This window comes from Panthera pardus, unplaced genomic scaffold (assembly GCF_024362965.1).
Source record: "Panthera pardus isolate Hobbes unplaced genomic scaffold, ASM2436296v1 HiC_scaffold_3, whole genome shotgun sequence".
Lineage (NCBI taxonomy): Eukaryota > Metazoa > Chordata > Mammalia > Carnivora > Felidae > Panthera > Panthera pardus.
In genome coordinates, this window is record NW_026526876.1 from 11,847,914 (window position 1) to 12,123,257 (window position 275,344).

Genomic DNA, 275,344 nt, shown 5'->3' on the forward strand with positions numbered 1-275,344 from the left:
CCCCGACCTCCTCCTTTTTTAAAGAGCCCAAGGAACAGGACGTTGCGGCTCAGTATCTTGGTCGAAGGAAACGGATTATCGACCGTGACAGCTGAAATATAATGAGGCTCTAATTGGCACCTTTCCTACCCGTTCCGTGCCCTGATCACGTGCAGAGTAGGAGGTATCCTTAGGAAGAGAACTGCAGTTTCCTGCTTTTCAACTTGGTACTTTCCCCACCATAACCCGGCAACCGTTACATCAACCAGCATAATAACAGCCACAGAACAGCAGCAGCTGACGTCCATTAGGACCCCCTCTCCGCCCTGACCCCCGCTAAGCTTTCTGACGCTCTCTCTTCTGCGCGCGTGCGTGAAATAAAAGTCACATAAATAAAAATCTTTTGAGGAAGGTAATAATCGTCCTCGCTTTACGCATGAGGAGACAGGACGAGAGCCACCGGCTAACCTGCCTAAGGCCACGCTGCCCAGGGGCGCTGGGGCTGGGAGTCATCCCGGGCTCTCCTGTCTGCTTCCTCAGGTGCCCGACCGCTGTTTGGGAGACCGTGGTCCGACGACCCTCACCGTCAGGCATTTCGGTTCTTTCGGGTTTTTTTACGCTCACAAATGCCGCACTGGACACCCCCACCAGGCGTTTGCTTTCGCACCTGCCTTACACTGTTCAGATACACAAACTGCTTGAGATCAGCGGCTTTTTGCCCATTTTGTTTACTTCTGTATGTCCAGCGCCTAGAACAGACTAGCTCAAGTAGGCGCAATAAATATTTGTTGACCAGATGGAAGGAAGCAAGGAAGGGAGGTGGAAAGAAGGAAGGGAGACGGGAGGGGAGAAGGAAGGAAGGAAGGAAGGATGGCTGGATGGATGAAGGGATGCACAAGTGGATGGGTAGGGGTGGGAGTCCTGCTCTCGCACAGACACCCGGAAGTCTCTGGCTCCCGCCCCTGTTGAGGACAGTGGTTCTCGACGTTGGCACACGTGAGACCTTCCTGGAGGCCTTGTGAAGAATACCGATGCCCGAATTCCACCAGCACGTACTCAGGTTCTGTCGGCCTGCAGGGTGGCCTGGGCATTGAAACGTTGAAAAGCTCTCCGGGTAACTCGAACATGGACAAGCACGAGTTCACTAGTTCAGGCACTGTGAGGACCACCCTCATCAGAACCGCAGAAGGCACTTGTTACCGACGCCGAGTATCGTGTCCCGCCCACCAAGACTTCCCAATCGACACGAGCCCATTTGTGCTGATTTACGCCCAAGGGAAGTGTTCTTCCTTCCGCACTTACACCAAATTTAAAGGCAGGTGGCTTTCCTTACAGTGAGCATCAAGGGTTATTTTTGGTTCCCTAACGAGGAGAACGAGGGTTTCCTGGTAGACTCCGCACCTGGCCCCAGGTCTTAGCCTGTTATTCCAAATCAAATTTCAAGTTCAGCAAAGGCCCTTGGGGCAAAAATCCAAAGACTGGGAGGGATGCCTGCCTTCACTAGGTTTTTGACCTCATTGTTCCTTTCTTTCCAATGTATTAGTGCATTTAAGGGGAAAACATGGGGCGCCTGGGTGGCTCGGTCGGTTGAGCGTCCGACTTCGGCTCAGGTCATGATCTCACGGTCTGTGAGTTCGAGCCCCGCGTCGGGCTCTGTGTTGACGGCTCAGAGCCTGGAGCCTGTTTCAGATTCTGGGTCTCCCTCTCTCTCTGCTCCTCCCCTGTTCATGCTCTGTCTCTCTCTGTCTCAAAAATAAATAAACGTTAAAAAAAAAAAAGGGGGGGGAAACATGACGTCCAGCACCGTTTCAGAGGGAAGGGTGGTCACAGGACGTGGTATGCCATACCGGACGGGCAGAAGTCTGAGCTGTGCAATTCCTACCTATCGGAATTCGTTGAGGTTTCCGCTGTAACCTAATACGTGTCGGTTTGTGTGAATGTTTGTTTCGTGTGTGCTTGAAAATAATGTGTACTGTCTGACTAAAATGTCACACGCGTATATGCAGAAATACATGTGACCAGCTAGTGACTGAATAATCTCCCTGATGTGTGGGTTTCAGAGAGAGTCCCGTGCTGATTGTAGATCAGCGTTTTCCTATACTTCTTCACCCATCAGATTTTGCATCCGTGGTTTGAAGCCACGGTCTCGGGTCACAAGGTTGCCGATTGCTGATCCTTGTCAGTGGATTGGACCTCCCGCCGACATCCGTCATCCCTCTTTATCTCTTTAATACTTCCTGTCGTGAAACCCGTGTTAGCTAATGTCAGCAGAGCACCATGAGCTGCGCGGGTGTTGGGGTCTTGCTCGGCACGGCTCGCGCTCTCTCTCTGACTTCCACATCCCCGTGTGATTCCTGGTCTGGACGTGCCCCTTGGAAATAGCACAGAGGTAAATGTTTAGACCTGACCTGAGGTTTGTCCCAGTAGTTGCATGTAAGTTACGGTCACTGTGCCCCAGCTCTTGCCGTTGTATTTTGTGTTTCCTATTTACTCTGCTTTTTTCTTCCTCCACACCCCACGTCCTACCTATCACTGAATGGACCGAGTATTTTTATCGCACACTTCTTCTGTAATGTCGAATATTTCCTGTTCCGTTGCCTTCTCCGTTGTTTTGGAGAAAACCCCTAAATACTCCACATCCGTACTTAAAGCTACATCACCGTCAACATCTAGAAGGAATCAGTCTCTATGTCTTTCCCTCAAACAAAACAAAACTCTGAATTCCTTTGCTTTCTTCCTCCCCTCTCCAGCCCTTCATGTCTCTCCCACATTTGTGTCCTCTGGGATCCTGATTCCAGATCGCCGTTGTTTTTAGCCATCAGACACGATTTATCTTTAGGCTGTACTAGCGTTTTGCATCTCCCCTCTTCTTTGATTGATCTCTCATTTCCGTATTAATTTAGTCAGATGGATTGTGAGAAGGGGGGGGTAGACAGAATGGGTGGAGGGGAGGTGGGAGGTCCAGCCTTCCGGTTCTGGATTGAAGAGGACATGGGGATGGGAGGTTCCACGTGGGGATCATAGTCCCTGGTATTGTCATCCCGTCACGTGGTGGCAGGTGGCCGTGTGGAGCCGTGGGGCCATGTCCCATCACCGTGCTGTGCACCTGACATATCCTGGAACGTTTGTGTCGACTACACTGAGTTCTTCTTTAAAAAATTACTGAAAAAGACCAAAAGAAGATGAATTGAACACACATAATCCAAACCACAAGGGAGAGAGAGAGATTCACCCAGTATGACTTCTTCTGATCTGAATTCGGGGGAGGGATAGCTAGCTGTTCAGTCGCTGCGCAGTCACTGATTCACCAGTCGTGAGTCAGTTAAAAGATTACTGATTTCAATTCTGTCAAAGCGTCGGCCGCTCTTCAAACGACATGATCATTTTTAAGGCTTATTCTTGGAAGGAAGAGGTGAAGCCGTAACACACAGATGGGTAATGAGAAGGCAGTGCTCTTAAGTCGTTGCCCGTCCAAACGTGCCTTTCCCTTTCCCTCCGGGGCACTCGAGGCCGCGGAGGAAATCGTGCTTTACGCTGTTTTTCCTCAGAGCCTGGAACGTGCCGCTGCCTGCGCGCCTGCATCAGCGTCGGTCCGACTTGCTGTTCCGGGGACCGTCTGCTTCTCGGTGTCTCTTTTGATCCGTTGCTCTTTCTGAAAGGTTTTTGGCATATTTCTCTTTGCCCGTGGTGTTACGAAATGCCTCCCTGATCGTCTGGGGCTTTGTGCGTTTTTTACCTCACACCTCGGCCCCGGGCACCTCCCAATAACGGCGATTCCCATGAGGCGGGCCCCCGACGTCAAGCTTTCCCGCGTGGCCGGCCTGGATGCCTCCCACAACCCCACGCTGGAGACCATCATTGTCCTCCTCGTGCAGGGGAGGAAACTGAGCCAGTCGCCCACGGAGTAGCCTTTCCTCAGCCCTGGGAGTTACTTTACTGTCACTTCTCTGAGAATTCCCTGCATCTCGTTCTGTGCCGCGTCCGTTTGTCAGGTGCCGGGACCCGGAGCTCCCTCCGCGGGCACAGGGTCTGGGAGGTCCCCTCGGCGGCATCACCGAGACCCCACCCCCGCTGGCCCTGGATCCACCTGCAGAGGCCCTGCTGCTCAAGTTCACACGGCCACGCCGTCGCTCCCAGCTGGAGACCGGGATGGGGCAGCGGCCCCCCCGCACACCCGACGGTCGCCGTGCCGGCCGCCCCGCCAGCCTGTTGTGGTGGAGGCACCCTAGACGTGGCACCCACACTTGGTGCTTCCTTTGTTCCGCTCCCCTTGCTTTCTGTCTTCTGAAGACTTCTTACCATAGTATCTGGTCCGAGAGCCCGCTTGGAGTTTCCCACGGCTGTCGTGAACTGTGATGCCTTTTCGGTCACATGTGGAGACTTGGAGCAGAAAAGCAGGTGCTGAGTTCTCCAGACCCAGCCCCCTACTGCAGCCACGGGAGACTCGCCGAGGGACACGTGTGGCAACAAGGCGGCGGGCGCGGACGACGCAGAGCCCCCTGGGAGAACAGGCGTCGCGCCTGTCTGCGGCCCAGAGAGCCCGAGAAGCTGTTTACGAACTGGAAGGCCGTTCAGGAATCAGGAGCCTCTAACGCGATCCCATCGACGCCTCGGCTGCAGAGGGGAAGACGGCCGCTCTGACCCCCTCTCGCTAGCCCCCTGCTCTGTCCTGCTGATGAATCCCTCTGCGTCTGGAATGTAAATTTCTGAGGGAAAAGACCCGACTGTGATTGCTGAGGCAGTAACCCCTCGGCGACCGCCACTGGCTGCGGACCGACCACCCCGAGGCTGGAGCTCCCCCAGACCGCCGGACCGGGGCCTGCGGTCAGGCGGCCCCACACGCAGCCCCCTGACCCGGACTGTGGTTGTGGCCACACTAAGACCCACCCTGGCCTTGGACCGACCACCGCTCTGGAAGGAGGGAGTGTCCCTCGACAGGTCGGTACCTCCAGGCCGGACTGGTAACTCCGGGGCGAGGACTCTGTCCGATGACGATGACACAAGGCAGGTTTGGGGTCAGAAACGCCAGGGGCAGCCCCCCCCCCCCAGGGGGGACATCCTGATGCTTCTGAAAATGCGCACGACTGAAAGGGTGGCCTGGCTGCCGCTGGTGCCTCCTCTCTGAATTGCCCCCACACGGTGCAGGTCCCCTCGGCCTGGAGGGACCCCTACTCTCCCGTTGGCCACCGACGATCGACTCGTGGAGGGGGGCCGCCTCCCTCAGGGTGCCCCAAGCTGGGCCAGCCCAGCTGTCTCCCCTCCCAGGAATCGGACACTCGAAGGGATTCGCTTGAGTGATACGTGCTCCGGAGCAAAGCAGAAACCGTGCGGCTCAGCCTCCACTTGACCCCCGCCCCCACCTGAGCCTCGTCCCGGCCAGATGTCGACCTCTGGCCACGGGACTGAGCCCTGGCAGATGGTCTCCCTCCACGGCTGGGGTCCCATCCCGTTTCCTCCCCTGCACTGAGCACAGCTGGCTCCACAGCTGAGCCCGCCCACTGCAGGTGCACCCTGGGCACGCATTCTCGCGGGGGACCCGGTGCCCAGAACGAGCGCCACGCATCTGTGACCCGGAGGGGCCCGGCGGGAGCAGGCACAGCTCCGACCCCATCTCTCTGCAAGAACGCCTAAGCAGCCGGCCAGAAGCCCCAAGAGGACCTGAAGGTCTGGGGGCAGCGGGGAGCCCCTGGGCCATCCTCAGAGTCCCCACGCTAGGGCGTCATCCACACTTGCGGGCCCGGCCCCCTCTGTGCCCCCTGGGACCCCCTCCCCCGCAAGCCTGTGCCCACAGCCCCTCCCGGGCCGGGGTCCCTGCCTGCATCCCCACGGCTCCCACCCCGCCCCAGGCAGCACTGGCAACCGGGAGCACACAGGACCGCATATGACCCCATCGCCCTGCTCACGACTCACCCGCACCCCGGGTGAAGGCCCCCTGCTGGCGCCCAGAACACCAGGCTGCACCCGTGGGGCAAGACGGTTTGTTTCTTCCACAAACCTTTCCCAAGTTCCCGGGGGCCTCCATTCACACCCTGCCTCGGGGGAAACCGCGGGGCTATTCTTCAGAGCTGGCCACTCTACACGGTGGAGAGTGGGGGGCTATAATTATATGTTGCAGACTGAGGCCGTTATTAATCAAAGCGCCCCTGAAAATATCAAACGCACCATGCGACCTCTCCGAGATCCTCTCCCGCTGGCTCCCATGCGCATCCAACAGGAAGCTGACCTTTTCCGCAGCCGCATTATAAATGTCAGAATTGCGTGGAGCCATCCTCAATTACTGTCACCTTGAAAGGGGAGAGCGCCAGGGGCCTCACACGTAAGTGTTTTCAATCACAGATGCATTTCAAACACGCCGGCTCCTTGAGAGAGGAGGGCCGGCTTCTGAGAAGCTGGGGCGGCCCCACCGTGGGTCCTGCTCCTCGTGCCGTGACCCAGAAAGCCAGACGCTTAAAAGATGGTTTGGGGACTGATCACAACCACCCATCTGACCTCCTCTGCTCCAACAAACTAAAGATTTAATTCTTCGTCAACTGCTATTTCCAGGAGCAGCACGGGACCAACAGGCCTCTGTTGCACATCCCCTAAATGTGGATAATTGTAGATCGCTTTCCGTGTTTTCATGCGGACTGCTAAGTCGTGCTTTCATTAGCGGCTTTAAGAAAGAAAAAGGAGCTGTTCCTTCCTTCTGGTCATATTTCTCCTCTCCACTCAAAGTCTCCAGTCAACAAGGAAGCAGGGCGGGTTGAGTCCAACGAGCTGGGGAAAGACGACTGCTCAGTTCTGGGCTGATGTGACACTGTGGTATTTATAGCTGGGAGTGTGGAATTAGCGTCTTGCTTGTTACACGGTAATTTCTTCCTGTGTCTCCTGTAACCTGTATTTGCAGGGCTGACTTGTCTTCTCTTCTGCACTAAATTAGCAAGGTATATTATTGGATTTTAGTTTTCACCCAACTTGGGCAATCAATAGTCTCTGTGTCTGCTTTTCGCGGAACGCCCTGGGTCTGCTTTGAGCGGAGATGTCTGGCCCCCTCACGGAGAGGAGAGTTCTAAATTCAGCCGGCCTCGTCAGGCTTCCCTCTTGCCGATCTCCGCAGCAAACAGTGCTGTCTGTTTCCAGGTTCAACGGCACCAGAACCCCGTGGCCATGAGGGTGGTCAGAGCCAAGGGCGGCCCGGCCCCTGCGCCTCCCCGGCCTCGGCCCGGACGTGCAGCACAGCCCGTGCTCGGGGGTGCTTCAGAACCCCGAGAGCGAGGAAAGTATAGCCAGGAAGGAGCTAAGCCAGCATTTCAAAGGTCACAAGCACGTTGACCTGGTGACTGTTTACGGGGCGGTGACAGGATGTTGGGGCAACGGGGTGTGAACGAGACCATGAGCGATGCCTGCGAGGTGACAGAGGGTGGGGTGACCACCCTCCCCCCAGTCCGCCTGGGAATGGGGGGTTTCCCACGACGTGGGGCTCTCCGTGTTCGAACCAGGGCAGGGCCAGGCAAACCAGGAGGGTGAGTCGCCCTTGATGGTGGCAAAGACTTCATGATGTGCCCTCCCTGGTCCCGGTCCCCCTGATGTTAGAACCCGGCCGGGCCACTGGGCGGGGGGGGGGGGGGGGGGGGGGGGGGGGGACAGACTGTTGGTGAGACCAGCAAACCTCTGTGTCACCGATGGGACATCGCCGCCCCCGAGGGGGCGTGGGAGGGACTCTGGACACACTTTGCTGGTGGAGGCTGTACGCGGTCCCCTCCGGAACAGCATGGGAGCCGGGCCAGGTCCGCCCCCGGAGACCAGCACAGCCGGGACTTGCAGCCCAGGCGGTCCGGTGCCTTCCTCTGGGGGCCCAGCCCGCGGCTCTGGACACACCCCCACGCACTGTCCCTCCCCCACAGCCCACAAACAGCAGGCGCGCCCCTCCCCCGCCCCACCGTCACTCCTGCTCCCCAGTCTCCCCGTGTCAGGAAACAGGACTTCTGTTCCTGGGGCGTCGCCTTGACGCCTCGTCCTCCCCCTCCTCACGTCCAGCTACAAGCAGATCCGGTCGGTCGGTGCTGCTTTGCAAAGTGCCGAGGATCCGGCCACCCTGGTCCTGGTCGGAGGCACCTGGCACCCGGCCCTTGGCCAGGGCCTCGGGGAGAGCAGCCGGGGGCGCCCTTCAGACACGCGGCCCATGGTTTCCACGTTCTGCTCCAGGCCCTTCGGGGCTCCCCCTCGTTGGTTCGTGCAGCCGCGCACCTGCCTTCGGGGCCTCCGCGGGTGCCCTCCCCTCGGCTGGAAGGCAGACGCCCACGTGGCCAGCTCCCCTGGCGCCCCGACTTCAACCGATTTGGAACTGCGCCCGCCCCCCCCCCCCCCACCCCGGCCCTGCTTCTCCAGCGCTCCATCAGCACCGCGGCCAGCACCCCGATGCCCTTCCTGCCCCCACCGGGCCGTAGGCTCTGCGGGGAAGGGGTTGCTTCAGACTCTGCTCACGTGTATCTCCTTCCTATTTTCACTTGTTCTAACGTCGTATTGTGAAAACGTCAAACACGAAAGTTGAAAGAGTTGTGCAGGGAGGGCTCGCGTGTGCCTGTGCACGGGTGTGTGTGTGTGTGTGTGTGTGTGCGCGCGTGTGTCGGAAGCCGGGCTTTTGCAGGCACGCCCGGCCGGCTCAGTTGGTGGAGCACGAGACTCTGATCTCGGGGTTGTGAGGTCAAGACCCACGTTGGGTGCAGAGATGACTTAAAAAAAATAGAGCTTTCCAGCTTTCGGGGACCACACCAGATCTTATTTTTGCTAACCCCGGGGGGCCACGAAGATCGGGACAGAGAGGCGCGCCCTGGGGGGAGGCTCTGGGGGCTGGGGAGCCACAGTCAGCCTCCCTAGGGACTGTGACAGGAGCGCGGTGATTGAGGTCTGGGAAAACCGCAGCCCGTTAAATTAATGCTCTTAATTTGAATTTTATTGATTTCCTAGTTTGCCGTTCTGTAATTTGTCCATTTGTTTTGCTTTTGTAGTGAAATGAGAGCCATAAATAGAGGGTCTTGCTTCTGCTTCCGCGTCGGTACGTGTTCAAGCAACATTATGATGGGAATTAACTGGAATCAACAGGAGTCGGGGAGAGGTCTTGGAAAATACTTTCATCTTATAAAGGGACCCTCAGCGTTGCTTGGGTTTGAGAATCTATATTTTATTTGGCGTTAGATTTTTTCAGCCAAGATCACGGTCTCCAAGCCTTCCAGCCGCAGGTGACTTCTTCACGTGAAATCTGTGTGATTTTCTTGGTGGTACCCGCCCCCCGGGCAGCTCAGAGCTTTGCAAAGGGACGAGCTGGGCGTTGGGGGCAGGGGTGTTGCTCCCCGAACCCGCCCGAAACAGGCCCAGCTCCCGCCCGGTTACAAACGAATGGGATGGGACACAGCCATCACCGTGGGCCCCCCAGTCTGGGAGCGCCTGGGCTGTGAAATGTCGCAGGACAGACCCTCGGTGCTGAGAAGCCGCCCCTGATGACCGGTCCTGTGCCAGCACAGCCTGGCGGGAGACGGTTTTCTCTCTGGAGCGACGGGATTCACATCATGAGCAAACTCCCCACCCCTGCTGCCAGATCTCAAGTTCTAACGGGCGGGGAGGGCGCGGTGAAAGCCAACAGGAAAAGCACAGCCACCAATGGGGCTGTGACCGCAGGCCCACAACCGTCGGGAAGGTTCAGTTGCCACAAAGGCCCCCGGGGACCTTGCTCCCCACACACCTTCCTCTTGAGCCTGCTTGTTCCCTCGCAGCGGTGGAGATGTTGCCTCCTCCAGGAAGCCCTCCCTGACCCAAGCAAAGACAGGAACTCTCCTCCACGCCCCACACACCCTGCATGTGCCCTACTCAGCAGTCACCACACGACAGTACCATGTGGTTTGAGTGTCTGTCCCCCCACCGAGGCAGGGTCTCGGCTCCTTAATACTCCCCTGGCCCAGCAAAATGCGGGGGTACCTCCGGGTACACAGCTCATATTTGTGAATGGGTGGATGAACAAAGTTTCAGAGGAAACCCTCCCACTGGAGAAGAACGAGGATCCTTGGTGGCAGCTGTCCCCTCCCCCCTCTGCCTCTTCTGCTCCCTGATCCCTGCCTGCTGGGCACACTCAGCCTTGGGCCGCCCACTCCCCAGGGCAACAGGCCCGGAGCAGCCTCACTCTCCCAACGAGCAGACCCTGTCACAGACCCCAGGTCTCCCCCGTTGGCCTGATCCGCGACCCAGAGCAAATCGCCAGCCGCCACAGCCACGCCATGGGCTCTCCCCGGGTCTGGAAGGCCGGTGCAGGCGGGGAGGAGTCCCTGGGGCCCAAGCCCCCCCGCCAAGGGCAACCGAGTCCCAACAGGTGGCTTTCTTGGTCCCTTCTCTAATCACTGGCCATTTGGCCCCCAGCTTCTCAGGGATGGTTCTGAACGTGGTTCTGTCTGCCTGGCCCCGCTGTCCCCAACTCCACATCACCGGGCAGGTGCCACAGCACCTGGGGGCGTTATCTGGCCCGCTGAGAAATGCCCCATCATTCTCCTGCACTTTCCCGGGCCATCCGAGCCCCAAAGATCAATCCCGACGGCTGCCAGGAGGCAGGAGGGGGCCGGGTCGTGCGTGGCCTCCCCGTGGCTCCTCGTCCACACCAGCCCGGCCCCCGTCTGTGACGGCGCGCACAGCCCCCAACCCGAACCACGAAAGCTGTTTTCCCTGCGCCTCTAACATCCTACCGGAAAATGAGCCGTAATTTGAAACACACGGTGAAACGTAATCTTTCCTCTGCGGCGCCCAAGCGCCTTCGTTTCCAAAGGAGGCAGCGGCTGGCAGATTGCATTCTGTGTTTTGCCAGTTACACATCTTGCCTCAAAAGCTGCCTGGAGAACAGAGAAGCAGCGAGGACGTTCGCGCTCTGAAGACGGGCCGCCCGCGCCCGCGCGCGCCCAGTCTCGAGCCGGTCGCTCGAGTCGTTAGCGGGAGCCCGTGTGACAGGCCCCAGTTACGACTCGCGTTTGTTCTCCGCAGTCAGGAATGTCCTCTATTAATGACAACAGCTGTCGGTTTAATAACCCCGGAAAAGATCATTAAATTCCTTCGCGTTTCCCGGGAACAGATGGAAGAATTTCAGAAAAGGCTCGAGCATATGGGGGAACATACGGGGCTGCGGCGGCTCCAAGGCGGGGCCGGGACGGCCGGTCCACGCCGCGTGGCCGGGGGCAACCGGTGGGGGCCGCAAGCCGGGAGGGTGGCCGCCCGATGGCGGGTCTGCTGAAGGCCAAGGGGGTGGCTGGTGTCACGGCCCTCGGCCCCGCGTGGCCGCCTCGGTGATCGCCAGAGGCACCGTCTGCTGGCCGCGGAGGACGCGCGCGCACGTACGCGCACGTACGCGCATGCGCACGCACGCGCACGCACGCACGCGCTTCCTGGGTCCCGGCACACTCACCCCGGGGAAAGCGTGGCCGTTCCTTCCACGGAGGAAGCGGGGCCTCGTAACACTCGCCAAAGCGTGGAGAGACAGCGGAGGGCCCAGCTGGTGTGGGGATGCAGACGTGAACGGCCCTGTGGGCAACGGCAGGACGCACACAACGACTCTAAGGGATAAACGCGGGTTGGCCAGGTTGGCGAGAACGCTGCGACGTCGCGCAAGTGATTGCCACAAGGTAGCGTATGATGCCGTCGCGTGGAAACGTGACACGTCGTAAAGATTGCTGTTCCCGCCGGCGTGTGTGCTGCTCACGTGGAGTCACTGGCGTCACGGGGTGAAGTGCGTCCTGCCTAAAAGGGTCCGGGGAGCGCTTGTCCCCGAACCTCACGGGGACCTTGTTCGGAGACAGGGACCTGGCGGGCGGAATTAGTTAAGATGGGGTCACGCTGGAGTCAGGAGCGCCCCCTCATCCAGTGAGACTGGTGTCCTTACGGGAAGAGGTCCGAGTGAGGACGGAGACGCGGGGAGAAGCCGGGGCCACCGCCGAGGACGCCCACCTTTGCTGGTGGCACCGGAGGCCAGGGAGACGCACACAGGGCTTGAGGTCGGCGAGGGGGCACGGTCCCGCGGGCACCTCAACTCGGATCGCTGCGATGCAGACTGTGGGACCCGAAACCCCCCCGGGTTCCGAGTCACTCCGTCTCTGGTACTTTGTCACAGTCCCAGGAACCCCCCACGCACGGTTGGTTTCAATCAGGGACCTGCTGGGGCGCCTGGGTGGCTCAGTTAAGTGCCGGACTTCAGCTCAGATCATGATCTGGCAGTTTGTGGGTTCGAGCCCCGCGTCGGGCTCTGTGCCGACGGCTCAGAGCCTGGAGCCTGTTTCAGATTCTGTCTCTCTCTGTCTCTCTCTCTCTCTCTCTCTCTGCCCCTCCTCCACTCAAGCTGTCTCTCTCTCCTTCGGAAATAAACATTAAAAAAAAAAAAGGGGGGCGCCTGGGTGGCTCAGTTAAGTGTCCGACTTCGGCTCAGGTCATAACCTCACGGTTTGTGGGTTCCAGCCCCGCGTCGGGCTCTGTGCCGACAGCTCGGAGCCTGGAGCCTGCTTCAGATTATGTCTCTCTGTCTCTCTCTCTCTCTCTCTCTGCCCCTCCTCCACTCAAGCTCTGTCTCTCTCTCCTTCGGAAATAAACATTAAAAAAAAAAAAAAGAGGGGCACCTGGGTGGCTCAGTTAAGTGTCCGACTTCGGCTCAGGTCATAACCTCACGGTTTGTGGGTTCGAGCCCCACGTCGGGCTCTGTGCCGACAGCTCGGAGCCCGGAGCCTGCTTCGGATCCTGTGTCTCCCTCTCTCTCTCTGCCCCTCCACCGCTCACGCTCTGTCTCTCAAAAGTAAACATTAATATATAAGCATGTGAACCTGCAGGAAGGAAACCAACGACGATACTGCCACACAGGTCGATGAACTAAGACGCGTCACTGTTGAGTGAGCCTGGTTTATCATAACGAGATGGGCGTGTGCTACAGGGAGAGGCAGCGGCTTACAGCAAGACATCCAGCTCTTTAAAAATTGGGGGAAACTACATTATTAGGTCACCACACTATTTGTGAAAGTACGTTCTAGACTGATTTTTTTTTTTAATCAAATTTAGAAAAGCAGAAACTTAAAAAATCTAGAAGAGGGTGTTCGTCAGTCTTTAACAGACTGCCAGGTACAGGAGGATTTTCCAAGCACAAAGCCAGGGGAGAAATAGTACGGGGACACCAGAGACGTGACGAATGTCTGTAGCTGAGAAACATCGCAAACCAAACCGGGAAGCAAACGACAAGCTGAGAAAATATTTGACGTCGTTATGACCAACAAAGGGTTAATGGCCTCCATATGTAAAGAGAGACCTTGACAAACAAACCCCAAGTGCCTCCACAGAGGAACAGTCACCATCCCGGCCCCACAGTTCTCACGGGACACAGAGTTGGCTGAGCAACACGTGAGAAATAGCCAATTTTCCTGGTAATAATAATAAAAAAAGAAACCCACACATTTATAAACGAGATCCCATATCTATCAGATTGGCGAGGTGTTCTGTGTTGGGCAGAGTCCAAATGGGGACGCGTGTGCGCTGACAGCGAAAGTATCCTGAGGCCGTCGTTCTGCACTCTGACCTCCTCCCCTTCACCCCGCACTTCCTCCCCATCCCCTCCCCTCACCCCTTTCCGGCTTCTACAAGTGAAGCAGTTGTGGGTCACCTGGGTGGCTCAGTCCATTAAGCCTCTGACTTCAGCTCAGGTCACGATCTCACGGTTCGTGGGTCCGAGCCCCACGTCGGGCTCTGTGCTGGCAGTTCGGAGTCTGGAGCCTCTTCAGATTCTGTGTCTCCCTCTCCCTCTCTCTCTCTCTCTGTCCCCCCCTGCTTGCACTCTGTCTCAGTCTCTCAAAAATAAATAAACATAAATAAACGTTAAAATTTTTTTTAATAAAATAAAGCAGTTGTTGCTGTCTTTGTTAGAAGTTTAATTTTTAAACAGCATTTTTATTAAGATGGTTGTTTTTTGTTAGTGTTGTGGTTACAATAGAACATAATTTTCAGTGATCTGCCTTAAACACATTTTCTCCCATAAGTCATGTCATGTTTACTGCATGATTTTACAGAACACAATATTTTTTGGCACTTTATATGACATATATATACACGTATATATCACATTACCGTATGACAGCTCCATACCATAATCAAAATCGTCACACACACAAAAAATTAACCAGCAACTCCACTCACAGCGATATGGACGTAGGGGGAAAAAACAGAGATACGCACAAAAATCTATGCACAACTGTGCTCGTCAAGGACTTATTTATAAAAGTAAAACATTGGAAAAAATTATCCAAATGCATAATAATTGACCGAATGCCTGAAATTGCATCTATACGATGGAACGTATGAGCCATTAGACATAATCTTTGCAAAGAACACTCAGAGCAATGACAATTTTTCATAATAGTTCATTAACTGGGGGGGAAAGGCAGTCTATAAAATAATGCAAATTTCGTAATATACATTATTAAGTTGTGTGCTTATTTATATGTGGCAAATACGTAAATATGAACAGCGAAGTATCAATAATAGTCATAAGTGATAGTAGACGGGGCTGGGGGCAGGCATCAGCTAGCTTCTCGTGCTTGACATTTTCCACGGATTCCACGTGAACACATTACTGTTATAAATAAAAGGAAAATGAACAGTATTTTTAAAGCAAATAAAAACCTAATGGATTTTTTACAACACCGAAAGGAGAGGACGAAGGAAGGGCAGAGAAGGGGAGAGACGGGACCACCCCAGGGTCGAATCGCGGCTCCTTGTGCTCAGAGACCCGGAGGCCGGGGGAGGGGGCCTCTTCTCTCAGCCCGTGGAGACCCTCGACCCCTAGAGACTGTCTGCCTTCTCCCCAAGCCCACAAGGCCTCATTGTTGGGGTCGTCCCCACGCCAGGATGGCTCTCCGCCCAGAGACCCACTCGCTCATCAGGTTCTGTGCCCTGGGGTCAAGCCCTCAGCTGCCCCCCGTTCCCTGCCGTCCCCTGCCCTGCCCTGCCCACCCCTGGAATCCAGGCAATCAGGGCCAGACCCCCTGAGGAGGATCCCCAAGCCCACTCCCACCGCCACCCTGCCCTGGAGGGTCGAGAGCTTCTCTGTAATTCCGGCCCTGGGCAGGAGGGGGCGGTGCAGCCCCCAAGAGAGGCGCAAAATTGCCGATCTGAGAGGGCCAGGTAGCTCGGTGGGCATCCAGGTATGTCCACGGGGATGGGGTACGCCCTGCTCCCACACCCCTGCCTTGGCACTACAAGGGGGGAAAGAAAAGAGGGACCTTGAAAGGACAAAGCCGGTGGTGGTTTTGCGAAGGATAACACGGTGGCCCGTTTCCGGAGGCAGTGTGCCCCGGTCCCTTGGAGGACCCCCCTCCCCACGATACAGAGTGGCCGGATACGAGAGCTGTAAAAATGCACCTGAACCCACTGTCGAGCTGGGACCTACATGAGGGACCTACGAAGCCCTAAAAGGGAAATAAGGAGCCCGGGGAGAACAGGGGGCCCGAGGTCTGCTCTGTCCCTGGACACCGAGAGGCTCTTCCCTGGGAGCCGCCGGATGTTTGGGGCTGAGGACACCCGGCCGCGGCCCGAGGCAGGCGGTCTGATGTCAAACCTGTCCGTGAGGCTGGGAGGGGTCCCAAACCAGGACTCCCACAGAGACACAGCCGGGAGACTCCTCCGGCCTGAAGAGGAAAAGCTTCCTGGAAACACAAGCCGCTTCCGATGTGACTTTGAGATCTCAGATGACACCACCTGTGAGTCAAACAGCCTGGCGTCGGGCTTCCGGCCACCGCAGATGCAAGCAGAATCCGGACAAGCCTAACCCCAGGTGAGGCCTCAGAAGCCCCATAAATACTTGCCGCTGGACAGGGGTGGGCAGTGTGGACAGGGCAGGCAGGGTGGACAGGGGCAGGGAGTGTGGACAGGGGCGGGCAGTGTGGACAGGGGCGGGCAGTGTGGACAGGGGCAGGCAGTGTGGACAGGGGCAGGGAGTGTGGACAGGGGCGGGCAGGGTGGACAGGGGCAGGGAGTGTGGACAGGGGTGGGCAGTGTGGACAGGGGTGGGCAGTATGGACAGGGCGGGCAGGGTGGACAGGGGCGGGCAGTGTGGACAGGGGCGGGCAGTATGGACAGGGCGGGCAGGGTGGACAGGGGCGGGCAGTGTGGACAGGGGCAGGGAGTGTGGACAGGGGCGGGCAGTGTGGACAGGGGCGGGCAGTGTGGACAGGGGCAGGGAGTGTGGACAGGGGCGGGCAGTGTGGACAGGGGCGGGCAGTGTGGACAGGGGCAGGGAGTGTGGACAGGGGCGGGCAGTGTGGACAGGGGCGGGCAGTGTGGACAGGGGCAGGGAGTGTGGACAGGGGTGGGCAGTGTGGACAGGGGCGGGCAGTGTGGACAGGGGCAGGCAGTGTGGACAGGGGCAGGGGAGTGTGGATAGGGGCGGGCAGTGTGGACAGGGGCGGGCAGTGTGGACAGGGGCAGGGAGTGTGGATAGGGGCGGGCAGTGTGGACAGGGGTGGGCAGTGTGGACAGGGCGGGCAGGGTGGACAGGGGCAGGGAGTGTGGACAGGGGTGGGCAGTGCAGGGGCGGGCAGTGTGGACAGGGGCAGGGAGTGTGGACAGGGGTGGGCAGTGCAGGGGCGGGCAGTGTGGACAGGGGCAGGGAGTGTGGACAGGGGCGGGCAGTGTGGACAGGGGCGGGCAGTGTGGACAGGGGTGGGCAGTGTGGACAGGGGTGGGCAGTATGGACAGGGCGGGCAGGGTGGACAGGGGCAGGGAGTGTGGACAGGGGTGGGCAGTATGGACAGGGCGGGCAGTGTGGACAGGGGCAGGGAGTGTGGACAGGGGTGGGCAGTGTGGACAGGGGCGGGCAGTGTGGACAGGGGCAGGGAGTGTGGACAGGGGTGGGCAGTGTGGACAGGGGCGGGCAGTGTGGACAGGGGCAGGCAGTGTGGACAGGGGTGGGCAGTGTGGACAGGGGCAGGGAGTGTGGATAGGGGCGGGCAGTGTGGACAGGGGCGGGCAGTGTGGACAGGGGTGGGCAGTGTGGACAGGGGCGGGCAGTGTGGACAGGGGTGGGCAGTGTGGACAGGGGCAGGGAGTGTGGATAGGGGCGGGCAGTGTGGACAGGGGTGGGCAGTGTGGACAGGGGCGGGCAGTGTGGACAGGGGCGGGCAGTGTGGACAGGGGCAGGGAGTGTGGATAGGGGCGGGCAGTGTGGACAGGGGTGGGCAGTGTGGACAGGGGCAGGCAGTGTGGACAGGGGCAGGGAGTGTAGATAGGGGCGGGCAGTGTGGACAGGGCTGGGCGCTGTGGACGGGGCGGGCAGTGTGGACAGGGCTGGGCACTGTGGACAGGGGCGGGCAGTGTGGACAGGGGCAGGCAGTGTGGACAGGGGCAGGCAGGGTGGACAGGACCCCAGACTGGAGCTCACCAGCCATCAGAGCACCAGGTCACAAGGTACATATAAGAATGGCCGACAGTAATGAATGCCAAGAAGGGGGGCCCCTGGGGGGCTCCGTGGGGTAAGCAGCAGACTTCAAGTCAGGTCATGATCTCACGGATTGTGGGTTTGAGGCCCACGTTGGGCTCTGTGCTGACAGCTCAGAGCCTGGAGCCTGCTTCGGATTCTGTGTCTCCCTCTCTCTCTGCCCATCCCCCGCTCACACTGTGTCTCTTTCTCTCAAAAATAAATAAATATTAAAAAATAAAATAAAAAGTATTAACTCGGACATGTAGACGTTCTGTGGAGACCGATGTGCAGCCACGGTTGGAGCCACCGAGGTCCCCCAACCGGGCCATGTTGGCCACTCACCTGTCGTGATGCAGGACTTCTCAGAGTGCGTGGACAGCGTGGGTGTGTAAGGGTTAAATTGTAGTGTAGGGCTAACTTAGCTTGAAAAATAACAGCTTTGTTCGGACACTGAAGGTCAAGAGATAACAGCCTTGCTTTACTCTTGTAAATTACGCTTCCTACTCTGGTGAATCAGGCTTCACCAATGAAGGAAACAAAAACTCAAAGAAAAGAGCATCAGAGGCAAGTTCAAAGAGATCCACTGGTTACAACTTGGCGGCAGAAAGTCTGAAATAATCACCTCATCTGGCAACTGTTTCTAACTCGTCTGACAACTGTTTCTAATTCATCTGGAAACTGTTTCTAACTCATCTGGGAACTATTTCTCTGTTCTGTTCCCAGGTAATGATAAAACGATGTGATCGGCTTTAAAAACTCTGTCCCCCGGCTGTTCGGGGCCGCACTCTGATCAAGAGTGTTGGTCCGGACCGGTCGGCCTTGCCTCTCACTGCAATGAACTCTGTTGTGACTGTCACTGGTGCCGGTAGCATTCTGTCTCAGGAGTCGTGTGGATGCAACAGGTGGAGCACCACGTGGCGGGGGAGCCGAACGAGCAAAAGAGGGAGGCAGGTGAGATCCTGATAAATACATGCACGAGGCCACCAGCAGGGCCGTGTCCCCCAGGAAGTGCCGGGGGAGGGGGCGTCACCGGGGACCTGCCCGCCGCCCCCCAGCGCTTGTGGCGGGAACTGTCCACCCCTGCGCTTCTGGTACAACCTGCTCGCCGCGATTGGTCCAAACGGAGGGCACGTGACTCGAGCAGGACCAGTCCGGCCTCTCCCATAGGCACCTGCCAGACTACAGGGTGCCCAAGGGACTCTGAGTTTTAGATGAAAACCAAATAGCTTTTTTTCTTTTCTTTTCTTTTCTTCTCTTTTCTTTTCTCTTCTTTCCTTTCCTTTCCTTTCCTTTTCTTTTTTAACTGTAAGCCACAGCTCTCCATCCAGAGGCCAAGGTCTTGTCACCAGCCGTGACCTGCCACGGGGGGGGGGGGGGGCCGTGGCTCGGTTCCCTACCCCGGACTGGCCCCGCCAGAGGTGAGGGACGCCCATGTGCGGGTGCCTGTCCACTGAGATCCCAGCAGCTGTACAGCGAGCTCTCTGGGAAATTACAAGACCCCGCGATGTGCAGGTTGGCCTGTAATAAACAGGGTTCAGCCCCCCCCGTGCAGAAGCCCCTTGGGACTGGCCACAGCGGGTGTCCCTGAGACCTCTTCCCCCTGGGGCGACTCACCGCCAGGCACCAGTAAGGCCATCGGGAATGGCCCCTGCAGCCGAGGCAGGAGGACAAGGACCGGGAGGCCCTGAGCCTGGCTCACAGGCCCAGGCAATCCCACCGGGGACACTGGAGAAAGGAGCCCGTGGGCACTTCCTTCCCCCAGATGGAGGACATGGTCCCGGCAGCAGGGGACACGGTACTGCTGCTGAGGTCGGAGGTGGGCGGCCGGCCTGGTTCAGGGCTCGGGGGCGTCCCTTCCCTCCGGCACCGAGGCCGTCCCAACCCTGCTGCCCCGCTGTCCAAGCACGCCCACCCGCCCGCCCCGCCGGCCCCTCTGCCCGCAGGCCCACGGTCCACACCGCCCCCGGCTTCTCTGCCCCTCGGGCCTCAGGGGAAGCACAGGGTCGGGACCCAGCCCTCCGAGCCCCCACTGTGTGATGCCCGGCAGGCACCTCCGCCTCCGAGCCTTGGTGTCCTCACCTGTGAGAGGACATCACAATACCCACCTCGCAGGGCGACTGGATGGACTCACAGTATCATGAGAAGGAGCCCCGGCGGGATGCTCAGCACAGAGCGGGGCTCCAGAATCCACGTCTTTCATTGTGCTTACCACGCACTTCTCATCCGCCTCCTCCAGGAAGCTCTCCCTGACCACCCAGCTCCGACGGTCCTTGCAGCCTGCCGCGCGGGCACAGCACCTGACTCCTCTCCATGGGCGGTCCTCTCTCGAATGCACAGAAAATCCTCTGAGGGCAGAGACTCGGACCGGACCCAGGCTCTCCGGCCTTGCCCTCGGTGCCGGGCCGGGCACACAGTGGGTGCCCCGGCCCGCAGTTCGCCGAGCGCTGGAAGCTTGGCTTTTACAGGGAAGGCAAGGAGCCAGGGAGCTGGGGAGGGCTCTGGAGGAGGGGAGATAGGGGCAGGGGCCGAGGACGGACGAGGCACTGAGCAGCGGCAGCCCGCAGGATTCCGGGCCCGTAGCCTTCCTCCCTTCCGGGCCGGGGCCATCGGCAGAGTGATGGATGTGCCGGGGGCTGCGCATTATTAATCACCTTAAAAGCACACATTCATCTTCGTGCAGGATTTTTACTTTTCTCCTCTAATAATGGATTAAAGCGCCCGGATATTAATGGGCCAGATAATTTATGTTTTGCTTAAGCAGAAAAAACAAACCATCAAGCCCTCACGGCAACAGCACTTTGCCACGGATTGAGAGATCTGCCGAATAAATCGCCGGGACGAAAACACGCGGACGCCCGCTCACCTGCTGACGCTTGGCGGTTTGCAGCGCGATTTCCGGGCACGAACAATTACCTCCTCTCACCAGCGGGTTCCGCCCTCCTCGCCTTCCCAGCCGCTTGGGGCAATTGAGCCTCTAACCCGCGGACGACACGCCCCTGCGCCCCGGTCACAGACTGTGACCTCGGCCCCGAACGAATCAGTCCCGGGAGCTGACGCCTGGAGGAATTTCCAGCGCTGCCCGGAGACGGCAGACGGGCCCAGGCCGTGCTCCCCTCCGGGCTCCCGTCTCCTGACGGGGGTCTTGGGGACAGAGAAGGCCTCCTGACCCTTCACCTTGACCCTCTGGCCTGCACGCTGTGCAGCACTGGCCGTGCCGGGCTGTCTCGGGTCCCGGCCCGGGGCCGAAGCCGTGGAGAGGGGACGGGAGAGCTGACACTCGTTCCCGCGTGGCACCACTCAGCACGTGACCTCCCCCAACCCCCCACTGCCCTCTGGGCTTCGGCTCCCCATCGGAACAACAAATGCTCGGTTCTGGTAACTTCGGACTCTGCGGTGGGTGGTTTAACCCCTGCTGGGCTCCAACAGCCACACGGGACGGGAGCCCCGAGGGTCGGGGCCGAGCAGTCAGAAGGAACGTGCACGCTGGGGGCCCACGCGCACTGCCCACCGACCACGCTGGGTGCAAGGCAGTTAGAGGCCTCATCTAAGGCACCAGAGCAGACTCTGGCTCACCGGGCACATTCAGTTCTGAAGGAAAGGGCACCAGCCACGCTTAGCCACAGGCAATATCCCGTCCCCTGATGAAAGCTTGCCCCCCCCCCCAGCTCCCCAGCCAGGACAGACACACCTGACGCCCTTAGCGAGTAGTCGACTTAAAGAAATCGAGTAACCTTCATCTGCTGGTGTAGACAGTCTCTAAGCGTGAGATACGTGGGTTCTGAATTGGCGTGTTACAGCAAAGCCTGTTTCCTTGCAGGGAGACCCTGTCCGCCAGCCCCACCAGCACAGAGCATGTCCTCGGAGCCCTCCTCACTGTCTTCGTGCCAAAGAATACAGAAGATGTGAAGGAGGGCCTTGCACACCATCGAGGGGTCACCCCATCAACAACTCACCTTCTTCCCAGGAATGCAAGGAACGGTCGCCAGGACAGGCCATTTGCTTGCCCATAAAGCATGTCTCAAAACACGCAGGAAGACGGAAATCACACAGGTTATATTCTCCAATCCAGTGGAATCAAACTTAAACGTGGTAACAGTAAGCCATCTAGAAAATCACCAAATATCAGGAAATCAAGCCAAAACACTTTTAAATAAGCCATCAATCAGTGGAAAAGGGTAACAAAGGGGAAAAGGGAATTGGGAAACATTTCAAAGTGAATGATAATGAAAGCAAAGCATATCAAAGTTGTAGGCGACAGCTAACACAGGGGTTAAAAGAAAAGCCGGAGCGTTAGATGCCTGAGTTAATAAAGAAAAAAGACATGAAAGCAATGGTCTCAGTTTCCACCTATAGGCGCAAAAAAGAAAGGAAATAAAATTCAGGGAAAGCAGGAGACAGGAAGCAAGAAGAAGAAGAGGGAAAATCAATGATCTAAAACTTAGATAAACAATCACGAAAATCACCAGAGTCGTCTCCTTGGAAAGGCTAATACAATTGATAGCCTCTCTGAGGAGATTAATCAAGAAAAAAGGAGTGTGTGGAAAACTGGAAGAAAAAAAAAAAAGTGTGGCGCCTGATGGCTCAGCAGGTTGAGCGTCCGACTCTTGAGGGCGGCTTGGGTCATGATCCCAGGGTCGTAAGATCGAGCCCCGTGTCAGGCTCCGTGCTGACAGGGCGGAGACTGCTTGGGATTCTCTCTCTCCTTCTCTCTCTGCCCCTCCCCACTCACACGTGTCCTAAATAAATAAATAAGTAAACATTTTTTAAAAAGGAAAAAGTGTTTACTTTTAAAACTAAAAACGGGCGCCTGGGGGGCTCAGTCGGCTCAGTGGGTTGGCTCGGGTCACGATCTCGCGGTTCATGGGTTCGAGCCCCGCGTCGGGCCTTGTGCTGACAGCTCGGACCCTGGAGCCTGCTTCGGATTCTGTGTCTCCCTCTCTCTCTGCCCCTTCCCCCGCTCATGCTCTGTCTCTCTCTGTCTCTCAAAAATGAACAAAGCTAAAAAAATTTTTTTCAAAAAAATATTAAAAAAAAAAAGATCAGAGAAACGGAACAGAACAGAATACGAAGTCTAAAACGTAGACCCAGCATAGACTTAAAGTTAGTGCCAGAGCCACAGAAGTTCCAGAGAAAACACACTCGTTACCTTCAAGACTTGGGGCAGACGACGTATGAAATAACAGGCAGACCCGTGTGCAGGTCTCTGCCCCTGTTTCTGGCACAGAACTCCTAAATCCTTCGGCATTGCCTGGGTGATAGGAACGTCCTTTGTCCTAAGGAGGTGACTCTTGGTGGCTCCTGGACAGGGGCTGGTCGCCAGAAAGACCAAGCTATGAATAAAAGCTTAGAATTTTCAGTCTCATCCTCTGTTCTCTGGAGAGGGCCTGGAAATTGAGTGATGATCGGTTCTGCCCCTAATAGGAGACCTGCACAGAAACGCCCGAAGTACCGGGTTCCGGAATTTCCTGGCCGGGTGACCACGCAGGGGTGTGGGGAGAGTGGTACCTGCAGACAGCACGGAGGCTCTGCCCCCTCCCCTGCCCCTCGCCCTGGGCACCCCTTCCGTCTGCTGTCCCCGAGCTGTGTCCTCTCATGGCACACGGGTCACCGGTTTCCTGAGGTCTGGGAGCCACCCAGCAAAGTGATCGAACCCGAAGAGGGGGCCGTGGGAACCTCGGACTCAGAGCTGGCTGGTCAGGACCTACAAGTGGCCCCCGAAAGGGGGCTGGGCAGTCTCATGGGGCTGAGCCCTCACCCCGTGGGATCCGAGGCTGTCTCCAGGTGCGCAGGGTCAGAAGCGGGTTACTCTAGAATACATCCGGCTGGCGTGACGGAGAACAGCTTTGGTGCGGGGAGAACCCACTCATCCGGGGAGAAGGGAGGAGCCCTGCGTGGGAGGCGCAGCGAGGTTCCCCGGCTCACAAAGGCTTCTCAGAACACGGAAAACAACACTCATGAGATTTTTAAAAACGAACAGGCCAACTTAATCAAAAGGTACGCGTCTTCTCTCCGACGTGTACCATTAACCAAGTGAGTCAGCAGGCTACAAACTGAGAGAAACGTTCAGCATGCGGATCCCAAACAAGGGACTCACACACAGTATGTAAGGAATCTCGCCAATCAAGGGCAAAAAGACGAGCAACACCAGTTTGGAAATGAGCCAGACTGGAAAAGACCTTCCACGAAAGGAAATGCACGGGTCAGAACTAAGACACGAAAATGCTCCGTACCCGCGTCCGTCGGGAAATGCAAATTGAAATCACAAGGAGACGCGTTTCATACCCACGAGGATGTAGTTTTGTTTTTTTTAAATTTTTTTTTTAAACGTTTATTTATTTTTGAGACAGAGAGAGACAGAGCATGAATAGGGGAGGGGCAGAGAGAGAGGGAGACACAGAATCTGAAACAGGCTCCAGGCTCTGAGCTGTCGGCACAGAGCCCGACGCGGGGCTCGAACTCACGGACCGCGAGATCATGACCTGAGCCGAAGTCGGACGCTTAACCGACTGAGCCACCCAGGCGCCCCGAGGATGTGTTTTTTAAACGACGGCAGGTGGGTACAAGGAATCCTTTGGGGGGAGGCGGGTGGAAATATTCCGGACTGCATGTGATGGTGTTATAACTGTTTACATTTATGGGGCCGCCCGGGGGGGCTCAGCCGGCTAAGGGTCCGACTCTTGATTTCGGCTCAGGTCCTGAGGTCACCGTGCGTGGGATCGAGCCCTGCATCAGGCTCTGTGCTGACAGCATAGAGCCTGCTTGGATTCTCCCTCCCTCCTCTCTCTGCGTCCCTCCCTGCTAGCGCTCTCTCTCTCTCTCTCTCTCTCTCTCTCAAACAAATAAGCTTAAAGAAAAAACAAAAAACCCACAACTGTCTGCATCTAAGGAAAGCAGGGAACACCACCACACAAATGAGTCCTGACCAAGCTCATTCGTTGCCGCGAGAGCATCGGCTGCGTATCACAACGGAGAGGGTGGAGGTCGTGAAAACGGAGAGGAAGCTCCCAGGGCGTCCGTCACCTTTTTCCGGCACGTTGGCGGTGATACGTGGCGTTGCTCGCCACGCCGATGTTTTCTGCTTACAAACGTCGGCCTGACGCTATGCCCGAGTTTATAAAAACGACGCCACGCCAACGAACCGTGGAAGAGATCGGGGGTGGACCGGGGAAGAACACGCATTATGGCAACAACCCGCCCAGCGGGGAGGGGGTGGGGGGGGACTCGACTCCACCCCGAAACCGCTGACGGCGCCCCAGGCAGAGTCAGGAGAGCCCCCAGAGTTGAAAGCCCACGGGGGCCACCCCGAGCGACAGGCGGACGGATGGGGACGCACGGGGGGCAAGGGAACGCGACCTCCCCGGCTCCGCGCCCGTTACACGCCGGGCCTTTGCACCTCCCGGAGCCGCACTGCGTCCTCGGAGCTCAGTGCCCGTCCCGCTCGGAGAAGGTGCACGAGGACGTCCGTCCGCGAGCGGGGCTGGGTGGCGGTGCCCTTGGGTCCCTCGAAGCACTGGCACCGGGGATTCCTTTCCGCCACACGCGCCCCGGTCCGAGGACAGTGGCCCTGGCGGTGACTCCCTCGTGCGGAGCTTAAAGCCCCAGACGCGGGGCGCCTGGGTGGCTCAGCCCGTTAAGCCGTACTACCCTCAAAACGAAGGCACAGAAAACAGCCTCACCCTCGACCAAAGTCAAGTGATTAAAAACTCGGAACAGCTCACTCACGGAACTAGAAGGAGGTACCAAGAAAAGTAAATTCTGACGAAGACAGTGCACGGCTCAGCATTCACTGTGCGAGCGAACGCACGGTGCACCCTCCAGATTTAGTTTTTAAGTCTGTGCCCCTCCCGCATCCCAGGGCTTTTCTTGAGAAGCGAGGGGAGGTCACGGCCTGACTCGAAGGCTGTGGATGACGCGGCCGGGTCCCCAGGGGCACAGGGAGCCCGCCGGGAGCCCGTGTGTGTCTGCCGCGGCACTCTTAGACCGCCATCTATGGCTTATGGACTCATTTCTGTTAATTAAACTCCTTAATATAATTTTGAGGTAAGAGTGCTTGGCCTGTATTTCAGACGGTCCCCGGAGGACCGGGAAAGGGAGAATATGCCACGTGGCAAAGCGCCATGAAGCTTCATCACCCGGGGACATCTGCAGGAAATGGCACTAACGGAGGAGGGACACGTGGGTGGACCAGTCCGCACGCACAATCCCGACTCACTTCGCCAGCCCGTCAAGGCTCAGAGCCCGACTCGGTTTCCCTGGGGGGCCCACCGACCTCTGAATCGCAGCCTCGGGGTGGGGGTGGGGGGGCTGTCGCTGCCGTGCCCGCCCCCGCTCACCCAGGAGCCGGGCTCCCCTGACTCCCCCCCGAAAAGGAACCCTCTTCCTCCTCAGACCGTGTTTATGCAGGGCCGGGAAAGTGCTGCACTGACCCCAGGCCGTGCATCTTCGGAAGGAAATCAGTACATAATTATGTCTTCCGTCCGAGCAGCGCGGCCCAGAGCCCGGCTGATTGGCAATTAGAGACAGTGGAAGCACAGGGGTCAAGGCTGGCCCGGTGGGCCCCGGTCACGCCCGAGGCCCTGAAGCCGTGGCCGCCTCTCGGGCCGCACGGCCTTTGTACCTGGAGCCGCCGTGCGCCAGGACGAGGCGGGACAGGCAGGGCCCGGGGTGACGGCTCCTCCCCTCTCCCCGTGGAGGAGTCCCTCCCGCGTGCGCAGAGGGCTGGACTCCGTGCGGCCACCCCGCACCCCGCTGCCGGCTTCCCGGTCCCTCCCTTATCCCCCTGCTTGGGCCCAGCAACCCAGATGCTCCCCCTCAAGTGCAGGTATGACCTGCTCATTTCTCTGCCTCACGTCCCTCTTGGCAGGGAGCACGGGTGGGGGGGGGGGCGGTGGTTAAAAGCGCCCTCGTGACCTAGAAAGGCCTAAGCTTGCGTCTTGCTGGGTCACCGAGTCCCTGGCGCCCCGTGTAAAACGAGCGAACGAAAACACCCATCCGTCGGGTTGTCCGCGGCGGGACGATGCGAATAACGCCGACAAACGTGGGCCCGGTGGCTGGTCGCGGTGGGTGGGCACCACCATCATCATCACCGTCACTTTTACAGCTTCCCAGCTGTGGCGCCTGGTGAGCCGGGGCAAAGGAAGGGGCGAGAAGGGGTGAGGACGGGGCTGGTCGTGCACCTGGGCCGTAAGCAGATCCGGCAGAGACGGGGCGGCTCGAACGGCAAGCGCTGACCTCTCACGGCTCTGGAGGCCGCGGGCGCCATCAGGGCTCCAGCAGCCTTATCTGGTTCGCAGACGGCCGTCTTCCCGCTGTGTCCCCTGCGGTGCAGAGAGACCTCGCGTCCCTTCCTCTGCTCACGAGGGCACCGATCCCACCCTGGGGCCACGCGCACGACCTCCTGTCACTCAACACGTCCCAAGGCCCCTCCGGACACCATCACGCTGGGGATCGGAGCTTCACCATGCGGATGGGGGGGGGGGCACGACCGGGCCCCAGCAAGGGGACGTCAGAGGAGGCTGGGGCGTCCTCCAACCGGCTGGGCTTGGGCAAAAGGCTTGCCTTCTTCATCCTCCAGGCCTCCTGCACGCCTGTGCACCTGGAGTATGTGCGGTCTGGGGAGCCCCGGCCGTCTCCCCCACGTGTGGAGGCTCCGAGCCTCACGGATGCAGGACCCGGATGCCAGCTCTGTCCCGGGGGGCGGGGGGGTGGAGAACGAGCTTACGAGGGAGGCCAGGCTCGCCTCCGGCCTTGCGGACGCCCAAGCGCAGGCTGGGGCTGGCGTCTGGACCTCAGTCCTGGGCAGGCCCAGAGCCCGGTCCGCAAACGGAGCCGGAACTCGGCCCGAGGCCGGGATCAGTCCTCAGCCTGCAGCCAGATCCGAGCTGCGCCGGGGACACTGCCGAGACCCCGCCTGAGGGCAGGAATGGAATTTTCTGATGCGAAGTTTAACGGTTTCTGCGAACAGAACCCACGGCCAAAGCTTCGCGGGCGTCGGGCCCTAACCACGCCACGGATGCACCGAGGTCAGAAGTGAATCGTTCCCTTCGTGGTTTTATGTGTCTTCAGCCCACGTGCAGCATCCCCACGGACATCGTCTGCGACAAGTGCGCGGACGTCACTGGTTTCCCCTCTGCAGCCAGCGCACCTGCCGAGGCCGTTCTGCTGCTCGATGCCCCTGGAGACCCCCGGCAGGCATCGCCCCGACCCTCGAGACTCTAAAGATAAACATCTTGTGGACTTTTCCACAGACCCAGGCACCTGTGCCCTCTGTATCCAATCCTCTGCCCTCGCAACAGGGGAGCCACGGCGGCAGAAAGGCGGAGTGTGGCTCATGGCAGCGGTCTGTGGACCGGGATCACGCGTGGGGTCCAGCCAGAAGGGGCCTGAGAAGTGATCAGCAGGGGCCCGGGGTGGGGCCCCCCTCTTGGCCAGCGACAGGTGCGGAGACGGGAGGAGACTGGGCAGAGCCCCGAGGGGACCCGTCCCTTGTCCCTGGGGGCAAGGAACGGACGTGTGAGTGGGGCTCCTCCCCACCTCACTCCAGACTCACGTCCTCTCTCCTTCACCCCCCACGTCGTTCACCGCGGCGGTTCCAGAAGGAAGGTCCGAGCTCTGGCCGGAACATGAGTCTCTCCCACTCCGGGCGTGCTCGAACGCGAGGGACCTCCTCCGGCGAATATAATATACGGACTCGGAAAGTTCAACTCGCGGTGTAACCGGGCCAGGCCGGCCCCGCCCGTCCTGCTGCAGAGAGCCCTCCAAGGGCCGGCTCATAAATACAAGGACCGGGAGAGCAAACTCACTTCTGCTCCTTTTCCAGCTTCCTTTTTTTTTTTTTTTTTTTTTTTTTTTTATAATTAAACAGTTAGTGGCTAAATTGCATTGTAATTGATTGCAAAATTGCTTTTTTAATGAGATTTAGACACTAGGAAATAGCTTTTTGTTTTTTTTTTCTCCAATGTGCCCAGAGTGAACTTGGTCATTTCGACAACAAATTGCCTCCCTGGCCTCCTGGGCACTTGTCACTGGGAGCCGAGCAGAGGGCAGGGGACGGGGCCACCTTGCAAAGAGGCGGCTGGAGCTCCGGCCCCTGCCCGCCCCCCCGCAGGAAGGGCGCCCGGCAGCCCTGGTGTCTGGGCCCCTCAGGGCTCCTCCAGGCCCTCCCCCGCACCCCCCCCCCAAGGTGCCGGCTGTCCGAGCGGGGCCCTCAGACTGCCCTGTGTGCCCCCTCGTCATCCGGGGCGTGACCCTGAAGCCCCCTCTGGGAAGCGTGTCTCCTCCAGCTCGTTCCAGCTCACCCCGTGCCGGTCACCGGAGGGAACCACGAGGTCTCCCGGCCCCCAGCACACGGGGGCCCACCGGGGAGGTGGGAAGGTCAGAGCCCCCTTCCGGGCTCCAGGAGCCCCGTGACTGGAGACGAATAAGACAGAATTCCTGCCCCGAGATCACAGGTCAGGGCTGGGGACAGAAATAGCGGCACAGACAGATCAGGAGGCGAGGGACATTTGCACGGGGCCTTGAAGGGTGAGTAGGAGTTGGCGGGGAGTGAGTCAGAGCTGGAGCACAGTGCTCTCTGCTCACATGGGTGCTCAAAGGACGGATCCTGGAGCCGGGGAGAGCGTGGCAGGAGCCCTGTGGTCTCCAGAAGGAGCCTGGCCGAAGTCCTTGCTCTGCCCCACCCTTGGCCGTGGCTCTGGAAGCTCAGAGGTCTCCACGTGGCCACAGGCAGATGTGTCCCCGGAATCACGCGCTCCGCCCTGTGCTAGGCGTCCAACCACGTGGGCACACCCCCGGAAAGATCCTGTAAGGGGTGCGGGTTCCGGGCAGGCGGTCAGATGCACCCTCCCTCAGGAGGACGCACCTCCCCCGAGACCCAGAGGATAAGCATCACCCGCGAGCCGGGGAGGCCGGGACGCTGCTCCGTGTGGAGAGGCCCTGGGGGGCGATCGCTGGGGACAGGGGTCTTCTCACCGGGCAGGAAGGCAGAGCGGTGGCCGCGGAAGGGAGCCTGGTCTCCGCCAGGGAGGACGGGTCCGCATGCAGAAAAGCATCAGTCTGTGATGTGCAGACGGGACCTGAGGGGGCGCGGGGGCCGGGGGCGGGCAGGGGGCTCTGCAGCCGGCCTGGCAGGGCAGGGTGGTGGCAGCTGGGATGCGGGGCGGGGGGGTGGGGAGGCAGAGGCTGTGGACGGGGAGAGTGGACGGGTCCGAGAGGGACTTAGCCGGCAAATCAGGGCCTACGAGGTAGGCTGCGGCAGGTGGAGGGGAGGAGTCAGGGCGGGGGCACCGTGGGCCTTGGAGGAGCAGCCGGCCCGGTGTCCCCCCCGCACGTGCGAGAAGCCGGCCTGGGTCCCCACCCCATATGCCAGGAGCCACATGGTGTCCCCACCCCCGCACGCCAGAAGCCACAGGCTCGCAGAGACAAAGGACCTGGCCGCGGCCACCCAGCTCACCAGTGGCGGGTCTGGGGTCCGTCCACGCCAACCCAGCCCGCCTCTGTCCTGGCCCAGCTCCAGATCCCCGGGGCCTCCCTCGCCCGCCTGCCGTGTGACCCCGTCTCTCCTGTGCCCTCGTGTGTGTCATTTCAGGGACCCCCCCCCAAATACTTGAGTCGACTTAGGTTTGTCCCTGTCCCTGGCCACCTGGGGACACAGCCCTGCACAGGGCGCTTCTCTGCTCTGGGAGGAATCAGGGTCCAGTTAAAACCGAAAATGCAGTGGTTTTTAAGACACGACACGAGCTCCCTTTCTGAGGCTTTTGGTTTTCAAACAGGTGGCGGACACACCAGGCTGAGAACCACGGTCCTGCCGGGAGCCGGTGGAAGGGGCAGGAGATCTGCGGGGGCCTCACAAGGACGGCCTCCGGCCCTTGCTGGGAGAACCCTGCGTCACAGCACCGTCGAAGGGGAATCATCTGCACCCCAACAAAAAGAGTGAACACCGGGGCGGCTGGGTGGCTCCGTCGGTTGGGCGTCCGACTTCGGCTCAGGTCACGATCTCACGGTCCGTGGGTTCGAGCCCCGCGTCGGGCTCTGGGCCGACAGCTGGGAGCCTGGAGCCTGCTTCAAGTTCTGTGTCTCCCTCTCTCTGCCCCTCCCCTGCTTGCACTCTGTCTCTACCTCTCAAAAATAAATAAACATTAAAAAAAAAAAAGAGTAAACACTTAGATCCCTCAAGTGGAGCCAGAAGGGGAACCCAGCCTCGCCTGGAGCCAGAAGGCCTCGTCCTAAGACTCCGTCACGGGAACGGCCGCGTTTAAAACCTCGGGGGTTCTCTACACCTTACGACAGGGAGACATTCCCACGAGCTCGTGGGGACCCTCACAAGTGACGCGAGGTGGACGAGGCCGGCTCCCTTCCCTCCAGTGGACAGAAGACGACACCGAGGGCCCGGGAGGCCAAGCGGGTCCCCCGATGCCACACGGCCGGCAGATTCCCGGGACCGGGGCTGGTTCTGAAACCGCTGAGGACCCGCCTCCTCTCCCGGCCCGCGGCTCCGGCCTGAGAACCGAGTGTCACCGAGTGCCCGTCTCCAGAGTTCAGACCCTTTTTAGAAAATTCTACACCAGTCGCTGAAGCCCGTGTGTATTTCAAATGCTCAGAGTTGCAACTTGGCAAAGCGGATGAAATGAAGGGCCCGGGGCAGGCGGCCCTGACGCGACAGATTTACAGAAAACCCGGCCACGGGGGCCGGAGCCGCTCCGGGTGGCGTGGCCTCCGGCAAGCCGCTTCTTCCCTCAGGGATTTATTCTCGGTGGCGACACCCGGGCTGGGGTCGGATGCTCCCTGGAGTCCTTCCTACTCCAGCGAAGTGCTGTCACCGATCAGCTCCGGGCACTGGGCCAGCGCGCGGGGAGGGGGCCGCGGGGCGTCCCTCGGGCGGCGCGGCAGAAAGAGCTGGGCCACGGGGAGGGCGGGCGGGGGCCGCTCGGTGCCCCGACGCAGGTGCCGCTTTGCGGGGCGCCTGAGCCCAGACGGCCCCTCTCTCTCGTCTCCAGAAGGCCAGCCGGGCACGTGGTAGGAAGAGCCCGCCACGGAGGCCACGGGCCGTGGCCGGGGGAGCGTGGCCGGTTCCCAGCGCGACCTCCGAGGGCGGCCGGAAGCGGGGTTCGGTGGGAATTGCCAGACGGGGAGGAAGGGACAGGACGTCCCCGGGGGCTGGTTCGGAACGGGAACGAGCCTCACGCCCAAGTCGAGATTTGTATGTCTTGTTTTTCCGAAGCCGCGTTGACGGGAGCCAAGTTCACAATACAAACAGCGGTGATTGCAATCGCTCGCCGTTCCCATGGCAACGGGCGAGATGAAAAGGGCAAACATTCGGGCTGGAGCTCTCCTCGGATTCAACTCGGTGGGCAGCACGCGAGCACGCGGGGCCCCCCCGCCCCCGTTTCGAGAGTGAAAACCCCTCCTGGGTAAGTCACCAGGGGCCCCCGGGCTGACCGGCCAGGGTGTGAAGCCGCTGGGTGGCTTCTTGAATACCTCCAGCGACGGCGAGCTCACTTCACCTCTGGCCGGATGTAGGCGCTCGCTGAAGGGGGACGCTCGCTGAGCGGGCAGGGGTAAATCCACGAAGGCGTGGGATCGGGCCGCCCCAGCGGGAACGGAAGGACAACCGTGGCCAACAGCTCACGTTCATCACAGCCTACGTTCGTGCGCGTGCGGCTCCCGGCACCCCACCCTCGACCGACCGCAGAGGACCAGGTCCGGCGGCCGGGGAGCTGAACGGTTGCACGTGTCACACACTGTGCAAATCGCCCCACACCCATGACCTCATCTGGTTCCCGCCACGGCCTGCCTCCAGCATTATTATCTTTCCTACTTCGCGGATGAAGACGGCGGCCTGGAGAGGACAGGGCCACGGCCGCGGAATCACGGCTGAGGCTCAGACCCGCCGACCCCGGGGCCCACGCCTGGCAACCACACAACGGGGCTGGGGATGCCGGTTGCACAGCTGGGCCTGGTCTCCCGAGCCCCACGCCCCCGACCCCTGCAGAGAGGTACGCCGTCACCAGGGAGGATCAGACTCCGGAAAAACATCACCGACACAAAACAGTGAGTCCATAGAGAAAACGACAATTAAATACCTGCCCGGGGCACCTGGGCCCCAGGTACAGATACACAAGGTCTTTCCCAAACTCAGCCGTCAGGTCAGCGTGTGCCTACTGTGTGCCGGGCACCGGGGGAGGCCCTGGGGATCCAGAAGGGATGAGGCCTGGACCACACGGAGGGTGGTGGGCAGGGAGGGGTGGGCAGGGCCGCAAGCCGCCACAGGGCAAAGAAACAGCAGTAGGTGTTACAAGAGTGGTGAGGACTGTGGCCGCTGAGGCTGGGAGAGGGGAGCCCCGGAGGGCTTCTTGGAGGAGAGGGCCTTTTCAGTCATTCCTTTGCTCGCTCACCAAAGCCATGTCTGCTGGGTCCCCACAGGCGCTCTGCAGAGTGTGGGATGTGAGGGGAGCCTACCCCTCCCCGCGGGATGGGATCAAGAGTCGACTGGAGGAGAAGACAGAAACTCGTCCAAGTGCTGGGCGGGGGAGAAGGGCTCTGGGGACGAGGGAACCAGACGCCGGGCTCGTCTGTGGTGTCCAGGGGAGGCTTCCTAAAGCGAGAGGCGTTTGGGCCGGGAAGAGAACGCTGAGGGCCCAGAGGAGGGGTCGGGGGCTCGGCTGGGACCGGGAGTGGCCCTGGATGAGACCTGACCGCTGGGGACGACGCAGGAGGGCTTCCTTGTGCCCCGGCGGCACCAAAGCATGCCGACCTCAGTCCTTCCCGGCCAAGGCCTCCCTCTGGCCCAACCCTCCGGGTCAGGAAGCACAGGTGCCCCTGGTGTGGCCCATCCCGAGAGGCACAGAGCAGACCAGACGAGAGCACAGACGCAGCTGCCGGGGCAAAGGGCCGTCAGCCGGGAGTGAGGGGGCAACGCGAGGGGCCTCGGCCAGGCCCCGCGGAGACGCCGGACGGAGAGGAGCAGGGAGAGGACAGCGGAGTCCGCGGTTACCACGATACCGGCTCCAGGCGGGTGGGTTTGCCCGGCGGTGTCCCCAGGAGGTCACAGGCAAACCGACCCCGTGTGAGGGGAGCCCCCGACCCAGGGCCACCAGGCGGGCAGAGGGTCAGGAGTGGACGGGCTTCCGGGAAACACAGGTCTCCGGGAAAGACCCGGGTGTTCCTCCCTGGATAACCCGCCGAAGCCGGGAGCCCCGGGGACCCCCAGGGGTCTGCTCGCCCGACCTGCGACCTGCGGTGAAGCCCCCGCCCCCAACAGCACGGCCCAGCCGTGGAGGTTGCAATCAAGCCTTCACTGTCTCACCTTAAAAACGCACGGGCCAGCGAGGATGTCTAGACCCGGGGGCAAGAAGGACCCAGCGGGGGAACACTGGGGAACTAGGGCTATCACGGGAGCCAAAGCGAAAATTCAAAAACCTCCTCCATATCCTCAGGGAGATTTGGTTCCCCATAAAACAAGAACAGGGGCCCCCCGGGTGGCTCAGTCGGTTGAGCGTCCGACTTCGGCTCAGGTCACGATCTCACGGTTCGTGGGTTCGAGCCCCACGTCGGGCTCTGCACGGACAGCTCGGAGCCTGGAGCCTGCTTCCGATTCTGTCTCCTCCTCGCTCTGCCCATACCCCGCTTGTGCTCTGTCTCTCAAAAATAAATAAATAAAGGTTAAAAAAAAAATTTAAAAAATAAAACAAGAACAGAATTCCGTGAAAGGGTGGAGACGACCGACCCTCAAGACAAGAAAGAGCCCCAAGGAACTCACGATACAATAGCAGCAACGCAAAACTCAGCGGAAAGTGTTGCAAACGAAGTTGCAGAAATATCCCCAAAAGTAAGACAGCAAGGAGACAGGGTCGGTGGGAAGTAAGAGTATGAAACTCGGAACATCAGCGCATGAGTCCAACATCCAACAGACGAGAGCTCCAGACAGACCGGGAGGCGGGGGGGGCGGAATACAGGAAGCCAAACGAGGAGCGTTTGCAGACGGACCCAAAGACCCTCCACGGCACGTTGCCCGGAAATTCCCAAGTGTCCGGCAGGAACAGGAGGTCCGAAAAGCCGTGAGAAGGCCCGACGGTCACACGCAGAGGCCGGGGAATGAAAGTGACTTCTCTGTGTGTTCCGGGCTGAACTACGACCCCCCCACCCCGCTTCCTATGTGGAAGGTCCTCATCCACAGCACCCCAGGGTGCCATGTGACCTGGAAATGGGGGTCCTGACAGACATCGCTGACTGGGGTGAGGTCACATCGCAGCAGAGCAGGCCCCTAGTCCAGGATGACCCAGGTCCCCGGGAAAAGGGGGCATTTGGGGGGCGCCTGGGTGGTTCTGTCAGTCAAGTGTCCGACTTCGGCTCAGGTCACGATCGTGCGGTTCGTGGCTTCGAGCCCCGCGTCGGGCTCTGTGCGGACAGCTCAGAGCCCGGAGCCTGCTTGGGATTCTGTGTCTCCCTCTCTCTCTCCGCCCCTTCCCTGCTCTCACTCTCTCTCTTTCTCTCTCAAAGATAAATAAACATTAAAAAAAATATTTTTTCAAAGGGAGCATTTGGACACAGACCCACGCATGGGGAGACGCCGCGGGACGGTCAGGGCGCAGGAAAACTCCCAGGAGCAAGAAGGGCATGGAATTCATTTGCCCCCAGCCTCAGAAGGGAGCAGGCATGATGTCGGAGTTCCAACCCCCAGAACCAGGGGACAGGGACGGGGGAATCGTGATGCGTGAGCTGCCGTGACAGCAGCCGGAGCAGACTAACGTTAACGGCGGCCGGGGGACGGTGGGAGAGGGACGGGCACCCCCGAGAGAGGTCTCCAGCCAGCCAAGGACCAGCCCAGGGTGAAGGTGGAGTAAATACACCGTCAGCGACGCGCCATCGCAGGAACGCCCACCCCCCACGCGCCTGTCCTGAGAAAGCCACTGCAGGACGATGCCCGGCACGAACCACAGCAGCAGGCGAGAAGGGAGGAAGACGGGCTCCGGGAGGCGGGGAGGCGTCCCAGAGGGCCCTGCGGTCCTGGAGGGGCTGGAGCAGGGCCGCTCGGGAGGAATGTCGCCGGGAGGGGAAAATCAAACGCTGGCACAGCAGGAGGCTGTTAAGGGACCGAGGAGTGTTTGCAAACAACTTCCGGCAGACGCGGGGCACCAAGCACACCTGCTCTCGCACACGTGTGAGCGCCACCCGTGCGACAGACGACGCTCGGCACCTGGACCGCGGCAGCGAGACGATGGCACGACGAAAGCCAGGGCCCAAACGGGGCCGTGAGAGGAAGCGTCGCCACCCCTCCGGCTTGGCCAGCGTTCACACGGTCAGAAGGAAGCAAACGCGAGGTCTCGGCCGTGGTGGTGACGTCCCCGTGCGGCGGCAAGTGCCGGGCCGTGGGGTTCGGCGCGCCGAGGCCGGGTTCGAACAGGATCCTTGCGTCCAGTGTGCGAAATCCAGACCCGGGAGCACAGGATCACAATCTGCGTCCCCTCGCCCCCTCCCCCGCACGCAGGCCGGAGAACCTGGGACACAGCAGCTTTCAGCCGTGCCTGACGTGCACAGAGAGGCCCCGAGCCTGTTAATCGATTCCCCCCCCCCTCCCTGGTGGTTCCGGTAAATTCCGGCTCCGGTCCCCGCGGGCGAGTGAGAGGCCGATGGGGGGCCCCCCACCCCAGCGAGGACGGCCAGCTGACCACCGGCGGGCAGCTCTGTGACACCCCCATCGGGACCTCTTGGCCCCGTTGGCCCTGAGTCCCTTCAGGGAATGACTCGCACAGGTGATCATGAAAGAAGGGACCAGGGACACCAGGACGGGCCCCGGCTCCGAGCTGGGCCTGCCGTGGGGCCCTGGCCACGGGCCCTCAGGCCCCCTCCCCGAGGAGCCCCCGGGGAGCGGCCCGCCCACCCGCCTGCTTCCATGGGGGCTCTAGAATGAGGAGAGTGAGGGCCTGGCTCGCAGGGGACGACCCGGGCCTCCTCCGCCAGGTCACGGCCACCACCAGGTGACGGGAAAGCAGGTTTGGACAGAAGGATCCAGGGGAGCCTCCAAGGCCCCAGGCAGGGCGGGCCCGCAGTTGGGAACCGACCCACCAAGAAGGAAGACGCTCGGGGCCTCGGGGAAAGAGACGCAAACATTTTCGAACTGGTCCCAGCAAGCACAGACGTGGATTCTTAGAAGCGTGGCTATCAAGGCTCTGGATTCGAATTCTTTCCCTCCACCTGCGAGGTTTTACCCGAGTTACCCAGAAGCACGCACGTCTGACCACAGAGGGGGCTCCCGTTCCCCAGCATCATCACGGCCGAATCTCGGGTCGGGGGGCTCCCTCCTCGAGCACAACCTGATCCTCCCGGTGGCGGTCCTGGCTTTCGGGTGCCCTTGTGTTCCGGTCCCTGGCATCAGGCCCGGCCCTCTGTCCCCCCCACCCCCCCGACACCTTCCAACAAGACCACGTTACAGTCCCGCCGTCACACACGGGGCCCCGGGGACGCTGGCATCATCGGTCGGCAGGTGGGAAGGCGGTCAGGCAGGGGGTTCTAGGGCGCAGGCCCAGAAGCGGCCACGCCGGCTGCATCCCGCTCTACGGGCCAGCCAACCACCAGCAGGCCGCGTGCCCGGTGGCTGGGGACCGTCTGTCTGTCCAGTCTGTCACAAGGTCCCTTCCAGCACATCCACCGGAAACCTCGGGCCAGAGGGGCAGGGTTGGGGGTGGGGACCCACTTCAAAGGTCGTTTGTCGAAAGACTGGATCAACCTGGAGGGAACACGCGCTGAGGCTCAGCAGGGACCCCCGAGCACCGCCAATACGAGGAAGGTTTACGGGGGGTGCGGGCAGGACGCGCAAAGCCGTGGGAGACAGTAACAGCCAGGCCCCCCACGAGCCCCGAGGTGGAGTGCGGGCGGCAGGGGAGCGGCCCCTCTCCGGTGCCCACGGCCTCACCCCCCAGCCTGTGCACGCGTGGCCTTCCACCCCAACGGGGGCTCTGCAAGAGTGATCCTGGGGGCACGGGGGCCCGGCTGGTCATGGGGTCCTGGTAAGGGGGACGCAGGGGACTCGGAGGAGGAAATCCCAGGAGAGAGCACAGAAGAGACTCCCCTGTCGCATCACGTTCACACGCAGCTCGACGAGTCACCCTAAATCGTGAACGGTGTGCAGGGTCGGAGTGGGACGGGGACATGGTCCGCCGCCACCCACACTCCGACACGCGCCCCTCGGGACGCGCTGGGAGCACCACATGCCCCAGAGACGGTGTGAGGCACGGAACGCAAAGCACCTCGTTTGGGACGAGCCGGTAACGCTGCTGACGCACGGGGTCAAGGTTAACGTACCTATTTTTTGCCTTTTTAACGTAACTTCCCGGAAACCGGACGTCACAGCTGCCGCCTGGACCGCGATGCCCTCCCCGCCTGGGCCCCTGTGGGACGTGGTGCCCGGCTGTGGGCTCAGGGCCGCTCGACATCAGACCTCAGGGGTCGCGGGACACTGTCCCCCCACCTCTTCCCTGGGGGAGGGCTTGGTGGGGACGTGGGGTCAACTCGCTATGAGGACACACGGTGTCCCGGCCAAGAGACAGATCTCAAACATGCTCTTCCCCCTTTATCTTCCTTCCCCCTCCTTCCCCCCCTTCCTCCCTCCTCCCTTCCTCCTTCCCTTCTCCCTCCCTTCCCTCCTTCCCCCTTCCTCCCCTCCCTCCCTTCCCTCCCCCTTCCTTCCTCCTTCCCTTGGCCCCCTCCTTTCCTCCCTTCCCTCCCTTCCTCCCTCCCTCCTTCCTCCCTCCCTCCTTCCCTCCCCTCCCTCCCTTCCCTCCCCCTTCCTTCCTCCTTCCCTTGGCCCCCTCCTTTCCTCCCTTCCCTCCCTTCCTCCCTCCCTCCTTCCTCCCTCCCTCCTTCCTCCCTCCCTCCTTCCTCCATCGCCCCCTCCTCCCTTCCCTCCCCCCCTTCCTCCCTCCCTCCTTCCTCCCTCCCTCCTTCCTCCTTCCCTCCTTCCTCCCTCACCCCCTCTCTCCCTTCCCTCCCCCTTCCTCCCTCCCTCCTTCCTCCCTCCCTCCTTCCTCCCTCCCTCCTTCCTCCCTCGCCCCCTCCCTCCCTTCCCTCCCCCTTCCTTCCTCCTTCCCTTGGCCCCCTCCTTTCCTCCCTTCCCTCCCTTCCTCCCTCCCTCCTTCCTCCCTCCCTCCTTCCTCCCTCGCCCCCTCCCTCCCTTCCCCCCCCCTTCCTTCCTCCCTCCCTTGCCCCCTCCTTTCCTCCCTTCCCTCCATTCCTCCCTTCCCTCTCTCCACCCCCCATTCCCTCCCTCCCATACATCACACTCATGTGTAGACTGTCCCAGGAGGACTGTTGTACAAAAAGTCCCAGCCCGGAAACCTGGAAACCTGGAAACTAATCCTGAGGCTGTCCCAGAACTGCAGTGGGGTCTGGAATGTTACTGCCCTTCTCCAAGCCTCAGTTTCCCCATCTGTACAGGGGGGTGCCTGGTGGCATTCGGACGCTGCAGCTCTAAACCCTCCCTTCCCTGCGCCCTGCCCGCGGGACCTGCTGGCGACCCGTGAGAGTCAGAGAGTCAGGGCAGGTCGGGGCTCCTGGGGAAGCAAAGCTTTCTCAGGGCTCCCAGCCAGTCCCAGCTCCGGCCCTGGGGACCCCAACCTGCTTGATCTCTGCTGCCCCCTGCTGGCCACTCGGAACCAGCTTCCAGCTCCGTCCCTTGGAAAGGTTGGAAGGGGCGACATCCCAGGACCCTCCTGCGCCCACCTGCCCAGACCTGGCCCAGAGCACCTCCCGGAGGCTGCGTCAGGGCCACAGGAAGCCAGCGCCGGGGCCAGAGGCCTGGACAGGGTGGCGGCGCACCTTGGGGCCCTGGTCAGCTCTCCACCCCTGCACCAGCCAGATAGGGTGAGAGGCACCTGGGTCCTCAAGAACCTGTGGTCCCGTCCTTGGCCTTTGGACGGGGTGAGTCTGTTCTCTGTCTGGATCTGGCATACATGGGGGGAGGGGGGCGGGGAGGAGGGGGAGTGTGCCCAGCAGGGCAGAAATCACCAGGAGGGGTGCGGCCAGGGGAGAGGCTCCGACCACCCGAGAAAGGCAGGTGGTAGTCAGAGGGGGGACGGCTGACCAAGAAAGGCCTGAACCAAAATGTGGCTGATCCCCACCCCCTGGGTGGCTGGCGGGAGGTGCTCCTGTGGCCTTGGTGACCAGGGAGGGAGGGTCTCCAGCCTCACGGGTTCCACACGGTCTCCAGCATTGGGGGGGGGGGGCAGCTTCCACACAAACACCCTCCCCCCCCCCGCCTCTCTTTTCTCCGGGGCTTGCAAAGTCCTAGGGCATCAGGAGGGGGCATGGCGGCAGGGGACCAGGGTCGTGGGACACACTCTGCCTCAGCACAGACGGGGTGAGACCCTCACGGACCCCAGGGAAGAGGGCGGCGGAGGGAAGGCCGCACACTGAAAACGGAAGGACCCTGGGGGCCGGGCGTCTCCGGCCATAGGTCCTGGTCCTCAATTAATTCCCTCGCCAGGCTCTCCACCTGCTTTGCAGCCTCCGGTGGTCCCGCCCAGGGCAGTGGGAGGCCGGTGACCGTCCCACTCCAGCCCACGGGGTCCCCTCGCCCGACCCGCTCCCCTCTGCTTCGCGCACATATACCTGGACGGCCCTCAGCCACGAGCCTGAACCCACCGAACGCTAACCCCCTTTCCTCGCCACAAGTGACCTCCTTCTGTGGCCCCTGGTGGCCGTGAATTTGGAAGCACAGAAAAAGAACCGCGATCACAGCACCGCACGGGGGCCTTTGGGGAAACGTACACCGTTTATTGGTTTTCTCATTTTAAAGTCAGTCTGCGGACAAAGCACAGAAACTTGGTTTTGGCTACAGAAGGAGCACAGGTGTTAACAGTGGGGACAGAGCAGAAGCAAAGGTCCAGTGGTCACCCCGCACAGAAGGGAGTGGCGGGGACTCCAGAGAGAATTCTAGAGGAAGTGGATGAAGCAACAAAAATAACCAGGGAGGTCGGGTGGCATTGAAGGCTGTGGGAGGCAGGGGAGGCCAGGGAAGTGGGGGAGGCTGGGGAGTCAGTGGAGGAGGGGGGCAGGAGGAGGCCAGGGGAGGCTGGGAGTCAGTGAAGAAGGGGAAAGGAGGAGGCCGGGGGAGTCCAGAGGAGGCTACAGGAGGCCAGGGGAGCCCAGAGGGTCAGTGGAGGAGGGGGCCGGGAAGAGGCCAGGAGGAGGCCAGGGGCGGGGGGTGGGGCAGGCAGAGGCCAGGAGGGGGGTGGGAGTCAGTGGAGGAGGGGGGCAGGAGGAGGCTGGGGGAGGCCGGAGAGTCAGTGGAGGAGGGGGCCAGGGGAGGCCTGGGAGGCTGAGGGAGGCCAGAAGTCAGTGGAGGAGGGAGGCAGGAGGAGGCCGAGGGAGGCCAGAGGAGTCTGAAGAGTCAGGGGAGGACGCGGCCGGGGGAGGCGGGGGAGGCCGGGGAGGCCGGGGAGGCCCGGAGGCCCGCTCCCTGGCCTAGCCCAACATGTTCCGGCAGCGCAGCCGTTCCTCCTCCCTCTTCTCCTCCAGGCGGCTCTCCAAGAGCCTCAGCTCGCGGCGCACCGCCTTCTGCATGGACGGCTCCAGCTCCAGCACCTTCTGAAGGTCCGCCCTGGCCTCCGCCTCGTTCCACACCTCCGCGTGGGCCCGGGCCCGCACGTAGTAGGCCTTCACGATGCCTGAGGGGAGGATCATCGGGCCGCCCCGGCCGCCGGGGCCTCAGAGGCCGAGCCTCGCCCGCCCTGAGCCCGGATCACGAGCCGTGCCCTCCGTGTCCGCCCGAGCCGCCGCCTCGGTTTCCCTCCCCAGACCGCGGGCCTCGGTGGGGGGGGGGGGGGGGGGGGGGGGGGCCTCTCCCTGCCCCCTCCCGCCCCCCCCTCCCCTGCGGCCGGCGCTCGCTCTGGGCGCCAAGTGAGGCGAGGCGAGCGCCCGGCCCGGCGCGCAGTAGGACCGCGAGGCTTCCCCGACAAGCACCTGCTACGGGGCCCGGGCCCCGGAGTCTCGGGCTCGCGAGCCGCCGGGTCGCCCGCCCGACCGGGGACGGGACGCGTCGCGCGGCGCGGGACCCCTCCCGCCGCGGCCCCGCCCCCCGCGCACGCGCACGCGCACCTGGGTGGTGGCGCAGGATGTCGCTGGTGTGCTCCAGCACCTCGTAGTACTCCTCCTTCTTCAGCAGACACTGGCAGTAGTTGAGGGTCAGGGTGTTGATCAGCTTCTCCAGCTTCAGCCACTGCACCTCCCAGGGCTTCTCCTGCCCGGGGAGCGCGTGCGCCGTGAGCTCGGGCCGCCGCCTGCCCCCTTCCCCCGGCCGCCCCCCCCCTCGGCGGCCTGTCCCCTCCCCCCAGCCGCCTGCCCCCTCCCCCCGGCCTCCCCCCCCCTCGGCGGCCTGTCCCCTCCCCCCCTGCTCCCAGCCGCCCCCACCCTCGGCGACCTGTCCCCTCCCCCCCAGCTCCCAGCCGCCCCCCCCCCCCCCCCCCCCCGCGCCCGCCCTGCCCGCCGCCTCCCACCTTGGTCTGCAGGTTCCGCAGGCACACGATGGCCTCCTGGTACTTGGTGGAGGCCTCCTCGTACCGGCCCAGCTTGAAGAGCCGGTTCCCTTCCCCGTGGAGGACGGGCACCGCCTGCAGCTTCTCCTCGTTACTCAGGCTCCACGTCTCCCGCCGGTACTCGCTCGGGGCCTCGACCTGGCCCCAGAGCGGCAGGCGGGTGAGGCGGGGACCGGGGTGCCTGCGTCCCCGCGGCTGGGGAAGCCCCTCGGCCTATTCCACGGGGAGGGTGGGCCGGGCGGCAGAACCGTGCTCGCCAGCCACAGCCACAGCCACGTACACGGGGGGCCTAAATCAGATCCTCTGTGCGATCAGGGAGAGACAGCCCTCTGTCAGTCAACACACCTGACTTCAGTCTAAAGAAGATCGTCAGGACACTCGTTTGGCAGAACTACATGCTTTAGTGCCATCTGCCGGGTAATCGTCATTCTAAAGGTTCCCATATACGGGGTCGGTGACGAGCACCTTGGAGGTGATGCCCTTGTGCAGTGGAGAAACCGCACAACTGTCCTAGCAGGCCCACAAAGACCCTCCGCCGACACGATTCTCTTATTTATTTGTTCATCCACGTAGCCCTCGGGCTGAACCTCATCCTGGGCCATGAGCTGAGTCCCTACCCGGGCTTGACCCTCTCCCGCCACCCCACAAACGCGAGCTATCAGTCACTCTGGGGTCTGGGTGAGAAGGTGTGGGCAGTTCTGTTCAGCCTCTCCCACTGCTGGAGAACCAGGTCTGAATCCAGGACCCAGGGGACTAATTGGAAACCACTGGAAACAAAAGCACAGCCCAGAACCAACAGAAGTAAATGCCTCCGAAGTGAACACCAGTAACTCCCCAAAGAGCTGGTCTCAGATGGGCTTTTGGTACTTTTGGGGGTCAGATTCCACTTTTGCTGGGGTTTATGAACCCTCTTGTGCTCTAAAGAGAAAGCAGGTGACGCCCAGTGACCAGTGAGGTCAGGCTCCCTGCGGGCCCACTCCCCCCGGGGCACAGCTGCCCTGAGGCTGGGCCAGCCCCCTGCCCCTTCCCCGCCCCCCGCCCCCCCCTCCCCCCGCCCCTGGCATCCCTGACCTGCTGCCCCTCCCCTGCCCCATGCACCTGCCCCCCTGCCCCTCTCCCGACCCCCGCGCACCCCCCTCCCCCCCATACCTGCCCCTCCCCCACCCCGGGGGGCACCTGCTCCCCCCCCCCGCCCCTGGCATCCCTGCCCTGCTGCCCCCTGCCCCCTCTCCCGACCCGGCGCACCCCCCTCCCCCCCATACCTGCCCCTCCCCACCCCCGGGGCGCACCTGCCCCCCCACGCACCTGCTCCCCCTCCCCCTGCCCGGGCACACCTGCAGCAGCTCTATCACAAAGATCAAAGGCTGTGGCTCCTTCTGCAGCTCGTCCAGGTCCTCGTAGCCCAGCGTGTGGTACGCAAACATGTGGCCAGCCCGCATGTGTGCACGTGCCACTCGGTGGGGTCCTTGCCCTCCGCCACCTGCCGCAGGCTCCGGGACAGGATGGGGTAGACCCCTGTGTGCTGTGGGGAGAGACCACGGTGGCTTCCGGCCCCAGAGAGCCCACCTCTGGGTCCGGCCACCGCCGCCATCAGCCTGCCCGTGGCTGGTAGTACGCGTTGTCCCCAGCACGCCCCACCAATGACTGGGGTTCACTGTGTCCCAGGCAAAGTGTTCACCGGCTCCTTCTGTTAGCTGCCTCGGTCCTTAGATGACCCGGTGAGGGAGGCACGGCTATTATCCCCACTCTGTAGATGAGGAGACTGCAGCCCAGAGAGGTTAAGTAACTTGCTTAAGTCACACAGCTAGGAAGTGACAGAGCCGGGATTCAAACCCGGCCCCAGAGGACACACTCCCGCCACAGTGCCATGCTGCCTCTTGCTGGCCCTTGTGCTCAGCGCTGACGCATTTCTCTCCCAAGAGACCTGAGCCCCTGAGTCTGTGACCCGCAGGGAGGGAGGTGTGGAGAGTAGGGGAAGGAGCAGGCTCCAGTGGCCGAGAGGGCCACGCTGATTCGCAGAGAGCCTGGGCACCACACCTGCCATGGGGGAGCTGTCGTGGGTTGCAGGGGGTGGGTACAGATCGCAGCTCATCCCAGCCCCTCCCTGCGCTGGGCACCGGGCTTGCCCTTCTGGGGGTGGAGGAGGCCTGGGGACATCAGCCCCTGGGGCCTCAGCTTCCCAGCTGTGAGCCCCTCTGCTTGGACCCGGTTCTGACACGGCCGACCTCCGGCTCTCTCAGGGCAGCTCCGGGAAAGACCCGGTGTCGGGGACTCCAGGGGCAGAAACAGCTCAGCTTGCCCTCCAAGTCACCAGCGTGGGGGTGAGTGAGGGTGACGGTCAGCGCTCCCCGCCCCCAGCAGCCAGGATTAACCCAGAATGCCCGAGGCTCCTTTGTGAGGGAGGTGACCAGATGGCAGTTAATCCCATGGGGATCAAGGCTGAACTAAAGCCGGGAGAGGCCCCAGGAGCAGCCGGCTGGGGGAGGGCCCATCCTGGCCCGGCAGGCGGCCCCCAGCTCACACGCCCTTCGTCCCACGAGTCCACGGAGCCACCGGCACCCTGGAGCCAGCAGACCCTCTGGGCAGCACGGTGGGGCTGGGGGTGCCGCCAGGAGCCAGGAGAAATCGGGAAGGATGGAGTCCCCGTCTGCGCCAGTCTTGTGAGGCCAGCTTGCCTGGCTGGGGACCGGCAGGACAGCTAGAGACACACGAGGGGCCCTCTGTGGGCTCCAGCCCCGGGGACTGGGACCCAGGCTGCGATGGAGGCAGGGGGCCCCAGGACCCCTGCCCGTCTCTAAGGCTTCAAGGCCCGGGGCGGGTTCTTTCTGAGGGGCTGTGTCTACACTGGAGGCTGCAGACCGGTGGGCCCGAGGCCATATTCAGCTGCCAGATGGGTTTTGTCTTAACCCGAGCCTTGTGGAGTTTTTACCAATTAGTTCCTGACATTCAAGTATTGAGGGAGTCTGCATGCTAATGAAGATTTCTGGCTCATCTTAAAAACTCAGAATATGCAGCCACGCGGCAACCAAGGCGGGCGGTGGCTGAGGACAGGCTGCCCCCGTCGATCGGCCAGAGCGCCCGGCCCCTGGTGGAATCGGAGTTTGCAGCCCTTGGCCTCACACCCACACTACTGGGCACCAGCACGAAATCCCACCTCGAGACCAGCGTCCTGCCCACGGTGGGGGTGAGGCGGGGAGGAGAGCTCTCAGGGCAGAGGCCCCCAGCTCCTCACTGACCCTGCCTCCCCTGAGTAGGGGGAGGTGAGGGAGGCAGGAGGCCCCCCGCTCTTCAAAGCGAGAGCTGATGAGGGCTGTCCAGGAGGAGGGCTCTGCAGGGAGTGAGGGGCAGAGCCAGGCCCTCCTAAGTCCTCTGACAAACACACATGATGATCCCACCGATCGCTGAGTTGTTCCAAAACTCAGATTCTTTTTTTTAATGCTTATTTATTTTTGAGGGGGTGGGGGTAGAGGGAGAGGGAGACACAGAGTCCGAAGCAGGCTCCAGGCTCCGAGCCGTCAGCACAGAGCCCGATGCGGGGCTGGAAGCCACAGACCGTGAGATCGTGACCTCATCCGAAGTCGGGTGCTTAACCGACTGAGCCACCAGGTGCCCCCCAAAACTCAGAGAGATGGCCCCCAGGGAAGGGGCTAGGTAAATTAACCACGCCAAAGCTTTGCACACTTCCTGGCCCAGATGCCACCTCTCTCCCCACATGTAGACCTGGTGAACTCCTATTCATCCTTCAATACCCAATTCAATGTCGTCTTGAAAAAGTTTCCCCCAAGATCCTAAAGCAGCTAGTTGCCCGTCATCTGTGGCCCCAAAGCACTGTGCCCTCACTGACTCCCATCAGGGCACTGGCCGCCCTCCGTCGTAACTGCTCAAGTCTCTGCTCCTCCTCCAGACTGAGGGACAGAGCTTTCTTTCACCCCTAACACACGGCACAGTCCAAACCTGGTGCCCAGCGAATGTTCCCAGATAGATAAGCAGACAGACAGACCCATGAAGGGTGGATGCTTGATGCCCGGGTGCGGCGACGGAGAAAAGGGGGAAACGTCATTAGAGAAACCACCGTGGCACGTGCGTACGTGCGTGCGCAATCATGGCGGCCGTGGGCCGGGAGGAGGCATGGCAGGCTGTCCCCGGGGCATCGAAGTCGCCAGCCTGCGAGACGCGCACACAGACCGCCCAGGACACGCAGAGCCGTGCCCGCGTTCGGGGTGGGGGGGTGGGTGTAGCAGCAGCTCGGGGTTCTGCGCACAGCAAACCAATCGGCCAATCGAGGGTTCGTGGGCGCCCGGGTCTCCGACGTGAGCGAGCGTGGACCCTGCGGAGCACGACCCCGCTGGCGGCCGAGGCTCGTCCCACGCGCGCCCCCCCCCCCCCCCCCCCCAGTGACAGGTGCGCGTGCCGGAGAACCTCACCATAAGCAAAGCCGACAGATGGCATTTTAAACTAACGGAAGCCACAAAGCCGATTTTTTGAAGACCTGGCTCGTTGAAGACACATCTTTACACTCTTTCTACACATTAGGATGAGGCACAACACAGACGAGGGTAGGCAGAGGAGACACGCCCACCTCGCACCTGGCGGGGGGGACCGTCGGGCGGGCGCCCCTAGCGGTCGACCCCGGCATTGCAGCCCCTGGCGGTCACTGCGGGGGGCGGGGTCCGGCCTTCCATCCGGATAAGCGGTGGGGGAACCAGGGGTCCCACCTCCACCCTGTCCCTTTACTTGTCTGACCCAGCCCAAGTCGCTCTTCTCGGCCTCTTCTGCTTCGTCTAAAACAGGGGAGTTCGGGGGCGCCTGGGGGGCTCAGTCGGCTAAGCGTCCAACTTCATCTCGGGTCATGATCTCACGGTTTGTGAGTTCGAGCCCCGCGTCGGGCTCTGTGCGGACAGCTCGGAGCCTGGAGCTGCTTCGGATTCTGTGTCTCCCTCTCTCTCTGCCCCTCCCCTGCTCACCCTGTCTCTCTCTCTCTCTCTCTCATATAAATACACATTAAAAAAATATTTTAAATAAATAAATAAAATTTTTAAGTTAAAAAAAAATAAATAAAAGTTCGTCTCCGAAATTCTTCCAGCACTTTTCAGTCGCCCCGAACTGTGCTTTGCCCTCGTAAGCACCACATCACGTCTTCCCCACAACAGCCCCTTAGCCTAGGGTTTCGGTTGTCTACGGATGAACAAGACAGCCAGAGGGAGGAAGGACTTCCCCAGGGTCACACAGCCCCCAAACTACCCCCGGTGAGGGCTTGAATCTGATCGGCCGCCATCAGCAGCCGCTGCGTCCATCGGGGGAGAGCCCGGGGGAGCTGGTGCTGGCTGGACCAGGCTCTCAACGTCTGCACCCATCGGACAAGACAGGTACCACCCAGTGAGAGGGAGAAGCAGGTGTGGCGCACGACGTCTGGAAACTACGGGGGCAGAGGGACGCAGGGGTCTGGTCCCTCCAAGGAATCCACACCAAGGGGACAAAGAGGGGAGACGACCCAAAAAGAGACCCAAGACGCGTATCCACAGGGCCTGTGCGTGGACGTTGTTTGGGCCCAGCTTGGAACAGCCATAGAGAGTGGCGGGAACAGGACCAAGGAGCGACTGGCATTAAGGAAATATCGGGGTTTCAAAAGGATGTAACGATGACACCGAGGTGATGTTATTTTAGTATCTTTTTTACAGATACAAGTTCTAGGATTTGTGGGTGAAATGATCCGGTGTCTGGAAGGTGCTGTAACCACGCGGGTGAGGGAGAGAGGCGGGAGGATGGGGCTGGAAGCCGGGCTCGGGTCGATGGTGGCTGGCGCGGGGGATGGGCACCTGGGACCTCACCGCATTTTCTGTTGGCTTTTGTATATGTTTGAAAGTTTCCGCAAGAAATGTTTGTTGGTGTTGTATGGAAGCCAATTTGACAATAAATTTCATATATTAAAAAAAAAAAAAAAAAGAAGAAAAGAAATGTTTGTTGGGGGGCGCCTGGGTGGCTCAGCCGGTTAAGCGTCTGACTTCAGCTCAGGTCATGACCTCGCGGTTCCCGAGTTTGAGCCCCGCGTCGGGCTCTGTGCGGACAGCTCGGAGCCTGGAGGCTGCTTCGGATTCTGTGTCCCCCTCGTTCTCTGCCCCTCCCCCGCTCGTGCTCTGTCTCTCTCTCTCTCTCTCTCAAGAATAAACATTTAAAAAGATTTTTTAAGTGGAAATAATTTTACAAGGGTCACAGGAGTGGGGAGGGGGCAGAAAAGTGACCCGTGGCCAAAAGTCCCCAGGATCCAACAATGGTGTGTGGGGCATGGGTGGCCCTGGTCCCACATCCCGCCAGCCAGCCAGCCACCACGCTGACTGTCGCCCTGGGGCTTGCTCCTTGGGGTGACTCCCCACCTGCGCGGAGGAAGGCGACCCAGGGTTTTGTCTCAGCCCCGCTCCGCGGCCCCGCAGGAGCCCTGGCGGGCGCGCCTACTTACGATGGAGTCGCACCAGAACTCGGCCACCTCGCCGATGCGCATGGACGTCAGGAGCACCTCCCAGACCTCCAGCTTGAACATGTTCCCGATGATAATGTGCATGGGGTGGCCCACGCGCTTGCTGTCGTCTATCACGGTCCGCTCGTCGTCACATTTCGTGGTGCGGAAGTGGAAGATCACCTGGCGGCCGAGACAGGGACCCCGGGTCTAGACGCACCTCCACGGTGCCTGCGGAAGCCCCCCCACCGACACTCTCGGGGGGGGGGGGGGGTCCCCGGGGCTCAGCTCACGCAGCCCCAGCCAGAGCTCCCCCCGGGGGGCCGGGAGCCCACTCCCTCGCAAAGGACCCCGTCCCACCCTCTGGCAGCCCACGGGTCAGGAGCCCCTCGCTTACATCAGCCCTGGATCTGCAGCCACAGACCCAGGGAAGCCCCCCAGAGATTTGTGGACAAAACGACGACGGCCGAGGGCCCCTCCTTTTAACTCGACGTTTGGGGCTCCAGAAAATTCCCAAAGCCCTTCCCCCGCCCCACGCCAGAGTTTAATTTTCCAGCGTCAAAAGTGTCCCGTGAATGGGCACCAATCCAGAGGTCCCCAGGTGCTCAGGGGTCGACAATCCAGGGACGACGTGTCCGGCCGGGTTCTGACAAAGCCGGCCGGGTTTCAGTGCGAAGGCTGCGGTGGGGGCCCCTATCTGGTGTGGGGGGCGGGGCCCACTCACCCGGGACCCCGTGATGAAGTTGGGGAGATCCCCCGTGCCTCCGTGCAGGATGGTTTTCCTGACCCCTTCCACGTTCAGGAGCAGAGCGGCGTCCATGGCTGCGGGTGAGGGAGGTGTGGGCTCAGGCACAGATTATCTCCCCGGACGAAGGCTTGGGTGGCGGAGACCTGGGGATTGGCCCGCAGGGGTGTGGGTGAGGAGTAGGTCGGTGGTGCCTCATCCCTGCTCCTCACAGCGATGTGGGGGCCCCCGAACCCCCACCGTTGGTTTCCTCCCACCCCAATGAGGGTTTTTGGGGGAGTGATGGTGGGGGGTTCAGAGCTGACGGCCAAGAAAGGAATCTCGAAGACGTCTTTGGTGCAAAAGAGGTGATTTTGTTAAAGCACGGGGACAGGACTTGTGGGCAGAAAAAGCCGTATGGGGTCGTGCCGGGTAACTCATCATATATCCTCAGGTTGGGAGGGGGTCAGGGACCGTGTAAATCTCTAAGGAATTTTGGAAGCAAGGTTTCCAGGCCCTTGAGGGGCTGCTGTTAGCAAAACATCATTTATTACCGTCTAGTAAGACCCCAGTCACGAGACCCCTCAGATGTATATCGGGGGCCATAAGCTTGGAGGAGGATGGCCAGCATACACTTGGGGGTTAAAGATAAAGGAGGTTTGCAAAGGAATTTTCATGTCAAGTAGACTCACAGGATCCTGGGGGGTCAGGACAATGTTGAGCCAAGATTCCCTTTTGCCCCCAGCAAAGTGTCATCATCCAGGCAGCTGAGCTCCTAGAGGGAGGTCACTCTGCGGGTTACAAGGACTTGTCAGTGGCTGTAGGCAGTAAGGCAGTTTAATGTCTCATCTGCCTTAGTTTCCCACATCCCCATGGCGGCACTTAAACCCCTTTCCCCTGTTCTTGGGGAGCCAGGAGTGTGCAAGGATTATCACACATACTCCACTGGGGAGGGGGGGTTACTCCGCCAGGGGCAGGGGGGGCTAGCTTGTACTTCGCCCCCAGCTCACCCCACTCTCCCGCTCCCTTGTCACCAAGAAGGAAGAAAGCCGGCTGGAGCTTTCCCACCAAAGGGGAAGAGGAGGGGAGACCTGAGCCTAGGGCTCCTCGGTCCCTGCCTGCCTTCCCTTTCCTATTTCCTCCTCCCCTCCCCCCATACTCTGCACACCGGAGGATGTGACACTGGGAGGGCAGGGGAGGGGAGAGGAGCAGCCGTCTGGCCTGGGTGGCTCTAGAACGGGGTGAGAGAAGGGTGCAGGTTTGGGCAAAGAGCCTCTCTCAGCCCCACTTCAGCCTCCCCTACAAAGTCTGGCTGTGGGGAGCGGGGCTCTCCTCTCCCCTTTGGAGGGCCTCATCCCTGCGCCCGGGACCCAGGTGGAGCTCCGTCCCTGCGTCTGGGATCGCCTTCTGGTCTAAAGGGACAGGGGGCCCGAAAGCTTGGCACTTGGCGCCACCTGGTGGCCAGGCAGAGCTCCTGCGCCCCGGCGCAGGGTCTGCCACCCTTCCTAACTCCATTCATTTTCCAGACTGAAATGGGAAGAGCCACCTCTCCCACCTTCCTCCCCAGGAAGTTGAGACGTCTCCCTGGAGCAGTAGGTGGGACCCCACACCCAGCACCCCGGAAGTCTCCCGTGAGGAGCCATTGGCACAGAGGGGGGCTGAGCCTGAGCCCCCAAACCCAGACGGGGGCGGCTGGATCAGACCTCTCCAGGACCCCTCCCTGGGTGCTCAGTCCTCCAAGGGCCCAGACCCGCCCTTCTCTGGGGGGTGGGGGTGGGGTGAGGGTGCAGGCGTCCTTCCCCTCTGTCCCATCCTGCTCTAGCCACACAACAGCCTGGAGGGGTCTGCGTGCACGGGGAGTAAAATGTATACTGGGTGCTACGACTGCTACGAAGAAAAGTAACATCGATTCCCAGACAAGTCCGGAGAGGGGGAGGGGGGCCGCGCCGGGTGGGGTGGGGGCCGCGCTTCCGGGGTCCTGGCATGCTGTTCCTTCCCCCCGACGGTGACGTGGGTGTTTGCATTCTAAGTACTTGTGATACTAGACTTAAGGTCCGGCGCTTTCCTGCCAGTGATAAGAAACGGGTCCCCTCACGTCCCACTGACGACGGCTCCGGGTGTGGAGGGTAGAAATCACTGGTGGCTGGGGCGGAGCTGAGAGATTTGGCCCCTTGTGGGCAGGGGCGGGGGTGAGGGAGGTTGATGAGGCTGATGCCAGAAGATCAATCAAGCCGGGAGGGGCTCAGGCCGCGGCTTCCAGACGGGGCCCCCCAGCCACCCCTTGTCCCCCCAACTAACCTCCTAATGGACTTCGTTTAGAGGCAACTCTAACCCCACCCCCTCTGAAAATCCAGCAGCGGCTTTCCACTGCCCTCAGGAGGCGCCCCAACCTCCTAGGCTGCATGGTGGGGCGGCCCCTGCCTCCGGCCACTGTAGGGAGGGGTGGCGGGGGGGGGGAGGGCACCCTCTGGAGTCACCCTGGCCTCCTCTGTCCTGTTCTCTGGCCTCCCAACACCAGCCTTTGCGGACCCCTCTGTGGGAACGCCTCATCCCCGCACTCTGTCGTCCCCTGGTTCCTCAGCGAAAGCGCCACCTGTCCCCAGCTCATGTGGGGCGCCCTGTCCCCCACTGCCGCAGGTCACATTCCTGGGAGTTTGCAGTGGCCATTCCATAGGCCAAGGAAGCGGGTAGAACTTCTGGTGTCGGATGGGGAAGCCGGCAGGACAGGGGAGCCCCCAGGACGGGGGAGCCCCCAGGACGGGGCAGGCGGAGCTCCCCCTCAGCATCCACCCTCCTCCCCAACAGAGGCCAGGGTGGGGCTGGACCCCAGCAAGCCTCCGCCTGGGACAACTGACAGCGTTCTCTCCTTACAGGGAGGAGCAGGGGCCCCTGTCCCCGCCACCCCTGCACCAGGAGCCTGCTCCCCTCAGCACATCCTCCCCCTCCCACCCCCTCTCCCCACCAACCCCCTGCAAGGCAAGAGAGAGTCTCCTCATTCAGAAGGAAACGTTTCTTCCTCCTTCCCTCGTCGCCATGGCGACTGCACTCCAGCACCCAGGCTGCGGGAGCTGTTCCGAGCCCCCGAGGGCAGGGAAGGGGAGGGTCTGGTCGGGGTCACCCAGGCTCTCCGGAGCCTCCGGGAGGTCACGTGTCCCAGGGTTAAGCATTCAGGTTTTAAAGCCGGACATCCAAGGGCTTCGGTTCCAGCGCCGACTGTCCCTCCGTCCCCAGCAGACACTTCACCCTTGTGGGTCTGTGTCGTCTGTAACGGGGACGGAAGTAGCCCCGACTTCAGACTGGAGGGCTGAGGAAGGAAGGGTGAAGACAGGAAATGTGCCCGGCGTGCGAGCTAAGTGCTGGACCAGTGTGAGCCGTCCTCTGACGCCCGGGACACGCGGGGCACTGTCACCGGCTCGGACAGGTGCGACGAGAGCGGGTCTAGCCGGAGAGACTGTTTCTAGGTGTTTCTCCTGCACTGAGTCTCTTCCACACGTGTGGCGTAGTTTTCCTAAGAATCACCACTTTTGCTCCCCCCCCCCCCCCCGTCTTTCACCGGAAAAGGGCGTGAATTAAACCTCCTAAATATGACCAACACGCACAACTGTCCTGAGCGGGCAATGATCCAGCTCGGGGAACCTGCGAAGGGGAGCAGAGCCCGGGAGCCCCGTCGCCAGCTGCCAGTGGTGTTCTTAAACGACAAAGTAGCAAATTAACAAATCAAAGCAGGCCACACAGAGCCCAGCATTGTTTCAGGAAACCAGTTTCGGTTACACGTCTGTGTGTGGGAGCCGGACGACCGACCGCGGGCGCTGGTCCCCCCCCCCCCCCCGCCCCCCACACGCTCAAACATTCTTGGCTCCCTTAGCTCATCCTTCAGGCACGAGCTCTAAATGACACGATGTTGGTGTCATAATTTTCCTGGATTATTGATGATGCGGCTCATTGACGCCCGTCTCTCCCCACGCACTGGATCCGAGGGGGTGCTGGGTGCCTGGACCCGGGTCCCGGACCGTGGGAATCCCGCCACCTACTAACTGAGGGAACTGGGGCCCGACCCAACCCCTCCGGACAGCGGTTTCCCCATCTGCTAGGCTGCCATCGGGGCCCAGCGAGTTCATCATAAAAGGACTTAGCACAGCAGCACCTGGTGCGTGCAACCCCCCTAGCAGAGAGGAGTGGGTGGGGTCACCCAGCCGTGTCGCAGTGAAGGGCAGAGCCACAAGGAACCCACCGGCGGAGACCCCGCCAGAGAGGGGGGCCCGGTGAGGTCGGCAGCAAGGGACCCGAGAGGGGCGCGGGCCGGGCTGCCCTGGGGTCTCCAGAAAGTGGGAGAGGGCTTTCCAAAGGGCGGGGTTTGGATGCCCCACTGGAGACGGGAGGCGGCCTCGTCGCGGGAGGACCGGGAGGTGTACCCTGGCCTGTCCCCGCCCCCAGGATCTTCCAGGGTCCAGAGTGTGGGTGCCGAGCGACACAGAGGGAGTGTCTGAGACCCACGGCCGCGGGGCGCGGGGCCGAGCTCCCGGCCCCGCGCCTCCCGACCGAACCCGCTGGGCCGCGCGGCGGGGCGCAGACCGCGGAGACAAAGGGGCGGTGCCCGGCTGCGCCCGCCCGACCGCGGCCCCAGCACGAATGGGGCGGCCAGCCAATCGGAGGGCAGCATTCCCGCCGCTAGAGCGCGGGCCAATCGGATCCCGGGCGCGGCAGCGCTGCGGGGACGCGGCCAATCAGCTGCGAGGGCCGGCCAGGGGGCGGACCCGCGCGGAGTTTCAAACCCGCCGGGTGGGCGCGGAGCGGCTGCTCGGGGCTGCGGCCTGCGCCGGGGGCTGCCGGGTGAGCGCAGTCCGGGGCCCGGGGGCCCGGGGACCCTTCTGTTCCGACGGGACCTGCGCGGAGCGTGGGGGTGGGGCGGGTGTGCCAGTCAGGATGGGCACGCAAGCGGGGGCGTCTGGGGACTGCGAGCTGCAAATCGGGGGGCTCTGGGCGACGGGAGAGGGCCCCGGATGGGGGGGCCCTGGCCAGCCGAGGCTCGGCGAGGCCCCGTCCTGACCCTTGCTTCCCTCCCGCCTGAGGCAGAGAGCTGGGAGGGCTGGGTGGGAAGATGGACACGCAGCTGTCGTGGACAGTGGCCGCCAGGGACCGCGGGAAGCAGCTCCCTTCCCACACCCGCCGCTGCCACGTGCCCCCACGCCCAGCCCGGGCGACCTGTGTCTCCGTGGAGCCTGGGAGGGGGAGAGGGGATGGCTTGCTGACCTGCTTTTGACCTCCTCCCCAGGATCTGGTGGGCTGAGCAGACTCCCGACCGGGCAGATGGCTTCTAAGTGGCCGGGCGTGGGGGTCTCCGCGCGTCGGGGGCCGCTCCAGGAGCGGGAACAGCTGGCGGAGGAGGCGGAGCAGACTGCGGGCGGCCATCCAGAGCCCTCCAGCGGGGCCCTGGGCTCCCTGTGCAGACACTTCCAAAGGAGGCTGCCCCTGAGGGCAGTCAGCCGCAACCTCAACCTCGGGGCGGGGCCCTCCTGGAAACGCCTGGAGAACCCAGAGCCGGCGCAGCAGGGCCTCCAGGCTGCGGCTCGCTCAGCGAAGAACGCCTTGGGCTCCGTGTCCCAGGTAATGCCCACGGCCCTTAACCCAGGGCTTCCTCGGTGCCCGCAGCTGGTGCCTTCAAGGGGCCCCTGAGGAGGCCGATCCCACGAAGACGGGGACTTTGGTGTGTCCTCGCTGTGTCTCCTGCCCTCAACCAGCCGTGGGACGAACGGATGGGAAGGGCGTCCTGGAGGCCAAGCGGAGCCTCACGGTATAAGATCCTAGAGCTGTGGTGTCACAGCGTAGCAAGCATGGGCGTCACGGGGACACAGCAAACACAGCGAGGCTTGCAGGGGAGGCCACCCCGCGGAATCGCCCAGGAAGGGGGAAGGAAGTGGGGGGAGAGCGTAAGGCAGGCGAGATGGCGTGGGTCCAGATCCAGAGCGGAGGGAGCGTGGTCTGGGTGGCCAGAGGACAGGGAGCCAGGGGGGGAAGGGCAGGCGTGCGCCGCGTGCCGCGGGTGTTTGGTTAGACTCTCCCAAGAGCCACCGGGGGCCAGTGGGGAAGGTTTTCAACCTGGTGGGAATCCAGTCCAAGGAGCATTTTAGAGCTCGTTCCCCGGCCGCCCGGTGGAAAGGGGGTGAGAAGCATTCGCCACCGGGGGGCCTGGGGGCCTGGCCTGGCAGAGGCGTGGACCTCGAGAGGTGCTCAGAAGGTAGGTGTGCGAGGATTTGTGTCAGACGACACGTGTGGGCACAAAGACGCCACATGGGCAGGTGTGAGGTGCCTGGGGCCTTGCAGGTGAACGGGTCCTCCAACCCGAAAATGGGGGCAGGGGTCCCCCGGGAAGGACCGACGTCATGGCGAGCGAAAGCCTCCCAGGAGAGAAGGGGAGCGGGTACCTCCTTGGTGTCGGGCTGGGAATCTGAACCTGTTTACAGACCCTCTGCTCTGGGGTCTCTGAGCCAAAGGTCAGTCCCCGACTAGGAGTCCTGGGACCACCTTTGTCCCGAAGGGATCACAGAAACACAGGTGCGCCCGCGGCCACATACCTCACCAAACGTAACTCGTCCCGGCCTCTGGCCTCTGGTTTCCCTGGGCCGACATTCTGGCCTCGAGGAGCCAGCACAGCCGCCCCAGCCGGTGGGAGGCGCCCAGGACCCCCACCCCAGGCCGTGAGGAACCCAGAGGGGCTTTGAGCCGCTCGAGTGTCGGGAGAGCTGCCCCTCGAATCCGCACCAGTGCGGAGGGCGACTTAGTGAGACCCGAGGCAGGTACTGGGGGCCTTCCAGGGGGCGCCAGGGTCTTTCCGTGTCCCGAAACGAGCGTGGACTCCACGAGCCGCTGGTTGGGCTGCTGACCGCCGCACCGGTGCCCTGGGTGGCCCTGAGCTGGCTCCCCGCAGCGGACTCGCTTCACAGGGACCCACGCACCCCCCTCACCCCTGGGGCTCCGAGCTGTCTGTATTTGCGCGGCTGGGGCGCTGAGGGGCGGGAGGGGCCCGGAGACTCTGCAGGAGCTCGTCCTTGGCTTTGCGCTCACCTTCCGTGGTCCCGTCCCAGAGAATCCAGGAGTCCTGCCAGAGCGGCACCAAGTGGCTGGTGGGGACCCAGGTGAAGGCCAGGAAGAGGAGAAGAGGGGCACAGACGGGCAGTCGTCCCCCCACCCACACCCCGGGCCAGAAGAGCCCCCGGCTGTGTGGAGCCGCCCCAGCCTCCTCAGCCCTGGGCCCGCGGGAGAGACCCTGTCACCGACTCTCTGGGCACGTGGGTCCCCGCGCCCACCCACAGTGGCGGTCCCGGAGGGAGCCCACCTTCCGGAGCCCCTACTCCTCAACGGAGCCCCTGTGCTCCCCCAGGTAAGAGGAGGGGTGCCTCGCCCCCAGATCACTAGCTGGGCCCCAGCGGCTTCTGACCCCTTCCTGGGGCTCCCCGGGGGCATCTGTGTCCTGACCCAACTCCGCCCCTGATGAGGGGGAACCGCAGGGCTCACCTGTGCAGGGTCCCCGGCCCTGGACCTGATGGGCCCTGAGCCGCGTGTTCTCTGCCAGGTGCTCCACGTCGCGTGGGCTGTCACCTCCTGGAGGGCAGGGAGGGCCCAGACAAGGTGCTCCCGGCCCCCTCGGGGCGTCTCCGGGCCTGCGCGCCCGGCCCAGCACCGGGCGGGAGGGCCTCGTGCTGCACATTTCCGCCAGTCGCTGCTGCGGCTTTCCTCCTTTCAGTGAGTCTGACAGTGACCCGGAGCCTGCGGGAGCGGGACTTCAGCACCTCCAGAAGCTGTCCCGGCAGCTGGACGAGGCCATTGTGGCTGAAGAGAGGTGAGCCGGCGGGTCATGCTTCAAAACGGAAGAGCTGAGGGGGGATCCCGTGCTCCTTGAGTCCTGCCACGTTTTTACACCTCTCCGACTCGGGCTCTGACCTGTGGTGTGACCCCGGCCCGGCCCCGGCCCTCTCTGAGCCTCAGGCTGCTCACGTGCAACACGGGGGGGCAGAAAACATAGATCAGGATGGTGTCTGGAACGCATCCTGGATGTGAACGGCCCCCCGGGAACCCCACCAGGCCAGGCACCTGGGTTCCGGAAGACCTGCCCTTCCCCCAGCACTCCCCATGGCTCCCCTGCGCCTGCCTGCCCATGGGATTGGGAAAAGGCCCGTGGCCACTCTGGAGCGGCTGGCGTGACTGCCCAGGACCCTCTGGAGGCGGGGCCTCGGTCTGCAGCCCCCCTAACTTGGGGCCTGTTCCCCATTCATACAAGGGCCCGGATGGGCTCTGGGGCGGGGCCCAGCCAGCTCTGACTGCGGGGTGGTAGGGCCCCTCCTACAGGTGACACCGGTCCCTCCCGCCCTCCCGTCTCCAGCGGCGACATGACCATGACCGTTTCTCTCATCCGTGACTGAGGACAGCGCCTCCAGGTTCCTCCTCCTCCTCCTCCTCCTCACCACGAACGTGTGGAAGAACGTAGTCTTTTCTGGAAAATCCTGAAGAGCGGATGGGCCCAGCAGCGTAGGAAGCATATAGGTCTAGCCCACCTGCCTAGAGCCAGCCGACCTCACTGACCGCGTCCCCAGCCGGGCACGCCGGGCCCTCGGCGAGCCCCCTTCCGTCCCCTCGTTCTGGCGAAACCGCCCCCGCTCTGAGCTCAGCCAGGGGCACGAAGGGGGCTCCGCACTGCAGGAGGCAAGCCACGGCGGACACCACGAGCTCACAGCGGGATCCACGCGGCCCCACGGGCTCCCAAGGAGGCCCCGGGTGGGGACTCCCCCAGGGCCACGCCTGGTTCTGCCAGTGGCCACCTGGCCCAGCCTGAGAGTGACCAGGGGGACGGAGGTGGGGGGGGGTTCACTCTACTCCCCTTTTGGGCTCGGGGACGCACCTGCACTTAGGCCACGTGGCTGTGTCCTCTCCAACGTGAAGGCGGAGGCACCAGAAGGGACTGGGGACCCAAGGGTGGGACCCCCGAGGGATCGTGCCCGGGCTCTGGGGAGCCCAGCCGCCGCCCCTTCTGCCCCCACCACAGCCCTGCAGGGAGGGATGGGGGAAGAGATTCCTGGCCCCGAGAGCCTGGGCCCACGGACAGCTATTTATGCTCAGCACGGGGGCCGGGGGTGTGCAGGGACGGGCAGCACTGTTGACTCGCGACTTCTGCGCTTGGCCAGTTATCTCAGAAATCTGCTGTGTCATTTTATTAGAAAGAAACCCGCGTGTGATTTCCCCGGAGAACACTGCTTTTTCATAATAAAGACCGCTTCTGCGTCTGACATCTGTTCTGTTACCCACGCGCATGCACAGACACGTGTGCACGCACAACCACACAGGCGCACACACCCCCTATGTGCCCGTGCGCACACACCTACATGCACGTGCGCACGCGTACATGCGTGAACACAGCCGTGCACGCACACACGCCCGCTTGCACACACACACACATACACCCCCACGTGTGTGTGTGCGTGCACCCCCACTCGGGGCGACGGGTCTGCTTCGGGGCCGGGCTCCGCTCCCCTCGCCTCCCGCTCCTAGCGGCCGGCCCCCAGCTCAGGGAGAAGACACCCCGCACAGGGAAGGCTTCCCCGCTCCGTTCAGAACAAAGCACACTTTAAAGGCAAATCAGGTTTTTATTTCAGTGACAACGTTCAAGAGTTAAAAACCAGCTCACGTCAAAATCAAGACCAGTAGTAAAAATCTTTTAACCCCGTAGTGCTGTGTTTGTTGCTTTAGAAATCTGATATTTTACATTTCCTTTTCTAACGGATTTTGTACAAGGCAGCCGTGAGGAAGGGAATAAACCTTTTTCACCACAGAACCGGCTGCCACTGGCAATACTGAGAGTCACACATTTAGGAACAGTCGGACCACGGACAAGACGGGACGGGCTGCCACCTCGGAGTAAACAGAGGACAGGGGTTCGAGGGTGGAGGTCCCCAGGGGCGAGCCGTCTTGCCCCTCCTCGGTGACTCTGCTTCCCCGCCCTGGCCACCCTGGTGGGTTTCTCCACGGGAAGAGCAGGCCCCGGGCCGGGCCTCCCTACCTGGACTTAACCCCAGCTGTGATTTTTAAGGTTCCCCCAAGCCCAGAGGGAGGGGAAGGAGCGAGGGGTTGTGTGTTTTGGCTGAGCCAGAGAACAGGTTTCCAGAGCACTTGGTGCCCAGACCCGGGGGATTCGGCGGGGAAGCTGGTTATTTAAGGCGGGGTCCGGCCTCGAGGCTCCTTCCCAACCAGGGCCCCCCCTCCCTGGCGGGGCTGCGCCCATGCTTAGGGAGGGTGTCCACGGGGAACCAGAGCCGCCTGCTTGGGCCTCTGGCTTTCATTTAAAAATGCGCGCCCTGTTTTGCCTGTAGGACACTCCCAGGGTGCAGACCGGGGGCTCCAAAGTGGTAAAAACAGTTCAAAAAGCCTCCCCTCTTTCCGGGGACCCACGCCCCCGTAACCTCTTTGGAATACGGGGTTCCGACGCGATTTTCTGTGGCCCAGCACCCAGACAGGAGGGCCGTCCGTCCAAGTGCATAAAAACGGTCCACTCTTTTAAACGCATGTTTTGTGGAGCCCAAGGGCACGTCGAGATCTTCAGGAAAACCCCACGAAGCCAGAAAGGTAGGCCCCCCGAGACCCCCTCGGGGCGGGCGCGGGGGAGGGCGGCAGGCAGGCCCTCCGACAGGGACGGCCACCAGACAGGGAAGAACGAACATGCCACGCGAGAAACGAGGAGCTCTGATCAGGCGGGGAGAAGGATGCTCCAGGTCCCGGGAGAGGGCGCACCGGGGACCGGAAGGGTTCTCTGGGAAACAGCCAGGCGGGCTCACGGACCCACTCGGGGCGGGGCGGCGGCACCCCCTCCAGGGAACAACGCAGCCTGCTCGTCTCCCTCCAACTTCAGCGCACGGACAAAACCGCACAAACCACTCGTCCGGGAGCGCGCGTTAACCAACGCCAAGGCGGAGGGGCGCTCGCGCGCATGCGCACACGCCCACTAACCCGAGAGGCGGGCTCAGGACGCCGCCTTTCATCTCCCCAATCGCAGGTGTGAGTCCTCCGGTTCCACAAAGGAGAGGGGGTGGCCTCCTGCCGGGTCCCACATCCCAGCTCCGGACCCCCATAATCACAGCACCCCCAGAACCCCAGCACCCTCAGAACTCTGCACCCCCGGAACCCCAGACCTCCAGAACCACGGCACCCCCAGAACCACGGGACCCCCAGAATCCCAGACCCCCAGCACCCCCCCAGAACCATGGCACCTCCCAGAACCCTGGACCCCCAAACCACAGCACCCCCAGAACCCCAGATCTCCAGCCACAGTACCCTGCTCACTGGGACTCCAAACTCCCCAGGGTCCTGGTGTTCTCTGTCTCTCTGTGTCTCTCACTCCCAGCCAGGGGCTCACAGGGCAGAGGGAACCTAACTCGGGAAGACACAACTCCACTAATTTATCAGTGGAGACTGACGGCAGGGGCTTCTGGAAGGAAAGGGGATGGCGGAGCCTCAGAGAATCGGAGTAAGTCTGCCCGACTTCAACGCAGGCTAGATTTCGGGAAGGACAGGAAGGCCTGGGGTGGGAGTAGCTGTGCCTACGACCTCGTACCTTCTGGGGAGCCCCGACGACCAAGTGTGGGAGGAGGGATGGGCACCTGCGAACCCAGGAGGCAGGGCTGGAGAGGACACCCCCAGGGTACCTGCCCCTGCCTACAGGGCAGCCGCAGGGCTGGGGGAGGGGGGTGCCGCACACTGGAGAGAGCGGGGTGGGGGCTGGGAGCCCGGACCCCTCCAGCCCCAGCAGGTCTGCTGGGCAGGTCACAGCAGCCGCTGCGGGGAGGACGCTGGCCACATGGGAGCCGCGAGAGGTAGACACAGAGCAGAAGCGACAGGGGCCCACGCGGGTGCCTGGACTCGGGCACAGCCCCGCCTGGAGGAGCCGGGCCAGCCTCAGGGGCTCCGAAGCAGGCCGGGCGGGTGTGGGCCTGGGCTGGGCTGCAGGAGAGCCCTGCCGACCTCACGGGGACGGCCCAGGAGGAGGGCCTGGGCCCCAAACCAAGCTGAGTGGCAGGCGGAAGGGAAAAGAGTACAACAGTTTGAGCCAAAATGACACGCGCCCCCGGAACGCTGGGATCTCAGCTCTATGCCCTCCAGGAGCCAAAACAGAGTCAGCGTGAGCAGCGCTGGGGAGGGCGAGCCCGGCCCCCGGGGTGGGGGGTGTCCCTGCTGCCGGGACGCGTGGTTTTGGTTTGGGCATCAGTGCAAAGCACACTGCCTCACGGAGCCGGGACCCCTTCCCATCCCCCTCCCTCCCCAAGCGGTGGGGCGACAGTGAGGGCCCCCCCGGAGCCCCTCTCTCAGACAGTGTGGAAGGTGGAGGCGGGGTGGTCTGAGGGGCTCTGAGGCCCAGAAAGCCCCAGGGCACAGAAGTGCAAGACAGAAGACAGCCCAGGAGTCAGAAACCGCGCACCAGTCTCAGCCGGGGGGGCCTTCCAATTCCGTAAGGAAGCCAGGGGCCCAGAGAGGGCGACGAGGGGCTCAAGGGCTCTCAGCCAGCCCAGCCGGGCCAGCGCCCAGGGCCGCAGCCTCCCCGGGGAGGGCGCCAGGCAGGACCCCGGGAAGAGGAATGGCCGTCCTCTCCGGCCGCGGGCGAACGGTAGGAATACCGAGGACAAGACGGGGACAATGGACAGCCGCAGAAGGACAGACCGTCAGCACCAGACCCCGCCACCCCCCCCACCCCCGCAAGGGCCGTGGACAGACACGCGGACACAGGAGGAGCCCCGGGGGATGTCCCCTCCCTCCCAGAAAACGGCCACTTTGCCACAGGAAAGCCAGGCCCGTGAGGCTGACCCAGGATGTCACGGGGGGGGGGGGGAAGCCGGCACGATGCCACTTGTCCGTCCCCCAGGCCGCCGGGAAGCTGCACCTGCCGGCGGCTGCTGATCCCCGGTCTGGCGGCTTCTCCCTTTAGGGCCTGCGTGGACCCCAGAAAGGTGGTCGACTCTGTCAGACCGGCCAGCTCGGGGCAGGCCTGCCCCCCAGGACTCCACGGACGCCGCCCCTGACGGGCTCGCGGTCCCAGGTCCCGCACGGGGAGGCAGCCGCGGCTGCGGAGACCCTGGGGTCTCACCCCCTCGTGGCCCAGGGAGCCGCCTCCCCGGGGCTCGGCGGGGTCCCTCCCCGCTCCGCTCGGACACCGCTGGACACACACGGGGGCGGGGAAAAGCAGGAAACGGCCCATCTCGGGGAGCAGCACCCCCCACCCCCGCCCGGCCCCGGCCCTCTGCGCACAGCCCGGCTCTCAGGGCACCGACTCGAACTTGGGGGGCCCGCGCGCCCAGCTGAGCGCGGGCAGGGGCCGCTCCTGGTCCTTGTCGGACTCGGGCTGGCTCTGGGCCCGCTCGGGCTTGGGGTTGGCGGGCGGGTGGGGCTGCTGCACGGACATGGTCCTGCGCAGGTGGTTGCGCTTCCGCAGGAACTCGGGCTGCGCGTGCAGGCCGAAGCTGCCCTTGCGCAGCACCATCCGCGAGCTGTTCTTCTTCGGGCGCGAGCGGTGGCCGGCCTCCAGCGTCGCCAGGTGGGCCGCGTAGCCCTCGCTCAGGAACTGCGGAGGGGGAGGGGACGGGCGTCAGCCAGCGGGGCGGTGACCCGGTCCCCCCCCACCCCCACCCCCCGCCAAAACCGTCGCCGGGGAGACGGGGAGCTCCCCGCCCGGCTCTGAACGGCTGAGCTCGTCCCTCTGTGCCCGCGGGGCACACCGTCCTCGTCACCTGCCGCTGAGATCCCCAAACGCAAGTCTGCGCTGCTGTCCTCCCTGCCCGTCGCCCCCCCACCGGGTCCTCAGGCCCTTGCCCCCCCCCCCAGAAGGGGGCCGCGGACCAGCAGCCTCAGCGGGACCGGGGCCCTGACAGGCAGAATCTCAGCCACCGCCCCCCGCCAGGCCTACGGAACCAGAGTCTGCACCCACGCAAGCCCTGGGGGCCACGTGTGTGCGTCAGCGTCTCCCGTCTGCACCCGCCGGTGGCTCCCACGCCCCGCACTCAGCACGCCCCCAAAGGGGTCGTCACCTTCCCCCCCCACCCCTCCTTCTCCAACCCGCTCTCAGTCCCCGGAACAGCACCCCCGAGCTGATCGCGCTCCCAGAAACCAGGCGCCACCCCTAGCCTTGCTCCCGCTCAGCCCACACCTCTGACCCGTTCATTTCCAAGTCCAGTCCCTCCGTCCTGCCTCCAAAGTGACTCTGGGGCCCTTCACCTTCCCGCCGGCCACCGCCTCCCCCTGCTTCCCTCCCCCCTTCCTCTGACGGGCCTTCCCCCTGCAGCCTGGGGACCGCAGGAATCACGACTCACCCCCGAAGTCCCAGCCCGCCGAGGCGCAGGCCGTCAGCCAGGCACTGCGGGGCCCCCCTCTCCTGCTCCCGCCCGGGGGGGGGGAGGGGACACCTGCTCTGTCACCTCCTGACCTTCACTTTTGCGGCGACCTCTGTCACAAATGCTCCTCCCACCTCAAGCCTCCTGGACAATTCCCTCGAACCCCCCAAAGCAGCCTTGCCCCCATCGTCTCTGTTCCTCCCCGGGGGGGGGGGTCACGACCCCGTGCCCCCCATCATCCATTAGGCCTCTTGCCACGGGCACTGCCGCCTGGATGACGGGACATCCGACGGCACGAGGGCCTGGCCCAGGACAGGTGCCCGTGGTGCACGTGGAAACGGCAAATGAACGGATGAGCAAATGAGCGAGTGGGCAAATGAACGGATGAACAAAAACGACTGAATGGACGGCAGACGCCGCCCACGCCGCCCCCACCCGGCCCGGCGCCCCCACCTGGCACTGGGCCTGGTACTTCTTGGTGGGCCGGCCCACGATGAAGATCTGGGAGGGCAGCAGACCCAGCACGCTGTACACGGAGATGTCCTTTGTGGAGCCGTAGGCCGCGCTGATTCTGATGAAACACTGAAACACAGGGCAGCCCGTGGCGGGGCGGGCGCTCACGGGGTCAGAGGACCCGACTCCGCGGGGGGGGGGAGGGGGGGGGCGCGGGGCTCCAGGTCCCGGGGCCACCCGCAGCAGGACGCGGCCCTGCAGGAGCTCCCCTCCCGCCCTGCCCTGCGCCCCAGTTCAAGGGCTCCGCCTGGGGAGGGAGGTCGGGACCACGCCACCCGCTGACCCCGTCGGCGTTCCTAGCTCACTGGGTGACGGGCAAAGACATGGACGAGGGAACGAGGGGCGGCTCTACGTGTCACAGGACTGGAGGGGTTCTGTCTGGGCCCGACCCCCCGCCCTGTGCCGTCCGCACCGCCCAGACGGGTGCGGAGTGCCTCCGTCCGGTGGCCGCGTCCCAATGCTCACTTCGCCCCCCAGCCCCTCGCCCTCCGGCTGCTCACCTTGAGCCCCACCCTCTGGTCCCAGGTCACGGTTTCCCTCCCTCCTGAGCCCCATCAGCCCCGGGCGACCTCCTGCTCGCGGGGTGGCCCACGAGCACCTCGGCCTCCCTCCTGCCATCTTCACGGCCAGCGGCCTCCAGGACCAAACCCAGAACCGCCCATCGGGACTGCACGTCCCATCCCCACGCCGACCCTGCCCCTTCCCTCCCGTGCCCGCCTGGCCACGCCCTGGCCCGAGAGACTGCTCTCTCGCCACCTTCCCGGTTCCACGGGCTGGCCACTGACAGCCGCTGGAGGGCCACGAAGCTCCAGTCCTGAACTTTCTTTCTGCTGCCCCTAGAACATTCTTCCCCAGTTCTACCTCCTGCCGGGGGGCCGCCACCCAGTCCCGAGCATGACCTGACAACCCCCCCACCCGATGCCGTTTTTCTCCATCCCCGTGGCCGCCACCTGGATTCCGGTCGGCCTCTGCCTTGCCTGGCCTCCCTGCCTCTCTTGTCTCACCGATCTGGTCTCCGCACAGCCACCAGGGCTCTTTCTGCAGCCCTAATCAGTCCCTGCCGCTCCCCGGCTCCCCACTGCTCTCAGCGGAGTTCACGGTCTTGGCCAAGGTTTTCCAAGGTCTGCCAACCCCCAGGCCCCCGATGACCTCCAGGCCTCTGCTCCCACGCGACCTGGGTCTGACCCTGTGCACACCAGCATCCTGCATGCCTGCAGCTCTAAGAACATCCGAGGCTCCCTTCTACCTCAGTGCCTTTGCACGTTCTGTTTGTGTCCGCCAGGCAAACTCCTATTCATGATTCAAGACTCAGCTCAAGAGTTACCAACCCCTGGAAGCCTTCTCTGCCCTCCCCAAGCCAAGCTCCTCTGCATGACAACAGGCCTTTACTAATCACCCACTGGTAAAGATTGACACATCTTTCTTCCTCTGGACCAGGGATCGGCTGACGTTGTTGCGAAAGACCAGATAATCGGTATCTCAGGCTTTGCGCTGTGCTGCAACCACACTCTTCCTTTGTGGCTCCGAGCAGCCACGCACACCGCGCCAGCAGGGAGCGTGGCCAGCAGGGAGCGTGGCCAGCAGGGAGCGTGGCCGTGTCCAATGCATCTGCCTTCGCAGGCAGTGAGATCAGACTTTTCGTACCGTTGTCGCATCATGAAATAGCATTCTCCTTTTGATCCCCGCCCCCAACCCCCAACCACTTAAAACTATAAACACCCTTCTCAGGCCAAGGTCACGTAGAAGAAGGGCTACCGGCTGGGCTCAGCCCCTGGGCCACAGATCACTGGTTCTCAAAATGTTACCGTCATTGAAATCCCCCCGGAGGGTTTGTCAAGATGCAGACCGCTGGGCCCTTTCCCCAGTTTCTGATGCAGCGGGTCTGGGGTGAGTGGGGGCGGGGGGGGGGCAGGGAATCGACATTTCTGAGCAGCTCCCAGGGGACGCCGTGCTGGGGCCACAGGTCAAAGCTCCGGAAGGAGAGCAGGTGCCAGCCCGTGCCGCCGACGCCACGACCCCGAAGGAGCGTGGCGGGCACCCGTCGGCTGAACGAATAACCGGGGTGCAGAGACGGAGTTCGGGCTTTGGGGTCAGGAGGTAAAGGAGGAGATGCGGACTCTGGGATCGTGGGGGAGTCACCGAGCCTCAGGAAGCCTCCCCGCCCTCCTCTGTCCCCGCGGGTGACAGTGCCCACCTCGGGGTGGGGGCGGGGGCCGTGGAGGCTCCCAGCACCTGCAGGTGGAGGGCGGGTCTGGCCTCGGCCCGCACTCACCTCCTGCACGAGGTTGCGGAGGAAGATGGCCTTCTGCCGCAGGGGGGTCGTGCACCAGCCCGTCGGAGAAGAAGATCATGCCCCTGTGGAAAGTTGTGCTGGCATAGCCAGGACACCACCCGCTGCTTCTGCATGTCCGGCCGCCCCGTGATGTACAGGATCAGGTAGCCCAGATCCTGCCAGTGCCTGCGGACGGACGGCATCGCAGGTCCAGCCCCCCCGCCCCGCAGCCGCCCCCGCCCCCCCCCCCCCCGCAGCCGTCCTGAGCAGCGCCGGGACCCCGGGGAAGGACGGTGGAGCCACACGCCGGGGGGGCTGAGCCCCATGAGTCGGGATGTGTCCCTGGACGGCCCGCAGGCACCGCTCGCCCACCACCAAACTGACCCCCGTCCCCGAGGCCTCCACGTCACTCGGCTTCCCCGCCGAGGACAGGCCACCTCTGCCTCCTCGGCTGTCCCTGTCGCCCTTCCTGCTCCCGCGAGCGGCCTCCCGTCCAACCAGCGACCGGCAGGACCTGACCCCTGACCCCCTCCTGCTTCGGCGACCTCCTCGACCTTCGCTCACATCCCACCCGACTCCAGTCCAACCTGGGCCGTGCAACCCCCTCCAGGCCCCACCCGTGATGGGGGGGACGAGAACTGAAACGAGGGGCCGTCCCAAGGCGGGAAAGGAGGAGTCCAGACATGACCAGCATAGTGCGTACTGGACAGAGGCCGTGGCGCTCCCCCTGGTCCTGTTTCCATGGTGACCATCGCTCCTGTGCCAAAAGCCGTCCCTGGCTCCCCAGCGTCCCGAGGTGTCCAGCCCTCCGTGCACCTGTGGCCCGTCACGCTCTACCCCCGACCATCGTATCACCCCGGCCACACGGGGCTGCTTTGCTGCACCCACGGGCCTTGAGCTCCAGCTCAAGCTGGGACCACCAGCTGCGGACCCCTCCCCTGGACGGCCTTCAGGGCTTCATCTCCTCACGTTCCCATCCCCTCTCAAGGCCCCCTCGTGCAGGAAGCCCTCCCAGCTTCCCAGGCCTCCCCTGTCTGCTCCCGCAGCACGGTGGGAGTGTGCTGTCTGTTGACCTCACACGGGACTCTGCCTACAAGATGCCAGATGAGCTCGGGCCTGTCAGGGGCTGCTGTGGCACCGGCCACCCCCGGCTCACCATAGACTGGGGGGCTCCAGACCTGGAGAGCGCCCTGAGGGGTCGGGGGGGATGTTCCATAATCCCACACAGGCTCAGACGCCACCCTGGGGACTCTGGCTAGTTCTGAGCTGGACCCGGTATTCTGTTTATCAGCAGCAGGGTCTGTGGAACACGGCAGGGACTCAGGAGCCCACGTGAAGACCACGGTGTGGGTCCCCAGGGGAGAGGACCACAGCCCCCCCCCACTCCCAGCTGTGGAAGGGGGGCGCTGACGGGCAGGGGGGGAAGACGTAAGAGGAATAAGCCACCCACCCTCACAGGGCGAGCTGGACACTTGCCAGGAGCTCGAGCCTGTCCGTCCAGGGCCTGTTCCCCGCAGGGGCCAGGGGCATCTGGAGGGCAGCTAACCCTGGGGTCCCCAGTCCAGGCTGGTCTGCTCTCCCCAGAGGGATCACTGCTACTACGCTGAGGCCCGGCATCGGTCCTGCTCAGCTGGAGTCCGGGTTAGTTTCTCATGCCTGAGACTTGTTTTCCCCGTGGGGCTGCCTTGCTCTCGGGCCTGGCCCTGAGTCAGCCTCACAAAAGGGTGGAGGCAGGGAGGGAGGGAGACAGGAAAGGAGGCAGGGATGGAAGGAGGGGTGGAGGCAGGGAGGGAGGGGAGGGGTGGGGGAGGCAGGGAGGGGGGCAGGGAGGGAGGCAGGGGTGGAAACAGGGAGGCTGGTAGGGAGGCAGAGAGGCAGGAACGGGGGAGGCAGGGAGGGAGGTAAGGAGGGGGGTAGGCAGGGAGGGAGGGAGGGAGGCAGGGAGGGGTGTAGGCAGGGAAGGAGGGTAGGGTGGGGGGTAGTCAGGGAGATAGGGAGGGTAGGAGGGAGGGTAGGAGGGAGGCAGGGATTGGGGGAGGCAGGGAGGGGAGGAGACAGGGAGGGGAGGAGACAGGGAGGGGGGTAGGCAGGGAGGTAGGGATGGGGTGGGGGGAGGCAGGGAGGGAGGCAGAGGTGGAAACAGGGAGGCAGGGGGGGTAGGAGGGAGGGAAGTGGGGAGGGAGGGGGGAGGCAGGGGGGAGGCAGGAGGGGTGAGAGGGAGGGATGAGAGGGAGGCAGGGAGGGGGGAGGCAGGGAGGGGAGAAAGTGGCTCCTCCCTCACTCTCCTATGGTGACACCCTTCTACACGGCTGCTTCCTGCCCCACCTCCGGCCCCGTCCTGGTCTGGCCTCCAAAATCCAACCACCCTGACCCCGTCTCACCACGTGCTCTGCTTCTTCCTGTCCTTGTCGCCCCGCGTCCTCCTTTCTGGCCTATCAAAATCCGTTTTCTATTTTCCTCTCGCTTCCCCACGTTTGCTAATCTTTGTGCAGCGGCTTGGACTGAACCCGTCCACCCCTCGGGGACTATCTCTGACTCCACCTCTCTCAGGAAGCCTGCCCTGCTCTCCCCAATCAGCTGTACGAGCTCCAATCTTCCACTTATCACTGGGCCTGAGTCAGGCTCAGAGGGTGGCCCCTGGGAGCCACGCGTCCCGTATCCACACGTTTAGGTGGTCCCTTCCCCGTGAATCCGGGCGGATCCTGCCACTACTCATGACCAGCGGAACACAGCAGAAAGGTCACCGTGACGCCCCAGGCTGGGTCCTGAGAAGGCTTAGCGGCCTCCAGCCGGGTCTCCACGAGACGGCCCAGGCTGGCCCCGCGGACAGAGAGCGGGCCCGGCCACCGCGAGTACAGAGGCCATCTCGAACCCGGGCCCGAGGGGAGCCTGCGGATGAGCCCCGCCCCCAGCCCAGATGGCCACCCGGCCGTGAGTCACGGGAACACCCCACGTGACGACATCCCAGCAGAGCCCAGCCCACCCACGGAACCGCGAGAGATGGAATGATATTCTTTTCGGCTGCTACATTCGGAGCCATTTCTCCCAGAGGCCACCAGAACACGCCGATTGGACCCCGCCTGGAGTCAGAACTCGGGAGCCCAGGCCTGGCTGGCTGCAGAGATCAAACGGAGGCGGGAGGGAGGGGGAGCTAGCGTCCAGACGGTGGCAGGGCGTTTCTCGGGGACCCTCGGTACACGTGACCGGGACTCCCCAGTTCCTGCCCCGGAGATTTGTGGAATTCCGGAAAAATACACGGCCCGGCTCTCCCGGGGCCTCTGGGAAGGGACGGGAGGGAACACTCACCGGACGACGTCCACGGCCCCCGGCCGGACCTTGGGGTCACTTCCCATGATAGACACGCTGGCCGCGAAGGACCCGTCGATGCTGAACACCACGCACTCCATGCCCCGGGGCAGCACCGTGAGGTAGCTCATCGCAAAGGTCTGGTCGCCCCTAAAAGGCACCTGCCTGTGGTCGGCCCCGCATCGCACTCAGCTCGTGGCCTGAGGCCAGGGGTCGGCCCGGGCCCGGCTCAGGGAGCAGCGGGCCGGTATCTCCTGAAGCCACAGCTGGCCAGCCGGTCCGCCTTCCTCTCCCCGCCACCCCGGAAAGCACCCCCAGGGCTCCATCACCGGGCCGGCCCGGCCCGGCTGGAAGGGCACCGAACGGCACGATCCGCCTGGGTCTTACCTGACGACCATCTTCACGGGGTAGACGCCCACCCCCAGGCGCCGGGGCCGCGGGACGCTGTAGGTGATGCGGCCGCTGCTGTTGGTGATCTCCGTGTCCAGGTGCACCCAGCGGCCCGAGGACGGCTCCGCCATCACCAGGATGTCCACCTGCACGCGGTGAGGGGCCAGGGGACGCCCTGAAGGCCGGGGGCTGCAGGCGGGGGCCGGGGGCCATTCGGCCGGCTCCTCGGCCCCCACGCCCAGCCCTCGGGCGCACGGACTTCGGGCCCTCCCCACCGCTCACCCTCCCGGCCCTGCTCCGCCCCACCACCTGGCCCGGCCCGGCCCTCGCACCTTCTCTCCGGTCAGAGCCACCATGTCCAGGGGCCCGTACATGAAGCGCCCCACCAGGACCTGCGGGCCGTCTTCCGCGGCGATCACGTCGTTGGCCCGGTGGTTCGCGGTGACGTTCTGAAAGCAGAGATCAGCTCGGCCTTTGCCACTGGGGCCGGACCGTGAGCTTCCTCCCTCGGCCTTTGCCACTGGGGCCGGACCGTGAGCTTCCTCCCGACGCTGTCCTCAGGACCGCGGGGCACACGTGTCCCTGCCGCGTCACCCCTTCGAGCCGTGTGCTGTGGACCCCGGCTTCCCGCAGATGGACAAGCACCCTGATCCTGACCGTCCCACGCACCCTGAGGTGGCGGCCGGGCCCCTGGCTGTCCTCCTCCCCGGCTCCTGGGCCGGACCCCTGCCAGGACGCCTCCCGTTCCGCCTTCCACATCACAGGTCCCATCCCACAGCCACTTACCGTGTGTCTTCTTACTGGGAAATGTAAACGCGTCAGAGCGTGGAGAGGTGCGTGGGGACCCCGCCTGCGCCCCGCACCAGCTACGGCCTCCCTGGGGTCCCCCACCCCCCCACACTGCGGATCATTCCGGACACGGAGTCGCTTTGTCTGTAAGCATCCAGGGTCCCCAGGCTTCTCCACTTCTGGTTTCAATTCGCCCCGCAGCTCAAAGGCCCCCCTCGGCCCCCAGCCTCGCTCCCAGACCGAACCCCTCAAGCCGGTGACCGTTCCCATAGGCGTCTGTCCCCACCCACCGAGCTCCCCCTGGCCGGGGCTCTGCTTACAGCCCTCAGCGGGGACCCTCAGTCAACACAAGCCGTGCCAAAGCACAGAACTGCCGACGCCAGGCGCCCACGGTGAATTCCGGATCCTGAGCTCGCGTCACGGCCGTGCCCGGTGACCTGTCTGTGGCCCCCAGTTGTCATGGGCGGGCACTGCAGGGCCCCCCCCCCCGACTCTGTCTGCCCCCACCTCCCAGCCCACCCGCTACGGCTGGCCCGGCCGCGTCCGAGAAGCGCCCCGTGGACCCCCGCCCTCCATTCTCACGGCATCTGCGTGCATTCAGCGGACCCCCCCCCCCACACCTGCACCAGCCCCTGGACTGGGCTCAGGGGACCCGGACCCACAGACGGTCGGGAGGGGGCACGGGCCACACCGCCAAAACTCCAGGGAGGAGAGACTTAACTCGCGGAAACAGACACACGGGAAGACGCCTGTGTCACCTCTCCGCGGGGAGACGCGAAGCAAAACCACACGGAGACCCCGCCTCGCACCCGCCGGGGCGGCTGGATCCCCCGAGAGACGAGGACACACGAGAGCCCGGAGCGTCGCCCACGGCAGAGAAAAGGTGCGAACCGCCCGAAGGCCCCACAGGTGACGACTGGGTAAACGGAACGTGTCCGTCCGCGGGAAGATCCTCGGCCGTCAAGCGGAACGAGGTACCCACGCCGGCCGCAACGTGGGCGCGCCCCCAGAGCACAGGGCCCCGAGAAGGAAGCCGGACGCACAGACAACACGCCGGGTGGTTCCGCCACACGGACGGCCAGAGCAGACAGACAGCTGGGGCCAGGGGCAGGGACCACGGTCGGGGACGGTTACGGGAAAGGGGCCTCTTTCCGAAGTGACGAAAAGGTCCTAAACTTGGCCGTAGTGGCGTTTGTGCGCGTCCGTGAACACGCTCGCGTCCACCGAACTGTCCCCCTTCAGCAGGCGAGTCGTAGACAACGTGCCCGTAGCTCAATAGATACGTTTGCGAGAACAGAGTGGATTCGCGGAGCACCGGTCCGTGCTCACGGTCCTCAGCGTCCACGTCTGGTGCTCCCACCAGACGGCCCACCGGAGCAGTGGCTGCGTCTGTGGACCCGGCACAGGGGGCCACATCCACAACGCAGACGAAGTGACACATACCACGCTCCTATTCATCCTTCAATACCCTACGGAGGCGACTCTCCTTCAGGGAAGCCCTGCCTGGTCTGCCCCAAGTCCTCTTCTCCGTTTTCTTCCTAATCTGCGCTTCCTCTCTCACCGCAGACACCACGCGGGGCCGTACGCACTCAGAGGCGAATCAGACCGTGAGCCCACGGTCACGGGCAAGACCCTGACTCACATCCGCGTCTCCAGAGCCTGACATACAGCAGCCGCTCCACCCCCAGCGCCCTGGACCCCGCCCTGGTGCTCCCCTGGAGCCGGGCCTTTGGGAACCAGCCCCCCCCCCCACCCCCGCGTAGCCCCGACCCCACCCCCACCTTCCCTGCCACCCGCAGCCCTCCCCTGCCACGCGGGTGCCCCAGCCCCCAGGGCACCCTGCTCCCTGAGACCGGCTGAGACCCCCACCCCCACCAGGACACGGTGCCAACGGACCATACCCGCAGCTTGACCTGGGTCCTCTTGCGAAGCCACTTCTCACGGGGGTGGCGGGGCTCAGGGCCGCAGGATCCAGGCCCGCGTTCTCCTTGACGGTCACGTTCTCGTAGCGCATCACCTGACGGCAGCCGAGCAGGGCTCCGGGTCGGCCGGGCCCACCCCGCTCCCTCCTTCCCAGAAGGCTGTCAGGGCCGGCAGCCCCCCCCCCCCCCCCCCACCACCAGCCTGGGACCCTCGGGAGGCCGGGAGCCCCGGGACCCGTCTGCCGCCATCCTGACAGACAGCCGGGGCCAGGCCGCGGGCTCTCAGATGCTCTGCCAGGGAGCAGCCTCTGTGCACGGCGTCCAAACCCGCGGCCCCCCCGCTCAGACCCGTTCCCTGCCCCGCTGCTCCAGCAGCTGGCCGGTCCTCCCTCCCACCCAGCCCCGTGGCTCCGTCCCTCCCCCACTGGGTCACGCCCTTCCGCGTCCCGAGGACGGACCCTGTGCCTGTCGGAGCCACGCCCCACCGGAAGCCTCACCCTGCGTGGCTCCCACCCGCCTGCTCCCCTTGCCCCTGCCCCACGCGGGCTTCCTCCAGACCCCGCCCCCCCCGGCAGCCCCCAGACTTTGTCCGGCCCAGCGCAGAGGCTCGCGCCCTCTCCCGGCTCTCCTGCACCTTCCAGGGCTCCTCCTCCACCCCCTGGTCCCCGTCCCTGCACTTCTCAGCCTACAGCGACACCCCCGACTCCCACGTGGGAAACCCAGATCTGGTCTCAGAGCTCCCAAGACCTCTGGAATCTCCTCGATGCCAGAGAGCCCTCAAGATGCCTTTTGTTTGTTAATGAGGTGGCATCTGGGACCCCACCCAAGGGGGGGGGGGCCGTGGCCAGGAGCAGGCCGCACGTGACCAGAGGCTGGCCCCTCCAGTCCCTCCCCCTGACCTCTGGGGACCCACGAGGGGCGGGAGGTCCGGTCGGATCGCCGGTGGCCAATGACTCGATGAGCCGTGCGGTTCGGCGAAGCCTCCGGAAAACCCCAGAGGACGGGGCTCAGGGAACTTTTACAAGAAGCTGGTGAGGCAGGGAGTGCGGCGTTTCCCCCCCGGGTTCTGGAGGCCGCCCCAGCGCACGGCAGGACCCGAGGCGGGGTTGCCGGACCGTCCGTCTCAGGGGCCGGAAGCCCGGGCAACGACCTGCACCCGGAACTGGCGGGGCCGACGCTGCCGTGGGGTCGGCGGGGTCACAACTGGGCTACGCTGCAGGATGCCCCACTGGCGGGGACAGCCGCTCGGTGGGGGCAAAACCCACCTCAGAATCGGGCACCGCGCCCGTCACCCGGGACACCCACCACTGGCGTCTGCCGAGCCCCAGCCTCCACTCGCCTCCCTTCGTGCTTCTCCGCCCAGACCCAAGACTCGGTTTCCCGCGCCCCGGCCTGGCCCTGCTCCTCCCAACCCCAGGGAGCCCCCCCCGGTGCTCAGGCGGGCGTCAGGCCCCGCAGCACGGCCCTCGGTCCCTCACGCCCAGATGCCAGCAAGCCTTGCTGTCGCCCCATCCCCGGCCCCCCGGGCCTCCGCACCAGCTCCCGGCCCAAAGCCGGGCCCCCAGGCTGGCCTCGTAACGGGCCTGGGGCTTTCTCTCTGGCCCCTCAAGCAGCAGACACAGGACTCCCTTCCCAGAACACGGTCAGGCACGAGCTCTCTCTTTGCTCAGCCCTGCGGTGGCTTCTCGCGGGACACAGAACAGAATCAAACTCCGCCCTTGGCCACCGACCCCGCCTCCCGGCCCCCTTCCCCCCCAGGCTCCCCCTCAGTCACCGGCCTCTCCGAGGACACCGAGACCCTCAGAGAACAGGCATTTATGACTCGTCTCCAGGCGGAACACGGGTCCATTCTCCTGTGCGGTTTCTATTTAATTTTCCAGAAAGTGCCACGCCGTTGACCAGAAGCCAGGGCTCTCCAGGAAACCCCCCGTGTGACCTCGTAACCCCCACGCCCTCCCAGGGCGCAGTGTGGCCCGCAAGACACCCTGTTCCCCAGAGAGCAGGACGGGCCCTCCCGAGGGGCCCGGAGAGGGACAGCAGTACCTGTCTCAGGATGAAGGCTACCACGTCCGTGGACTCCCAGTAGCTGGCGTGGAAGAGGTGGGGCAGGGCCACGGTGGGGAAGGCCGTGAGGACGTCGGGGCAGTACAGGGCGTAGTCGATACGCTTGGCGCCCCACCCACTTGGCCGTGACTGCGGGCCGAGATCCAGGTAAGGACCGTGGTGGCCCGGCTGGGCCTTGACCCGAGAGGCAGCGTGGGGCCCCGGCACAAAACGGACCCCGCGGTGAACGGGCCACTCGGGGCGCAAGGGTCCCGGGGCCGGAGCCCCGGACGTGACCACTCAGCTTCCCGTGAGCCACCAGCCCCTTCTCCTGCCTGTCCCCAGGACGAGCCCTGCAACCCGGTCCCCAGCAGTGGGGGCCGGCCCCGTGGAGACAAACGCCGGGGTCGCGGCTCGGCCCAGGGGCTCAGTCTGGATGGATTTCTTTTATCGCTCCAGCCCGCCCTCAGCAGCCCCGGCAGTGGACCAGCACCCGCCCCCGGGGTGGGGGGGGGGTCCCTCTCCCTCAAAGCAGGCAGCACCCCGAAAACCCTCACTCACTGTGGGAGACGCCCGCGGGGGCCAGGCTGTCTGAGGAGTCTGAGCTGTCGCTGTGTGAGCTGTCCCGGCTCATCCTCCGTGCAGGGCACTGGGCCCCCGGGGCCTGAAGGGACGGGGCGGGGGCGTCCGGGGGCGGTGGGCTGTCCCGTGAGCCGCCCTCCAGGAAGAGGCCGCTGTGGGCATGCAGAGCGTCAGCTGGCGGGGGAAGGTCGCGGTCAGGGCCAGGGCGTGTGTCCGGAGCTGCCTGCACCGGGCGGGAGTCTGGCCCCCCCGGTCCGCTCACCATCACCCCCGCCCCACGGGCAGCCCGCGCCCCTAACCCCCCGGGGCTCGACGGGGCGCCTGCACCCCAGGGCCCGGCTGGGTCTCACCTCCTCTAAGTTGTGGGTCCCAACCATCCCCTCTGTCTGTGGCAGAACTGCCGAGGGCACCTCCGGAGGCAGACGGTCACCACGTGCCCCTCCACGGACCCCCCCGCCCCGAGGCACAGAGGCCTGCGGCCGAGCCCGGGTGGGAACAGCGTGTCAGCCAAGGCGCTAGGGCGCTCTCCGGGGCAGGGCCTTGACCCGCCCAGAGCAACACATTTTCGGGTGCACGGGGGAGACCGTCCGTGGAAGCTCCTGACGAGGCAGGACTTTGGAAATTAAGTTTCCATTAAAAATGGGGGGGGGGGCTGTTTTTGGATCCTGAATGAGCCTCATGCACGGCACCCCCCCTCCCCCAGTCTGGCCCAAACTCCTGAACAGGCTCTGACCAAACCTCCTCATCCAGGATGTGGAACCAAGGCCCTGATTTCCCAGCCCCGACCGCCAACGCCGGCCTGCCCTAGCCCGTGCCTGGTTCACTCCGCGTCAGCCCTGGAGACCACTGGCCTCCCCCAGACCCACCTGCCCTGTTCCCGCTGCTCCTTCCACCTACAAGTGCCCCCCGACCCTCATCCTCCAGCTCTGCTCCGCCTGTCCAAATGCCGTGGTCAAAGGCCCCCTCTTCCATGATGCCCACCGGGATGACACATTCCCGGCCTGCACCTCCAGGGGCGAGGCTGGGGAACAACACCCAGCACAGACCCCTGGGCTTGCACTCAGGTCGGATGGCTCGAGCAGCGTGCTGGCCCCAGGAGCCCGCCAGGGGCAGAGCCTGGCCTCTGGGCCCCAAGACGCCCCCGACAGAGCAGGGGTGCACACAGGTGAGCAGCTGTTTCCGCCCCCTCCTCCTGCTCTGGAGCACGTGGCCCCTGGTCGGCGGGGAGTCTCGTCCCTCCTTCGGCCAGCGCGTGGAAAGCCTGGACCAGAGAGGGTGGCCCCGGAGTGCCACCATGGGGGCCCAGCCCCCGGCTCAGCACGCTCACACAACCGCCCCCCCTCCCGCCACCGCCGAGAGCCTACCCAGCAGGAGGGACTGCCCGTCGCCCAGCGGGAACCTCTGGTAGCGGGGCACGCTGACGGGCGGCACCAGGTGGAACTTGGGCTCCAGCAGGGGCTCCAGCCGCGAAGCAGAGGGGTCCGCGCAGTGGAAGAAACTATAGACCTGGCTGCAGGCGGGACGCATCTGGAAGCCTGAGGGGGACAGAGAGGACGTGGGGGAAGCCCCTTGCCAGTTCCTGCTCCCTTGGGCCCAGCAGGCTTCCTTGAGTGCGGCTTCGGGTGGCCCACCCCTCTGCTCAAGAACATGCCGTGGCTCCCTGCTACCAACAGGACCAAAGCCATCGTGCTGCCGCGTTTGGCATTCAGGGCCTTGCCAACCTGCCCCACCAGGAGCGGCGCTCTAGGCCCCAGGGCCGCGGCCCGCGCTCCTCTGCAGTTCCCCACCCCGGCCTGCCGGCTGCCCCTCTCTGTGCCTTTGCTCAGGCAGCCCCTCTTCCACGCAGGCCTTCCCTCCACTGTTTCCCCTGCTCGGTCTCCTGCAAGTCCTTCCGGCGTCCGCGAACTCTCCATGTGACCTACCAGGCAGACCCAGGATCTCTCAGTCGGAATCAGCGGCCCCTTCCCCAGCCGCTCAGCCCCCAGGCAGGCGGGAGACAGGGCTCGAGGCTGGCCAGAGCCGCAGAACACTTCTCCCCCCAGCCCGGCAGGTGTCTTCCCCGAGGCCTCCCCGTGTCCCCCTCCCCCGGGGTCGGGGGACTGAATGGTCCGGAGTCCGGAGTCCTGGGAGACCCAGGTCCCCTCGCCAACTTGGAGGCAGCGTGGGAGTCCGCCTCACCCCTCCCCACTTCAAGGAGAGCCCCTCCCTTCTCCGTCCCACGGTGGCGGCTGCTGGTGAGCGCTGTGGAAAAGGACTCTGAGAAGCCCTGACGTGTGGGCCTCGAGGTGCCCCCAGCCGCTTGTCCCCTCAGACTCACTGCTAAACCACAGGCCGGTGCACATCACCTCACTGTGTATCTCAGAGCACTGGGGGCAGGCGCTCAGGCCGCGGGCACTAAGGCGGGCCTGGGACTGTGCGGGGGTCGGGGAGGTCGCCCCGGCCGCAGGTCTGCCTGGGGGTGCCGGGGAAGGAGGGCGGCAGGAGGGTAAATGTGGCTTCTCCTCCTGTGGAGCACGACAACTGCCCACGTGGGGCATGTGACAGGGAGGTGAAACCCACCGGGGCTGGCTCACCTTTGCCCCACCCGGGGAGGCTGCCCCTCCCTCCCCCCTCCCCATGCCCCACCCCTCCCTGCACCCCCCCACCGTCCCCTAGCCGGAGGCCCCGACACCGTGCTCCAGAGACACAAGGCCTCTCAGGCCCCGGCAGCGCCACCCACCGTCCAGTCCCGGCAGCACTGTCCTCCGCATGGCCAGGACCAGGCCCAGGGGCGAGCCAAAGAGGAAGAAGTCGGACACGTCGAAGTCCAAGCGACCCAGGCTGACCTCGGGCGGCGGGAGCCCCCCGGCCGCGGGGGGCTCGGCCTCGTCCTTCAGCACGTTCGAGTGGATGCTGCCCAGGGGAGAGAGCCCCGGGAGGGCGGTCAGCGAAGGAGCGGGGGTGCGGAGGCTGAGCGGGGAGAGCCCAGCCCGCCGCCTCCGCGGCGGGGCCCAGGGTCAGAGCCCGCCGGCCAGCCCGGAGAGCTGACGGCCACCCTGGCGCGGGCCACCGGGGCCCGGCCGACAGCCGGCTGAGGCAGGTGTCGGTCGGCTCACTTTTTCTCCAAAGGGCCAGACGGTGAATGGTTTAGACCGCGGGGCCGTTCGGCCTCCGTCACATCTACCCAACTCCGCCGTTGTCACCTGCCGGCAGCCAGAGACCGTACTTGGACAGACGCTCGCGGCCACGATCCGGTAAAACATTTTCTCAGCTGGGCTGAGGGCCTAAGAGCACCTAAGCATCCTGCAGGCTGGCAGGCCTGCCCCATCGGGCCGGCTTCGCAAGGGCCCCCGGTGAGCTCCCGCGCCGTCTGCCGGCGGAGCCCGGCCTGGCCGGTACGCGGACCAGCCGGACGGAGCCGGTCCTGCAGAATCGGGCAAGTTCATTGTCACCCGGGTCCCAGGCCACCTGCAGAACCAGGTGCAGACAGCGTGCGCTTCCCTCCCGCACCACCTGCGCAGGGAGCAGGGCTTGAAGAGAAAGGTGGGACACACAGAACTGCCCCCAGTCCCAGCCCGGGCGCCGCTGCTCCCGAGAGCCGGGCCGACGCTGTTTTGGACCCAGAGCGGCCGCCGAGGCCTGGCGGGCAGGAGAGCCGGGCGCCCCTGGACCTTCCAGGTGGCACTTAAGTGCAGCTCAGAGTGTGAGACGATCCAGTGGGATCCCGGGATCTACGAATCAAGTAACTGAATGCAAATTCAACTAGAATATTCCAGATGGAGAAGAGAGGGAATTTGAGAAATAACAACGGAAAGAGCGCGGGCCAGTCCCCCCGCCGGCCGTGCGTGAGGGGTCGGGGTAGCCGGATCTGAGTCCTCGGGCTCCTTTCTCTCCCCGCGAGGACAGCGCCGGTGTCTGACGAAACTGCCATCTGTCCCTACGCTAGAGGGAAAAGCTGGCTGTGCTGAACCGGCTACCAGAAGCCTCCAACTTCTTGTCGCCCTCCGGATTTGGGGCCTTCTTAAAGGACTTTTCAAGGGTGAACCAGAAAAGTCACGACTTCACCCCGCAAGCCTGATGCGAACTGAGGCTGACAGAGGGGCTTCAAATAGTCAGAGATTTGAATGTGCGGGGCCTTTGATGGAAGGATTTCTCTTCGGGGAGCGAATGCACCCGAATGACAGCCCTACACATGAGCAAACGTTTAGGCACGCTGTAATTTCCCAGAACTGGAAGGAGCCAAGTATCCAATTACTGGGATGAAGGGAGCTGTCTGTCCGCTCACCCAGTGAAACGCTCCCCGTTAAGAATATTTACCGAATACGTATCACGTAGGCAAAGGATCAGAAAAGATCCCGGTAGAAGAGTTCTTTTTCCAAGGAAAACTAAACGCAAAGGATGTACAAAATACGTACAAAGAGGAAGACCCCAAAGCGGTCACAGGGGACCTATTTTGCAAACCTCCTAATGGCCCCGTGACACTTGCCACTTGGGTAAGAAAGGAGCGAGGACAGACAGGGCAGAGAACGGAGGGACAGCGCGGAACAAGGCCTCCTTTCCTAGGTGGGTCCCTTGTGCCCTGATGAGTGTGCCCGTAACTCACTCAACTCTGCAGAAGGGACCGCACCAGGGACCAGGAGTCGGAGTCCGGCCCCAGCTGCTCGGCGCTGGCCGTGTGATCCCAGGACGCTTCCCGGCCTCCAGGAGCCTCCACTGCCCCGTCTGACAAACAGAACGACCCCCGGAGCGGCTCGCAAAACACACCCGCATCCACTTTTCCACCGCCTTTTCTTAAGCAGCAGTGAAGCAGGCGGGGCGTAATTTTCCCTTTGCCAGAGGTTGACGCTGAGCATCCGCGACGCTGGAGGGCCGTCTCCTCTCTCCGCAAGTCGGGGCGGCGCAGGGACGGGGCGCAGGGCCCACGGGGAGTGGCCGGGGTCCCAGCCTCTCCGCGCCCGTCTACAGGCCTCCTGAAAGGGCCTGGGCCCCAGGGCCGGTCCTCGCCGCCCCGGACGCCGCGCAGGAAGGAGGACGGGGCCCGGGAGGCGGTTACCTGGACAGGAAGGCATGATGCTGGCCGATGGCCTCACAGTCGTAGGTGGAGGAGTCGCTCTGTTTCCGAGGCAACGGCCTCTGGGGCTCCGAGGCGTCCTCGTCCGGCACGCCGGAGACGTCAATGCTGCTCTTGCTGAGACGCTTGCTGCCGGCCAGACCGCACGCCTCGTCCGCCACGATGGGGGCGTCCTTTGGGGTCACGCAGAGGACAGGAGAGCACTGCAGCCACCACAGACTCCGGGGCCCCGTGTCCTCCCCCGGGCGCGGATGAACCCCTTCCTCCCCAGACGTCAGGTCAGCACTCTTGCGAAGGAGCGCGGGAGCCACCCGAGTCACCGCGGGGTTTCGGCCCGGGGCCACCCACCGGGGGTCCGGACGTAGGCGCCCGACCCCGGCCTAAACCCGCCCTCCTCCCGTAGGGCAACACTTCCGGGGTAGCGACCGCGTACCGGGGTGAAGGCCCGCCTCACCTCCCCAGGACAGGCCCCTCCCCGACCCCCACCGGCTGGCCCGCACCTGGGTGCTGCTGATGCTGCCCTTCCGGCTGCTGCCGCCCGGACTGTCACCCGAGGGCCCCGCGCTGTAGCAGATGGCATCGAAGGCCAGGAGGCCCCCCACACAGTCCCCGATGAGACACACCTGGGGCACACACAACTGGGGCTAAAGGCCCGCCCGCCGCTGACCCACCGACCCCGTACCCGGCCAGAGCACCAGTCCCCTGTCCCTGGCAGAGTAAGGGACCTGTCCCGGAGAGCCACTGACAGAACCCCTGTGGGGGATGGGTGTTCATGCTGGGTCAGGGTCAGCCTGAAGGCAGCTGTCAGGTCAGGGTCAGGGGTCAGACTCAGGTCAGGGTCAGTCCGAGGACAGCAGTCAGACCAGGGTCAGGAGTCAGACTAGGGTCAGGGTGAGCGTAAGGACAGCAGTCAGGCCAGGGTCAGGGGTCAGACTCAGGTCAGGGTCAGCCTGAAGGCAGCTGTCAGGCCAGGGTCAGGGGTCAGACTCAGGTCAGGGTCAGCCCGAGGACAGCAGTCAGACCAGGGTCAGGAGTCACGCTCGGGTCAGGGTCAGCATGAGGACAGCAGTCAGACCAGGGTCAGGAGTCACGCTCGGGTCAGGGTCAGCATGAGGACAGCAGTCAGACCAGGGTCAGGAGTCACGCTCGGGTCAGGGTCAGCCTGAAGGCAGCTGTCAGGCCAGGGTCAGGGGTCAGACTCGGGTCAGGGTCAGCCTGAAGGCAGCTGTCAGGCCAGGGTCAGGGGTCAGACTCGGGTCAGGGTCAGCCTGAAGGCAGCTGTCAGGCCAGGGTCAGGGGTCAGACTCAGGTCAGGGTCAGCCTGAAGGCAGCTGTCAGGCCAGGATCAGGGGTCAGACTCTGGTCAGGGTCAGCCCGAAGACAGCAGTCAGGCCAGGGTCAGGAGTCAGACTAGGGTCAGGGTCAGCGTAAGGATAGCAGTCAGGCCAGGGTCAGGGGTCAGACTCAGGTCAGGGTCAGCCCAAGGACAGCAGTCTGACCAGGGTCAGGAGTCAGACTAGGGTCAGGGTCAGCCCAAGGACAGCAGTCTGACCAGGGTCAGGGGTCAGACTAGGGTCAGGGTCAGCGTAAGGACAGCAGTCAGGACAGGGTCAGGGGTCAGACTCAGGTCAGGGTCAGCCTGAAGGCAGCTGTCAGGTCAGGGTCAGGGGTCAGACTCAGGTCAGGGTCAGCCCGAGGACAGCAGTCAGACCAGGATCAGGAGTCAGACTAGGATCAGGGTCAGCGTAAGGACAGCAGTCAGGCCAGGGTCAGGGGTCAGACTCAGGTCAGGGGTCAGACCCGGGTCAGGGTCGGCCTGAGGACAGCGGTCAGGCTAGGTCAGGGCTGGTTAGGGAGGCAGGCTGTCATACCTGCCCACTGAAGCCGATTCCGTCAGGGGACTTGAGGAACTCTGTGTAGACCTGGTTGGCCCGCTCGATGACGGTGGCCACCGCGTCCTGGTACCGCGGAGAGGAGATGGCCAGCAGGGGCAGGGCGGCCAGGGGGACGTGGTCCTGGCTGTTGCCGAGGCAGCCCTCATCGTGGCTGTAGGGGTTCAGGCTGCAGACAGGGTCAAGGTAAGCCCGGCCGGGCTCAGGCAGGGGCAGGTCTGGGGCCGCGCGCCGGGCAGAGGAGAGCACGGGCCGGCCGTGGCTAGGCCCCTGCTCGGGGCCCTCGAAGCAGAACCAGGCAGGAGCCACAAGAAACAAAGCACAGGTGGGGGCATCGTCCCCGCGCCAGCCCGGGATGTGGGCCTGGCGTCTCCTGGCCGGCCACCTTCCCCTGCCCTCTTCTGCACGGCCCCAAGGGACACCCCGATTTGGAGGAAGACGCCTGGTGTGGATCAGAGTGGGGACGTGTCATAGCAGACTTCCCGGAGGAGGTGCAATCTGGACTAGGCCTCAAGGAAGGCTTTACGGACGCTACAGAGGAGGAGAGAGAGGGTTCCAGGCAAGGGGACCCGCGTCAGCCACAGCTTGGAGACGGACACGTAGCTGTGCGCATGACATGGTGTGCACCGTCCTGGGGCGAGGGTCCAGGGCCGCGGGCTTCGCGGAAAGGCGTGAGCCCAGAAAGGACCGAGAGCTTGCTCTACGGCATCCTCGCTGCCCTGCTTCCCCACGTGCAAGCCCTTCCCTCTGCCGTAGCTCAGACCCCTCGGGGACCAGCTCCTGCCCGGCCCCCGCCCCCACCCTGCCTGCCGTGGTCCCCTGGGGCATCAGAGCCAGCTGGCTGGAGCCCCCGCCCCACCCCACCCCCACCCAGGGCCCAAACTCAGGTTGACCAGGGCCTGACATGACCCCACTGGGGGCGGGAGTGGGGGAGGGACCAGGCCTGGGGAGCTTGATGCCTTATCCCCTCCGGCCGGCTTCTCTGTGGGGACCCGGACACCCTCTCCCCGGCCCACTGTCCTCGAGAGAGCGCCATCCACGCCGGAGGACGAAGCCGTGAGTCACACGAGCGCTCAGCGTCCTCGCAAACACTCCACGCGGTGCTCCCGACGCGATCGTCCCCACGTTACAGATGAAACAGGCCGGGGAAGGTTCCCTGGCTCTTCCCGGGCGTCCAGAGCGCCTGGCCCGCCCGCATCAGAACACACACCCGCACCGGGCTCTGAGCGTGCGGCGGGAAAGCCAGGCTGCCCGGGTTCGATTCCCGGCTCCATTCTCTGGGTAACCCTGGGGGCAACTGCTGGGCCTCCTGGGGCCTCAGCGTCCTCGGGGCCAGGGGACCGGGCCTACTGAGCACAGGGAGCCAGCACCGCCGGGCTCGGCAGGGCAGGGCAGGGCAGGCCGGGCGCACACCTGCTAACTGCTCGGGACCCTCGCTGACCACTCCCCGCCAGCGTGTTCATGGCCAGTCAACGTCTGACATCCCGTGGACGCCCCGGCAGGCACCCCCCGCCCACCCCCCCCGCCGGGACAGCACTCCCTCGTCAACCCCACCAACCTTGGCCAGTCCACGTGGGCAGAAGGGACTCACTTAGAGACGAGCGAGAAGGCCTCGGAGCAGACGGCAGGACAGGGCACGAACTTGATGAGGATGTGGCCCAGGGCCGCCGGGAAATGGGCGCGCGTGACCTTCTCCAGCACGGAGCCGAAGGTGTGGATGTCGGCCGCCTTGCAGGCCGGGTCCCCCGCACCCGTGTCCAGGACGTTGCCCCCGTGGAGCACCAGCAGGAGCACGTGCGTCTTGCAGGAGCGCCGCGGGCAGCCTTCCTGAGGAGGACATTGGGCGGGGTGGACACGGGAGGCAGGGAGAGGAGGCGCAGGTGCGGGGACCCTCGGCCCCCGGTGTGGCCCCCCGTGTACGCAGAGGGGGCCGCCCAGGCTGCTGGCGGAGCAGGCCCCTCGCTGTCAAGGCCCCAAGGGCCCCAAGAGACCCTTCTTGAGGGGGTCTGAGCCGGAGGCCCAGAGACAGACAAGGACCTGCCCAGGGTCGCACGGCAAGTCCGGTGAAGAGCAAGTCAAATGTCCACCGGCCTGGGGGTCCCCCTGACGTCCTGACCACAGGGAGCCCAGACACCGCCAGGAGCCCCGCCCACCTCATTGTCTTCGTGGATCTCGATGCTGCCCTGGGCGGGGAACCTCTGTCTTCTCAAGGAAACCCGATACAGTTCTCCTGCGGGGGGACAGAGGACTCAGCACCTGCAGGCCTCCCTCCCTGGGGCCCCAGCGTCCCCGGGGACCCAGCTGGAACGACAGCGTCCAGCCCCCGACTCCAGACCAACACAACCAGAAGCCGTTGTCCCCCCAGGGCCGGCCCAGCGCACACGCCGTCCCCGAGGCCAGGGAGGGCGTCCAGGAAGAGGCTGTCCTGCTTCCCTCGCCAGTAACAACAGCAACCATGTGCGTGCCATCGGGGGACCTCTAGTGAAGGACGGAAATGGGGGCCGAGCACCCTCCTGAAAAGTGGAGAGCTGCATATTTTAAAACTGTCTGCTTGGAGCCATCAGAGCCGTAGCAAGGCCTTGAATGTGGGGACCCGGGGCCCATGGCAGGTGGACCCCCAGAGAGGCAAGGCAGCATTTGGGTGACCTCTGGGGTGAGGCCCCTGTCACCCTCCCCCCCTCCAAGAAAGGCTGTCCTCATTTCCTTCAGCTGCCACCCCTCCTCTGGGGCCTCCAGGCCTGAGCCCCTGGTCCCTCTAATGCAAGGACCCGCAGGCGACAGCCGAGAAGCAAATCTGGCCCGCGCCCATTGCTGTTAATAAAGTTTTACTGGAACACCACTGGGCCCCCTGGTTCACATCCCGTCTGTGGCTGCTCGCACACGGGCCTCAGCGACAGAGTTACACAGTTGCACGAGTCCTCACAGCCTGCCAAGCTGGGAGTATTTACCGGCTGGCCCTTACAGAGAAGGCTGTGTGATCTAACACCTACATTCCCAATGTCACCGTGCTGGGCTCTCGGGTGGAGAGAGACCTCGAAGACACCCCGCGGCCCCCTCGCTGCCCACCTGGGGCCGCCTGCCATCCTGAGGAACCCACCCACCCACCACGCTGACCTTGCTTCCTCTCTGTTCTCCCCACAAGGAGGATGTTATTTTGTACGTGTCTGGACCACGTGGCGAGACTGTGGACCACTCGTGTGCTTTCAGTGACGGGGAACTCACTCCCTCACACCTGAAGCAGCCGGCTGCACGCTGGGACGGCCCTTTCCTTCTTTGCTCCCCCTCCCTCACCCACCCCACCGGAACCTGCTGCACCTCTTAGGGGTCATGTGGGGGAGGGTCCTTCCGGGGCTCTGCGGGCAGGGGTGCAGCAGGTGTGGGTGGGAGCCTGACCGAGGGTCTGGGTTAGGACACCCGCCCCCCACCTTCCCGGCCCCAGGGTACTCAGCAAAGAACACGAAACCAGAAGCTGTTCTCCACACAGAAGTGTAATTCTGAACGATTCGGTCCTTCCGGTTACCGCCCTGGTCTAAGGGTAACTGCTTTATGGGCTCAGGGCTCCCGCCCACACAGACAGGAATTCGTTCCCTAAAGGATGGAGGGGTGGCCCGGAGGAGGAGGAGGAGGAGGAGGAGGAGGAGGAGGAGGAGGGAACGAGGCCAGGCTTGCCCGGTACTTCCCCCGGCTCCTTCCAGCGGCTCACTTCCTGGGGACCTTGCCCTGGGCCCCGTGCTCAGGACAGGCTCCTGACAAAACACAGAACTGGCCTGGGTTTTGCTGAGCACATATTATGTCCCAGGCACTGTCACCTAGTCCCCACACCGCTCCTGAGTTCTGGTCCTCTGGGTATCAGCCCCATTTTCAGACGAGGAACCGAGGCTCATACATCCTGGCTCACGTGCCCCAGGCCGCAGGGTTAGGCTGAGCGGCCGGCACCCAAGTCCCACGCCCAACCCAGGACGGTGCTGGCGAGTGGTACCTCTAGGCCTGCCACGCACACACCGCCCCAGAGCAAAGCAGCCACGTTCCGTGGTGCGTGTGGCCTCGTTCGCGGCTCCGGGGCCGGTAAGACCAGGAGCTGTGTGCAGCTGAGGTCCCCTCTGGCCCCGGGGGACCCCTCACTCCTGAAGCCGGGAGACACCCGGTTCAGACAGCGCCCGCGTCCACATCTTGCCCCCGCCCGCGGTGTGAGCCGGCCCTCGGCTTCTCGGTTTCCTCTTCTGGACGCGAGGATGACGGAGGCCACCCCCGGGGCCGGCCCGAGAATAAACAAGCTCATACACGCACAGGCCTCAGAGCGGGGCTCCTGGCTCCGGGTGGGGGAGGGGGGCTGGGACTGACAGGGTGGTCCTCAACACCCCTCGCGCCCCTTCCCTGGCCACGGCAGCCAAAGACATCTTGCTCGGGGGACAGAGGAGGGGAGGCCTCGCCCGCAGACCTAGATCCTGCCCCCGGGAGTGGGCTAACGTGACTGGAGGGCCCTCCAGGAAGGCGCGTCTCCGGCGTCAGCAGAGGCCCCTGTGGAACCCAGGAAGGCGGCCCGCGCCCCCCGCCCCTGCCCTGCCCACAGCGCTGTGCTCTCGAAGAGCCAGGCGTCCCCACCACAGTAACGGAGGCCGCTGGTTCGCCCACCAGACACGGCAGGCTCGCTCCTCCTTGCCTCCTGCTGAGCCCTGTGCCTGGGATGGCCTTCCTCCCCGGGCAGACCAGCAAACTCCTACCTGTACTTCAAACCCTGCTCAATCGTCCTGACATCTGGAAAGCCTTCTCAGAGCCACTGAGGCAGAGATGGAGACCTCACAACATGCTCAGCAGGGCCCGGCTCACTGTCATTGCTGTGATCAACTCGGGGCCCCTTGACAGCCGCGATCCCCTGCTGTCACGGCCTGGCGTGGCGTTTTTGGGAAAACTCGCTCCAAGCAAAGATCCCAGGGTGCACACGGCCCGTGAGGTACCCCTCTGCTCGTCAGCGCCGGGGAAAAATTGGGTTCAGGGAAGTGTCACCCGCCGGGATGTGCGTCTCCTGAAAGTCCCAGGGCAGCTGGTGTCAGGGAACCGAACGAGTTCTGGGCCTGGGCCTCGTCGGTCCCCCGCCACAGGCTCCCCCAGAGCCCCCGGTGACACAAGCCGCCGGCAGGGTCTGGCGTGGCGGGGAGCCCCAGACCCGTTTCCGCCAGCATGGCCCTATCCAGGCGGGTCCCTGCCGAGCCCAGATTTGGGGCGGGGTGGGCCCCCGGCCGTCTGCTGACCCCGGCGCCCGCCCCCAGCACTCCCGCCAGCTGAAGAGCAGAGGCTACTTTTCCTTAATCGCAACCTTGGAAAGGCACACGCTGTGATCATCCTTCTAATGACCCAAGTGCCACGCTCCTCTTGAGACAAGGGCCGAGGTCGGCACCCACGCGCTTGGCACGCAGAGCAAAGCGGCACCGGCTTGGTCGTGGGGCCCACTGTCTCTGCCCCTCCCGCTGCCGGGCCGCGGGGACCCACAAGGGCTGGGGGCTGGGGGCGCCCCTGGCTGGAGCTGGGCGCCCCGTCCCGTCACCCCTGCCCTCCAGGGAGCACAGCTGGGCCCAGCCTGCGACCGCGTGGCCCACAAGAGCACCCGGTCCTCTGTGAGCTGTACACCACACGCTCGGCCGTCAGCGCGAATCCTGGGGAAGAACCCAGCGGCTCTGTGACCTTGCCCTGAGTGCGACGCGGGACGTGTCCCTCCCTGGGAGCTCACAGGAGGAGGTACAGCCTCACTGCACGGCCAGCGGGGGCTCCGGCCACGGCCCCAGGCCCCCAGGCGAGCGTCTGGGACAAGCACACACGGCACGCGGGCGTGGAAGGTCCAGGGGCGGGAGCGGCCGGCCCAGCCCGAGGGTGGTTCTGTTTGGATGGTGGGATGACGGCTGGTGGTTTTCCTAACCGTCCTGTATTTTCCAATTTTTCTTCAGCGAGTGAGCCCATATCTAAGTCTAAAACCATTTACGAGTGTGTCCGCTGAGCACACAGCACAAATGTCTGTCACACTCACAACAGGAACGCCTTAGACAAGCCGCGGTCCCCTACTTTGCCCCACGCGAACCCCTCAGACAGAACAGGGAAACGCCCTGCCCTCTGGGAGCTGACGGCCGGCGGCGAGGGGACCCGAGAAGGACCGTTTGCGGACGGAATACACCTGAAACACAATCAGTGAACCAAGATCCTGCGTTTGGGTTCGGGTTCCAAAACCGGGTCGACACCATGGAGGCCTCCTGGTCCACCGGCTGGGCCCAGAGACACCTCGATGAGCCTGAGGACCTCGGGGCCCTGGGGTCGTGCGACACAGGCCTAGGCTGGGCAGGGGGCCTCCGAGGCTGCGGGCACATCCCTGCCCCCACAGCTCAGGCCGCTCTGGGGGCTCACGCGGGGCCCCGCCAGGGGGAAGAGCAGGCTCGAGGACGTGTGGCACCTGCCCGCCAATCCCCAGGAGCTGGGTCGGGGTCACCAGACAGAGGGCAGAGCCCCGCGAACGGGGTGGGGCGGTTTCTGGGGGGTTCCGAGTCTCAGCACTCAGGAAAGGTTCACAGTCATCCAGGAGGGTCCAGGAGGAAGGAGCGAGTGGACGCGGGGCAGTGCAGGGTGGGGGTGGGCGCTGAGGCCCCGCTGAGACAACTTAACCCTTCCAGGGTCAGAACCCAACCCGGTCAGCCTGGATCCACCAGCCCACGGGGCCCAAACCCCGGAGGGCCGCTCAGCACCCCACGGAGGCACTGTCCCAGACTAAGACCCCAGAGGGTCTGGGCCCCAGATCCGGCCCCTAAAAGCACACCGTCGGGGGCAGTAGAGGGGCCACACCCCGGGGGGGAGGGGGTGCCAGGCTCAGACTGGGGGAGGCACCATCTTGAGTCAGGCCCCAGGGAGACGTCAGACACACTAGAGCCCCTCCTGGCCCGGGCAGGGCTCAGCACCCCGTTCCAGTGCCTCCTCGGCATGTGCCCGGGGTCCCGGTCCTCCTCCAGGGTCTCAGGCCTCCCTACACTCACAAGGGAGCAGGGTGCCCTCCCTGGCTTACAGATGAGAAAGCAGGGGCTCAGGAGGGGCCGTGATCCCCGTGTGGGTGAAGCACTGGGGACGTGGACCCAGGCACGGCGTCGGCACAGGACAAGGCACCCAGAGCAGGGAGTCGCTCGGCGAAATGACCCTAAAAGGCCTTTTCCTCACCCCCCAGATCAGCAATCACCGTGCCGCCCAGCGTGGGGGGCACAGCCCTTCCCCATTCGTGGCCGGTGACAGGAGAAACCGTTCGACCCCGAGCGGGGCGGTTTGGAACGTCATTCGAAGCACCGAGCACCCGCGACGCCCCGGGACGGAGCCTTGGCGCGGAAAGGCACACGTGCACGCTGAGCATCGCCACGCCGCTCGTGACACCAACGGAGAACCACCTGCGCGCCCAGCCCTGGGGGACCGGCCGGCGCACCCACGGCAGGGAGCCAGGACGCGGGTAGGGAGACCGGTGCGCCCCCCGCGGCCCGAGGTGCGGACGTCACCCCGTGCGTCGTCCCCCAAGGGGGGCCGGGAGGGAAGGCGCCGTCTGCTCCCGTCTGCGTGCGGCACGAACAGAGACACGCACAAGCGGGTGTTCGTGGAGGTGTTCGGTTCCCGGGGAATCCCGCTGCCTCTGGGAGGGGCCGGGTGAGCCCACGCGTGCGTCGCGTCTGTTCCGCCGGGAATCCGACCGTCTCCCTGCGCTGCCCGCTCAGAAGAGCTTCCGCTGCCCGTGCAGCGGGCGGCGACTTTTCTGAGACAGTAATTCCGATTTCTTCCCGCTTGGGCTTCTGTGCCGCTGGGGAGGTTTGCCGCACGGCTTCCTGGGCTGTTTCCAGAAGCTCTTTTGTTCCCAGGAGGAAGGGATTTGGGGAAACAGATTCTATCAGGCTGAAGACAGACCCCCGCCCCCACCCACGTTGGTCTCGGCCTCCCTACGAGGGCTCCGGACGGGGCCGGACCGCCGGCCGGAGCCGCAGAGCAGGACGCCGGGGACCGCCGGCTGGGGCTCCCCGCTGTGGACCGACGGTGGGGCAGGGTGCTGGGCCGCTACCTACGCGCCCGTGGGTTTCCCTAAGCCTGTGAACAAGGTCCTTTCAGGGGACCCTCCCCCAGTCCTGTGTTGGCACAGCCTTCCTTTCCCCGCCGGGACCCTGACAGAGTCATGCGCCAAATTCTAACAGCTCCACGGAAATCGTGTGCTGTGGTCCCACCTCCCCTCGGAGCTCAACCCCTGGGCCGCAGGATGGTTTTCAAACCTCTCCTCCCTGTCACCAAGGGGCCTTTGCACATTCTGCCCCCCAAGCCTGGACTCTCCTTCATGCTGCTGTGCCCAAATATTTCCTGTGAAACTTCCGTCCTTCCTGTCCTCCTCCCGAAGCAGCTGGCTTTCCTTCCCAGGGGGAGTCCTCATACTTAGCTCTGTGGTCACTCCATCTGCCGTCTCCCCCACCCCCAGGCCGTGAGGTCCTTAAAGGCTGCAGCCGGGCTTACTTACGTTCCATTTTATCCCCAAAGACTATCAAGATGCTGGCACATAAAAGATGCTCGTGAAATATTTTTCAAACAGACGAGGGAACCAACAATCTGTTCCCGTCTTAGACCCTTACGAGTGTCAAAAGCCGCATGTGTCCCCAGCAAAACGCAGACACGACACGGATAGACCCACGTGAACACACACGTATCCTCGTGAAAATGAACGCGCCGACACGTTAACGCGCACACTGATGCACACGCGCGCACGGGCACACGCTTACGTACACACGCGAGAGCGGACGCTGTCGAACAGACATTCGTGTGCACACGCGAGAGAGAAAAGCTCCCAAGGCGGCCGTCTGCCACCCTGAGCTCATTAAATCCGGCTAAATATAGCCCGTCTGCAGCTGCGCTCAGCAAGCTGCCCACACAGGCCAGGAAAAGACACCGGTTAGTGGGGGGGAGCCGGGAGGCCAGCTGTGGGCGAGGGGCCGCGGGCACGCGGGAGGGGAGCCCTGAGGTGGCGGTCCGGGCATCCGACCGGCCCCTCTGGTCGCCGGCCCCAGGCGGTGGGACGTGGGGTCAGACCCACACACACAGTGGGGGTGGGTGGTTCTGAGCGTCCACGTCTTCTCCGTCCCCTTGGGGACGTTTGTCTGGCGGGTGATGGGGCCTAGGAGCGGGGGAGAGTCAGGACGCAGCCCTGGACAAAGCCGGGCTCGCTGGCGGCCAGGGCAGGACGGAGACCCGCGGGTCAGACGGGAGCCTGTAACGGGCACTCAGTCCGGACTGCGGTCTCCGGGTCCCGGTCTGGGGACGGGAGAAAGTTCAGAGTCCCCACCGAGTGGGTGTGGGGGGAAGGAGAGCGGCAGGGAGGGGGGCCGGGGGGCCGGAGGGCCGCGTGCAGAGTGCGGCTGGTGCGGACCGTGTGTCCGGGGCCCCTGCGCCGAACCCCACGTCAGACGGCTGGACGTGCGCTGGGGGTGCTTGCTGAGCTCAGGGCAGCCGGGACCCGCAGACAGAGGAAACCAGGAGGCACGGAGAGTGCTAGAATGTCAGAGCCCACGGGGCTGCACGGGCTCCACGTGCACGCAGGACGGCGCCTGTGGGCCGGGGGACCAGACCCTCCGTCCTCTGCCCCCAGGCAGGCCCCCCACACACAGAAATCTAGTCCCAAATAACAGGGAAGCAGCAGGCTGCGGGCCGTGCAGCTGCGGGATGGAGTCTGAGCGGCCCAGGCCGGCCCCCTCCCCGCTCACGCCCTGGAGCCTGCACGGGACACACCTCTGTGCGGGGACAACCGAGCGGCCACGGCACCGGCGGAGCAAGAAGACGGATCTCCGGAAGCCCCTCCACCTGTCTGCCGCTCTGGGAAGAAGACATTACGGTCCTCTCTCCACGAGGGAGTAAACTGAGGCTCAGAGACGTTTGGTGACCTGCCCAGAGCGTCACAGCACTGCATGAAGGAACAGGGCTTCACCCCCAGGCCTGGCTCCCTCCCAGCTCAGAGGCTGCAGCAACAGCCCCGGGGCCTCCTGAGTCCTGGTCGGGGAGCCACTCGCACCCCCCCTGCATCTGGCCCCCAGTGAGGCTGCGTAAGGCCGGCGGAAATACCGGAACGACCGTGCGCGTGGAAGACCACGGCGAACGCTGAAGCGCGTCACGGGGTCACGGGCGCCAGGCGGACCTCCGCGTCGCCACTTCTGGATGAAGAGTAAACCGCGGCCGTCAACAACCCTCACCCCACAAGCACAGAGGCAGCGAAATGCCGAAATCTGCGGGCGGCATGCATGGAACAGAACCAGCAGACCCGTCGGCTGGCCGTGTGGACATCGCAGGGAGGGGTGTCACAGGGTCGTCCTTCCCACTGTCCACACTGCTGGCCGTGTACTTAGGGCCACTGGCCCCGTTGTTATTACCCTTAACTCCCCGCTGGCAAGACGACCCTCGACGGGCGGAACCAGAGAGTAGCCTTCAGCAGTGGATTCTGACGTCCGTAACCCTAGTTTATTCTATTTTTTGAAAAAAAATGTTAATGTTTATTTATGGGGGGGGGAGGAGAATGAGTGGGGGAGGGGCAGAGGCAGAGGGAGACACGGAATCCGAAGCAGGCTCCAGGCTCCGAGCTGTCAGCACAGAGCCCCACGCGGGGCTCGAACTCACGAACCGTGGGATCATGACCTGAGCCAAAGTCGGACGCTTAACGGACTGAGCCCCCCGGCGCCCGCACAGCCCCAGTTTAAAGACAACAACAACCAGATTTTGTGTCTCTACTAAAGACCCACGTTGCTCAGCCAGGTCCAGACTGGAGCAGCGGTCTGGCCCCGAGCGGGCGGTCACTCTCCCTTTGAGGCTGGGGTCCTCCCTCCCTCCCTCCTGAGGACGGTGGCCACACCTGAGGGATGTGACGCGGGGCCTCTTGGGGGGACCGGGCTAACTAATCCCTAGAGAGGACACACAAGGTGCATGGGAACGGGCCCTCCACCCGAAGACCACTAATCTCCAGCTCCGCCCTCCTCCCTCACCCCCTGAGCCAACCCTCCTCTGCCCTCCTCACCCAGGACGGGCTGAGGACATCCCGAAGGCCCACGCTTGTCAAACCGGCCGCCATTCCCGAGGGAGACAGCACCCAGGCTCCGGCCACGCACACCCTGGCTTCCTCCCCCTCGGGGCCAAACCTGGCGCCTCCCAGTGGCTTTTCCTCTCGGGAAATGCAAACGCATTGCTTTCTGGGTCCTCGCTCAGCCACTGGGTGAGATTAGAATCCGGGGGCACACTGGACGCGCCCCGCTCCTGCTGAGCTCAGTTCCTTGCACGGTGTGAGGATGCCCTCCCCCTCCCCCTGCCCCGTGCCCTCGCGGCCTGAGCTGTGGGGTGCCCCTGACAGAGGCGCCCAGGCCTCCCGGCCCCCGGCACACATCCCCAGTGCTGGCCCCGGGCCGGGCAGACCCCCTCCTGCGGCCGAGGGATGCGCGAGCCTGGGGACGGGTGGGCAGGGCGGGCTCAGCCCCCAGGCTGCAACCACACATCCAGGCGGCAGGAGAGAGAAGGGGGTCCTGAGGGCTCACGCCCATCACGCGCCAGACCCTCCCCGACCCCGGCCTGCTGAGAAACTCAACGCTGCCGACCGCAGATGCTTGGCTGAGGCCGCCCACCAAGTCTGCCGGAGCCTCCGGGGAGGACGCCCCGATCGCGGTCGGCCCGCGGGCATCTCTACAGGGTGCCCCGGGTCCGGGCCTGTGGGAGGAGTCTTGACCCTGGCACAGCCTTGAATGAGGGGCCTCTGACCTCAGCACCATGTCACCTGGGACACACGGCGTCAAAGGCTGGGAAGGGCCCCCCGTTCCCGTGCTCTCTCTGCCCGCACACAGATAACACTCTGCAGGGTCCCGCCCCCACTCTGGCTCTGCCGCCCCTGAGCTGCCCGGCGGGTGGGAGCCGGGGACCCCCAGGAGCTCAGCTCACGGGCAGGGCGGGGCCCCAGGCCCGAGGAGGCTGGACCCACGGTTGGGGGGGGGACGGGGAGGGACAAGCCTCCTGGCAGGTCAGGGGAACTCACGCTGCTTCTCCTGGAGGGCGCTGGACGTACACGGGGCGCTCCCATCTCCTGCGGAGAGAGAGAAGGCACATGAGCAAAGTCCCCGGCACTGTGGCCGGACGCGGGGAGGCCGCTGGTGCCCTGTCCTGTCCCTCCCGGCACTGGTGCCCTGCCCCGGCCGTGCCACTCCGGGCACTTCAGGCAGCACAAAGCACGAGCCAGGGAAAGCCAGGCCTGACCCCCCGACGGTCAGCGTGCACACCGCCAGCCCCTTTCCCAACTCCTGACCCTCATCGGCCGCTGCTCCCCCCCACGTCAGCTCAGATGTCCCCTGACCTGCGCGGGTCCGTCCCCAGCCCCGCCTCAGCAAAGGCACCACCTTCTCCCTTCTCCCCCTGGGGCCCTTTCCCTCCCTCGGGCCCCCGTGGTCCCCAGGTCCTGGGGTGTCTGACTCTGAGAATTGGACCCCTCGCTGGAAGGGACGACTGTGCTGCCAGCTGGTGTCCCCACACCTAGAATGTGCTTCTCAGCCGACATTTGTGCAGTACACGAACCGCACATCCTCCCCTCGTGCAGAATCCGCCCCTGGACTATGGAACTAGTTCTTTCCCGTTTGGGAACAGTTTTTTTCTGCAATCGTGAAAGTCATACAAACTCCTCACTGAAAATCTGGAAAACACTGACAGACATAAGGAAGGAAGAAAACGTCTCATAATCCCGTCACGGAGAGAGAACCCGCGATCCCCTCACGCCTGTTCTTCCGGGCTTTTCCGTGTTCCATCTGGGCTTACGCCACCCGTCTCTGAAGTCCCACCAGCCAGACTCATCGCAAACCATCGGGAAGCACAAAACACACTCTCTGAACCGCGAGGTTGGGCGTAAGTTATTCCCCGAGTCTCGAGGCCCCGTGTGAGCGAGGACAGACCCGGCCCACCGTGACCTCACCTGCTCCCGTTACTGCCGCCAGCCCCGCTCTCCCGGCATCCCGAAGCCCGGTCAAGGCGCAGGGACCCCGCACAAGGCCCCGTGGGTGCCGGCAATGCTTTGCAGGGAGGGTGGCCCCGACCCACTCCCCCCTCTGCAGGGGACGCCGGCTCTGCCCCGACCTCCCTCCCGCTGATGGGCCTGCAGTGGCTCCCCTCCTCGGCGTCCCACATGATAAGCAGGCCTCTCGGGAAAGCGGCCCCCTCCCGTCCCCACGCCCTCCGCCCGCCAAGTCCCCTTCCCCGGACGCACCCCTTTCCTGCACAGGTGAGGCCGTGCCTGGAGCCCCACCGGCCCTCCCACCACGCCTCGGTCACATCCGCCGCGTCCCCTGAGAACCGCCCCGGCCGCATCCGTGAAGGCCTCCCATTCCCACCCGAAGCCTCAGTTCTCGGACCCCTGCCCTCCGGGGTCAGCTCTGGGCCCCAAGGGGCAGTGTCGGCAGAGGCCAGCACCCCTTCCTCGAGCCCACTCCCCAACCACGGAGGCTCAGAAAGGAAACTAAGCCTGGAGCCCCAGGAACCGGAAGGTCCCCTGAAGAACCGCCCCCCCCCCCCCCCAGCCAGCACCCCCCAGCCTCCAGGGCGTCGCCTGTCAGAGCTCTACACTCGCATTTCCACCCCGCATGCTGAACGGCCCTCCTTCCGGAGTGTCTGCCTTCCCTGCTTCCGGGGCCAGGGGAGGGCACAGACGTGGCCGCACCAGGGTCTGGGGAGACAGAGGCCGCGCCCAGCCTGAGAACCGAGGTTTCTCCTGAACGTGACCCTGCCTGCACATTACAGCTTCCCCGGCAGGCCTGAGTTCCCTGAACAGAAGGTGTCCACAGCGTCCCCAAGGACCCCCGCTCTCCAAGGTGCCAAATCACTGGCACTTCCTGGGGCCCAGACGCCCGCCCCGCAGGGCTGCCTCCAGTCCGCCTCCCTCTCCGTCACCTCCCTCTCCGGGCAGGTGGTCCCAAGGTGTGTGAGGTCCCCGTGTGCAGTGGCGCCTTGGGCAGCACAGCACTGAAGCGCACCTGCGCTCGGATCCCGGTCTCTTGGCTATGCTCTGCGCACCTCAGTCTCCTGACCTGCAGACTGGGGAGAGCGGTACCCAGGGCAGGGCCATGGTGAGCACCGGATGCTCACAGGTGTGAAACCCTCAGCTCACGGCCAGGCGCACGGTGAGCACTCAGCAGGTGAGGACGAGCCAAGGTCACTGCTGCCCTGGCTCCCGGTGCCCCCAGTCTGCATCCCGGCTCCTGGTGCCCCCAGCCTGGGTCCTCCCGGCTCTTGGTGCCCCCAGCCCGGGTCGTCCCAGCTCCTGGTGCCCCCAGCCTGGGTCGTACTGGCTCCCGGTGCCCCCAGCCTGGGTTGTCCCGACTCCTGGTGCCCCCAGCCTGGGTCCTCCCGGCTCTTGGTGCCCCCAGCCCGGGTCGTCCCAGCTCCTGGTGCCCCCAGCCTGGGTCGTACTGGCTCCCGGTGCCCCCAGCCTGGGTTGTTCCGGCTCCTGGTGCCCCCAGCCTGGGTCCTCCCGGCTCTCGGTGCCCCCAGCCCGGGTCGTCCCAGCTCCTGGTGCCCCCAGCCCGGGTCATATTGGCTCCCGGTGCCCCCAGCCTGTGTCCCGGCTCCCGGTGCCCCCAGCCTGGGTCCTCACAGCTCTCGGTGCCCCCAGCCCGGGTCGTCCCAGAGCCTGGGTGCAAGAGGGGGCAGACGGAGAGCAGAGGCCCGGCCCTCACGGGGCACCCCGGTAGTGTGGGGAGGCGGCCAGGACCGCTTCCCAGTAGAGCCCTCAGACCCGGTGCCACAGGAGAAAACTGAGGCCTGGAGAGGCAGGGGGGCTGGCCCCTGGGACCCAGCTGCAGCTGTATGACTGGGGTCCCAGCACAATGAAAACTCAGGGGTCCTCGTCCAAAAAGCAAGAGAAAGTGTCGTTAGCAGTCCTAAAATAAAAAGGTTCTTCCTTTTCCCTGTGCGCTCTCTACATGTCCTGGCGGTCTGTACGCGAGGGGGTCTCCCCGACCCGGCACACCCGACCCACACCGACCTCCCACCGCCCACCGGACCCACACACCTGACCACGGTGAGAGCAGGAATGGTGGGACATACATCTGCCCTCCACAGGCCTGCCACCCCAGCCCGGGCAGACAGGTGGCCTCTGGGCACGCTGCAACCTTCCCATCAAAATGCACCAGGTCCCCGCATGGGGTGGGTGACGGGCTGGCTGTCCTATAGGACAGCGTCCTGTCCGTGCTCAGGGCAGGGATGGCCGCTCGGCCCTGAGACACAGGCATACAGCCCCAACCCCTGCCCCACCCTGTGGCCGGGCCCCTACCGGCAGGAAAAGGAGGCAGGGCTGGGAGCCAGAGGGCAGGAGACATCCTGGGAGGCAGGGAGGGGGCCCGAGGCAGCGTCACAAGCCCGCCAGCCAAGGCAAGCCAAGCCAGGACCCCATCCCATCTGGCCACACTTACAAACACAGACCCGAGGATAAATTATTCAGAACTCACAAGTTAACCCCTAACCCAGGCCCTGCCCACAGCATAATGCCCCTGAGCGTTTCTTGGGCACCTACTGCGTGCCAGACCCTGGGAGCGGGGAGGCATCTAGTTGGGGGAGCGGCCGGGTCTGATTCATCGCCCTGTCCTTGTGCCAAGGCCTGCGAGTGACTTAACCTAGACGGTATAGGAGACGCTGATTTCGTTACCAGGAAGGAGGCATGACTGCTTCCGGGCAGGATTTCAGGGGCAGGAATGCCCGGGGCGGGGGCGGGGGGGGGGGCGTGCAGGGCCACTGAGGCTGGGGCCCGGAAGCAGGGGTGCGGAGCTGGAGAAGCCAGGAGGGAGGGTCACTGCAAGGGCAGTGTGCAGGGGACACGGGTCACCTGGGAGGAGGAGGGATGCCGGGCAAGAGGCAGGGCCAGCCCCAGGGGCAGGGGGCGGGGTGGGGGGGGGGGGCTCAGCTGGGCCAACTGAAAGCAGCAGCTTTACGGCTTCCCCACCCCCCACCCCACTAGATCATCGAGATTCCACACCTTCGGGAGGAAGGAAACTGAGACTCAGAAGAATAAAGTCGTTACCTCATCCTTAAGGTTTGGATCTGGTCCCTTGTGACGCCCCAGTCTGCTGAGGGCTCTTGCCGCGACCTCTGCCCCACGGGATGGCTCCGGCCGGGGTCAGGCAAGCAGACAGGGCAGGGCTGGGGTCAAGGCAGTGGAAAAGGGCCCGTGCGCCAGGGAGGCTGGGCCGCCCCACGTCTCCGCACACCGGGGGCTTCTGCCGTGAAGCCTCAGCCAGGCGCCTGGTGGGCTGGCTCAGCTCCCCCTTCCCTCGGAGCCACCATGAGGGTCAGCCGTGAGCCGGGCTTCCTGACGAGCAGGCTCCCCAGACGACAGCCACCAAGCAGATGTGCCCCGGTTCCGGGCTGCCTAACGGCACCCCACTTGGCCCCACAGCCGCAACTCAGTGGAAGCTGCCAGAAACTCCTGCAGACAGGACAAGCTGTGCAGGGGGCCGGGACGGAGGCTCGCACATCTGGGCCACATCTTCCGCGTGGGAACGCGTCCAACGCCTGCCAGTGGTTCCCCGTGATTTCCTACTTCCTGTCCCAACCCCCGTCCAACAAACCGTGAGACCCCCCCCCCCCCATCCTCCACAGAGTAAGAGCAGCTCTCCCACCAAACACCTGAAAGGGGAAGGCTGGGGGTGGGGGGGAGCATTCTGGATGGTGGGGGCCTCGGGGAGGCTGGGGGGGAGCATCTGGGACAGCGGGGGCCTCAGGGAGGCGGGGGGGGGGGGCATCCGGGACAGTGGGGGCCTCAGGGAGGCTGGGGGGAGCATTCTGGATGGCGGAAGCCTCGGGGAGGCTGGGGGGGGGCATCTGGGACAGCGGGGGCCTCAGGGAGGCTGGGGGGAGCATTCTGGATGGCGGGGGCCTCGGGGAGGCTGGGGGGGATCGTTCAGGATGGCGGGGACTCTGGGAGGAGGAAGATGTTAGGAAATCCCCTCCCGAAGAGCCAGAGGGGGCCTGGCAGACCACACGGTGGGGGGGTGGGGGGCGGCAGCTGGGGTGCGGGGCTTGCCTGGTAACGGGGCTCCGAAGCCAACAGCCCTCCTGCCCACCTCCTGTTCTGGTGCTCCCACCAAGCTGCAGGCTCAAGGTGCCCTCTCACCCAGCCCGCTGCACCCCTGCACACATTCCCAGGCCCTCCTATCATCTTCTCGTTGACTTCCAGAATAATTTTTCTAGAAGGTGGCTCTGGATTAAATAACTCCATGGATCCCCAGCCGCCACCCCCAACACCGGTTAGCTTGCCATTCCAGGCCTTCGGCACCAGGGTCCCCTCCGGCCTCTTTCAGACCTTCCCACCCCCTCTCTCCACCCCCTCTCCAGCCCCAGCCCAGCACCTCGTAGCCTGACTTCAGGCAACAAGAACCCATGTGCTTCTCCAGACTTCCCTGCTTCTCACACGCCCTCTGTATCTTTGCACATGCTGATCCCGCCCACGGCGCCCTAACGGGTCTGTCCAGAGCCCAGCAAGGCCTCCTGGGCCTGCGTTTCCCTGCTCACACTCCGTGTCCCTCCGAGCCCAACGTCTTGTGCTCCCCCTCTTGTAGGCTGTCACCTCACTGGACTGTGCCTGCCCCGCCCCAGCCTGGAGCCGTTTCTGAGCCATCGGTGTGTCCCCAGGGCTGACCAGCAGAATTCGTGAGCCCAGTGCACAGTGGGGTGGGGGGGAGGCACGAATGTGGGGAGCCCCTCATCGCTGCAGGTGCAGACAGGTGGTTAAAGCACGCACCCTGGAAGGCAGGGCTGCAGGCAGCCGGCAGGCCGGCACCACCAGCGACGGCCCAGCCCCACTGTGCGCCCAATTAGAGCCACCACACTAGGGCAAGGAGGTGGCCTGGGGGAGGCTGGGCTTCCGGAAGGCCTGCTGAGAAAGTGCCGGGCGGTCAGCCTGCAGCCCCCCAGAGGCCCTGTCTAGAGCACAGGCGAGCAGGAGAGGCGGGAGTGGGGCCTGGAAGTGAGACATACCAGAGTGGAAATCAGCCGTGGGACGGATCTGACAGTCTCTCGTGGAAGCCGGCCCGGGGCTGCTTGACTCCTACGGGGATGGTGAACTTACTATCCCCAGACAATGACAGCTGTTGGGGGGGGTGGTGAAAGCCACATCGATGGGCCTTCATGCCAGGCGGGGGTCCGCCCTTCATTCCGCAGACGAGGGAAACCCGCTGCCAACCTCACCGCAGGGCCACGTTACCGGGTCCACATCTCAGAAGCATCAGGGTCCGGCTGAATACAGTGAGCTCACTGCGTGATCCAGGCCCCTCCTCCCGCCCCAAATCCCTAGAAAACGGCACTAAATATTTCTCTGCCACTTGGTCTTTAGCAGTATCGTAAGGTAAGAAGGGGCGTCCTTCGCAGACCTGAAACCATCAGGCATCTGCGAAAGGTGGACGGCAGAGAGAACCCACGGAGGGGGCAGGGCCGGCTACCGAGCGCAAGGCCCTCCTAGGGAGGTCTGTGCGACTGCGAAGGTCTAACCAACGTCCGTCCATAACGCTGCCAGAGCAGAGAGGGGGCCACAACCTCAATCTTGCAAAGGAACGTCTGTGGCCAGAGCACAGGCCAGTGCGGGGAAGGAGAGCGGGCTCCTGGATGGGAAACAGGGGAGCAAAGGAAGCTGTGTAATGGCCTGGGCGTGCATGGGCCACCCCCCCCTCCGAACACCCGCTGTGCCAAGCAGAGGCATCTGCCCCGGGTGTGGGAAGGGCTGAATGTTGGAGGCACAGGACAGCCCAGGAAGCTGAAAACACCAAGAAGAATAAGCCAGAAGCTCTGTCACCCTCCCCAATAATTAGATGGCAGCCGTTTGCGAAAACTAGACGCATCACATCACCCAGAGACAGGCTAAGGGGGAAGGGCAGATACAAAGCGGGGTTCACGGTCAACTTCACTCAATATTAGAGGAAAACTAAGTGTGGAAAAAAGAGGCCAAACTCAGTGACTGAGGGAGGGGAAATCCAGAAAAATGGATCTGTGGGCCTCTCGCCAGTCACTGGCCTGACAGCCAATGGCTGTCAGATGTCGGCAAGCACCAGAAGGATCTAAGAGGGTAGTTAAGTCACGGATTCACCGAGTCTGGGCCGGGCTCCAAAATTCACACTTCTGACCACTTTCCAAGCGGTCCAGGGACCACTCTTTGAGAACCACGTCATCTAGACACAGGCATCAGCTGGAGTCCAGGAGGAACTATGGGAAAACAGCCCTCTGCAAAGCTGAAGTAGGAGAAGCTGGTCAAGACACCTGTGCAGAGACCGCTTCCCTCCTGTCAGTAAGAATGTGGCCTTGGTTAGGGGCGCCTGGGTGGCTCGGTCGGTTGAGCGTCCGACTTCGGCTCAGGTCACGATCTCGCAGTCCGTGAGTTCGAGCCCCGCATCGGGCTCTGTGCTGACAGCTCAGAGCCTGGAGCCTGTTTCGGTTCTGTGTCTCCCTCTCTCTGCCCCTCCCCTGTTCATGCTCTGTCTCTCTCTGTCTCAAAAATAAATAAACGTTAAAAAAAAAATTTAAGAATGTGGCCTTGGTGACACTCCCTTTGTTTCTAAAACAAGTTTGTCCCTTAAGTGACAGCTCATAGCCTGTTAGCATAAATTATTCTGAAAGAAATGTGTAAACCCCGAGCATAAAAGATTAACAACTGTGGCAAGGACTGAGTGGAATCTCTCCAAGGAGCGCCAAGTTGTTCAACAAATGCAAACCCACCGCAGTAATAGAAAAAGGACAAAACCCACACAATCATCTCAACAGATGCGGGAAAGGCATTTGGCAAAATCCGACACCTTTTCGTGATAAAAGCATTGATCAAACCCAGAATAGGAGGGAACTTCCCTGACCAGATAAATGACAACTCCAAAAAGACCCCAAAGACAAAAACAAAACAAAACACAACCAGCTAACATCATATTTAATGGTGAAAGATTGAAAACTCCCCTGAAGATGGGGAACACAATGTCAGCTCTCAGCATTTCTGTTCAGTATTATACTAGAGATTCTAGCCAGGGATGCCAGGCAAGACAAGGAAATAAAAAGGCATCCAGGTTGGAAAGGAAGAAGGAAAACTACCTGTTGGGAGTTGATATGATCTTGTACGTAGAAAATCCTAATGGGGCACCTGGGGGGCTCAGTCAGTTAAACGTCCGACTTCAGCTCAGGTCATGATCTCACAATGTGAGTTCAAGCCCCGCGTCGGGCTCTGTGCTGATGGCTCGGAGCCTGGAGCCTGCTTTGGATTGTGGGTCTCCCTCTCTCTCTGCCCCTCCCCTGCTCACACTCTGTCTCCCTCTCTCTCTCCCTCTCTCTCTCTCAAAAATAAATAAGACATTAAAAAATTTTTTCAAATAGATAAAATAAAAATGAATTCAAAGTGGATCAAAGACCTAAATGTAGAGCTAAAATTATAAAACTCTTCAGGGAAAACAAAGGGTAAACCTTCATGACTTCACATTAACAGGTGGTTTCTTAGATATGGCCTCAAATGCAGAATAATAAAAGCAAAAATAGACAAATTGGGCTTCATCAGAATTTCAAAACTTGGCACTCCAAAGGGTATTATCAAAAAAAATGAAAAGACGCCCCAAAGAATGGGAGAAAGTAATTGAAAATCAGGTAACTGACAAGAGCCTAGCGTCCACAATATGTAAAGAACACTCACAACTCAACAAGAGACAAACAACCTGATTTTAAAATGGGCAAAGTATCTGAATAGACATTTCTCCGAATGATGACGAACAATGACCACCAAGCACACGAACACATGCTCACCATCATCAGTCATTAGGCAAATGCAAACCCAAACCATAGTCATACACCCGCTCGCAAGGCTATTCGCAAACAACAGACAACAACAAGCTCTGGCAAGAGCGTGGGGAAGTCTGAACTCTGGGAAGGTGATGTGGTGAGTCCCCAGCAATCCCACTCCTGGGTTGTGCCCAAGAGAACAGGAAGTATGTCCTCAAAACCCTGTACATGCTGACAGAATGGGAAAGATATTTGCAAATGACATAGAGGTTAAGGGTTAGCATCCAAAATCTATAAGGAACTTATCAAACTCAACACCCCAAAAACATACTTCTTCGGGTGAAGAAATGGGCAGAAGACATGAATAGACACTTCTCCAAAGAAGACATCCAGATGGCCAACAGGCACATGAAAGGATGCTCAATGCCGCTCCTCATCAGGGAAATACAAATCAAAACCACACTCAGATATCACCTCACGCCAGTCAGAGTGGCCAAAATGAACAAATCAGGAGACTATAGATGCTGGCGAGGATGTGGAGAAACGGGAACCCTCTTGCACTGTTTGTGGGAATGCAAACTGGTGCAGCCGCTCTGGAAAGCAGTGTGGAGGTTCCTCAAAAAACTAAAACTAGACCTACCCTATGACCCAGCAATAGCACTGCTAGGAATTTACCCAAGGGATACAGGAGTGCTGATGCATAGGGGCACTTGTACCCCAATGTTTATAGCAGCACTCTCAACAATAGCCAAATTGTGGAAAGAGCCTAAATGTCCATCCACTGATGAATGGATAAAGAAATTGTGGTTTATATACACAATGGAATACTACTTGGCAATAAGAAAGAAGGAAATCATGCCATTTGCAGCAACGTGGATGGAACTGGAGGGCATTATGCTAAGTGAAATAAGTCAGGCAGAGAAAGGTACCGAATGTTTTCACTCATATGTGGAAGTTGAGAAACTGAACAGAAGACCATGGGGGAAGGGAAGGGGGAAAAATCGTTTCAGACAGACAGGGAGGGAGGCAAACCCTAAGAGACTCTTCAATACAGAGAACAAACTGAGGGTTGATGGGGGGAGGGGAGGTGGGGGATGGGCACCGAGGAGGGCACCCGTTGGGACGAGCGCTGGGTGTTGTACGTAAGCGATGAACCACAGGAATCTGCTCCTGAAGCCAAGACTACCCTGGACACACTGTATGTTAGCTCATTTGACAATTACATTAAAAAAAGTAAACACTTAGAGCACCGTGACTCATAACAGCAAGAAAGCGGAAACAGCCCAAAGGTCCAGCCGATGGATGGATGGACAGTATGCGCAACAGCCATACGGGGGCCTATTACTCAAGCGTGGAATGCAGTGAAATTCTGGTTCATGCCACAGCACGTCTGAGCCTCGAAAACGTGATGCCAAGGCAGACCTCAATACCGACGGCCACATACTGTCGGATTCCATTTCTACGCAATTCCGTATTTGAGGAGAGCAAAATGGTGGGTGACTGCTGACAGGTTAGGAGGTGTCTTTCCGGGGAGAAGGAAATGTTCTGGAACCAGGTAGCTGCTCAACTTTGTGAATGTACAAGATATACAGAAACTGCTGAAGTATACACTTGAAGAGGGTGGATTGTCTGGTATGTGAATTATGTCTCGATTGAAAAAAACCAAAACTTGGCAAGACCCGCTTTACTTGGACAACGGCAACGGCAGCTCTGTGCTTCCTGAGGTCACTGGAAACACACCAGTTCCTGTTCTGTGCCATAACCTCACTTAGGGATCTTTGGCTAATTAGCCCAAACTCAAGTGTGTGGGGGCCGTTTGCATCCACTTCTAACCCACCAGGAGACTCCGAACTTAAAAAGCACAGGGAGGAGGGAGGCTGTGAAAAGCACAGAATGAGTCCACGGCACCCACGGACAGTACAGGTTGTATCAGTATCTGGAAAAAAAAACAAACAAAAAAAACCCAACAGAGCGCGTGAAAACGAAGACAGGATTGCTTTAACAAAAAAAAACCAAACTCCACAGAAGAGCTGACCAGAGGGATGGCAACAGCAGAAGAAGAGAAACTGGTCTGGCGAGCTATTGACCGTGTTCGAGCCAAGGAAAGTTTCTAGAACCCAGCAGGGACCAAGAAATAAGAACGGGCCCAGACAAGGTGAGACACGGGTCCAGCATCCGTCTAATGCAAGCTCTAGAAGGGGAATCAGAGAGAGAGAGAGAAACACTTGAGGGGCACCTGGGTGGCTCAGTCGGTTGAGCATCTGACTCTTGATTCCGGCTCCAGTCATGACCTCAGGGTTCGTGGGACCGAGCCCCACGCTGGGCTCTGCGCTCACAACACAGGGCCTGCTTGGGATTCTCATTCTCTCTCTCTCTCTCTCTGCCCCTCCCCTGTTCATGCTCTGTCTCTCTCAAAATAAACAAACATTGAAAAAAAAAAAGAAATATTTGAAAAAATAAGTTGTGTGTATATGTGTATATATACACACAAATATATGTATGTTTGAATATGTTTACGTGAATATGTTATACGTCATATACAGACATTGATACATATTATGTATCACACGTACACACGCTAAACGTTTTACATTATATGCACACGCATGCACATTCACCGTATGTTCACACGCATGTACAACAGGCACTTACATAATTACACAAAATGTAAATCTGTACACGTGTATATGCCGGGCCAAATTCACCAACAAAATGCAAACCTGTAACCGAGCTCAAGGTGAAGAAGGGTTAATACACAAGTACCAAAATCAACAAGGGGAATACAACCCAGGGGAGAAAGCAGAGGGGCCCACGGAACGTGGAAGATTCCGTGGCGGATGGAGGCTGCAGGACCAGTGGCTGGAAACCACACCGTCACCCCGACAGCGTGGCCCCAGCCCGTGGAAGGCGAGGCGCTAAAGTGAAGTCCCCGTAGGGCAGGGGTCCCTGAGGTCTGCTCCGTCCATGATGGGACTTCAAAGCAAACCCACTCCTTTGGAGGAACAACAAAGGCACCGCCCCCGGACGGTGGGAGGCAGCCTTCTCCTGAAGTGCCCCCGGAGCCTCCCTCCTGAGGCCCCGAGCTCAGCCTCCTCCTGTGCAGTCACGGTCACGGAGGCCGGGACCCCGCTCTTCCTCGGCCGTGAGCCCCTCCAAGCACTGTGCCCACACCCCGCCCCGGGGAAGCCCCCGTCGTGGCTGATAACGGTCGGTGAGTGGAAGGATTCCTCTGTCCTGTGGAGGAATCACACCATGAATCCCCAGGGGATGGGGACATGGCTGGTTTCCTCTTCCTCGCCTGCCCTGCCAATGCACCTCTCCCCGGTGAGCAGGTGAGCGCCTACGGCTGTTTGCCAGAATGGGACCTGTCCCCGCACCACAACCACCTGTCGCTGAGAGCGCTTAGCCAACCACCGGCTCACTCGGTCCTCCCGACTTGTGTAGACGCCTCACTCTGCCCACCGTGAACCTGCCCGGCCGTGAAGCCACGTTCAAGCCCAGACCGCGCAGAGTGTAGCTTCGGGCCCTGTGTCCCTCTCTCTCCGCTTGCCTCCCTGTGCCTGCCCCTCTCCCTGCCTTTCCTCACCCCTCCCCGGCTCACACTGGGCTGAGTCACGCTCTCTGACTGCCAGCGGGCCGGCCTGGGAGAGGATGGCCAGATGGGTCATGACTAAGATCTGGGTTTGTCTTCACGGCTACAGAGAACCCGTGACCCCTTCTGGGCCCCTCCAGGGCTTGGGGCGAAGGAAAGAGCAGACCAATGCACGGCTGTGTCAATGGGGAAGTCGCTTCTGAACTGGCCCGGGGGACCAGACTCGAGCAGTGGCCTGAGGGCCTTTCCTTGAAGCCTCTGGGTTTCCTGAACCTGACCACCTTGCAGAGGCCCCGGACACCGCCCAGCTGGGAACCAGGACACGAGGGATGTGAGCGCGAGGCTGCCACCAACTTGGAGGGCCCTGGGCGAGACACCGCTTCCCCAGGCCTTGGGTTCTGCATCTGTGAAATGAACGGCCACCCCCGGCGTGTCCGGCACTGTGGCACGGGGACAGCACCGAGCCAAGGGGGCGGGGAAGGGGCTCAAGGAAAGCGGCTACAGACAAAGCACCAGCACCAACACGGCCGCTGGAGCAGCACACGTCCGGAGAGGGCGGCCTGGCCCAGACCATGACTGAGGAATGACGGGGCCAGGCCACCAGGAGGAGGGGAGGTGGGTGGAGGGCTGTGTGGGACGAGGGACAGAAAACAGCAGCCCCAGGAAGACAGGTGCGGACGCGAGCACCGTGGACCCAGGTGGGTTCTCGATCTGTCTCGTCCCTGAGTGACCTCCATCAAATGCAGCCCCTCTCGTTTTGACCTTCAGCTGAGCTGCGTCCTCCACTTGTGTCTCCTAGCCTGGCCCCGTAGCTTCACTGCCAGGAACCCTTCCCTGCTCCCCTCTCCCGCCTCCCTCCCACCGCAGGCCCAGCAACCCTCAGCCCAAACCTCACCCCCTTACGTCCTGATTGTACCCTGTCACCGTGTCACGGTCGGAGATCTCAGCCACGTCACCTTTACTCCTCCTACCAAGCACACATACACAGTAGGTGCTCAACAAAAAATCTGTTAGTGATGCAAAATGGCCAAACGGGCGGGATGCCTGAAGGGCCAGGGCTGCTCTGCCTGTTGATTAAGCTCCTGGTCAAGCCCCCCTCCACGAAAAGTCTCCTGGATGAATCCCCTTCCCCGGGCACTCAGCCCAAGGAAGTTACGATCCCCACGACCGCCCTGCCCGGTGCCTTCTCAAAGGCTCCCAGACTAACCAGCGGACCCCCAGCCCACCCCAAGGAGCCTGGCCCCCGCCACCTGCCCCTCATAACCCATGCCCCCCGTGGTCATCCTAGGGACACAGGAAGTTCTGCCCGAGCACCTTGGAGCTGCTCTGCACAGACAGCCATGTGCAAGCACCCACGAGGGTCCCTGCAGGTCACAGAGCTCAGGGGGCACAGGTAGGGGGAAGGGAGGCGTCTGGAGAGACAGAAGACTTTTTACAGAAGACCCGACTTCTGGCCCCGAGCTGTCCGCACCAGCACTCCCGCAGCACACGCGTGCACACACCCCGGGGCCTCACCCTGGGGCCCCTCCGGTCTCCCCAAGGACCCCATCCGCTCACACACACCCCGGGGGCTCACCCTGGTGCCCCTCCAGTCTCCCCAAGGTCCCCATCTGCTCCGCCAGGTCGTTAGAACTCCACTGGCTCATCCCGATGAGGATGGAATTCTTCCCTTCGGCCATGTCCTCTGTGGGGGAAGCAGAGATGGGCGTGAGCGGACAGGCTGTGTTCAGGTGACCCTAGCCGTTGACGCAGACCTCGACTGCTGGACGTGTCTGTCCTCTGGACAGTACAACACATTCAGGAAGCTTCCGCCGCAAGCAGGCATCGCTGCTGTGCCCCACGGGGCCCCCCAGCTGCGGCTGAAGAAAGTAAGCAGGGGACAGTCCTGGGAAAGGGTGCAAACCCACACAAGTTTCTGTTCCTGGCAACAAGGGTGGTGTTTCCTGAAAAGAAGGAAAAGAAAAACCTTGCCACTTGCCACGAGTTTTTCTTTGGGTAAGTGACTTGACTTCACTGAGCCTCAGTTTTCCCATCAGAAAAACGGGACTGGCAAGGTCCACCTCGAAGAGCTGCCATGAGAATTAAGTGAGCTAAGGGGGATAAAGGTCTCGGAGCACACGAGGTGCCCACAGATAAAGACATTATGGTTACTCCTCTGCATGAGAAGGGGTTGCCACAGGTATCTGGGGTTTGAATGGGGCAGAAGCAGGTCTGCAGTAACCGGGGCGCGGAATTCTGGCTCCAAACAAGCCTTGAGCTGTACAGAACCACTGACTCTCATCTCAACCTTATGAACGTAGTGATACCCCCATCCTCCTCACGCCCCCCCAACCCTGTCTCTATCCGTGCCCTTACCCAACCTGAGCTCAGCGATTACTCTGAAGAAGTCAGTGGGGCCATATTCCCCAACCACACCGAACACAAGCCCCTGGGTCCCACACGACAGCTGCACACACCTGGTGCGGTCCCTCGTCCCAAAGCGGGGCGTTCCCTCAAGAACAAACCCACAGGTGTGCCCTGCCCCCGCTTGCAAAGTGACGGGCCTTCCTGGCAAAGGATGCTGTGCCCTCTCTCATGGGGCAGGTACTAAAGGGTGGTGGCGAAAATCCTCAAGCTCATGACAACTGAGAATAAAGGGACAGGACCCATTTCACTGCCAAAGATAGAACCAGCATGGCAGAGCACGGGGAGCTGTCCAGAGTTCTGACCGCTCTGGAGCTCAGCACTTTTCTCCCCCACTTCTGGCTGGGACACCTCGGCCAGCCTCATGGACTCGCCTATTTGATTTATTTAACAACGCTGATGAAATGTTTCCTCTGCACTGAGATGGTCATAATGCCTTACAAATACCAACTCACCCCACTCTCATCATGATACTGAAAAGGTACAACCCTCATCATCTGCATTTTATAGACGAGAGATCTGAAACGCGGAGTAGCTCAGTACCTTGCCCAAGGTCACCGGCGAGAGCCAGGACTGAAGCCCGGGTACACTGCTTCAAGAGTCCTGCAATCCTGGTGGCCTGCCCTGGACGTCCTGGATCGGCCCCCCAGCCCCCCGCCCAGGATCCACACCTGCCCAGATGATTTCCCGAGCCCCATGTGCTCCATTCTGGCACACGTCTACACGTCTAGGCAGTGCCGTGTTCCGGGCAGGCTCCTGGCTGGATTCCAGTCCAAACTCTGCCCCATGTCAGCCTGGGCCTTTGCACGTGCCCTCAACTCTTCCTGTCTTCTCATCTCTTCCTTGGGAGTAACAGCTCTGGTTCTGGAGCCCTTTCCAGCAGGCCATCATGAGGGTGAAGGAGAACACTGTGAATCTGTAAAATCTACGGGGGCCAAGGTGCCCACCCCCAGACACTGGCTTCTCTGCTCCCACCCCTAACGGAGAGACAGGGACAGGCTCAGGAACACGCCTGTGCTCTGCTCCCGGGATGGCTCCGTTACCCAGCGCCCACAGCGTCAGCAGCCCACTCGTCCCGGGGACAACCAGCCCCACCCCGGCTGTGTGCAACACAAGGGGCCCGGGCCCCAGAGACTCACCTGGGGCCACACGTTGGCCAGTCACTGGCCCAACCTCTGCCCCTGGCGGCCTGCACCTGTGTCTGCTACCTCCCTTCCAGGCGGAGGCTGTGTGCCCACAGGAAAAGCCCAGAGATGTGCCCCCTGTTCTCCAGGAGACCGGCCGCGGTCTGTAAAATCAGTGCTTTATCCTGTTCCCTTCGCTGGGAGGAACCGGGCATTGGAGCACGCAGCCGGGTCTCCGCAAGACCGAGGGCAGCTCTCCGCCCGGCCTCGCACCAGGAGGGGAGCAGGGTGTCCACCGGGCATGGGGACAGCAGAGCAGGGGACACGGGAGATGAGGCGGCAGGCGGAAACCTCCAACGTCCCGCCCGGGGAGGGCTCCGCTGGGCCCCTGGTTGGGCTCGGCTGCGACCTCGGGGACCAGGCCGCTTGTGCGGGTCCACGGCAACGAGCCGGCTCTTGTCTAGATGTTGGGAGAGGGGACCGAGAGAACGAGCGGAGGGAAGGGGCCTGGGCCTCAGCAGGGGGCGCCTCCTGCTCACTCACTCACCCCTCCGTGTTCCCTTAGGCTAGAGGGGGGCGAGTCCTTCACTTTGAACAGCGACGCTGAGCAGAACGGTGATCAACAAACCACTCGTATTCACAAGTACAACTTGAGGCAGGCGTCTGGGTGGTTTAGTGGGTTAAGCGTCCGACTTCAGCTCAGGTCATGATCTCACAGTTTGTGGGTTCGGGCCCCGCGTTGGGCTCTGTGCCGACAGCTTGGAGCCTGGAGCCTGCTTTGGGTTCTATGTCTCCCTCTCTCTCTGCTCCTCCCCAGCGCTCGCTCTCTCTCTCTCACTCTCTCTCTCTCAAATAAACATCAAAACTAATAATAAAAAAAAATACAAATACAACTTGGTAGGTGCTGACAAACGGACACACCCCTGACACCATCTCCCGAGTTTCACCCCCTCCCTCCCCCTGCCCCCCTCCCCTTCTCCCCTCCAGTTTCTGCTTTTCACTGTCTACCGGAGTCTGCTCCCTTGCCTTACTTACAGCTCGCCTGTCTCCCACCCCCACCGCTGACCGGTGGCTCCGGAAGCACGGGGACAGCGCCCATCTGCCACACCCCCGCTGTGAGAGGCAGCGTCCCCGAGGAGCAGATACTCACAGGTGAGTGGATTCTAGCCCCTGCTTGGCCTGACCTCGAGTAACCTTGGGTGACCCTGAGCAAGCCTCCCAACGCTCTGGCCTCAGTTTCCCAGCCCGGAGACGGTGGTGGTGGTGCTGAACTCCAAGACCTTGCGGGCCCCTCTGGGCCCCCCTGAGTCTTCCCTTGCTCTGCACCCCAGCCCTGGCAGACTGGGCCGTGGCCCCCAGATATCCTCTGACAGGAGGGAGGCACCTCTCCTGGGTCTGGGGACCTGGACCCCAACGCCCGCCCCGCAGTGCTCACCAGCCACGCGAGGCCCCGGGCCTCCCGCCGTGGCCCACGGAGCCGGCATCCTGCCCAGGGTGTCAGGGACCCAGACGGTCTCCTGCCCGAGTCCGGGACACTCACCGCCCGGACCTGGGGGCTGCGGACTGCCTGTTGGGCCTCGCCCAGCCCAGGGGACAGAGAAGGACAGCTTCACCTCTGACTGCCTGAGCCACGGAGACTCCAACGGCCTTGTCTCGGGGACAGCACAGAGCACACAGGGGGTGGGGAGGGCAACCGGGAGGAAGGGGGCCTCCGCAGCCTGTGGGGTGCGGGGCGGGGGCAGGACGTGCCCACAGCTGCTCAGGGGGCAAGCCGGTGAGCAGGCCCGCCCCCAGTGCCTCCTGCTGCCAGCCGTCCCGTCATCGGGGAAGCCGGCCCTGAGGAACTGCAAAATGTTTTAAATAAAAGCGTTCTAAGCATCAAAATATTGACGTCACTGCTGTCACATTGTGCGCTAGTTGCTATGGAGAAGCAGTCCCGGCAGCGCTCTGGCCAGACACCCCTGGGAGACAGCACACGGGTCCCACATGGGCCGGGTGTCGGTTGGCTTGGGGTCTGCCCAGCTGTGCCCTGTGCCCCCCTGAAAGGCACCTGAACTGGGCACTCCCCACTTCCGGAGGCACAGAGCTGACCCGGACACTAAGGCCCAGAGAAGGGCAATGGCGTGGCTGAGACCATGAGGCCACGTCCCCGGTGTCCTGCTGCAGGCCCAGATGTCTTCCCAGCACGCGGTCTGTTTCTGGTTCGAGACCCCATCTCGCTAGGCATTTTACAGCTGGCTGTCCCGGGAGTGCGTCAGCCCCCCAGATACGGTGACTTCCCCGGTGGGGCCAAGCCGGCCAGGTGAGGACCGGGGCCCCTGGGTTGGGGAGGCAGCCAGGCAAGCGTGAACGTGGGGACCTTCTGTCCGCTGCCCACTGGCGCCCACGCCTGCCCTGCGTGCGCGCTCTCGCCCAGAGCCGGAAACGCGCACCCGCTTTGGCGCGCCCGTCCCCACTCCCTGCTTCCTGTTCTTCGTCCCCTTGACCATGCCCCTGCTGTCCGCCGGCCCCCTTGTACCCACTGGACGGGCCGCCCGCCAACCCCCCCCCCGTGCCCCCTGGACGTGCCCCCCTCGCGCCCGCTGGACGTGACTCCCTCGCACCCACTGGATGTGTCGCCCGCCGGCCTCCCTCGTACCCGTTGGACACGCCCCCTCTTACTCGCAGGACGTGCCCCCCTCTTACCCGCTGGACACGCCCCCCTCGCGCCCGCTGGACGCGCCCCCCTCACACGCCCTGGATGTGCCCCCTCGCGCCCGCTGGAGGTGCCCCCCTTGCGCCCTCTGGATATGCTGCCCGCTGACCCCCCCCGTGCCCCATGGACGTGCCCCCCTCGCGCCCGCTGGACGTGACTCCCTCGCACCCACTGGACGGGCCGCCCGCCAACCCCCCCGTGCCCCCTGGACGCGCCCCCCTCACACGCCCTGGATGTGCCCCCTCGCGCCCGCTGGAGGTGCCCCCCTTGCGCCCTCTGGATATGCTGCCCGCTGACCCCCCCCCGTGCCCCATGGACGTGCCCCCCTCGCGCCCGCTGGACGTGACTCCCTCGCACCCACTGGACGGGCCGCCCGCCAACCCCCCCGTGCCCCCTGGACGCGCCCCCCTCACACGCCCTGGATGTGCCCCCTCGCGCCCGCTGGAGGTGCCCCCCTTGCGCCCTCTGGATATGCTGCCCGCTGACCCCCTCGTGCCCTCTGGATGTGCCCCCCTCATACCCGCTGGACATGTCCCTTCGCGCCTGCTGGACGTGCCCCCCTCACGCTCCCCTGGACGTGCCCCTCTGGTGCCTGCTGGACATGCCGTCTTCGTGCCCGCTGGACACGCCGCCCGCCAGCCCCCTCGTGCCCCCAGGGCGTGTCCCCCTCGCGCCCGCTGGACGTGACTCCCTCGCACCCACTGGACGGGCCGCCCGCCAACCCCCCCGTGCCCCCTGGACGTGCCCCGCTCGCGCCCCCTGGATGTGCTGCCCGTGGCCTCCCTCGTACCGGTTGGACATGCCCCCTCTTACTCACAGGACGTGCCCCCCTCTTACCCACTGGACATGTCCCTCTCGCGCCCCCTGGACATGCCCCCCTCGCGCCCGCTGGACGTGACTCCCTCGCACCCACTGGATGTGTCGCCCGCCGGCCTCCCTCGTACCCGTTGGACACGCCCCCCCCTTACTCGCAGGACGTACCCCCCTCTTACCCGCTGGACACGCCACTCTCGTGCCCCCTGGACATGCCCCCCTCGTGCCTGCTGGACATGTCGTCTTCGTGCCCGCTGGACATGCCTCCATCCCGCCCTCTGACACACCGCCCGCCAGCCCCCTCGTGCCCCCAGGACGTGTCCCCCTCGCACCTGCTGGACGTGCCCCCCTGGTACCCACGGGAGGTCTGCAGCAGTCCTGCTCACCGCCCCGCAACCCCTCTGCGACTGATTCTATGTGCCTGGCACAGGGTCTCAGACAGGCAGCCAGCCTCTCCTCTGCCCCTCGTGCCAGACCCCTGACCCCTGGTGCACGGGCCCCTGGGTCCCCGGAAGGGCCACCGTCCTGCTTGAGTGCCATCACACTGGCTGCCTCCTCCGTCAGAAGGCTCCTTCCCCTCGTGACTACGGAGAGGGCACGACCAACCCCACTAAGTTAGGGACCCACGTCCACTCCCTGTTAACACCTGCTGACTTACGCAGGGGCGTCACCCCCTTGGGAGGGTGACTTCCTCCGTGTCACTGCTGGGTTTGCCTCTCCCGCTAAACCACCAGCATCAGGAGGGCAGCGCCCACGCCCAGAGGCCTCTACAGCTCAGCGAGCGCCTGGCACAGCCCCTGAGGTGGACCAAGGACACAGCCAGTGCCCCTGCCTCGGGGACTCAGAATCGGGCACACGTGAAGTGCGGGGCACAGCGTCCAAGAGGGAGAGACGCTAACCCCCACCAAGATCCCCTTCGTGAGGCTTCTAGAAAGCTCACCCAGCCAGTGGCGGGAAGATGGAGTTCACTCACCTCTGGCATCAAAGAATTCATCGTCTGAGCTCTCCACTGAGTCGCTGAGGACGTTTCGAAGGTGCCAGGGGGCACCGCCGCCCGGGGGAGGGCCACCTGTGGAAGAGAACATACCTGTTAGCCAGTCCTGAGACCCAGTCCCAGCTGAGCGGTAAAGCTGCACGAACGCCACCCCCCCACTGCCCCGTGCTCAGCACCCCGCCCCCGCCCCCTGCGGGGGCTCAGCACCTCCCCCCACCCCCCACCCACCCCCTGCTGGGGCTCAGCAGCTCCCCCCACCCCCTGCGGGGGCTCAACAGCTCCCCCCACACCCCCACCCACCCCCTGCGGGGGCTCAGCACCTCCCCCCACCCCCTACCCACCCCCTGCTGGGGCTCAGCACCTCCCCCCACCCCCCACCCACCCCCTGCTGGGGCTCAGCACCTCCCCCCCCCACCCCTCCCCCCCCCCCCCCGCAGCGGTCCGGACAGTGCTCCACGTGTGCCAGAACGCACGGCGTGACGTGCAGGGTGAGCGCTGGACCTCGCGCTCACACACGGGCGGGAAGGGGCCCTGGTCACGGTGGCCGCTCAGGGGCACCACCGCCTTACAACACCACCCTCTGCCAACGGGGCGTCAAGGTCGGCGGAACAGGGGAGAAGGGCCCAGAAAATCACGCCGGTCGCATGCACTTCCTCGCGCAGGGCGACGTGCTCCCGCGTGCGTCTCTGTCCGGGGCCGGTCAGGTGGCCCAGCCCGGGGAGGGCAGGAGGGTGCAGGAGCGGGGCAGCCGATACCCGGGCAGCATGTTCCGGCCAGGACCTCGGCCTCCATCGCAGACGCACGGCCTGAGCCCCAGCCCTGCGCCGACCCCGCGGCTTGCAACCTGCATGGCGGTCCTTCCACACCACAGCCTCAGTTTCCCCACCTCTAAAGAACCGACCACCATCAGTCCGGAGCTCGAAGGATCAGAAGAGATGTACACTCAGAGTCTGCGTCTCAGGCCCAGTATTTATGATGACTAACGTCCACAGAAGCCAGGGGCGGGAGGGGGGCCGAGGGGTCCCCGGGACGGTCAGGGGAAGGGCGCACCCGGACCCGGAACACCCCCCGCCCCACCTCCACAGGCACCTGGGTCCTCACCGTGGACCAGCGGGTGCCCAGCACATCCTCCCCATGCCGCTCCCCCCCCCCGCCCCCCCAGGCACACGAAACCCTGGGCATTGCCCAGGGGATGGAGATCTAGCTGCCAAAACTGAAACCAGAAAAGCGTCAGGACAAAACTGACCCGGTAATTTTCCTGAGGAAGCAGTCAGGAGTGCACGGTTAACCCTCGCGTTCTGGCAGCTCCGGGGCCTGGGAAGAAATCCCAGAGCCCGGGCGCAGGGACGGGGCGTGCGCGCACACACGGCCATAAAGGGACTTCTTCTTGGCGGCCGCGAGGACGCAGTCGCTCCTGGTGTGTGCGCGGGGAAGGCTGCCCGCGGGGTGTGGCTGGGAGAGGAGGGGGAGGCAGGTGGGTCCTGGAACAGCGTGTGCCGTGGGCCCCACGTCCTGAAAAACGGTCCCGCGTCTGAGGGGGATGCGGGCGGCGTGTTGGTCAAGAGCTCAGGTCGGGGGAGGAAGGGGCCAGGGGTCAAGCCGTGAGATGACAGGGGGCCCCCCACCCTCCGTGCCTCAGACGGCAGGGGAGGGTGGGAGCCTGTCGGAAAACGCAGGCAAATTCAACACAGCGCCCGTTAGCGCAGGGCCTGGGGCACGGCCAGCGTCCACGTCAGCCGTCATCGCACGTACACGCGGAGGCAGGGCCGTGGCGGGAAGGGCGTGCCCCAAATGCCAGCCGGACACTATCCCCCCAGGGCAGAACCCGACGGGGGGAGGCCGGGAGGACGCAGTGTTCACACGAAACACGTAATTTCACGGGACTGTTAATTTTATAAACCATCCTACCTTACTGGTTCTAAGGTGAGCATTGTTTCACACATTCCAACATCTCCAAAACCGGAGTGCATCTCGCTTTTAAAAAAATTTCTTTTAATGTTTATTTATTTCTGGGAAAGAGAGACAGCACGAGCAGGGGAGGGGCAGAGAGCGAGGGGGACACAGAATCCGAAGCAGGCTCCAGGCTCCGAGCTGTCAGCACAGAGCCCGACGCGGGGCTCGAACCCACGAACTGTGAGATCACCACCTGAGCTGAAGTCAGGGGCTTAACTGAGCCACCCAGGGGCCCCAGTCATATGCAGAGTTTTTACTGTGGGGGGGTCAGCGCCCCCAGCCCCTGACTGCGGGGGGATCAGCGCCCCCAGCCCCTGAGTATGGGGGGGTCAGCGCCCCCAGCCCCCACATAGCTCCAGGGTTTATAAAATAATAGTGCATCGTAGCTACTGATCACATCTTGGATTCTGTGGCAAACGGTAAAACCACCAGGCACACAGGGTACGTCTTTCCCGGGGCTTCGGCCCTGGCCACCAGGCACACAAGCCTTGTGTCGGAGAGACCCGCATTCCTGTAGCAGCAATGCCCCTGCCTCGGTTCCCCCATCTGTGTGAGGGGAGAAACCTGACGGAGACTATCCGTTTTCAGTTCTGACTCACGTTGGAGGCGCCCGTCGGGGACACACGGCTGGGGCCAATGAGCAAGTGAGAGGTGGGCGCTCTCCCCGGCCATGGCTCCCATGCCCCCTGTGCCCAGTCCCTGCTCTCCTCGCCCCGCCCCACCCCTGCAGGATGCTGGCACTGTTCCCCGCCCGGGGCCCAGATCCCAGCACATAAACTGTTCCCGAAGGGCGAGGCCGGCCCAGGGACACAGCTTCCTGCCTGTCCCTCCTGCCCCACCCCCCCACAAACTCCCAAACACACACCCAGCCTGGGCGCCAGGCGAGAAGCCCTTTCTGAAGCCCGGAAGCCACCTCCGGGTGTCAAGCTGGGTCTGGCCCCCACTCCCCACGGGGACCCTCGAAGCTTTCGATTCTTACCCACCAGGCGGGCATTGTGGCACGGTGGTTGGCAATCTCCCGCTCACGCGCCCTGGATTTCCCGCAGGGGATGCACCAAAACTGAGTACTTCCGATGAGGGGAGGGACTGTGTCCCTGACGTAGGTGGAGGATGTCCAGCCGGTGCCGTGAGACGGGGCAAGAAACAAAACTGCCTCTGTTCTCAGATGGCCTCATTGTCTACACAGAAAACAAAGGCTCAGGGCGCCTGGGGGCTCTGACCGTTAAGTGACTCTTGGCTTCAGCTCAGATCTCACCGTTCTGGGGTTCCAGCTCCGTGCTAACAGTGTGGAGCCCACCTGGGATCCTCTCTCTCCCTTACTCTCTGCCCCTCCCCTGCTCGCTTTCTCAAAATAAACCTCTTTTTTAGAAAAAAGCTCTATGGGGTCCCCCGGGGGGCTCAGTCCGTTAAGCGTCCGACTTCGGCTCAGGTCATGATCTCGCGGTTCGTGGGTTCGAGCCCCGCGTCGGGCTCTGCGCTGACAGCTCGGAGCCTGGAGCCCGTTTCGGATTCTGTGTCTCCCTCTCTCTCTGCCCCTCCCCTGTCCGTGCTCTGTCTCTCTCTCAAAAATAAATACGCATCCAAAAAAAATTTTTTAAACGTTGTAAAAATAAAAAAGTTCTACAAAATCCACAAACCAAAACACGCTATGAGAACAAATAGTTCAATACAGCAAGATCGCCGCATATAAGGTCAATATACAAGAGTCAACTGCACTCTCTATATTATCAACGAAGGATGAGAATTTGAAGTTAAATAAACAATACCGCTTACAATATCACCAAAAAAATAGTAAAACCACAAAAAGAAGTGCCTGCAGGTATAAATCAAACGGATACTGAAATTTCGGTGATCCCAAAAGTACGATGATGTAAACTTCTGCTGAATTTACATTAATTTTATATGGTTTCTCCATCAACAGACACTAAAGGTCTAAAACCCACCACACACGCCATATTAACATGCCAACATCCCTTGTGGTCCAAATCCATCCTGTTCCCAAGAAGCGAGCACCTGGGGGTCAGGACAGTCATACTGGCCCCAAGATTCGGTCCCTGAGTTGGGGGGGGCGGCGCATGGGCTGCAAGTGTGTAAGCAGTGATGGGCTCATCTGAAGCTTTACCCGAGTCTCCCTGGTTCTTGAGCTTGAAGAGCGAGGGTTCAGGTTTGGGAGAAGTTCCCAACATGGTGCCCCTCGCACCTGTTCGGGGACACTCCATCCAAGAAAAAAGGCAAGAACGTTTCTGCTAGCCCTCCACACACACACACACACACACACACACACACACACACACACACGCTCCACAGCCTGAGGAAAGAGAAAGCCTCCAGAATTTGTCACTCACACGCCACCCCCACAACGTCCCTTTGGGCCACCATCACCCTAGGTTGCTGCCACGCCGACGACGTGTGTGACGGGCTGGGCTTCGTGGGGGCCCCGGCAGGAGGGCCCGGCTGCGGGGAAGCTGGGCTGGCTCCGCTGGGAGAGCCGTTCTCCCCGCTGCAGGTGGGCCGAGACGGAGGGGGCTCGGTGTCAGAGAGGGCTGCCCGGACCACAGGCACCGCGCTGGGGGCTGGGGACACCGCGGCGAGTAGGCGGCAGAGAGGGTGGGGACCGCACGGAGCTCACCTTCTGCGGGGGCGCGGGGGACGCAGAGCTGGGTCGGGTGACTGACAAAGACGATTTTCGCAGCAGAAAGTCACGTGGAGAAAATGGGATCCTGCCTCCCACCTCTGCCCCCTTCCCCGAGCAGCTGACGGTGGCAACATGGCCTGAAGAACAGGCCAGCACGGAGGGAGCTGTGGACACTGAACTCTCGTGTGCCTCTCCTTTCGAATAGACCCTCACCTGCCGGTTGACTCTCCTCTGTGGCCAAAGTCTTTACCCGAATTTCTGTTCAAAGGCACATTTTCCTTGTTTACGGTTTATTCTTGCCTTCAAAACGCATCCCTGCAGTGTTGGTTTTTTTTTTTAATGTTTACTTATTTTTCAGAGAGAGAGAGAGAGAGAGTATGATCAGGGAAGGGGCAGAGGTGGGGGTGGGGGCAGAATCCGAAGCAGGCTCCAGGCTTCCGAGCTGTCAGCACAGAGCCCGACGCGGGGCTTGAACTCATGAACTGCAAGATCACGAACCTGAGTTGAAGTTGGACACTTAACCGACTGAGCCACCCAGGCGCCCCTTTTTTTAAAAAAAAATTTTTTTACCGTTTATTAATGCATTGGTTCTTAAATACAGTAATTTTGTGGCAAGGTCTGTGCGGACAGCTCAGAACCTGGAGCCTGCTTCGGATTCTACGTCTCCATCTCTCTGCCCCCCCTCCACTCACACTCTCTCTCTCTCTCTCTCTCTCAAAAATTTTTTGAAACCTACGGTAAGTTTGCTTGGACACCTGCAAATCCCTCCTCTCAGGCAGGGGCCACCGCAAACAATGTCTGGAAAGGGTGGGGTGGGGTCTCAGCTGTCCACGCACCCAGACACGAGAACCCACGAAGGCGGGCAGCGCCAAGCAGCAGCCGTGACTGGCTTCCACGTGGGGCTGTGCCCTTCCCCTGTTCCTCTAGCAGATCTTTCAACGAGGTCCTATGTGACAAAGGGGGGCAGCGATGGGCGGGTGACTTGGGGGGGTGTGAGAGGAAGGCCTTTCTGACAGCGTGTCCATCGTGAGAAAGGGCCAGACACACCAAGTGCGTGTGCACGTGTGTATGCACACATGCTCCTGCACACACACGTGTGGGGTACACGGACAGAGCGCATGCGTGCGAACATTCTTCCAGCTGGGCACGTCTGAGGGGCGGGAAGAAGCCGCGTGGCTGGAGCTGGATGGAGGGGAGACAGGTGCAAAGGGGGAGGGGGCCGGGCCGGGTGGGACATTGCCCGCTGTGGACGGGCTCCCGACCCAGACTCTTATCACCCACACACTCGGGAAGAGGGGGACCCCGATGCCAAGAGGGCCAGGGAGTCTCCCAAGCATGGGGTGGGGCCCACAGATCAGGTGCACTGAGGGCCACACCATTAGCGTCTGGGCTCAGTGACCCCAGAGCTTGGAGGGTAAAGCGTCCTTGAGCTGGTCCCCACGCTGCCTCTCTCTGCGTGCTGTGTCCAGCACAGGGTCCCGGGGAGGGGAGCTCCGAGAAATGTTGGGCAAATGGATAAAGTGACGTGGAGTCATAGAATGTGCCAGATACCCCGCTCACCTAGAGGAACCCTAACCAGCCCCCGGAGGGCACCGTGCGTCCCCCGCTTACCTAGAGGAACCCTAACCAGCCCCCGGAGGGCACCGTGCGTCCCCCGCTTACCTAGAGGAACCCTAACCAGCCCCCCGGAGGGCACCGTGCGTCCCCCGCTTACCTAGAGGAACCCTAACCAGCCCCCGGAGGGCACCGTGCGTCCCCCGCGTACCTAGAGGAACCCTAACCAGCCCCCGGAGGGCACCGTGCGTCCCCCGCTTACCTAGAGGAACCCTAACCAGCCCCCGGAGGGCACCGTGCGTCCCCCGCTTACCTAGAGGAACCCTAACCAGCCCCCCGGAGGGCACCGTGCGTCCCCCGCTTACCTAGAGGAACCCTAACCAGCCCCCCGGAGGGCACCGTGCGTCCCCCGCTTACCTAGAGGAACCCTAACCAGCCCCCCGGAGGGCACCGTGCGTCCCCCGCTTACCTAGAGGAACCCTAACCAGCCCCCCGGAGGGCACCGTGCGTCCCCCGCTTACCTAGAGGAACCCTAACCAGCCCCCCGGAGGGCACCGTGCGTCCCCCGCTTACCTAGAGGAACCCTAACCAGCCCCCCGGAGGGCACCGTGCGTCCCCCGCTTACCTAGAGGAACCCTAACCAGCCCCCCGGAGGGCACCGTGCATCCCCCGCTTACCTAGAGGAACCCTAACCAGCCCCCCGGAGGGCACCGTGCGTCCCCCGCGTACCTAGAGGAACCCTAACCAGCCCCCGGAGGGCACCGTGCGTCCCCCGCGTACCTAGAGGAACCCTAACCAGCCCCCGGAGGGCACCGTGCGTCCCCCGCGTACCTAGAGGAACCCTAACCAGCCCCCGGAGGGCACCGTGCGTCCCCCGCGTACCTAGAGGAACCCTAACCAGCCCCCGGAGGGCACCGTGCGTCCCCCGCTTACCTAGAGGAACCCTAACCAGCCCCCGGAGGGCACCGTGCGTCCCCCGCTTACCTAGAGGAACCCTAACCAGCCCCCGGAGGGCACCGTGCGTCCCCCGCTTACCTAGAGGAACCCTAACCAGCCCCCGGAGGGCACCGTGCGTCCCCCGCTTACCTAGAGGAACCCTAACCAGCCCCCGGAGGGCACCGTGCGTCCCCCGCTTACCTAGAGGAACCCTAACCAGCCCCCGGAGGGCACCGTGCGTCCCCCGCTTACCTAGAGGAACCCTAACCAGCCCCCGGAGGGCACCGTGCGTCCCCCGCTTACCTAGAGGAACCCTAACCAGCCCCCCGGAGGGCACCGTGCGTCCCCCGCTTACCTAGAGGAACCCTAACCAGCCCCCGGAGGGCACCGTGCGTCCCCCGCTTACCTAGAGGAACCCTAACCAGCCCCCGGAGGGCACCGTGCGTCCCCCGCGTACCTAGAGGAACCCTAACCAGCCCCCGGAGGGCACCGTGCGTCCCCCGCGTACCTAGAGGAACCCTAACCAGCCCCCGGAGGGCACCGTGCGTCCCCCGCGTACCTAGAGGAACCCTAACCAGCCCCCGGAGGGCACCGTGCGTCCCCCGCGTACCTAGAGGAACCCTAACCAGCCCCCGGAGGGCACCGTGCGTCCCCCGCTTACCTAGAGGAACCCTAACCAGCCCCCGGAGGGCACCGTGCGTCCCCCGCTTACCTAGAGGAACCCTAACCAGCCCCCCGGAGGGCACCGTGCGTCCCCCGCTTACCTAGAGGAACCCTAACCAGCCCCCGGAGGGCACCGTGCGTCCCCCGCTTACCTAGAGGAACCCTAACCAGCCCCCGGAGGGCACCGTGCGTCCCCCGCTTACCTAGAGGAACCCTAACCAGCCCCCGGAGGGCACCGTGCGTCCCCCGCTTACCTAGAGGAACCCTAACCAGCCCCCGGAGGGCACCGTGCGTCCCCCGCTTACCTAGAGGAACCCTAACCAGCCCCCGGAGGGCACCGTGCGTCCCCCGCTTACCTAGAGGAACCCTAACCAGCCCCCCGGAGGGCACCGTGCGTCCCCCGCTTACCTAGAGGAACCCTAACCAGCCCCCCGGAGGGCACCGTGCGTCCCCCGCTTACCTAGAGGAACCCTAACCAGCCCCCCGGAGGGCACCGTGCGTCCCCCGCTTACCTAGAGGAACCCTAACCAGCCCCCCGGAGGGCACCGTGCGTCCCCCGCTTACCTAGAGGAACCCTAACCAGCCCCTGGAGCACACCGTGTGTCCCCCGCTTACCTAGAGGAACCCTAACCAGCCCCCGGAGGGCACTGTGCGTCCCCCACTTACCTAGAGGAACCCTAACCAGCCCCCGGAGGGCACCGTGCGTCCCCCGCTTACCTAGAGGAACCCTAACCAGCCCCCGGAGGGCACCGTGCATCCCTGTCCTGCACCTGTTCGCTCCAGGTCACAAAGCTGGTAAGTGACGGAGGCGAGGCCCGACCAGACCCCAGACCCGTCCGGCCTGCCCACCGGGTCTGCGGGTCAGCGTCCGGGTATCCCCAGGCCCACGTGGACATCGGAAGGTGCACCTGCTTTCCTTGGAGAGCGCTGTCCTCCCAAAGCCCGTCCCCCTCCCCGAGCCGGTCCTGAAGACACACAGACTCACACGCGCTCCCACATCACCCCTTCCCTGTCCCTGTCCCTCAGGCACACCTGCCAGCTCGCAGCCGCGGGTGAAAACATCGCAGAAAGGCCAGCGTGTGGCCGCGCAGCAGCACAAACCTGGGCTCCTCCTCACTACCACTTACGTGTCCGCGGCAGAAGCGCGGGAAGCTGGCGGGCCTCACCTTTGTCATCTGTGAGAGGGGTAGGCGCTACCTCACTGTCGGGAGACTCCGCGCACACGGCCCGCGGCATCTGGGCACTTGGGGGACGCTGAGCCCCTCAGGAGCCGGACCGAGGTTTAGACGGGCGCGGGGGCTTCCGGGGCACCCCCCCCCCCAGGGCCACAGACCCCTCTGCTCCTCCAAGGCCCAACGGACGCCCCCCAGCACACCCCGCACGCTCTCCTCTGGCCCCTCTCCCCCACCACACTGACTTAAAGGTCTAAATCAGGCCAGGAGGGAAAAGGGAAAACCCTTCCCCAGCCCGAGGGCAAGAGCCCACCAGAAGGAGACCCCACCCTGCGCCCAGGAACCCAGCCGGAGGGCAAAGCCCTGTAAAGCCAGGGACGCGGGCTTGGCCCCCGTCTTCTAGGGCCAGATGGGGGCCAGACGGTGCCCGGAGGAAGCAGTTAGGGAGAGAGCAGTCCCTCCCCCTGGGACGCAGCCTGGGGACCCAGCACCCAGTGGAGCCCCCTAGGCCAGCCTGGCCCCAGCACTAAACGTCAACACTGCGCCCCACAGGTGTGGACACAGGTCCCCAGGCAGAGGGCCTGCAGGCTGGAGAGCCTGGAGGCCTTCCCGGGGAGGGAAGCTGAGCCTTAAAGAGAGGGTAGGCAGGCTGGGAGGAAGGAAAGACATGGGTCAAAGCCATCAGGCCATTTCTACAAGAAGCTGGATCTAGAACCTTCTCCAAAACGGGAAGTCTGGCTGGAAGGAGCAAGGAGGGGACCCAGGGGTCTGCCGTGACAGCCACACTCCGCAGGTGTTCAGGTAACACCTGCCAAGTCCCAGACCTCCAGGGACCCTCAAGTGCCCCCGAGAGGCTGGGGTGGGGCGGCCGGCACTGCACCTGCCCTCCCCGGCCCTGCCTGAGGCCAAGGAGACACAGGCTGCGTCCCAACAACACGTGCCTCAGGGGACACGGGTTGAGAGAGAAAAGTGCTCTGCTGTGGCTCACGTAGGCCCCTGTCCCCATTCTCTCTGTGTCCATCACACACACGGACACACACATACACATACACAAACACACACGGACACACATGCACACGTGCACACCCACACGTGTGCACTTACAAACACACGTGCACACACACGTACGAGAACGGCCCCAGAGCGTGGGTCTCACTACCGTCGATGCTGCGGAAACAATCAGGCCACCAGACTCCCTGTGGGCGGTGGGGACCCTGGGGACACACAGAGCGTGGAGGCTGCATGTGGCTCGCACAGACACGCTCACACAGCTTCACACCCAGCCTCGCAACACGGAGCCACATCTCACTGCTGCTCTGATCCCGCCCGGGCTCCCAGGGGTCCACGAGCAGGACAGACTGAGACGCAGGGTCTGGCGGGCCCCCCCCCCCACCCAGAGCCGGGCCTTCTGCCTCACACCCTCCCCCTTGGTGCTGGTTCAAGCCCCAGCCCTGCCGCCTATCCCCTGGGCATCTCAGTAAGTGTTACCACACCACGCCGTGCCTCAGTTTCCTCCTCTGTGAAATGGGGGTAAGGACAGGACTTACAGAGGGTGGCCATGAGGAGTTACTGAATGAATTTTTTTTAGAGCGAGTGTGAGCAGGGGAGGGGCAGAGAGAGCGAGAGAGAGAGAGAGAGAGAGAGAGAGAGAATCCCAGGCAGGCTCCACGCTCAGTGCAGAGCCCAACACGAGGCTCGAACTCACGACCCTGGGATCAAGACCTGAGCGGAAATCAAGAGTCGGACACTGAACCCACTGAGCCACCCAGGCGCCCCTAAATGAACGGATGTTTGAGAGAGGCCGAGCACGGGGCCTGGCCCTCCACCGGTACAGTCACACACAGAAACTCCGAGGGCGGCCCTTGTCCTCAGGCCCTAAAACTGGCACAGGGGGCACGACGGGAACTGCTCCGAGCAGGCGGGTCCCCATCCCCTCCCCTGGTGCGGCTCCGCCCCACCCCCAGCCTCTGAGCTCCCGGGGCCAGATCGTGCTCCCTCCACCTGCCGGCCTGGGGTCCGGCAGCTCACGGCCTCTGGGAACTGCGCTCCTTCCCTCCACGTCTTCGCTCCTGCCCGTCCCTGCCCGTCGGTGCCCGAAGGGTCCCCCAGCCCACCCTCTGCTAATGCCCACCCATGCTGCCGGTCTGGCCCCGCCTCCTCGGTGCTCCCCCAGGCCCGGGCTGGCCCCGCCTCCTCCGTGCTCCCCTGAGGTCCCGCACCTGTGCCCATTCGAGCACCCGGGGCCAGGCCTGCCTGCCCCCCGGGCTGTGGGTTCCCTGGGGCAGATACTTGGTGCGGTCCCCACAGGCCCATAGCTTCTCCCGGCCCACTTCAGGGGAGACCACGGGGGTGGGCCTCTCGGGGGAGCATCCCCCCCTCCCCGGCCTGTCCTCAGGCCCCCCTGGGGTCAGGATGAGTCTGGGAAGCAGACCAATCCAGGGCAGACCTCACGGGGCTGTGGGGACACTAGGGAGGGACCGAGAGGCTCGGAGAAGCTGCTTCCAGAAAAAAAGCATCATCGAAGGAAACCAATGCTGGCTGGGGGTTGGTTGCTATGGAAACATGTCCCAAACTGCTGTATGCGCCACTGATGAGCTTATGGGGCTGAGCTGTTTCGGGGACACGCGGGGAGCCCTGGGAGGGCCTGTCTGCTGGGGCTCCGGGTACCCGGAGCCCAGACCCTGGAGGGCCCGGAAGGAGTCCAGCTTCTGGGGGACCAGGCAGCTCCATGCCAGGAGTCCAGAATGAGCCTGAGACCAGCCACAACGCAACCTGGCCCCAACCACAGCCCGCACCTGCAGCAGCCCACATACGGAGCCACGGCCATGAGCACAGATGCGGCCATGACCCGGCCACACGGCAGGCCACGGCCCCCTCTCCTTGCCCGGTCACAGAGCCAGCTGCCAATCGGGCACCACCGAGCAAACACACTCGCACCGCCTTCCTCTGACCCCGGCCACGCTGGCCCCCGGGGAACAAGGGGGCATCTCCTCTGTGCAGCCAGGGACCCGCACGGCCCGTGAGCCCAACAAGGAGGGGCAGGGACCCCCGCCTGCAGCTGAGAGCCGCACGGAGGAAGCTGGCCTGGCCGCTGTCACACCCCCGTCCCCAGGCGCGGGCCAGAGCCCGGGGTTAGGATCCCCATCTCCCAACAGGACACGGCTGGCCAAACCAGTTACTCTGAAAAAATACGCTTCTTGAAGACCTGCGGGTAATCTCATAAATATACCATTTAAATGCCTGTTAATCACGTTACTCCGGAGGCAATTAGTGATTAATAGCTTTGGCTATGTGTTGTACTTTTCACAAGTACAAATTGACCTCCCGGTGGAAGCAGTGGTCCCCAGGCGCCCCCCTCTGCCCCACCGGCTTCTTGCCCCTCCTGCTGAGGGGCGCTCCCATAGCACCCGCCACGAAGGCTCCTCAGGAGGGTGGGTGGGGGACAGGAGATGGGACGGGAGGCCCTCCTGCCAGTCCCCCCCAGGAGCCCCTGCAGGGAGCGGGAAACAGAGGCCCGGGCCGCGGAGGATGCTGCGGAGACCCCCACCTCGCTGAGCCGGCCCGGGTTTTCGAAGGGCACCACAGGCTACCTACCGTGGGCCCGAAGCAAGGAGCAGGGAGGGGAAAGGGTCACGGTGACCCCAGGTGGGCACTTACCACCTGCAGCTCCCAGGCTGCTACCCAGCAGGGTGGGGCCCCGGGCCGCCTCTGCCGGGCAGGCCCCCCATCTGGTGCCGATCCGCAGCCCCAGGAGCCGCGGGTGGGGACCCTGGGGGCTGCACGAGGCTCTCGCCGCGCCAGAAGACACCGCACGCAAAGGGAACGAAGAGCCAACAAGGGACAGACACCCCTGCACACTGGGCAGTAACGGGAAGGCTGAAAATAGCTCTTTTACCACCAGGGATGACTCCAGAGTTGCTCAGCGGGGACCAGCCTCCCCAGGGAGGGAGGAGGGTGAGGGCCGGAGAGGGAAGCCTCAGGCCACGGCCCGGGCAGAGAGGCATCCCGAGGAGGAGGAGGAGGAAGAGGAGGAGGAGGGGGAGCTGGAGGACGCAGATCCGGACCGGCTGGAGCAGGTGCACAGGAGGTCAGAGGTCAGAGGTGTGCGCGTGATGACGGGCGGCCGGCCGCGGATGCCGCAAGCCTCCAGGGACAGGCTCCCGGACAGCTGCTGCCCCTGCGGGCTCACCCCGCATCCCACACACCTAGGTCTCTCCCTGAGCAGGGCACACACGGGGCGCCCGGCGCACGGGCCCCGGCGGCAGGCGCCTCCGAAGAGGCCTCTCTGCTCTGCCACATCTTTTTTGCTTCCAACCCTTGTTCGGCAACCCGGCTGACAGGCTGCTACCTTCCCTCCCTTCCAGAATAACGGGTCATCTGGGAAGGGAACACCTCCTCGCCGGCCTGCCCCGCGCAGTTCTGCAAACAAACGGGGGTGGGGGGGGGACCCTCTCCAAGGAAGGCAGGCTCCGGACACCCCGCGGGCACCTTCCCCTGGAGGGTCAGCCCCGCGCTCTGCTCTGCGGCACTCCGGCCTCGGGAAGAGTCGCCCCAAGAAGCCCAGGGAGCACCTGTCCCCGCCGGCCCTGACCACGCACACTGAGCCCCCCGCGCCCCCCGCCCCGGGGCCTGAATTCGCCCCCCAGACAGGCCACCCCCGGCCTCACGCCGAGCCAACAGGCACAAGGGGGCTCTCAGGCCGCAGGAGAGTGAACCTCGTAAATGCAGCCCCGGGAGAGCCTGGAGGCGGGGGGGGCGGGGGGCGGGGGCCGCGGCAGGGCCCCTGCTCCCACCCCGGAGCCGCTTACAGGCAGGAGGCTCCCCCCACCCACACATGTACCCCGGGGACTGTGGCCACACAGCTGTGCAGGGGGGCGGGCAGGCGTGGGGCCCTGGAGGTGGCTTTACCTCCGGAGTGACTCACTACGGCTCCTTCCATTGCAAAAGGGGTTGCAGTGTAGCATTTTCTTTCTCTTTAGAAAACAAGAATTTTAAAACAGGGAGTAGAGAGAGCTCGAGGGCGCGTGGCAGGGGGGGTGGGGTGGTGCTGGGATCTCACGTGGCTTCCAAACTCACTTGCTATGCTCTCGGCCCCCTCCCACTCCAGCCCTTAGGTGGGGGACCGGCTGCCCCCTCCCCAGCCCAGCTGCAGATCTGGTGATGGGCAGGCCAGGCCCCCCAGAGGCATGTGCTCTCTCTGTCCTCTGTCCTGCCCCCCACGCCTCTGGGGGTCCCTGGGAGACAGGAGAGGGGGGAGGGGGCCCCCAAGGCACAAACCAGCGAGGAGGGGGCTGGTCCTGGCCCCCCGAGCTCTCCTCCTCGCCTCCTCCTGCCCCCTCACGGATGAGGAAACCGAGAGACAGTTCAAGATCAATCAGCGTCTTCTCCGTGGCACAGCTTCCCCGCTAGGAATGCCGAATCCGACAACAGACGAGACCCGAGTCCTACCTCCGGCTCTGCCTCTCACTTCACGGGAGTCTACAACCAGACCCTCGATCTTTCTGGGCCTCCGTTTTCTCATCCACGGAATGGGAGCCACAGCAACCCTCATCGAAAGAGACGCCGTCGAGCCGCCCGGTGGAAGCATGCTGGGGACGGCAGCCGACGTCACGAGCCAGGCTGCGCCCACCGACCCCGTGCCTCCCACCCCCACGCCTGGACTCCACGGGACATCCCCACACGCGGAGCCCCATGGGTCTCCGGGCGACCCCGTGCCTTTCTGGCCTCGGTCTCCCGCCCCGCACACGATTAACAGGTGGGGTCGGCCACCTCCAGACTTCTCCCGGGGGGGGACCATCACAACAGGCTAAGACGCCCACGAGACACGTCACGCCTCCTGGCCGATCCGACGTGGCCCCAGCCAGGGGTGTCTAGCCGTGGGCTCACACTCTGTGTCCCACCTACAAACCCCGAACACCTGCCTCGCAAACAGGGGCCTCCTGCCGGGACAGGGGCTTGGGCCCAGACCTCGGGGCAGCAAAGGGTCTCTAGCTGGGGCCTGCCGGGCCGCCGGTGAGCCGCCGGGACAGGTGGCTCCGCAGAGGGCGGGCGACCCGCCAGAGCTCCAGCACTCCCACCGCTGCAGGGAAGGCCACGAAGGCGTCTCAGAGACAGAGTTTTAGACAAGTGAGTTTTAGTCCCGTGAGTTGGGACGCTGGCTTCGGATTTGGACCCAGCGTTTCCTCCGAATGAATCTGCAACCTCCTTGCGGAACGCCATGCCCTTCCCGGACACCTACGAGCCATCCTAGTGCCCGAGGCCTGGGGGTTCCTCAGACTGGCACCCTGAATCCCCCGGCAGCTTCCCAGAGTGCTGAGAATCCCACCCTCCTCTGAGAGATCTGGCCACAGCTGGAGCGGGGAGGTGGGGGGGAGGGCTAGGACGCTGCCTGGCTTGGAGATGGTGACAAGCTGGGTGACGGCAGAACAAGGTCCGAACCGAGACTCTGGAGATGCAGGCTCAAGGCCCGGCTTGCCACCACCTTTCTGTGGCCTGGCCGGGCCTGCCGAGGGCTCTGAACAGGAGGATCTGGGAGTGTCCCCCTGTCCCTGCCACTGGACGATCAGTGCTGGCCCCCCCCCCCCCGCCCCCCCGGAGTATGGGGTTTGATGCAATCCAGCCCACAGGCCCTCGGAACACGGCCAGCTCCTGGGAGCAAATAAACTGGTCCCTCCAGCCTGGAAGACCCAGCGCCCCCCCCCCCCCCCACCTTGGCCCTGCCCGGCTGAGAGGTCCCAAACTGCTGGGGCACTGGGAGTGGGGGGAGGGGGGCAGGGGCAGGAAGCCGAACCAGCCCTTCCCAACAGAGTGGGTTCTGCCACGCGGGTCTGAGCCACCCTCGAAGCAGGCAGAGCGACTACCTCGCCACCCCGCTCCGCCTCCCGTGCTGTTCTCTGTCCGGAGTTCTCTCCAGCCTCGCCCCTCCCCATGCACCCCTCCAGCACCCCAGCCCTGCCCCGCACGCCCTCCAGGGCCTCCGTGCAGGGCCAGACCGTTCTCCCCACCCTCAGGACCCCTCTGCCACCCTCCCTACCTCCACCCTACCTTGGCCCCTCCACGGGAAAATCTTCCTCGTCCAGCCCCTAGCTGACCCAAGGCCTGCCCCTCGCCACCTTCCTGCCCAAATCGGCCAGCTTCTGAGGCGCGGCTCCTAGAGAGCGCCAGCCCTCCCTGTTTCGAACCACCCCTAATTTCTTCTGGTCTGGACCGAACTGGAGGATGGCCACAGGCAGGCCTGGGTGTGAACAGCTGTCCCCCCAGGGAGGCCTCGCCCACCCCCGCCCTAGTCCACCGGACCTGGAGCTCCCACAGGGCCCTCCCTCCCCTCAAGACCGGACACCGGGCACAACACTTCTGGGCTGGGTGACTGAAATCTCCCAGACGCTGGGAACTAGTAGTAACCTGTTTGAGATCCACACCCTGTAATTTATCCAATCCTTTCTGGAACCTCACAGCATGTTTTCTTGCACCTGGGTCCTCCCGACCAAGTGAAAGTTCTTTTACTGCCTCCCTTCGGCGCCTGTCTGATATAGCTGACGGTGCCATGGCTGGCTGCTCAGGCGGTACACTGCACAAGCCCAGGGACACCATTCACTGGACTACAATATGACGATCCCAGAGTCACGCACTGTGGTGGCTCTGGGTCCCAAACCTCACTAGGTGGTCCCTTGGCCAGTTTTCAGAGGAAATGTCTCCTAGGCCACAGAACATACCCTTATAGGCCTTGCACCCCCACCTTCAGCCACCCTTGGTTCTAATGGCACCCCAGAGTGAAGGCCTGATCATTTTGGATCACCAGTCTGCCCATCTGCGGTAGACAGCCCCGAACAGCCAACCCTCTCTGTTATGTCCCCTCCTTGGCCCCTAGTGTCTCCAGCTGTGCAGAGAGGGACACCACCCCCCCCCCCCCCCCGCGAGGATGCCTCTGTTCTAAAGCTCACCGATCATTCCACACGGGCTTTGCCACCGTGGGTCCCATACACATGTCACCGGAAGCTGTTTTCAGGTCAGTAGGCTTAGAGCCTAAAGAGAAGGGACATTGACAAAATGCAAAGTAACCCAGAAAGATTGAGAAAAGGAGGCGTAACCCCATCTCGCTGGCTCAATCCCGAAAAGGCTCCTTGGAGCGGTGGCCGAGTACGGGCATGGGATCCACAGAGGAGGGGTCAGGGCTGCCCTGAAGGGAAGGGCCGAACACAGAATGCCCCAGAAAACACGAGATGTTAGAGCCGCACGAGGCACAGACGCTTGGGGCAGTTTTCACCCGGCACTGAACAAATGCCCACGGACTGGCAGCCGGGGAACCAAATGACCCACAGGCCGCAGCAGAGGGACCAGACTGCACCCCAGACCGTGGGTGCGGGGCTGGCCTGACGGGGCAGTGATGGAGAAAGCCTGTCACTCAGCGCCCTTAGAGTCTGGCAGACCCGGCTGGGTGCCCAGGCTCTGCCCAGACCCTCTGGGCCACCTGGAGGGAGAGCTTCTTTGAGTATCTGCTTCCAGATGCCTTAAAGGGGGGCCAGGACCATCTCCACCCTCCCGGGATCACTGTGCACGTTGCCCGGAACCCAGTTCTGGCGGCACAGTTAGCCTCTACCGTGGTGACTGTACCCCTGCAGGTGGTTTGTGCAGGGCTGTGCACGCACACGCGGAGCGGGGCGGCGGGCGGGACACACACCCTGCCATGTGCCCTTTGGGAGGCGAGGGGGTGGGTAAGGCCCCAGGCTCCTGGAGGAGGAAGAGGGAGACAGCCTTTTCCAGGAGGGGAAAGGGAGGGAAGTGAGAAAGGGGTGTTTAGATGCGTCTCACTCAGCCAGCCCCACCCCGGCAGGACTCCTCCGGGCCCTAAATCGCACGCCCAGCATGCATACGGGGGGGTCCGGACCGGCCCAAGGTTCCGAGCAGCACCCGTGGGGCAGCAGTGGACGTGCGTACGGGCGAATTCACACTCATTCCATCACGGCCACTGCTTGTGGGTAGAGGGGTGGGGTTCGTGCCAGACCAAGGCCGGGTCCCCAGGGAGAGCACCGCACCTGCCAGGGTCACAGGCCGGGGGTGAGTTCACGGTGCATTCACACACGCCAGTGTCGCCACTGTGCGCCAGCCTGGTGGTCTGTCCTCCCCCCGGGGCCTCTGGGGGCGCCGCCAGGCCCAGACCGTGCTGACGGGGGCAGAGCGGGTGGCCGTCCTGACCCCCGGCGCCCAGCTCGGGTCTGGCACACAGGACGCTGGGGAATTAACGCCTGGCTGAATGAATGAATGCAGCAACGAACGAATGACTGACGCCCACTCCCTCACCCCGCTGGCCTCAATGCCCGCGCCCTCGGGGGCGCAGAGCCCGCGGGACCCCACGGGAGGCAGGCCTGCAGACCCGCAGACCTTCGCACCTGCGGCTCTGCGTCCGGGGTCGGTGGGGGAGGGGGCGGGACGGCTCCCTAGCGGTGCGGCGCGCAGTACCCCTCCTTCCCCAGAAGAAATCTGGGTCTCCTGACTGAGCTGGGTGGCGCGGGAGGGGGGGGGGGGAGGTTGCCGCGTCCCGGATGGAGCGAGCGGCGGCACTGGGGGTGGGGGTGGGGGGGGGCGCGTCCGGGCTGACGCTGGGGGCGCGGGAGGGAGCGGTGGCCGCAAGACGGCCCCTCCGGTGCCCGCGCCCCGGGGCTGCCCGGAGAGCCGAGGGGGGGGGTGGCGGCCGGACGGGACCCGGCAGCCGCAGCCCCGGCCCCCCCCACCGCCGCCCGCGGCGCCCCTCCGGGGACCGGGGGGCGCAGGAAGGACGCGCGGGGCGCGCGGGGCCCGGCCCTCCCGGAACCTCCGCCCACCTGCGCGGGGGCTCACCTGGGCCGCGCGCGGGTCCCTCCCCCGGGCCGCCGGCCCTGCCCTCCCCGCGCCCGCCCTCACCTGCGCGGCCCGCCTTGGCCATGTCCCGGGCGGCGGGCTCCGGCTGCGCCGCGCGCGCTCCTCGCCGCTCCCGGCCCGGCCCCGGCCGCCGAGCCTCCTCCGGCCCCGAGCGGACTCCGCGCGCCGCGCCCCGCGCCCCCGCCCCGCGCGCCTCGGCCGCCGCAGCCGCCGCCTCGCCGCTCCCTCCCGCTGCCTTAAAGGCGCCGAGCGGCGGCCGCCGGGGAGGGACTGGCGGAGGAAGGCGCCCGACGCCGCCCCCGCGGGCCCGCACCCCCGCCCGGCTCCGGCTCCGGACACCGCAGCGCGCGGGGGGCGCAGACGCGGGCAGGCCCTGCGGTGCGCGCGGGGGCGCGGCGCCGCCGGGGAGGCACCCCCGGGGGCAGGGGGGGACCAGAGGAGCCTGGAGACCCAGGGCCCCGCGCGGGAGGGGTACCGAGAGAGGAGAGGACAGGGAGGTGGGGCCGGGAGGGGGGGGGGGTTGTCACCGGAGGATTGGGGCCCTCCGTCAGCCCCCACGTTGGCGTCCGGGGTCATCTCCAGGGTCTGACCCGCCTGGGACGGGGAGGGACTTCAGTGCCTTTAACTCCGCAGGAACGGGAGCGGCACACGCCAGTCCGCTTGCAGCAGTCTGGAGTGGGGGGCGGGCAGCGGCCCTTCCGCGTGCCCACGCCGGGCTGCAGACGTTCCGGCGAGCAGGCCGGTTGGAGGCTTCGCAGCCAGGGCTCTGCAGGCCAGCCCAGCCCCAGGCAGCAGAGCCCGGCTGGCAGCCCGGGAAGGGCTGGGCTGGGTCCCCGGCCCGCCAGCTCTCATCACAGGGCAATGCCACGCTGCCCCTGCAGCGGGAAAGGTTGGGGTCGCTGGTCCTCAGGGCTTCTCCACCCGCCAGGCCCTGCCCTGAAAACAAGCCCTCGGCAACTTGTGAGGAATCCACAGCCAGGCACCCACCCTCCCTGCCCCACCCTCGCCTCCTGGGGGAAAAGGTGCGTTACGTGACCCCCCACCGGCTAGCCTCGGTCCTTACTCCACCAGCCCCTCTGTGGGAAACTGGACCCAGGTGGAGCCACCAGAGGTCTCCGTGAGTATCCAGTCCCCGCACCCGCTTGGGTCTTTGACTCCATCCACAGGATTCTCATCAAGTGGCCTGCACCTCCTGGTTGATTCCATCCAAGGACAGGGTGCCCAGTAGCTCGGGCCAGAGTTCTTCTGTCTTTGGATGGTGCTGTCCTGAAAACGTTTTTCCTCGTTTGAGCTGAAACCTGCATCTTGTACGACCCACACGTGGGTCCTTCTGACTGGTGTCCCAGCTAACAAAAGCAGGGCGTCCTAAGGCCCTCCATCCAAACTCCCCAGGGCAGCTTCGCCAGAAGCTGTGAAGGTCCCCCAGTCCCGGGAGCTCTGGATCCCGGAACCAGACGGCAGCGCTGACTCCAGAAGACGGAATTTCAGAAGCCCCAGGGACACAGAGCCACAGCTGTTCACCGGTGTGCCACTGGTCCCCCCCCCCCCCGGAAGAGCGTGAATGGATTCCTGCAGACCCTCCCCGTTCCTGGGGTCTGGTGGGGATGGGAACAGCAGTGAGTGCTGGCCGGACGGGCAGCGAGCTCGCGGCTTCATCCACAGCCGGTCGGTGGACCCGCAGGTGCCCTCGGAGGTGTGGTGTGCAACCCAGCTTGTCCGTGAAGGAAGAGAAGTGAAGGTTCTCTGTGGGCGGTCCGCAGGTTTGGGTTGCTGGCCTGTGCTCTGCCCGCTGTGCCAGGCTGCCCTCACCCTTCCCTGCAGGCGGGGCACAGCCAGAGGCCTGGGCCCCCCCCAGAGAGTCCAGGTTTGGCCCCTTGGGCTGTGGGTGTGAATGGCCACCGAAAGGCAATAAACCTGCCTCGGGGGGGACACACCGGGCCTGAGCGCCTCCCCGGGGCCCTTGGCTTACAGCAGCAACAGTGACTGCAGTTTGCAGGGACCTGTGATTTCCTGGCACTGCCTCGTGTGTGTGTGTGTGTGTGTGTGTGTGTGTGTGTGTGTGTGTGCAAGTGTGCATGTGGAGGTATGTGCACGTGGGTTTGGGTGTGGATGTGTACAGATGGGGACGTATACGTGTGGATGTCGAGGCGTGTGGATGCGTGTGGGTGTGCAAGTGTGGGTGAACAGGTGCGTACACGTGTGGATGTGTGTGTATGCGTGTATATGAGAATATGTACGCGTGCGTGTGTGTGTGGTTGTGTGTCCGTGTGTGTACCTGTGCGCAGGTGTTTTTAAGCATGTGTGTGCACGTACGTGTGCAAGTGTGCAGGTGGAGGTATGTGCACGTGGGTTTGGGTGGGGATGTGCACAGATGTGGACGTATACGTGTGGATGTGTGTGTGGATGTGTGTGGGTGTGTGCGCGTGCACACACACACACAGGCAAACGCACGCCACTCAGGGGAGGTGCACCCTGCGGTGGGCACGGAGACCCCTCCCCACCCCTCTGTGCAGGCGCCGCAAACCCCTGGGAGCGGACGAGAGGGCAGCCAAGGGCCGGTGTGGCGTTGGTGGGAAGTGCACACGTCCTGCAGCCGGACCGCCCGCGCCCCACGCTCGGATGGGCCCCTGCCTCGGGACAGGCGCGCCTGGGCTCTGTGCTTCCCCGACCCCGGCCTGCCTGGCCTTCACCCCGAGGGCTGCATGCGGTCCAGCCGGGAGTGCCCCCTGGCCGTGTGGGCCTTACCAGCCCGCGAGGAGGTTCCGGCCCAGCCTCCGGGCAGAGCAAACACTTCGGGACGGTCGGGGCCGCTGGACTACCTGCTGGGGACTAACTTCCTGCCTCAGAAGAACCACCGTCTTTGGAGAAAGAATAAGCAGCCGTTCGGAGGCGCTGCCCTCGGCTGCCCGCAGGAGGGGAGCAGGAGCCAGAAGGTGTCTGTGGGCCCCCAGCTCTGTGGCCGGTGTCCCGGGCAGGGTTCCAGGCCGACCGTGGGTCCACGGCGTGTCCCCCTTCTGCCTCCAGAGCCCCCGCGGCTCCCAGGCCCCACGAGCACAACGGCCCCGAGAACTGGTGGACGGGTGCCCAGGTCAGTGCCGCCCACCGGCCGAGAACGCGTGCGCCGACCGGACAGACCGAGAGCTCCAGGCAGGTAGGCAGTCCGGGCCTGGACCCGGATCCGGGACAGCTGGTGTCCACGCGCTTGGAAAGGTAAGTGGCCGTCATCAGGAGCCAACACGGGCCCATAGAAAGGCAGGCACGCCCGGCTACACTCATTTCCTTTCCGGACGTGCTGGCTGGTGGGGTGGGTACCGCGGGGCCTGTGGGGCCTGGCCGGCTGCTCCCGGCTCCCCGATGGGACACCGGGCTGGCCCGGAGCCGCATCGCTGCCCTCTGCTGGTGGACGGCAGGTGGACTGGGCCGCCCCGGCCCCGGGGGGAAAAAAAGCCCACCCTGGTCTCCCCTGAACCTCTGGCAGCACCTTCCCTCCCTGGAGACTCCCGGCCCCTCCTCCCGGGTCCCTAGGTTGTTGTCACCACCGCGGGGGCAGCCTCCACTCACAGAAGCAGCCTCGGAAACAGATGCTCCTTTCTGGAGCCTTCCAGAGAAGCTCTGAGAGTGGCTGCTCCCAGCCCTGCCCGCCACGCGGGACGTCTGGTGGACGGTGCTTTTCCATCGGCAGCCCCCCCCCCCGGCCCTCCTCCTGCCGATGTAGTCTGTTCGCACTGTCCACCCCAGGAGGGTCAGGACCCCGCCCGCCCCCACCCTTCAGCAGGAGCCCATTCTCAGCCACGTGGATGACCACGGCCTCACCCTCACAGCACAGTCTGTAAAGGAGGCGCTGGGTGGCCGAGGGTCTCATTTGCCATCTGCAGAGGCCAAATGAGCCCTCGGGGGCGCCCTGGACCCCACGTGCAAGGACCCCCGGCCAGGGCAGCCCCCGGCCTGGCGGACCAAGCCCAAGGCTCCGCGGTTACACAGAGTGTGTCCCCGTTTCGGCCTCCGACGGGGGGCTCCGGGGTCAACATTCCAGTGCCATATCCTCAGCGTTTTCTACAAACACCGGGGACGCCCACAGAACCCGCTGAACGGGGCCATGTCCACCTGGGCTTGAGCGCAAGGCCGCTGAGGGTCAGGTCGCTGCTCGGCCTGCTTCTCTGTCTCACCAAGCAGGGTGCCCATCACAGGGCCTGGGAGGGGCTGGAGGGGCTGAGGGGCAGGTTCTTCAGGGGGCGACAGCTGGACGAGGGGGAGACGTGCCGGCTGGTCCGAGGAGGTGCTTAAGGAGGCTAAGCTGTGGCGCACGGCCCCCACCCCACCCCACCCCACCCCCCTCCACGGTCGGGGACGCCAGCGACACTGCACCTCCTTCTTCCGCCCTGCAGGGGGCTGAGGTTCGTGTTTGTCCCACGTCAGGACTGCTGACACTGGCCCCGAGCAGGCCCAGCCGGCTTCAAGTTATACGCGGACCAGACAGGAATTAGGACCCGGCTGGAAATCGACCGCTGGTGGTGGGTGTGACCGTCCCCATCCTGAAGCACTGTCCACACGGCCCCACCTGTCCAGCCCCAGCCCCACGCACAACGTGACTCGTGCACCAGACTCCAGAACACGGAAAGCCAGACACCGCCGGAGACAGCAAGGCACCTAAGAAGCAACAGGTCGACCGGGGAACCACCCGGGGCTCCGCCACTGAGGCCGCCCGGTCCAGCGAGGACGGGAAATCGCAATCAGACCCTGCGTCAGTAGGCGTGGCTTCCCCTGCACCGAGCACTCGTCTACACCTGTTGCGCTCCCTCGCGTGCACACCGTGCCTCGGGCTCCCCTACTCCGACCGGCCCTCGCTCCGGCGCCGGCCACGCCGTGTGGCCCTGTTTGTGTGCGTCTCTCCTGCTCTTAGCTGCCCTCCCCTCCCCTCCTCCAGGGTCTGCCTCCCCGGTCTATCCGCGGAGGCTCCTTCTGTGTGTGCGCACGACGTCAGTCGCCTGCAAGCCGGCATCCGGACCGTCGTCGTCCCGGCACCTGGGCGGACGGCTCGTTCCCCGCCCTCCCCTTCCCTTTGTGGTGTCTGAGCTCCGTCCGCATCGATATTTGCAGATTTGCCTGTAGCCCCACGTAATACTTCACAGCACGGAGCCACCTCCCCTTGTTGTTCTGATCCCCCGTTCCGACGTTTTATTATCGACGTTTTATTTTTGAGAGACAGAGCGCGAGTGGGGGAGGGGCGGAGGGAGGGGAACAGAGGATCTCCAGCAGCCTCAGTGCTGTCAGCACAGAGCCCGACGTGGGGCTCAGACGCACGAACTGGGAGATCACGACCTGAGCCGAAGTTGGGCCTTCGGCCGACTGGGCCCCCCGGGGAGCCCCGTTTTCCAGCCCTCTCAATGGCCACTTAGGACAGCTTCTCGCTGTGCGGACATCGCCCTGCAGTGTGTGCTCTCGTCTGGGAGACTCGGGGGCACACGCGGAGCCCTGGGATGGTGGGGCGTCGGGAACACGCAGATTTCCCTAACTACTGCATCACAAATCGCTCTCAGGTGCTCCTGTCTTCATTTCGGACGGAAAGACCGAGGCCGCAAGCAGTGGGGTGACTCACCCCAGTTTGAGAACCTGACTTGCAGCCCGGGCCCCACCGCTTGGAACCCTCCCCACCGCCCCCCACCTCCGCTGGGACACGAACTTCATCTCCCTCCCCCACATCTGAGCACAGTGGTGCCCACCGGGAGCCTCCGAGGGCGGTGCTGGGGAAGGAGGCCGGAGGTCTGAGCTCCGAGGGGGCTCCTTCGCGGCCGGAACAAACCCCGGCGGCCCGGTCGCCGCGTGCGGCTCAGGTGCGGCGCGCACTGGTCTCGGCTCCGGGGAGCGCCCGCTGCTGGGGCTCACGGGGCTCGGATGAGCCAGAACAGAGTCCCTGGGGGAGGGAGCCCCGGGGAGGGGGGTCATCCTGTCCACCCCTCTGCCCCCAGAGCCTAGGCCGGGAGCTCTTCCTGGGGCCGCTCTCGTCACCCTGTGAGCACAGCAGCAGCAGATACTTTCTGTGTGGTTCCTGTGCCCCCAGCGGCCTTGTTCCGTCCAAGCAGCATGAACCCTCCCACTTCGCAGACAAGGAAACTGAGGCTCAGAAGCTACCCGTCTTTCTTTAGGCCCTGAGTGGTGGACCGGCCCGCCCCCCGGCGTCCACGCCCCCCCATCAGCACGTGGGGGAGGCTGGGCAGGTGGGGCCGCCCGGCCCGGGAGGGGCCCTGTCCCCGCAGACCCGCCGCTGTGTACCGATGGCGAAAAGGCCGAATTTTACGAGGCTCTGAGGGTGAATGGACTGCCCTCATTACGGACATACTAGATTACCCGCGGAGCGAAAAGGCACCCCGGGGACCCCGGGCCGTGCAGCCTTCGGCGAGGACGGGAACGGCCCCTCCGAGCTGCGGCAGCGAAGCACGTGCCCATTCGGTTACCAGCCGAGAGGCTGCGGTCCACCCGGAGCTGGTCCGCCCGGAGCTGTCCGGGGGCTCACGGGGGCTGAGGGTGAAGGAAGAGGCGGTTCTAGAAATAAAATCCCTTTTTCATGTAAATCAGCTGCGGAAGGCAGAAAGCAAAGCCCGGCAGTGTCGGCAGTGTCGGGAAGGCCAGGGGCCAGGGGCTGCGGAGGCCCCCCGCTGTGCTCCTGCTCAGACTCGGGTCTCGGGGAGGCCAGAATCCTACGTCCTCTGTGCCAGCGAGGAAGCGGGTGTGGGGTCGGAAGGACCCCAGGCCCCACTCAGGGATGTATGCTCAGTGGACACGTCTTGCTGCACAGGCTGGGGCGCTGGGCCCAGGTTCCGGGGAGTCAGACGGGGCTCCTAGCACTGGGTTCTCTCCTCACACCCCCCGGGATGTGAGAGCCCCTTCTGCTCTGTCCTCGTCCTGCCCCCCGCTGGCAGGAGCAGCGGTGAGCGCCTGCTTACACAAACAGCACGCGGTGCAGGCGGTGTGCACAGGGCACGGGCACGCACACGGCAGGGTGCTTCCTGTCCCGGTAGGCACACGCTCAGGCTCTCAGGCAGAAGGGGAGTTTCCTAGGGTCTGAGAGACCAAAGGAGGCTTCGCTGACTAGTCTGGGGGGCAGAGAGGAACCCAGGCTGCTCAGAGCCAACACCGTAAAGCGCAGCAGCCGACTCCCCCGATGGCCCCCGTCTACACCACAGGTGCCCTCACTGCTCACGGGACGCCCACCTCTGCTTCGCTCATTCAGGCCCGGCTGGTTGGCCGAGCAGGGACACGTGAGTTCTCCCGGCTTCGGGGACGGTAGCGGGAGGCGCCTGGGCCTCACGGGTACATTGTCAGGACAGTGGGGGTCCTGCACGCTTCGGAGGGGAGGCCGCATGCTGAATTCCAAGCTCCGAAGACGCTGGGCCCCTGTGATCCCCAGAGCTCGCTCCCGAGGCCCCGCCAGAGCGAAGGGGTCCCGAAACCTTCTGGAGGGCGTGCGATCGGCTGTCGGGGCGCGTGAGCGGGGCTGCCGGACGCATGGGGTCTGGGGGGCAAGTGGCTGCGGACGGTTTTACGTGTTTCGGCGTCCCCTTCTTTCATACTCGGGGCGTAAGGACACTTGCGACCGAGTCCAGCTCTGTTTCGAGCTGCACAGAGTAAAACTTACGCGAAGCCTCCCTGGCGGACGATGCAGGGAACCGGGCGCAGGGTGGGAAATCCTGGAGCCGGAAGGGAGAGGTTTGTCACACGTCAAGAGGGAGAGAGGGATGTGCACCAGACCCGAGACCTTGGATCCGGAGCCGGTGTCACCGCTGACGCCCACGAGCCCTGTACGCACTCTTGCAGGAAAGGGCAACAAACCCTCCTGCGTCTCCCCCAGAGATGAGAAGGTGCCTCCAGAGGCGCCTGGGAGGCTCAGTCGGCTGGGCATCCGACTTCAACTCAGGTTCGTGATCTCGCAGCTCAGTTCGAGCCCCGCGTCGGGCTCTGTGCTGACGGCTCGGAGCCTGGGGCCTGCTTCGGATTCCGTGTCTCCCCCTCGCTCTCTGTGCCTCCCCCACTCATGCTCTCTCTCTCCCCCTCAAAAATAAATAAATGTTAAAAACAAATTTTTTTGTAATGCCCTAGACAGCCCCTGCAAGGCACACGACGCGTCAGGGAGCGCGACACGGAGGGGGGGCCTTCCAGCAGGCCTCCTTGACCAGGTGTCCCACCTGCCTGGGTCTAGGGGTTGGGAGCCCCCAAAACCGCAGCTGTGTGCGTACGTGTGCAGATGTAAATGCGTACGTATGTATACGTGTGGTGTGTGCCTGTGCGTGTGACGTATCTGTACACGTGTATACACGTGCTGTGTCGTGTGTATGTGTGCATGCATGTGCACATGTGCACTGTGTGTGCGTGTGCCTGTGCACGTGTGTGCACGTGTTACATGTGTATGTGTGTGTGTGCATTTTCTGAGGAAAGGTCCGTAGCCTTTACCTGATTTTTGCAGGGGTCTTGACCCTTCAACAGCAAGAACTTGGGGTAGTCGATCCCTTTGACTAACTTAGGGGCTGGGAAACAGGCCCCTAAGTGCAGGGGATCTGGGACGTGCTTGTCTGAAGCCGGGAACAGCCGTGAGCTCATTAAAACGTGCCCCAGTGGCCCCTGCGATGTGGCCATGTGGCCATGGCACCCCTGCGCGTGGGCCTCGCCTCCCTCCAGAGGCTAGGACGACAGCGTCCACACTGGCAAAAAGTCACACCACACTGTCCTCGCGAGGCACCCCCGCTCAGCGGCCCCGCATCGGGGATCTCTTCGCGACACCGACACGCGTGTTGGCTGGCTCCGTGGGCCTTGGGTCACACCGAGCAGGTAGAAAATCCATCACCGGGAGCTGACACGAGAGCAAGCCAAGAGGGTGCCCGTGGGGCCCGCAGCCTCAGCACGTGCCAGGCTGCTCGCCCCCGCGGATTCCCACTGTGCCCCATTTCCACACTGGGGAAGTGAGGCTGATCCCCGCTGTGAAAGCCCGTGCCTGCAGACCCCACACGTTTGTCAGGGCTGGGATCTGTGAGGACGGACTGGGACCCCGGGGCGAGGGCAGTCCGGGGCGCAGGACCAACTGGGACGCCAGGGCGGGGGCGGCCTGGGGCGAACCCTCCCCTCCCCCCGCCATCGTGCTCTGGCCACGCGGGCCTGGCCTCCACTGTCCCTGCGTCCCCGGTGCAGGCAGTGAACCTGCGTGAATCTTCCCGAGGCGCCCCTGGCAGGTCTGCCCTGGTGGCCGTGCGGTCCTGAGGCTCAGGTAGCGGGGCCTCGCTTCCCCTAAGGGAAGCTGCCCTCACCTGTGCTCCATCCGTGCGGTGAGTGCATGATGCAGGTGGGTGCGAGCTGGCGGGTCAGAGCCCCGGGGTCAGGCCGGAAAGGGCCTGTGACAGCCCAGCCCGCTGCCCAGCTCCCTGGGGACCGTGGGGCCTTGGCTGCTGCTGTGCAGCCCGTCACCAGCTGGGGGTGCTGCCTGAAAAGGCCGCCTCCGGGACGAGAGGAGGAGACCAGGGCAGGGCTGGGAATGCAGGTGTCACTGAGGCCACCGGGCGAGGAGCAGCTCAGCAGGACCCGGTGGGGGCGGCGAGGCCACAGGGGCGCCCGTGTGGCGTGGGCACGGGCTGCCCCTCGACTTCGGGGTGGAGCGGCTCCTGGTGCCGGCTGGGGGAGGGGCCTGGATGGATGCCAGGGCCCTGTAGGCCACCTCGGGCAGTGGACGGTCACCTCCTGGCCGCTCAGGCCCCACCTCACCGGGATGTGGCTCCACCCGTGAAACAGGTTAATGATCTCTGCCTCGGTGTTTGCGTCAGAAATGGTGAGGCTGCTGGAAACTGGGCATCCAGGACGCGGGGGACGGCAGCCGCCACCCTCCCTGGGCTGCGCTCTGGGTCCAGCTCCGGTAGGGAGGCAGGGGCTCGCCCGGGCGGCTGGGCCGTCTGGGCTGGCGGGAGGCTAGGACGTGTGAGCCCAGGACTGAGCAGGGTGCCCGGCCCAGAAGGACCGCGGTGCCTGCCGGCCGAAGGAGGCTGCATCCGCGGGTGACGCCCGCTAAGGCCTGTGGCCCGACTAGGAATCGTCTGCTTGAGACACAGACAAAGCAGAGGCTGGGCTGGAAGTCAGAGGGACGCTCGGCGAGTTTGCTTCGTCACTGTGTCTCTAGGCCCCCCGGCGGACCCGTGTGAAACGTGCCCCGGATGCGTCTCTGTGCCCCGGGCCTGGCAGGGTTTCCCCTGCGTGCCTCAAGGAAGCGGTCCAGCCACAGTCTGGGCTGGAAGGTGAGGCAGCGAGAGACACGGGATCGCCAGCAGAGCACACAGAGGAGGAGCAGGGCGACAGGCAGGCCCCTGAGAACTGAGGCCACGAGGCCAGCCCCCAGGCTCCCTCCTGTAAGGGTCCCGGAGACACTCCTGAAGGTTGACATCCACCCACAGCTTACTGTCTGCCAGGTGTGTGAGTGGAATCACTTCCCTTAATCCTCCAGTAGCCTGATTCCCAGATCGGGAAACTGAGGCACGGAGGTCCCAGAGGAGCTCACGTCATGGCTCCGGACCCTCCATAAGCCCAGATCTGCAGGCACACAGGCCGGGTGGGGAGAGACAAAGAAGGACATGTGAACTGAGGGCGTACAGCAGGCGGGGGGGGGGGGGGGGGCAGGGAGGGCAGCTGCCTCTCTCCCTGCCTCTGCCGGGGGCTCTGGGTCATCAGTCCAGGCTCAGGGGAACCCCCCCCCCCATTTCTCCCTTCCACGTGCAGCCAGGCAAGGAGATATGGCCACTGGGCCTGAGGGTCCCACCCAGTGGGGCGGGGGCTTCTGTGGCAGGGACCCAGGGACCCACCCCCCCCACCCCCCCCCCCAGGCCCAAGGGAAGAGCAGGAGAGTGTGGGAGGGGCTGCAGGGAAAGATCCCAGGGTCTTGGGGCACCTGGGGAAGCAGAGGGGACGGTAGGTGGGGGTGGGGAAAGACCCCCAGGGGGCAGGCAGGAGAGACGGGGGAGGGGAGGAGAAGGGGATCCGCCTGCCACTGCCTCTCTGTGATGTCTCTGGGGCCCAGGAAACCCTGAAAGTCCCCAACCCCGTCCACAGCCCCTTCCTGTCCCACTGGCACCAAGGGCTTCAACTGAGACCCTCCTTGGCCTTCAGCCCCCCACCTGGAGAGAAGCCCTCAAGAACAAGAAAGACGCCCTCGCCGCCTTCTCTCCCCCTCGCCTTCCCTCCCAGGTCCCGGAGCCGCCGCAGAGGGAGAACGGAGGACACGTCTGCGGCCGCACACGTCTGCTCTCAGACGTGGCGTCCCCCGTGCACCAGCCTCGGACACGGGGTCTGCAGTTCTGCCGGTGGTGGCCACGTCAGGCCACGTCAGGCTGACACGTGGGACAGACCCTCCCCCCCACCCCCAGAACCTTTCCCGGGAAGGGGCCTTTCTCCTTGTGTGGACCTAAGAGAACCCACTGGGCGCCAAGTACTCGCGGGCGGAGGCCCCGCCCTCAGAGCAGACGGACCAGAGAGGCAAGTGCACAGGCCGGGCACCAGGGACCCACGTCTCCACACACGGGGACACCGGCCACACAGGGGAGTGCCAGCGGGCTGTGCGGCCGAGAGCCACACGCACGGGCCCAGAGAACCAGCACGGGGACCGGGTGTGAGGCCTGGAGGCTGGGGTGCAGGGCCACCAACGGGGGACTCCCCGTCAACAGCTCCGCACCACTCGCCGGCGACCCCGGTGACTTCTGGCGGCTTATCCCTGCGTCTCCGGAGAAGGCTTCTCGGCGGAGACTGGCTGTGGGCCGAGACTGTAACACAGGCCCCACGTGGAGGCAGGGGGACGGCATTCCGGAACAAAGGGCAGTCTGGGCCGGGCGCCCCCTCGGACAGGGACACGGTGCCCGGGCCGCGCTGCCTGGGGCCGAGGAGGCAGAACACGCCTGAGCGAACTCTGGACACGGGACGTCGTGAGCACGCGGCCCTGAACACAGGCACGACCTCCCGTCGCTTCCCGCCCCCCCCCACCCCCCGCCCCCCGGTGTCCCGCACGGACGGGCACGTACGTGAGGACGAGGAGACAGCGCGGGCCTGCCTGGGTTCCGTCAACCGCATCTCTGTCCACGGGAAAAGGCGTGAACCACCTCAGACACGCCCGTCCTTTAAGATCCTGAGTTTATTTTACGAATCACAGCAAATGCTAGCACACAAACGACTCCAGCTACAGACGGCAGACGCCCCGCCAAGTCACGCGCGCCCCTCGCCTCGAAGACCTTCCAGTAGCCTGGGAGCACTTGCCCTTCGGAGGCTGTGTGACGTTTAGGAGCGTGCGCACACGAAGCAAAGCCCAATTTTGCACGGGTCGCGTGATGGGGCAGGTGCACCGCTCCCCGAAACACGTGTACTTGGGAGAAAAGTCCCAGACGTGACGCCGTGCGTGTCATGAAGACGCACGTTATCCTGGGCGCGAATCCTCCCCTCGGGTGGGTCCTCAGCAGGGCTCCGGTCGAGGAAAACTTACGCACGTGCCTTTTCCGTTTCTGAAAAATCAGAGGCTTTCCTCTTGGCGAATCCTGACGGAGAGGGGAGGGGAGAGGGGAGGGGAGAGGGGAGAGGGGAGGGGAGAGGAGAGGAGGGACGAGGGCACCGAGCGCCCCCGGCTCTCAGGTGTCTTCCTTTCTTGGGGGGGGAGGGGGCGGGCAGCACATCCAGGCACGTCCGTCCTCCCACCCAGGCCGCTCGGTGGGTCTGGAGGCGGGGGAGGTGCAACCCCGCAGAAGGGACGTGAGCTGGGCGCCCTCCCGGCCCCTCAGTTAAAGGTCTGCGTCCATACGCCCACCAGGGCGAGGCCGGGGACCACGAGGGGCTGAGAGCCAGAGGCGGTGCCGCACACGGGGACTGGCAGGCTCACGGCCGGGTGACGGGGGGTGACGGGGGGTCACGGGGGCTGACGGGGGCTGACAGGGGTGACGGGAGCATCTCGACCCCGGGAGTGAAACACGTCTTCCGCCCCCTGCCAGGACCCTCGCGTCACCGATATCTCAACAGAAAAACCACAGTTCGGAAAACACCGTCCCGTCAGGCGATTCACGGTTCCTGGGCACCGGTGAACAGCCACGGTCGTCAGCCACCGGCTCCACCGCCACGACGACGCGGAGACGCACGTCCTTCCTCTCCCAGGGCAGCGGCCCCGCCGGAGGGACAGCCGAGGCCAAGGCCACCCGTGGGCCCCGGGGAGGAGGCCCGCCGCAGAGACGGCCTTCACGCGGCGGCCTCCAAGAACTCCGACGTGAACACGGCTTCTGCGTAGTCCTCACACGTGTGCTCCAGCTCCGCGGCCACGGCGCCCAGAGCCTCGTCCACCAGCTCGTCCGAGAAGCTGGAACACAAACCACGGCTGAAGGCGGCCGCCACGCGGGCCCCCGCCCCCCCACCCCCCTCCCGGGCTGCCAGGCGGGCTGCTCCCTCCCCTGCTCACCCCTCCTCGTGCGCTCACCCGGAGTGGCTCACGCGCAAACTCGACCCCAAGGGGAGAGGCCCCCGCGGCCAGGACGGGACCGCGAGCGCGCCCTCCACACACGGACGCCGACGCATCGCGCCCCGGACCCACCGACAGACCGCCCTCGGACCCGCCTCGTGCCCCGCCGGCGCCCGCTCGCGGCTCACCCTGAGCCTGGGAGCGTCCCTCGGCCTGCCTCTCGTGACCTTGACATTGTCCAAACGGCAAGGCCCTCCTCTGGGGAACGACCCCCAATCTGGGCTCCTCTGAGGTTTCCTCGCAGTCGCTCAGCTCATCTGCCTTTGGAACAAGGCCACAGAGGGGCCGCCGAGTCCCCTCGGTGCGTCCGTCCGTCCGTCTCGCCGCTGACGGCGACTCTTCTCACCTGCGGTGAGGCCGCCGCTCCCCCCGCGAACCCCGGGAACGGCTGCACGATCGCAGGGGGCATCGAGAACTTCTCCTCCCACGTGCCTGAGATGGCCGGCCGGCCGCACAACGGCCGCGCTGTGACGCGGAACCCTCCCCGCGCGGTCCTTCCCTCGCTCGCTCCCGTGTGGACGCGGCCCCGCACGCTCGAACGCGGCACTTCCCCACGCGGCCTCCGCCCGAAGGGGCCCCGGCAGCCCGGCCGGCAGAAGGGCGCTCGGAGCCCGCGTGCTCGGCGCTGCTGGAGGCAATTCTGACACACCCGAGCTCCTCCTCCTGAGACGCTGTTCTCTGTCCGTTCGCTCTCCTTCCTTGCCTGCCTCCGATCTCGGGGGGTCTTTCACTCACGTTTCGTCCTGGCCGCTAGCCTGGACGTCACGCGCTCCACACTTCCCTTCCCGGCAGTCCCGGACCTCAGCGCCGCCCCTGACCTCCGACCAGCCCGACCGCGGACGTTCTGATGGTTTTCGCAGACAAGCCGTGGGCCTCGGAGCGGCGCGGACGCTCCGTGGGGTGCTCGTCCGCACGCGCACCCGGGGAGACACGTTCGCCGTCTCCCGCAGACGACATTCGCTTCCCCGCACGCTGACCTCGGACACCTCCGTGGCTCCCGTGCGGCCCACCTCTCTTCCGGGACCGTTTCTGACCGGCCCGAACCACACCCGTTTACCGTTTCCCACGGCGAACGTGTCCCGGAGAACGTTCTGGGGGGGGCCTCCGCCGGCTTCTCCGGGACCCCGGGCCCCTCCGCGTCGGCCGGCAGCTTCCGGAAGCCTTCCCGCACGCGTGCTTCCCTCTCAACGTAGCTTGTGTCCTGAGTTATCCTGAGCGAGCGGAGGGCACGAGCGACCGCTGTGTTTGCCGCGCTTCCTACGTCCGTCCGTCACGAACCCGCCCAAACTCCCACAGACACACAAAGGCGCTCTCGTGAGGTCAGACGGCCGAGCTCCCGGCCGGCTCCTTGCTTCCCGCCTTTGCACCCCATGTGGTCCCGTCCTCCCTCCACCGGGCCAGCCGCTCGCTGTGTGTGCTGAAAAGCTCCCCCCGTGGAACCAGCTTTCCCCTTTTCTCTGGAGGCCCCGAGCCGGAGCTCATCTCCTCTGGTCCGCCCCTCGCCGGTGCACACGCCCTCCGCTAGCTCAGTCACGAACGGAAACCAAGTTCTTGGACCCTGCGCATCCCGGAACGCGCCTTCCTTCTGCCCACAGACGCCTCAGCCGAGCACAGAGTTCGGGGTTCCGAAACCTCGTAACCGTTCTTTCTTCTGACGCGGGAAGGGGCCCGATGAACCCTCTGGAACCTTCTGTGCTCCTCACACGCCTTTCCACGGAGACGCCCTGACGTGTCTTCCGCCGTGTGCGCACGCGCCTCACCCACACGCCACGACAGGCCCTGTCCTCACAGCCGGGAGCTCCCGCCGTCAGACGAACGTCTGCGTCCCTGCGAGGTAAGTAAGCCGAAGCCTCGGCCCCGGGGGCGGACGGGCACTCAGGCCCCCAAGGACGGCTGCCGCGGGTCCAGAAAGCAGGTCGCCGACACCCACCGCACGCGGCCCTGCCGCTGAAGCCACGGGTCTGTGGCCCACCTCCGGGCACCTGAGTTGGAATTGCTAGACAATCCGCTAATGCGTAAGATCTTTTCTTGCCTTTTTATTCTCCTCCAGAGATCAGGCTTTTTCTTTGAAGCTTTTCCAGTGAATTCACCACATTCATGACGTTTTTAATTGCTGATATTTTTACTCTCTAGAAACCTCTTTTCTCGGGTATCCATTCGTTCCCTGGCATAACCGTTCCCTTCGCTTCTCTGGGATGTGATTCTGGGCGCGTGGTGTGGAGGCCGCCTCCGCCGCCTCCGCCTCCTCCTCCTCCTCAGGCTGCACGGGGCAGTGGCCCAGGCCCTGGTGGGGGCTGCCCATCTGGTCACAGCTCTGTGGCGCTGGGGGCGGGGCCTCCACGCAGGCCTGGCGCCCTCGTCCTTGATCCCAGCGCTCGGCTCCCTCGTTGGTTCTTTCCCGTTTGCCGTCCTTTATGGTTTTATGCCTTTCATGTGGTCGCCCGGTGACGTGGCGCCAGGCCACGGATTCAGGAAGGAGATAAACACACGGCTCCCACCTGCCCTCTCCCAAGTCTCTGCGGCCGCTGGTGAGTCTGCTTCCCATGAAAGCGTCCCGGCCCGGGCCCCCTCCGGCCAGCACGCTACTTACACCCAGCCCGTGTCACCTGCTCCCTCTCGTCACGGGAGCAGCACGTTTCTTCGGGCGTGAGGAGGGTGGACACGTTACAAGCAAGAGAAGGGCCGGGCTCGCTCCCCTCCCCCGAGAGGCTACCGGACGGAGCCGGCCGTCCTGGCTGCTCCACCAAGGCCCGGTCAGCACGGGCCTGTCCTTGGGAGCGCCTGCCCGAGGAACAAGGCCCAGAGACAACAGAGAGCCGGAACGTTCGATGCACGGTGACCTGAGGGTCAAGGGCACCAGGGGAGACGTGTACAAATCATTCCTTCCACGCTCAGGCGGCGCTGCCCTATGTCAGGAGAATGACGAACGAAACGCGCCACGAGCCACGGGACGGGTCCGTCTTCCCTGGCTTGTTGTGGATTCCCCATACGCCGTCAGCCTCACGAGCCCCGGCAGCTTTGGGGACGCGGCGCGCCAGTGAACACGAGGACCCGCGGCGGCCTCCCCTCCTCCCCAGAAAGCAAACGAAGGTCTCCACGCTCTGGACGGCACCGCGTCAAGGGAGGTCTGGGCACCTCAGGGTAAGCCTGAGGGGCCGAGCACAAGTGGTCATCCCCGATCCCACACAAGAGCCCACCGCGACGGGAGACGGACGCAAAAGTCTCCAAGCAGAGAAAGGATGGGAGAGCGGAGGAGAGACGGCCACCGCCTGGGGAGGACAGAAGGCAGGTGGCAGAATCGGAAGGAAGAGGAAGCCGGAGGGTCTGAGGAGAGCGATGCCGGGGAAACGCGAGCTGGCCGTCCCCCCGAAGGGGACCCCTGGCAGGTCCAAGCCCTGCGAACGACGGGGGCGGGCGGAGGCGAGGGGCCGGGAGCCGGTGAGCATGCGAGTGTGCGGGAAAGCCGGGAAGTGCGCAAAACAATCAGCAGGTGAGAGAGGCTCCAACTCCACCAGCCTGAACCTGCCCGAGGAAGCGCAGGCCACAGCTCGGCACCCGCTCAACGACGGCGGTCCACAGGTGTGCAAGCAGTCACGCCCAGAAGGAATCTCATCTGGGGCTGTATTTAAAAGGAGCGGATTCAGGGGCGCCCGGGGGGCTCTGTCGGTTGAGCGTCCGACTTCGGCTCAGGTCGTGATCTCGCAGCTCGTGGGTTCGAGCCCCGCGTCGGGCTCTGTGCCGACAGCTGGGAGCCCGGAGCCTGCTTCGGATTCTGTGCCTCCCTCTCGCTCTCTGCCCCTCTCCCACTCGTGTTATGTCTCTCTCTCTTACAAATAAATAAACCTTAAATAAGTAAATACATAAAAAATGAAAATTTGGATTTACACGTCTTTTGGTGAACCATTTGGATACCGAAAAAGCCTCAAGTACTCCAGCAGCCCCACCCGCGACCTCTGCGCTCCCGATGTCTTCTGCCTGGTAGCGTTCTGTGTCCCGGCACTGACCTGACGGGACGCCGTCTCCCCCACCCAAACAGGCGGCGAGCAGAGGAAGCCCCCCGCCAGCCTCTCTGTGAGCTGAGGCGCGGCACCCGCTCCCCAAGCGGAGGCCGCGACGCCGTACTGACCTCTCGGCCATCAGCCAGGGGTTGAAGGCGCCCACGGCCTCGTGCGCGGTCGCGCGGAGATACTGCTCGAAGCGGCTGCAGGCGTCGCGGATGCTGCGCCTCATGCCCGGGGGCACCCGGAGGGCGGTGCGGCCTTCCTGCCGCAGAGACTCTTCCGGAAGGGGCGGAAGGGGAGCCTCCCTCTTCTCAGACTCCTCGCCAGCGTCCACACTTGCATCCAGGGAGCTGAGGGGACAGGTAATAACCGGCGAGCTCAGATGGCCCACGAGCAACAGCGTGCCGTGCCTCCCACCCGACGAGCCAGGGCTCGTCTCTCTCTCTCCCCCTGAGCAAAGCCAACACCCCCGCGGTCCCCGACGCCCGCCCCGTGCGGGCATCGCTGTTCCGCACGCCACGGGGCTCTGGGGGCAGGTGTGCCACGGGATCCGCACAGCCGGGCGGTGCCAACCCCCCCCCCCCCCCCAAACACTGCCTCCGGCACGGCGTTCACCGGCCCATCTTACGGCCTCGCCGCTTCACCGGGCCTCCCTGGAGCTCGGCGAGATTGGGCCCCAGGCCCCGAGAAAGGATTTCCTCGTCTTGAGGGAAGCAACGGACTCGGGCGTCTCACAGCACCGGAGGCCGAAGCAGCCTGGGCGCCACTTACTTGCCATTGCGAGGTCTTTCCAACACGATGCTCGCGCCCGGGTCTTTGCGCGCGGGGCTCTTTGTGGTCCCGACTGGAGGAGGAGAGAGAGGCCTTTCACCTACCGCCGGGAGCGTCTGCTCTAGAAGAGAGGCGCACAGCGGCCGCAGATAAACACCAGCCCACGGGCCCTAGAGCCGCCCCAGCGGCCGGCCCGTGAGGACGCCGCTCGCACCTCTCCCAGCCTGGCGGCCAGCAGCGCAAACACGCTTGTTTTCAAGGAAAAGGTGAATTTAAAGGCACGACGAGGAATCAGTTTTAAGAAACCACGGGCTCCTGGGGCGCCTGGCTGGCTCAGTCAGTCAAACGTCCGACTCTTGATTTCAGCTCAGATCGTGATCTCAAGGTTCTTGAGTTCGAGCCCTGGGTGGGGCTCTGTGCTGTCAGCTCAGAGGCTGCTTGAGATTCTCCCTCTCCCTCTCTCTGCCCCTCCCCACCCCCTCTCAAAATAAGTAAACGTTAAAAAAAAAAAGAAAAGAAAAGAAAGGAAAAGACGAGCTCTTCTGGAAGCATCCGTGACCTCTGAGGACACTCCGGGAAACGGTGGGTGCCAGGCTCTGTGGGCGCTGATTAGGTCCGGCCACCTGTTCGAGAAGTCTGAAGGGGTTGGGGTCGTTTTTTAACCTTTAAAGGGGTTCATTATGGGGGAAGGAAAAAAGCAGTTACATCTCAACCCTGACTCGTCCCCGGGATGAGTTTTCCGTTGGCAGAAACCTGCACGACGACGGTGAGCGTGCGAGCCCAACTGCACTGCGGGCTTGGCGGCTCCTGTGAGCGGTGGGTTATTTATAAACTCAAACGAATCAAATGCACTTCGGGCACAGAAGAGAACGCGTCCTCAGGCAAGGAGCGTCCGTGAGTCCAACCACTTCCCCCGATCCACACGAACGTGCCTGCGATTCCCACATCAGTCGGTTTCTGTAAACATAGGACTAAAAACGGTTTTCAATTTTTCACACACCGAAGAGAGAAGATACGGGAGTAGACACCGCACTCTGCAAAAGCCAGCTCTAAATTTGGTTTTGTGGTGCAACCGAGCACAGCGCCAGACTGACCAGAAACAGGATTCTCACTGGGATGCAAGCATCCAGACCCTGATCTCGGCTCTCAGGTCCCACAGAGCGCACTGGAAGCCATGCGGTCATCAACGTGACTGGTGATTTAAAGTGTCCCCGAGAAAGGAACACGGAGCCCTTGATAAGCCGGGCTTCTGCACGAGGCAGTCCCGCTTCTGGGCCAGGGGCCCAACCACGGGGCGACCCCTGCCCCTCCTGTGCCTCTTCTGCTCCCACACGGCGGACTCGCTAGTAAGCGGTGGCTGGGAGGTCCCCCCGCGAGGCCCGCGCCAGGCGTGCGTGGCAGGACGCACAGGGAGGAGGATAAACTCTGGCCCCAGGAATCCGCGGCTTAGCCGGAAGAGGAGATAGGCTCGCAGGTGAGGGAGCACGGGTGGGGTCGCATGACCCCCACTTCCCGAGCGTCCCCTGTCCCCTGCCCTGTGACGGTGACGGGGGTTTGGAGGGCAGACACTGCCACAAGCAGAGAGCCGAGCCTGGACGGTCACAGACAATGCAAAAGGACCAAGTCAGCACCATGTTTGGACAGCTTGTCTTTCTGCCAAAACTCGACACGCCACTCGCTCGGTCCAGGCTGACGCCCCCGGGCTCCCGTTTCGGAAGCTGCAGGGACTCGGCTCGGCGGCGAGCCTCCCACCCCGACACACGGCGTTCACTGCCCGTGCGACAGCGCTTCCCCGCATCCAAGAGGGGGACAGCCACTGCTACCAAACGTGCGTAAGTATAATTCTCAGAGGTGAACAGAAGAGCGGACGCCTTCCCAGCGACCGGCACGAGAACCCTCTGCACATGTCACAGGCACTTTTCTTCAGGGCAGGTCGCCGACCTGCGACCGGCACGAGAACAAAGGGACCTTCCCCTCTGCACACGTCACAGGCACTTTTCTTCAGGGCAGATCGCCAACCTACACACGCGAGCTAAAACCGCACAGCTTCTAGAAGGAAACGAGGCTCTCTTCTCAACTTGGGAACAGGCAAAGATTTCCTAGATCAGAAACGGAGAATCTATACAAAAAAAACCGATGTTACACTTTTCAAAATTAAAGATATTTGCCTATAAAGAAATACATTTGAGAAAATACATAGGTGAGCAAAACACAGAAAACGTCTGCAAACGTCTGTGGAGACTCGTGGCTGCCGGGGAAGGGGAAGCAAGACAAAACAATTTTTAAATGCACAAAACATCTGGACACCTCACGAAAGAAGATATGCCAGTAGGTAATATCAACAAGAATCACTATTCGTCAAGGACCCGTGAAATTAAAGCCACAATGGGACATCGGCATGCGTCCATTAAAGCGGCCACGATTAAAGACCGCAAACGTGCAACACAGGACAGCGCCTCGGGGAAAGACTCGGCAGTTTTTTACAAAGTTAAACACATACCCAGCCCCATCACCTGGCAAGTCCGCTCATGTGTTTATCCAAGAGAAGTAAAAACTTACGTGAGCACAAACTTTCCGTAAATATACTCGCAGTACACGGGATCCCCCGTGGACAAGAGCACACGAGAGCATGTCCACAGGGGACCGTCGTGGACAAGAGCGTGCACACACACGGGACCCCCGCCCCACCCCTCCCGTGGACAAGAGCACACACACACAGCATCCCCTGTTTGTGAAAATTCTAGAATTGACAACCTAGCCTGCAGTGCAAACAACACATTGGGTCCCGGGGTGGGGGTGCCGACTGGAGAGGAGCACGGGGACCCTTCCAAGGTGACACGGTGGCCCGAATTTTGACAGGAGTTTGGGTAACAAGGGCATATCCATTTGTCAAAACCCATCCAATGACACAACTAAGATCTGTGCTTTTTATTACACGTAAATTTTATCTCAAAAGGAAAAAAGGCTGTAAAGACACATGAAATCCTAGCTGCTGAGACACATGTTGCAACATTCAGGACCGTGCCTGCCGGTGCCCGGAACTTTCTCTGGAACGTGCATCCAAAAACGGGACGGACGGACGGACGAAGAGCAGACACACCATAAAACGAATGGAGGCTAGAAGGTGGCAGGTATGCGCGTGTCCACTGCCAAGGCTTTTCAACTTTCCTGCATGTTTGAAATTGTTCAGAACACAACGTGGGGGGGACACTCACCACTCTTCCCTTCCTGCGTCCACAGACGGGGATCAGCATATACAATTGCATTGTATCTTCGGCGAACCATCTCCTGGTATTTCTTCAAAAAAAAAAAAAAGTTTAAGTTACGAGAAAAGATTAGTTTCATTACAAAGCAGGTGTCGTGGTTCAGCAGGCCCCACTGATACAGACACGGCCAGAAATGGGGATGTGCCTGGCCAGGAAGCGAGTCAAGTTCCCGAGGCAAAGTCTAAAAGGAAACGAAGCGGTTAACCTGACGGATGGAGACCAGCACGGTCCGCGAGAACTCACTGGCAAGAGGGAGGCGTTCCGCCTGCCGCTAACTCCTGAGCCCCCAAAAGCCGGGCCGTGTGCGTCAGCAGTCTTCCCTGACGTGCAGTTAGGTCCACGCGAGTCTACAGACGGCCACGCTGGACACGGCAGGTCCCCACGTTACCCCCGAGAAGGGAAGTCGGTTCCCTGATCACTAAGTCTCTACTTAGGGGCAAATCCAGGATGCAGGCAGGAGGCAATGCTGCTGTGGGGGTCCCGAGCCCCCGGGGGACTGTACCGGCCGCGGCCACACCACTCCCAGCCTCGCTGTGGGTCAGCGCCCTGCTCTGGACCGTCCAGGGCCTGGGCTGGCTGATGTCTGGGGCTAAAACCCCAAGAGAAAAGAGTCCCAAAGCAGAGCCCCAGATGCTAAGCAGGGAAGGATGGTGTGATGTGTGAGGAGACCACGCTCGGGGCCGGGGGAGTCGAGGGGCGCAGACTCGGGTCCCTGTGGTTCTCCAGCTGTCCGTCGGGGGCACCGCACGTCACTTCCCGAGTTCTGTGTCGGGAGGGCACTGACACTTCAACCCCATCGTGTCGAAATCACCTGACCCCGGGCCCTACGCTTGGCTGCAGGTGAGCTGGGGGGCGGCCCCTGACCTCACCTCCATCTCCTCCATGCGCAGCATCATGGTGTCCAGAAACGGGCTGTCCCTGCCGCCTGCCCCGGGAGCCCGGGCTTGCGACGCCAAGACGTCACAGCGGAGCGCGGTGCCTTCCAGACAGTCGCCCTGCTGGCGGAGGCGGCCGGGCCCCCCGTCCGCGGCCACAGCCTACGAAGCAAAGGAGGGGCGGAGGGGCGATGAGAACCAGGGGGCCGCAGGGAAGCAGCCCCGCAGCGCGTCCACGCCGCCACCCCCCCCCCACCCCTCCCCTCCCGTGGCCACGCGCCCGAAGCCGTCGCGTCCACACAGTCTCCGCCACCGCCATTCAGACGGCCGCACTGGCCAATCACCGTGCTCGCCGTCGACGACGAGGCTCGGGGTCTCCGCCCCTGCCGGTCGGGAAACAAACGCCTTCCCTGCGCTACACCCAGACACGGCCGGTGTCTCGCGTGTCCTGTCCCGGAACACGGACCTACACGGATCTCTTCCCTTCTGGTTCAACGCTCGCGTGACAGGTTCGCGACAGGCTCGCGACACCACGAGGGTCCTCATCCTGCGCCACGAGCCCGTGAGAGCTTGCCCGGCGCCTCCCGCCCTGCGTGCGCGCCCCAGTAGGCGGAGCGCCGCTGCGCGCGCGCCCTTGACTCTCACGTGCGGCTGGAACATAGAAGGTCGGCCGGAAGTGACGGCGTCGGGCCCTGGACGGGACACTTCCGGGGCTGCGGACCCCGGCTCGACCCGCAGGACGCGCCTGCTCCGTGGTCGACCCCCTGCGCCTCCCTCTCACCCTCGTCCGCCCTGCGGAAACACGCGTCCGGCCTCAGAGCTAGCAGGGTGGGGCGCGCACGTGTGCCCGGGGACGTGCGGGGAACAGTTCCCACCAGGGAATCTGAAAACCTTCCAACAGATCACAGGGGGAAATGTATCAACGGCCAATAAAGACAGAAGGAAATGCCCCTTAAAATTATGTACAATCAGGTGAGTAATCAATACAATAAAATTACAAAAACTCTAGAGAAAACGAACCCAGGAACTCAGGTCTCCTTAATGGAGACGCGTTTGCACACGTAGCCCTTTTCCTCTGTAAGGACCGTGAATCAAGGATACCGTGTGTGGGGCACCCGGGGGGCTCGTCAGACTCTTGATTTGAGTTCAGGTCTTAATCTCACGGTTCGTGACTTTGAGCCTCGCGTCGGGCTCCGTGTCTCCCTCTTTGTCTCTCCCCCTTCCCTGCTCATGCCGTCTCTCTCAAAAATAAATATCAAAACAAAAATTAAGAAAAAGAAAAAAGAATACCGCGTGCCCTTAAAAATGATAAGGACGCTGACTGTGCCCTGATGTGGAGGCATCGCCCCAAGGTGAAGAAGCCAGGTACAGAACAGCATACGGTACTCGTTAGCTGGGTGGTCTAACCTCTTACACTTCTGCCGAAGTGTGTGAATCTTTAGGCAAGTGCATTTCAACTTCTGATTGGGAAACAAAAAACAAAGAACAACTTGTGATTTCTGGAAAGACCCACTCCAGGCGCTCAGTGGGTGACCAGAGCGGCAGCAGACGGACGCAATACGCCAGCACCTCCGCGAGCTCTTTCCTGGCGTCGGAGGTGGTCGCGTCCACCAGGAAACCCATTGGGGTTGTATTTCACTGGCGGGGTGCCACCGGTGAAGGTCTTCTCCGCTCTAGGATGGGCCTTCTGACGGTTCGTGTCGCGGGCCCCACGGGTTCTCTACGACTTAACACGGAAAACGAGACTTCCTACAGCGTCGTGCCAGCTTCGATGAGGTTTCCTGCTCGCTCTGCCCCGTCATTTACACACACAGACTCCCGGGTGCCGCGTGGGGCAGTCTGCGTGGCGCTGACGTCTAACCCCGAGCACAATTACCCCGCGTGGCTCTAACGGCCACGTCGCACCCACAGAGCAATTCTCAAGTGCCAGGCCGGCCCGCTTGCCACGCGCGGACTCGCCGACAGCGCGGAGGTCACTCGGGACACCTCCTGGGTCAGGCGTTCTGCCGGGAAGGGAGCGGCACGTGGAGGCCACACTGCACGAGGCACGGCCGGTGGGCGCGAGCTAAACGCAGGCCTTCCTCTTCCGCTCGGCGCAGCCTCACCTCACACGCGCCTCCGTCACCAAACGCCGGGGCGGTAAAACGACGGTTGTGAAGATCGGGCAGCGGCGGCGCGGCAGGGAGGCCCCCGCCCGGCCCCCAGAGCACACCTGCCGTGCCCTCGTCGGCCCCGAGCACGCGCGGTGGGAGCCGCCGGCCGGCGCCCAGGCCCACACAGACTCGGCGGACCGGCCGGCGGCGCCCACCTGACGGCCCGAGCCCAGGCAGGGCAGGAACGGTCCCACGAACGCGGGACACAAGTCCCCCGGAGGACCGCGCGACCGCAAGACGTGCTTCTGTCTGTTCGGGCGGTACCGCCTTCTCCCCGGCTGGCTCTTCCCCGAGCTAGGCCAGACCCCGGTCGTTATCAGGCGCTCGACACACGCTCGCCTGACAGCGCGCGCCGGGCCCTCCACACAGAGACCGCGCCACGCCCGAGCAGAGCTGGGCTGGATGGGAGGGCAAGAGGCGGCCAGCGCCCGGCCGTGGCGTGTCCTCCGGGAGAGGACGGAGCCACGGACAGAACCCCGTGGCTGCAGAGGTTGCCGTGAGCACCAGGGGGCCTGACGAGTCAGAGGAAAACCGACGTCCTGAGTAGGATCTGCCAGTGCGGTGACATCCCCACCGTGGCCGCACCGGTGCACGCACCTCGTCCGTAGGCCGGGCTGTCGCCGTGTCTGCTGGCGGCCGGTCCTTCGGCACCTCCGCTTCCAGAGAAGAGTTGACTCTCTGTTAAAACAGACAGGCACGTTTGTGATTACACAAGTCTGTGGCCCGTGTCCGTAACTGTGACGGGAACCTCTGCGTGGACCTGCTCATCGGCTTCGTCTACATCAGGCTCCCCGGCAATTCCAGGCACGTGTCCTCATGAAAATAAACACCACGTGTGGATCCTGCTTTTCTGGCCCTTTTCTTCCCTCAACTTTGGGAGCACGTCTCCGCTCCAGTCTCCCCAACGATGAAACGGGGAGACGGGACGACAGGGTCACTAAGAGCACTCCCAGTCCTGCACCCCGGAGACTTCCAGGGCTCCCGGCCCCGCACCCCGGAGATTTCCGGGGACACAATAATACACATTTCTTAAACCAGAGGCACAGAACTCCGGGGCCTGTTCAGGGACCCAGAACGTCACTCATTCTGTGTAAGATCACGACAGTGTCTGTGGGCTCGTCTGTTCACACGGACGGCACCGTTTCCACGGCCGGCAGATCTGAGGGGCCACCTCCTCCTCAGGAGAGGGCAGCATGTGCACAGACGCGGGTCCCAACATCCCCTCCCTCGGGAACCAGCCAATCGTTCCAAAGCACTGAGGCGAGAGTGCCCAGGACTTCTGCGGAAGCAGGTAACCGAACACCGGAGTCACCAACAGATCTATTTGATTAGGGATGCAAACTGTCGCCCAAACTCGTTCCCCAAACTGGAAGCTCCCCTTTCTCAAAGGTGGGACTTTGTCTGTCTTCCCCTGGTCTGTCCCTCACAGACACCAAAGACCCATCAGTGGCGGCAGTGGATTGCACACTCCCGCACGGGCCTGCACGTCTGCGCGGCACCGCGGCCCCCAGCCGCCTCCGAAGCGACCCCCCGTTATTCCGGCACTTCCAAGCACGAGGAAACGAGACGCGCCGGGTTACCTGGGCCTTGACCAGGAGAGGCTTCAGACGCTCCAGAACCGCCTTCTCCACCTTGTCTGCTAACTGGGCAGCAGAGTCACTGGGTCGAGACAAAATCAAAAATTAAAATCAGAAGCAGAAGATACCCTATTTTGTGCATTTACATACTACCCCGGGTGGAGGAAATGAAACGATTATAAAACCAAAGTGCTTCTCCGATCGTGAAGGCCACGCAAAGTCCCCGGGCGCCTCTGTAAAATGCAGACCCGCAGTCGGCCGGCGGTATGAGGCCCGAGACTGCGTTTCCAACAAGCCCCCAGGTGGCGCGATGCGGCTGGTCCTGGACCCGCCCTGAGGACACTTCTTCACCTCTGAAGATGTACGTTGGGTTCTCGGTACGTTTTAAAAAATAACGGCTGCCTTTAAACAACCGAAGAGGACAGAACATGGAAGAAATCAAGCTAATCCTGCTCGGTCTCCAAACCCCACCATCGCGGAGTCAGACCTAAGCCCCCAGAGACAAGGAGAAGATGGAAAACAGGACAGGACTGATGAGGAACCGAGCTCAGCCGAGAGAGCCGAGAGCACGCAAACCCCCGCGCGCCCCGCTGACCACACGGGTGCAGGGCCGGCAGGACAGGCACGGGGGGCCTGCGGGGCCGCGAGGCGAGTCCAGGATGGCGGAGAGGCAGGACCCGGGGGCCCTTCCCTGCCCGGCACAACTCACACCTGCCCGGTTCTGCCTCGGGACGTCTGGGGGCCCCTCCCCTGCACGAGCAGCCGCCAGACAGGGTGTAGGGGCAGGTGCCCTCCCGGAGAGAGGGGGCCCCGCAGGCCGGCTGGGCGCTCCGGGGACACCAGGTCTCGCCCTCCGGGGTCTTCTCTGCACGCGCTCCTCTCTGACCCGCCCTCAGGAAAGGCCCGAAGACCGACGTGAGGGTCCCTGGCGAGCAGTCTGCCGACGCGCCCCACGGAGTAGAGCTCGGCCGGGACGGCGCCACAAGGGCAGGTCTCCGCGAGGAAACTGGCACACTGGGCGGCGCCTCGTCTCACACGGGAACTCGGTCCGGATGGACGGCAGACGGGAAAACACGGCTCAGGCCGCAGAGCAGTTGGAAGAAGACGCAGACGAATGTCTCGGGGCCCTGGCGTTGCAGGGGACCCCCGAGACCAGACACAGAACGAGCTTACGTGAAAAAAGAAAGTGGGAGATTGGTCTTATCGAACCTTGACACTTCTTCCTCAACAAGGTACCGCTAGGAAGCACACTCGCCACCGAGCCCCAGCTGCCTGACTCGCCCCGACCTTGCCCCTGACCTCCTGGGACACAGGCCCGGACCCGCCGTCTTACACCAGCAGCTCTAACCCTGGTCTGCGCTCGCCTCTCGGATCTCAGGACCGCACAGCGTCCGTCAGGGATACGTCCGTAGGGACAGACGTCCGGGTGGAGGCGATGAAAGGTGAACAGGGGTCGGGACGGCATTCGCTCTGGGGAGGAGGGGGTGGCCGGGGAGGGCGCGTGGGGACAGTCCGTGATGGCCTGTTCCTGGCTGGAGCCGCTGTCCACGCACATTTACCACATGTGACCGCCCGAGGGACAAGCGGGCACGGTGGGCTGCGATCTGGCCATCTGGCCGGGAGATGGTGGGTAGGAGTCCTAACGCCCCGCCCCCTCGGAGACAGTCCCATCACAGAGGCTGCGTAGGGACGTACGGCCGCGGGGCCCGAGAGCGTCAGCAGGAGAATGAGCCCCTTCCAACCCTAAGGCCCCGTGACTTCACTACCGGCGGGGCCTCTTTCGAGCGGGAGGGACGAGCGTCCGTCCTGATGGGTGGCAGGATGCACTGTCCCAAGAGAACCCCGCTCCTCTGACCTCGGGGCGAAGTGCCATCTGTCACGGCAGCAGAGTACCAACCTCCTCTACAAACCTCAAGAGCCCGCTTGGGCGACTTTGCGCAGGGTGGACCCCGAACACCGTGTCTGTGCACTCAGCCGCGTGAGCTGGACACGCGCGTCAACCTCCTCCCGCCGAGAGCGGGGTCCCCTGGGACAGAGACGCAGGCCGGCCCCTCAGGCGGCTCCCCTAAACTGCCACTTTTGCTCAGTATCAAACTCCACACGAGAGAGATACTTCCGAGCAAAAACACCGCGTAAGAACACGCGGGCAGGCCCACACGGTCCGGGGCGCAGGCACGCAGACCGGCCAGGGCAGGCGAGCGCTCACCGCTCCTCAGGCGCGAACGGCACCCGTTCCTGCGGTCTGGGGTTCAGTCCCGCCCGCGGTCGTCCCGCTAGAGCCCATGTGGAGCCGAGCGAGCCCAGCGGACGGGGCGGAAGGCCACCCGACGTCCCCGGCCCGGGGGGCTTCTCAGGAGCAGACAGCCCGTCGGCACATCCACACGGAAAGCGTGAGCACCCCAACGGCCGCGGGAGGGGGCGGGCCGGACCGTGGCTTTCCGCACCGGAGGCAGGCTCACCTCTGCCTGTGCGCGCCGTCCGCGCCCGCGGCTTTCACCTCCTCCAGCTCCTTCAGTGTTTTGTGAGCTTCAGCGTCGAGCCAGGCGAGTCTGGAGAACGGCAAACAGTGAGACCCACCCGCCCGGACCTGCAGGCCGCCATCGCCACGGACAGGCACCCTGCAGGTGACACCGCCACCTGCAGAGGGCTCCCCGCCCGGTGCTCTGCGCAGCGACACTAACACGCGGAGGCCCTCCGGTCCGTGGGGACGGCGCCCCGGACCGCCCACAGCTATCCTCAAGAAACTGAGCCCTCGCCGTGCTTAGGATTTCCTGTCCGACCACCAAGTGACCCTGCTGCTGTGTCTTCCAGTTCAGAGAGGCCCCCCCACTGCCCTCTGGAGGGCACGGTCATAGCCAAGTCACATGAAACCAGAAAGGCAGAACAGACCCCGAACAGATTCGGGGGACGGGGGGCGGAAGGGCTTCAAACCTGCCAGTCAGGGTACGTGAAGAGCATCCAAGTGCTTAATGGCCCACATTCATTTTTGCTTTCCCATAACACAGGAGCGATCTCGGCCACGCAAACAGCCCTGTTGTCACTGAGCCCCTCCAGAATGTTCTCACCTCACCCCCCACTCAAGTCCATCCCAGGGTCCACGAAGCCCAGGCCTCTGCAGCAGGGAGCGGCTGGCCCCCTCCAGCCCTTACCCTCCCGTTCTGCCTCAGACCACAGACATGCCCATCCATGACTGTACATCATGGGGCTGGGATCGTTTTGCCCCGTTTCTAGAAGTGTTCACAGAATGCACCGCTGTACCACAGACAGAACAGGAACTGGTGGACCACTGATGCACACACAATGTTTGAGTGAACGAAAGAAGAAGGATTGAGGGGCGCCTGGGGGGCTCAGTCGGTTGAGCGTCTGACCTCGGCTCAGGTCACGATCTCACGTCTGTGAGTTCGAGCCCCGCGTCGGGCTCTGCGCTGACAGCTCGGAGCCCGGAGCCTGCTTTGGATTCCGTGTCTCCCTCTCTGCCTCCCCCCCGCCCACAGTCTCTCTCTCAAAATAAAGACATGAAAAAAAATTATTAAAAGAGAAATAAGGGGTGAAAGGGAGACTCGCTGTCTACCCTGTACACTTGGACAGGAAAGTCGGGGGTTACGCGTTCTATAACCGGCTTTGTGCGTGTGCGCACGCACACACACACACACACACACACACACACCACACACACACACGAAAGAAGAGTTCACTCCAAGATTTGGAAAACAGCGGCACAAACCTCATGGCTTCGTGCGCAACAGCACCTGTCAACGCACTGGCCTCCTGAGCCTCTTCCTGCTGGACAGACCGCTCTCTGGCGGCATCTCTGGGGCCGGGCCTCACCTTCAGCCAGGCGGCACTACAAAACACGGAGAGTCACGCCCTGGGGACCCCTCCCGGGACAGCCAGCCCCGAGGACACGGATGCAAGCAGGGGCCGGGGCTGGAGGAGGAGGGAGCCGCCCCGGGATCCAGGCTCAGTGCCCACGGAGACGCTTTCCTCCGCCCCCCACACGCCACCGCGTGTCGAGTGGAAGAGAGCTAGGGGTGAGCGTCAACAAAGCCCCACTAGAACCCAGATTTAACGTGACCCAATTACTTTCCACGGTGCAGAGCGGCCGTCTCCCGCGGGCCCGACCCAGCACCGTGACCCCACCGCCTTCCCCGCGCTCCGCACACACCCAGGTCTCTCTGGTCTGCGGCATAGACTTCCACCGACTGACATTTTTTTGAGCTTCCACGTGAGTTCGCGGCTTTGTGCCAGGACACACACAAAAGTACGGAACTTCGAGCAGAGGGATAAACGCAGCAAAGCCCGCGGTGACATCAGGACGCCTGACTTGAGACCCCGCTCTACTACAGAAGGCGCCGGACCCTCTCCGCGCTGCCGCGTCAACTTGAAAACGAGGGCGCGCGGGCACGTGTGTCATTCACACGACACCGCGGGAGTCTCCAGGTGGGCCCATCCGCCAGGCTTTTCCCCGTCACCTGCCGGCCTCCGGAAGGGTGGGCCCTCCTCCCCACATCCCTGCTCCACCACGCTTCCAGCAACTTCCGTCCCACGGAAAACAGACGCCGCTCTGTCCCGATCGATAGTCTCCCTCGGAGACTACTTCCACCTGACCGGACCCCGCTGCCCGGGAGGGCCCGCCTCCCCCCAGCCCTGCGATGGCGCCTCGTCCCTGCGTGCAGTGGATGAGGGGACGGCGGTAACGTCCACATTACCCTCACGTCCCCTGCAGTCGGTGAGATCCGTACGGTTTTATAAGTCAGCATCTGGTCTTAGAGTTAGAATTATTTCTAAACATTCACTCATTCAGCAAAGATTTAGTGAAAGCCCCCCAAGGACCGTGAGGGGTCAGGCCCCGCGCCAGCGCTGGGAGGCATACGGCTCCTGGCCTCAGGTCACTGAATCCACCGCGTGGAGACAGGTGGGGGCGCGCCTGCGACCCCCACACGGGACCACACGCCCACGGCGGGTCGGGGCGGCCCGCTCACCCACAGCCACGGAGGAGAGAGGAACCGTCACCCTCTAGACACAAAGCGCTCGCGTGTTTCTCACCCAGCTAAGCTTTCCTTCCTCACGGGAACCACGGCGGCCGCTCCACCAGCTGTACGCGCTAGGTCACCCTTGACCCGAGGAGGGAGAGCGCGGTCACGTACCATTTGGGGGACGCTGGCGGGGACGTGGGGTTTGGAGGCACCCAGGGGGCCCTGAGGTCCCTCACTGGCTGCTGGCTCCTTTTCAGCCTGGATGACACGGTCGTGCGCTGCAGTCTGCTTTTGCCGCGGCCTCGGGGCGGCTGACGGTCCTCAGCTCTGGGGGGTCCCTGTAGGAGAGAAACATGAACCCTGAAGCCAAACGCGTATCAAAGAGGCTCGTTTTAACCTCTGGCTTACGGGAGCTTCGGGCGTCCCCCCGCTGCACCAGACCCCTGACTGGAACGCGCTGTGGCAAATTTGGGGGCGGGTGCACGTCACAATGAACCCCCCAGGTGGGGGCGGGGGTTTACCGGTGGAGCCCCTGGATTTGCCACCTTTTAATATGTGTGCGTATGCGTGCATGTGTGTGCGTGTACAGATGGAGTCCCTGGATTTGCCCCCTTTGTGTGTGCGTGCATGTATGTATGACGTACGTGTGTGTACATGCGTGTTGCACATGTGCATAATACGCATTGTGTGTGTGCGTGTACATATGTGTGTGTCAGTCTAATATACACGCACGTATATGTATGCCGTCTAATAAACATACGTATCGTGTGTGTATAACGTACACGTGTGTATTACGTGTGCGTGATATACACGTGAGTCATGTGTGTGCGTATGTGTACAATATACACGTATGTATATGTATGTATATGTGAGTGCGTATATATATTTATGTTTACATTTTTCTCTAATTAAGCCAACACAAAGAAGAGATAATCTGCACGGTATTCTCGGTGAAGACCCTTAACCTCTGAGTCTTAGGTGTCTCATCCATAAAATGGGAGCTGCTTTCCCGTGTTTCCAGGAGGCTGGACGGGCCGCTGTCGAAGCAGCAGAAGGCGCTCTCCAGGCAAAAGCGCCGGCTGCCCTCGGGCAGGCTGGGTCCTGACCTCCCAGCGACTGCCCTCCCCGCCCCCCCCCCCCTCGCGCCGGGACTGTGTGGAAAGGAGCGAGACCTGACCCAAGCCAGGATCTATCAATCACCGTGCCTGGGGCCACCTGACCACACGCAGGGCAGGGTGGCTGTGGAAGCCCGCGCTCGCCCATCCGGTGGCAGGGACTACATGAGGGGTGGCTAGGCGGGAAGGCGATCTTCCGGCTGGTTCGGCCACACTGCAAACAGAAGCTTAAAACGTAACGTAGCCTCAAGCCAGCTGGCTCCCAAAGACCTGCTGGAAAGCACTGACCCTTGGACGCCTTTTCCTACCGAGTGGTTAGTATTTATCGATATTTATCTTCAGCAGGAACCAAATCTCAAGCCCCTCCAATTTCACACTTCCAAAGCAGAAGCAGAAAAAACTGAATGTTAAAGTAGCCTGCCCAGTCAAGACCTCGGAATCAAATTCGTTCTGACGTCTCCAAACCAGGACGAGAGAGAACGTCTGGTGGTCACAGCAACATTAAAAACTGTTATCTTTTTAAAAAAAAAAATAAGGAAACACTATTGGGAGCCGAGCAAAGTCAGCTCAGCCGGGACGGTGGGCTCAGGGGCTCGGGCGGCACCGCCGACCAGCCCGTGACCGTGGCCACGCAGCCGAGGGAGGGAGCGTCCCTACCTGCGGCGGCCCCACCGGTGCCTCCTTCTTCCTGGGCGGTATGCTCCCCGCCCCGGGCCTCCAGGCCGCTGCTCCCGCTCTCGCCACGGCCACGGGCTCTGCCGTGAGGCTCGCGCTGTGGTCCGGAGCAGGAGGGGCTCCTTCCGGACGGATGTCCGCGCCCCTCACACCAAGCCCGTTCCCGTTCGCGGACCGCTGGGTCGCTGCAGGTGCTGCCCCAGGCTGACACTTATCTGCAGGGACAATTCAGAAGGACAGACGGACGTGCTACTCAAGTTGATGACAAGCGAGCGTCCCCTCAGACGACCTCCAGACCTCCGGCCCGGAAACACAGGGGCGTTTTCCTGCCAAGATCACTCCTCGCCCTTGACTCCCCCGCGGACCCACACGGGGAGACACCGAGGCTCACTTCCCACGTGCGCTCCTTCCTGTGACTATAATAATGCCAGCTCCTGACAGACCCCTTCTTTGTCCTCGATCACCCCACCTGGCTACCAAACGTGGTTTTGCTAAAATGTAAATATTTAACTGTCACCTCTCAAAACTTTCACTGGCTCCTAATTTGACACAGAATCAAGTCTGAACTCCACATGACATTCAACTTGTGAGGAGAAAAGAACTAAAACCGTCTACATTCAGGGCGCCTGGGAGGGTCGGTTGGTTAAGCATCCAACTCTCGATTTTGGCTCAGGTCATGACCTCACAGTTTGGGAGTTCGAGCCCCAGGCTGTCAGCGCAGAGCCTCCTTGGGAATTCTCTCTTTCCCTCTCTCTCTGCCCCTCCCCTGCTCACTCTCTTTTTCTAAATAAATAAATACATACATACATACATACGTAAATCATACGTACATACATACATACATACGTACATTAAGTTTCACTTAAATTTAAAAAGAGGGAGGGCACCTGGCTGGCTCAGTCGGTGGAGCATGCGACTCTTGATCTCAGGGTCTTGAGTTCAAGCCCCACATTGGTAGTGGAACTTACTTAAAATTAAAAAATCTACGGGGCGACTGGGTGGCTCAGTCGGTTAAGCAACCAACTCTTGATTTCAGCTCAGGTCACCATTTCACAGTTTGTACCTCCCTCCAACGGGGGACCCTCCTCCGCGGGGGACCCTCCCTCCAAAGGGGCATCCTCCACAATGGGAGACCCTCCCTCCAACGGGGGACCCTCCTCCATGGGGACCCTCCCTCCAATGGAGCACCCTCCACAATGGGGGACCCTCCTCCACAGGGGACCCTCCTCCATGGGGGACCCTCCACAATGGGGGATCCTCCTCCATGGAGGACCCTCCCTCCAACGGGGGACCCTCCCCCACGGGGGACCCTCCCTCCAACGGGGGACCCTCCTCCATGGAGGACCCTCCCTCCAACGGGGCACCCTCCACAATGGGGGACCCTCCCTCCAACGGGGCACCCTCCACAATGGGGGACCCTCCCTCCAACGGGGGACCCTCCTCCATGGGGACCCTCCCTCCAACGGGGCACCCTCCACAATGGGGGATCCTCCTCCATGGAGGACCCTCCCTCCAACGGGGGACCCTCCTCCACGGGGGACCCTCCCTCCAACGGGGCACCCTCCACAATGGGGGATCCTCCTCCATGGAGGACCCTCCCTCCAACGGGGGACCCTCCTCCACGGGGGACCCTCCCTCCCCTGTGGGAAACCCTCCCTCCCCTGTGGGGGATCCTCCAGCTTCCCACCCGAGGATGCGGTTGGCTTGCTACTGGCTTTGGGGGTTCAAGTGCACCCGCTGTGGACCAGACACGCACAAACATTTCAGGACACATACCAGCAAGAAGCCTGTCTGCCCTGGAAGGTTGTCGCGCTTCCTGCAGAAGTATCTCCTCTGCTAGGGGAGGTCTCCTCTCGCCTTGTGGCGAAGAACTCCGCCGTCTCTCCAAGGCCCTGTGGCCACCAACGGGAAACCTGGTCTGAACTTCCGGGAAACATTTCTTCACCTTTTTTGGTGACGGTTTCTTTTCCAGGAGGGCCTCCAAAGCCTGCCGCGAAACCAGCGTTCTCTTAGTGTGTCTCACAAAAGTCTGCCCGCTGATCACAAAACTGAAAGCGAGGTCTCGGATAAACGTGCCGTTAAACGGCCAACTCTCATGGTCGTCCAATTGTTGCTTAACTTAATCTGAAAACTTTTTTACTGAGGACATCTGTCTAATCAGAAGGATTCTGCACGTTCTTTTACACGTTTAGTTCGCTAAAACCAACGGCAAAAAGATAAAGAATGTGACTACTTTTAAAGGCAACCAGATCTTAGGATCACCACATTTTAGAAACTAACCCTAGTCTTCAGAACATAACGCTTTACAAGCCTTATAATTCTCAATAAACACCTCATACACTCCAACAGTATTTTCAGCGTGCAAACGAACCGCATTTTATATACGTTTCCATCAACTACTCCGCATGCCCAGCAACCTCGGTCACTCACCCACCCCAGGGGGAGGACGCCCGTGCCCCCTTCCTAAAAGAGACGCACGCTCTCCTGAGCGCCCCCACCCATCGCCCGGTCCGGACGCATCGGGCACAAGTGAGCATGGCAGGGAGACGTCCTCCGGGTGGCAGCGGGCCGAGGGACGGCGCGGCTCCTCAACGAGACAGAAGGAACGTCCCGCACCGCCGAGGAATTCCAAAGTCGGAGCGGGCGGACATCGTGTTTAGGAAAGGTTAGGTTCCGGTACCCCTGCAAAGTCGGGGGAAGCACCGGGTAGCCCCTTGGGGCCCTTTCCAGAATTGTAAACACGTGTCCTCCGAGCAGATCAGCGTGGCCAACAAGTGTTTCTAGTGGGCCTGCCACGCCGTCCGCAGGTCTGAGCGTCCCAGAGCGAGCTCTCCCTACACCACCTGCAAACCACACGCACCGTGCCGGCTGCCGCCACGGTCGGGGCAGAGGGGCCACGAGGGCCACCGAGGGCGTCACCCACCCGGAACTCCCCCTCCAGCGCCCCCTCCCTCCCAGGTCACGCTGACACGGAGCTCGCCTTCCGTCTGTGGGCGGACGTGCGGGGCAGTGAGATCCCGCCGGCATCTCGGTGACCTGTCAGCAGGACGCGGGGCTCCGGAAACCCCTGCAGCCCACGGGCCGCGTCAGGGACGGGTGGCAGGCTCACGTGGTGGCACTCGGCAAGCTTCCGAGGGCCGCGAGGACGAAGGAAGGCACTGTCACCGGCAACCACGCAAGACCCTACCCCATCCTGACTCGCACCTGCCGGCTGTGGTTTCCAGAGGTCTCCAGCCACAAGCCTCGAAGCTGTGCGCTCATAGACAAGTATTTCTTCTTGCCCCAAATCGACCTTTCTTGCCAATTTCTTCTCGCCCACTAGCTGCCCGCTGGTGCCCTCCTCCAAGCACTGACAGAAGACTGCTGTACTCTCTCCTTTCCTGTGCCAGTAAAATTCTTTCCCGGACGGCGTGGTCAGGGACTGGAGCGCTCCGGTTAATCAACGGACCCGGTTAACGGTCGCTGTGTGTTCTATACCGAGCCGCCCGTTCTCAAACAAGTGAAATGCAACTTTACAGACCAGACTGTAAAAGCCACAAAATAAAAACGAAGGGCTGCCCCCGTCCTCTGCAAGGCTTCACCGCTAGGCGGCCGGTCTGTCTGGTCGTCTCTGTGAATCCCAACGAAACCGGGCGATGGAAAACACCGCTTCCCTTAGACGCAAAGCCCTCTGAACAAAACCTGGAGTCCGCTTCGTACCTCGATTTGCCGCAGGATGTCTATGACCACCTCGGACACAGAGGAGTCGGCGTCCAGCTTGGCGGAGCAGAGGGAGAGCTGGCGAATGAGGCCGCCCAGCTCCCTGCACCGGGCAGGGAGGGGCCGCTCCCCGCGGTCGGCGAACTGGGTCACAAACACGTGCAGGGCCCGGATGGCGCTTCGGTGGGCAGCCGCCAGCCGGGACATCGCCCACGACTGGCGAGGGGGGACAGATGGGAAGTTATTTCGAAACTCAGAACTTGTCAACATTAACCCACCCTCACCGACATTTACGGCCCGTCTTCCTTCTACAGACAACTGTTTCTGTCGTGAAACTTCTTCACGGTAAAGGGGATTAAAACGTTGAAACCTTCTCTCATGGCAAAGGATCTTTTCCTTCCTATTGTCAGTTTCTTACACCAGCAACAACAGCAACAAAAATCTATTTTCAGACTCTGTTCCTTGGAAGGCGACCCCGAATTCAGAATATTTACTCTGCTCGGCCCTCACTAAGGCTCTGCAAACGAGCACAGGGCACCCACCAAACACCGGAGATGCATTTACAAGGAATAAAGGTCAACCACACCAATCCGCAGCCTACCTTGTCGGTATGTTTCATCTTACGTGGACTCAATTCATCCAATTCTTCCTGGATTTCTTTCACCTGTTTCATAAAGGGGGAGAAGTGAAAACTCAGTATCTTTCCACACGTCTTTTTGGTAAAAGAGGACACAGCATGTCTTGTCCAACTCCGACCACTGTTTAAATCACGGCCCTTGAATTCACACAAGGCTCTTCACTCACGTACCCGGAGCAGCGCCCCGGCTGGGAGCCCCAGGTGGTGAACACAGCACAGTGCCCACCTGCCACCCCAGGTCCCCGGCATCGCGGGAACATAACGTGAAGGAGCGAAGGTGGAGGCGGCCCTGGAAAGGGGGGAGGGCCACGCCAGAGCGCGGGGTCCGCCCTGTGCCTCAGAGAGCTCCCACAGGGTCAGATGCGTGTTCCGGAACAATCCCTATGGCGGCAGTGTGGGTTGAGGACTGAAACCAAACCCCAGAAGAATACAGAGCAAAATCAGACTAGGGCACTTCCTTTCAATGAAAACATCCAGTTTCTGGTTCAAGCAATAAAGCCAACATGGGACTTAAGTGACCGGAAATGCAGTAAAGGTGGATTAAAGAGTGAGGCACTGAAGTTAGAACAGACATTTAAGGGGCGCCTGGGTGGCTCAGTCTGTCAAGCGTCTGACTTTGGTTCAGGTCATGATCTCAACGTTTGTGGGTTCAAGCCCCACGTTGGGCTCTGTGCTGACAGCTCAGAGCCTGGAGCCTGCTTCCGATTCTGTCTCCCTCTCTGTTCCCTCTGCCACTCGTGCCCTGTGTCTCAAAAATAAATAAATGTTATGGGGTGCCCGGGTGGCTCAGTTATAACACAGAACTTCGGCTCAGGTCATGATCTCGCGGTTTGTGGGTTCGAGCCCCGCGTCGGGCTCTGGGCTGACGGCTCGGAGCCTGGAGCCTGCTTCGGGTTCTGGGTCTCCTTGTCTCTGCCCCTCCCCCACTTGTACCCTGTCTCTCTCTCGAAAATAAATAAACATGTACAAAAACAACAACAACAGATGTTTAAAAACAATCTAGCTGCAACATAAAGAACGTGAATGTCTGTCTATCGCCACGAAAGGCATCCCGAGACCCTCGACACGGCCCCCGTTCCTCACCACTGGGTGAAGACAACCAGTGTTTACTGTTACGGCGTGTGCAGTGGGTCACAGACACGAGATTTCCTCTCGGGCTGCGGCTTGTAGCTGGGACGGGGGCTCCAGGGTACCTGACCGGCCTGTGTCCGCAGAAATACGTGCCGTACAAGCACTGTTCTCCGGGGAAAGGACTCAGGGCTTTTGCTGGATTCCCAAGAACCCATGACCCCAAAAAGCCAAAACCCGCTAAAGAGTTGGGCCGTATGCACGTAATACACAAACACACGTAAAGGCAGGCGGCAAAAGGAAGAGGAGTCATGTGTCCGCACGTCCAGGAGATTCGGCCTCACAAACGACCCAGTGTGCTAGCGCTCCAGAGACGGTGGGGCCCTGGCGGCCGGCGCCCCCACCCTCCGCACCTGCTGCTGCAGGGAGTACAGCATCCGGGCACAGCGCACGGCCTGTTCCTGCCTCCTGACGCGGGCTCGCTGCTCCTCATCCGGTTCCAAAGCTTCTTCCGTTCTATCTGCAAACATCGTTTCCCCGAAAGTGGATTACTCACTACAGATGGAAACTTACAAAATTTTCAATTATTCCCAAAGATGATACAGTTGGAGACCTCTGCTTTTATTAAAAAAAAAAAATGGGGCTCCCATAAAACACTTTTCACCGGCCAAGAAACGAGGACCGTGCGGGCGTGTGCGTAGCTCACGCACGGAAGAGGCGTGAAGGCCTCAGAGCAGGCCCTCCACGCGGAAAGGACCGCAACCAGACCCCAGTGGACAGTCTACGCCACCGTGAAGCGTCACTTACCGCTTTAAAATTCTTCCTATCGAGCCAAAACCTGTAATGCTTTCTAATTTCTCAAAAATCCTTTATCGGCTTATTTTTATGCTTGACAAGATTCCTCTGACACTTTCTCATCCTGAACCTAAAAGAGAAATCTTCGCACCGACACAGTAAGGCTGCTGGGCTGCCCACAGCCTTCACACGCTGCTCACGGAGCACACCCTGGTCCACCGGGCACTCCACGTCCTCCAAACACGGGCTCAAAGACTCTTGCTTCTGGAAGATTCCGAGGGGCATGAAGGCATCCCTTCCTCTAGACGAGGTTCCCAAATACGTTCATCCAAAACCAGCTCTTCCACAAACTCCAGCACACCAAGCCGGAAAAGCAACGTTTTCCTCGTCCAAGTGTAGTTTATGAACTCAAGTATTCAACACTTACTCACCAAAAAGCCAAATGACAAAAAACGTTCATTTTCAAAAAAGCAAAACTCTGAAATCGGGAGTTGTAGATACAGACGCTGTCTCCCGGGAGCCAGACCGCTTGGGTCTCGTGTGGGCTCGCAGCACGGGCACCGTGGACGTAGGGGACGGCATCCGGCTCAGGCGGGGGGGGGGGGGGGGGGTGGTTAATGGAACAGCCAGTGTCTGGCCACACCTGGGAAGCACAGCCGGGCATGTCACAGCCCCTGGAGGGACCCGAGGACGGGGCGAGCTGCTCCCAGTCCGCAAGCAAGTGCACACACCTGATTCAAGTACGCACTGTAGGTTTTTGTACCTATTTGCTGTCGATTGTGGTGACGTTGTCGCTATAGTTTAGAAGGTATGGGGCGCCCGGGGGGCTCAGTCAGTTGAGCGTCCGACTTCAGCTCAGGTCACGATCTCACGGCTCTTGAGTTCGAGCCGTGTCGAGCTCTGTGCTGGCAGCTCAGAGCCTGGAGCCTGATTTGGATTCTGTGTCTCCCTCTCTTTCTGCCCCCCTCGCCCACTCATGCTCTGTTTCTGTCTGTCTCTCTCTCAAAAATAAATAAACGCTAAAAAAAAAAAAAAAAAAAAAACAAAACCAAAGAAGGTAAGGACTTGCGACAACCTGAAATGTTGAACTAAAAAACAAATGAGCAAACACCCGACTCAGTCCCTCCCCGGGGCTTGGGGAGCTCTCTCTAGTGCCCGCGTCAGGCCGTATCATCAGAGCAGGGCCCTGTGGCTCTGTCCCCCAACAGCCCGGACTCCGCCAGAGCCCCGAGCAGCAGGAGCGCTGTTGAGCTGGCACAAGGGTGTCTGAACCGCGCCCGGTACCGTGCTCTTCACGGAGACCGCAGGGGGATGTCCCTTCTGGCCCAGGACGGGCAGGAACTCTTTTCCCCACGCAACTGTGTTTTGTCTCAGACCCTGTAAATTCTGCAACTGTTACTCCCCCGCGTCCCCCACCGTTAGCCGCCCCCATGGAAGGTCAGAAACAAGCATCACTTTTCCTGGCCACAACCTCCTCAGCGACGTATCTCTGTTCTAGCGCATCCAATCACAGCTGGTTTTGTAAGAGGCACCTTGACCCCCTCCTGACGCGCACACAAGACGTGCACGGAGTCACCTGCAAGGCCCAGGGCCACAGCGGACCCCGAGCGGATCCCAGCACCGGCTCCTCGAGCCCCTGCAGTCACAGCAGCTAGCACAGCCCTAGCCCTCGCGCCCCAGGCAAACGCGGGGCGAAAAGAACACTGAAGAGCTGTGGAACCGGTCTGTGACGACCACGCACCCTCCCTTGTGCCCGGTGGTCAGCAGTCAGACGTCCCACACGCCCCAGCCCCGTCACTGCCACGTTAAAACAGACTTTGTGGAAATACGCACACATCACGCTCCTTGTTCAACAAAGCACAAACGATTTTGCCAGAAGGGCTTCTGGATGAAGAAGGGTCGCCTGCATCCAGGAGCCGGAGGACCGCAGGTGGGGGGGGTGGGGGGTGGACAGCAGGGGGCCACCTGCAGGAGCGAATGGCCCAGGGGGGCCTCTGCCAGGAGCAGGGGCCAGGCCAGGGCAAGGTCGCCAGGAAGAAAGCCCTCCCGCGCGCGCGGTCCAAGTCCGCGTGCCTTGTCACCGGTGCTCAGGCTCCTGGGGGCGGGGGTCCCGAGGGAGTGTGTGCTACCCCCCCCCCCCCCCCCCCCGCTCTGGGCCTCCCATCCAAGTGATGAGCCCTGTCGCTCTCACCTCTTTTAATTACTTCTTCCATTCTACGGACGCAAGTGGTCAGCTCCTCCTGGAGTCTCTGCACCCCCAGCAGGCCCCGCGGGCCACCCGTCCTGGCGTGCGGCTGGGGCCCCGGCTCCAGGGCGGGGGGCTGCCCCGGCCGCGGGGTGCACAGGTGAACCTTCGCACCCGAGCAGGAAGCTCCCCGCCCGCACGTCTCGTGGCTGCAGTGACACATTTCCCGGCTCCTTGCCTCCTTCCTCTGCTCCCTGTGCTCAGGCACCTTGTGCTCAGGGTGTCCCCACCTCTGACAGGTTTGGGGCTCGCTTCTGAGACGCTGCTGTCTCACGTGCTGTTCGAACTGCCTGCGTCTCACGTCCCTCTTGGCCAGGTGGACGGCATAGCTGAGCCTCTCCTCGGAGATGACGGAGAAGGAGGCCGAGCCGCTCACGTCGGGCCCGGCTCTGAAGCCCGGATCCCCGCCACGGTAGGACTCGCCGTACGAGTGCGTCAGTTTCTCGATTCTGATCGCGTCGGGGCAGGAATAGCGCGCGGCCAGGTTGCTGGAATGTGCAGGAACACTCCTGTTGAACTGCAGCTGGTTCTTAAAAAAAAGGCAAACAAAGGTGGGAGCGCGTGAGAACACACTGCGCCACGTGGGAGGGTGTGCTCTCCCCACCCGAGCGTCCCTGCTGAGACGCATTCTCCTTGTGCGTGGACGGAAGCGGCCACTCTCGCACGCCCCCGGCTCCCCCGTGTCCCCGCCGCTGCCCGGCAGCACGCGGGGTCCTCTTCCGAAAGGCAAAGCCCCACGCGGCGGCCGGAGAGCCCCTCGCGCCCTGGTCTCTGCCTCGCCTCCAAGCGCCAGGTTCCGGGAGAGGCGCCGCCGTCCATGCTGAGCCTGGCCGACGCCGCTGTGGACGCCCAGCCGCCCACCTGCTGGCCGCGCCACCCCGCCCTGCACCTCAGCACACCTGGTCCCCACGGTCCCCGCACGCCTCCTACGCGGGCTTCAGTTTTGGTCAGTTTTAATCCTGACACAAGCGAGTTTTGTTTGGTCTTTCCCTTAATGAACACGGGCACTTCCGTAGCCTACTGTTTGCATTATTTTCCATGGCTGCGCTTTCCAAACTCCCATGAATGGCCTTTTCATGCTCAGCTGAGCTGTAACCCTATTAACCATTTACACGGTTCTCATTTTTCCACCAACGGACATGTTGATTCCATTAATATCGCCACGCATTTATTTTCCCTCATTTTAAAGCATTTCCTACGGACGAAACACCTGTTCTGGGATTACTGAGTCAAGGGGAACGAATGATTTCACAACCACAGGCCCCATGCAGCCAACGGCCCCGAGGGTCTGTGCACACTCCATGAAGCCTTTAATCTGGGGACGGCCTCTGGGCTCTCGTGACAAAGTGCACACGTGTGATCACGTGACAAAGAGTCACTTTCAAACAAACCCCCCGTAGGGGCGCCTGGGTGGCTCAGTCGGTTAGCGTCCCACTTCGTCTCAGGTCATGATCTCCCAGTTCGTGGGTTCGAGCCCCGCGTCGGGCTCTGTGCGGACAGCTCGGAGCCTGGAGCCTGCTTCGGATTCTGGGTCTCCCTCTCTCTCTGAACCTCCCCTGTGCATGTACTCTTTCTCTCTCTCAAAGAGAAATAAATACTAAAAAAAATTTTTTTTTAAACACCATAACCAAAATCAAAGAGCTGAAAAATTAGAAGAAAAGTATTTATAAATAGAAAGGGCCCCCTATATAAACACATGTTTAAAAGGGAGGTGAAAAAAGATCAAAACAGTAGGAAATGGGAAAACACAGGAGCAGACCAATTATACAAAAAGATACAAACATGACACTGTAACATAGGAAAAGTTGGTCAATCTCATAAAAACACAAATAAAAAACACACTGAACCAGCAGCCGACTGCAACAAGGGAGAGGGGAGGCCGTGCTGTGGCAGGTACAGCTGTGGGCAGGGCCCAGCCCCAGGGACAGGCCCACAGGCGTTCTCCCCCCCCCACCCCCATCACACTGGTGACAGGGGGTCCCCACCCGGCCCCAGGGACAGGCCCACAGGCGTTCCCCCCCCCACCCCCATCACACTGGTGACAGGGGGTCCCCGCACGGCCCCGGGGACAGGCCCACAGGCGTTCCCCCCACCCCCCCGCAGCCACCTCACTGGTGACAGGGGGTCCCCGCTGGTAACTGCAAAGTGCGGAACCCACCTGAAGGTCCATGTAGGAGAGCGACCGAGTCAGCTGGGAGCACTTCGAAAAGGAAGAAACAGTGAGCCTCCGCGCGCACCCCTCTCTAAACCCCAGCAGGCGGCGCTGAGACACCCTGCTCCGTGCAAAGGGCCGGTGCACCAAGACGGTCCGTGACTGCTACCCTTCGAGCGGGGAACGGATGTGTCATGACAGGACACACGTGCGTCTGATCACTTGTGCCAAGAAACCTAGGAACGGAACATCAGAGACGGGCTCGGTCAGGTGTGTGCGTGGGGGGTAGGAGGCCGGGACGGAGGAGGTGCGGGAGGGGATCACACTCTCCGACGCCTTCTGGCGCCGGCACACGGGGGGCCCGCTAACGCGTCACGTGGAGCAGACAGGGAGGCAGGAAGGGAAGGAACCAAACCCGTAAGGATAAAGGAAAACCCTGAAAATGAATACTAACAGAAACCCGTGCGCCAAACTGAATTTCTGACGAGTAACATAACCACACGAGAGTGAGGGGTAAGAAAAATTAACCTGAGTAACTAGGTTATGCAGCCTCGGGTTAAAACGATGCTGAGCTCTTGAGGGCGGGGCTCTGCCTGGGGAGGCACCGACCGGATTGCGGCAGGGAAATCCCTGCACGTTCTGAGACCGAGCAGACACACGTGGACAACTGGGGTGGATGACAGGAGTCACAAATGGGAGGTGCCGGGCTGCCACGGACGGCGTGCGTGTGAGCTGGCCCGGGCTGGGGGGCGGGGGAGGCGGGGTGCACCGCCCGTGTCGGCCTCCACGCGGAAGTGCACAGGCCCACGGGTACGGACGCCTGTCCCCACTTCTGTCCTCCGGGACGGCCTCGCACGAGAGCCCCCGGGAATCAGTGTGCCTACTCAGTACCCACACGTGAGTTCTAACTTCCATTCTCCACCAGAGGGAGGAGGATGGCCAATTCCGGGGCTGGGACAGGGGAAAAATATGCTGGCCCCGGAACGCCTTTTTACACCAAATGTGGCCACAGATCGACAGAGACGTGTGAAGGGGCGGCGGAGTCAGCCTGGAGGGGCTCCCACTTGGCCAGGTCAGGGCCCTTCTCAGTACCCTCCCGGACACAGCCAGGCTCGATGAATCTGCTCTGATACCAAGAGGTCAGTCACCACGTAGCAACCATCAGGGCAAAAACTACCAATGAAGGCCGAACGAGGAGATCAGTCTGGGGGTGAAAGGGTGTGAACAAGGTCTCAAAGTCAGACACCCCCGACTACGGAAGGTGAACGGGCCAGCGACTTCACGGGGGAAGCCTGGCGGGTGCCACCGTCACCCTCATCCCAGGGCTGGAGTGAACACTGCCGGGTGGGGGACTGACGAGGTCGACACGCGTACCTCCCAACGGGACACACGAGGACTCAGCATCACATTGGGGTTTTCCCGCCCCGGGTGTGTAACCCGAATGTCACTAGGAAGGTCGGGCAAACCCAAACGGATGGAAAGTCGCCCAATAACTGGCTTGCATTTGTCAAGAATGTTGATGTCGTGAAACACAAAGTCTCAGAAACTGTTCGGACCCGAGGAGCTAAGCAAACACGATGAGTCCCGCAGCTCAGTGACCCTGGTTCCTTTCACTGTAAAGGGCATCATTGGGCCAACTCAGAAAACCTCAGGACGGCCTGAACATCACATGGCAACACTGTCCTAACGTGTACTTCTCGATTTCCATCACCACGTTATGACTACGTAAGAGGAGTCCTTGTCTTCAGGAAATACACACCAAGTCCTTAGTGGTAAAAAGGTATCGCGGCTGCCACTTGTACTTTGCCAGTTTAGAAAACGTGTGTGCATGCGCGTGTAGATGTGTATGTGCGTATGTGCGAGCAGGTGTGCATGTATGTGTGTGCCTGCAACACGCGTGTGTAGGGAGGGAGAGACAGAGAACGGAGGAAGGGAGGGAAAATGTAACAGAAGTGTTAGCATGTGGGGAGTCCGGGAGCAGGAGCAGGGCACGCAGGAATTCTGGGTACCGTCGCTGTAACTTTCCTGGGTGAAAACCACACGGAGCTATTACGCCACGCCCACCAGAATGGCCCTGATGAACACAAACACCGCCGGGCTGGCAAAGGGGCCAGGGTGCCCATCGCCGCAGGTAGGGACGGGCAGCGGCACAGCCCAGGAGAAAGGTCCGCTGGTTTGTTAGAAAACTAAACGCACCCCTGCCTTGTGACCCAGCGATCTCACTCCCGGGCATTTACACAACAGAAGTGCAGACATGTTTACAAACGTGTACAAGAATGTCCACGGCAGCTTCATCTGTAAAAACCCACACGAGAGGTTAGAGTGTTTGTTACAAAGCAACAGACCACGACCCACGTAAGGACAGAGAGAGGGTCACACCCACTGAAAGAAGCCTTACGTGAAAGAGTACGCGCGATCTGGTTCTACTTAGAATGGGCAAAACTAACCCACGGTGGAAAAACCCAGAATGGCTGCCTGCGAAGGGTAGGAAGGGGCGTGAGAGAACTTTCTGGAGCCATGGAAAAGATCTCCATCTCGCCAGAGGCACGAGTGACACCTGTGTACACGTTGGTGGAAACTCAGCAAACGTGACAAGATGTGTGCATTCTGAGGTATCCAACTCAGACCTACAGTTTGCACCGAGGGAAAGCGGAAATTCCGAGAGTAAGTTCCAAGAGTCAGTTCTGGAGGGCGACTCCGCACGGCGCCGGGTCTGCAGCTCACGCTGTGCATTTCAGAACGTGCGACGCGCCGGTGAGCGGATTGCGGAGGACAGACTGGAGAACAGACACGCAAGGAAACTAGTGGGACAGTAACGGAACTTGGGCGTTCCCTGTAGAACTCGGCTCTGCTGTGTGAAGATTTTCCTAAGTTCGCCGTTGGAGGGAAACGTATTTCGGTGGCGACCAGGTGAAGCCGGAGGGTAACTGGTCATTAAGTGACGTGACGGAATCACCTTTGTCCATTTTCTTAGGTGTGATAGTGCGTAAGCAGGAGTGCTCTAAAACGCTTAGCAGTGGAGTGTGCTGACGGCCGCAGCTGGCTTTGAAACGGCTCCCCAAACACCGGAGGGCAGAACAGCACACGCCGCTCGAAGTGTCAGATCTCGAAGGTGGTTTAAAAGGCGTTGGCCGTCTTTTTCTTGCAGCTTCTGTTCCAAACGCGTCGCGCTAAAAACCTGAAGACAAGACGACAGAAGTACCTGGGTCTGGCGCTGGCTGGTCACTCCTCCCGTCCAGTGGGACGCCAGGCTAGATGAGCACGGCGGGGAGCCGGCCTGCCCCGGCCCGTTCCGTCAGAGGGCGGAGCGCTGGCGAGAGCCCACCTAGGGTCACCGGTCATCGCCTGCAACGGGAGGAGGCTGCTTTCAGACCAAGGGCGATCAAACACCGGAAGGAGGGGACACCATGCCACCCTCAGAGGACGGTGCTCTAGAGGAGGCCCGCAGCAGCCTCGCGCTGACCAGCACGGGTGCTCCGGGAAGGTACCGGCCAGGGTCCTCCACAAAAGCGTCTTCCCTTTTGGAATCCTCCTTTCCAAGAGAACGGGGGACGCACCGGGTGAGCGGCTACCCGTCGAGCCCAAACCTCAAGGGCCACCAGTGAGACGTTACTCCAGAAACGGCTCTGCCACGGGAACCAGGCAGCCTTCTGCACACAGTCCGCGTGAGCAAACCCTAGCCACTCGGCGAGGGGCGGCGTGCTCACTCCCCGGGCTAGCTCGGCAGGGCAGAGCCGGCCGGCTCCGGGCGAGGCCTCGGGGTCAGAACACCGAGATCCCTGCCAGGATCTGCCACTGAGTAGCGGAAGGGCCCCCAGACCTGCAACCCCACACCCCCCACACGCACCCCGTGAGCCGACAGCCCGGAAAGCGTTTCGTCAGGATTTGTAGGGACGTGGCCGCGCTCACCCCGCTGTCTCGGACCGCCTCCTCAGACGCCGATCACGCCTGCCTTGTGGCGTGCCGACCACACACCGGTCTCTGTCATTGACCTACTTCACGGCCAGGCCCCAGCCTTCCAGCTATGCCAGCTTCCCGGGGGGCCGGGCCCGGTCCCGCTGCTCCGAGATTCCCCACGATACAGGGTTTTGAGCAGAGCAGATAATTGAACTCAACGTCTGTTGAATTAAGCTGATTTTCCACAAACCGATTCATTTTAGACGTACCGGTGTGTTTGTGCTCTCAAAGAATCCTACAGCGAATCAATTGGGAAATCCAGGTTTAAAAAAAAAAATCCCTAATTTAAGCTTTTGAGTAAACCCAAGGTCTGTAGACTGGATTTGCTTCAAGACAGATACACGTGTAGGAACAGAAGGGCAGCTGTTCAAGATTCCCTGTTCCCACAGCTGCAGAGACGAGAGCGACAACGAAGACGGGAGGGCACGGGGGCGAGGCAGTCCCGCCAGCTTTTGTCACCACGGTCACCACAGTCCAGGGCAGCCGCCGCAGAACGGAGGAGCCCGCAGAGCTGGGGCGGGGGCCCCTGCGAGTTCTATGTGGCGACACTTTCCCCGGAAGCCAAAGGCCTAGGACTCAGGGCTGCACTAGGGAAACACTAGGTGACCGCCCCCCCCCCCCGCCCTGGCCCCCCGTTGCAGGATACCTCGAGTGACTGACACACACACACACACGTACACAGAGTCCAGTGACACCCACCCCACTGTTCCCCTATACACATTCCTGGGACGCCCCTCTCTCTGCAACCTGTCCCTTCCCCACTGCTCCAGGACACCTCCTAACTTGTCACCCGATAGACCCAGGAAGCCTCCACAAAGCATCTGTCCCAGATCCCCAAGACACCCCTACGGCCTGCGCCTCCATCTACAACCCAGGACCAACCTCCCCCCAGCCTGTCCCCTCCCAAAGAGCCCAGGACACCCCCCACCCCGTTCCCTACATGTGCTATGAGAAGGCCCCCCTCAACCTGTCCTCCCCCAAAGGGCTCCCCCGGACCCTCACTGCAGACGCTCCTCCGGCCTGTGCCCCCCCACTCTGCTGCGGGTGACCTCTGAGATGGCCGATGCCCGTCTCCTGCCCTGCAACCGGGGGCACAGGGCCTCTTGTCCCTGAGGCCGCAGGCACGTTCTCACAGTGGCTCTCTTCCCCTGGGGGCCGCGGGCAGCTCCAGGACCGGGTCCCACACCCGTGGGCAAGAGGCGCCCCCACTGCCTGTCTGCCTCCCGCCTCCCCCCACGAAGCCCCAGCTCCCTCCGCAGACGGCGTCCTGGACGCTGGGAGGCCGGCGGCAGCCTCGGCGGCTTCTTCCCCGGCACACCCAGTCACCCACACCACGGCAGGTACGCGCCCCGCTGTGGGCACCCCCACAGCCGCGAGCACCCCCAAAGGCAGGGGCACCCCTGCAGCCTCAGGGACCGGCCCGCTGGCCCTTCTCCTCCACGGGCCATCCGCAGGTCCCTCCGTCACCGGTCTCTGTCCCCACACGCCCGAGACATCCCCACAGCTGGCGTTGGCCATCATCGGCCCGGGGGCCCCCGCCGCCGTGGGCACCCCCTCGGCCCCAGGCATCTCAGCAGCCTGTCCCCCTCCCAGCGAGCCGGAGGGGCCCCCCGGGCCCAGCCTCTCCCCCGTGGGCCCAGGCATCCCGCCGCTGGGGGGCAGCCCCATCCGTGAGGGACCCCTGGCGTCTATGGGTGCTTGCACCGTGTCCCTCTCCCCCCACAGGCCTGCGACACCCCCGGGGGCGGACTCCTCCCGGACCGGCCGGGGCGTCCTGGGAGCCACGGGCACCGGGGCAGCGGCAGACGCCCCTGCACTCGGTCTCTGTCCCCAGGGTCTCGGCACACCCCCAGAGCCCGTCTCCTGCCCCGCGAGCCCGGGCGCTTCAGGACCCCCGATGGCCTGCCCCCTCTCCCACGGGCCTGGGAAAGCTGCAGAAGCCGCAGTCTCCCCCGCAGACCACGGCCCCTCGGGAGCCACGGGTAACAGGGCAGCAGAGACGCCGTCGCACAGGCTCAAGCCACCTCGAGAGCCGCCGTCCTGGCACGTGGAGCCGGACACCCACACGGCGGCGGGCACGGCCGCAGGCGCCCTCGCGAACCCCCCCGGGCCGCACCTGTGCCTGGGCAGGACTGCGGCCCCAGGCAGCCCCTCTGCCTGTCTCCTTCTGCACAGACAAGACGCGTCCCTGGGGCCGGCCTCTTGACCCGCAGGCCCGGGGGCCCCCAACGCTGCGGGCAGCAGGGTCTCCTGCTCCCCCAGAGCCTGCCTCCCGTCCCACAGGCTCACAACACCCCCACAGCCTGTGTCCCCCGCAACCACCCCCGGCGCCCCCAGGGCCCGCTGCCCGTCCCACAGGCCTGGGGCAGCCCCGTAATCCGCCTGTCCTCCCAGGGCCCCTGGTCCCGCCACCGCTGCCCCCACCGGCTGCTGGGTCCCCCACACACCGGGGATGCTCCCGCAGCCCATCTCCCTCCCCAGGGCCGCGGGCACCCCCAGGCCCTGCTCCACACTCCACAGGCCTGGAGCGCCTCCAGGGCCCACCCGCAGCTCGGCAGGACCGCATGCCTCTGCGGCGTGTGCCGCTGCCCAGGAACCCGGGTCCCCTCCAGAGCCGGTCTCTACCCACACAGCCTGCCCCCGTTCCCTGAATCCTGGGTCACCCCCACACCTAGCTTCCTCTTCAACAGCGCAAGGCACCCCCACGGGCTGTCCAGTGCCCCACGTGCCAGGAGCACCCCCAGACCCCATCCCCTCCACGGCCTGTCCGTTCCGCCACGCGCCCAGGGCACCTGCACAGCTGGCTTCCTCCTCCACCCTGCCGGGCGCCCCCACAGCATCAGGCAGCACCCTCGAAGCCTGCCCCCCTCTCCATGAGCCCGGGGTGTCCCCACAGACGGTCTCTGGGCCGGGAGCCCCCGGCACCTGCAGGGACTGCCCTCTGCCCCACGGACCAGGGGCACTCCCCCAGCCCCTCTCCCTGTCCACAGGCGCGGGCCACCCCGCGGCCTGTCCTCTCCCCAGCAGGTAGGGCACCATCCCAGGCACACCCCCAGGCAGCAGGCCAGCCGCCTGTCCCCGCCCGCACAGGCCTGGGACCCTCTCACAACCCGCCCCGGGCCGGACGCCTGTGGACGCTCCCGAGGCCCGGGGCATTGCCCGAGCCTGTCCCTTCACCCAGGGCCCCGTGAGACCACCCCGGCTCGTCTCCACCCAGGAGGCCCTGCCGGGGACGCCCCTGTCAACCGGACCCTCTCCCGCGGGCACCGGGTGGAGCTCCACTCTGCTTCCCCCCCCGCACCCCGCCGCCGCCCGCATAGCCTGCACCTTCAGCCACAGCTCCAGGATGCTCTCGTGCCCCATGGATCCCGGGCGGCCTTTCCGCTCACAGCCCCGGGGGCTCCGGTAAGGCGCCCCGTCCTCCTCCCCGCCGGTGCCCGTCACCCACACCGACCCGACAGGCCCCACCACCTGGGGCTCCCCCACCGCGCCGTCCACCCACACGGCCCCCGGGTCCCCCGCGGCCTCCGCCGAGCCTGCGGCGCCGGGGGTCCCCGAGGCCTCCGGCCCGTTCGCCCCCGCCGCCCCGGCCGCGTCGGCCTCCGCTCTCCTCCCCCGGGGCCGCCGACAGTCTCGCAGCCTCTCTGCGCTCACGCAGCGCGTGTCCCACGCCGAGGTCGTCGCCCGGCGCCCCGCTCCCCGGCCGCGCGGCGCCCCCGCGGCGCCCCTCTTCCCCCACGGCCTCCCGCGCCCGCGCCCCGGCCGGCTGGGCCCCACGCAGCGGCCCGCCGCCCCGCTCATGGCTGCAGGCCCGCCCGCGCCGCCCCGCTCGGCCCCCCGCCCGCCGCCCGCCGCCGGGGCGGCCGCACACACGCACGCACGCGCTCGGCCCCGGCCCCCGAGCTCCGCGGGAGCGGCGGTGACGGGGCCCGCGAGCGGCGGGGCCGGCCGCGGCTCAGGGGCTCCTGTCCCCCGGGCCCACGAGTCCGGGCGCGGCTTCCCAGAGTCCCCCCGGCCCCGGCCCGAGCCCACCTGGCCTGGGGCGCGGCGCGGCTACCGGGGAGCGGGCGGGGGGGGGGCCGGCTAGGCCGCGCTTCCGGCCGCTCGCGCGGTCGCCATAGCAACGGGCGCAGGGCGGCCTGGGAGCCGTTAGGGCTCCCGAGCCGCCTAGGGGTCCCGGGGCTGCACGGCGGCAGGGTGGGCAGCCGCCGCCCATGGGGCCCGGGCCGGGGCGGCTGGGGCAGAAGCCCGGGTGCCTGCGCAGGGCCAGCGCAGAGCGCGCGGAGGGCACGGGCCAGCCACAGCCGGGGGCGGGACGCGGCGCGGAGGCCTTCTGGCCGCCCCAGGCTCCCGTAGCGCCGCGGAGCCCCGCCGGCCGCGCCCCCGGAAGCGGCCGCTCCCCGCCCCGCGGCGGCGCCTCCCGGAGACCCGGCCGGCGGTGCGCGGCGCGCCCTCCCGATGGCCGGCTACGAGGTGGTGAGCGTGTCCGGCTTCGAGGAGTTCAGCCGGGCGGTGGAGCAGCACCACGGCAAGACCATCTTCGCCTACTTTACCGGCTCCAAGGACGCCGGCGGGAAGAGCTGGTGCCCCGACTGCGTGCAGGGTGAGAGGCCGGGACTCGGGGCCCGCGGCGTGGGAGCCGAGCGAGAGCCAGACGAGGGGGCTCGCCGACCCTCCCCGCCGCTCGACCCGGATACCGCGCGCATCCAGTCCCCGAACAGCCGTCCCGTCCCCGGCGCGCTTCGTGTGTCCGGGACAGGGGAGCCGGTCGTCCGCCGTCAGCGAGGACGTCCCGCAGCGTTCTAGGTGCCCGTGGCGCGGGGGCCCATCTGCCCTCGGATTTGGCCCTCGGCCTTCAAGTGGTTTTCTGGTCGACCTCAGTTACGGTCTGAGGACTTGAGCGAAGACGGAAGGGAGGGGGGAGGGACGCTGTTCCTCGGTGCCGGATTCTAGAGCCGGTGAGTAATTATTCTATATCAACTTTTGTTTTAAAGCGGAGCCAGTCGTGCGAGAGGGGCTGAAGCACGTCAGTGAAGGATGTGTGTTCATCTACTGCCAAGTGGGAGAGAAACCTTAGTAAGTGCCCGCGCGCAGTCCCTCCTGTCCCGGACGCTAGACTCGCGCACTTAGGCGGGAAGGGCCTCGGCGACCAAGGGTCTGCGTGCTTAGGGCGGTCGGGCAAGTCAAACAATCAGACACGATTAAAGTCCTAGTCCTCAAGCTTTTACAAACATTTACAAAGAAACCAGTGATTACTGAAAAACTAAATGTAGGAATGTATCAAATATTAAATGGGGAGAAACCAAGTAAATGTTACCCATAATCACTTTTTCTTTTTCGAAACAGTTGGAAAGATCCAAATAACGAGTTCAGAAAAAACCTGAAAGTAACTGCGGTGCCTACACTCCTTAAATACGGAACAGTAAGTGTCCGTCGTGCCATTGTGGCGGGACTACAACTCCCCCCCGTCAAAACTCCTGTTCTGGATTCAGATTTTAAAAGATCTTGATGTTTGTTCCCAGTGGGGATCTATTAAAATGCACAGCTTGGCTGTCCATCCCTATGGGCAATCAGATAAACTATTAAAAATGCCAGTATCTTAAGTATTAGGTCTTTTTCATGCTTTGTGAAAGCCACTGTTTTAAAATTCTCTAAGCACTGCTCAAGAAAGTTGGTTAACGTAATTCCTTAAAATACTAGCATCGATGGTTGTTTTCTACTGACTTCAGGATTCTGGCTAAAAAGAAGGCCCCTCCTCCAGTTTGGCCATGGCCAAAACTAACGAGTTCTAAACTAACGAGGTGAGGGAAGGCGATGGTGCTGGGCTTGCTGTCTCTTGTTTTAGTCCACGGAGCTGAGTATTTTAATGACTTATCTTAAGGCAAATAGTTATTAGAACTATCTAATAAGACTTGTTACAACTAGATGATGGTCTTTGAATAGCATGGTTTCTCCGTCGTAAGATTTGTGTTAACTCAAGGAAGAACAACTCCTTCCCTCCCTAATAACATTTTTGTAGCTGTGGGTTAAGATTAGACTGCTCTTCTCTTACAGCCTCAAAAACTGGTGGAATCCGAGTGTCTCCAGGCCAACCTCGTGGAGATGTTGTTCTCCGAAGATTAAGAGTTGATGATGACAGTTGTGTCTTGATTTCCTGATCTGCTCTGGCATAAAAGCAGTTGCATACTTGCTTTGAATTCATGTTAGCAATAAATAAATAAATGAATGACGATGTAAAAATAGTTTATGTCTAAACAGTGCTATTAAAATGCTCACGAACCCTCAGTTTGCCTGTAATATTTGAATTTCTAAGATACAGGTAAAATAAGCCTTCAGGAGTGGCAGTGACAGCACTGGGAATGCATTATTGGAGGTGACAGAAATATCTAAAAGTCCCTACCAGTAAAGGCAAATTCCAAATCTCCAAAGCAGTTAGGATCTTTTACCGTAAATGCCACAAATTTACAAAGAATGGCTCCTAAAACACCTTGTCTGGCTTTAGAACGGACAACTTCCCGTAGCCAGTGACGGAGAGCACAGCGCACCTAATGCAGCCTCCCTACCCACTGCGGGCAGTTTTGCTCTCCTGTCTCAAGAGGCTTTCTGGCTCTGGCGGAGGCAGGTGGCACAGGTGGGTCAGAGACCATGTCGTCGGGTGGTGGTGGCCAGAGTCCCAGCCACGAGTCAGTCACGCCGATCACCACCACAGACAAGCTTCTTAACCCGTCTGAACCCCAGTCTCCTCCTTTATGGACGCGGGTGGTTCTGCAAGTGACGCGAGAGCAGGACAAGGCAGGTAACGTGGCCCTGGGGTGTAGTACCGGCCACGGAAACGTCAGCTGTGCTGGATGGTCACAAGTATTTGAGGCTCCTCGTCTTTATTCTAGTCCAAGGTCCAAGGGTGCAATGAGAAGTTAACCAACAACCTTCTCCTTCCCGTCACCGGGTCAGCGACACGCCGCCCGTTCCTTTAAGCCCTCTCGCAAAGCAAGTGGGGATACGGATAAGTCCTCCTTTTGGGCAGAGGTTAAGAACCTTTCTGCGGTTCCTGCTCTGATTTAAAGGAATCATTCACAGGGGCGCCTGGGTGGCTCAGTCGGTTAGGCGTCTGACTTCGGCTCAGGTCACGATCTCGCGGTCCATGAGTTCGAGCCCCGCGTCGGGCTCTGGACTGATGGCTCAGAGCCTGGAGCCTGCTTCCAATTCTGTCTCCCTCTCTCTCTGCCCCTCCCCCATTCATGCTCTGTCTCTCTCTGTCTCAAAAATAAATAAACATTAAAAAAAAAGAAATCATTCACTCTATTCCCCTCATTCTGTAGACAGAGGGTAGGCAGGGTAGCTGTTCAGACGGACAGTAAGAAGGAGGGAGACGGACTTGCCCAGGCCCCACCCACCACGTAAGGAACAGAGCTAGGCTTATTAGAGTTTGGGACATTTGGTGGCCCTCCCCTTGCCCCAACCCCCACGACTCCTTAAGCTGGTTTAAAGCACCTAACGTTTCTGTTTTTATTCAGTTGGTCGAGTACTAATAATAACTTACAAATCCACAGGGAAACCAAAGGAGAACAATTCTGGTTGGACAGAAGTAATCTATTAGCAAAAGGTTAGCTGCACTGGACAGTACACTACAGTTCTAGGTGCTGCCCCAGGGAAGGCAGCCAGGAGAGTCTGTGTGTTCTCTGCACGAGAGCAGTACGGACGCGTCCCGGAAGCCAGTCCTGGACCCGGCTCTCACTTTCCCGCTGCGTTATTCTGCTGCTGCTGCTCCGCCAGGGCTTGCTGAAGGCGCATCCGCTTCCGGGAATAGTGCTGCCAGTGCAGAATCTGCTGCTCGTCGATAAACTTGGCGCACTGAGCGTTCACCAGCTCCTTGCGGAAGTGCTCGTACTGAAGCAGCTCGAGCATGTGCAGACACTGTGGGTACCTGGGTGCGAGCGGACAAGTTAACGACCGGCACGGTCTAGGTCAATCGCGCCAGGCTCCAACTCAGTTTCTTGCTCAAAACTGATGTCGTAGCCTACCATTTCTAGAATATTCGTTCACTTTGGTAGTACAGGTTCTGTTTTTCCTGCTTCTGCAAAGAAGCCGCTCATCAAAAGTCAGCATGAAGCAAAAGTTTCCAAAGGGAAAAAAACTTAAGTTCAGAAAGACTGAATAGCCCGCCCAACACTACACGGGAGCTGGTAAGCAGAGTCCAACTTTGGGGGCAGTCATTCAGTTCTGTGGTGGTGTCCAAGGTGAGGACCATAAACACTTTTTATTTTAGTAATTACCTGTTTATAGTTGATAACTACCAGTTTTCCATCAGTAGCGAGAAGGACAACTTTTATTCAAAACCGACTCCGTTTCAGAAATAACCGCGCACGAGCCCTGTGCCCTACTTTCCACAGGGACGTAACAGTTCTGGAATTGCTTCACAGGTACTCTGAGACTGAGCAACTGAGTGCGTAAGCACACCTTAGATAAAGAGAGCCAGATCGCTGACTGGTAGGAAAGTTGTTCCACACAGGATGGCGGGGGGGGGGGGGGGGGGGGGGGGGGCTGGAATGGACCCTGTGTTAAGGAGCTGCAATTGGAAACATCAGTATGAACTCCTGGCTTTTAATATAGAGACACAGAAACAGACAAGGATTAGAAGTACGTACACACACACACACACACACACACACACACACACTTCTTAGCTGTGTGTCCTGAGAGGGCCTAGCAGCAATGACACTGGTACCAACAGGCACACTCAGATGATGGATTGTGAAATTCCATTTTCCAGGGCCCCTGGCGAAATGGCTGGCTCCAGGGCTAAGGCAGGGAAGGTACAAGATGAGCCGGGAATGTTATGCAGTGCCAGAAAGAGGAGTGCCCAGAAAATCGTGGGGACGAGTCACAAGGACTCAGGAGGCAACCTAAAGGGGCTCCTAGTGGCCAAATCTGGAACCGTTACAAGAAAACACACTTATAATCCAAAAAATAAGAATCCAGGAGTCCATATTGATGTGGCTCTTTTAAATGAATAAATAAATAGGGAAAAGAGGAATGATTCATCCTCATACCTAAACCACAACTGATTAACGTAGAAAGTGACAGAATTAGAAAATCAAGCAAAAACTGCTTCGGGCAGGTATCAACAGACGCCAAAATTAGGGGGTCAAAGTATGACACGAAGCAAAGTATGTACACAGTCTCGAAGCACTTCCTCGCAAGACACTTAGTAAATACAAAAGGAAAACTAGTAACGTGACGTGGTAAAACCTGGCAGTTACCACCTGCCTCAACCAAGTGGCCAAAATTAACATCACTAGTAGCAGGTCAAATTGACTTCCGGCAACTCCTGACAGGATATATACCAAGAAGTTTAGAAAATCACTTCCGGGTCACAGTGGGGGGGGGGGGGTGGGGGGGGGGCAGAGGGGGGGGTGCAGGGGGAAGGACCAAGAAACTCAAGATTAAAGACTTAAGGAGGCATAAATACAACATATAGCACAGGAGCTCAGACTGGATACCGTCCCAGACACAGGTCATTAATGAGACAGCGGACAAAATCAGAATGAAGTCTGCAGACTAGATAATACGTTAATGTTAATGTTCAGATTTTGATCGCTGTCCTGTGGTTACAGAAAATGTTAACATTTAAAATATCTGGGTGAAGAATACATAGGAATTCTCTTTATGATTTTTGCAGCTATTTCATAAGTGAAATTATTTCAAAGAGAAAAGACATGAGATCTGAGTCCATTAAAAAACCTTCAACTGTAAGAGAGCTCAGAGCCAGACTTGTGCAGGCGGTATAGACAGGTCGGAAGGATGAAAACCGTATATACCGCGGGGTGCCTCCCACGTCTTCATGCGCACGTAAATCACTCCCTGAACGCAGACTCTGATTCAGCAGGTCTGAGGTGGGGGCCTGGGTTCTGCATCTCTAACAGGCTCCCAAGTGACAGCAGGGCTGCCGGTCTGGGGACCACGCTGAGGAGCAGGGCGCAACCCCACTGCTGTCCTTCCGAGACAACATCGGTATGATCGGCACTCCAAAGACACAGCTGCTCGTAGCTGTTGGTGCCTGAGCCTGAATGCCTTGCTCACACCCAACCTCTTTCCTTCTCATGCAGGCATCGGGACGGGGAAAGACCTGGGTCCGAAGGGCATCGGGACGGGGAAGGACCTGGGTCCGAAGGGCATCGGGACGGGGAAGGACCTGGGTCCGAAGGGCATCGGGACGGGGAAGGACCTGGGTCCGAAGGGCATCGGGACGGGGAAGGACCTGGGTCCGAAGGGCATCGGGACGGGGAAGGACCTGGGTCCGAAGGGCATCGGGACGGGGAAGGACCTGGGTCCGAAGGGCATCGGGACGGGGAAGGACCTGGGTCCGAAGGGCATCGGGACGGGGAAGGACCTGGGTCTGAATACCAGCCCCGCCACTCACCAGCCGGCTGGCCTTGGACAAGGTTCTCAACCTCGGGCAGCTTTAGCTTCCTCACCTGTAACCTAAACCACCGTGACAACCAAGAGAGTGGTCTCAGGTGGCATTCGGTCAATAAACGGAACTCGGACACGCAGTGATCATCTCTCAAACTTGTAAAGACAACGCTCAGAGTAAGTATTTTCACAGGCTACAACTCTGGCCTTAACCGACAAGAGGAAGTAAGAGGTACCGAAGGAAAGTTGCCCCTTTAGATTTCGAAAAAGTAAATGAGGCATAAACGGAGAACTCAGTTAACAGCACTGATGAAAACAAGAACAGAGGAGTTGGAGTTGGCATAAAGCTCTCAGCGAGTCGGCGATGTGAATCCCTGCCCCCCCCCCCATGAAAAAGTAACAGGAACTCAAGTTACACTTATTGGAGCGTAACGTCCACCTGAAGAAGTGTGGCTGGTCCACCGCACCCTGACTGCACCCGAAGGCCTGTGTCTAGTTCCTGGCAGAACAGCGGAGGGCACGGTGGCACAATATCCCAGGGAGGGCGCGTGAGAAACGGCTGACAGCGGCTGAGAAAGCACGGGTAAGGGCTACGTCGCAGGTGCGGGTACCGGCTACCAGGGAAGCAGGACGAGCGGTGCCAGGGTCTGCACGCGGCGGCCGCCCCTCAGGTGAGCCGGCCCCAACACGGAAGGGGGAAGCCCTGCAGTGAGCAGACCCTCCAGATTTGAGGAGTAACTACAAGTCTGGATTATTATACGAAACTCTCCGACCTTTAAGGTCAGCAACTCTTAAACAAAAGCCTCCTGCGACTGGTGACACACGCCCACGGCGGTTAGCCTGCAACCTCTCTTGAATGCAAACATCTGAAGGGCAGTTGCCTCAAGGGGTCACAGACGGGTTCTGGATTGACTCGGGGGCAAAACTGGAGATCTGGGTTGAAGCTGCACACGGGGGTATCATAGCCCAATAAAAGGAAACACTTCCCGTCATGCAGCTAGCAAGGGAACCGGCTGTCCCTAAACAGAGCAACAGGCGCTCCCTGGAACCCTCCAGAGCGCAGCCGGCCATCCCGCCAACACTGGGGGGACACGGAACTCCCCGTGCCTGTGGCCCTGTGTCCACACGGAGTCTCCAAGTCTACATACACACACCACCTAATAAAGTCTTCACTGTGATTATTAAATAAGTGGCTGTTTATAAAGGACCAGTAAGGGAGCAAAGGGGTCCTGCAGGCAGAGAGATGCGGGCTTCAAAAATCAGTTATTAGACACAGATCAAAAAAGTGAGTTGGATAAAGTACAAGTTTGAATCATTTTCCTCTCAAATGTGTTTGTTTAAAAAAGAAAAAGACAAGAAGGGCACCTGGGTGGCTCAATCGGTTAAGCATCTGACTTCGGCTCAGGTCATGACCTCGCGGTTCGTGGGTTCGAGCCCAGCATCGGGCTCCGCACTGACGGCTCAGAGCCCGGAGCCTGCTTCAGATTCTGTGTCTCCCTCTCTCTCTCTCTCTCTCTCTCTCTGCCCCTCCTCCACCCATGCTCTTGCCCTGTCTCTCAAAACAAATATTAAGAAAAAAAATTTTTTAAAGAAAAAGACAAGGAAAAAAAAAAGACAAGTTTCACTACCGCCTACCTAGTTAGACAAAGAAAAGGCCTGAGTTCAAGGTTTAAAGAACACAGGTCTTGCACATACGAGGCTCTAAAGAAAGACAACAGCTACAGACATGCTGCCTTTTTTTTCTTTTACAAACTAAAGGTTTGTGGCAACCCTTCATGAAGCAAGTCTGCCCGCACCATTTTTCCAACAGCATTTGCTTACCTCATGTCCCCGTGTCGCATTTTAATAATTCTCACATTTTAAACTTTTCATTATATTTGCTATGGTGATCTGTGATCATGACTTCCTAAAAGCTTAGATGATGGTTAGCATTTTTTAACAATATATTTTTTTATTAAAATATCTACCTTTTTTTTTTTTAAAACACTATTGCACATTTAATAGCCTGCAGTATTGTGTGAACATAAGCTTTATACACTGGGAAACCGAAAAATTCCTTTGGCTTGCTTTACTGCAGGGTTCACCTTCTTGCAATGGTCTGGGACAAACCCACACTGAGATGTGGCCGTAATAAGAATCAGATACGGTCACCCCCCCCAGAAAATCTTGCTGATAAGTGCCCTATGTTCTTCAGTTTTCAGCCGACGACTATGCCATTGCATTTAAAGACTGTGGGCTCGTCAGGGTCGGAAACGCAGAGAGATGGGGTGAGTGGTACAAGTCGAGTCAGACAAGACAGAGCTAGGTCACACAGAGCCTGAGCCCAGGTAAAGAGAAGGGACTCTGTTCTGCATGGGATGGGAGGGCACTGACAGGCTCTAAGCAGCAAAGTGTCCTGTCGTAACATTTTTGAAAGATCAAGCTGGCTTCTGTGTAGAAAATTATTTTGCTTCCTTTGGCTTGGAGGCGGGAGGACACAGGATGAGGGTAAGAGAGGCAGGGATGAGCAGTGAGATTGCACAGTAACCCAACTTAGAGATGAGGCAGAGAAACTAAGACGTAGAGGGGTTCAAAATACATTTTTTCCAATGTGAAACTACAAAGTCTGTTAAATGTCAGTGTCTTGGAATATAATACACTACATACATATTTAGGACTGTAAAAATTAAACTTACTTTAGATACTTGGCATATTCTGGTTCTTTCCAGTAAAGCAAGTACTTAAGATAATTAACAAAAGCTTTGTCTTTGAAGTAACCTCTTTGGGCAAGAACTGAAAGGCATAAAAACAAAAAATATATCTGTAGAGCAAACCAATCCTGGAAGTACCGATCGGTGACCCCTAACATACAGAATCTACGTATGTAAATCCCCACCACCACCACACACTGAATTCAGAACATAAGTCCCAGTCCATTCACACACACACACACACACACACACACACACGCACACCCGTTTAAGTGTAGCAGTGATCCCACTGAACTGAGCATACATAAAAGTAGACATTATTACGAACTGCAATTCTTCTTGTCAGAGATGTTAACAGGTACTCAATTCCATTAGGCGCCCAACAACTTACAATTAAGGTAATTGGGGTTGGCTAAACACTGCACGAATTCCAACTCCAACTGAAACCGAAGTCGATTTCCAGCATCATCTAGGACGGAATACAGCAAAAGTCACCCAAAATAAAGGTCACCATCTAGAACACTGACTTGTAGAAGAAGACGTGACTGCTGCTGAGAACGTATTTCTGCAAAAGTAAGGGCACGGCGTGGGGGAAGGTGGCCCTTCCCCACTAGTCCGGGGGAAGCAGAGAGCGCTCTGCTCAACAAGATCAAGTGAGGCGCTCCTCTAAAGACAAGAGCAAAAGGCGCACCCACGGGGCAGGACACCCACCACCCGGGAGCCAGGACCCGAGATTTCCAGACTGATCAGCGGGAGAAGGTCGTAATAACTGCGCCTCAGAGCCCCGCTAAGTACCCCGGGGAAAGTCCAGAATGCAAGCTGCAAACGGGCCGGCGGGACGTGCGCCGGTTCGAGAAATGTCAAGGGCAGAAAGGCTCACAGTCGGGCGACATCTCACACTTAAGCATGCTCATCGGGGACGCGGAAAACCAGCGACGGAAGGGACGGTTCAGGAGCGCGTCCTGCCGCTGGGGCCTCGCCGGGAGGCCGATGGGGTCGGCGTCCGAACGGCAGAGGTGAGAAAGAAGGAGCCGCGGACAGGAGCCCCGCCGGAGCCGCGCCGCAAAGGAGTCCCCGGGGAAGCGGGAAGAGATGTCTGGCCCGGGGCACCTGTGTTTGCTAGGGTCCCGAGCGCTACTTACCTGTCTCCATAGCGACGGCCGCGGCCATCGCGAGCAAAGCCGCTCCGCTGCCACCGGCCCCACGAGCAATTTGCCCGCAGGTTCCGGAAGCGGCGGCCCCTCTTCCGGTCGCGGGGCAGTGTGGGATGCGGGGCGGGGGCGGCCCCGCGCAGGCCCCGCTCTCCAGCTCCGGCTGCGACCCCGCCCCCCGGCCCTCCGCAGGCCCCGCCCCCCGGCCCCTCACAGGCCCCTCCTCTGGCTCCCGCGGGCCCCGCCCCCTGGCTCCGCGCAGGCCCCTCCTCCGGTTCCTCGCAGGCCCCGCCCACCGGCCCCAAGCAGCCTCGGGAGGCGGCGCGCAGAGGGTCAGAGGCAGAGCCGTGGCGCCGGCAGAGGGGGAGCTAGAGGAGACACGGCCGATAGGGACGTGTTTCGGAGGCAGAGCTGACATGACTGATGGACGTGGAAGGTGAGGGAGAGGAACAAGAGAACCAAGAATGACTGGAGCGGTCCGGTGCGCGGTGGTGCCAGTTCCTGGGATGAGGGTCACTAGGGAAGACAGGTCTGGGGGGAAACCCAGTTGAGGTGTGGCACGTTGAGTCTGAGATGCCTGCAAAATACCCGCAGACGCAGAGGGGCGGCGGGGTGCAGGAGGCTGGCTACCGTGACAGGTGAGGGTTGGAAGTACAAATTGAGAGCTCGTGGGTGCATGGGTGGCATTAAAGCCACGGGACTGAGTGACTGTCACCTGCCAGTCTGTCCCGCTCCTTTTATGCCCCGTGAATGGATTCGCGAGTACCAGCTGGCTGAACACCCCTTCCCCTCTCTCAGCCCCACAGGGACCTGCCACAATTTTTCCTTGCCCAGAGCCTCCTGGTGGCCACCAATAAGGGAGAAAGTTTGCACTAAAATGGTAGACAAATCTTGGCTTTCACAGGCTACTACTGCTCCTGGGAAGGTCTCGAAGGTTCATGTCCTGGGTTTTGGGGGGTTTTTTTTGGCGGGGTAGGCGGGGGCGGGGGTGTGTGGATATCAACCTGTCATCCTAGTCCCAGGTCCTCATGGGAGGGCCAAGGCCACCTGAACCGGTAACAGTGGTTCTCCACTGGGGGCACTCTGGCCCCGCAGGGGACACTTGGCAGTGTCTGGAGATATTTTTGTCACAACTGTGTGGGTTGGAGGCTTCTGGAATCTAGCGGGTGGAGCCCAGGGATGCCAATAATCTTGCCACAATGTGCAGGACCCCACCCCACCCCCGACAATAGAGAACCACTCGGCCCCAAATACCAACGGTATCAAGGTTGAAAATTCTGAAGATTCTAGCAGCTTAGAAGGCTAGAGCGTGGTCCGTTGGGGGAAGCACCCCACTTGGAAGAAGGATTTGCTGCTGGAGAGGGTTAGAGGCAGTGGCCTCTGTCACATGTCAGGACAGGTGCTCCGAGAGAGGGAGATGTTGATTTTGAGGAGACCTTACCTGCCTGCTGTCAGTGACTCCTGTGACATTTATCCCTGGAGGGAAGGTGGGTGGGCAGTCCCATCTAGCAGGTGTAGGTGACCTTGATTCTGCAGGACCTCGCGGTGGGGTCGGGCACTGGCCATTGCCAGGCACTGTGCTAAGTCATTACCCACACCACTTCATCTAATCACGGGGCAGTGCCCTGGGCTCAGGGGCTCAGGCCAGGGGGGTGGTGTAAAACCCCAGAGGGTACCCTAAAGCTTCTGACTCATAAAACTGATGCTGTAAACTAACAATTAGACTTTGGAATTTAGTCTTTGGTGAGCTTACTAATTCTTTTTAGCATGACAGACCATGTGCATTATATACAAACACTCTCTTAATCAGTGTCTTTTTTAATTCATTCATTAATTTATTTTAATATTCATTTAGAGAGAGAGAGAGAGAGAGACAGAATCCCAAGCAGGCTCCGTGCTGCCAGCGCAGAGCCCAATGCAGGGCTCGAACTCACGAACCGCAAGATCATGACCTGAGCCGAAATCAAGAGTTGGGCACTCAACCGACTGAGCCATGCAGGCGCCCCAATCAGTGGTTTTTATGTTTATTATTTTTAATTTTCCTGTTAAAAAAATTTTTTTTACTGTTTGTTTATTTTTGAGAGACAGCAGGAGACAGAGTGTGAGCAGGGGAGGGGCAGAGAGAGAGGGAGACACAGAAGCGGAAGCAGGCTCCAGGCTCCGAGTTGTCAGCACAGAGCCCGACACAGGGTTCGAACTCACAAACTGCGACATCATGACCCAAGTTAGACGCTTAGCCAACTGAACTACCCAATCGCCCAGAAATCAGTGGGGTTTTTTAAAATTTTTTAATGTTTACTTATTTTTGAGAGAGAGACAGAGACAGAGAGAGCATGAGTGGGGGAGGAGCAGAGAGAGAGGGAGACAAAGAATCCAAAGTAAGCTCCAGGCCCTGAGCTGTCGGCACAGAGCCCAATGCGGGGCTCGAACTCGTGAACCATGAGATCATGACCTGAGCTGAAGTCGGATGCTTAACCGACCTAGCCACCCGGTTGCCCCAGAAATCAGCGGGTTTTTTTTAATGAACAAAGTAGTTGCTTTTCTTTAACAATGTTCCTTACTGACATTTTTATTACAAAGGTGATATGTGTTACGTGTAACAAATGAAGATAATTCAATGATGTGTAAAGAAAAATTTAATAATTTGTCAACATTCCTTTCCATTACATCCTCTGGAAATCATTGATGTCAGCAGCCTGGTGCATATCCTTCTAGACCTTTCCGCATTCACCGCTTCCGGACCCCTTCGTAGTAGCACGGGGAAGACGGCTTGGAAGATTACTGGAAACGCCAAAGACTTGATTTCCAGATGATTGGTTCTCTTGAAAGGATACGGGATTCTGGGAGCTTCCTTCTCTTTGTTATGATCATGCCATAAAAAAAGGGTTTTATGTAAGTCTGTCCTTCCCAATTTCACTTGTCCGTGTTTCAAAGCTGAAACCCAGAGAGGCATACACAGAGCAAGATGGCATCCAAAAAAGGACAAGAGTTATGAAGGAAAAGGGTATCACAAGATACTTGTCACTTACTCTGCTTTACATCTTCGAGTCCACAGGTGTAAAATGACCCCGTGTGTTGGGGCACCAGGGTGGCTCCGTCGGTTAAGCGTCTGACCCTTGATCTCAGCTCAGGTCATGATCTCACGGTTCGTGAGTTCGAGCCCCACGTAGGGCTCTGTGCTGCTTGGGATTCTCTCTGTCTCCCTCTCTGCCTGTCTCCCGCTCACACACACACACACATACACACTCTCAAAACTAATTAAACTCAAAAAGAATAAATAAAATGCCCCGTATGTTAAAGAAGTTTCTATCGGTCGTCATGTTGGAAGCACCTTCTGTGTGCCGTGTCTGTGTGCCCTCCCCCCACCACACACCGTGGGAGCTTCTGGACCTGTGACGTGGATGTGAGGCTGAGCCCAGCAGGTGCACAAGAAGCAGACAGCAATGCTGTCCCTCCGCCCCTGCCAAGAACGCCCGCCGTCAATGGCTCCATCTACTAATCCCTTGGGTTTATCGAGCTAGGTAGCTGTCTGTGGTTCTTGCCAACCAGGTTGGTTTGGAAAACTAAGCAAGTACGAGTCAGCACCTGTCACCGTCCTCGTAATCCATCCGTTTAAATGTAAGCTGAGGGCAGCTCAGGGAATGAAGCATGTGCGTAAGCGCAGTCAGCTGTGTGGAAAAGGCTCGGAAGAATGCCCTTAACGGGACCCTCTTCCCCCCCCCCCCCCCCCCCCCCCCCCCCCCGTCACACAAGCCACGGGAAGAACCAGTGAGGCATCTGGTCTGTGCTCTGGGCATCCTGCCCTGGATCCGTGACCCAGCTTCCAGGGGCTTCCGCATGCTGTGGCCCAGAGAAAGACTTCACTGTTTAAACCCACCCCACCCCCATTTTTCCCCCATCACAGTCGATCTTCGTGGTACAGATGGAAAAGGCTGAAGTCCGCAGCGGCCGAAGGCAGCTTGGCCAGGAGCAGACGTCCTCACAACCACTGCTTCCCGCCTCCTGGGACGGTTTCTTGTCATAGCCAAGTGGAGGTGAGTGTGAGTGTGGTGTCCCTACGGTGAATTTGCAGGGAGCACCGTGCACGAGACTAAAACCAGAGGAGGAGGAGAGACGGAGCGACACTTCTATGGAATTCTGCAGACACTCTCATTCCCAGGAGACTCTGTAAACAGCTCATTACACTTTTGAAGGTGTTATTAGGTACAGAAGCGTCATCATGTCTCGTTGATAAATTGGCCCTTTATGGGTAGGAAATGCCCGTCTTCCCACGTATGGAGGACGTGCTGTATCTTGTAGCTGGATCTTGGTTTTTTCTCCTAACGTAATCGTTTCGGCCTTTAACTCGGGATGTGTAGGCAGCTTCTATTTTCTGTGATTATTGACGGGGTTGGCTGATTTACTCTTTCTGTTTCCCGTTCCGGGTTTCGTCAGGGTTCACAGCGCCCGTTTCGGACCACGCTGTGCCCACACGTGGATGCTATGCGCGTGGCATGCAGCACGGGAGCCTTGGAGGGTTCGCCCCCGTCCCCGCCTCCGCTGCTGTCCTCCTGTGTGTCCCCCACGTCGCAGACCCCGCGTTCGTGGCTGGCGTATTCGATGATGTTTTCTAGAAATGTCAATAACAACTTCTGAAGGTCCTATTCCCTCGCACCGTCAGAGACACGGGAGGCCCGTCCCTTCGCGTGGGTGCAGAGGGTCTGGGTCCCCTCGCACCTTCCTCCCTCCTGCCCGAAGCCCTTTGTCAGTGCAGGTTTCCCGGTGTTGTGTGTCCAGTAAAGCTGTGAGTTTGTCCTCGTGTTTGAAATATATTTTTTCCTGGACAGAGAATCCTTACTTTCTTTTTCTCTCTGTACATTAAAAGTGTTATTCCAATGCCTTCTTTTTTTTTTTTTTTAACATTTATTCATTTTTCGAGAGACAGGGTGTGAGCAGGGGAGGAAAGACCCAGAATCCCAAGCAGCCTCCAAGCTCTGAGCTGACAGCACAGAGCCCGACGCGGGGCTCGAACGCACGAACCGTGAGATCATGACCTGAGTGGAAATCGAGAGTCGGACACTTAACCGACTGAGCCCCCCAGGCACCCCCCACCCTCTTCCTGTTTCTCATTCGCGGTTCACTGCGTATCTGGGATCTGTGGCCGGAGCTTGGGAAGCGAGGGTGGGCATTCAGCACACTAAACCCCAGAAGAAAATCTGGGAGTGTGACGTCAATTCTGTGGATGGCAACCTGCGTTCTTCTCATTAACGAAGCGAACACAGAAAAGCGCGGAATCTGCCCGAGCGTTCACACACCGTAAAAGTGGAGGTGCTGTGTGCTGTCACCGTGTGGGACATACACTGGGAGTCACGTGAAACCCGTTGGAGGAAAGCGCCAAGGCCTCCTCCCGCTACAGAGCCCCTGCGAGTCCGTCCGCGCCCGGCTTAGCATCCGTGCCATGACAGGCAGTGGACAGCAGAGGTCAGGCCATCCCCGCAGGGCGGCCAAGGCCCGACCTCAGCTGAGAAGCAACAGGCCCGAGGTGGCAGCTGTTAATAGAAACCCCGGCTGTCTTGCCTTGGGGTGACCACTTGGGAGAGCCCGCCGTCCTCCCCCCAGCGAGGCCTTGCCACAGGACCCTTCCCCCCCTCTACCCCCAGACCGGGTTCTTTGGACGTCAGAACACCCCCGGATACTTCAGGGGAAGGTCCTGGCATTGAGCTTGGGCCCCGGCCACATTCACCTTGGAAAAACCGGGATTCGGGGACCGTCCCCAGCTAGCCCCAGGCCCCGCTAGCACAGTTTACCGTCCCCCACCGTCCCCTTCCTCTCTGCTGGCCCGTCTGCAAAGTGCGGCCACAGGTGCGTTTCTGAAACGTTTCACTCTTCCTTTCCCACGTCCTCACACCCTTGTGGTGCTTCTGCGCCTCCGACACGGCGCACAGCCTGGCCGCGGCTGAGCGCCGTGCTCCCATCACACCCTGCTGGTGCTCACTCCTGTCCAGCCGGTGCTCCCCAGAGCCGCCGCGGAGGGAGACAGGGCCACGGGGGCCGGCATCGTGTGGCCCGGCCCCCGTCCTCGTCCGACCCAGCGGGCACTGTGGGTGGGGCATGGCGTGGGCCCCCACACGGGCAAGCCTGTTGGATCCAGCCCCGGGGCCTTGTGCTCGTGGCAGGAGCCTGGCGGAGATGCTGGGAACCCTGAGCCGGAGTCCCCCAGGAGCCAGCACCACGACCCGGGGGGCTCCCCGCCGCCTTTGCCCTGTGTCCCGGCACCCTCCACCCTTTCCCACCTCACTGGCCTCAGCTAATCCTCAGGGCCTGTGCACTTTCCACGGCCGCTGCCTGAGCGCTCTGCCCGGATTTGGTAACGATCTGCCCCTTGGTGTCCTTCAGGCGCTCGATCGCGTGCCCCCTCCCCCACCTCCATCGCTCCCAACCCCAGCCCTTAGGATCTGTGCACGGCACTTACACAGCCCGCACTGGAGTTTGCACGCCCCACGGGAAGAACAAGGACCTCGGCTTGCGGGGTCACGACTTCCCGCCCCCTGGTGCAGAGCAGGCCAGCACCGCGTTCGCCCTAAGGACGGATGAACGAGGTGAACGAATGGTCAGGAGGGACTTCAGGACCCTCCGCTGTTGGGACTCAGACCGAGGCTGCCCCTGGATCCCCGTGGGTCTGTGCGGGGTCGCTGGCTCCTCCGTGGGCAGCCAGGGGGGGCCCGGGTGGACCCTGAGCAGACGCTCGGACGCTCCTTCTGCCGGGTGGCGTGCAACCTGTCCCGAGGCCCTGCCCAGGCCTCCCCGCACCCCCGAGCCCACCTGCTGGGTGTTCCCACGCCCCCGCTGCACCTCCCCCCACAGCACCCGTGTGGCTCCCCCTGGGACGCTGCCTCCTTGACCTGCCCCCGTGTCTCCCGGGCGACTGGAAACCCATCAAGGGCAGGGACTGTCCTAAAGCCTCTCTTTGTCCGGTGAGCACGCATGGAGCAAACGAACGAGGTTAGGTTGGTGTGGACACAGGCACGTCACCCAGCGTTCCTGGCTCCCCTGCGGCAGGCACAGGCCGGGCCGGCTGGGGGGTGCAGCCTCGTGGGAACACCGGCAAAGGGCATCTGGAGGCAGACGGGCTCCGAATAAAGACACACTTGTCCGAGGGGACGTGTTCATCCACGCACCGCGCGGTCCTTCCCGTCCCCTCCCGCTCCCCAGCGTGTACGGGGTCCCTACGCGGTGCCGTGGGCCGTGCTGGTCGCCAGGAGCGCCGGGCGATTCGGGCTCAGGTCCGTGCCTGCTGCCGGGTAGGCCAGGAGGGCTCAGTCCGTGACAAAGCGCCGTCGCCCCGTGACGCTGTAGCTGGGAGTCCGGACTTGCGCGGGCTTACCCAGATGGCTTCGCCTGCAAACAGCAAGAGCCTTCAAAGCCATTTCATTCGTCCCTTTTCTTAACCCGACACCCAGCCCCCCCGTATCTGTTCTGGTTTGGTGCCTCGAGGTGTGATCTCAGAATGACTTAGCGGGCATCACCCAGGCCCCGTGGGGCCACCAGGGTGAGCTGGCCGGGTGGGCGGGCTCGGCCGGGACCTGTGTCCCCCACCAGCCTGAGGTCTGCGGCTTCGCGGTTAGAGAGCCCCAGACAGGGCACAGCAGGGCAGGCCCCCGGGGAAGACAGGAGTGTCTGTGTGGCCAGTGGGGAGGCACAGACCACGTTCACCAGCAGAGGCGGGGCCTCCCCAACGTCCCGGAGGCTGCTTTACGTAATTATTAATTTTCACGTGTAGGTAGTTTTATTTTCTGCTTGTTTTGCACGTATTCTAAGAATCCTTAAACATTGTCAGATAGCCCTTCATATTCCCTATCTCTAAAAACGCTCACGGCGGCCACACTGGAGCACGTCGGACACGAGGGCTGTCCCTGCACTCGTCAGCTCCTACGGACAAATCTGCCATTTTTCGGTTGAATTACGTCCTTCCCACACATTCCCGGTGGTGGATTACCGCGGAAGGTGGGATGAACGTTTTAGTAGCCCTGGCAACATGCTTTGCCCGATTTCTTCCCTACGAGGCTGTGCTAACTCACAGGCCGCTGGCAACGTGTCTGCGGATTTTATGGTTTTCCCGCCGTCTGGACGGCACGAGGTGCCATCACCTCCTCAGCGTGTGCTGATTTTGGAGGGGCGCGTCGTGGGCACCCGCAGACGTCTGCCCCAGGGTGAGCGCGCTCGGCGGGGGCGTCTTCCGCGTCACAGCCTCTGCGACCGTCCTTCCCGCTCCACCTCCCTCTGAGGACTGGTCTGTCTGTCTGTCTCAGCCTTTCAGCTTCTGAATCCTGTCCGTCTTCAGCGGCTGACTGGGCAGGCACGGGTCTGGCCCACGGAAGTCCCAGGCAAGCTGCCAGCTAAGACCCGGACACTGGCCACCGGCCTCTGCAGCCCACCCTCATCTCTGCAGGTGGCCTCGTCTGGGCTGACCTACCGAGAGGTGGCAGGGAGCGACCCTGGCCAGGGAGGCCCTGGAGGCCTCCCTACCCTCGTGACAGCTCGCCAGTGGGGCCCGCGTAGTCCTGGCAGCTGGGGATGTGTGGTCCAGCAGAGCAGGAGGGGGTCCCCAAAGCCCAGATGTGTGGGCAGCAACGGGGCCCCCCGCCTAAATGGCAGGGAGAGCTCATGTCTCAGGCAGAAAGCCCACTGGGCCCCAGTGGGTAGGGGGCCACGGGCGCTCCGCTCCGTGGTGCAGCAGGGATGGAGCTGGGCTGGCGGGGCTGCCCTGCTTCCAACGCTTTGACGTTTCTCGGGCGCTGGGAAGATTTTAGAAGACCACTAATCTACCCAGCAGACACGTCTGGGAAGCCCCGCGGTTGGCGGATCGCTGACTCCAGGCGTGGGACCCGTCGCTGCCCGCCACTGAGGCAGGGGGCGCCCGGTCTCCGCGGTCACCTCGCGGACCCCGAGGACGGCCGGCGAAAGCCAGACGGGACCCCGGACGGCAGGTCCCCCCTACTCTCGTATTTGACGTTTTTCAACACTCAGCTGTTTTAAGGTTGTTATTACACCAGATATAAAACATTCGGAAAATGGAGAAAACATCCCCAACGAAATTCGATCCTACAGACTCGCCACGCCCTTCCCTCCTGCGGCCGTGCCGTGCCACCGCTGGGGTCGGACAGCGTGCGCGCTTCTGTGTTTCGCTTTCTGTCGTAGGCTTCTGCCCCCCAGCCAGACGTGTTGCCGTGACCTCGAGGGGCTGCAGAGTGAGCACGCTGTAAACTCCTGCCGTCGCTCCGGGGCGGCGTCCGTTTCTCTTCTCAGCCTTTCAAGAGCGTCAAAACACACGCGGTGAAGCTATTTTGGCCACGAATCTTGGTCCCTGATTTATTTCCCTCGGGTCGGATTCCTCCCCGAAGGAATACGTGTGGAATTCTACTTTTTCTTTCCAGAAAGGCTGAACCGACCCGTGCCCACCTTACCACACACAAAGACACCGGGGGAAAACACCGTTAGGAAAACACCGACTGACTCGAAAGGCGGTGCGTCTACCGCTTGCTTTGAGCGGGTCAGCTGAGGCTTGGGGAGGGAGAGGGCATGCGTGTCTGTGGCGGCCCTGGGTCGCCCCAGGATGCGCGGCCTCCTCGTCGCGACAGAGCTGGGGCCCACGCATCTGTTACCTGCCGGGACTCTCCCACGGCTGGGCGGACGCGGGGCCCGAGTCCGAGCCCACGGCCGCACGGACCCCGCGCTCCCCGTGGCCTACGGGCCACGCGCAGTAGGGAACACTCGGGGTCTGGGGAGGCCTTCCTTGTGCCCCGTTCACGGAGCAAGGGCCATTTTTATCCGCTACACGTCAGGCAAAACTGTGCCAATTGCCAAAGACTCCACTTCAAATCTAGCAAATAAGAGAGAGGACGGTGTGGATTACGTTATATTTAAAACAAGCCCACACAATGCCTGTAATTTTTCATTCTGACTCCGTGATTACAGCCCGGGACCGGCCGGATCATAGTCATCCACACACCGACCCGCTGTTGGGACACATCGAATTAAAGGCTTTGCTGCAACTCGAGATTCTATTTTGAATGCCAACCACTGGCAGGTAACGGGCCTCTCGCAGGGCCAGTCTTGTTAGAGCCAGAGTCAGCTGTCAGAGTCAGCACCGGCCTCGGTCAAGACCACCGATGCTTGTGAGCAGACGAGACGCCCCGGCTTTGCCCGGCCTCGGCCTCGGGCCTGAGCCTGGGGCCTGCCGAGCCGCTGAGGGGGCCGGGGGCGGGGGGGGGGGGCTCCGTCCTCGGTCAGGGCGATCTCAGCCTCTGCCCTCTCAAGGTTCCTGAATGCTGCTCTGCCCCTGCCCCTCATCTCAGGGTCAGATAGGCCAAGCCCTGGCCATTGGGGACAGTTGTCACAGACGGGCTGGCATTGCCCGGAGGGGCCCCGTCCAGAAAAGAGAAAAAAATCCAAGGAGCAGAAAGGGGCCAGACCTGTCCCCGGGCCCCCCCTCCACCCACCAGGGAACAGCCCTTCTCAGCCCCACGGAGACACCCCTGAGGGGGCAAGAGTGGGACTGGGCGCCCGCTCTCACACCTGGAGCTGCACCAGCCCTTTTCCCGCGGGGCCCCCACACTGTCCTGCGTCCTGGTCCCAGGAGCCCTGCTGCTCGACTGGAGGCCCTTCCCGTGTGCCCTCGTCGCTGTCACCCCTGCCAGGCAGACACAGCTTGAGGCTCAAGCGGCGGCCTGAGCCCAGTGCCAATTCCTGCCCCTCCGTGCGCCTGTTGCCCCCTCCGGCCACGCCCACCGCCCCCTGCCCCAGCCAAACCCCAGGACGAGCCAGCTGTGGGACTGACGGCTCCCTTGTGTTGCCTTCGACTCCTCTCCTGTCTATCGTGATGTGCCCCCTTGTCACCGTTCACGTGACTCTCCTACCAGAGTCCTCAGGCCAGGGTCCGCGTCTGTCTGTCTGTCACTAGTTTGATATTTGGCACAGGTGTTTACCGCTTGTTAAGAAGAAAGAAAGAAAACAGGAGAATCTGCAAAAGCGTGCATCCTTCAAAACTCTGCTTAGAATGGATCCCGGGAAGCCTTTGCTGATTCACACAGACCGAGGTAACACGTGCCCTTCCACGGTCTGTGCGGCCGAGGGCTGTTTCCCGGGTCCACCCTGGACGGCAGGGACAGAGCCGGATTCTTCCCCGTGACCCCATCCAGGCGCACACCAGGCATCTGGCAGGGCCGGCGAATGGAGGACTGAATCGCTCCTCGGTGCGGGGACCCAGATTCAGGGCACGGTGACCCGAGCCAACCAGCCGCCCATGTCACCAGGCTGAAACCACCAGGGGCTGCCAGGGCGTTTGCGGAGGATAGAGTGCTGAAATAGGTCCTAACTCTAAAAAAGAAACAGACCCAGAAGTGTTCTATTTATATGAAAATCGGCTCCATTTTTAGGTAGCTGTCCTGCCTCACCTCCCCAAGGTGGCCCTGCCCTCCCACAGGCCCGCTCCACACCCCACCCCATAATCAGGCCCTACCTGCACCCGTCCTCTCCCCTGATTGCTCTCTGGAGTTTCCCTGGATTGTAGGGTGTGAGCTTCCAGACGCCCAGAGACCCGACTCATGCCTGGCCCCAGACTCCTTCCCTCCTCCCTCCCTCCCTCCCTGACCTGACTTTTAATCCCAGAGTTCTCCAAGAGCAGGCCAGAGTCAGGGCCCTGGGTTCTGGGGTGGGTGGGGGGGAGGGGCAGGCCAGAGTCAGGCCCCAGGGTCCAGGGGTGGGTGGGGGGAGGGGCAGGCCAGAGTCAGGCCCCAGGGTCCAGGGGTGGGTGGGGGGAGGGGCAGGCCAGAGTCAGGCCCCAGGGTCCAGGGGTGGGTGGGGGGAGGGGCAGGCCAGAGTCAGGCCCCAGGGTCCAGGGGTGGGTGGGGGGCAGGGGCAGGCCAGAGTCCGGGCAGGGAGCCAGTCTGTGACTGGGTGGCCCCTCACTGAGCCACAGCAGAGCAGAGTCGAGGCTGGGCACAGGGGAGCCAAGCCCTGCCCCTCCCAGGTCTCAGGCCCGCGGGACCTCCCTTCCACGTTCAATACAACTCCAGTCCTCCCAGTGCCAGCAGTGGGCTTTTGGAGTCAGAACCATGTCAGGGTCGGCTCTGCCGGGGCTGGCGTGTTTGGACCCCCCGCCCGCCTCCTCAGCCCCTCCCAGCCCAGCCCCTCTCTGGCCGGAGGGAGACGCGGCTGCTGCCCGTGTGTGCTGAGGGCCAGCCAGGGCAGGGCCGCACAGGGTCCGAAATGCAGGCGGGGCAAGCTCACAGAGGCCCCCCGAGGCCCCTGCCCCTGGCATCCAGCCCTCCCGTGAGCCCGTCTCCAGTCCGTGGCTCCCTCACCCCTGCACCCGCGCCTAGGCCCGGAGTGCCAGAGGTCCCGGGGGACAGGGGGTGGGGGGGATGGGGGCCTCAGCACCGCGGCAGCTTCCCCAGCCTCGAGCCAGGTTCTAGAAAGAGCTCGGGGCGAGCCCGTGGCGGGCGCCGGGCCTCCCTCCCAGCTCAGCCTCGGGGGCTGCGGCCAGCTCCCAGCTCACCACAGCCGTGCTGTCCCCAGAGCCGGGCCCCACCGCAGGGACAGTGAGCCGAGAGGCTCTGTGGCTATAAATGTCAAGTGGCCAACCGCGGACACCACAGAGCCCGCCGTGGGCAGGAGCCCCGGGTCCCTGGAAGCCGTGTCCCAGCTCCGAGGCTGAGAGGGCCGCGGGGGCCGGTGTAACGCCCGGCTGGGGGCAGGGCAGGCGGGACACCGCACAGCGCTTTGCACACCCGTGTTCGGGGCCTCTGCACCACCCCCTTCAGCTTGGTTTATATCGTCTTTCTGGAGCTGTGTTCTTCTGCAGGTCTGACCCTTGCCGGGGTAGGTCCAGGTCATGGCTTCAGACCCATCTGGAGGCTGCCCCAGGCATGGTCAGGGTGACCTTGGGGTGGGCCTGGGGCCTGCTCCCAGGCACTGGTGAACAGGGGGTCCCACGAGAGGCGGTGATGATGGCCCAGAGCTCTCAGAAGCCTGGAGAGGTCCTCGTGACCCCTCACAGGCCGGGGGCCACCCCGGGAGGAGGGGCCGGCCTCCCCCCACCCCCACCCTGCAGGCCTGGGCGGGAGTGTAGCACCAGGTGGGGGGCAGGCCCGGCCAGAAGGGTCTGGGAAACGGAAAGGGAAGGAAAGGCTCTCCTCTAACACCCCTGCCCCACTGGACAGTCTGTCCCTGGCACAGACCCTCCCTTCAGGCGAGGGAACCGGCCAAGAAAGGTCGCTCTCCGACCTGTCCCCTGCCCCGCAGCAGAGCTCGGAGCTGAGCCCCTGGGTTTCTGGGGACACGGCATGAGGTGGGACCGGCTTCAGCAATCTCTCTTCCCTGTCCCTGGGCTGGAGCCCCACGGGGAGGGGGGCGGAGATGCGCGCCTGGGAAGCTCGGTCAGCCGAGGAGAGAGACCAGACCGGGAGGGGTCCCGGACACGACCTACCCCGGCCGAGGTCAGTCCTGGGGCCCGTCCCCTGCTGGCAGCCCGTCCCCACACCCTGTGAGTCGGAGGCCCGGCTTCCCAAGCCCACTAACAGGGAAAATAGAAACAGGCTGGACAGATGTTCACCACGAAAAACATTTACTGCTGCTTATTTACAGCGTACTTTGCACCGGACGGGAGGGCGCAGGAGGAGCTCGGATACACGGGAAAGGGCATCTTCTGCGTAGATGTCCTTCGTCAACTGAGTTCGACTACAAACCTATTCTGATCTACTCATTTCTCCAATTTAAAAACAGAATGAGCTCTTGAACGGAAACAACCCGAGTCAGACTACACTAAGTGCCAGATGCGCTCCAGGCTTCGGGGATGCGGGAGTACAGAACAGCCCACATCCCCTGCCCTCGCGAGGCTGGCACTCCTCAAGGTGCAGGGGACGCAAACGAAAGAACTCGAGAAGCAAATTATACTCTGCTGGACAGCCAGCACAGAAAAATGAAGGAACGTATGGAGCGCGTAGGGCCACTGGCACAGAGTGTGGCTCGCCTGGTCGGGGAGCAGCGAGGGGTCCGGTGCGGCCAGACCGGCTCTGCCCGCGGTTCCGGACGCTTGGCAACGCGTGGAGTCGTGTTTCGCTGTCCCGGCGGGAGGGTGGGGGTGTGGGGCTGCTCTTGGCATCTGGTGAATAGAAGCCAGGACGCTGCTGAATATCCTGCAGCACAGAACGATTCGGCCCCAAGTGCCAACAGCGCCGAGGCCCAGAAACCCTGGAGGGGGAGGGCGAGCAGTGGGAGAGATGGCCGGAGAGGTAAATGCCCACCGGGTTGTTTTTGGAACTAGAGAAGCTGATTCAGAAATTCTTATGGAAAAGTTTGTGAGAATCCCTAGGGCGGGGGTTGAGGGAGATTACAGAGAAGAATAAGCAGAGAGTAACGAGCTTCACCAGATCTTAACATAGACTATGAACATTCCTATGCCAAGTGACTAGTGTCTTTAATATATAAAGAGTTCTTACAAATGAGTAAGAAAAGACCTTTTAAAAAAACTTACTTTTTCATGTGTATTTGAGATAGTGAGCTAGAGAGGGACGGCGGCGGGGGAGGGGGGATTCCAATCTGCCTCCGTGCTGTCCGCTCAGAACCTGACGTGGGGCTCCATCCCAAGACCCTGAGATCATGACCTGAGTTGAAATCAAGAGTCAGACAGACGCTCAACCGACTGAGCCACCCAAAAAAGGCCCCAAGGAAAGGCCTTTTAAAAAACTTTTGAAGAAAAATGGGAAAAGGGAGCTCACCAAAAAGAGACACAAATGGTTTATGAATATGTGGGGAAAAAATTCATGTTCCTTGTTCTACGTAATTTCAAGAAATCGAGGGGCGCCTGGGAGGCTCAGTCGGTTAAGCGTCCGACCTCGGCTCAGGTCACGGTCTCACGGTTTGTGAGTTTGAGCCCCGTGTCGGGCTCTATGCTGACAGCTCGGAGCCTGGAGCCTGCTTCGCATTCTGTGTCTCCCTCTCTCCCTGCCCCTCACCTGCTCATGCTCTGTCTCTCTCTGTCTCAAAAATAAATAACAACATTAACAAAATAAAAAAAAAAGAAATTGAAAATCATGAGTTAGTATTCTTCAATGGTCACATTAGCGAAGATTGAGAAGCTTGATCGTACACGGAGTTGCTAAGATGTGCGACAATAGGGCCTCACACGGAGCCTCTTAGGAAAGCCGTTGGGCAGCATCTGTCCCAGATTTAAATGCACACACCCTTCCCTGCAGCCTGCCGTCCTGGGAGAGTAGGTTCACGCAGATGTAAGTCCAGGCACGTTCGCTACAGCATCGGACGGTACATTCTCACAACGGAGTACGATGCGGCTTTTAAAAAGCCTGGGGCTTAGTCCTAGGCCCGTGCCCAGGAGAAACGAAAACCCACGTCCACAAACAGACCCGTGCGGAGAAGGGAACGGCTTTATTCGTCATAACCCCACACTGGAACACCCCAAAGGTCCACCCGAGGACAGTAAACAGACTGTAGCCTGTTCGCACGACAGATGGCAACACTCAGCAACAGCGACCAGAGTGAATTACCAGAAGCATTCGGTTCGGCAAATACATCAGACACAAGAGGGTGTGTACTTTACGGATCCGTGTGTGTATGAAGTTCAACGAGCAAAGCCAGCCCGCGGTAAGGGAGGTTTACGGGAACAGGGGCTGCCTGGGGGAGGGGGTGGGTTACGGGAAGGGGCCACGGCCTTCCAGGCGGAGGGAGGCGGGAACGTGGGCCGGGGTGGGGGGTGGGGGCGGCGATGTCGCTCACAAGGTGTAGACGGTTGCTTAAAACACTGAGCTGTATACTCAAGACCCGTACAATTCACTGGATTTAATTTCACCTCAATTTAAAAACAAAATTAACGGCTGAATGGAAAGACATAAAAACGAGTCAAACCTAACATGCCCTGGAATGGAATGATCTCCAAATAAATTAAGGGGAGCGGCGGGAATAAGGACAGTGTATACAGCATGCCCCGTGTGATAAGGAGGATGTACATCTATTTCAACAGCTCATATATACGAGATGTTTCTGGAAGGATGTGGAAGACACCGTTGGCGAACCCCTTTCCGGAGGGGCTGGAGGCCTTGAGGTCCGGCGTGGAGGGGACATCTCAACGCTGTTTTGTACCGTCGGAATTTCTTGTACCGTGTTGGTGTTAACTTTTTAAATACAAAAACCAGCCAGACTTTCCCGACTGGGTAACAGCATTCCGAGACTCAAGTCTGGGGTTTCTCTGGAAGCGGGGCCATAAACGCTGCCTTACGGCGGCCGGCCGGGGGCGGCCTGCGTCGCTCAGGGTGGACGTGGGCATCTGGACAAGCAGACCGGGGAAGGGAGAAGCAGAATCCTGAACCAGGGCACCAAGAGAAATAAACCCAATACCGGACTGCAAGGATTTCAGCCCGAGATGGTCGGATTTCCACTGAAGAACGTGAAAGCCCAGCTCGTGGCACAGGGGAGTTATCTGGTGGAAACTTCTAGATTTTTGTGTGTGTGTGTGAGAGGAAGCTTCCCTGGTGGGTTGGGAGGTACAGCTCCTAAGAGGCCGTAGGACCTGAGGGAGAAGCACCTAGAAGAAGGGGTTCTGAGCCACGAGCAGGACCACCAGACAGTCCTGGGTCTGGTCTTCACTTCTACTCCGAGGACAAGCCACGAAGCAGCCCACTGAGTGTTCACTTTGAGGCCGGACTCCATGCTGCCGAACTCATCGCCGCTCAGAGCCCAGAGCAGATGACTCGCTGTCCCTCGTCGGCCACTGTGGAACAGACGCTGGGGAGGAGGGACTGGTCACCCATCCCGGGGACGCGTCGGCTCACTGGCCCTGCCAGCGGGGGAGGCTGGGGCCTTTCCCTGAGGAAGCTCTCAGCCTGGGGGACGGGGGTAGACACTGCACAACCTGGGCAATGCGCGGGGCCCCCATGGGGTCGTGAGTCCCCGGCCACACGGCTGAGAGAGCCGTCCCGGTCAGGACCGCGTGCTCAGTGAACCTCGGGCCCAAACGTCCAGGCAGGTGCCAAGAAGAGAGAACAAGGGTCTTGGGCAGAACCTCTCAGAGGCAAAATGTTGACGGGGCAGAGGTGTGAGAGGCCTTCCGGCAAATGGCGAAGACCGGGTGGGGGCGGCGGTGGCTGAGGGGACCCGTGGCTCTCGGGAAGGGACCTCGGAGGGGCCAGAGTAGCCCTGTTCGTTAGCGGCCCAACAGCACCCCCACTGTTTTCCTGCCAGAACCCCGACGTTGTGGTGGGTGGAGGAAACGTGGGCCCATTCCCCAGGCCCGGGAGAGGAGTCCCGACTGGCCTCCTGACGTCCTGACGACGCTCCGGTTGCCCTGGGTCCACGACCCGCCTAACGGTGGCCTGTGGCCACGTTGTGGCCGGCAGCCCCTGGAGGGGAGACTCGGGCCTTCGGAGAAAGCGTTGGCTTTCCTGGTAAAAGGGAAAGACGCAGCAGACTCACGCCCCCTTCTTCCCGCCTCCAGTGCCAGGGGCCGCAGGGGCAAGCGTCACAGTGAAAGCTCCGTGTGCTCAAGAGTCCAGGGCCATCGACCTCAGAGTTCCTGTCCCGGGGACACCACATGCCCGACGGTTACTTTGCAGCCGAACGCAGTCCTGGCGGGCACTGGCCATAATGGTGTGCACCCGGCTTCGGGAGAAGTTGTGTAGAAGCAGCCTGTGGTCAGGGTCCCCAGCCCGAGGGTCTGCTCTCCGGGAGCCCCCGCCCGGCTTCCTGTCAGCCAGCTGGAGCCCCCCTGCCCCCAGCCCCCAGCCAGGCCCCCTGGACGGCCTTCCCTTCGTGACCTCGCTCACGACCACCCTCTGGGCGTGTCCACCGGCTGCACCCACGGCGGCCCCTCTGGCCCGGCCAACGTCCCAGCTCCCGGCCGGTGGGGGGCCCAGGCCCTCGGGGCCCTCGGACAGGGGCACGGACACGTCCCTCACCTTGGAGGGGCAGCCGGCCATCCTCTCACTCTCCCCAACCGGACACTTTGCTCCCTCGGACACAGACGCCCCGTGCTGTCTTGAGCCCGCCTCTGAGGAGGCAGCGGTGGGGGCCCCGGTGCGACTCTCTTCCCCGAACCCGTGGCCCCCACTGTCTCCGACAGGTCCCTGGGGGCCAGGCCCTTCTCGGCTAGACGGGGAGCAGTGGACACCACGGTGCAAGGTCCGGGTGGAGCCCTAACTGCCGCCAACCTGGACGCAACTTTGGCCACATGACTTGGCCCCTCGGAGCCCGTGTCCTCGACAGACAAGTGAGGATAACACCGGCCGAGCCCGTGCGGCTGCCGCGGGGACCCAGGGACAGATCCCGGGGCAGCACCGGGGACGGGAGGTGGGCGGCCAGTAAGGCTCACTCACCCACCAGCCCCCTCCCAGAGCCAGCGCACCTGTCCGTGGAAGGCACGCGGGGCAGGGCCCGGAATGATCCCCTCCCGGGAGCCTGGTCCCCGAGGGCGTTGCCCTGAGTCCCGAACGGTGTCCTGCCCTGAAAAATGCCGTCAAGGATCCTGACGAGCTTCTGCTTCCAGAGCGGCCGAGGAGGCTGGCGGGCGGGGGGTGGCGGTCCCGAGGGTCCCCGTGCCGCCCTGCCGTCCTCGCCCCCGGCGGCACCAGATGCTGTCAGCCCAGGGACCGCCGAGCACTGCTTATCCTCAGCTCTGTGGCCACCAGTCAGCGGCGGGGAGCTGAAACTCCGGCAGGGAGACCCTGTGGGGACCCTGCTCTTGGCCGTCAGCAGCTGTGTCCACGCCGGGCCTGCGGGTGCAGGAGTACCCGGAACCCCACCGGTGGCCCTGAAGGGGCCACGGCCGCCCGTACGTGGAGTGCGGCCACGGCCGCCTGCAGGATCAGGGGTGCAGGGGGCCCCGGTCCGGGGGTCCGAGCATGTGTGGGCCCGGACAACAGAAGGGGTGCGTGGGAGGGCTGCGCAAGGGTCCGCGTCGTCCGCTGACACGGGGCGGGGCCAGGAGGGGAGATTAGCCAGCGGTGTGCGGTGGCTAATGTCAGCCAAAGTCCTCACCCTCGGGTGGCCACAACACGGTCCCCACGGGTCCCAGAGGCTCCGACCCCAGCGGCCGTCCCCGGGCCGGGTGGCCCCTGCCGAGCAACAGGAAGGAGCGGAGGAGCCCAGAAGCTGGAAGAGGGACGGGCTCTGGAGGCTGTTTTCTCGCTTCCCGAGCTGCGATCGGAGTCCCCCTTAGATGACGCCAGACCCCAGCCTGGGGCCGGCTGGCGGCCGAGCTGGGACAGGAGCCTGTGTCCTGATCCCTGTCCCAGGAGTGACAGCAGGCCCCCGGGGGGCACCCCCCTCTCCCACCCTGCAGAGCCCTCCCCCCCAGCTCTGCATGGAGCCCCCAGGCTGGGTCTCCGTGGGGGTGTGGGCATCACTGGATCGCTTTGGGGAGCGAACCCCAAACTTGTGCCGGGAGGTGTGCTGGGAGGTTCGGGTCCTCAGGAGGGTGGGGGCGGCGTGCCGGGTCGCGAGGCTCTCCCTAGGTCTCCGCGTGTGTCAGGTTAGCCCAGTCAGGGAAATGGTCCAAGTCGAAGATGACCCGTCCCCACGTGTTGACAGCCAGAAATACACAGAAGACCCCAATTATGTTCATCATGAGTCCTGTTTTCACCTGGAAAAAGACGGGTCAGAGTCAGCACCCCCGGGTGGGCCGGGCCGTCAGAACAGCCGTGACCGGCTGGTCTGCTGGGCTCCCGTCCCTGGGCCGTGCTCTGTGCCCTGTGGTCACCCGCCCCCAGGCAGAGCAAGGCGGGTCGGCAGGTGTCCTCGGTGCTCAGAGCCTCCGGGAAAGCTCCACACCCAGGCCGGCATTTGGAAACAGCCTCGGGGAGGCGGCCTGAGGCCCAGCGGAGGCTCTGTGACCACGAGGGCCTTCCTTTCTGGCCTCCCCCTCCCATCCCAGGTGACGGAGCCAAAGCAGAAAGGAGGGGGTCGTCCTCTGTCTGCGTCTGCGTCCAGGACATCCCCCGCTCCCAGGCGGTGGCCTCTCTCGCCCCCTCCCTGCTTCTCCTGACTGTCCTCGCGGGCTCCCGCTGGTCTTGGAAGCCCGTCACGGCCACGCGGGACCCCCGCCCTCACCCTTTCCGAGGGCTCAGCGAGGGCTCCCCAGGTGAGAGCTTCCACGCCTCACCTCCCAGCTCTGGGGGACAGAGCGGTCCCTGGAACGTGAGAACGTCTCAGAAAAGAACCAAAGGAGCACATGCATGCAAACGCACGGGTCGTGGCCGTCACCGGTCGGTACCCCTGACGCCAGCCGGGCGTCGTGCGTTACCATGTCGGAAACCTTGAGGTGTCCGTAAGCAAACACGATGGCGTTGGGCGGGGTGGCCACGGGCAGCATGAAGGCAAAGGACGCGCTCAGGGTGCAGGGCAGCATGACGTACAGCGGGTTGAGGCCGATGGAACGTGACTGGGGAGAAACACGGCGCCACGGGTCACACACGCAGGCAACGAAGGCTCCAGGGACCGTCTCTCTGAAACGCGTCCCCCCAACGCGCCCTGTGCCTCCGTCCCGCCGGCCCCTCTTCCCGTCGGCACGGGTCTCGGAAAGAGCCTTGCTGGGCCCTGAAGGCTGAACCCGCAGCCACCTCCCGGGGAGGCCTTCCCGAAGGTCCCCTCGGTCCATTCAGCACCTACTTCCTGGGCACCAGCTACGAGCCACAGACCATGCCGGGTGCTCAGGCCGCACCGAATCTCGCGGCGTCCCCGCGGCCCACGTGTGCACATGGCTGTCCGTCCTGCCACGGACCTAGAGGGCCCGCGTCTCCTCACCTACGCACACACGTGCTCTTACACATGTCTGGGATCGTTTTGCATACGGAATTCGATACCGCTTTTTACCCTACAGCTTAAAATTCAGCCACCTCAGACAGCGCCCCGCACCGAGTGGATGTTCGTTAAATGTTTGCTGAATGGACGAATGCTACAGCTCACAATATTTGTTCATGTCTATCAAAACTAGCGATGATCCCTCGTGCAGATTTATGCGCACGTGAGGACAGACGCCTGTGCAACATTATAGCAGCAAAGCACTCAGGAGACAGACTCATCCCTAAGCCGGTGGCCGCAGAAGCAGGCTGCTTAAATGAAAACGTACCTACAAACAAGGGGACAGCTTGGGGCTGTGAAGAATGACAGCACGGGAAAACAAAATTCAGGTGCAGAACAGGACCACAGAATGAGGCCATTGGTTTAAAAAGAGTGTGTGTGTGTGTGTGTGTGTGTGTGATACATCCAGAAAGATACCTAAGAAATGAATAACAGAGGGGCACCTGGGCTCAGTCGGTTGGGCGTCTGACTTTGGCTCAGATCACGATCTCCCGGTTCATGAGTTCGAGCCCCAAGTCAGGTGCTATGCTGACAGCTCGGGGCCTGGAGCCCCTGCTTCGGATTCTGGGTCTCCCTCTCTCTCTGCCCCTCCCCCGGTCGTGCTCTCTCTCAAAAATCAATAAACATTTAAAAAAAATTTTAAATAGACATTAATAACAGAAATGGAAGCTGGGGGGTCAGGGTCTGGCGTTACTGAACATTTGTTAGCCACGTGTAAGTATCACGTTTTCAACTCTAAATACCCTTCAAAGCTGTGATCTGCCCCCCCCATGCTTGATAGTGTCATTCCGTATGAATACGTTTAATCTCCCCAATCCTCTGCTGTTATGAAAATATTTTGGTAACAAGTAACTCTGTGATGGGTTGTTCTGGAATGAGCACCTCTGGAGATCTTCCCGAGATACATTCCCAGACATGAAATTGCTGGGGCGGACCTCAGGTTAGGGTTCCTGTGGGTAAACAGGTCTCAGGAAAGGCCACGCCCGGGCACACGCCCTCTGGGGAGGGCTGAGAGGCCCAGGCAGGGCCCCCGTCTGTGTCCTGACCCCCCTTTCGTCCTGGCCTTGGATGTGCGTGGTGTATGCACCCCACGTGCCTCCGTGACCCAGCTTGGGGGTCGCCGCCTGCCCCCTCTCCTGGGGTGGGTGCCGAGGGGGCTCCGGGGGCCTCAGAGGTACCGTGGGCTTCTGCTTCTAGGAAAGCCTGTTTTCCAAGGGCCTGGCCACACCCCCAGGTGAAGACCTCCATTTGTCTGGCTCTGGGCTGGAGGCCTTTCCCGGGGGCGGGGGGCGCTCACCAGCGCTGGCCCAGCAGCCTGCTTAGGGGAACCGAGTTCCAACACTTTCATCCCTGCCCGGAACGGAAGGACAAAACCACTGGGTTTTACTTCCATACACGCGGACGCGGGGGCACAGAGTGGAAATCTACTGGCTCGAATCCTGAGCTCTTGGCTCAGACTCCTGACTCCAGGGTGACAACCACGGTCTCTCCCAGGCTCGGGCTGTCGCCCACAGAAGATTTCCACGGCCCTCCTCTTACTTGGCCCTAACCACAGCTTGGACCCAGGTCCTCCGACCGCCAGCCCGGCCTCCTGCTGCACCACCCTGAGGTCGGGACCGCCGCGCGATGGGCGTTGGAAGGAAGATTAAGGGATCACAGCCTCTCCGTGCCCTGCCTCCTCCTGAGTTCCGGCCGGCACGTGCTTGCCCACAGCACAGACCCCTAGCCTGGCACCGCCCCCCGCCCCCGCCCTGACCGTCCTCTTCCTCCCGCCTCCCCAAGACCCAGTCCCCCAGGGTCTCTTCCTGGCGGGCCGCCCTCGTGCACACCCCGGGCTACATGCTCCAGACCCTCCATCACCCCCATGACACTGGCCCGCAGATCCTGTCTCCTCAGCTTGAGAAATGACCAGCCGCATTTATAAATGGATTTCGAGGGCCTGGTTCTTGCTGTGCACTTTGGTGCCCGCGAGGGACCCGAGGACAGAGACCGAGGGTCAACAGAGGCTCAGAGGCCCAGGCCCGCAAAGCGTGTTTGGGCTCCGTCCCTTCAGGGACCCAGGACACGGTCCCAGCTTGGCGGCTTCTTGTGCCATGACGGCTAAGGGTCCCCTTCCTGGTGGGTCACTCACCATGGAGGCGAAGATGGGCAGGAATAGGGTCGTGGTGGCCACATTGCTCGTGCACTCGGTGAACACGGCAACAAGCAGGGACAGGATCAAGGTGATGGCCGCCGGGGGCACAGAGTGCAAGGGTTCCATCTGCTCCCCCATCCATTCCGACAGCCCCGAGGCCTTGAAAGCAGAGGGGGGGTGGCAGTCACCGAAGGCTGCGGGCCCGGGGAGCTCAGCCCCTCCTGCAAGTCTGACTCTCTCTCTGCATAAGAGCCACGGGTGGGCTCCACGAGGCCACACCCTCAATCCCCACCCTCGCCCTGCTGTCTCCTAAATCCGTTTCCAGCCCTGCTGGTCAATAACTGAATTTTGGCCCAGTGACACTCAACATGCCTCTACCTGAATTCACTCTCTCTGGCCCAGAGTCTGCTCCCCGGGGCTCCCAGACACCTGCCGCCCACCCTGGGAAGCTGGACACCGCCCTGGGGTCCCTGTCCCCTTCTTCCTTATGCCCACTCAGCCACCCAGTCACCCAGAGCTCCTCATCGCCATCTCCTCTCAGCCCCCGGTAGCTCTCCACGCTCAGGAGAGGGATCCGAGGCAGACGCTGGGGATTTAGAGCAGGAGCGAGACTCAGGAGAGAACAGCTCACGGGGCCTCCCGCTCTGAGACTGGGTTGGACGACCGACTGTATGGGGCGCCTGCTGGATCTCCCTCAACGCCTCCCTGCTAGGTCTACTCGACCTCAGGGTGTTTGCCAAGTGCAGATCTGACTGATTCGCCGCGGCCACCACCCTTCAGTGGTCACCCACGGTCTTCACAGTAAGTCCACTCTCTCTGTTGTAACCCTCGGCGGAGTGGCTGCACCAGCCTCCTCTTCTGCTGCTCCTGCACTAGAAACGGCACACTGCCCCCTTCACTCAAGTGTCACTTCTCCCTGACATGCTTTTCCAGATGTGTCCCCCTCACATCTGGACATATATCAATCTTGACATATATCAATCTTGACATATATCAATCTCCTCTGTAATGCTCAGGCTGATTTAACAGGGACATAAAGGGAATGTTTGATGAATGAAGGAATGAATGAATGAATGAATGAATGAATGGGAGATAACAGATGGATGGATGAGGTGACCAGATGGATGCATTTGTTCACCTAAAACATATTTATGTCCTTGCTATGCACTGGGCTCTATTCTAGATGCTGAGGAAACAGGAGAAATAAGATAGACCAAATTTGTCCATGACATTCTATTCCTGGATGGATGGATGGGTGGATGAATGGACAGATGGACGGATGGAAGGGTGGATGGATGGATGGATGAATGGACAGGTGGACAGATGGATAAATGGATGGATAGATGGATGGATGGACAGACAGATGGATGGATGGAAGGAAAAATAGATGGGTGGATGGATGAATGGATGGATGGGTGGATGGATGGATGGATGGATGGATGGATGGACAGATGGACGGATGGAAGGGTGGATGGATGGATGGATGGATGGATGAATGGACAGATGGACAGATGGATAAATGGATGGATAGATGGATGGATGGACAGACAGATGGATGGATGGAAGGAAAAATAGATGGGTGGATGGATGAATGGATGGATGGGTGGATGGATGATGGGCGGATGGACAGATGGACAGAAAGAAGGATGGATGGATGGACGGATGGATGGCAGATGGACAGACGGATGAATGGATGGATAGATGGATGGACGGACAGACAGACAGTTGGAGGGAGGGAAGGATGCAGGGACGGATGGATGGAAAAATGGATGGATGGATGGATGGATGGATGGATGGATAGACAGTTGGAGGGATGGAAGGCAGGGAAGAAGGAAGGAAGGAAGGAAGGAAGGAAGGAAGGAAGGAAGGAAAAACAGATGGACGGATGGACGGATGGATGGACAGACGGTTGGATGGGTGGATGGATATCAGCACCAAGCTGCCTCATCTCTCCCTCAACCTTACTTCTTCCCTACTGGGGAGGAATAGAAGTAAGAAAGTTTCATTCGTGTGTGTTTTCTCCTAAACGCCCGTCCTCTCCTTCTGTGCTGCTACATACCTACCTAGAGAAAAATGCTTAAATGTCAACTGTATCAACAAGGACTCGTCAAGTGAAAGAACCAGGTGTAGTGGTGGAAGTGGTCACAGGGACTCGAAAGAAAGACCTCCCAGAACAAATCAAAGCAGAGATCATTATCGCCAACCCCCGGGGCAGCCCTCACAGCGTCCCCTGCCTCTCTTGGTTAACTTATTCTCTTGGTCACTTATTCCCTCGTTTCTGCAATTTTTCAAAGAGCACTTTCTCTCTTCCAGGCACTGCCCATGTTGCAGGGCCTCTCGGTGACGAGACAGAGTCCCGTGTCCTCAAGACGCGTGCAGTTCTGCGGAGCAGACACAGAGCCACAGAGCACAGAGCAGGGGTGTGGGCAGAGGGGCACCTCAGGTCTCTGACGCCGTCTTGTGCAAGAGGGGCCCTGGCAGCCGGCGGCCGGGGGGGCGTTACCTCACATCCTTTGGCCAGTGCGAAGCCGCCCCCCAGCAGCAGCACGATGCCCCAGGGCACTTTCTCCTGGGTCACCTTCCAGGTCAGCAGCGCGGGGGGATAAAATGGAGTTTTCCTTTCTGGGAAGAAACAACAAAAGACACACATACACAAGCCAGAGCAGCAGCGGGAAGCAAAAGAGATCGATTCCAGGGGAATCAAAGCCCGTGTGGACCAGGGACGCCCTCCCAGAGCGAGGTTTCACATCAGCTGAAACTCACAATGAACGCCACACCCAGTGCTGGTGAGAAATGCTGGGTAACACGGTCACCCACTCCTGGGGAGCATACGCATTGGCCCAATCTTTTTGAAAAGCCATTTGGCATATATACCCTCACAATAACACGACTCCTGGAAATTTATCCTAAAGAAGAAACACCTAGGGGCGCCTGGGTGGCTCAGTCGGTTAAGCGTCCGACTTCAGCTCAGGTCACGATCTCGCGGTCCGTGAGTTCGAGCCCCGCGTCAGGCTCTGGGCTGATGGCTCAGAGCCTGGAGCCTGCTTTCGATTCTGTGCCTCCCTCTCTCTCTGCCCCTCCCCTGTTCATGCTCTGTCTCTCTCTGTCTCAAAAATAAATAAAACCTTAAAAAAAATTTTTTTTAACGAAAAGCCATTTGGCATATATACCCTTACAATAACACGATTCCTGGAAATTTATCCTAAAGAAGAAACACCTAGGGGAGCCTGGGTGGCTCAGTCGGCTCAGGTCATGATCTCACAGTTCGTGGTTCAAGCCCCACGTCGGGCTCTGTGCTAACAGCCCGGAGCCTGGAGCCTGCTTCGATTCTGTGCCTCCCTCTCTCTCTGCCCCTCCCCTGCTCATGCTCTGTCTCTCTCTGTCTCAAAAATAAATAAAAACGTTAAAAAATTTTTAGAAAAAGAAGAAACACCTATGCACCTGAAAACACTAATTGATAGCAACGGAAAATTCCAAACGGCCAGAACGTTCCACAAGAGAGAACAGCTCCGCCCCTCCATGCGCTACGATGCCATAATGAGAGAAAATGGACGTGAAGCCTGTGGCGTTAACAGGAAGCGATCACACCGTAAAGACACGAAAACCCAAACAACCGAGAAACGGAATCTGAGCGGCCCGTGTAACACATGCATCCCGGCAAAGACCGGAGGAGAGAAACCGGAAAAAGCACGGATGGCCTTGTGGGAAATTGGAAACGTCTGTCTGTCCTCTTATAATATTGCCAAGGTTTCAAACGTCTGGAGGGCACAAGAGAAGAATTTGCAGAAAACAGTCCCCAGGGAAGGCCTGACGCACGCTCCCGGGGGCCTTACCCTCCTCCGTCTGGCCACGGAAGTTGAACTGGGGCCTCTGCGAAGGCACTACGAACAGCAAGGTGGCCACGAAGGTGGCCACGGTGGCGTCAGACGCGTACCTAGCAGAGAGAGCACACAGACGTGCCCAGCTCAGTTTTGGGACCATCACCACTCGGCGAGCCTGCTCTGCGTCTACAGGCTCAGCCGAGCGTGAGGACTGGAGCCCTAAGGGCCGTGTAGACGGAACCCTGGCTGGAAACCAGGATGTCCACGTCTCTGCCCAGCTCTGCCCCCAGCTGGGTGACCCTCAGCCACTGGCTTCCCTCTCGGTCTGTGCTGCTCCGTGGACGAGCCTCATGACCTCTACTCATCAGACTCTCTGGAATCCTGGGTTCACCAGGGTGCCCACGAGGGCTTTGGTGATAACTCAAGAGCCTTCAAATGCCACAGGTGGCCACAGGCAGCTGTCCGCCCGCCAGCATCGCCTGCCTTGTCTAGGACACGGGTGTTTCTCAACCTTGCTTCCTTCTGGCCACAGAACAGCTCAACCTGGAGGGAGGCAGCACACACCCTCTGGGCCAAAGAGGCCCTGGACCCCGGACTCCGTCTGCTTTCAGAGGGAGGAAAGACGGCGAACAGAAGTTTGGAAGCTAGAGCTCCGGGCTCAGCAAATCTCTCTCCGTCACATCCCGGCCACCCTGCCTGGCCAGCAGGAACTGTCTGCGGGCCTGTCGCGAGGACTGGGGAGAAGAGAACTAGCCGTGAACCAAGGCAGCGCTGCAGAAGTCACGCGCGGGGCCGGGGAACCCGTAACTTACTTTGTCTCGCCCTCCTCCCAGGCCAGCGACACCCAGCCGGGCATGAAGCCGGGGTCCCGCGAGAACCACAGGCCGACCAGCAGGAGGAAGCAGAGCAGGACGTTGGCCTCGGCGAAGGAGAACGGCCCCAGCTTCCTGTACTCCTGCCACAGCAGCTCATACACGGCCTTCTCGTGATGCCTGCTCTCCAGCCCGCAGCCCCAGGACGCCTTAAAACTGGAGGTGCAGAGACAGAAGGCGGCGAGGCCGGCCGGACAGTCAGACGGCGCTGGCTGTCGCCCACGGCGGCCCTCACCTGCCGGCCCTCCCCCGCAGGGCGCAGGGCGGGAAAGTCTCTGTCAGGCGTGCCCAGCGCGTGGCCCAGGGTGCCCCCAGAGCCGGAGGGGGCTCCCCGGGAGCCTGTGGCCACGGCCACCACAGTGCGCCCTGCAGGACCTCCCCCGGAGGTGCTGGCATGAGGGACAAGGAGGAGGAGGGATCCCTGGGCAGCTGTAAGGGTACCTCAGCCGTGGGAAGGGCCGGCCAGGGCCACAGGGCCCCGGACGCGGGCCCACGGGATTCTCCGGGCATTCCAGCCCCCGTCAGCCTGAAGGCACTGGGCGAGGCCAACAGGACTGTCCCCAGAGAGCCCTCCCTGGCGGGAGCGCCTTCTGACCCCTGGAGCACAATTCCCGGGAGGGCAGGGGTGCACGGAATCGGCACCAAGGGCCAGTCTGTGAGCCGTTCTCGTGACGCCGGCTCCCAGGATAAGGGGCCACTCGGTGCTCTCAGCTGCCCGGCCGTGTCCGGTGCCACACGTCCGGCACCGACTCCACGGCGGCTGCAGATGGGACTCCCTCGGGCAGGTGGGTGTCCGTGCCGGCCCCCAGCCGTGCCGCCAAGCCTCCCGGACGCCCCCTCCCTGACATGAAGCGGTTCGCTCCCGGCTCAGGGCTAATCTGGTGGCTGCCGGGCTGGCACCCGATGCCGGCGGGTGGGTCGGGCTGCCCGCGGGAGCCCCGGGCTGGGGGGTGCGGGGTCCTGTAGAATGGCCGCCACGGAGCCCCTGACCCGGTGCTGCAGAGCTGGGGCGGGGAGGCCCTCGGACCCCTAAGGGCGTCACCGGGGAAGGTGCGCAGAGGAACCCCCATCCCTGGCCCCGGGGATAGCCTGCTCAGGAAAGCCGGGTACGAGCCGGCTGTGATGTCCCGTTAGTGCTGGGGGCCTGTGGACCCCAGGGCTGGATGTGAACTCGTGAATTCGGAAGGCGGCTTCCCGGACGAGCTTCCTAGAGGAGGCTGGAGGCAGCCTCCCTGAGGTCATGCCCCACGACCTGAGGTTGATCCCCACGACCATCCAGATGCGGGACCCGGATGAGGGCACCGCAAGAGGCAGGTGCTACCCCTGATCCGGTGAGGGCATCTAGGAAGCCTGGGGCAGGGGCCCCCGGGGCCCGAAAGGCTCCAGGCACGGCCTGCTGCTCCCGCCATCGGGGCTGTGTGAAAAGCTGTCCCGGCGAGGCTCCGGGGAGCTGCCCACCCACCAGGCTCCGCGTCGGGTTAGCAAGGACCACGGGGCTGGAGCCGCGGGCTGGCAGTGTGGGTGCGGCAGCCCAGAACGCAGACACAGCCGGACGCCCTCCTCAGAAGGGCGGCAGAAGCCTCGCCAGGCTGGGGGGCCACAGCTGGGGTTCCTGACGTGACATCCCCTGACGCTGGCAGTGCCCCTGTGGCCTCGGGGCCAGCCCAGCGCCCCCTGCTCTCTCTGCCAGGAGCTCAGCGGGCCTCGGGGCCTCGGGCAGCCCCCCAGCTCAGGCTGGTGCCCCTGACGCCTGGCTGTACCGGGCCTCGTGGCAGTCAAGGGCAGTAACCCTCGGCCTCCCCAAGAGGGGCTCTTATGGACTCCGCTGTGTCCCCCACGTTCGCATGTTGAAGCCCTAACAGCCGGCCAGACGGGCTCGCCTGAGCCTCGTACGGACGCACCGGACCCGCTCACCTGAACCTCATATAGACGCACTGGAGCCACAGCCAGGCCAGCAACAGCATCACCAGCATGTTGGGAAAGGCAAAGCCAAACCAGGAGGCGAAGTTCACCAGGTCTTTGCTGTCCGGAAACAACCTGAAGGGAGAGACACTGAGCTGTGCACGGTGGCCCCAGGGTGGACGCTGAGACCGGGCCTCGCCACGCACAGAACAAGACCGGGGGGTGGCTGACCGCCCTGCCTGAGCATCCGGGCCCCCCTGGGGACCTAGCAAAAGTCAGGGCCTCGCCTACACACAGGAGCCGGCCAACAGCTTCCGGGCTCCATGGATGAGCTGGGGGGCGGGGGGGCCTGGGAAAGCCACCCTCCCGATCCTCCTGGGGCTGGCGGAGGGTCGCTTCTGCGGCGGCCGGCCCTCTGCCCCCAGGCACCGGCTCCCTTAGACACAGCCTTCCCCACTCAGCTGCCTTTCCCAGAGGAACTCCGGGGAGAACGGTAAGGCCATCATTATAGAAGGTCCTCGAAGATCAAAACAGTCTGCATGTTGGGCCTCAAGTGTCTGCGGGCTGGGCTCCTTCCCGCTTCCCGGCTGTCCTGCCTGCTGGCCTGGTCCAGCAGGTAGCTGCCCGTCAGGGCCCCTCACTCGGCGATCCCAGCCCCACCCGCACCAGCCGGGCCCAGGATGAGATTCCTCAAGGCCTGTGTCCCTTTGTGGCCAGGGCGGGAACGTGCCCACCAGCCCGGTGGTTTTTCTGCAGCCCCTTCAAGGGCGCTTAGAGGCAACAAGTAACCTGACCTCTGACCCTCCCATAGGGCACCACCGTTAACAGCCGGGGTTGTTAACGTATCGAGCCCGCTGCGAGGGGGTTTCTGTGTCTGTTTTCTGCAAGTTTGACGGGGACCCGGCCTCTCATGCCACACTGTCGTTTCCCTCGACTTCAGCTCCGTATTCAGGGCACATTCCCGTCGGAGCGAGAGCCCGGGGAGGAGGGCAGGACTCGCCCCAGAGCAGAAGCCAGCCGGGTCTGTGCACACCAGCTCCCACCCTGCGGGGGTCTCGGGCAGGTGCAGGGCTGTCCGGCCCCGGCCCCGGCCCCGGCTGAGCGGGAAGGAGAGCTGGGGGCCCCCCAGCCCCGGGCCCTCCTTACGTCCCCAGAAGGCAGGCCCGAGACTCACTCGTGCATCTGGCCCAGGAGCACCACGTTGGGCCCCGTCCCTGTCAGTGTGGCGGTCCCTCCGATGCTGGCCGCGTAGCACACGCACAGGGTCATGGCCTTGCGCACGCTCCTCCGGTCGCGGTCGGCCCGCAGCCCCTCGGGGGGCCCTTCGAAGGTCACTTGGCTCCCTGTGGGGGGCACGCCGCGGGCTGAGCTCCAGCGCCTGACCTTGCCCCGGGCCCCCGCAGCCTGCCTCCACCTCCTTCCAGGGGCTCAGCTCCACACAAATCCAGCGGCTTCACACACTCCCTTCTCTCCTGGTGCCCTGTCCCTGCTCAGGCTGTTCCCTCCGCTGGGGGACAGGGACAGCCCTCCGAATCCACCTCAGGGCCCTCTCCCCCCGCAAGGCCCGTCCCTCTCCAGCGCTCCCTCGGCGTCCGGCCGAGGCATCCCTGGGTCAGATGAGCCTCGCCGGGGGCCTCCCTACCCGGCCTGCCGGGCTCTGCCGTCCCCGGGGAGCGTGTCTGTGCACCTCTGGAGCCGGAACCCGTCCCGGGGCCCGGCGACAAGGCCATCGCCCCCCCACCCCGGGGACGTGCGGTGAACGCGGCAGAGAATGAATAAGACGGGGGCTCTCTGGCCAGCCCCGGGGCCTCCCCCTGCCCCCCGATGCCTGTGGGAGCAGAGGCCCCCCGGGCAGGGGCAGGTGCGGGCAGGGGTGAAGGGCACCCGGGCCGGGGGCTCACCTGGCAGCTGGCCGGCCCTGCCCTTGTCTGCCAGCTCCAGGGCTCCCAGGCCGGCCTCGGCGGAGCCGGCGGTCTCCATCTGCTGTAACATGGCCTCCACGATGGGCACCATCATGGCCGTGGTGGCCGTGTTGCTGATCCACATGGAGAGAAAGGCCGTGACGCCCATGAAGCCCAGCATCAGCCTGTTGGGGGGGGGGGGGGTGGGGAGGGAGGTTCCCAGCATCAGCCTGCAGAGGCGGGGCGGGGAGGGAGGCCACAGGTTCCCCCGGCGCCCCCCTCGGAAGCCAGCGGGGGACGGGACGGCCCTGCAGGGGTGGCAGGGAACGGGGCCGAGGCGTGGAAGCCGGTGCGAGACGGGATGGTGTCGGAGGGGGTCACAGCTCTAGTGCCTCCCCCCGCAACCCTCCCCACAAACATTCTGACACCCCTGTGCCGGCTACGGGGTCACCGAGAGCCTCAGACCCAGTCAGGGCTGTAAGGGGCTCCCATCCAGCAAGTCAGCAGCAACATCCAGCGGGAGCCGGCCCAGTGGGGAGAGCTGGCCCCAGAGTGACCAGGCTGGGCGGCCAGCCCTCAGGGGTGGGAGCCTGCCCCCCGCTCCATCCGCGCCCTCTGCCCCCTCCACTCGGCAGTGGACCAGGACCACAGACTGTTCTGGAAACACGTCCCTTTACTGGTAACACCCCACCTTCCCCAGCATCTAGACTGGCTCCTCGTGGAGAACCTGTCGGACGGCAGCCTTCTCCGAGGCCTCTCCCAGCTCCCGCCACCAGGGCCCGCCACCAGGGCCGAGGACATCCCCTCCCCCACCCCCCAGCCTCCCTGGGACATTCGTCTCTGGCCGGATCTGGAGGAACGTTCCCACATCTGCTCCCCCTTCGGCTGTGAGCAGGGAGGGTCTGATTCTTCCCCGAGGCTCCAGGGCCGGGACTGGAAGGCTGGGGGGGGCGGGGGCTGAATGGGACTCCGCTGCTGGTGGTCTCCATGCTCCTGTGGGCCAGACCCCTCCCCGAGGTCACCGACCGGCCTGAGGAAGGATCCAGGGAGGTTCAACAGGTGTCCACGCAGGTGGGCCCCATGGACCCAGAAGAGCACAGGCCAGGAGGAAGCCACGTCTGCATGAGTCAAGGCCCCATGGAAGCTCAGCAAAAAGCCCCCCCCAGGATGGGCAGTGCCGTGGACGGCCGGAGACCGAGCTCCCAGGAGGAGCGGAGACCAGTGTGTGGCCGTCCCGGGTCTGGAAGGCAAATCTGTGCGGCTCGCTCCAGAACGAGGTCCACCTGCTTGTGGAGAAGCCACACCCTCCAAGGATCCCGAGAGTGAGGATTCTGAGAATTCGAGAATTCAGGCCTCTAAACTACGCAGGGGCTCTGCATTCGACCCCGTAGAAGCTCCCTGCAGAAGCTCCATGGAGCGTGACAGATCGGGAGCCGGGGTCTGGGAGTGCCCGGCACGACCCCAGCACGTGGACTCCCCAGGAGGGATGTACCGGGAATTCACCAGCCGCTGCCTCCGGAGGCCGGGCTGGAGACACAGGGACACGGCCTGCCTTCACTGAGGGAGCCTCAAGAGAAAGGTGCGGCCTGAGTCCCCAGTTAGAGGCTCAGGCGGTCCGACCCCCATGTGGCCGTCAGCAGTCTTTAGCCTGAGGGCAAGGTGGCAGGTGCTGCGGTCAGGGTCAAGTGCTCCGCCCGCCCGGGGTCTGCAGGTGCTCTCACTGCACCCAGGGGGTCCTGCTCTCGTCACCTCCATGGGATGGCGGGAAGAGGCCTGTGGCGGGCAGGGGGGACCTTGCAGCCATGAGAAAGTGAGGTACTGAGTGAGGTGGGGGAAAATGACACAGTGGCTTCTCTGCGGCGGGGGCGGGGGGGGGGGTGCATGTGCCAGTTTCGGAGGGGCGGCCTTTCTGTTTCCCCTTGAACTGGGCTGTTGACCCGCCCATTTCCTGCTTTCCCCACAGAACCCCTACGGGTATCAGGCAGGGCTTGATCCAGCCTCCACCCGCTCGGTTCCCTGCGGGACCTGCAACCCCTCCCCCAGGTCCTCTGAACACACAGGGGCCTTCCCTGCCCAGTCTCTTCTGCATTCGGAGGACCTTTACTCCCCGCTGCTCACACGCCCCACCCAGGGGTCCGCTGCCTGCCAAGCCCTGGCGGCCGGCCCTCGCCTGCGGGGCATCTGGTGTGGCGCGTCCCGCCCCGGCCCGGCCGTGCAGAGCCCTGTGCCGAGAGAGAGAGGGCGCTCACTGTGCTGGCTTGGCCCCCACCCACAGGAGCGTGCGCAGGGCTATCCTCTTGTGCAGATTCCAGCGCTCCACGGCCACGGCCATGATGAGGCCACCCAAGAACAGCATGTTGGTGTCCTTCATGTACTGGATACACACCTGGAGGACAGCACGGGGCCCATTAGGGCCACCCCGGCCCCGAGCCCGGCCAGCAGTCCGGGCCGCCCGAGCGGGGACGGGCCGGGCAGCTCCGACAGGGGCTCGGGGAGTGCGCCACGGGGCAGACGCAGGATGCCGCCGGGGGCCCCCGGGGGCGCTCACCTGCTTGGAGTCCAGAATCTTCAAGAGCGGGAAGAGCAAGGCCGGCATGAGGGAGGTGACGGCCAGGGGGATGACCTCCGTGCACCAGTACACGGCCATGAGGATGATGACGTAGGCACACCTGACGAACTGAAGGAGCAGCCCTGAGGCCTCGGCACCTGGTGCCCCCTTCCCCCACCAGGCCCCCCCCCCCCCCCGCCGGTGGCCGCGGGCACGGCCGGAGCAGGCTGCCGTAGTCAGAGGGCCTGCCCTCGGGCCGCCCCACCGGCCCAGGACCCGAGGGGACCCAGGACCTCGTGCCCCTGCCTCCCAGCTGGGTCCTGGGCAAGGCCTCGCACCTGGGCAGGACAGAGTAAGAGAGGGGGCGTGGAGGAAGAGGGGGGAGGAGGAGGACGACGAGGACGAGGACGAGGACAGGATACAGAGGTCCCCGGCTTCCCACGGTTTGACCTAACGGTTTTTCGACCCTCCGAGGTGCCAACGTGGCCACACGAAGTAGGATCCGTATTTAGAATTCCCCGGGCTCCGCGCGAGCGGCCGGCCTCCTCTGTGACCCTGGCGACAGCGGCCTCAGCTCAGAACACCCGTTCTGCGCCCCCACGGGCCTCCTGGTTGTCACTCTCGGGACCGCACTCCACGAATTGCACAAGACATTCAACACTTTAGGTCAGAGAGGCTGGTGCCCGACTGCGGGGCCGGCTGGTGAGCCCCAGGCGCCACGGCAGGTGCTGAATGCTTTCTCCGCCTAGATACCTTCCGCTGGCCGTGGGTTCACGGGGACACAGCCCCGTCCCAAGTCCAGGAAGATCGGCACCTGTTTAGTAACGCGCCGGTCACTCTCACAACAGCAGATGCGGCGGGGATCCTGGCCCCCTGCCGTGGAGGAAGTGTTTCTTCTCGGCCGGCATGGGAGGTCGGGACCGCCCCACGTTCTCCAGGGGACCCGCTCGCCCCAACTCCTGCTTCGGCTTCTCATTCCCGTCCCAAAGGGCTGCCCGGAGCGCCTGCTCCCGGAAACTAGCTGCCAACCAGCCCGTGCGGAGAACCACTGGTGCAGGGTATTCAGGCTTGTTTTTACGACTGGGCTTTCTCATCAGCACCTCCCGTCACAAAGGCCTCGAGCTTCCGAGTGGAGTCTAACCCTGGGCGAACCGTCCGTCGGTGCCGTTAGCCGCGTAGCCCCCCGGGACCTCGGCTTTGCGGTGAGACAGGCCTGGTTCTGGCGTGAGCTGGAGGCCGGCCGCTCACCGGCTGTAGGACTTGGGGCCTCGGCCCCATCGCCTCCGGGGACGGGGATGACCTGGCCCGCCTCCCTAGGCTGGCATTTGGGGTGCCCACCCAGACCGCCCTCTCCCCCCCCCCCCGGCCCTTCCCCCGAGTCAGCCACACCTGCCGCCCCTGCCCCTCACCGTGCCACCGCCCGCCTGCACCCTTCTGACCTTCCCACGTCCGGCCCCGCACACTGTGGCTCCCTCTCCCAATCTGCGAATCTGTTCAGGGCATCCCCCATTTAAAAGCCTTCTGTTGCCTTCAGGACAAAACCCAAATGCCTCAGCAGGGCTCAGGAGACCCCCTGTGAGGAGCCGGCCCTACAGACACCGCCCCCCCCGCCCTGTCCCCCGAACTCCTCTGGCGGTGACTGTCACCACTCTTCTCTTGCACACATACTACCCCCCCCCCCCCCCCCCGCCTGGAGGGAGCGCTGGCCGCACAGCTCCGGGGTTCTCCCCGGCCCCTCCCCCGCCCCACCCGCCCTGTGTCCCCAGCAGCTCGCACCCTGGGCTGTCACGGCTGGCCCCCACCCAGCACACACAGCCAACAGCGACCAGCTTGGGGGCAGAGCCCGAGCCCGTGGGTCACTCTGTCCTCAGCACCCAGCACTGACACTCAGGGGACGCTGGCCGAGTACCGATGCGGGGACAGACCAGCCGAGCCTGAGCCGTCCACCTGACGGCAGATGCACCTGTGCACCGTCACCTTCTCGTCACCCAGGAGACCACCTACTGTGTGCAGGAAACATTGCACCAAGACCTGGAAATTCTCCATCTGGACGGTGTTGCCAGTCATAAAAAGTAAACTTCCTTCGGCCTCCCAGGAGCACCCCGGGGCACTGCCCGACGGCCCGGCCACTGCCGCGTGGGGACCAGTGGTTCTGCGGGGGACCGAGCCAGCCTTGAGCTGTAGACGCAGCATCCGTGGCCTCTGCCCCCACTAGACGCCAGTAGAAAGGGCCCTCTCCAGGGGTGATCGTAAAAATGTCCCCAGACTTTGCCAGACGTCCCGGGGCCCGGGGCCTGCAGGGGTCAATGCTGGTTGGAGTCGCAAGGTTCAAGGCAGGACTGCAGGGCGGTTAGAAGCCCAGGCTTTGGCGCTAGACAGACCCGATCCCTGTCTACTGTCTGCCACTGTCTGGCCTTCAGGGTCCCTGATGTGTCTGGACCTTGGTTCCGTGGCGGGGGAGGCTAGGAATGATCCCCCCCAGCGGCGGACAATAAGGAGGTACATTGTAGAGACTTTAAAAACAGCAACGCTGTCCCCGAATCCTTCTCTTCGTCATCATCCTGCCGTAGCAATGCTCAGCAAGGTCGGTCGCGGATATCCCTCCCCGCCCCCCCACCACCACTCCCAGCCCGTCCCTCTCCTGGCTCGTGCCCAGCCAAGAGCACCCATTAACGTCCGGTGTGCAGAGAGGGCTGGCTGTGACTCATGTCGTCTAAACTCAGCAACGTGACACGTGTAACCACTCTTCACGGCCCGGTCCCTGGAGGCACCAAATATAACCCGCTGGGAATGCGTCTGGAAGGCAGCTTAATTCCGAGAGAAAGGTGGACAGTGGGAGTCACAGGGCAGAGCCCAGCACGCAGCGGGTCAACAGCTGTCTGCCCGATGCACAAGTGAATAAAACCATGGCTCATTATGAAACTAATTAACAAGCAAGGGTGTCTGTGACACGGTGCTTAACGGGGAAACGTGGGTGAGAGCACATCTGTGCGTGAGTGTGTGTTAGGGCACTTAAGGGTGTTTTCATGTTCATATTATATGTAACAGACCTTGCAATTAAGAATTTTTAAATAATTTTGGGGCACCTGGGTGGCTCAGTCGGTTGAGCATCCAACTCTTAGTTTCGGCTCAGGTCGTGATCTCGCGGTTGGTGGGTTCGAGCCCCGCGTCCGGCTCTGGGCTGCCACTGTGGAGCCTGCTTGGGATTCTCTCCCCCTCTCTCTGCCCCTTCCCTGCTCGTGCTCTCTCTCTCTCTCTCTCTCTCTCTCTCAAAAATAAACATAAAAAAAACTTAAAAAAGAGAATTATTTAATAATTTTAACAAAACAAACAATAGGATGAACATATTGTTTATTCTGTTAAAGAGCAACCTTCTCGGGAAAGGACCCAGAGAAAAGTCCCAAGAAGTGAAGCAGAGATGATGCCAGGAAGGATCAAGGTGGAAAAAGAGCAAAGCCGGGGAGAGGGCCGGGCACCAGCAGAGAGTGGCTGCCTGGGAGCCGCTTCCGCAGCAGCTCGGGACCGGGACGGCCGCCCACGCTGCTGACCGCCCGCCCTCCGCCTTCCGGGAAGCCCTGTCCCCGACAGGTGCACCTGGGTTCCTTGCACAAGGGGGCGCTGTGGGGGCGGGGCAGCGAGCTCTTTGCTGGTGACCAAAACAAGATGCACATGGGAGGGAACAAGAACACAGGGTCCGGATGCTGGTGGGGGGTTGGGGGGGGAGGGGACAGCACGGAAGGCTGCCTGTAGGATGCCTCTCACGAGGGGTCTCCCCTTCCTCGCCTGATCCTCGCTCCCAGGGCAGGTTGCTGACGTGCATACACACCCCGAGTTGAGGGTCCCATCATGAGGGTCCCCCTGTGTGTGCTCATGCGGGCGTGTGGAGGTGTGTGTGTGTCGGGGGGGGGGGGGGGAGAGTGGGGGGTGTGGGGGGGTGTGGGGTCTCAGCCACTCTCTCTCTGAGCAGGAAGGTCAGCCAAGCTGCTGTCACCCTCCCAGGAACTTCACTCCCTGCCAGCACAGAGGAAACGCCAGCTTTCCTGCCTGGCTCCCTCGCCGTCTACGAGAAAATACGGCTTCTTGCAGCTGGTGCGGCACTGAAGGGCCCCCCACGGTTGGATCTGAGGCCCTTGGCCGGTCCAGGGTCACGCGCAGCCCACCCAAGGGTCCTTCCGGCCTCCCTCCCCCATCCTAGGAACTGGCATCGTCCGCTTTTGGTGCCCAAAGTCCGAAAGCGTCAGAAGCACACCTCCTCGCCCACTGTAGAGATGAGAAAACCAAGGCCCAGAAAGCGCGGGCTCTTGGGTCAAGTCGCACAGAGAAGGCGGCGGTGGAAGTGAAATCCGTCGCAGGTGGGCTCCCCGAACTCCCAGCCCAGCCCCCCTGCCTCCTTGGCCCCCGGGGCGCCCCCTAAAGAGCTCCTCTGTTCCCCTGAACCTGCCCCCCGGTGGGGGTGGGGAACCGGAGGTTTCCTGTCTGGGCTCAGAGTGAAGGCTCTCAAAGAGGGATGGAGGAAGGAGCAGCCAGCAGCCACAAAAGGCTTCAAAGGGCTTCGGGCCTCTGCCAAACGGGCTTCCACGGCCCAGCGGCCAGGGCTCCCGGCCCGCCCCCGCCCTGCGGCCAAGGCCATTCATCCAGGCCTCCCTCCCTGAGCGCTGGGCAGCCGGGTAAGGGCCGCGGCTTCCCCGAAGCCCTGGGTCGTGCCACCCAAGGCGTGAGCCTGGGAACGCGCCCGCCTCCTGCCCGGAGCCGCAGGCCAACTCTGACCAGCCTCTCGGCCGGCGGCTTCCCGGCCTCGGAGCAGGGAAGAAATGTGCATCACTGAGAGGGAAACTGAGGCTCAGAGAAGGGCCGGGGAGCGGCAGAGACAGCCCTTCGGGATCCACTCAGGGGTGATCGTTTTGCGTGCCTCCCTGACTGGCCTCGGGAGCCCCCCACAGCTGCGAATTCCTCATTTGCTAAGAGGGGGTGGGGGGACACAGGCGCCCAGGCTCCCCGTGGGTGCGGGCGACATTTGAGGGTGAAGCGGAGGGAGATTCCGAGCCAGGGGCTGAGCCCATGGACAGTCTGTGTGGCAGGATCCCAGCTAGCTTGCGGGTTTCTGCGCCCTGGGGTCTCCGTGCCCCTCGACGTTGTTTGTGGGCACCTCCCATCTGGCCCCCCGAGCTTCCGCCAGAGTGCGCCCCCGGGGATTCCCGCGCTCCAGCTCTGTGCTCCCGGGTCGGTGCCCGCGGCCCGCGCAGGGCGCAGGGGGTCGGCGGGGCTGCGGGGAGACGCAACTGACCTTGGCGGGCATCAGAATGACGAGTGGCAGCAGCAGGAGCGGGGTGAGGAACAAGATCACGAAGGACTTGAACCTGGAGACATAGCTGCGCGCCGCCGAGGCCATAACGCAGGAGGGAGGCGGCGGGAGAGGCGAGTGACGGCAGCCAGCGACCCGAGGGCTTAAGAAGGGGCCGCAGCGGGAAGGGGAGGGGGGGCAGTGCCAACCCCGCCCCCGTGGCGGGGCCTCCCCGCGGCCCCAGGGGCGGGGCCACCGCGCGGGGTCGGTGGGGCGCGCCGGCCCCCAACCCCGCCAACCCCGCCCGGGAGCGTCCTGGGCCCGGGCACCCGCCGGCTCTCCAAGCCTTTCCTGCGCTGCCCAGGACAGAGGCGCGCGCGGGGCTGCCGACCGGGGGCGATGGGTCGTTCGTGGTGCCGGCTTTGGCGTGAGCCCCCGTCCCCAGAGCCACCTGCAGCCTCCTGGTCTCCGCGGGGCTCCCGGACGGAAAGTCCTCGCAAGCCCCTGGGTCCCTCGGAACTGACGCCCCGGCCGCTCCCTCCTTTGCCGGTTACTCCCGCCCCTGCCTCCCGCACTCCAGAGGGGTCTCTGGCGGAGACGTCCCCGCGCCCTCCTCGCCGCCGGCCTTGCGCCCGCAGGTCACCCCGGCCTCCCGGCCGCGTCCGCGCTGCGCTGGGCGCAGGACCCCTTCCCCCCTCCGCGCGCCCTCCCCGACCCAGCGCGTCCCGCGCTCTGCAGCGATCGCCGAGGAGGCCGCGCAAAGGTCCCCGAGGGCCGAGCGCCTTTCGCCCTCCAGCGGACACCAGCCGCCTGCGGCTCCCGCCTGACCCAGGCTGCTGTTGCCAAGTTACAGAGGGGACGGCGGCGGGGCAGGGGGTCTCCGGTGGAAGGGCCCTTCAAACATTCTCTCTCCTGAAAACACTTACTCAGCGCCTGTTGTGTGCTGGGCCCCTGGCTGGGGCTGCACCAAGGTGCAGACAGTAAGGCCTCCTCACTGCCTCCTTCCCTCCCTTCTCCTCCGCAGGCCGGTCTCATCCTGCAGCTTTCTGTCGGTGAGTCGCACCCAGCCTGGGCTTGAACCCCAGCCTGCCCCTTAGTGGTCAGGCCGGGTCTCATCGCGCCCTGGTGCTGGAGCCCCGCACGCATTTCCAACCTTTCCCGCCTGGACGCACAGCAGGACCTAAAACAACACATCCTAAGTCAGGCCGGTGACTTTTCCCGTGACCCCCACCTAAGGAGGCCCCCCAGACCCCTCCTGCCTCTGCGAGCCTCCTGCCAGCACCCTCCTGCTTTGTCCTTCTCAGAATTTCCCCCCTTGCCTTCCCCACCCCCGACCCTCTACCCCCACACCCTGCACACTCACCACAATCTGTACCTTTATGTTTACTGGCATGGACTTTCTTTAATGTCTGCTTTATTCCTCACCGTCTGCCAGCCAGCACCTTCTCCGTGGCTGGTGGGCGCACTCTCTCAGAGCCTTTGCTCCGGGCCGTGCGAATGAGACAAGGAAACCATTTCGGTAGGTTAACACAACGGCTTTCCAGGGGGCCCAACCCGGGTAGAGGTGGACCCCAGAGCCGTGCTGCCTGGATCTGTGTCCCGGCCTTATCACATGAAGCTCATTTTTTCTTAAATCGCATGAAGCTCATTTTTTCTTAAATGGGGGTAGTAACACCAACTGATTCCAAAAAGTTGCCTTGAAGGTTGCAGGAGTCAACGCTCAGAGAGCTAACACGATCTCTGGCATCCGAGAAGCAGTCGGGAAAGATTCGCTCTTACCAGTATCCGAAAAATGCTCTGAGTTGCAGCAGCGATGGGGGAAGACTTCACGGAGGCGGTGACATTTGAGCTGAGACTTCGGAGCGAGTAAGATTTGCCAGGCAGCAGTGGAGGCTAGTCAGAATCCATCAGCGAACGAAAAAATAACAAAGTGGTTGAGAAAAAAAAACTTTAGAAGTTTAGTCCTAGAACGTAAGTACTGCGACGAGAAAATAAACCACGTGGATGGAGGGATTATATCAATTCGTGGACGGGAAGACCAAACACCGTAAAGAGACACGCGTCTCTCAAGTCAATCAACAAGTCCCATTCGATTCCCGTTAAACCCCCACGGAGTCTTCATCTCACAAGCGGTCTAGAATTCAGACATTTGCGGGGAGTAATGGAAGGAAATTGCCCTATCAGAGTTCAAGGCTCACGAAGTCATAGTAATTGGTGCCATCACTCACTACTGGCATGGGGACAGAAAAAGTAGGTCACCAGATTAAAGAGCCTAGAAACGGACCGCGCACGTCCGTTTCATATGGAACCTTGACGTACAAGACAGATTGATGGATATTCAGTGCCCACTGGCAGCTGTTAGACTAATTAGTTTTTAGCAGCAGGGGTATTTGTCTTTCGCTAAACATGTTGACCACGTAGGAACAGCGTGATGATAATATCTAATAAATTAATGAACTTATTTCCCATTTTTGTATTCATGAGTTTTATTTAGTTATTTCCAAAAGCTGAACATAAAGGTTCGATTTTCGAATGCAAATATATTTACCAACAGAAAACTCTGTTGTTTTTTTTATCAAACTCCCACTTACAAAAAGCTTAAAGCTTAAAAAAAATTTTTTTTAACGTTTATTTATTTTTGAGAGAGAGGGAGAGAGACAGAGTGCGAGCAGGGGAGGGGCAGAGAGAGAGGGAGACACGGAATCCGAAGCAGGCTTCAGGCTCCGAGCTGTCAGCACAGAGCCCGACGCGGGGCTTAAACCCACGAACAGTGAGATCATGACCTGAGCCGAAGTCGGATGCTTAACCGACTGAGCCACCCAGGAGCCCCCAAAAAAGCTTATAATTTTAGCCTGTTAACATCGCATGATAATAAATGAAGTAATGAAAAGGAGTGTATCAATTTATATCTTGTATTGGTAACTTACCGAAAAATGGAAGGTGTCAAACGTCATATCTCGATGTGCCTGCTTGGAGTAACCTACCCCCTCAGGATCTGTTCTGCATTTTTTCCCCTTGGGGCTTTTTAAAAATGATGTCCCTCAAGATATGGATTCAAACATTAGGATATATTTCTTGAAGATAAAAATAAATAGTTCCCTAACTAAAAATATGTTTTTACTGATATACACAAAATTAAAATTATTTTGGAATATTTGGTCATAATGATATATCATCTGTAATTGTGTAATGCAACTTTTATCCCCATCTGAATAACTTAATAGAATTTTAATACTTTTAATGTTTTTTTTTTTTTTTTTTTGGAGAGAGAGACAGAGCATGAGCGGGGGAGGGGCAGAGAGAGAGGGAGACACAGAATCGGAAGCAGGCTCCAGGCTCTGAGCTGTCAGCACAGAGCCTGACGCGGGGCTCGAACCCAAAAACTGCGAGATCGTGACCTGAGCCGAAGTCGGACGCTCAACCGACTGAGCCCCCCCAGGCACCCCTAATAGAATTTTAATCTTAACACCAAGGCAGTGGGGCACCTGGGGGGCTCAGTCAGTCTGTTAAGCGTCTGACTCTTGATTTTGGCTCAGGTCATGATCTCATGGTCCTTGAGATGGAGCCCCACGTCGGGCTCTGTGCTGACAGCACGGAACCTGCTTGGGATTCTCTCTCTCCCTCTCTCCCTGCCCCTCCCTGCCCCCCTCTCTCTCTCTCAAAATAAATAAATCAACATTTTTTTTAAAACTGAGGTATATCAATTTGACCTCAGTTTCAATTTGCAGTTACTACTTTCTGGTAAGACATAATGGGCTTCGTGTGCAATTTAAATTTTTGCAAATGTACCAGCCTATGGGTGAATTTCTAAGACATCAAAATGGGGATGTTGATGAAAACGGAGATGAGAATTCCCTTAGATACCGTTAGGCGGTGGATGCGATGGCCAGAATCAGACTCTAGAGATTACACAAATGTAGTAACGGCTTTTCAATCCCATAAACCCAGCTGCAACCACATCAGAATTTACAGAACGCTGTTCATGCTGAGCCCTGCAGGCCGCCTCCCCAGCACACTTGTTCATTTACGAAACCATCTATCGAGCAAAACAACTTTGCAAAACAGCCTCCGAAAGCACACCTATCGATGTTCTATGAGAAGAGCTGGGTGATAATGAGAATATAAGGCAAGCGTAACATCTTCACAGGCCATCGCGGCTCTGGACGCTCGTACAGACTAGCATCACTGGGGGCCAAGACTAGGATTCTCTTAAAAATATTTAGAGCTGAGGACGCCTGGCTGGCTCAGCCCGTTAAGCAACTGACTTCATCTCAGGTCGTGATCTCGTGGTCCGTGGGTTCGAGCCCCGAGCTGGGCTCTGTGCTGACAGCTAAGAGCCTGGGGCCTGTTTCACAGTCTGTGTCTCCCTCTCTCTGCCCCTCCCCCGCTTGTGCTCTGTCTTCCTCTCTCAAAGATAAATAAACATTTTAAAAAATGTGAAAGCACAGGGTGGATGTCATCTCTTGCCTCCATATGCTTTCAAAGCCACTTGTCTGTGGCAAAGATAAAAAAGGTTGACTCGCGATTACATTTGTCTTGAAATAAGAATTTAAAAAAAGGTTCTGGCCCGGTGCTGGCGAGGGCACGTCGCCCCTGGGTCTCTCCCACACTATTGCTGGGAGTTTACAGCAGCCTAGACGTAGAAACGGTCTGGCTTATAAAGTCAAACATGCATCATCCTGGAGAAGAGACAGCACGTTCACGCATCAGCCTGAGTGCCAATGTTCGTAGCGATGTCATTAATAACGGCCCCAAGCCAGCAACATCCCCGCGTCCCTCCACGGGTGAGGGTGTAAACAGCCAGCCGGCCGTGCGGCGAAATACCATTCAGCCGGGAGAAAGAACATATCCGGACGGATCTCAAGGGGATCCTGCTGAGTGAACAAGCCAGTCTCAAAAGTCTACGTACCGCATCACTCCATTTATCTGACATTCTGCAAGTAAAAAAGTTAAGAGGGAGCAGAACGGACCAGCGGCTGCCGGGGAGCAGGGTTGGGGAGCATGTGGCTCCAAGCAGGTGACTGGGGGGGGAGTCTCCGCGGGGACTGGACCTTCTCTAGCCTCGTGGCGCTGACGGACGCACCGAGTCTCACCGCGTGATAGCGTTTGCTACGCTGAAAACGTGCCGTGTCGTGCTGTGGTTTGCTCTGGGCTACAGACAGACGTAGGAAAAGAAGATAGACATACACATCACGCTGGGTCTAGTTTTAACCTGCTGGGGAGGCGGCCGCTGTTCGGAGCGGGGCCCCCACTGTGTCTGAAATGTTTTATTACCTCGCGGGGGACACAGGGGCGTCTACCACGTGGTCCCCGCGCTTCCTCGCATATTTTGAGTGTGGCCAAGTGAGCGTGTGTGCCGTTTTCGAAGGGGCCTGCACACACACGGGGCACCAGAGCAGGAGTGAGGCTCCAGGCGTGAGAGAGAGGAAACAGCCTTTCGGACGAAATAACTGAAAGCTGAGCCACCCCGCACCCCAGAGCCCCGGGGGCGGAGAGCGGCCGAACCGTGTGTTTTGGAGTGAGGTGAGTTTTGTTTTGCTTTTATCGCTGTGTCCATCAGTGACATCCCGGGTAGAATGTGCACTTTGATCCCCCTTCCAGGTCGGTGCCGGGTCCAAAGTTTTGTGCCATGAACGAGTGACGCTGGCTTGACGGGCTGGCACGCGGGTCCCTCTGGGCTCCCGGACGTCTCAAAATTTCCCCTTTGCCCTAATTATTCAGTTCCCTTCGCGCTGAATGCCATGGAATTCTTTTCCTGAGTCCTTTTCTTCTCCTCTCTGTCAGGTCCGTCCATCAATGGGGAGGACGAAAGCTTCGGTTTCCATGGCCGGGACGTGTGCTTTTATGGCACATTGTATTTTGTTGTTAAAGACGCCAGATAGCGGTCTCTTCTGCTGAATGAAGTGACAAAATCGTGTCGTGCAGGGTTTTCTTTTAAACATTAAAAAAAACTTTTTTTTAATGTTTATTTATTTTTGAGACAGAGGCAGACAGAGCACGGGCGGGGGAGGGTCAGAGAGAGAGGGAGACACAGACTCCGGAGCAGGCCCCAGGCTCCGAGCCGTCAGTCCAGAGCCCGACACGGGGCAGGAACCCACAAACCGTGAGATCATGACCTGAGCTGAAGCCGGACGCTTAACTGACCGGGACACCCAGGCACCCCTTGTGCGGGGTTTGCTGTAACAAAGAAAGTTGTTCAGAATCCCGGGTGAGACCTGGGTCATGGGCATGGAGGGACAGCACCCACGACGTCCTCTCCCTACTGACAGGCCCTCCACAGGGGGCTCAGCACGGCCTCTCCCCCTGCTCCCCTGTTACACCTGCTTTTCTCCACCTTCCCAGACTGACCGCTACACTCCTGCCTCTCAGGAACAGAGAACTAGAACCAGTGGTCTACACCCACGGCCCCCAACCTCTCCTCCCACCCTTAAATCCAGGCCAATGTGGCTTCTGTTGCCGTAACTACACTGGGACAAACTGACCAGTGTCCCCACCTCGCTGGTTCTAGTGACCCCATAGGGTCTGTGCTGGACTTGCTCCTGGCAGCACCTGACACGACCGAGCTCTCCCTCCCGCGGCCCCTCCCCTCCATCTCCGGGGCCCCCCACGACGGAGCTCTCCCTCCCACGGACCCTCCCCTCCAAGCCCCCCACGACCGAGCTCTCCCTCCCGCGGCCCCTCCCCTCCAACCCTGGGGACCCCCCACTACCAAGCTCTCCCTCCCACCACCCCTGCCTCCAGCTCCGGGACCCCCCCAAGACCGAGCTCTCCCCCCCGCAGCCCCTCCCCTCCAGCCCAGGGGCCCCCACTCTCTGGTCCCTCCCACCCTGGTGGCTCATCCCTGGGCCCTGCTGCCATGTCTTGTAAAGCTCTGAACATTCGAGAATCCCAGGGCTGAGTTCCTTCCCGACTCGGTCAGTGGGCTGGCTCACTGTCATCTCTATGACGTGGGTCCATCTCCAGGCCACCCCAGGCCTCCTCCGGAACAGACTTGCGTCTCCAGCCGCCTACCTGCTGGCTCCCCTTGAACCCCTACACACGCCCGACACATAAACTGTCCCCATATGGGCAGAGCTCCCCCCCCAGCACCCGCTGCTGTTCTGGCTGTTCCCCAACCTGGGAATGGGGTCCCCAGTGTAGCCGAATGCCTCCCTGTCCCCACCTCCATGGGGACCGCCCCATCCCAGCCCGCAGCCTCCCTGCTTCCCCGCTACCTCTCCTGTGCGTCCGCAGCACAGCCCCCAGATGACCTCAGCCACCTCTCCCCTCTGATGAAAACCCTCGTTAACTTTCCACCGCGCTCACCGTGGCCTCAGCCGGAAATGGTCAAGGTGTCAAGGGGCCTGGCGTCCCAGCACGTGCGTCCCCTCCGCGAGCCCGCTCTATTCCAGCTGCTCACCCCAACAGACCACACCTGCTCCCGCCGTGGGGTCTTTGCAGATGCCGGCCCTTCGTCCCGGAGAACCTTCCAGGCGCCTACCCACAGGACGTGCCCCTCGCTGCCTCCCCACCTCTGATTCCCGCCGGGCGGTTGAGAAGGCCTTTCCCGTCCGCCCACATCAACGGCATCTCCGGGCACAGTTCACAGCCCCCTTCTGCGCATCTCTTCTCACCTCTCCCCACAGCTTTTGATCGGGTCCGTCCCCGACTAGAACACGAGCTGAGGGAGCAAGAATGTGTCCACTGCCCTGTTCACCCCTGCCTCACACATAGTAGATGCTCAACAAAGCCTGGCTGAAGGAGGAGGGAGGGAGAGGGAAAAGCCAGTATGACTTTCAGCTTTCCAGCTTGGGGGCTGGGGGGGTTGGCTGGCGGGTGGCAGGGTCGTTTACAAATACGCGCATATTGTGACAACTTTGACACCAAATCCAGGCAAGGACGGTTCTTAAGGGAAAAAGTATATGCCTGCAGATGAACACGTACGTGCCCCAAATAACTCAGTGTAAAATCAGTCCCACAAAGCACCAAAAACGTCTTTTCTTTACCCTTTTATTTTAGAGAGAGAGAATGAGAGCCTGAGCAGGGGAGGGGCAGAGAGAGAGGGAGACACAGAATCTGAAGCGGGCTCCAGGCTCCGAGCTGTCGGCACAGAGCCCAATGTGGGGCTTGAACCCATGACCCATGAGATCATGACCTGAGCCAAAGTTGGATGCTTAGCAGACAGAGTCACCCAGGTGCCCCTAAAAAAATTTTTTTAATGTTTATTTATTTTTGAGAGACAGCGGAGGAGAGGCAGAGAGAAAGAGAGAGACATAGAATCCGAAGCAGGCTCCAGGCTGTGAGCTGTCGGCACAGAGCCCGATGCGGGGCTCAAACCCACGAACTGGGACCTGAGCCGAAGTCGGACGCTGAACCCACTGAGCCAGGAGCCCCAGCACCAAAGATGTCCTCACACGACACCCCTCCTCAATGAGCAGTGTGGCCGAGTGAAGAACTCTACGCTGAAAACCGCTTTCCCTCGGAAACGTGAGAGAATTTTCTCCTCTGTCTTTTAATATCCAGTGTTTTTATCAAAACTCTAAGTCCATTCTTGCTCTGGGTTAGTTTTAAGGGAACCTGCTGTATTTTCCTCTCTGGAAGTTGACAGGCTTGTCCCCAGGGTTCTGAGATTTTCGAATCGAATGTTTAGTTTTGTGTGTGTGTTAAGCTTAGCAAACTGACGTCCTTTCGTTCCGGAGATGTTTGTTACATTATTTCTTTGATCGTGTCTTCCTTTCCGTTTCCCTCAACTTCACCTTCCAAGATTCTTATTGAGCTGGGTTTTTTTTTTTTTTTCCCACTATCACATTGTTCATTTCCAATTAACAATAGTCTTTCGTTTTGCGTTCTCTTCTTGTTCCTGAAAGCATCTTTTCAAAAATCTCTCCGGATCTATTCACAGCATGCACACGCACACGCGCACACCCTCTCAGGCCTCACCTCCGCACGAGGGCAGTCAGACCTGACCGCCTCCAGCATCCCTGCTCACCTCCCTGGTGAGATGATTTCTCGGCATTTACAAAGTTCACGTGCATTCCTTGGCTTTGGGCTTTACCCCTCTGGCCTGCGAGCGCTCTGAGTGCACAGCCCCCGAGCCAGGTGTTTTAAAGGCCTTTTGGCTGTCAAATTAATTAATCAATGAAAGAAAGTGGAAAATTCAGGAGCCTAGCCCCTCTCTACTGTATCTCGTGAAACAAAGCAGGATAAGGAAATAATTCAACCCCGACTGTGCCTCCTGCCTTGTAAGGTCATTTCCCACCGCCTCGGCCTGCTGCCCCGCCTTACTTTTCCCGACCGACACGCACATATTGGCTCTTTACTGATAGTAAAGAGGTGCCTGGGTCTGAATTTTTTCTCTTCCGCCCCAGACGAGTGACAGGAACAGACTCGACGTGCGTGGTCATTTGTCCCGTGTCCCCCGACACAGCGTTTGGCAGCAGCGAAGGCGGCCGTCGTGTCAGTGAGACCGGAGGCCCCCGAACACCGACCCTGAAGTGCCCCTCAGGGCCCCGGGAAAATGCCCGTCTGGGGACAAGGAGGGGCGTGTCTGCTGGGGGGGGGTGGCGGGGAGGGTACAGCAGGTGCTGTCACCAGTGTGTGAAGAGAGACCTCAGACAGACGAAGGGCAGGAGAGTAGCAGGGACCAGGGCACACACGGAGTCCTGGAGCCGTGGCTTCTCGCCAGGGGCCTAATGACAAGGTTCCCCTCCCGCGCCTGCCGGCCGAGCAGGAGCCGGGAGGGCACCCCCGGACTCTGCTGCCCATCGGGGCCCCGGGGTCGGCCCCAAACACAAACACAGAGGTTCCGGGGCTTGAATTCCATCCAGAGACCGGTCATTTCGTGCAATTGCATGCGGTCTGAAAAAGAAACTCCCACCCCCACACACTGCCCTCCGGCAGACAGCAGCCTCCACCATCGCGTCTCGCGGGGCCCGGGTCCATTCTGACCACAGGATCCTCCCAAAGGCACCACCGAGGGGCAGGCGCAATCACACCGTGTAATTTCCGTCTGGGAAGCGAAATGCCTCTGCCGTTACATCATTCCCCTTAGCGTAGCGGTCCCGGAGGAATAACGCCCGAGATGGTTCTCGAGGCCGACGACTGAAATCTTCCTGTTGTGATTTTCCCTCCTGCCTCCCGTGGCCCCGGACCCCCCTCACACACAGTCTCTCACTTGCCCTCAAGTCCACGCGCGGAGGCGAGTGCCGTTATCCCGCTACCTGGTCCGGCCCACTGCCCCGGCGTCCTCCTCCCCGCAGAAGGGGACATCTGCACGACTCAGGTCAGGGGCGGGGCTCCCATGGCAGCCCGGACCCCTCCCGTCCCACGGCTGGACAGCCGCCAAGCGGGCGGCCACAGTGGCCTGGAGAGGAGTCCTAAGCTCACGCGGGGCGTTTTGCATCTAGTGTTTTACGGGACGAGGTTGGGGAGGCTTGGTGGCCAGCCAGGGCCGGCTGGCTGAACGATGAAGTCATGCGAGCCCGCGGACCCGCTCACGTCGTGGTGGGAATGGGGACAGGCTTCGGTGCCAGCCAGAACGCGCCCACTCACCCGCTCAGCGGTGGCTCTGCAGCGGGCCCGGCGGTCAGAAGGAATTCTTGCTTTGTCTGTAATATTCTAATTTTTTTCAGTGGAAGCACGTTGGTGCGTTAGTGACATAGTCATGAGTCATGTTTAAAATCAAAGGACCACGGCCGTCCTGCTGCTTGGAGAGCCCTCGGGGTCTGGGAGGGGCTTCTAACTTCCCGCTCTATTTGACTCAGACGCGCACCCTTCACGCCCGTCCAGGCCGGCCAGCGCCCGACCTCCCGCCACAGGCACCTGGGCACCACACGCGGGTCCCTCTGGCGGAAGGCGACCGATCAGAAAGCCGCACGGGAGAGGCCTTGACTCTCCAATCACTCGTGCAGACAGACCAGCAGCTAACTACAGCCGGGGCAAAGGAGGGCGGCCCCGACCAGTGGTAACATAGGAGTCGTCCGCAGGGGAAGGGGGGGAGCGGGGCGGGACAGTCTGGAAAGAGGAAGCATCTTGGAAGAAAAGTAGGATGTGGACGAGAAAGCTCGGGGTCACTTCCAGTTCACCCCTCTCCCACCGATTATTGCCCCCGGGAGGCCTCACCACGTGCCCCCTTTTGGGTCTCAGCCACCCCTCCGTCCCGGGGGTCCCCGCGAGAGACAGGACACCCTGTGACGTCTCATTTTTTTCATTACTGTCAATACTCACCAGAGCTCCAGGAGACGGACAAGGGTGGGCAGCAAAGGTCGTCGGGATCGAGGAAGGAACCGGGAGGCTGACCCGGGTCTCTCCTGGCCCGGCGCCCCCTGCCCACATGTCCAACAAGGTGGGCTGTGACTCGCTTGGGCACCCAAGTCCTGGAGTCGCACCAACCTTGTTTGAACCCAGCTCTGACACTCGCCGTGTGACCTTGGGCAAATTACATAACCTCCCTGTGCCTCCGTTTCTAGGGCTGCAAAATGGGGCTGTTAACGCTTACACCAGACCAGCTGGGCGACGAAACGAGACAGTGCCTGCAAGATGCTTGGCATAAGCCTGGAGACCCCACCGTGGGGTCTCTGGTTCGGTGCCCGGATTTAAGAGTCAGGCAGGAGACCGGAGTCCGATCCGGGCCTTTCCCTCCGTACGGTGGTTTGCAGCCCTCCGTTAGCACGGCTGCTCCGGGCTGGGAAAGGCTCTGAGACCCCAGGGGTACGCACTAGGAGGGGTCTCTCACGAGGCCCCCGTCCCGCAGACCGTCACCCCTTCTCTTCCAGGTGAAGCTTACTGGCACCTGGGTGGGGGGGGGGGCTGCCCCGCACGCTCGCCCACGGCATCCCGGCCCCCTGCCCCAGCCTCACTCCTGGGGCCGGGTCCCCTCCGTCTGACGAGTTCATCAGGGCCAGGGTGGCGACGGGGACCTCTGCCCTCTGCCCCTCTCTCCTCTGCAGCAACGCAGCCCATCTTTCCTCCACGAGCTCCAGGTGTCTGTCCCCACCCTGTGCACCTGCACCTCCAGACATGTCAGCGAGCTCATCCGCTCCCGTCTTCTTCTTGCTCTGATGGAAAGGCCAGAGGCCAAGGCTCAGCTCGGAGCCCCGGCCCTGGGACTCAGAGCCAGCCTTCCCTCCTACACCCGCGGCACACCGCATCCCCGCGCCTTAGAATCCCCCGGGACCTCTCTCAGCCTCCACAGCCCCGGCCACATGCCAGACCGGGGATGTCACACTCTCTAGGATCGGGCACATCAGTGGTTTTCTGCAGGTTCGCCGAGCGATACCCCCCTACCCCCCGTGTGGACAAGATTGGGAGGTCGTGCCCTTTCATCCAGCGCCGAGAGCCCCGAGCCCGGCGGACCAAGGGCGGTCGGTCATTACTACCCAGCGGTGCCCCCAGAGAACCCTGTTTGATTCCAGATGAGGGAGAATGTCTGCAAGTTGTAGCAAAAAGCTGCCATTGGAAGTTACGCATGCAAGCTCCCCGAGGCCGAAATAAACGAGTATTTCCACAGCTACGCGGCCACGTTCAACCCTCTCCAAGGCTCAGGAATTTCATAATCGTGTTTACAAACCATAAAAGGTGAGTATGAATTGTGAAGCTAATTACACACGGGCTTGACTTTTTATGAATCAAATTCTGGGAACAGAAAAATGCCCTGAACGTTTTTAACATGAAGCACCTAGTATCTAAAAGTTTCTAACAGAGTTGCAATTATCTGCAAATTCTTTAAGTTCCCGCTGAGCCATGAGATGTGCTGCCCCCACGTTTTTATTTGTCTAACCGCCCGCACCTCCTTCCTGTGGAAAGACCACAAGTGGTGCGCAAAGAAATGTCTTCTATTCAGTTGATTCCACTATGCACGTGTGACGTCTGTTGCCTGTAACAGAACTTGATTTCTCTGAATCTCAAATCTTTGGGCCACTCAGCCCCGTCCGTTAGGAATTGTCGGGCTGTGGACGCCCCCCAAAATGCTGCCCGTTCCTCGGGAAAAGGAACACGCACTCGAAGGCAGCTTTGCACACAATTTCTGGGAGCACCTGCCCTAAACCCCCCCCCCCCCAGGTCCCCAGTGGAGTCCAAAGAAATGAGACAGAGGCCCCAAAAGCTAAGTGCACTCTCAGGATCTGAACCCAGACCTCCCGGCCCTGCAGCCGTCCTGGGGGAGACCAGCCCGGGCCACTCTGCCAGGGTTCAGGGTCTGAATCTGCTGCCTGCGGACACACGCCTGCTACCTCGCCCCTCCGTGCACGGTTTGTCTGGAGCCGGGATGATGACCTTCCCTGTTGTCTCTAGCCTCGTCAGCGATCGTGTTTGCTCTACAGACGCACCTCGGGGACACCGTGGTTCCACGTGGACCATCCCGATAAAGGTGGCGTTGCAATAGAGGGAGTCGCGTGAATTTTCCGGTTTCCCACCACGCATATGAGTTACGTTCACACCACTCTGGAGTCTATAAAGTGTGCAATAGCATCATGTCTCAATTTTGAGGCACAAGCAAAAATACTTTACTGCTAAAACATGCTAGCCATCCTCTGAGCGATTAGATCACTGCAGATCCCATCCCATCGCCAACATCATAGCGAAAAGTTTGAAATATTACCAGAATCACCGCAAGGTGACCCAGAGACAGGAAGTGAGCAAACGCCGTTGCACCAACAGCATGCACAGACGAGCTCCCCGCCCGGCGGCCGCAGCCCTTCACTTGGCCAAGAGCACAGTGTCCACGAGGCACGCCTGTCGGGATTCAGAAGCGAGGGAAGAGCCTCTCAGGGAGGCGGCCTGCTGGCGTCCTCCATCGCCAAGCTTCTCAGTGACGTGGCTCCAAACCCTGCATCTTGGCACGCGCCGCCCTGCGCCCCTGGTCCCCAACGTCCCCTGGGGACGTTGCGGCTTGGTCCCCAGTAGGACCTGCCTCATCATCTTCTGTTCCTCGTGAGAGTCTGTCAGCCTGTGAGCTCCTGGCCCTATCTGCCCTCAAGGACACTGACAAAGAAGGGGACTCCGTAGAGGCCACTGGCGGGATCGACAGGCGGGCGGGGAGCACTCACGGGCACCTCCTGAGGCATTGGCGTTTCCCGGCCACTCTCCCGGTTGGAAGGATGGAGCACTTTTCCTCTGGGGAAGTTTAGCAAGGCTTCTCTCCGAGGATCTTGCCTCCTTGCTTATCCTCTCCTAACCCTTCGACTCAGAGAGCTAGAGAGCACCGCGACTAAGGAGACCCGAGGCCGACCTAGGCCCTGCCCTCTTGTGCTAAAACACACACAAAATTCACCGTGTTATGCGACCACCACCACTGCCTATTCCAGAACATTTTCATCACCCCGAAGAGGAACCCCCTACTCCTTGGCCGCGCCCCACCCACTCCGTCCCCAGCCCCCGACAGCCACGCATCCACTTTCTGTCTCTGGATTTGCCTGTTCTGGATGCTTCGTACGAACAGAATCGTAGAATATGTGGACTTGCGGCTTCTTTCGCGGAGAAGGTTTTCAAGGTCCACCCGCATCGTGGCGCCTCTCAGTATGGCATCCGTCCTATGGCCTTTGTGCAGCCACCCCTCACGCTCCATCCGTCCGCTGACAGGCGTTTGGAGCTTCTGCCTCGCGGTGCTGGCTTTTCGAGGTGTGGCCCGTGGACCAGCATCAGGATCACCCGGGAGCCTGTGAGAACTGCAGGATCGCAGGCCTCCCCCCTCCCCCCAGAAATGCCCCTCCACAAGATCCCCAGTGTTCCCAGCTTGGGGAGCCCCCGCCACGCGGGTCCCGGGCTCAGCGGTGCACGGACTCGCCAGTGTACCTGTTCCCCTCACCGCTGGGGCTTTCTCCAACCCGTACGTGGTCTTGCGTTGGAATCGGGAGATACTTGGTGAGCCGGGGAACAAGACGTGGCGGAGGCCTCCCCTTCGAACTGGCGACCAGAGGCTCCCACACACCAACTTGGGGCTGGAGGTCCGCAATTTCAGCTCCACTCTGCCATTTGCTGGCCGCACAGCTTCCCGGAGCCTCTCTCTTGAGGTCAAGGGGGCTGTCTAGTGCTTCCCGAGGACACCCGCGGGCACTCACCACGGATGTGCCACCGGACCGGCATCCACACACACACAGAGGCGCTTTTCTACGCCATCGGTCAACTGCCAACATATCATGTAATGTACTTAATACTGTGGCCACTTAAACGCCACTACCTCCTTTATGCTACCCTCGCCCCACACGCAAATACTCTGCTTTCCAACCTTTTGGACTGTTTCTTCTGGTATTTACCTCTATACTTCTCAAGCACCTTCTTACGCTGCTGTTTTTTTGCTTTCAATTTTAGGTGTTATCGATTAATCCATAAGGATATAGGGATACGGATTTCTCTCTCTTACACCACCGATCTCATACACACTGCCAGGCTTCTCTCTCTCCACTCTCCCATGCTGGTTAAATCATCATTCAACCATGACCATGTAAATACTATAAATGATGACACCACACAAATTATGATTATATCTACTTTCTTCCGTAACTTTTTGCTTTTCCTGGAGTTGATTATTGCTCCAATTTTTCATTTTCTTCTCTTCGTAGGTAACTATAAATCATTCCTAGAATTTTCTACTGGATTAGAAAGATTTCTCCTTGGCATAATCAAACACAGTAGTCTTCTGTCCATTTCATTTTGAGGGCATGTGTTCCCCAGACCTGATGAATAGCTATCATTCTGGGAATTTCTTCCACCTTCTCCAGTGTTGAGTTCTGTTCCCAAATTTCAGGTTCAGGTTCAGGTCATTCTCTTTCTTGTTTTGCCCCTTCTTTGCTAGAGCATATCCTCAAAGAGTTTCTTAAGAAAGAAGTCACAGAAAGCTAATTTTTGAGACCCTATATGTCTGAAAAGGATAGCTTGGATGGCAATAGAGTCCCTCTACTACCTTAAGCCTTTTAGGGGTATTACAAAATTTTCAAACAAATATGAAAGTAGAAAGCTAATATGATATAATATTCATCACTCAGATACATCAATTGTCCTAATCCTTTCCAATCAGCTTATTTTACAGTCTCCTACAGTTCTATTTTCTGAAGTTTCCCGAGAACAGCCCTGCTCTTGCCTGTGCCTCTGACTCTCACTCAAGGAAGAGTGTTTCCTTGTGAGTCTGAACCCTGAGCCTCCATTCAGTGGGACTCTACCTGGAGGAATGACCTAGTTTGAGCTGATGTACCTTCCAGAGGGATTTTTTCTGGTTGCTTCAGCCAGACTTCCCAATTTTTATGTTAATTCTTATGATGGGGGTCCCAGACCACGAGGCTAATGTAAGTCTGAACCCCAAGTACACGGATGGCGTGCGCCCGTGATTCCAAGGTTTCAGGAGTGTGTTTCTCCCCCACGCTCAGATCCCAGCCCAGTGTAGACGAGCTGGCTTGCCACATTCCCCTTCCACTGAACTCGTTCTTCTCTCTTAGCCACAAGTGTAGCCTCTAGGCTCCCAGCTCCGTGCAGGGAAAGGGGAAGCTTACTTCCAGCCCCCTATCCCCACCAAGTTTGTGTGGACAAGACTTCTCTCTCGTCCAAGCCCTTATTATGACATGGGGACCCACGTCTCCTCTGTAAGTGCATGTGCTTAAAAGGTCAGGCCTTCATTCCTGGGACGTGGACCTTTAAAGTTTCCTTCTTTTAAAGTCAGCTGTTGGCTTAAACGTTTGCCCCGTCTCACCGGGCATTTCTACATGCGCGTAGCGGGAGCTTTGGGGTTATCTAGTTTATCGTGTTGTCCGACTGTTAAAGCCAAAGCCATTGTTGTAGTTCACCGCATCACTCACAACTGCAGGGTAAATGTGGGATCCCAGGGTCCGTGAGACATTTTCTCTGCACCCCTCCCAAGTCAAAGCACTGAGGATCCGACCTCCAAGACAGAGAAAGGCGTCTGTCCAGAGATGGAGAATAGGGAGTCTCTTCCTCCTTCTGAAAATTCAACCAAGCAAGCAGCAAGGGGCACAAGCAAAACGGTGAGCCCGCCTTTGCGGTGTGAGCACAGCCCGTGTCCGCCCGCAGAAGACCGTGGGAGCAGCCTGGCACAGCCCGAGCGCGGTTCTCAGTGTGACCCTGAATCAACACCAGGCCCTGCCTCTGTTCTCCCCTTACCTGGCCGTGAACTATCTGGACCGTGTTTTTAAAACCCCCCCAAGAGCTGCCGGATGTTTGCAGACACGGCCGCCAGCCCTTCTCCAGGCCCCTTCTCCGCGTGCCCAAGTGAAGTCTCTCAGAGCACCTGATACCTGCTTCGTCGCCTGAGCTCCCGGAGACCGGGCCGCCTTCGAAGGCTGAGCCGGATCTCTGAGCGTGTGCCTCCGGCTCCGGGCCCGGGGACGGACGCCGCGAGCACTGCACGCGCGCTGAGGGAGTGAAGGAAGCGGAGGGCGCCGGGCCGGCTCTCGTGGTGGAGCGGGCAGCGGAGGCCCAGAGAGCACAAGTCCTGGGCGGGATCCAAGCTGTTGTGGCTTGCCTCCAGCAGATCGGGGTTTGTAGCCGCTAGGTTTTTACATCCTAAATTATTTCCTAGTAATAATAAGAGTTGGCATTGGAGCTACCGGACCATCGTGTGAACGTGGTTCAACAGGAAGCTCTTTATAAACGGTTAATCAGCCAAGGAAGCTAGACGGAGCCGACGGGGAGCTTCCCTGGGATTATACGAGGAAAGGGAGGCAGGATCCAGCGTGGAATCCATGTGGACGGAGTGCCGAAGCTTACACACCGGAGGCCTCATTTAAAAGACAAAAACAGCAGTGACCACAAGCTTTCACTATTGGATGTTTTTCAAAACACAGAAGTACGAGATTTGGTTGTAACCGGCTGATATAAGGTCACACACGAGGGGAAAGCTGACAACCTCCCCTCCCCGCCCCAGGACCCTAGGACACCCACACCCGCAGTCTGGTCAGTATGCTCTGAACACTTTCCCTTCGCTCATGCAAACCCGGACAAGTTCACGTGGGGTTTAACTTGTTTCTTATTCCCCATATGTTATCTCACTATACTCATTACTCTGCCGTTTGCCTTTTTTTTTCTTCATATATGACACACGCTCCTTACCAAAAAAAAAAAAAAAAGACCTAAACATTCCTTTCTAACTTCTTTAGCTATTTCTACGAGCACACGAGGGCACCATCTTGCAAAGGTGGTGAGCTCCACAACTGGTGGGGGTACTGGGGCCGCACACCCTTGCCACCCACGGTCCGCCTTTTCTTTCCACGCTTTCCCCCACCCTTACGTCACAGGGTTGCCAGATCCAGCAAATAAAAATGCATTACTTGGGACAGAAACAGTTACAAAATAATTGCATGGGACACAGTTATACTAGAAAAATGTGGCCCTGAAACTGAAATTTCACGGGGAATCCTATATCTCATCTGGCAACCCGATTATATAAACACGCACACTGGGAGTCCCACCATAAACGCTGCTTTGTACCTCTGACCCCAAACACCCAAGGACATGTCTCCAGGCCAGATGATGTCGCTCTTCTCTCTTAATAGCCACATAAGAGCGCACAGTGTGGCTTCCCTAGTCTGTCCCTCCTGTCCCAAGCCCCCAGAAGGTTCCTCCGTGTCTCCTGGGTGTCACCTGCAGCTCAGGGTTTGTTCTTTGGGGACCGGGGACAGCAGCACGGAGACATAGCCCCGGAACTGGCTTTTGCACTTTAAACACACCAGGTTTGCTATACGCATTTCTTCAGGAGAAAGGCTGGCGGCCGGCTTCACGGCAAGGAAACCGAATGAGAACCTCCCGCTAACCTGGAACAGAAAAGGTGCCGCCGATGGAGAAGACTCCGTTTTATACCGTCTTCCTGCGCGCCCCCCCCCCCCCTTGGCAGTCTTTCCTTGTGAAAAGGGAAGGATTTTCTTCTTGGGTTTTTTCCTCTTACAAGAAAAGGTTTAACTATTTTCCTTCGAACGGAGATACTGGTTTGCCAGCAGCCGCAGAGAAACCAGGAGAGAGGCCCCCGGCTCTTGGGCCTGGGAATCCCAGGTGTCAGGCACCTGGATCGGACATCCGGGCTGTAGTCTGGACACCGGGGAACCCAGGCCTGTCTCTGGAGACTGAAAATACCCTTTCCTGTCCACCTTTCCTGAGATTCCTCACTGGTCCTTCCCGGTCAGAGACGCGGCGCTAGGAGCGGGCAGGACGGGAAGGGACAACGCGCAGGGAAAGGCAGAAACGGAAGGAGGCAGGGAGGATGCGGCTGCCTGCCGGGGGCAGGCCGGGGCTCAGGACGCACACCGGAGCCGGGAGGCTGGTGTCAGAGGCCCACATGCACCCCCCGCCCGCAATCGTACACTCCCCCCCCCCCCCGCGCCTTTTTCCCTGGCCTTTAGGGACACCCTAGGGCGGCCGGGGAGGGGAGGGCCATGGAAAGTGGGTGCGTTAGACACCCACTCACGCCTTATCTTAGGTGAGTCAGGTGGGCCAAGGCTTTCCGGTGGGAACCACTTCCGAGTTGGAGGAAGGGGGGGGGGGGGGGGGCAGAGCGCAGCGCCTCCTCCCACAGGCCGGGCACCCGAGCTCCCGCACAGCCTCTTCCCCATCGCAGAGGGAAGCCCACCCTCAGTCGCGCGCACGCAGCCCCCAGCCACGCCCGGACCCCGCCCCTACCCTGCGCTCCGCCTCCGACTCTGTGACCCCGGCCCTCTGCCCTCTGGCCCTCCCCAACCCCGAGCCCCATCCACGGCCCAGACCCCGCCCCCCCTCCTCCACCCCGCGGACCCGGCCCCCAGTACTCTCTCCGGCCCCCTCCCCGCTGGTGCCTGAACCCACCGCCTCGTATTCCCGGAGCCCACCCCCCATGGACCCCCAGCCCCGCCCCACGCACCTTTGCGCACGGAACCCGCCCTCCCGGGACCCTCGGACCAGGTCCTCCCAGGCCCCGGCGCGCGTTCCGGGACACTTGGAGGGGCCGTCCGGCCCCCCGCACGCACCGCGGGGACCCTGGCGACCCCGGGTTGGGGCCTCGCGCCCAGGGCACAGCGGAGGCCCGCAGGCCTGGGCGCGTCACAAAGGCTCATCGCCGGCGAGGGCGCGCGTCCCGGAGGCCTGCGCGGAGTCGGCGTCGGAGCGCAGGCGGCGCGGGAGCAGGCGGGCGGCTCGCTGTCCCCGCAGCCCAAACCGGGCGCAACGAGCGGGGCGCGGTGAGCGGGTAATGGGGCCCCTGCCGCCTCCTCCTGGAAACAGGCGTCCTCGGGCACCTCCGGGCCGTGGGTGACGCGGCTTCCTTAGGTTTCTTCCCGGGCTGGCAGCTCCCCGCCTGGGGGACAGGTCTGTGAGCCCTTGGGGTGGGTTCCGATCCCTGCCCGCTCTCTGCGGGCGTTCGCGGGGAGACTTTCCCAACTTGCAACACCTCTGTTTCCCCATCCGCAAACTGGGTGTGTTCACCGCGCCCAGCAGGGACCGCCCCAGAAGCGCCTTGGCCTCCACTTACCAGGCGCAAACGCGGTACAGCCTCTGATACACACCAGGCACCTGCACGGATCAGCTCATTTAATCCTCCCGCCGCTAGGACAGAGGCGCCACTGTTATCCCTGGTTTTCAGATGTGGAGACTGAGGCACAGAGAAAATTAACTTGCCTGAGGTCATCCCTAGCAACTGATGGAACCAGGACCCGACCTCTGAGCTCCGCCGCCTGCGGCTGGCGAGGTCGTTTAGGAGGGGAGGCTGTGCCCAGTACCGACTGTGGCTTTTGGCTTTCCCAGCCCGCAGATCGGTTCTGCCCACACCACCCCGTGGTTCCGTGTCTGAGAGCTCCTGCGCCCATGACTGCTAGGGCAAAGGCTTTTGCTCAGCTCTGGGAGTGGCTTGGCCTCTCTCACGCGCCTAGCTCCGAGCAAAGTGCTGGGGACCCAGTTCTGTGAACAAAGAGACGACCCTCTCTCTTCCTTTGTTCAGTGTGCAAGTGCGACTCACGAGAATGAGGCCGTCCCTGGCCTCAAGGGGTGTGTGAGTCCCGCGGGAGACAGGCTGGGCCGAGGATCATCGTCAGGGACGGGCACGGGCGAGAGGGGAACCCTGGATGGGGCCAGGCCGCTGCCAAATCCCGCGTGCAGGTCTGCCTGGATCCGGAGGTGGGGGAGGGCGCCGGGCCCCAGAGGACCCGGCAGAACCAGCCTCCCACACGTCACCACCGTCGGGGGCGCCCGGGGGTCCGTCACAGGGAGAGCCGAGAGGAGAGCGGCACGGACGCCCACCACGGTTGCACGCGGATCCTAGACGCAGCCGGGGACAGGCACGGAGAGCAAGTGAGCGACGCTCACGAGCTCACGCGCAGACGCGTGTCCGTCCCGCATTGAGAAATGCGATTAACGTGTCCCTCGGCTCCTGAGGGCTGTGTGACCACAGGCAAGCGCCCTCACCCCTCTGGGGCTCAGTTTCCATCTGTAAAGACATACTTCCCAGAGCTCCTCCGGCCCTGCGGTTTCATGAGCCGTGAGGATAATCTCGGGCCACTTGGTAAAGTAGCCGGCAGAAGCGTTCCGGGGCCACAGGGCCGCAAGCTTGAAGAGCGGGGCCTCTGGGAGAGACAGGGAAAGGGAAAGAGGAGAAGTTTCAGGCCGGGGAGACGTGGAAATCACGCCGTCAGGAAAACTTCAGCAGATGGCTCCTGTAGAAAGTCCCAGGGCCCCGCACCCCAGGTGGGCGGTGGCCGGGCCCTCCCGGGGCCTCCCTAGCTTCGTAGAGGTCTCGCCTGCAGCCCGGCTGCCAGGTCGCCCCACTTCTACGTTCCCAGTCACCGTGTCCTGCAAAGAACGCATAAACCCACGCATCCCCGCTGTCCCGCCGCCCTAGCCCCAGGCTCGGAGCCCAAAGTCTGCTCTGGCCATTCATCCTCCCCCTCCCTGGAGGGTCCTTTCTAACGTCAGACTGACAACACCTGTGGACGCAGGATCCTTGGCCCTTGCCCGGCCCCCGCGGCCTCATGGGAGGCTCTCCGCCCGTGACCCTTGATGTGCCGCTAACCCTTTGAATGCAAACACCCGCATCGGCAATTCGGTGCCAAGCAGCCAGGGTCCCCATCCCCAGAAGGGGACCCGGCATGTCGGAACTCCAGTCTTGGCCCCTGGGACGCAGCCTCTGTCTGCATCGCTCCGGGGCCCCTTGACCCGGCACCTCCCCCCTGTTCCGGCTCCAACCCCCGCCCCCACAAGTGAAGTGACAATTTTTAGTTCCCCGCACGTGAACAGATCCCATTCGTTCCCAGTTCTGTGGCTTTGCGCCACGGTGCCCGCTGCCCAGAGTGCGTCCGCTCTCCTCCAGCACCGCCGGGCCGACCCGGGCTGCCTTGCGGCTCCCACGCAGCCCGCGAAGCCCCTCCCAGATGCCGCCTCCTCTGAACAGCCCTGTCCCCAGGCTTCTCACTCCTGGGACCGTGCTGGGCGCGGGTCCCGGTGTGCGTGTGTCCGAGAGACCCCGACGGCCTGGGTCTCTGCGGGCCTTCACGGCGAGGCTCTCGCCCCTCGCGGAAGGGCTGCACGTGAGGCCGGGCTGCGAGCTCATTCAAGGGGGTCTGGTTTCCGTTCGGCAGGTCACGGCGCTTCCTTTTTACTCCCCACAGAAGACGAGCGGTCGCTTTTGTTTCCTCGTTTTTGGAAGCCCCTGCCTACCGCACGGCTGCTCTGGACACCCCGGCTCCTCGATGGACGAAGAAAGCCAAGCCGTCCAGCCCCGAGACCAGAGCTGCTGGGCCGCCCTGCCCGACGTGTGCCTGCGTCGCGTGTTCTGGTGGCTGGGAGACAGGGACAGGTCCCGGGCCGCCCTCGTCTGCAGAAAGTGGAACCAGATGATGTACTCGGCTGACCTCTGGCGGTACAGGACCATCACGTTCAGCGGGAGACCCTCCAGGGTGCACGCGTCTGAGTTCGAGTCGGCTCTTTGGTACGTGAAGAAATTTGGCCGCTATCTGGAGCACCTGGAGATCAGGTTTCTGAACCCTTACAATGCCGTGCTCACCAAGAAGTTCCAGGTCACCGTGCGAGGCCTGCTGTCCTGCCTGGGCAAGAGCAACAACCGCCTGAAGTCGCTGTCCGTGCAGCACCTGGAGCTGGACCGTCCCGTCTGGAGGAGCAGCATCCGCGGCTCGCTCATCAAGAGCCTGAGCTGCTTCTTGAAGAAAGCGGGAAGGCAGCTGGATCGCCTCAGCCTCAAAGGGGCCAGGCTGACCGTGGAGCAGGGCTGCGCCGTGCTCGGCTCCCTGAGCTGCTCTCGGGGCGAGAGCCTGGTGTCCCAGCTCAACATCGAGGACTACTTCAGCCACCACCTGGCCGTCTACAGCAGCCCCCGGTTCAGCAAGACCATGGCCACGTTCCGCAGCCTGGCGTCCCTGACCCTCAACTACAACTGCATCTCGGACGAGCTGCTGGACGGCCTGTGCGAGAACAACGCCGGGACCCTCTGGACCATAAACATCAAGTGCCACGTCCACGACCCCCACGGCCAGGTCATCTGGGGCGTGTCCTGGGCCAGGCTGGCCAGGCGCGCCGCCAACCTCCAGGTGAACTTCTTCTTCGAGCGGGTCATGAAGCACGAGCGCCTGGCCCGGGTCCTCCTGCAGGAGATCCCCGTTCGGGGCCTCAGTCTGAGAAGCTGCTACTTCAGCGACCCGGACTGGTCCATGAGGCCCACGCTGACGGATCTCCTGCCCACCTTCCGGCACACGCTGCAGGTAGGGGGGCCGAGGGCCGGGAGGCTCCCCCAGGGCAGAGGCCTCTCCTCTGCTGCCTGCTCCCGGCCGGGCCCGTGCCCACTCAGACCGACGCTCGGGCTATGTTCCCGGACTACGCGTCCCCCCCCACCACCCCCCGCCCCTGCCCCAGGGTCACAGCGGGTGACAGCTACTGCTCACCTGTGCACGCGCAGCACGAGGCACTTTCGGGTGGGCTACCCGCCAGGGAAAGCCCTCTGTGCCCTCTCGGAGCCTCTCCAGGTTGAGGGCGGGTCTGAGGCCGCTTCCTCCCGGCACCGGGTCCCGGCAGCACACGGGAGTCTGACTCCAGACCAGACCCACCAAGTCACTGAGGAGCCCAGGGGCGTGCGCGGCCCTCTCCCCTGGCCGCTTCCCCATCTGTAAAATCGGGGTCATTGTGTCCCTCCAAGGACCTCCTGGGGGGCTGGGACGATTGCGGTCAACTGATACAAATACCACCGCCACCAACGAGGGCCTCTAAGTGCCGATAACTCATTTGAAGCCTGCCTGTTACTGTCCTTCCGTGAGGGGGGGGGGGGGGGGCGGCCGCCTGGTGGCCCGGCCGGGAGGCTGAGGGGCTGGGACCAGCGCCTCGGGCTCTGAGCTCCAAATGCCTCTTGCAGATTGGGTGAAATCACCCACACGTCCCGTCTGTTACCTGTGGCCCTGGGGCCACCGTGGTCGTCTGACCCACAGCCGGGCCGCAGGCGTGTTGTGGGAGGACCCAGCCGGTCCCAGCATCTCTGCCCACTGCACCACCCACCCCCCTCACCCCGTCTCCCCTTCGCTGCCTTTCCAGAAACTGACGTTTGAGTTCAACAACAACCACGAGTCCCTGGACGAGGAACTGTGCTTCCTCGTCTCATCCTGCAGGAAGCTGTTCTACTTCAAAATCTGGGCTTTCCTGGACGTCAGGTTCGTGGAGCGGATCCTGAAGAGCCAGGAGGAAGGGCAGTGTTCCCTGCGCACTCTCAAGGTGGGGCCCTGGGTCTGTCTCCGGCGGTACCTGCACGGGAGGGGGCCCAGAGCCCCCTCTCCCCAGCAGCTGGCTTTGGGCTGTGCCCGGCGATGCCCGACCGTGTGCGCTTGAGGCTGGGACCAGCGTGGGGCCGGCCTGGCGCAGTCACGGTGCGCGTGTCGTGTTTCTGTGCTGCGCAGGTGCGAATTTACACGAACAGGTACGAGACCAACGACGAGGACAGGACGCTGCGTGAGATCCACCGGAAGTACAGGAAACTCATCGACTCTGAGCTCAACTATTTCGTCATCGCTTACCCCATGATGTAGGGAGCACTCTCCGAGGGCGTCGGAGCCCCCCGCCGGTTCCCACAGAAGGACCCGGAACCCCCCCTCCCACCCCCCGTGTCCCTGTTGCCAGTTCCACCCCATCCGACGCCCCGACAAAGGCTGGGGCCGCTGGTGATGTGCCTTCAAAGTGCTATCTTTACCAACTACCCAGGGCTGGCTTCTCCTTTGTCCCTGGGCTTGGGCGGCATGGCCTGCCTCAGGCGGGAGCTGAGAGCCGGGAGCCACACAGAGCAGTGCCTCGCCCGACTCCTAGAACACCTAGAACACCTCGGGGGGCAAACAGAACCGCGCTTTCCCCCAACTGGCCAATTCGGAAAAGCCTGGCGTCCCTGGTGACTGCAGGAGCCCCAGCACCAGCTCAGCGCTGGGTTGGAAATGCACGTCCTCTGGGAGGTGGGGAAATTCCCGCTTGTAAGTTTTTTTTTAACTTTTATTTATTTTTGAGAGAGAGAGAGAGCGCACGTGTGAGCAGGGGAGGGGCAGAGAGGGAGACACAGAATCTGAAGCAGGCTCCAGGCTCTGAGCTGTCAGCATGGAGCCTGAGGTGGGGCTCCAACTCACGAACCCGAGAACATGACCTGAGCCCAAGTCCGGTGCTTAACCGACGGAGCCACCCACGCGCCCCCAAACTCCCGCTTTTAAATGCAGCCGCTCAGAACTGGGCCCACCTCCCCTGACCCCTGCACAGTGATCCCACGCCAGCGGCGCTGTGGCCATCACTCCCACTTACAAAGAATTGTAATGTCCTGGGGACACATCCCTAATTCGGTATTAAGCGAGAAGGCCAGGACACAAAGCTGCATGTTTGGTGAGATATCAATCATGTAAAGTGTGTAGGGGGGCGTTTTGAAAGCAGAGAAGAGCTACCCCAGAAATGTTAACGCGTCCCTGGGTGATGGGATTATACGTGGTTTTTGTTTCCCTTTTTATGCTTTACCCCACTTCTCAAACTTTCTACAAGGGCTGTGTGTTATTTTTAGAATGGAGGGGGGTGGTCTCCTGTGTTTTAAATAGGAAGTAATTACAAATCCTTGGGCCCAGGCCCCAGACATGTATTAATCCTGGTCTTTTGAGATTTTTGTGCATATATTTGCATATAGGGTTTTTTCCCAATAGACCTCAATTAATAAAATTTCAGAATACCTTCGACAAGGGTCTCGTTGCAGACTTGATTTGCGCAGCCTTCTGTGTGCTCTGTCCGCATCTGTGCAGCTGCCCAGGCCTCTGTGAGAGCTCCTGTGCATCCAGTGTTTTTGAGGTCCCAGCACCTCCGTGGCCACGGCCCCAGGAACCACCCTGCAGCTGCTGGGTCCCCGTGGCTCCTGTCTCACTAGCATTCAGGATAGACCAACACAGGCGAGGGGGTAGGTCCCCCTGTTGGGACACCAGAGGGGCCCTGGGAGCCACAAGGGCACAGCCAGCTCAGTGAGGAGAGCCTCGGCTAGAATGCAGACCACCTGTAAGAATGACTGGCTGGTTGACTGATTGGCTATTTGGTTGATTGGCTGGCTGATTAACTGGCTGGTTGACTGACTGGCTGGTTGATCGACTGATTGGCTGGTTGATCGACTGATTGGCTCATTGGTTGACTGATTGGCTGGCTGGTTGATTGACTGATTGGCTATTTGGCTGACTGGCTGGCTGATTAAGTGGCTGGTTTATTGACTGATCGTCTGGTTGGTTGACTGACTGGCTGGTTGATCGACTGATTGGCTCATTGGTTGACTGATTGGCTGATTGGTTGATTGACTGATTGGCTATTTGGCTGATTGGCTGGCTGAGTAAGTGGCTGGTTGATTGACTGATCGTCTGGTTGGTTGACTGACTGGCTGATTGGTTGACTGGCTGGTTGATTGACTGGCTGGCTGGTTGGTTGACTGATCATCTGGTTGGTTGACTGACTGGCTGGTTGGTTGACTGGCTGGTTGATTGACTGGCTGGCTGCTTGGTTGACTGATTGGTTGGTTGACTGATTGGCTGCTTGGTTGACTGATTGGTTGGTTGACTGATTGGCTGCTTGGTTGACTGATGGCTGGTTGACTGACTGGCTAATGACTTCTCGGCATGGACCAGTTTTGGACAGCTTGCTTTCATCTCCAAACATGGAATCTGAGTGTAGAGGAGTCTCATACAGAAAACACATTAACACATTTTATGGACATGTTTTCCAAAGAAGTGTGGGCTCAGTTTACAGTTCAGACAACCTTAAGTCTGGCTCAATAGTTAACCTGGGTTTCTCATCCCTGCCTCTGCCATCTGTTTAGACATCACACGCCATGCAGCCTCTGGAAAACTCCAGAGAGAATGAGTGAAAACACATGTAACATCTTGGTGGTGGTGTTAAAATAGTTTGACCCATGGGTCCCCTGACGACAGTCTGAAGGACACCGGGACTTCCTTGGCCACACAGACATTCCCATTCCCCATGGAGCTGAGGCAGGACCCCCAGCTGAGAGTAGGGGAGCCCCGGGGAAACACAGAGCACACGCAGTCTGTAACCCGCATGCTCAGGGCCCAGGAGTGGATGAAGATGGCCACAGCGTTGTGAGCTCCGTGGGCCATGGCTGCGTGTCCCTGCCTGTCCCCTCTGGCCGGAGCACAGGAGCCTCTCCCGGCTGTGGGTGCAGCAGAGGAAGCCCTGGCGACCGTGATGGGGGCCAAATCCTCCGAATTTCTAAATGCGTGAGGAAAGCAGGACCGCGGTCCCCTGAGGCGCTAGACCACCACCCACAGGCAAGGCCACAACAAAAGTGAAGGATTTGTTTCTGAGAAGACTGAGCGAGGGGCCTTCAGCTCCGTGGGCAGAAGGGTCCTGATACCTGTGACCTCCGTCCCCTCGGGCCACTGGCTGTGTGACCCTGAGTTCTGTACCTGGTTCAGACATGCCGAGCTCCCCAGCATGCAAATAAAGCTGAGACGGGGTCCAGGAGGCTGCACGGAACTGGGAAGGGCCACGTCTGTCGCCTGGACCCAGAGTTGGCCATGGGCCGTGAGGGATTTAATATGTGCACGACAGAACACAGACTCAGAAGAAGAGGTGGCTGTCCCGGGGCCACACGGCCAATTAGTGGCAGAGCTGACACCAGAGTCCCTGACTGAAACGCGGGACACTTTCTACCCCCCACCCCCATACAGCGGGAGGCGTCCCCACAAGGGGCGGAGTGCTCAGTGCGTGCGTGCGAGGTGTGGGTCACGGTTTCCTTGAACCCACGTAACAGCCCTGGCAGGTGGACGCCATCCTCCCTCCTCCAGAGATCAGGAAACAGGGACTTAAGAGTAACCTGCCCGAGGTCACTCGCTCAGGAAGTGCCGGAAGCAGGTGCGTCAACGCCAACCGGAACCTAGAGCCTCTCCCTTCATTCCGGCCAACTGCCTCCCACGCAAGGACATGTGGAGCCCCCGCGACTCCGGAGCACGGGAGCGTCGGACGAATCAGAGAAAACTTCCGTTTTACTATGTGTAGCTGAGAAATGCTGCCGTGGAAGATGCAGTTCTCAAGAACCAAGGTTTATTATTTTTTTTAATGTTTATTTATTTTTGAGAGGGAGGGTCAGAGAGAGAGGGAGACACAGAATCCGAAGCAGGCTCCAGGCTCCGAGCTGTCAGCACAGAGCCCGACGCGGGGCTCAAACTCACGGACCTCGAGATCGTGACCTGAGCCGAAGTCGGCCGCTCAACCGACTGAGCCACCCAGGCGCCCCGAGACCCCACCCTTTTTAAGCAGCGGGAACAGGCACCAATGGCGGTGGATGGAACCGCCCCATCGAGTCCTCTCCGGCCACACACCGGTTTACTGGTCGGGATTCACTACTCCCGGTTTACCTGTGGGGCAGCGGGCACTCTGGGAGCCGGGGACCGGTGGGGACCAGGCAGGTGACAGGGCTGACCTGAGCCAGGTGGTGACCTCAAGGAACCACGGAGCCCCTCAGAGCTGTTTTCACAAGAAAGGGTTTCCCGCTGAGTCCTCGCACCTGCTGACCACACCCCCTGGGATAATCCCAAGTCTGCACAGACACCCCCTGCCTCTCCCCTGGGAAGGGGCTCCGGACCCTTCCCAGCCAGAGCAGAGGAGCTCCCGGGGGCGCCCCCGGGGCAGAGAGGAGGGGGTCCCTCCTCATCACCCGGCAGGAGATACGCAGCCCCTGGGCAGGCAGGTCACGGCGCAGGTCGGCACGAAGCAGACGCCCTCAGCCTCAGAGAGGTTAGGGACACCCCTTGCCGGCCGCACAGACGCTCCGGGCCAGGGAACGCTTAGATGCTAAACCCCGAGGGAGTCGGGCCCGCGTCTGACACTGTTCAAGACACCGCGTCTGGAGCTGGGCAGCCAGATTCAGGGAACATCAGAGACGGGAAGGCCCCGGGCTGTCTGGCCGACTGTCACCTTGCAGGGGGCCCTAAGAGGAGGCGGGCTCGGCTGGCCATGTGGGAACTAGAATCCAGGTGCTGACCCTGGGTGTGGGGGCTCCGCCCTCCTGGCCAGTGCCCTCCCCCCACCCCCGCATCACCGAGTCGAGTGTGAGCACCGAGCGTGGCAGCGGCTCCGAGCAAGGCGCCTGGACGTGAGCCCCGCACTTGCGAGGTGGCCCTTTGACGTCAGAATGAGGGCGGGTGGCCAGTCCCCACAGCCACCACGAGGGAAGAGAGGTCAGACCTCACCGCGCCTGAGCCGTGAGCACAGCTGTGCAGAAGCGACGCGGGTGTGAGGGCAGGGGGGCTGTCACCGCGGCTCACACGGCTGCGCGGCACCCCCCCCCCCAGGCGGGCAGTGCGGGGCTAGGCCCCCCTGCGTCTCCAGAGCTGCCTACTCGTCCAGACACAGGCTTGAATCTGCGGCAGAAACGGGGAACGTTTTTCCTTTCTCCTTTACTGTTACTTGAGTCTGAAAAATGATTACCCGTTGGTCTGGAGACCGTCACTAAACTCACACCCTCCGTCTGCATCCAGGGGAGGAAGGAGGCTGGGAACCCCTCCCCGAGCCTGGGGGGCTGAAGGAGGCGCCCTCTATCTCCCTGGCTGGCGACCTGAGACCACAGCCTGCCCTGCCTGACGGCCGGCTCTGCAACAGACGCGTCCACTAACGACCCCTCCGGCCGGTGAACCAGAGGCGTCCTCCCCACCCCTCCCCTGCCCCCGAACCGCACGACCCCACGCGGCAGCAGCCGGGCCCACCGGCTCCTCAAGCCCCAGTACTCAGCTGACTGTCTAGGAGCTGAGGCCCCTCTGTCCTCTTGGGTCTCCCAGCAGAAAGGGGCCCAGAGAGACGCCTGCAGGTGCGGGTAGATCCAGGGCCTCTGCTCTCATCTGCTCTCTGTGAGGCTTGAATAGTGGGTCTGAGTCAGCAGCCCCGGCGTGGTTTCACAGGGAACGGGGATGGTGGCACCAGAGAGGTCCGTCCCTCTCCCGAGTCTGCGTAGGGGATCCAGGACCACACTCGGCGGAATCAGAACTAAACGTCTGGGACCCCTCCGCCCCAGGCCCCGAGTCCCGTGATGGACGACTGGACCCGGGCACGTGGGGTGCAACTGGGGAGCCACCACTGCCCAACCAGCGGCCCCGAGCCGCCCCCCAAACCTCGGCCCCGAGGCCCCGCCCAGAGCTTGTGTCTCTGACCGCAGTCCCGCCTCCCCGAAGCGAGAGCTCTGGGCCACCGGTCTTGAAGTGCTTTAATCAGCATCTGAACCGTGGGCACAATCAGCAGCCGGCGTCGGGGCGGGGGCCCCCCGCCCACTCGCCCTGGTCGCCCCCGTCCCTCGGGGGGATGGACTTCCTCATGTGGGTGCACAGCACCTCGTCGATGTAGATGGTGTTTTCCTTCACCTGGACCTCCTCCTGCAGGGCCAGCTGCCTGCGGTTCAGGCCCCTCAGCTCCGCCTGAGCCCGGGCCAAGGTCTCCTTGAGTCTAGGAGAAGAGGGAGAGCCTGAGGCGCTTTTCCCGGGACCGGGTGCGGGGGGATGTGTTCATGTGTTCGGGACAGAAGCCAGATTGATAGTTTCCTCCCCACGGAGACTTCAAAGGGGGCCAGATTCCCAAGGCAGAAACCCCCACCAACTGCCAACGCTTAAAACTGTGAATTTTGGGGGGCCCCTGGGTAGCTCGGTCGGTTGAGCGTCCGACTTCGGCTCAGGTCATGATCTCGCGGTTCATGAGTTCGAGCCCCGCGTCGGGCTCTGTGTTGACAGCTCGGAGCCTGGAGCTGCTTCGGATTCTGGGTCTCCCTCTCTCTGCCCCTCCCCCACTTGTCCTCTGTCTCTATCAAAAATGAATAAAATATTTTTTAAAAATTAAAAAAACAACTGTGGATTTTTACCTAAACGTCTGGATTTGGGCTCCAGAAAAATTTAAACCTCGGGACCCATTTTCTGCGTGACAGCAAGTGGCCGCCCTCTAGGAAGGGAGCCCTCGAACTTCACCGGTGCAAATGCGCTCATGCCCACGTGGCTCTGCCCAGCCCTGTTCACAGTCCACGCGCACAGTCCTGTGCACCCCGAGTGCCGGCCGCCCCCTACCTGGCGACGCTGTGGGCGATCTCTTGGACCTCCCTGACCAGCCGACACTGCGCGGCATCGCGACACAGCTCCACGTTAGGCCGGTGCGTTCTGGTCTCCAGGCGCGTGTGAGCCACCTTGGCGGGTCCTTCCTGGTCAGCGATGGCCTTTTCGAGAACCGTGACATTTTTCTCCTGGCAAGCAATCTCTTCCATGACCTTGCAAGCGGATCGGAGACAGTGAGGGCGGGCTGTGCCGTTCAGCGCTCGGCCGCACACACTCTCACGGCTGCTGCGATCACGTGGGTGAGCAAGGCGGGACCTCAGACTTGCGCCCCCGCAGGGCCCCGGGACGCGCCTGACCTCTCCTCCCTGCCGAGGGCACAGCTGGCCGGCGAGGAGGCTCACCGACCCTCAGAACCTCGCCGGTGGGATGAACGAGGCCGCTGTCGCCTCACGTCCTTCCCCGGGCACGTGGGTTCCCTGGAGAACGCCCTGAGCGTGGGCCGCAGGCTGCCCGCCGACCTCGGCCGGGTGCCCTGTGCCGGGAGCACAAAGCTGCCCGTTTCCCTGTCAGTCTGCCCGCCGGCCCGGGGTCCACCCTAGAAGCCTGGAGAGAGTGGACGAGCTGCCTCGGGGTCTCTTTGATGGGGGCTTGTGCGCAGAAAAGATCACTTAGAAGTGACTTGGGGTTTTAGATGAATACTTAACTAGTTTGAAATTGTATTTCTTCCTTAAGCTTTTTTGTTTTTAAACTTTGCATCATGGAAATTTCCAGAAGAACACAGAAGTAGAGAGGATAGTGACCCCGGTGGGCCCCTCATCAATTTAAGCAGCAATCACTATATGGTCAGCTCTTTTCCATCCCAGCCCCGCCCATCCACTCAACCATTTTAAGGCAAATCCCAGGTATTGTATCACCTTAGTGTTAAAAAGTTGAGTACGTGTTTTTAAAACATAAGACCTCTTGGGGCACCTGGGTGGCTCAGTCGGTTAAGCATCCGAGTTCGGCTCAAGTTATAATCCTTTAAAAACAGGCTACGTTCTCTTAAATTTTACAAATGCTTAAAATACCCAACATACACACAGATTCTTGAAAACAAAATTGGTCACCATGGGTTAGGTCAGGAGTGAGCAGTATGGCCAAACCCAGTCTGATGCCTGTTTTTGTTTGTACACAAAATTAAAAAAAAAAATTTGTCTTTTTAGGGGCGCCTGGGTGGCTCAGTCGGTTAAGCGTCCGACTTCGGCTCAGGTCATGATCTCACGGTCCGTGGGTTAGAGCCCCGCATCGGGCTCTGTGCTGACAGCTCAGAGCCTGGAGCCTCTTTCGGATTCTGTGTCTCCCTCTCTCTGCCCCTCCCCCGTTCATGCTCTGTCTCTCTCTGTCTCAAAAATAAATAAACGTTAAAAAAAATTTGTCTTTTTAATTAGCAGACTCTTTTCAAGAGCAGTTTTAGGGTTTCAGCAAACGAGCGGCACGTCCAGAGTTCCCACGTACCCCCTCTCCCTGGAGGGCGGATTTCTCCATCATCAGCGTCTGGCATCGGTGTCGTGCGTTTGCCACAATCGGTGAACCGTGCTGACACGTTAGTAACTAGTCGACGGTGACGTTAGGGCTCACGTTAGGCACATCCTGTGCATCTGGACACACGTGTGATGACACAGGTCACACGGGATAACTTCACTGCCCTAAACCGACCCCCCCATGCACCTCCTGTTCACCCCTCCCCCTCACGGAGACCCCGGCCACGCTCGTCCCTGTAGCCACGCCCTCTCCAGAACATCACGTGGGTGGGATCAGACAACGACTAGCTCGGCATGGATTTCAGATGGACGCCTCTCACTTAGCGATCGCTGAGGTTCCTCCACATCTCTCTGTGGCCTGACAGCTTGTTTCTCTTTCTCTGGGTAACATTCCGTCGTGTGGATGGACCACGGCCTCTCCGTCCGTTCATCTGTGGAAGGACACCTTGGCTGCTTCCAAGTTTCGACGATCCTGAGTAAAGTCCTACGAACGTTCGGACGCAGGGTTTCGTGTGGACATAAATCTTCAACACATCTGGGCAAACGCCCCGCAGCGAGACCGCTGGATTCAGGCGCGCGCTCGGTTTCCTAAGAGGCTGCCGAGCTGCCCTCCCCGCTCCCACCGGGACGGACTGCAGCCCGTTGCCCCGCCTCCTCGCCAGCGTTTAGCGCCGTCCCCTGCTGGATTTTCTGCAGGTGCGCGCGGCGTCCCGCTGCCTTCACAGGCGCCTCCCTGGCGACCCGCCACGTGGTGCCTCTTTCCTCGAGCTCAGCCACCCGTGTCTCCTCCTGTGACGCGTCTGTTCACGTCTTTTGCCCATGGTTCAGTCGGTCTGTTTGTCTCCTTCTCGGTGAGTTTTAAGAGTTCTCTGCCTATTTTGGGTGCTGGTCCCTTATCGGACGTGTGTTTTGCACGTCTTTTCTCCGAGTCTGTGGCCCATCTTTTCTCTTTAAAGGAAGGTTTTCGCAGGGCGCCTGGGCCGCTCAGCCGGTGAAGCGTCCAACTCTTGCTTTCGGCTCAGGTCACGATCTCACGGTTCACGGGATCACGCCCTGGCGTCGGGCTCTGCCCTGGCAGCACGGAGGCTGCTTCGGATTCTGTCTCTCCCTCACTCACACATGCTCATATGCACACACACTCCCTCCCTCTCTCGAAAATAAGTAGACTCTAGAAAAGAGTGAAAGACAGGTGTTCACGTATCTAAGTGGTTGAAAAAAACAAAAGAAGGATGAGATTTCACGTCGAGTGAAAATTATGTAAAATTCAAATTTCGGTGCCCAGAAATAAGGTTTTACTGGAACACAGCCACGCGCATTCATTACAGTGGCTCCTTCTGGACTACAGTGGCGGGTTGACAGACGGCACGGGCCCGGCTGTCACCACTTTGCGCCGCCCCAAACGTCACAAACCCCAAAGCCACGGTCGTGACCCGACAGCGCGACTTCCGCGGCCACCTTACTTGGTGCACCTGCGCACGCTCGTTACGGCCACGCAAGGAAAGCAGCCTTTGCGTTTTGCACGTTTAAGGCGCATCAAGGGGGGGTTTTGTTAATCAAGGAGACCGCACAGCAGGGCCGGACGTCTGCGCCACACGGCGCAACATTCCCCGCCCCCAGGAGCGGGATTTCTTCACAAAAATGAAACTGAGGGTCCGAGTGAGGCTCGAGCGGCCCTGCCGTCGGCCGCGCGGGAAAGCCGCTGGCCGAGGGCGAGTTAATCAGGTCGTGCTCGATGGCGGCAGCTGAGGAAGGGCGGCCCGAGGATGCGAATCTGCTGGTGACCCTCGGTCCTTCTGCAAGAAGGGTTGCAGCGCCAGGCGCGTTGGGAGCCCACCGACGGTCACTCAAGGAACGAGGCGCATGACTCGCACGGTCCGTCTCGTTCCCCGTGAGCGGCCCGGCTGGGCCTGAGGCTTTCGTCTCAGAGCCAGACGGTGCCGGCAGCCCCAGTCACCCATTCACGAGCTCCCCGACCCCACGGCTCCCTGGCCCTGCGTTCTCCGACCCCTCCGCTCCCCGACCTGGGGGATCCCTGACCCGCCACTCCCAGGGCGAGGTCACCAGCCCCCACAGCAGCCTTGTCTCTGATCCGCCCAAAGGACAGGGGACAGTCCCCGTGCCGACCCTTGTGAACATCGGAACGATTGCGGGGTGCGTGTGGGTCGCCTCCTGTGACACGTGGCCGGCGTCCCACCCCCTCGGCTGTGCCACCCAGTCACCCCCCACGTGCCCGCCCATCCCTCCCATGCGTGGGGTCAGCAGAGACACAGCCTTTGCGGTCGCCGTGACGGGAGGCAGTGACGGGAGCCACCGGTCCGGGCTCCGCGCCCGGCGCTGCCGCCCGTGAGCCCGTGAGCCCCGGGGCCGTAACAAAGCTGTCAACCTTTGTGGCCCCGGCGTCCTCACCCTAGAGAGGGGGACCACGACGCTGCCCCTCTCGTTGTCGCGTCTTACTGGCGGCAGTCCTGCGGCTGAGGCCCCACCCCCACCTGCTGCCCCCCAGGCCGCCCTGCGGGGTCTGCCGGGTCTCACTGAACCGGACCCCCCCCACCCCCAGCCTGTCCGGACAGCTGGATCCCTTGTGGACTCAGCACCCCCGGGTCCTCGGCTCCGGGGGCCGCAACCCCTCCTGCCCCAGGCTACCCTCCCCCTCCCTCCTGCCTCAGACCCGCCTTCCTTCCGGGGCCCCCACCAAGCCTCCTCCTGCTCCCTGGCCGTTCATAGCACTCTCAGCGGCGGCCGCCAGTTTGCACCGGGGATACGTCGTATGAGCCACATCCACGTGCGTACGTTTACGCGTGCAACTCGCGTGCGGCACGTCCTGGGGGCCCGGCCGGGGCTGTCTGCTGTCACCCCGACCCACCCAGGCAGCTCCCTACGTTAGCAACGAGGAAGATAAGCAACGGGGCTCAGGCGGATTGCGCACACTGTCAATTTTCTGCATATCCTGATGTCCTGCCATCGAAACACCAACCCTTGCCGGTGGGGAGGGCCTGGCGACGGCGAAGGGGCCGCCTGCGCTCGCTGCCGGCAGACCGATGGTCTGGGGCTCGGCCGGCTCTGTGCGCCCCGAGCCCGGGAGCCGTACTTCCCCGCCTTAGCCCCCCAGGGCCAGGTGCCAGGGACGCCCCCGAGGCCCAGAGAACCTCTCACGTCACTCAGGCCGTCCCGAGCTGCTCTGTCGGCCCTGCCGCGTCTGCCCAGGAAGCCCCAGGAAGCCCGGGCCCCTCACGCCCGCTGCGGGCCCCGGCCACCCGCGTCTCCGCCCGACCCTGAGCGGGCGTCCGCCTCTAGGGCCCGCGGGCCTGGTCAGCGGTGTCTCCCCGGCCGCTGCACCTGGGGGTCCGTCAAAAAGTGCACAAACGTTAAGGGGGCCCCCCAGCGCCACACGGGCTCCATCTGTCCGGGGTCCACGTGCTCACCCGCCAGGCTCTTCTCGCTCCCGCGGTGCTGACCGAACCCTGCCAAGTACTGAGTGAATACCGTGGTACTGAATGAATCCCACGGTGCTGAGTGAATCCCGCGGTGCTGACCGAATCCCGCCAGGTACTTACTGAGCCCCGCCAGGTGCTGACTGAATCTCACCAGGTGCTGACTAAGCCCCGTGGTGTTGACTGAATCCTTCTAGGTACTGACTGAACCCCGCGGTGCTGACTGAATCCCACCAGGTGCTAACCGAACCCCGCCAAGTGCTCAGTGAATACCGTGGTACTGAATGAATCCCACGGTGCTGACCGAATCCCGCCAGGTACTTACTGAGCCCCGCCAGGTGCTGACTGAATCCCACCAGGTGCTGACTAAACCCCGCGGTGCTGACTGAACCCTGCGGTGCTGACTCAATCCCGCCAGGTGCTGACTCAATCCCGCCAGGTGTTGAATGAACCCCGTGGTACTGACTAAATCCCGCGGCGATGAGTGAATCCCGCCAGGGGCTGACTGAACCCTGCATTGCTGACTGAATCCCGCTAGGTGCTGACTGAACCCCTCGGTGCTGACTGAACCCTAAAGTGCTGACTCAATCCTGCCAGGTGCTGACTGAATCCCGCCAGGTGCTGGCTGAATCCCGCCAGGTGCTGACTGAACCCCGCCAAGTGCTGAGTGAATACCGTGGTACTGAATGAATCCCACGGTGCTGAGTGAATCCTGCGGTGCTGACCGAATCCCGCCAGGTACTTACTGAGCCCCGCCAGGTGCTGCCTGAATCCCACCAGGTGCTAACTAAGCCCCGCGGTGTTGACTGAATCCTTTTAGGTACTGACTGAATCCTGCCAGGTGCTGACCGAACCCCGCGGTGCTGACTGAATCCCACCAGGTGCTAACCGAACCCCGCCAAGTGCTCAGTGAATACCGTGGTACTGAATGAATCCCGCGGTGCTGACTGAATCCCGCCAGGTACTTACTGAGCCCCGCCAGGTGCTGACTGAATCCCACCAGGTGCTGACTAAACCCCGCGGTGCTGACTGAACCCCGCCAGGTGCTGGCTGAACCCCGCGGTGCTGACTGAACCCTGCGGTGCTGACTCAATCCCGCCAGGTGCTGACTGAATCCCACCAGGTGTTGAATGAACCCCGTGGTACTGACTAAATCCCGCGGCGATGAGTGAATCCCGCCAGGGGCTGACTGAACCCTGCATTGCTGACTGAATCCCGCTAGGTGCTGACTGAACCCCTCGGTGCTGACTGAACCCTAAAGTGCTGACTCAATCCTGCCAGGTGCTGACTGAATCCCACCAGGTGCTAACTAAGCCCCGCGGTGTTGACTGAATCCTTCTAGGTACTGACTGAATCCTGCCAGGTGCTGACTGAACCCCGCGGTGCTGACTGAATCCCACCAGGTGCTAACCGAACCCCGCCAAGTGCTCAGTGAATACCGTGGTACTGAATGAATCCCGCGGTGCTGACTGAATCCCGCCAGGTACTTACTGAGCCCTGCCAGGTGCTGACTGAATCCCACCAGGTGCTGACTAAACCCCGCGGTGCTGACTGAACCCCGCCAGGTGCTGGCTGAACCCCGCGGTGCTGACTGAACCCTGCGGTGCTGACTCAATCCCGCCAGGTGCTGACTGAATCCCACCAGGTGTTGAATGAACCCCGTGGTACTGACTAAATCCCGCGGCGATGAGTGAATCCCGCCAGGGGCTGACTGAACCCTGCATTGCTGACTGAATCCCGCTAGGTGCTGACTGAACCCCTCGGTGCTGACTGAACCCTAAAGTGCTGACTCAATCCTGCCAGGTGCTGACTGAATCCCACCAGGTGCTAACTAAGCCCCGCGGTGTTGACTGAATCCTTCTAGGTACTGACTGAATCCTGCCAGGTGCTGACTGAACCCCGCGGTGCTGACTGAATCCCACCAGGTGCTAACCGAACCCCGCCAAGTGCTCAGTGAATACCGTGGTACTGAATGAATCCCGCGGTGCTGACTGAATCCCGCCAGGTACTTACTGAGCCCTGCCAGGTGCTGACTGAATCCCACCAGGTGCTGACTAAACCCCGCGGTGCTGACTGAACCCCACCAGGTGCTGGCTGAACCCCGTGGTGCTGACTGAACCCTGCGGTGCTGACTCAATCCCGCCAGGTGTTGAATGAACCCCGTGGTACTGACTAAATCCCGCGGCGATGAGTGAATCCCGCCAGGGGCTGACTGAACCTGCATTGCTGACTGAATCCCGCTAGGTGCTGACTGAACCCCTCGGTGCTGACTGAATCCCGCCAGGTGCTGACTGAACCCCGTGGTGCTGACTGAACCCTGCGGTGCTGACTCAATCCCGCCAGGTGCTGACTCAATCCCGCCAGGTGTTGAATGAACCCCGTGGTACTGACTAAATCCCGCGGCGATGAGTGAATCCCGCCAGGGGCTGACTGAACCCTGCATTGCTGACTGAATCCCGCTAGGTGCTGACTGAACCCCTCGGTGCTGACTGAATCCCGCCAGGTGCTGGCTGAACCCCGCGGTGCTGACTGAACCCTGCGGTGCTGACTCAATCCCGCCAGGTGCTGACTCAATCCCGCCAGGTGTTGAATGAACCCCGTGGTACTGACTAAATCCCGCGGCGATGAGTGAATCCCGCCAGGGGCTGACTGAACCCTGCATTGCTGAGTGAATCCCGCTAGGTGCTGACTGAACCCCTCGGTGCTGACTGAACCCTAAAGTGCTGACTCAATCCCGCCAGGTGCTGACTGAATCCCGCCAGGTGCTGACTGAACCCCGTGGTGCTGACTCAATCTCGCCAGGTGCTGACTGAATCCCGCCAGGTGCTGACTGAATCCCGCCAGGTGCTGACCGAACCCCGACAGGTGCTGACCGAACCCCGCCAAGTGCTGAGTGAATACCGTGGTACTGAATGAACCCCGCGGTGCTGACTGAACCCCGCCAGGTACTTACTGAGCCCCGCCAGGTGCTGCCTGAATCCCACCAGGTGCTAACTAAGCCCCGTGGTGTTGACTGAATCCTTCTAGGTACTGACTGAACCCCGCGGTGCTGACTGAATCCCACCAGGTGCTAACCGAACCCCGCCAAGTGCTCAGTGAATACCGTGGTACTGAATGAATCCCACGGTGCTGAGTGAATCCCGCGGTGCTGACTGAATCCCGCCAGGTACTTACTGAGCCCCGCCAGGTGCTGACTGAATCCCACCAGGTGCTGACTAAACCCCGCGGTGCTGACTGAATCCCGCCAGGTGCTGGCTGAACCCCGCGGTGCTGACTGAACCCTGCGGTGCTGACTCAATCCCGCCAGGTGCTGACTCAATCCCGCCAGGTGTTGAATGAACCCCGTGGTACTGACTAAATCCCGCGGCGATGAGTGAATCCCGCCAGGGGCTGACTGAACCCTGCATTGCTGAGTGAATCCCGCTAGGTGCTGACTGAACCCCTCGGTGCTGACTGAATCCCGCCAGGTGCTGACGGAACCCCGTGGTGCTGACTCAATCTCGCCAGGTGCTGACTGAATCCCGCCAGGTGCTGACTGAATCCCGCCAGGTGCTGGCTGAACCCCGCGGTGCTGCCGGAACCCCGCTTTCTGCCCGTGTGGCTCCTCGCGCGGCTGAGCTGTCCGACGGCCAAGGCCTGGGTTCAAGGTCCGAGTGCAACTCTGCCGGCCCGCTGCCACGTAGGCGGCCCCAAGTGCTTACACCACAGAAACCGGCAGATGCTGGAAGTCGGGGCCCCGTAGCTCTAGTTTGTCCCGAACGCCAGGCCAGCAGCCCAGCAGCGGGTGACCGAGAGGCACGCGGCGCCCGAATCCTGAAACTCGGGCGGGGATGGGGCGATCGGCGGCATCCGACAAACTCGTGGAATTTCGGAGTCACGAAGGACGTGGCCACCTCGCACGCGAGCGGAGCCGAGGCCCGGGGTGGGCAGACGGCCCGCTCTTCGTAGAGACGACGCGGAGGCCCCCGAACGGGGCAAAGTCCCCTCCGACCCCAGAAGCCGAGCCCTGCGGCCGAGCCGGGGGGCCGAACAGCCTTCCTCCTTGCGGACCACGAGCACAGGCCGGGGGCCGGGCTGGTCCCGCCCCCGCCCCCCCCACCCCCCGGCCCCGGCGAGCCTCCCGCTTCCCCCGCCGAGGGGCTCACCTTGGCCAGGTGAGCGGCCAGCTTGTCCCTGGCGCCCTTGGTCTCCTGCAGCCCGTCCCTGAACGCCACGTCCACTGCGTCACACTGCCGGCGCAGGTCGCCGGCCGTCTGGGACAGGATCCGGTCCACCAGGGCCTTCAGCGCCAGGGAGCTGCTCCTCTGCTTGGCGGCCTTCTCCACGTTGGCGTTGGAGAACCCCAGCCAGTCCTCCGGGCTCACGGAGCTGAGACGGAAGCCACGGGCTCACGGAGCTGAGACGGAAGCCACGCGCTCACTCGCGGCGCGTCGGGCTGCGGAAGGGGTGCGCCCGGGCGACGGG

The 275,344-nt window shown here is 61.8% G+C and overlaps 10 protein-coding genes and 1 long non-coding RNA gene across 36 annotated transcripts in view; 5 read left to right on the forward strand and 6 right to left on the reverse strand.

Annotated features, from left to right (window-relative positions):
• Positions 1–40,186: 40,186 nt before the first annotated feature.
• AIPL1 (aryl hydrocarbon receptor interacting protein like 1) lies at positions 40,187–49,946 on the reverse strand. The gene is given in 8 exon segments (XM_019413753.2): positions 40,187–41,094; positions 41,525–41,666; positions 41,923–42,099; positions 43,296–43,387; positions 43,390–43,483; positions 48,416–48,595; positions 49,137–49,303; positions 49,829–49,946. Coding segments are annotated over 7 exon segments (984 nt in total). The 5' UTR covers positions 49,233–49,303; positions 49,829–49,946; the 3' UTR covers positions 40,187–40,891.
• Positions 49,947–53,861: 3,915 nt separating this feature from the next.
• Positions 53,862–58,414, forward strand: PIMREG (PICALM interacting mitotic regulator). 2 transcript variants are annotated; one of them, XM_053893015.1, is made up of 5 exons: positions 53,862–53,966; positions 54,409–54,740; positions 56,219–56,514; positions 56,878–56,973; positions 57,466–58,414. In XM_053893015.1, exons 2-5 carry the CDS (start codon positions 54,444–54,446, stop codon positions 57,551–57,553), a joined length of 777 nt encoding a protein of 258 aa, XP_053748990.1. In that variant the 5' UTR covers positions 53,862–53,966; positions 54,409–54,443; the 3' UTR covers positions 57,554–58,414. The 2 variants fall into 2 exon arrangements, with proteins under 2 accessions (XP_053748990.1, XP_053748991.1); XM_053893016.1 differs by having other exon boundaries at positions 57,514–58,414.
• Positions 58,415–60,379: 1,965 nt separating this feature from the next.
• Positions 60,380–134,064, reverse strand: PITPNM3 (PITPNM family member 3). The gene is given in 24 exon segments (XM_053893017.1): positions 60,380–62,730; positions 63,950–64,078; positions 66,282–66,326; positions 66,328–66,363; positions 66,365–66,467; positions 69,588–69,737; positions 69,975–70,123; positions 70,310–70,426; positions 72,668–72,714; positions 72,717–72,783; positions 74,732–74,866; positions 74,868–74,881; positions 75,293–75,487; positions 76,678–76,848; positions 78,033–78,205; positions 80,346–80,536; positions 80,864–80,986; positions 82,235–82,424; positions 83,847–84,082; positions 84,409–84,485; positions 94,302–94,349; positions 108,208–108,315; positions 114,640–114,735; positions 133,956–134,064. Coding segments are annotated over 24 exon segments (2,952 nt in total). The 5' UTR covers positions 134,005–134,064; the 3' UTR covers positions 60,380–62,427.
• Positions 134,065–134,214: 150 nt separating this feature from the next.
• Positions 134,215–138,586, forward strand: LOC109246041 (translation initiation factor IF-2-like). 4 transcript variants are annotated; one of them, XM_019413773.2, is made up of 3 exons: positions 134,215–135,166; positions 135,942–136,361; positions 136,453–137,215. In XM_019413773.2, exons 1-3 carry the CDS (start codon positions 134,990–134,992, stop codon positions 136,951–136,953), a joined length of 1,098 nt encoding a protein of 365 aa, XP_019269318.2. In that variant the 5' UTR covers positions 134,215–134,989; the 3' UTR covers positions 136,954–137,215. The 4 variants fall into 4 exon arrangements, with proteins under 4 accessions (XP_019269318.2, XP_019269319.2, XP_053748989.1 ...); XM_019413774.2 differs by lacking the exon at positions 134,215–135,166 and having other exon boundaries at positions 135,596–136,361; positions 136,453–136,638; positions 137,167–138,586; XM_053893014.1 differs by lacking the exon at positions 134,215–135,166 and adding an exon at positions 137,814–138,586 and having other exon boundaries at positions 135,596–136,361; positions 136,453–136,638.
• Positions 138,587–146,086: 7,500 nt separating this feature from the next.
• Positions 146,087–185,162, reverse strand: KIAA0753 (KIAA0753 ortholog). Of its 12 annotated transcripts, none has more exons than XM_019413766.2 (19): positions 184,933–185,162; positions 180,146–180,288; positions 176,950–177,179; positions 174,738–175,320; positions 172,165–172,271; positions 170,648–170,710; positions 170,047–170,262; positions 168,124–168,334; positions 166,330–166,562; positions 164,729–164,895; positions 163,306–163,425; positions 162,041–162,130; positions 159,585–159,663; positions 158,602–158,682; positions 155,846–156,013; positions 154,926–155,007; positions 151,711–151,831; positions 151,065–151,289; positions 146,087–146,779 (listed from the first exon to the last, which is right to left on the reverse strand). In XM_019413766.2, exons 3-19 carry the CDS (start codon positions 176,959–176,961, stop codon positions 146,662–146,664), a joined length of 2,676 nt encoding a protein of 891 aa, XP_019269311.2. In that variant the 5' UTR covers positions 176,962–177,179; positions 180,146–180,288; positions 184,933–185,162; the 3' UTR covers positions 146,087–146,661. The 12 variants fall into 12 exon arrangements, 9 of the variants coding, with proteins under 9 accessions (XP_019269311.2, XP_019269305.2, XP_019269308.2 ...); XM_019413760.2 differs by lacking the exon at positions 184,933–185,162 and adding an exon at positions 180,791–181,830 and having other exon boundaries at positions 166,345–166,562; XM_019413763.2 differs by lacking the exon at positions 184,933–185,162 and adding an exon at positions 180,791–181,830.
• A 57-nt stretch (positions 185,163–185,219) lies between these two features.
• TXNDC17 (thioredoxin domain containing 17) lies at positions 185,220–187,185 on the forward strand. Its single transcript, XM_019413776.2, has 4 exons — positions 185,220–185,503; positions 185,895–185,976; positions 186,247–186,322; positions 186,955–187,185. The coding sequence occupies exons 1-4, from the start codon at positions 185,359–185,361 to the stop codon at positions 187,021–187,023; spliced, it is 372 nt and encodes a 123-aa protein (XP_019269321.2). The 5' UTR covers positions 185,220–185,358; the 3' UTR covers positions 187,024–187,185.
• A 1,196-nt stretch (positions 187,186–188,381) lies between these two features.
• Positions 188,382–195,277, reverse strand: MED31 (mediator complex subunit 31). Its single transcript, XM_019413777.2, has 4 exons — positions 195,146–195,277; positions 194,395–194,472; positions 193,989–194,085; positions 188,382–188,824 (listed from the first exon to the last, which is right to left on the reverse strand). Exons 1-4 carry the CDS (start codon positions 195,171–195,173, stop codon positions 188,632–188,634), a joined length of 396 nt encoding a protein of 131 aa, XP_019269322.1. The 5' UTR covers positions 195,174–195,277; the 3' UTR covers positions 188,382–188,631.
• A 19,010-nt stretch (positions 195,278–214,287) lies between these two features.
• Positions 214,288–236,031, reverse strand: SLC13A5 (solute carrier family 13 member 5). 3 transcript variants are annotated; one of them, XM_053892760.1, is made up of 13 exons: positions 235,833–236,031; positions 235,384–235,637; positions 229,177–229,305; positions 228,878–229,014; positions 226,629–226,813; positions 225,902–226,070; positions 224,740–224,862; positions 222,766–222,981; positions 221,966–222,066; positions 220,636–220,754; positions 218,130–218,291; positions 215,442–215,579; positions 214,288–214,781 (listed from the first exon to the last, which is right to left on the reverse strand). In XM_053892760.1, exons 3-13 carry the CDS (start codon positions 229,273–229,275, stop codon positions 214,650–214,652), a joined length of 1,581 nt encoding a protein of 526 aa, XP_053748735.1. In that variant the 5' UTR covers positions 229,276–229,305; positions 235,384–235,637; positions 235,833–236,031; the 3' UTR covers positions 214,288–214,649. The 3 variants fall into 3 exon arrangements, with proteins under 3 accessions (XP_053748735.1, XP_053748734.1, XP_053748736.1); XM_053892759.1 differs by lacking the exons at positions 235,384–235,637; positions 235,833–236,031 and adding an exon at positions 234,461–234,771; XM_053892761.1 differs by lacking the exons at positions 235,384–235,637; positions 235,833–236,031 and adding an exon at positions 229,991–230,435.
• Positions 235,871–236,925, forward strand: LOC109246049 (uncharacterized). The gene is made up of 2 exons (XR_002071194.2): positions 235,871–235,976; positions 236,161–236,925. It is a non-coding gene; the product is annotated as an uncharacterized LOC109246049 (long non-coding RNA).
• A 17,544-nt stretch (positions 236,926–254,469) lies between these two features.
• FBXO39 (F-box protein 39) lies at positions 254,470–259,583 on the forward strand. Of its 6 annotated transcripts, none has more exons than XM_019413778.2 (5): positions 254,470–254,583; positions 255,339–255,496; positions 257,002–258,108; positions 258,929–259,105; positions 259,288–259,583. In XM_019413778.2, the coding sequence occupies exons 3-5, from the start codon at positions 257,083–257,085 to the stop codon at positions 259,414–259,416; spliced, it is 1,332 nt and encodes a 443-aa protein (XP_019269323.2). In that variant the 5' UTR covers positions 254,470–254,583; positions 255,339–255,496; positions 257,002–257,082; the 3' UTR covers positions 259,417–259,583. The 6 variants fall into 6 exon arrangements, with proteins under 6 accessions (XP_019269323.2, XP_019269324.2, XP_019269326.2 ...); XM_019413781.2 differs by having other exon boundaries at positions 254,504–254,591; XM_019413782.2 differs by lacking the exon at positions 254,470–254,583 and adding an exon at positions 254,596–254,710.
• Positions 259,584–265,082: 5,499 nt separating this feature from the next.
• TEKT1 (tektin 1) overlaps positions 265,083–275,344 on the reverse strand; it is an 18,616-nt gene continuing 8,354 nt past the window's right edge. For all 4 annotated transcript variants that reach the window (XM_053892876.1, XM_053892878.1, XM_053892877.1 and 1 more), the window contains exons 6-8: positions 275,026–275,248; positions 265,945–266,141; positions 265,083–265,336 (exon numbers count right to left, since the gene is read on the reverse strand). In XM_053892876.1, the coding sequence (XP_053748851.1) occupies positions 265,129–265,336; positions 265,945–266,141; positions 275,026–275,248 (628 nt within the window). In that variant the 3' untranslated portion in view covers positions 265,083–265,128. The remainder of the gene's footprint in view (positions 265,337–265,944; positions 266,142–275,025; positions 275,249–275,344) is intronic.

Bases quoted from the DNA above. Each gene is read 5' to 3' on its own strand.
- LOC109246041 (XM_019413771.2), top strand. From the start codon at position 135,642: ATGCGTGTATATGAGAATATGTACGCGTGCGTGTGTGTGTGGTTGTGT. The intron at 136,362-136,452 runs GTGTCTGTGGGC...TTCTGCCTCCAG, and splicing joins AGGGGAGCAGGAGCCAGAAG to AGCCCCCGCGGCTCCCAGGC.
- TXNDC17 (XM_019413776.2), top strand. From the start codon at position 185,359: ATGGCCGGCTACGAGGTGGTGAGCGTGTCCGGCTTCGAGGAGTTCAGC. The intron at 185,504-185,894 runs GTGAGAGGCCGG...TTTGTTTTAAAG, and splicing joins GTGCCCCGACTGCGTGCAGG to CGGAGCCAGTCGTGCGAGAG. The intron at 186,323-186,954 runs GTAAGTGTCCGT...CTTCTCTTACAG, and splicing joins CACTCCTTAAATACGGAACA to CCTCAAAAACTGGTGGAATC.
- SLC13A5 (XM_053892761.1), bottom strand. From the start codon at position 230,152: ATGAGAAGCCGAAGCAGGAGTTGGGGCGAGCGGGTCCCCTGGAGAACG. The intron at 229,306-229,990 runs GTGCCGATCTTC...CTGCTCCTTCAG, and splicing joins ACCGGCGCGTTACTAAACAG to TTCGTCAGGTGTGCCTACGT. The intron at 226,814-228,877 runs GTGAGCGCCCTC...CCCCCCCAACAG, and splicing joins GTGGGGGCCAAGCCAGCACA to GCTGATGCTGGGCTTCATGG.
- MED31 (XM_019413777.2), bottom strand. From the start codon at position 195,173: ATGGCCGCGGCCGTCGCTATGGAGACAG. The intron at 194,473-195,145 runs GTAAGTAGCGCT...ATTCCGTCCTAG, and splicing joins GGCCGTCGCTATGGAGACAG to ATGATGCTGGAAATCGACTT. The intron at 194,086-194,394 runs GTAAGTTGTTGG...TATGCCTTTCAG, and splicing joins CAACCCCAATTACCTTAATT to TTCTTGCCCAAAGAGGTTAC.
- KIAA0753 (XM_019413766.2), bottom strand. The intron at 163,426-164,728 runs GTACGTGACCGC...CGTGTTTTGTAG, and splicing joins CCGCCAGCGTCCCCCAAATG to TGCCGCCTGGCTGAAGGTGA. The intron at 146,780-151,064 runs GTCAGTACGGCG...TTTGTGTTCCAG, and splicing joins CCCTGGCTGATGGCCGAGAG to CTTCTCGGACGAGCTGGTGG.
- FBXO39 (XM_019413778.2), top strand. From the start codon at position 257,083: ATGGACGAAGAAAGCCAAGCCGTCCAGCCCCGAGACCAGAGCTGCTGG. The intron at 258,109-258,928 runs GTAGGGGGGCCG...CTGCCTTTCCAG, and splicing joins CCTTCCGGCACACGCTGCAG to AAACTGACGTTTGAGTTCAA. The intron at 259,106-259,287 runs GTGGGGCCCTGG...TGTGCTGCGCAG, and splicing joins GTTCCCTGCGCACTCTCAAG to GTGCGAATTTACACGAACAG.
- PIMREG (XM_053893015.1), top strand. From the start codon at position 54,444: ATGGCTTCTAAGTGGCCGGGCGTGGGGGTCTCCGCGCGTCGGGGGCCG. The intron at 56,515-56,877 runs GTAAGAGGAGGG...TCCTCCTTTCAG, and splicing joins GAGCCCCTGTGCTCCCCCAG to TGAGTCTGACAGTGACCCGG. The intron at 56,974-57,465 runs GTGAGCCGGCGG...GCGGGGTGGTAG, and splicing joins GCCATTGTGGCTGAAGAGAG to GGCCCCTCCTACAGGTGACA.